This window comes from Sarcophilus harrisii, chromosome 1, assembly GCF_902635505.1.
Source record: "Sarcophilus harrisii chromosome 1, mSarHar1.11, whole genome shotgun sequence".
Taxonomy (NCBI): Eukaryota; Metazoa; Chordata; class Mammalia; order Dasyuromorphia; family Dasyuridae; genus Sarcophilus; species Sarcophilus harrisii.
The window spans coordinates 675,951,397-676,239,754 of record NC_045426.1 but is presented as its reverse complement, the minus strand read 5'-3'; the positions used below and the strand labels follow the sequence as shown (position 1 = coordinate 676,239,754).

At 37.1% G+C, this 288,358-nt stretch overlaps 1 protein-coding gene across 3 annotated transcripts; it reads left to right on the top strand.

The window, feature by feature from the left end:
• Nucleotides 1-174,690: 174,690 nt before the first annotated feature.
• Nucleotides 174,691-282,838, top strand: SFSWAP (splicing factor SWAP). 3 transcript variants are annotated; one of them, XM_031948386.1, is made up of 19 exons: nucleotides 174,691-175,141; nucleotides 178,018-178,187; nucleotides 178,778-178,909; nucleotides 184,651-184,739; nucleotides 188,637-188,862; nucleotides 193,853-193,962; nucleotides 195,305-195,440; nucleotides 213,996-214,233; nucleotides 214,495-214,626; nucleotides 214,957-215,050; nucleotides 220,811-220,991; nucleotides 242,247-242,480; nucleotides 245,484-245,674; nucleotides 259,359-259,624; nucleotides 264,328-264,483; nucleotides 265,916-266,041; nucleotides 276,200-276,364; nucleotides 281,366-281,438; nucleotides 282,178-282,838. In XM_031948386.1, exons 1-19 carry the CDS (start codon nucleotides 174,831-174,833, stop codon nucleotides 282,241-282,243), a joined length of 3,096 nt encoding a protein of 1,031 aa, XP_031804246.1. In that variant the 5' UTR covers nucleotides 174,691-174,830; the 3' UTR covers nucleotides 282,244-282,838. The 3 variants fall into 3 exon arrangements, with proteins under 3 accessions (XP_031804246.1, XP_031804247.1, XP_031804248.1); XM_031948387.1 differs by having other exon boundaries at nucleotides 174,970-175,141; nucleotides 178,018-178,140; XM_031948388.1 differs by lacking the exon at nucleotides 264,328-264,483 and having other exon boundaries at nucleotides 174,970-175,141; nucleotides 178,018-178,140.
• The last annotated feature ends 5,520 nt before the right edge of the window (nucleotides 282,839-288,358 follow it).

The following is a 288,358-nucleotide window of genomic DNA, read 5'->3' as shown; positions in this document are numbered from 1 at the left end:
CTAGAACTGCAGTACCCAAAGTAGGAGCCGTACATTTCCCTCAGAGGTCTGTGGCGTGACCCACAAGGATGTCTGATGAAAGTGGAAAGCTGGGTTAAACCCCACTCTCCCCATGATCCAGTTGTGGGCTTATTTCAAAATCAACTCTATCACCTTTTTTAGCCATAAGTGCTTAATTAATGGCTGCCTCCCTCTTCCCTTAGCTGCCCTTCAACCCTTCAGTTGTGACCCAGACCACCATCACAACTGCTATGAGGAAATTCCCCATCCCAGCCACCCCTCTGCCCTGGATCACCTTGCAGATTTTTTCAGTGGGCATCCATTGATTCTGGGTCAGTGGCCATGAAGAACTCTACCCCTACCCTTTCCATTTTCACTAGGACAAAATGAGTTACACACAATGTGTAGGCAGGGACAAGTTGGGAATCTCCATCAAAGATCTCATTACATTAACTCCCACTCTCCTCTTTTCCCAGAAAAATCCTACTTCTTTTCCAAACTTCCATCCTTCTGTCAAGGACACTGCCATCCCTCCAATCACAAAAGCTTACAATGTCAATGTCATCCTCAACTCCACACTCTCTCTCCCTCAAGCCATGTATTCAATCATTTTCTAAAGCTTGTCATTTCCATCTCTAAAACATCCCTCACAGTCATCCCCTTTTCTCCTCTCATATGCCCATCACTCTAGTTTCAGACCCTTATCATCTCTCACCTCGACTATGTCAATAGCCTTCTAATTGGTCTCTCTGCTCCCAAATCTCTCCCTTCTCCAATCCATCCTCAGACAGCTGCCTGTCCTGAAGCCTGACCATGTCACCTCCTATTTGACAAACTCCAGTGTCTTCTTACTGACTTTAGGATGAAATAGTATTTCATTATGAGCTCATCCTTTTCTCATTTCTCTTTTGTGTTTTAAAATATACATAATTATTAGCACACAGAATTTACAAATAAATCAATGCACACATATTGGGGGTTTATGCTCCAAGCAAAAAAATTTTTTTCTAGACAAAAGTGCTTCTGAAGTCCAATTCTGACAGGACTGTATGACCAGAAGCGAAATCTTTCCCCAAACTGGACCTCCATTTTGGAATTTGTAAAAAGAGGAAGTTGGATCCCAATAAATTTGGGATGTAAAGTACCATCTTACATCCAGAGAAATCTAAGGAGACTGAATATGAATCAACATACACTATTTTCACATTTTTTTATTTTTTCTTTCTTTCTCATGTTTTTTCCCTTTTGTTCTGATTTTTCTCTCCCATCTTGACTCATATGAAAATATGTAAAAAAATGAATAAAAAAGAGGGAGTTGGAGGAGGCAATCTCAAAACAATAACATCCTAAGACTTTCTTATGCAAGTGAGAAGGGTTTTGTTGGGAGAACAGAGAATTTTTCCAGAAGGAAAGGGAGAAAAATGAGAGGGAGTTAGAGTGAATAATTGACTTTCCCTCTCATGTGTATGCATGTGTATGTGTATATATATATATATATATATATATATATATATATATATATATATATACAGTTTCCTCATCTATAAAATAGGAATAATAATAGCACTTCCCTTCCAAGATTGTTGTGAGGATCATGAGATAATATTTGTAAAGCATTAAAATATTCTAAGAATGGTAGCTATTATTATTATTAGGGGAAGAAAGGAAAAAAAGAATGTATACATGCATATGTGTACATATATGCATAGAGAGATACTATATCTGTATAGTTGTTTAATAGTATTAGCTACTATTATAATAATAGCTAGCTCTCATAATAATAGTATAATAATAAAAAGGATTATATTTCTTCATTCCTTAAGCAAGCATTCATTAACTAGTTCCTATGTACCAGTCACTAACTCTATGTATTAAGTACTGGGAACACAATGACAAAAATTAATCCATCCCTGTCCTCAGGAAGTTTACATTGGGGAAGGGGGGAGGGAGGAGGCTGGGAGGAGGGGAATGATCCCTAAAGAGAAGGATAAAATACAAAATGAATACAAAGTGGATCTAGAAAAGGCTTCCCTTGGTTGTAGTTAGATCGATCTTTGAAAGAAGACAGGAATTCTGAGAGTCGGAGGTGAGGAAAAAAGTTCATTTTAGGAAAGGAATGGAGGAAGGAGATAGAATATTATTTAAACAAACAATTGTTTCCATATTTTATCCTCCCTACTATGTAACATGCTCCAAGAGGCCAGGTACTAGGTCTTATTTAGCTCTCAATGATAGTAGGTGGTTAACAAATGATGAAGGAATTAATACATAAGTGATTAATTAGAGCTAGCATTTATATTGTGCTTTAAGATTTGCAAAATTACTTACAATGCTGGATCTCAAATCAAGAAGACCTATGTTCAGATGTGGTCTAAGATCATCTCATCTCAATCAGCCTCAGTTACCTTATCTGGAAAATAAGGATAATAATAGCATCTCCCTCCCAGGATTGTTGTAAGAATAAGATGATATTTGCAAAGCACTTTGCAAAACTTAAAATGTAGGTAGGTAGGTAAGTAGGAAGGAAGGAAGGAAGGAAGGAAGGAAGGAAGGAAGGAAGGAAGGAAGGAAGGAAAGGGAAGGAGGGAGGGAGGGAGGAAGGAAGGGAGGAAGAGGAGGAGGGAGGAGGGAAGAAGGGAGGGAGGGAAGAAGGGAAGGAGGGAGAGGAAGAAGGAGGGAGGGGGAGAGGGAGGGAGGGAAAGAGGGAGAAAGAAAGAAGGAAGGCTCCTTTAAAAAATAATATCTAGTGTTGTTTTTTGGGTCTTTACTTCAAATTCAAAAGCTGGAATTCAATGAAAACAAAGTAAAAATCATTTATTTAAAACCAACAACCATATCCCATGAAAGGGGGAGCTATTTTCATAATGATGTTTTGACTCTAACTCTGCATACTAAGCAAGCCTGGAGCAAGCATAATGAGAGAAGTGCTGATGTCAACTTTCCTTTCATGTGGCTCAAATTTATTCCTTTTCAGGCTGCACAACACAACTGGGATGAATGTGGTCTTTTTTGAATCCTGTAAATCATCCCAGGGAGGACAGTATGTCACAATTACCTCCTGCAATGGACTTCAATGGCCATAGAAAGTTTTGTTTAGAAAATTGGAAAGGAGTTTGAAACAGAGACTCATTTCTGTCCTCACAATATGATTGTTGGGAAAATCTAATAAAAAGCAAGTAAAACATGGGCTCTGAAGACAAAGGGTCACTGGCTATTTGTCTCAATCCAAATAAAGGAGGTGATGAGGTATTAAAGAGAAGAGACCCCTACCAACCAAAAGCAGCATGAGAGAGAGAGAATGAGGGGGGGAGGGGAAAGAGAAAGAGAGAGACAGAGGCAGAGACAGACAGAAAGAGACAGACAGAGACAGAGGAGAGAGAGAGAGAGAGAGAGAGAGAGAGAGAGAGAGAGAGAGAGAGAACACACACTGGTGATCCCAAAGGAAAAAGCAGAAGTCCCAAGGTAGTATCTCCAGAGAGAAATTCTCCACCAAGGTCAATGCTCAGGAAAGAAACCTTTTATTATTTTTTTATTATTAGATAATCAAGTCACAGAATGTCAGACTTAGAAGAGAATTCAGAGATCATCTGGTCCCATCTAACCTGAATAGAAATCTTCCTCATCAGTATTCCCAATGAGTGGACATTCATGTTTTGTTTGAAGACTTCCTAACTGGGAGAACCTACTACTTCCCAAGGCAGCCCATTCTCCTACTAAAGACTACAAATTGGTAAGGTATTTTTCTTCATTTGGGGCCACCAAATATGCCTCTCCACAACTTCATTAGATTGCAAACTCCTTGAGGGCAGATGCTGCCTTTTGCCTTTTTTTGTATCTCCAGCTATTAGGCACATAGTAGGTGCTTAATAAATGCTTATTGATTGATTCCTCTACAGACCAGCCCTTCAGATACTTGAAGACACTTCCAATAGCACCCTGAATTTATTCTTCTATCATTCTAAACATTCCCATTTCCTTAAAAGAATCCTCAAAAAGTAGGGAGATAATATTGGGATTATTATTATCATTATTATTATTATTATTATTTCAACTTCTTACCATTCTTGTTTTAGTTTTTTTCCACTATCCTAGATCATAACCTCTGTAAACCTCAGCACAGTCCCAAAAAGTCCATCCTTGGGAGGCAAAATACCTCTGGGCTTGGCGAAGCTGGTTCCCGATGATGCTAGATACACATCTTGTATTCCTCCCTTGAATAGTATGTGCTGTTTCTTTATTGTCAGTTGCCTTCCTGTCAAGCTTCTTAAGAGGGCCCAGGAGCCATGGACTATTGCTTCCTCCATTTGGGTTATGGCCTTTTTAATGAAAACTACTAAGGCATGTAGGGCAAGGCCATGGATGCTATGGACCATAGATGGCAGGAAGGAGAGAAGAATGAATCCAGTAGTCTAGAATTGTTTTAGAAGGAGTGATTTCTGGTTCTGACCTGTATTTTTAAGCATACTTGCTAGTCATGTATTACTGTGTATTTACTGTGTATTTACCACTTATCAATAGAAAAATGTCTTCAGAAACCATTTGAACATCATATCTGGCTACATGGATAAGAAATGCCTAATTGTATGCCCAAGTGCAAAAGAATCAATCAATCAACAAGCACTTATTAAGTACCTACTACATGTCAAGTCTGGTGCAGCAGCTGGGAGTACAAAAACAAGAACAAAACAGTCCATGCCCTCAAGGATTTACATTTTATTTGGAGAAAGCAAATATTCACAGACAAATAAGTATGGAATATTTGTAAAATTGGGGCAGCTAGGGGGCAATGTAATACATAGAATGCTGAATGTGGAGTGTGGAAGACTCTTCCGGAGTTCAAATCCAGCCTTAGACACTTGCTAGCTGTGTGACCCTGGGCAGGTCACTTCACCCTGTTTGCCTCAGTTTCCTCCTCTGTAAAATGAGCTGGAGAAGCTAATGACAAACTACTCCATATCTTTGCCAAGAAAATCCTAAATAACAACTGAAAAAAGACTGAACAACAACAAAACTAATAACAAGGAAAATCAAGAATGGCAATTTGAAGGAGGTGTCTCTGGATCTGACCTTTAAAGGCAGTTAAAGGTTCCAAACAATAATCAATCAATAAACATTGACAAATATATTCCAGGGATAGGAGACACCCATGACATAGACACATAGAAAATTCAATGTTATTTCTAAGGAACAAGTAGATCAGTTTGGCTGCAGTACAGAGTACACGGCAGGCAATCCTGTGTGATCAGCTTGGGAGAATCAACTGGAGTCAGCTTTTATCCTAGAAACAATGAGGAGCCATTGAAAATTCTTGAGTAGTGGAGTGACATGGTCAGACGTACTTTAGATTTGCCAATTTGGAAGTCTTATGAAGGATAATTTAGAAAGAGAAGAAACTCAAAAGGGTTTCAATTCAATAGGATCTATTAGAATTTGTGCTCTGCTGTCAGATCATGATTATAACTCTCTTGGTTCTGGTCTTGTGAATGAATAAATGAATGTGGTTTTGTGTGTTCCATTCATTTATTGGGTTTTCCATTAATTCTAGCAACATTTTGGTTTGTTTTCTGTAGTCTATCTTGACTATAGTCATATCCATGCCAGAAAAGTGCAAATGAATGAAAGAGTATTTATTATGTTCTTACTATATGCTAAATACTCTGCCTATAAAATCTGGGGATTCAAAAATAAAAGCAAAGACAGTACATGTCCTCAAAAGCTTACATTCTATTAGAAAGAGACAACACACATAGAGTTGTAATGACCAGGAAGAGACATTTTAATTTAGAAAGTTATGAGAATGGTGAATATAAAATTAATTGAATATTAATAGTTAACTGATATTAAAGAAATGCTAAACATTTGCTCAACAATCTGGAACTATGCCCAAAGGTCTATCAAACTGTGAATACCCTTTGATCCAGCAGTGTCTCTACCGGGTCTGTATTCCAAAGAGATTTTAAAGGAGGGAAAAGGACCCACATGTGCCAAAATGTTTGTAGCCCATTTTATAGTGGCAAGGAACTAGAAACTGAGTGGATACCCATCGTTGGGGAATGGCTGAATAAATTACGGTACATGAATGTTATGGAATATTATTGTTCTATAAGAAACAATCAGCAGGATGATTTCAGAGAGGCCTGGAGAGACTTACATGAACTGATGCTGTGTAGTGAGTAGAACCAAGAGAACATCGTACACAACAAGATTATGTGATGATCAACTGTGATGAACCAACAATGAGGTTATTCAAGTCAATTCCAATGGATTTGTGTGGAGAGAGCCATCTGCATCCAGAGAGGACTATGGGAGCTGAATGTGGATCACAACATGGTATTTTCACCTTTGTTGTTGTTTACTTGCTTTTTTTCCTTTCTCATTTTTTCCCTTTTTTGATCTGATTTTTCTTGTGCAGCAAGATAAATGTGGAAATATGCTTAGAAGAATTGCACTTGTTTACCAATATGGGTTTACTTGCTGTCTAGAGGAGCAGGTGGGGAGGAAGAAATAGAGAAAAAAAATGTAACACAAGGTTTTGTAGAGGTGAATGTTGAAAACCACCTTAGCATGTATTTTGAAAATAAAAGGCTATTGATAAATAAATAGAACAAAATGAAAAAAAAAGTTTGCTCAAGATTAAGCGAGGGGAGGGGGAACAGGGGGAAATGGGCAATTCAATACACACCTTAAGAAGAGCTCATGAACAATAGCACAGGAAAATTCCCCAGTCCCTAAAGGTATCCTAAGAACTCTGAGAGGAAAAATAGTAGCCAAACTCTGGGGATTGGGAAAATTATTCCAGAGTCTATTCACTACACTTTCAGCACTTAGTGGATAATTAATAAGTGTTGGTTGATTGACTGATTAACTTAAGACACTTGCTGTATCTTCACTGATAGAATCTAAGGTACTTGAAGACAGAAATTATGGTTTTTAACTGGCAAAAACACAGTTCTTATATGTAAAAGTTGCTTTTAAACTATTTGTGGGATATAAATAGAATAGAAGGAAGGAAGACATTTCTACCATTAGATGATTGTTAGGGAGTTGTTCATTGTTTAGAGCTGAAATCTCTCTTTCTGTCACTTCCTCCCCTTCAGTCCAAGATTGTCAAGGACAAAATACAACACAGTGATATGGGAGATAGGCAAAGTCACCTGGGGAAGGGTTAAGAGACTGCACTGAATGAACAAAGGTCACTCTAATTATTTTAAAAGTTCATTGTTAGTGCATGTAAAACCTCTAAATTTAGCTTCTCCCAGAATTAATAGCTTTAATGTAAAAATGAATTGTTCAGTCTGGCTCCTTTTAGTGTCTCTATCTCCTGTTCTCCTTAGTAATTGAGCTCGTTAATTGCCTCCCTTTGTTAACAGAGAATGTATCCCGGCTGCTACAATAGCCCCAGTACAATCATATGCCAATTTAGCAGAGTTGAGACTATTAAAATGAACGCTTCAGTTCTAATTTTACCTGGAAGGAGGATTCGTTTTGAGTTGATGACCATAAATCTTGCCTTCCAGAAAACCCCACTAAAGTGAATCTTTATCAGAGGGATCATAAGATACTAGATATAAAGTGGGTAGGAAACTTAGAAGCGATCTAATATAACTCCTTCATTTTGCAGATGGGGAAACTGAGGCAGAGCAAGTTATAAATGAGTTCAGTGACTTTTAATCCCTTTCACCTCTTAATGTATTATACTCTGACCTTGAAAGATTGCCCATTCCATTTGATAATTCTGATTGTTAGGAGGTAATTCTTTATATTTCAGTCAAGTTCCTCACTTCCTAATTGATTCTTAGGCTTATGTTTCACAGAACAACTCAGATCCCTTAAACGCACAGTCAATTTCCCTCAGGCAACCCAGCCCCAGTCTTCTCTTATTTAATTCTGGGCTCAGCTCAGTGTCCATTATACAGTGTCTGTCCAAGTTTATCACTAAAACCGAAAACAAAATTCCAGGTTCTTCCACTAAGATCCTACTCCCCTGATTCATTGTGGTATGGAAGTGAATTAAAAAGGAACTTGGTTCTCTGTTTCCTTCTATTAAAAAACAAAACAAAACAAAAACAAGAGGGCTGGATTCAACCTATAAGGTCCCTCCCGAATCTGCGATCTTGTTAAAGTCCTAAATCTAGTCAAAAATGACCCAAACAAGTATTTTGCCTGATTTAAGTAATAATTTAAGGAAGTTTCATCAAAATATTTAATTCAGTTCTAGATGTGTGTCTGTCTAGATGTGTGTCTACACTGGCCAAGTGAATGACAGAATTCAATGATTCACTCCCTTTTGTTAGGAGCTAAGAATACAAAAGCAAGATTGAAATAGTAGTTGCCCTTAAGGAGTTTATATATGAGGCAAAATGATCCATGTGTGGCAGGTACAATGGAATATCTAGATGCATAGAACACTGAGTCAGGAATCAGGCTAGTATCCCTGAATTCCAATCCAGCCCAGACACTTCTTAGCTGTGTGACCCCCGGTTTTTAATCCCTGTTTGCCACAGTTTCTTCATCTGTAAAATGAAGGGTGAAATAAATTATTTCTAGATTCCCTTCTATCTCTGATTCTATGGTACCATGATCCTAGTCATACTAATCTCTTTTTGCTCTGAGAGTCTGTGCCTCTGTTGCCTAAGGTAGCTTCTTGGCAACTTTCATCAAACAAAACACTCCAAATCCCTTTAATATTTGATGGCAGTGACTATGTCCTCCTAAAATCATCCTTTCTTCTAGCCAAAGATTTCAAGTCCCATCAATAGATCCTCACCATGACATGACGTGGAGACCCTTCACTATTTTGGTTGTTCTCCATTAATGATCAACTCTTAGAAACCAATCTTTCAACTAGCTCCAAAATCATGCAATTGTAATATCATCTCATCTACAACTCTCCATCTTTTCCTTCAAAATAGTATAAACTTAATTCTGAAGTTTTACTAAAATCTGGGTAAACTATATTCCCAGAATTCCCATGATTCTCCCAGTTTAGTAAATGACAAAGTGAAGATCAGGTTAGTCAGACATATGCTATTCTTGAAAAGGCCATGTGCTCCCTATTTGTACTCACCACTTTTTATGGACCTTCAGTATCCATCTCTTTGATGAATTATCAAAGGAATTTGGCTAGTAATTAAAGGAGGAGACGGAGACAGAGAGAAAAAGAGAGAGAGAGAGAGAGAGAGAGAGAGAGAGAGAGAGAGAGAGAACAATTTAGCAAGCAAACGGCCATTTTTTTGTAATACCAGAGAAACTGAGGCAGAACGGAGATTGGTTTTTAATCTTTTGATGTAGAGAATTCCAGACTAGCCAAGTCAGCATTCAGCCTGTTGAGTTGTAGATCAAATGTTGAGGTCTAGATTTGGGGTACCTAAATGAAATTAGGGCTTAGTTAAGGTCTAGTGGCAGGTTTGGGGTACAGGGAGTCAAACAGAATTCCCCTGCAACCCCCTTGGATTCGGTGCAAGGATATGGCGTATATGAGGTCTAGTAGCGGCATGGAATTCCCAATAAAAGCATTTATTGGCCCGGAGAGCTAGATTGATAAAAGAGGTTTATTACTGAGTTTAGAAGTAGGAGATAGGTGAAGATAGAGATAAGGAGGGCACTGGACAGAGGGTCCAGTGGACAGAGGATCCTCACATGGCTGCCATGTTTGGAATCTCTGCAAAGAGGGGTTCCCAGTGTGGCCCTTTTAAGTTGGAGACAGCTCGAGGGACTTTGGGGTGTAGCCCCAAAGTTGGCTCAGATCCAGGTGGGGCTGGGACAGGTCCCGATCTTCTATTGGAATTCAAAGGGACCAGGATTTGTGAGTCAAAGGGTAATTTACATTAACTAGGGGGGTTGGGAATCAAAGATTGGAATCTTTCCCCGCATCAAGCCCAAAGGAAGTGAGGCAGGGAACTTATATAGGATTTTAGCTAATTAGGATTTGCCAGCAGCATACAGAAGCCGAGAATGCAATTAGTCTAACATTTTACAGCAGTTGTTATCTTAACTTCAGAGAGAGAGAGAGCCAGGAGAGAGGGGTTAACTTGATATTTACAGCTTGGGACTGTGGCTCAGTCCCTATCAAACAGGGGAGGAGGATCATTCTTGGATAGATAAGAGCTATTGCTTAGGTTTTTTAGGCAGGAGGAGAGATAGCATAATTCTCTTCCAGGGCAGTTTTGGACAAGGATGGAGTCAAATTGGTGGGCACCTGGATATTGTTTTTCTTTTCTATCCTTCATTGTGTCACAGTGGTACATGAAGATGGTCAGAGCTTCAAGGTTGTTCTTGGACTCTTTTTCCTAATGGCAAGGAGAGGGGAGTGGCTCTACACTTTTAGCATCCAAAAATGGATTTCATTTGAGCTACAAGTGACTTGAATTCATTAGGAAATCTAGGTGTTTTCTTACTCTCTCTTTATTTAGATCTGGCATCAGCTGCCTGTTACCAATTTTTTTTGTCTTTTCCAGCCTAGAGGCCATTGTTAACAGAGAAAAAAACAGAATGAGAATTTTAGTAAGCTAGATCATAATTATAGAAAGCCTTAAATAACAGGCCTCAAAGTCTGTATTTTATTTTACCGAAAATGGGAGCGGTGGATGATTTTTAGCAAAACGATGATGGGGATAATTAAAGTCAGAACACATTTTTCTCAACTCTTTAAATTGACTAACAAGAGTAGTTTTTGGCCTGGTTTGCTCAGATAATTACTTCAACTTTCCATGTTGTGGGCATATATAGGCAAATGCAATAAAGATCTTGCTCACTCTTTAGATAATGAGTTCATGTTGGGAGTCCTCCTCTGCACCTGCTGAGGGTGGGGCCTCTTCTTCTCCTCTAGAGGCTTTACCAGGAACAGGGAAACCAGAGTCACCATCTTCCCCATAGATTTAACTGAAGCAACTTTGCTGCCTATTGATTTTAATTTGCATTTTAAATGACCAGAGTCCCTCTGGAAAGATAACAAATATGCATTAGTATTTTAACATGCTATTTTCATTAATTATTTGAATGTGAACCAAATGATGAATCCCTAGTGGATAATCTGTGTGAATCATCCCTCCCTGGGCTAGTGGCCAGAGACTGTGCCCTTCAGCAAAGCTTATATAGAATAAACAAGCTCTCTGTTCTAGGAAGAAAGTGGGAAGGGACAGCTACCACCCTCCAACTCATCTCATCAAGCTCAGTCCTCACCAATCGGACTGCCCAGAACAAGCCACTGGAGAACAAAATATCAGAACTGGAAAGGACCTCCTAGGTCACCTGAAGAGGAATATACAGACAAGTGACCGTCAAGATTTTGTTTCATAGCATGAGACATTCCTGACCTCAAACACTTATTAGTTCTGCCACCCCAGGCAAATCACTTGTATTCCTCAGTTTCCTCATCTGAATAATGAGGAGCTTACATGCAACAAGAAGAGTTTGAAGAAGAAATGACTATAAAATATATACAGAAACTGTCATATATATGCATATATATATATCTACAGAAGCTATAAAGAATTTAGGAATATATCTATCAAGATGCATCCAGGAATTATATGAATCCAACCATAAAATACATTTCACAAAAATAAAGATGAGCCTAATTAATTTGAGAAACATTAATTGCTCATGGGCAGGTTCAGTCAATATTGTAAATGACAATACTATATAAATGAATTTGCTTATTCAGTACTATATAAAACTACCCAAGGACTATCTTTTGTTATTCAGTAGTTTGGGTTAAGTCTAACTTTTCCTGATGTACTTGGGATTTTCTTGGCAAAGATACTAGAATGAGTTTTCATTTCCTTCTTGAGCTTTTTTTTTTTTTTTACAGATGAGAAAACTGAGGCAAACAGGATTAAGTGACTTGCCCAGGGTCACACAGCTACTAAGTGGTGGAGGCTAGATTGATTTGAACCCAGGAAGATGAATCTTCCTGATTCCAAGCCCAGTGCTCCATCCAACATTGCTGACCAGCTGGCCCAAGAATAATGTTATAGGTCTTAATTTTTAAAAAAATTAAATTGAATGGAGGAACAAAAGGTTAAGAATTTCAAGAATAATAATGGGAAAGTGGAAAGTGGGGTCTATCTTAAATTGTTCTGTAAAACAGTAATCATGAAAAAGATTTGGCACTCTTAAAAAAAAATATTGGGTACACGATATACAATTCCATCGTCAGTAATCTAAGCCCAAATTGCTGGAGGAAGAACTATTTGACAAAAGCCAAACAGTCTGGCAGAAATTCAATTTAACCTCACACCATACCAGGATAAACTCCAAATGGATGTTTGACTTAGATATAAAAGTTCACAACAGAAACAAATTAAAGAAGCAAAAAAGAAATTAGCTCTCAGATCTATGGATGGAAGAAGAGTTCATGACTATTAATTTATAAAAAGGATCGCACAAGATAAAACAGACAATTTTGAATATATAAAATTTAAAAGGTTTTGTACAAACTTAATGTGGTTAAAATTAAGAGGGGCAACAGGTAAAAGGAGGAGGAAAATCTTTGAAGCAAATGTCCCTGATAAAGATCTTATAACCAAGTTTCAAAAGGAACTGATTGAAAAATATGAAATTTATGAAAAAGTTGTTCTTCAATAGAAAATGTTCAAAGTCTCTAAACAAGCAGTTTTCAAAGGAAGAAATCCAAGCTATCAACAACTATATGAAAAAAAAAATGTTTTAAATCAATCATGATTGAAAAAAATGCATATTAAAGCAATCTTGCAGTTCTACTTCACACCTACCCCATTGGCAAATATAGCAAAAAAGTAAAAAAAACAGATGTTGAAGAGGCTATAAGATAGGACCAACATTGCAGTGTGAATTGGTATGGCCCTTCTGGAAAGCAATTTGGAAATATACTTCCAAAGTTAACAAATCGGGTGTATCTTTAGCTAGCTATACCATTACTAGACCTAAGCCCCAAAGAGTTCAAAGAAAGAGGAAAATTACATATATATTTATATACATATATACGTATGTATATATACATATATACACACAAAAAATATTTATAACAGCCTTTTTTCATAGTAGCCCAAAATTGGAAGCTAAAAACTATCTTTTTATTAGGCAATGACTAAAAAATTATGGCATATAAATTTATGAAATACTACTACAATCTAAGAAATGACAAAATGGACAGTTTCAGAAGAGTAGGAAGACAGCTATGAAATGATGCAGAACAAAATGATTAGCACTAGAGAGAATTATTTATACAATGACAAAATTATGGAGAAAAACAACTTTAAAAGACTTTATAACTCTTATCAATTCAAGGAAAAAGTACAAGTTTAGAAGCTAAAAGATGAAACACGTCATTCACCTCCTCCCAAAGGATAATGAACTTAAAAATGAAAAGAGAAACATATTTTGGGGCAAGGACATTTCAGGAATTTGTTTTGAGGGCTATGCATATTTATAATGAAAGTTGTCTCTTTTTTTATTTTTGTTTTGTTCCATACGGGGAGGGTTGTGGGACAGATTAAATGCATCTATAAAAAATTTCTTTAAAAATTAAAAAAGAAATAAATAAAATGAGAGGATTGGACTCAGAGATTTCTAAGGTCTTTTCCTGGCCTTAATCCATAATCTAGCCATACTATGATTGCCAGTGAGGGTTGAGAACCTGTTTTTTCCTCTTACATATTAAAAACACCTGATACTAACTAGCATTTGTTGAGAGTTTTAAGGTTTGCAAAATGCTTCATAAATATTATCTCATTTGATCCTCACAACAACTCTGGGAAGTAGGTGATATTTTATAAAATTGCTCCCATTTTATAAAAGGAAACTGAGGCAGACAGGTTGAGTGGTTCCCCAGCTAGTAAGTATGCAAGTCTTCCTGAGGTCCAGCGTTTTAGCCACTGGGCCACCTAATTGACAAAATCTATTCATCTCTAAATTTCATTCAGTGTTCCTAAGTCTAGACTAAAAAATCCCACTTTCTTTAGATAATCTTTAAATGTTCTGATGTCCAGGTCCTGGTTACCATCAGATTATCCACATTCCTCCTAAAATCCAGTGGCTAGAACAGAACACAGTCATCTGAAGGTGATAGAATAGAGTAAGGGATGAGGAGACACATTCAAAAAGCAGCTTCGTTAAGGACAAGATGGGACAAATGTAGTTAGACAGTAGATTCTCTGAAAAATCTATGGGGTTTTTAGTGGACAATAAGCTCCAGATAAGTCAGCAATGTACTGGGGCTGCCAAAAAAAAAAAAAAAAAAAAAAAAAAAAAGCTAATGAAGTCTTGGGCTACATTAAGAGAAGCACAATTTCCAGGAACAGGGAGGTGTTAATCCCTCCGTACACTATTCTTGCCAAACTTCATCTGGCGGTTTGTATTTATTGTGACATAAGAAAAGTCTGGAAAAGGAAATGGCAAACCAGTCCAGCCTCTTTGCCAAGAAAACCCCATATGGGGTCAAGAAGAATCAGATATGACTGAACAAGAAGAAGAAGAAAGAGATGGGTATAATAGAGAGTCCACAGGAGGAACTCGGGACAGTGAAGGAAGGGCTCTGAGATTACTTCACAGGAGGACTGGGTGAAGGAACTGGACATTAGGAAGGTACATGGAGGACATGATAGCTGCTTTCGGGTATCTGAAATCTGTGCCATAGAGGTGGGATCTGACTTATTCTGCTTGACTTCAGAAGGCAGAACAAGGAGAAACAAAGGAAACGGAGGTTTGATGTCAGGAATAAAATTCCTCACAATGAAAGTAGTCCCAGAGTCAGTTGGACCGACTTGGAAGGGGCAGTTCTTGGCTTTCTTGGAGGCTGGTCTTCAGAGGGTGGATGGCTTCTTGAAAGTTAGAGTTTAACAGAGATTATTTTTTGGTAAGGTTGGACAATAGAGAATGACTTCCAGTCCCTTCCGATTCTAAAATCCTGTAACTATGATTCAGTGAATACCATCTTCCCCCTTCCAGACACATTATTCTGCCATTGCCTAACATCTCAACATGTTTTTCTTGGGTCTATGACTTCATCAGTGTTGGGAACTCCCAGTGTGGATTTTGCCACGTCTTCACCTGTTACAGATGAGCAACTTTTCTGTAACCTACAATAACAAGTAGCTGGGCAACTGAGAACCTAAGTAAGTGATCTGCCTATATGTCAGAAGTGGGATGAGAACAAGCAATCATCATAACAGTAATAACAAGAACTAGTGTTTATTATATAATGTTTTGAGGTTTGCAAAGTGTTTTTTACAAATATTTTCTCATTTGACCTCTTTTAACAACCCTGAGAAGTAGATGCTATTATTATTTCCATTTTACAGATGACAAAGCTGAGGCAGACAGTAATTAGATGAATTGTCAGGGGGCACACTGCTCCCTGTCTCCAAGACTGGATGTTTTTTCATTATGCCATTAAACGATGAGTTTGTAATCTACTGACTTCTAAATCTTTATCCTATTATCATTCTTATCAGATTTAAGTCTTTATCAAACTATTATCTGCTCACAAAGGCCCCATTCTGTGCTAATGATGTTGATTATTTGACAGTAGATAGAACAGAACACATTTCTGTGTGTGTGTGTGTGTGTGTGTTTCTCTCTGTGTGTCTCTCTGTCTCTCTCTCTCTGTCTCTCTCTCTCTTTTTCTCTCTTTCTCTCTCTTTGTCTTTCTCTATCTCTCTGTCTTTCTCTCTGTGTCTTTCTCTGTCTCTGTCAGACAGTCTCTCTCTCTCTGTTTCTCTGTGTGTGTGTGTCTCTCTCTCTGTCTCTGTCTCTCTCTCTGTCTCTGTGTCTCTCTGTCTTTCTCTGTGTGTGTGTGTGTGTGTCACACACACACACACACACACACACACATTCACATAACTTTATACATACCCATACATATGGTCACACTCTCACACATATGCTTTATCCACAGGTTCCCCCAGTCACAAACACAGGATCTCACACACTCACCCATCTTCAAACACATCCAACCCCATTCTCACAATTTTGTGAATATCTGTGGATCTGTGACTTCATCAGTGTGGAGCACCTCTAGCATGAGAACTCTCTCCACTAAGTAAAAAAAGAATCCTAGAGAATTGTCCACAAACATAAAGATTAAAAGAATTCACCCAGCTAAAGAATGTCTTGACTCTAAGCTCAGTACTCTTTCTACTAAGCCTTCCTGAATCTGGCTTTACATTTTCTGGATGAGTTCCTGCTAAAGTCATAGAGATTATAAAAGGCAGATTTAGAGTTTATCTAGGTCACCCCTTTCATTTTACAAATGAGGAAACTGAGGCCTAAAAGAAGTTCAACTCTAAGTGACTTGAACTCAGGTCCTCTTACTCTTTCTACTGTTCCCTGTTTCATAAACAATGGGAAAGTAAGTAGGTCTGACTCACCTGGATTATTGCAAGAATATCCAGCTTTTGCCACATGAGCCATATCACCATCTCTATCAGAACCAGAAATACTCTCTTTTTATCTCCCAAATGATTTCCTATCTAAAGCCTTATATACTAGAGTCCCCTTAGATCGAGTTCTCCAAACCCCAGGATGTCAAAGCTGCACTGCAGTGACCATACAAGAGGATATTCTAAACCAAGGGCTCTTGACATTTTTTTGGCTCATTCAGTAAACTGTATTAAGTGCCTGCTCTGTGCTAGATACTAGGAATAAAAAACATTCAACTAGCTCACAATTTAATGGGAGAAACAAATTCTATCTAGGATAAATAGGAAATAATCAACAAAGGAAAGGCACCACTATTAAGAGGGATCAGGAAGTGATTCTTGTAAAAAGTGGGATTTTAACTGGGATTTTAAGGAACTAGAAAAGCCAGAAGGAAGAGATGAGGAGGGATAGCATTCCATGCAAGGGAACCAGCTAAAAAAAATGCCTGGAGCTGAGAAGTGTGATGTCTCTCAGTCCGAAGGCCAGTGCCACTGGATCAAGGAGTGATATAAGATGGAAAGCTATGAGGGTCGGCTAGGGAGCTCATTGGAAAGAGCAGAACCTGAGTTCAAATCCAGCCTCAGTCACTTGCTAGTTGTGTGTGTGTGTATATATATATATATATATATATATATATATATATATATATATATATATACTTGCTCAGGGATATATATATATCCCTGAGCAAGTCACTTAACCTTGACTGCCTTCCCAAGGAGGGAAAAAAAAGATTTGAAGGGAGAATCACAAATGATTTTCAACATATAAAAGAGGATTTTGTATTTTGATCTGGGAGGTAATAGGGAGTCATTGGGATTTATTGGGAGGAGGAAGGAGGAAGAGCACAAAAGGGAATTTGGGGCATGTGATCCAGTGAGACCTGCATTTTAAGAAAATCACTTTAGTGGCTGAATTGAGGAAGAATTGAAGTGAGGGGAGACTTGAGGCAGACAGAGACATCCTGAGGCTATTGCATGAAGTGATGGGACTCTGGAAAGGAAGCAATATTAGAAAGGAGAAGAAACTCCGTTTGAGAGATTTTACAAAGGTGAAATGGATAGACCATCCCCAATGGCAGTCTAGTCAAGCCAAGGGATTCCTTCTCAGAATAATGAGCCCAGTTTTTTAACAAAATACAAAATACAAACATAAACAAAATACTTAGGATTGCAAAGGAAACCCATTACATTGAAGTAAAGATGTAATTATTGTTTTGGGTTTTTTTCCTCTCCAATCTCATGAACTCCTTGAATTCTACTCCCTGAAATGTAAGGACTCTAGGTTAAGAATTCTCTCCCAAAGCAACTTTTGTTTCTTAATTGCTAGAGAGAATCAATGTCACTGGCTACTCTACCAGTGCATGACAGCCCTAAATTCCAAATATAATGACTTTCCCATTGATTTTCAAAGCACTTTTTTCATGGAGGAAGATTTTCCCATTTCCTGGATTTCCATAGCTCCTGATGAATCTCCCTAACTATCACCCTCCATTCCTCAGGCACCGGATTCTATCTATGCAATAATTTCCATCCTTCCATTTGTGAGGTCCTGTCATAAGCTCTCTCCACCTGAGCATTAACTTCTCCAGACCCTCTGGCTTGGTATAAGAGGCAGAGCCAGCCATCCACCAGCTAATCTATCACTGGAAAGCTCGATTTCATATGTGTTCTGGTGTGTGACCATGATGGGAGTTGCCACTGCCCACCTCAAAAGTGGTTGGTAAACAGAGCCTTGCTTTGGGAAAAAAATCTTTTTTTCTCCCTGAGAAACAGTCACATTTTCCAAATAACAGAGGAGGGAGAGATGCCTCAAGTCTGTCAAGAAGGTAAGATGCATTGTAGAAAGGGTTCTGAAAACCCAGGATTTTCGAGTCTTAGAGCAATCCTCTGACAAGAGATATGAGTGGATAAAACCAGATGCAGCTCCCAGAAGCCAATCTCCATTTCGGGTAGCTTAGCCTTCCGGGGCACTGGGCAAGAGCCAGAAGCAGCTTCTGCCAAGGAGCTGGTGAGTTTGTGCTGAGCCCTTAAGCAAAGCCAGATCTGATTGACCCCACAAAGCTTCTGTGACTGTGCTGACTCTCAGATCTGCGAGTTCATAGGTTCTCTGAGCTACCAAAAGGCTTCGGCAGCTACGCCAAACTGTGTCTGACCAGCGCTAGAAGTAACACCCCCAATTGGAGTGGGGAAGGGGAAAGAAAGAGCTGAAATACAAAATCTGGGGCCCTGTGTGAGCTCTGCTGCTGCGTTTACTTGGGCAACCCTCAATCTCTCTAGGACTCAGTCTCCTCAACTCTAAAATAAGGAGGTGGATGCTTATTGTCCCATCCTACCCCCCAACCTCTCCTAACACATGGAGCCCATCAGGGCTGGATTACCATATGGTGGCAGTCTGTGCATCTGGGAGGAACTTTGCAAACTTAAAAAGGCTTACATCATTAGGAGAGAGGAACACAAGTAAATACATAAAAACCTATTTGCGTGTCTGTGTAATAGGGACAGCTGACATTGATCTGATACTTTAATTTTGCAATATGATTTACATCTACAATTTCATGGGAGCCTCTATGTTTGTTCTTGCTGTTCCTTTTATGTACATATTCCTTTGTGATTGTTTAGTGGTTAATGGAAGTCCTAAAACTGGTGGAGCTTCTAACCAATGACAGGAAAGAAATACTCAATTCCTAAGGGTACTGGAGGAAAAGAGGAGGAGAGAATGAAATATAATCAGTCTGGTCCTCCAATCGTGGGACTACAGTCTAACCTGTTTTATATGTTGATATCTTTTTTTCTTATAAGCATATTCATTTCCCAAAATACTACCCTCCTCCCAAAGAATATCCCTTTATAATATAGAGTGAGAGAGACAGACAGACAGAGAGAGAGAGACCCAGAGAAGAAAAGAGAGAGGAAAGGGAAGAAGGAAAGAAAGGAAGAAGAAAAGGAAGGAAATGAAGGAATGGAGGGAGGGAAGAAGGGAAGGAGGGAGGGAGAAAGAAAAGGGAGGGAAGGATGGAGGAAGGAAAGGAGGGAGGGACGGAGGAAGGAAGGAAGGAAGGAAGGAAGGAAGGAAGGAGGGAGGGAGGGAGAGAGGGAGGGAGGAAGAGAGGAAGGGAGGAAGGAGGGAGGAAGGGAGGGAGGAAGGAGAAGAGGGAGGAAGGAGGGAGGAAGGGAGGGAGGGAGGAAGGAGAAGAGGGAGGAAGGAGGGGAGGGAGGAAGAGGAAGGAAGGAAGGAAGGAAGGAAGGAAGGAAGGGAGGGAGGGAGAGAGGGAGGGAGGAAGAGAGGAAGGGAGGGAAGGAGGGAGGAAGGGAGGGAGGGAGGAAGGAGAAGAGGGAGGAAGGAGGGGAGGGAGGAAGTCAATTCTCTCTAGTGCACTTACCTTGGGATTAGGAAATTTCAGGAAGACCCCATCACATTATGGCACTGGCTAACCCTGAGGCTCTCAACACCCAAAACAGCACTGTACAAATTGACAGAACAGGGGTCCTTCTACGGAGCTAGAAGGGGTTTGCTCTGAGGGAGCTCCTTCCCAATCCTGGTAAATCACAAATACGACCATTTCTCTCCATGCATTTCTCATATAATTTTATATAATGTTGTTATCTCTGTTTGTACCCAGTTCTCCTATTAGAATGTTAATTCCCATGGAGAAGGAGCTGTGTCTTATGTTAACTTTTTATCTCCCTCAGGGCTTCGTGCTGTGTTCTGTTCACTGAAAATACTTCATAATGTTTGTTGAAATGTTTATTAAATTGGAAAAGCATTGCCTTATAGCAAAACTCAACTGAAGTCCCAGTCCTGACTCTGATTAGCAATATTAACCCAAAAAACAGAGATACAGTAGAAGGAAAATTAGTTTAAAAAAAGCTAAATGATTTTTAAATTTATTGACCACTTTTATTGATTTTTCTTCTTTTGTCTTTAAAAAATATTATTTGTTGTATGGTATGGCTGTCTGGAAGGAGGGAGGAAACAATGATGCTGCACAAAAAGCCAAAGACATCAATAAAATTATTTAAAACAAAACAAAACAAAATCATTTACAAACATATGAAAGAAAGCTTGAACTTGCTAATAGTAAGAGAAAGGCAAGGCATAACAACTCTGAGGTTTGATCTCACCCCAGCAAATTGGCAAAGACTTAAAAGATAAAAATTGCTCATGTTAGAAGGGCAGCTAGGTGGAACATCAGATGGATAGAGTACCCTGACAGGGTCAGGAAAACATGAATTTAAATATGGCCAAAGACACTTATTAGGTGTGTGGCCCTGGACAAGTCATTTAATGCTGTTTGCCTCAGTTTCCTCATCTATAAAATAAGCTGGACAAAAAAATGGTGAACCATTTCAGAATCTTTGCCAAGAAAACTCCAAATGAGGTCATGAAGAGTCAGACAATGACTAGATAACAACAATGTGGAGGGTTGTGAGAAAAAAGTCCTAGTGAATTGTTGGTGGAACTGTGAATCTGTACAACCACTTTGGAATGCAATTTGGAACTATGAAAATTAAAATGTCCATAACCTTTGACTCATGTATTCCATTATTAGGCTTTTACCCCAAGGAGTCCATTAATAAGAAGAAAGTTTCTAAAAAGGAAATATTCAGGGGCAGCTAGGTGGCAGCAGCCCTGAAGTCAGGACCTGAGTTCAAATTTGATCTCAGACACTTAACATTTCCTAGCTATGTGATCCTGGGCAAGTCACTTAACCCCAATTGCTTCAGAAAAAAAAAAGTACAAAAGGAAATATTCAATGACTAAAACAATATAACTAGAAAAGAACAATCACAAAAAAAAATTAAAAATGAATATTGCAAAATTATAAAGAATAAGCATGGCTCAAAACTTGCATCTCACTTCTTTGCAAAAGTACTATGCATTGCATATGTTTTCTAACTTTTTCAGTGAATTATTTTATTAGAATAATTTTTCCTCTTTTTTCTTGTAAAAAATGTTATTTCTTATACAAAATGGTATACATTTATACAAAACACAGAAGGAAGATGAAGACCACTGGGAAAATTATGATGAGGTATTATTAAAAGACAGCAATAAAACTTCTTTAGAGAAAACAAAGTTGTAGCAGCCTTTTTTGTAATAGCAAGGAACTGGAAATTGAGTGGATGCCCATCAGTTAGGGAATGGCTGAATAACTTATGGCATGAATGATGAGCAAACTGACTCTAGAAAAGCCTAAAAAGACTTAGATGAACTGATATTGGGTAAAGTGAGCAAATCCAGAATACTGTGCATTGAAACAATAAGAATATGTGATGCTCTTGGCTGTTTACAACAATAAGTTAATCAAGGCAATTTCAATACACTTGTGATGGAAAGGGCCATTCACATCCAGAAAAAGAACTATGGTGACTGAATACAGATCAAAGCATAATATTTTTACCTTTTGTTGTTCTTGTTTGTTTGCCTGTTTTTTTTTTCCTTTCTTGTGTTTTTTTTCTGTTGATGTGATTTTTCTTACGCAGCATGATGAATACAAAAATATATTTAGAAGCATTGCTCACCTTAAAAAAAAAAAAGAAAAAGCTAGATGAGAAACTCAACTATACAAAGCCATTCCAAGGAGATTTAAGGATGAAATTGGTTAGAGGTCAACAAATAGGAAAAAAAGGTGGAAAAATTTGCAAAGATTTTTGCAACCAACTTTTTTCATCATTCAGGACAGAAAAACAACACAAAAAGTATCAGATATAAAGGCATCAGATTTCAGTTAGTGAGCTGGCTGTTCTACTCATTATCTCTGTGACCCTAGATAAATAATTTCACAATCACTGGAGTGCTTCCCAGCTCTCAATTGATTTGATCATCCTAAATTAAATCTATTAAAATATAGCTGTCATTATTAGACTCTAATATCTCCATTTAAGATGTATTTATGGAATAGGAAGAATAGCACTGAAGAGAACAAACATGAGGGAAAGTTAAGTTAGATAACACACACAAAAAAGGGGATCAAGTGAACACCCTTGTAAAATCATTGAGAGACTGATTGACAAGCCATCTGAGGGAGAGGAATCTACCAGATCCAGAGAAGTCTCAAACCCTATAATAACAGCCCTTCTCCCCAAAAGGTGAATAAGATGGCATCAACAATGACTGGTCTCTTTGATTATTTTTTCATCTACATACAATATTCATTAAAATAGCATGCATATATGGAGGTCATACTTGATAGTGATATTGATTATTGATTGCATAAATAGTTAAGATTTTTAATAATCATTGTAGCCAATTTCTAGGCCTTAGATTTGGATTTATTTTGTGTAGACCTTGATAGAAAAGTTTGCAAGAGTCTGTACACACAATTGAGACTAGAGCTCTTTCTTGAGGGAGATAAAGAAGATGATTCAACCTTATCAGGAGATGTTTTCCCCCAACACTGGGTTTCTTTGGTAAAGAAGAAATATCTAGTCCAGGACTTTCCAGAGGATGTTGAACTCTTGTTTTCCATGTAATTGTGAATTTTGAAGATTCTGCCCCCCCCATTTTTGCAAGAGAGAATAATTATGGACCAATTGCAGTCCAAGTTTAATTGGCATGAGTAGACCTAATTTAATGAACTCACATAACCAAACTGTGTAAAAGGCTGCCTGGTTGGAAGGTGTGTGTCAGATCATTGAGGAGCCACTGAACTCAATTATTAATCATTGCTAGCATTGCCAATGATGGTTGTGCTTGAGCTTTTGTCCATCAGTTTCTCTTAATTTTTATTGTGACATGAGGCAAGTATTAGTAGGGAATAATAGGTGTTCTTTATCAGCTAACATTCCAAAGCAAACCCCTCTTTTTTAGACTGAGTCTTCTGATTTCACTCAAGCTGAAATGCAATAGCTACTCTCTAACCTAATCCCATAACTCATCAGCATGAAAACTTTGACTTGTTCAGTTTCTAAAATAGGCTGATCTTGGGCAGCCCACTGCCCTGTCCCCTGCTCCCAGAGGATCACACCGGTGCCAGATTTAAGGAGGATGGCTGTTAGACTTTGGTCCTATTGCAGCTTAAAACTGAGCTCAAACCATCAGCCTCCTCAGTAGCAGGGATCCCAGACCCACCAGGCCCAGCTAGAGCACATTTTTCACAAAATGCCAGAATTTTCAAGTTAGGAGAGACCTCAGTGACCATCTGTCTAACTCAGAAACAAAAGAAATCTGTAATATAAGCTACTTCATCCAGTCTTTGCTTGAAGACCCCCAAGGAAGGGAAGCTGTCACCTCTTGAGACAACTTTGGTTCAGTTCCAGGTGTTAGGAAGCTTTTCCTGACATCACATCTAACACAGGGATCTGTTTCACTTCTACCCCTGGCTCCTGGCTCTACCCAGTGAGCTTTCCCTTCCCCTCGTTCAAAAGCAATCCCAGTAGGGCTGGAAATAAAAGAAGTCACCCACATTTGTAAGCTGTCAAAATGCTGGCTAACTTCTGCAAGCCGGGACATGAGACCCGACTCCAGCATCCACAGGGCTAGCATTGATGGCTACGCTAAAGTTTTAATGAAGAAGCTAAACATGGTAGACTCTGAATCAAAAAAAAAAAACCCAGACTTTTCTTTTTATCAAAGATCTGCAGAAACCCAGTTGGGTATCTGTCTTTATCACTGAAGATGACTTCCCCCTGAGCTTCTTGCCAATTTAATCAAAAGCTGATAAAGCCCCATGAAGGGCATGAGCAGGTCCTTGACAGCAGCAAGCAAGATGGATGGGGAGAAAAACCAGTTTGGGCTGGATTTTCACTCTCCCCGGATACACACAAAGGTTTGAAAGCACATATTCTGTCTCTAAGGCACAAATGGTTAGTGAGTTAGCCAATAATAGCCCCCAAAAAATTATTAAACACCAACTATGTGACAGACACTCCGCTCAAAAATTATTATTAATAGGGATTTGCAGTTCCAGTCCAGTCAGAGGACAGAGCCCTTTGAAGGCAGTGTGATGTAATAGAAAGAACCCTGTACTAGGAAGTAAGAAACCTCCTTCCTGATTCATCCAGTTGTTAGTATCACCTCCAAATGGGTCAATCAGCAAGTATTTTCTTTTTATGCTTTCTGTGTGCCAGCAATTACAAAAGACTCTGGAGGTGCAAAGACAAAAATTGTAAGCTTCAAGCTTACATTCCACTGGGGGAAACAACATGTCCACATATAGATGTATATGTAGTGCAGATTCTAGAATTAACACCTCCAAATTCTACCTAAACTGGAAGCTTGGATCCCTGGAGAGAGACTAGATTATTTGTCTGCTCAGAGGTCTAGGGGATTGGGGAGTGATTTTTCTAATATAGCTCATAAGCCCCCATCATTGTGACTCTTCCATTGCTCATGAGTTGATATCAATTAGCCAGCTAGACTTAATTAAGTTTTAGAAATGGATTTTTGCTATAGCAGTATAGTTACTTAAAAAAAAAACTGGTAAAAAAAATAAATAGCCTTCCCCAAACTGGGGGCACACACTTTCACAAATATATACATATTCTAGAGGAAAGTAGTTTTAAATTAGAACAATGATAAGACAAAAATTGTCACTCAGAATTCCTGGAAGTCCTTTGCTAGAAGTCTTTTTACCCCCTTTAGGGGACCCTTATAAAGTACCTCTTAAGTACGATGAAACTTTCTGTTCAGTTCCATATAAACTCCAAAAGCTGCCTTAGAGGTTCTAAATCCAAACAAGAGGTCCAGAAGGAAGACATGCATTTAAAATATAACAAAGTAAGATAAACTGGGATCTTAGAAATCCTCACGTGTTTTGTGATAAAGTGTTCCAGGAGTCTTAGTGACTGATAAGGAATATTGAAAAGTAGAGAATTAGACAGTAAGAAAGTGTCAGTCAAGAGTGACAGAGATGGTGATGAATGCTAGCCTTCTAGGCTTTGTAAAATCAAGTAACACTGCAAACATTTACTATATTAGTGCCCCTTATGTACCAAGGACTGTGCCAGAGGATGGAGATATATGCAAAAACTCAGTCAAGGAGTTTTAATCTATTGAAGATAGAGTGTGGGTAGGACACAAGATGTATATAGCTAAGTAACTTACAAAGTATATACAAAGTTGTTTGGGGAGTTGGGGACCAGAAGAATGATTTCATATGTGGAAAGAACTCCCAACGAAAAAACTCTCTATACTAATTAAGAAAAGCACTTGTCCTACAATTTACCATCTTAGGGAGTTTCTTGGGTCACTGCCATCATGTAGCAGCGGAAAGACTTCAACTCAGATCTTTCTAAATCCAGTGTGGGTTCTCTATTTATTGGGCTGTGCTGCTTCTCATACACAATTACAAAGAGTAATTTTAAGGAGAGAAGGCTAGTAACTGGTAGAATAAACAGAGACTGAGAAAAGTCTCATGTAGGAGGCGGCATGTAAATTGTACTTTGGTGGAAAGTAGGGAGGCCAGTGAATGGACAGATGGATGGATGGAAAAACATTTAGTGAGTGCTTACCACATACCAAGCACTGTACTACATCTTGAGAATGCAAACAGAAAAGAGACAGTCCCTTCTATCAAAAACCTCACTTTCTAATTGAGAAAAACAGTAGAGATAGGAGGAAGCAGATACAGGGCAGATGAAAAATCCCAAATGTATTAAAGGTGTGTCAGAAAATTCCAAACTGTAGAAAGAAAATAGTACATTTCAGACTTGGAGAATCATTCATGCAAAAGCAGAGAGAAAAGTGATTCAATGGTATGCATGGAGAACAGCTAGCTGGCCAGTTTGACAGACTAAAGTGTGATTGAAAAGAGTAACATGAAATAAGTCTGGAAAGAAATAGGTCATAGAGAACTTCAAATACTAGACTGATAGCTTTGTATTTATCTTATTTTCAATAGGGAGACATTGGTGATTTTTTCTTAGCAGGGAAGGAGCATCACAAGTCAGATCTGTTTCAGAGACTTTATGGTAGATCTTGACAAGTGGAATAGGGTTACAAAGGCAGAGAATAGTTTTGCACTTAGAACTTCAAATCAGATTTAAGGCTTTTTCTGAAGAGAAAAAACTAGATGCTCTAAGGCTAAAGAAGTCATTGGTCCACCCAAGTATGATGTGGCAAAGCCACAGAAGATATTAAGTGAGAGATCAGCTATGAAGGAACAGAGTGATAATAGTGGCAATAGAAATAGTAGGAGCAGCAGGAGGAGGAGGAGCAGTAATAAAAGCAGTAGAAGAAGGAGGAAAAGGAGGAGCAACAGTGGTAATACCAGCAGCAGTAGTAACAGGAGTTGTAGCAGCAGCAGCAGTAGTTGTGGTGGTATTAGTGTTGGTCCTGGGGTAGTGTGTGAATGATTTGTTTTCATGTTGCCCACTTTAGACTGGAAATTTATTGAGGGAAGGGACTGTCTTTTATCTATTCTCGTATCCCCAGAATTTAATACAGCATCGTGTACATGATAAGCATTTAAGTGCTTATTGGCTGACTGATGAACAAGGAACTCACCAACTAACAAAATTACTAAACTAGTAGATAAGGGGAATAATAGAACTATTCTATACTTATATTTTAGCAATGCTTTGGATTAAATATGTCATACTTGCTCTTGTGGAGAAAATGAAAAGGCGTGGATTAGGTGATAACAATTAAATTGATACAAAACTGGTTAGATGGCTTACTCAGTGAACAGTTGAAATAATGTAGTAATAATATAGCAAGAGCACTCCAATGAAATGGTTTAACATTTTTTTTATAAAATAAAGACATGTACATCAAATCTGCAAATGACACAGCTGGGAGAAATAGTCATACTAGACAACAAAAGCAAGGATCCCATAGGATTTCAACAGGCTAGAGCTTTGGGTTCAATACAGTAAGTTGACATTCAGTAAAAATAAATAAAAATCCAATATAGATACAAAAAAGTCAACTTTACAGGTATATGATGTTGAAAGCATGAACAGAAAATAGTTGCTCTGAGAAAGATCATAAGTTTGGGTGGATCTTAAACTCAATTTTGGTTAACTATATGATTCATTGGCCAAAAAAACTAATGTGGCATTGGGCTGCAGTAAAAGAAGGATACTATCCAGGAAGAGAGCTTCCTGGACTCTGCCCTCATCATATTCATTTAAAGTATGATGTTAAATTTTGAAGGTCCCAGTTTAAGGAGGACATTGAGAAGTTCAAGGATGGTAAAGAACCTTGGGTCCATGTCACATGTGGATTGGTTGAAGAAAATGGAAATGTTTAGCCTGAAATAAGGAAAATTCAGGGTTAAGAAGGAAAAATAGAGACAAGATAGCAGTCTTCAAGTAGATACAGGGCTTTTTTGTGGAGAAAGGATTAGACTTGTTCTGTTTGAACAAGGAAGTTACAGGGAAAATAATTTAGATTGGACAGAGGGAAAAACTGTCTTACAATTAAAGCTGTCTAGAATGAGCTGCCTCTAGAGATGGTGGATTCCCCCTTCCTGGGTGGTTTTCAAGTAAAGACTAGATGACAACTTATTAGGGATTTAAGGTGAACATTCCTTTCATGAAGAGACTGCTTTAAGATAACCACTGAGATCTCTTTCAGTTCTCAAATGATTCTATGATCATGTCATGAGACCTATTTCCCTGACTTCAGTCCAGCACTTTTCCCCAAAAATTATGCTGCCTCTAAAACATGGCCGGAAGTTAAAACAACTCTACTCTTACCTATTCAAACAAATGACTGGTACCAAAAAGAATTTTAAATGGAGTAAAATAGAGATATCAAATATGCAGCTTTGTGGTCCCACGATATTCTCTAGTGGGGCCAAAACCAATTAAACCATAATTGGGAAATATTGAACAAAATTACATTTTAAAACTAAATCAATAAGTGGGATATAGAGATCTTTATGTATGGTTTAGTGGCTCCCTATTTCTTTTTGACTTTGACATCATTGGAGTGAAGGACATCAACACTGGCTAACAATTTCATATACAAGTTTAATGAGTGCAAATCAATCAATATAACAAGGAGAGCAAAAGAGTCTTAAAACAGCTTTAGTCATCAAACATTTGAATTACTTGCTCAGTGAAAAGATATGGCAGTCGAGGGTAACTGATTTGCAATATTAACATTACAAGATATCTAAAGTCTTATAAAGAAAGAAAATGAAAGAGTATAAGAAGCATTTCCTTATAAAATAGAGAAAAGCCGTGAAGGGAATAATCAATTTAAAAAAGCTTTGGCAAGAACTCCAGCTAAGCAAAGTCATTTAAGTATTTAAGGATGAAATTGGAAGCAAAACAACAAATTAATAAAAGATAGAAAAGATCTGAAGAAAATCTATTATTCTAAAAATCTTTTCATCATCAAGGGCAGCGGAGCTAGTGTATTTGAATGCTAACAACTTGGACCCAGATAGGCTTGTGGAGGAAATAAAACTGGCATTGGAGAAAATGAAGATGGAAAAAGAAGATGGGATAGATTATTATACAGAGAGGACATCCATTGCTGGAGGTCAGTGATGGTAATAGTGTTTTGAAGGCATTGAAGGAAACAAATCTCAAGGTACCTAAAGGAAAGGTAAATATCCTAGCACAATGGGGTTGTAGAATCAAATATAGCTAGGTCCCAATTAGTACAAATAAATGAATCCTGTGAAATAATTACAATATTTGAATTTGCAATGAATATTTCCATTGGCTTGTAATCAAAGAGAATATTTTACTTAACTGTATATTCAAGTACTGTGAATTTAAATACATATGACTACTTCATGGCCTTCGTTGATTACATTAATCAGGATCTACCTGTATTTAGGATCAAATGATTTTCCTAAAGTCCAAGTCTGTCCATAGCACTACTCTGCTCAACAAGCCATGATAGTTCCCCATTGCCTTCAGGACAAAATACAACTTCCTCCATTTGACATTGAAAGGCCTTTGTGATCTTATTCCAGACTACCTTTCCAAATTTATTAAACAGTACGCTCCTCACAAGTTCTACGCACCAGCCAAATTGAACTATTTGACTTCCCTCATTTATGACACTAATTCCCCTTTCTTATGCCTTTGCCTCCTGCCTAAAATGTTCTCTTTGCTCACCTCCAGCTCTTGGGACCCCTTGTTCTTTTAAAAACTCAGCTTAAATGCCACCTTCACAAGCCCTGTCTTGATTCTCCCACCCCAACTCCTGCAGTTTAGTGTTTCCCACCATGGATTATAAAATCTTCTATAAGCTTCTATTGGCAAATTATATTGGCTGATTGAATCAGGTCCCAGAACACTTCTCATGCTCCTTAATGAGACATATAATCATTTTAGAGTCTGGCTTCTCTATCCACTTAGGAAAAGCCATTCAATGAATGAAAAATGACTATTATCTAAATTATAATATGCATTTTAATATATAGAATTTGTGTTTATAAATAGAAATCTAGAAATAAATGGACACACATATATAAACATGTATAATACATATGCATATACATTATGTGTATATGTGGATTTATATATATATATATATCTCTACAGATAATAGATACATGTGTATATTACACGTAACAGACATGATAGAGAATGAATTAAACCAAGAGTTGAAACAGGAGGAGAGATAGTGGTCTTTAGGAAACTACAAAGTTGTTTTAATAGCTTCAAGCTTCTCCCTGAAACTAAGATTCTTCTTTTTAATAGCAATGGTTGTTGTAGAATTATAACTTATGGAACACTACAGTGTTCAAAGAATTGGAGTGAAAGATCACCCCAAGGGCAATAGATAGGGGCATGGTAGATCCAAGCAGAACAGAGTACATTACACACAAGAAATAATGAAAGAAGAGTGATGTAAAGAATATGTAATCAGGGAAATGTGTCATTGAAAAAGATGGGTGGGTCATGGGACAAAAGTGAGAAATAATGAGAGTATAGTCCGTGTGTGCCATTTTGGAGAGAAGACTTGAGAAAGATCCTTTGCATTTTTGTGCAGAAATTATGGGAGGACGTGAACAAGAATTATATGGAATGGAGAGTCATGGGTAAGATGCAATCTGAATCACTGGAAGAAATATATTGATGAGTTCACAGATTCATTTGAATTATTGTCATCATTATTATAGTCTATAGATGGAGGAAAAAAACATATATACAAAAATAGAGCCAACCATAGATGAGAGCAAAAAGTATAATATAGACAGAAATATCTGAAATTTTAAAAGAGGAAGTGCCCATTATGGACTAAACTATAATGGGCTGAAGCTCGAGTTGATGCACTGAGGTCCCAAGCACATGAGGCTAAATAGTAATTGGACTATACTCTATTAATATACATGCTTGGATAAAGAATGGCCCCCACCCACTCTCTGTGCAAGTCCTGATGTGTTGTATAGGAAATGACGATTTTGGTGGTGGAGGCAGAGGGGCGGAGAGAGAACAGCTGGCTGGCTTCTGGTCTGGGTGGCTCCTTGACGCAGCTGCTGACATTGCTAATCCCCCTTTACCTCCGATCCTTCTTCACCTCTACTGAGAATAAAGATTGAAGATTTTCCCTTAACCTGAATTCCTGACCCAGGCTGATTTTAAAATACACGGTCATCACACTAGACCAGCTAGGGAAGGCTTTATGAAAGAGTCAGATATTTAACTCTCTTCAATTCAATTCGATTAACATTTATTAAGCATTTAATATGTACCAAGCACTAGACAAAAGACAGTCCTTTAAGGGGCTTACAATCTAAGGGGCGGAGAGAGGCAATATGCAAAGCATATTATACAAAGCAAGTTATATAAATAAGAAGTAATTAACAGGGGGAAGGCACTGGAATGAAGAGGGGTTGGGGAAGACTTTCTATAGAATGTAGAGTTGTGATTGAGAATTATAGTAAGCCAGGGAGGTCAACAGTTGGAGTGGAAGAAGAGCATTCTAGGCATAGAGAAGAACCAAAGAAAATGGTCAGCGACTAGAGGTGGAGAATCTTGTTAGAACAGTCAGGGGAGTGTCATTGAATGGAAGAGTAGATATCAGGGAGAAAAGTGTAGGAGGCTAGGAGAGACAAGTTTTGAAGGATTTTAAATGCCAAATGGAACACTTGGGTAATAGGAAACCACGAGGAGAAAAGAAGAAAAGTGATCATTTATAAGGAAATGTGAGAATATATTCTAGGAAGATTAATCAAAGAAAATGGAGATTTTAGCCCCACTTAGGAGGGAGGATCAGTACAGGATAGCCTCAAGGTATAGTGATTGACTTGGAGTTAGGAAGGGCTGAATTAGAATCCTACCTCCGACAAATACTAGCTCCATGACCATGTATGTACCTCAGATTGCCCATTTGTAAAATATAGATAATAATACTATCTATCCCTCAAAATAACTGAGGTAGCATAACTTTAAGTGCTATAGAAAGGTTACAATAGTATAAAAGTTAGTTCTTTTTCGTCAAAGGTTGTTATGAGGTAGGAGGCTTAGATTATAGGATCATTGATTTCTTCTTGACGGCAGGGGGCAGAACTAAGGTCAATGATCCAACCTCTCTCTTTCCTGATGAGAGATGAAGAATTCAAGATGTTGAATGACACCTACATATTTGAATGCGAACAATGAAGACATTTGTTTTTGTTTAATTCCATATATGTTGTAATTGCTTTGTTCTTTTAAACTGAAGGGAGAGATTGAAGGGGAGAGCGAATAAGTGCTTGTTAGTTGAAAAATAAAAGAAAAATGGGGAGGTGGGGTAGTCGCCTTTAAAAATTATACAGTCGTTTCCAAGGAGGCAGATTTAAACCCAGCAGAAGGAAAAATGTTCTGACAACAAGATGTGTAAATGGCTGCCTTAAGAGGCTGGGGATCTCCATGAGAAGTCTCCAGGCTAAGGTTGAGTGACCTTTTTTCAGGAAAGGTAAAAAGGGATTCCTATCCATATACAAGTAAGACTAAGTAGCCTCTGGAAGCTTTTCCAGCTCTGAGATTCTCTGATTCCACTTCATGATCTGTAAGCCACTCTTGAAGACCACAGTCACTTCCATCTGTCAGCATCCTCTCCCAACTTCCATATCTATTCCAAATTTCTAGCTATTAAAAATTGAATGCAATGTCCTTTAAGGTCATCCAACTCTCTCTGCTCCAACTACTCACTAAGTAAGTAGTTTTCCCATGGAAGAGAAAGTCACTCACCTACTAGAGACAAATTCTGGTTACAGGTGCACCTGTCACAGTATAAATGAACTGCCTGCTTTTCCTAATAGTATCTGGTGAGTTCAGTTATTATGAATCAATCAATACCCCAGGGAGTGATAAAATTGAAGCCCTGAGCCTGCAGTCTGAAGACCAGGTAAATGACTAGAGGTAAACTCACCAAGTTCCCAAATCCCAGGAGTACCAAACCAAGCAAACAGCTTCATTTCTTTGCTTTCTCTTCCCTTGTTCCCTTCCCCACCCTTTCTCTCTCCCTCTCCCTTTCCACCTCTCTCTTTCTCTCTCCCTCTCCCTTTCCACCTCTCTCTCTCTCCCTCTCGCTCTCCTTTTCTCTCCCTCTCTTCCCCTTTCCCTCTTTCTCTCCCTCTCCCTCTCCATCTCCTCTCTCTCCCTCTCTCTCTCCTTTTCTCTCCCTATCTTTTCCCCACCTCTCTTTCTCTCTCTCTTAAACACACACACACACACACACACACACACACACACACATCTACTCCCACACAAATATTATCCCTGAAAATTGTTGCCTTTGGGCAGCACCTGCTTTCCTGTTGAGAAATCATTTGAACAGACAAGATTTTCTCTTGGCACTCCTCAGTCCTTCACTTGGCCAGCACTCTGGTTCAGGACCTCATCACCTCTGGCCTGGACTATTGTTAATAATCTCCTAAATAGCTTCCCTGCCTCTGGTCCCCTTGCCTTCCAAGAAATCCCTCACACCCTGCCAAATTATTATTCCCCAAACACCGAACTGGCCATATCACTGTTCACACACAGTAAAATATAAGGCCACCGGGCTTCTTTTATTTTTGTCTCAGCATTCTAATACCTAGCCCAGTGTCATACACATTGTAGACACCTTCTTGTTGATCTGAATTCAAACCCACATTCTGTTAGCTCCTTATCTCTATCCTGCTCTGCTACCAAATCAGGGAATTTCTAAACATGTGATTTTTCTCTTTCTTCTCTACCAGACCAAGGCCCTCTCACAAATTAAAGGCATTCATAGTGTGACTGCAGCCAGCTCTCAGGGGAAAATCATAATTTCATCTGTAATAGATTGCCTAGAAGCTCACACTATCACTAATCTCCCTACAAAGTTTATTAACTTTCATCCAATTAATTACCAGAACAAATCAGAGCTGAGCGCTAATTCTGAGGCTTCCATTATCTTTTTCCATACATTTTAGGACTCATCCAGGATGGAAAACTCCATTACCAGGCTTATTCATTTGCCTTTTAGATAGTTAATTGTGCCTAAATCTAGTTAGCATACCTAATCACTGGCTTATTCACTCCCAGTGGTTTGTGGCAAGATGGGCAATTATTCAGGAGAAATGAGATCAGGGCTTGGCAGAAAAGGAAATGGGTTTGCATTATATGATATCTGAAGAAAGCGAGCCCCAGAAAATGGAGAGTTTCAGTTAACATCCGCTCCCAGCAGTTTGCATCTGCTCACTGGGGTTCCACTTTTGGGACAGCGTACTTAGCCAAGGAAAGGGAGCGGGCTGTATTTCTCATTGAAACATGGCAGGCTAATGTGCTGAGAGGGTTTAATGGGGTTTTATAAGGTGGCAGGAGATGGATGCTATCGCTTCTGCCACCCCTGCAAGAGAGGAATATAAAACTCAGTGATAACGCTGCATGAGAATCCTAGGGAATGGTGTTAGACTGGGTGGAAGCGGCTGCTTTTGTGGGACTGTATATTGTCGATGTCGTAAAAAGCGCCGCCAGAGCATGTGCCCAACAGAAAGTAAGTTTCCTCTCATTATCTTGCAACAAAATGCTGCGCTTCCTTAAAAATTCAAATTCTCTTCTCCAGAGAGCACAGTTACCAACCACAGCTGGGTCTTGATGTGAGCATCAGACCAGACTAGAGATGGATTAGGTTAGAATCCTGGAACACTGGAGAGGTCAAGGGTTCTAGCATCCACTGACCTGATTTCACATTCTACCTGTGTCCATGGGGAAATGATTTCTACTCTCTGGGACTTAGTTTTCTCATCTCCAAGATGGTTAGACTAGATGGCCCTTCCAGTTTGGGATCTATGATACTCAGGATGAATCAAAATAATTTGATTCATTAAGCACCTATCATGGTTGTTGTGACAAACAAAAGAGATAACATATGTAAAGCATTTGCTAAATCTTATCTATTAATTAGCAAGCTAATTTGGAATCTGGAATTCCAGTGTCTGGCAGCTTAGATGGAAAAGTAGTGCCCACCAAGCCCCCAAGAGGGAATCTTTTGGGGTGAAGAGGACAGTCTATCTCTGTCTCTCTATCTTAACACAGGCATTCTTTCCAATTTCAAGGATTGGGAGATTTTGACCAAAAAAAATGGTACCTGTCTATTGAGAAAGACAAATCAACAAATATGTACAAACTAGTTAATAAATAAGATAAATGGGAAATAATTTAAAAAGAAAAGAACACTGGAATTAAAAGAGATCAGATTATTTAGTTGTTGAGTCACTTAATCTGTTTGCCTCCATTTCTTAAATTGAAAATTGGGAATAATAACATAACTTCTAAGATTCTAATATCTTCTAAGATTGTTATAAGATTTAAATGAGATATTTGTAAAGTACTTAGTGTAGTGCCTGGTGTGTAGTAGACGCTAAATACTTATTCCTTTCCCACTTTAAGGCTTACAAATCAATTTTTTTGATATTTCATTTAATTTTATCCTCATGATCATCCTATATCATCTATGTTACTATCCTTATTCTACAGATAAGAAAATAAAGCATAGAAAGGCTGATTTGAAAATAGTCATACCATTAGGAAGTGTGATCGGTAGCATTAAAAACCAGGGCTCACATGACTTCCATTACACTCTGTGATCATGTTGCCTGCAGGATCAATCTCAGAGAGATGTCAGAGAAACTTAAAATAGTCAGGGGATAATGGAGTTAGAGTGGGGACAGTCACAGAGAGTATGGGGAAAGTCACAAGAACCATAGATCTGGAGCTGGATGGGATCCTAGAGTTCATAGAATGCAATTCCTTTATTTTATAGATGGGGAAACTGAGGCATGTAAAAGTTAAGTGAATTGCCCAAAGTCATGCAGTTATCAAGTGTCTAAAGCAAGATTCAAAGCAAGTTCTTTCTGATTCCAAAACTCTATCCATGATATCACGATGCCTCTGGAGATTCAGAAATTTTAAAAATATATATTTAGGTGCATTTCAATTTTATTGTTTTCCCTTGTGATCTTATGCATTTTATTTTATTGTTATTGTATAAATTGTTTTCTGATTCTTTTCACTCTACACATACAAATCTTCTCAAGACTCTACAAAACCTCCCCTTTCATCATTTCTCACTGTACAAAAGGCAAGGAAATAGGCACCTACTATGTACCAGGCACTGTGCTAAGCTCTTTACAACTACCTCATTTTATCCTCACAACAACCTAGCAAGGAAGGTTCTGTTATTATCCCCATTTTACAGTTGAAGAAACTGAGGAAGAGTTGAAGTGACTTAACCAGGACCAAACCAGCTATAAATATCTGAAGCTGAATTCAAACTCAAATCAAGAAGACTTCAGGCACAGTACTCTATCTATAGCCCAATAGTATTCCATTACATTCATATACCATCATTTGTTCAGTCGTGAACAAATTTGATTACTTCTGAATTTATCTTGTGTGTACATTTCTTGTTTGTACATAGTTGTTCCACGTTGTCTCTCCCATTGGACTGTGAGCTCCTTGAGGTCAAGAGTCATGTTTTTGCCTTCCTTTCTCAAAATACTTGACAAATCCTTGCTGACCTGAATTTACTTGGCTTAAAAAGTGGTCCAGAGACTTCACCAGACTGCCAAATAGAGTCCCTGACAGCTAAAACAATAAATAAATAGATAGATAGATAAGTAAATATATAAAAATAAATGCATGAATAAATAAATAAGTAGACAAATAAATAAGTGAATGAATGAATAACAAATAAACAAATGATTGAGTGAATGAGTAGATAAACAAATACATAAATAAGTAAATAAATGAATGAATGATGAAAAATTCATGTTCTAAGGAGATGGGGAAAGATTTGTGGGGGTCAACTCCAAGCAGATGTGAGAATAGCCCCAGAGAGATTAAGGGCAGTCATAGAGGCATGTAGATACAGGGGGGATGTGATTATAATCAGACAGTGATGTGATGACATTTACAGAGAAACTTGGGGACAGTCATCAGGTGTCCAGATTTGCCAATTCTGTCTCAACAACCTCTCTTGCATCTGAACCTTTCTCTCTATTCACATGATCAACACAATAGTGCGGGATAACATTACCTCTTGCCTGGACTATTGTATTAACCTCCTAATTGGTATCCTAGCTTCTGGTCTCTCTCTTGTCCAATCCATCCTCCAATGTGGAGATACCAAACATGAGGCCTAATAAAAACTTCTGAACCACCTGCCACTTGAACCACCTGCCACCTGAACCACCTGGAAATGTAATTGGGAAATGTTAAACAAAATAAATATGGCATAATTGCATAGTGTAACCTATATCAAATTGCTTACTCTCTTCGGGAAGGGAGAGAGGAGAAAACAAATTTAAAGTTCAAAGTTTTTTTAATGAATGTTAAAAATTGTTTTTACATGTAATTGGGAAAAAATAAAATGTTATTAAAAATAAGTATATGAATATAAATGCAATACAGCATTGATAATGTTAAATTGTGGTTTTCTAAATCAATATATCTCCCACCAAGGATCCATTTCTATTTGAGTTTGATGTCACTGCTTCAAACAACTGCCAACATAATCTTTCTCAAGCACGTCATTCTCCTCCTTAAGAAGATTCAATGGCTTCTATTGCTTTTAGTATGAAAGACTCTTCAATTTGGCATTTCAAGCCCTTCCAAATGTGATTATTATTCCTATTGATATGTTATATGTTGCAGCCAAATTAGCTTTCTGGCCATTTTCCATGTGCCTCCATACCTTTGCCTAGGCTGTTCTTCCTCACCCCCTGGTTCTTAGAATTCTTACCTCCTTCTCAGCTTATCTTAGGAAAACCTGCTCCAGTGGAACCCTCTGCTGAGCTCTCCAGTTGTTATTTGCTCTCTTCCATCTCAAATTATAGTGTATTTCTGTTATTTGTCTAAATATGCTAGATGGATCAGTGGAGAATATATTCAACCTGGAGTCAGGAAGAACTGAATTCATATTCAGCCTCAAACACTTATTAAAGTCCCTAAAATCTGTTTGCCTCAACTTCCTCATCTGGAAAATGGGCATGATAACCCTTCCAGGGTTGTTGTGAGAATCAAATGAGATCATATTTGTAAAGCATCTGGCCATAGTAAGTACAATATAAATATTGTTATTGCCATTATCATATTGCATCAGTCCTGTGGTTCTATGGCCTTTCTCCCTCACCCATGCCAAAGAAATTGGACCATGGAAATTTATCAAAAATCACCAAACTTCCATGTTAGCCAATACTTTTCCTATTGCTCTCCCACAGCTCACAGGTGGGGGAACTTGATAGATTCCCTTTTCTCCCTGACTGGCTGCCCTTTGATAGAAGAATTCTATCTGCAAGGAACAGCCCCAAATGTGGTTAAGTAGGAGGCAAGGAGCCATCAAGGCTCTAGAGAGGCCGGAGAGTCCCAAAAACCTTGCTCTTTTCTATTAAGAGCTAGGGGAGGAGAAGGGCTCTCTCTTGCATTTGGGGCTGTGCCCAGAGAATGTCTACGACCTTGGATAATTTCCCAGTTCAGGATCAAGGCGATGTTACCAAGCCCAAAGCCCAGACAGCTCCTTAGATGGCAATCTGTACCCCCCGGTATAAATCAGGGAAGCTAGGAACGAATGAGCATGATTAGCCTGGCATTTGCGCGCTTTTGCCATCCAGAAAATGCCAGCTGGGGCTGGCTGCGAGCCCCAGACAGCTCCCCGTTCAGGTTGCACTGAAGCAGGACTGAGATGGCACTTTAGGCTCACAGAAACAGAGAGACTAAGCTGGAGGTTCAGGGGAGAAGAGAGTCCAAATGCTACCTCTGACACTACCTGTGTGGCCTTAAGCAAATCATTTAATCTTTATGGAACTCGGCTTCCTTAGATGCAAAATGAGGAACATGGTCCAAATGGCCTCAAGATCCCTTCAGGTTCTAAATCTGTAATCCAATGATCTCAGCTCTGCTAAGACTTCATCTGTTGGTTTACAATAGTCAGTTAATAAGCATTTTTAAAATTTCTTTTTATTATGAATTTTACCATTCATCAAGAGAAATAAATCAACAAGCATTTATTAAGCACCTACTATGTCCTAGGCAGTCTTAGGCAATAACATAGCAATGAAGGAAACAAACTAACAATTATGTAGAAACAAGATACATACAATGTAAATGGGAAGTAATCTCAAAGGAAAGACACTGAGGGAGGAAAGAGGGAAAGGAGGGACAGCCAGGATAGGATTGCTGAAGAAGGTATGATTGAAGTTGAGTCCTGAAGGAAAATAGGGAAGTGAGGAGGTGGGGAAAAGGTTCAAGCTTAGGATTCAGGCAGTGAAAAGAGACTGTCAAGAAATGGATTGTGGGATTCCAGAAAAAAAAAACAGAAGATAAATCTAGTCCTGATAAAGAAGTGGGGGTTAATTCAAGCAGCCCCAGTTCCACAACACCTTTCAATTGTTTAACTTCTTTTAGTCTCCTACCTCTCCATCATGTTATGGAGCTGACAAATTAATATTCCTAAAGCCCAGTCATGTCACTTTCATGCTCAAGAAATTCTACTGGCTCCCTATTGCTTCTGTCTGCATGAAAATGCAAGGTTCCTGTTTGGTATTTAAAGTCCTTTACAATCTGTTTCCAACCTCTTTCCAAATTGATCTTCTATTATTCCCATTCCAATTCGTCATTGCAACTAAACTATCATCCTTGCTAATCACTGGACACATCATTCTATCTTCCACTCCACTTCCACTCTATCTCATTCCTAGAATGTTCTTCTTGCTCATTCCCACCTTTTCAATCAACTGTATCCATATGAGCCCTTGGGATCCTTATTCCAGTTTCTACCCTCTAACAGACAAGCCTCAAGATTCAAAAGAAGGTCGTATTGCCCCCTCAGAATTGAAGGGTACTCCTGAAGAATTAGAAGGATAAATTCCCAATGCTATTGGCTCAAGCCCCAACAGGTGTGCTTCCCTCCCTTCAAGATTTGCTGAGAAGCATTTAGCCAGCCAGCCTTAAGTAGCTTTTAGAAAAGGGCATTTACAAAGGTGCTATAGTAAGAACAGGTGGTATAAAATATCACCACCACTATCCCCAAAAGCCAGCATGGATACTATCTCACAAATACATGGAGGTTCCAAAAGGAAGTGAAGCTCAGAAAAGTCTTGGGACAAAAGGAGTGACTCACAACTCCTGATGCTGGAAAGTGCTTCTTCCTATTCAAAGAGTGCTCTAGAGGTTCCCCTTAGTCTAAGCTTGGCCCTCAATTCAGACACTTGATAGGAGGAGAGGAGGGATGCCCCAAAACCCTAAAAAGGGAAAGTCTAAACAGTAGCTTCACCTTCCCTTTCAGGAAGTTTTGGGGGGTTTTTTGGAGAACAAGGGGAAGAGGAGGGAAGGGTTCCTAGAACATCACTCTTGCTACAAATTCTTTAATGATTCCAGTTTTAAACTAGCTTGGTAATTTCTAGACAGCCCCTAGGCCTATCTGAGCAATATTCCTATACAATGTGATTTCAGTTTTTTTAAAAAGCCTATGATTGAGATTGATTGATCAAGTATTTTAGCATTATTTTGAGTGGGTAATTAAATTGAGTAAATTACTCTCAACCTTTCACTATAATCTTTCAATAATAATAACAGTAACACATTAAATTTCTTTGATGTACTAGAACTAGAATTGCTTCCACCAATGTAGATCACAAGCCACCTACAATTTAGGAGCTAAATCTCAGGGAACTGAATGAAGCTTATATACATTATGAGCACCCAACTCATATGAGAGGCTAGAATAAGGATAGTGTGTCCAGGGACTCAGATTTCTGCTCTGCTCTGTAATAGCCCACAGAACAGTATCTCCCTATTCATCAAATTTTCCACTATTTGTGGAGTTTTTCAATTTAAAAAAATTAAGAAATTCTAAAAAGACAGACAAAAGTCCACAGGCTTTGCAAACTGGCTCTTCCTTTTGTTGCTGGTGGGGATGTAGAAAAGCCAATATTTGGTGCAAATAAATCAATCAGTCAATAAAATTTCATTAAGTGCCTGCTATGTGCCAGTAACTATGCTAAGTGCTAGAGATACAAATATAAGTTAAAGAAAAAAATAGTGTTTACCCTCATGGGGATGACATTCTAGCAAAGAATAGGCAATACATCAAAAGGACCTAGAAAGAGAGGATGGATGAGCAATGGTAGTGAAGTGACTTGTTCAGATTACCCAGCTCCCATCAGAAACAGAATAATGATGGTGTATCCAGGGGCTCAGGTTTCTCTGCTCTATAATAGCCCACAGAACAGTAGCTCTGCATCCATCAAATTTCTACTATTTTGGAGTTTTTCATTAAAAAAGATGAGAAATTCTAAAACCAGACAGATGAAAGCCCACAGAATAGAAAGACAAAAGACAGTCCCATTCCTCACAGAATTTACAGTCTAATGGGAAAAATAACATGTGAACAACTATGTACAAGCAAGACATATTCAGAATAAATACAGATTATCAACTGAGAGAGTTATGGGAATTGTGTGAACCAAGCCAACTCCATCTTATAAAACTAACTATTCTGAGACCTAAGTTTCATTTTCCTGTAAATTCCACCTGCTTGCTGATCATGAGAATTGAGTGACATCCTATTTCACATCTGAGAAAGTCCACCTGCTCACTCTTCCCACCCCCAACTCCTGAAATTTACTTACCTCCCTCCTAACTTGCAAAGTCCTTAAACTTTCCTCCAATTAGAAATCAGATTACCTAATCTTGAATCCTGGTGTATATTGCATTAATTGTTTTGTTTTAATGCATAAAACAAAAATCTGTCTCCCCCCATATCTGGGGTCCAGTGCCAAGTTGAGAAGACCTAAAATAGTCTGGGTTTGTTATGTGATTTGCATGCATTCATTAATGAACTGATATGCTTAGAAGTTTGAATTTTATTTGCTCACTGATTTCATATTTATTTCATATTTCACCCATTATACAACAAATGAAAGGTACTAGAATTATGAGGGGTTGGGAAAGACTTCCAATAGAAGCTATAAACTCCCCCAAATCCAGACTGTGGACCACTCACTGCTCAAATCATGGACAAACACTGTTTTGACTTTGTATTGGGTGAAGTGGTTAGGGAAGGACTGAAGCTGTTTCTAGGGAACCCCATGACTTAAGTCAATCTGAGCAATCCTTACTCAGATGATGAAGTTCAAAGGGGCAAGATGGATCCAAGGTAGCTCCTATGGCTTAGTACAATGTTTGGCATATTGATGGATCAATTAAATGAGGGATGGGGGTACTCCCAGGCATGGTCCCTGAAATAACCTCCCTCCCCAGCCAGTTCAGCCAATATAAATCCAGAAGAGAGTCTGCTTGTGACTTGAGCTGCTAGTAGCCCAATGAATGCTAATGAGAGAATGCTTTCCATCTTGGGGAGTAGGGAGGAAAAGAAAGGAGGGGGAAAAATTGAAACTCAAAATCTTAATTAAAATGAATTTTGAAAACTGTCTTTACATGTAATTGGGAAAAAATAAAATATTACTTTTTTTTAAGTTGTACATGAGCATAGAGTCTGACAAAGGTCATTGTGAAGAAGGAGTTGTCAAAAAAGAGCAAAGAGTAAGGATGAGAGACAAAAATTGAGAATCTTGGACTTGTTCTCATATAAGATTCTGCATTTTGTTGTTTTTCAGTAATTTCCATTGTGTTCAAATTTTTCTGACCTCATTTTGGGATTTTCTTGGCAAAGATACTGGAATGATTTGCCATTTCCTTCTCTAGCTCATTTTATACTTGAGGAAACTGAGGCAGATACTGCTAATAAATGGCTTTTGCCTTCTTACTCTATTTCTCTCTATGATCAAGCTATCCGAACTTTTTCCCCCACATTTCTTGAAGATGACATTCCACTTCCCATTTCTGTGGCTTTACAATGGTTATCCCTTATACCCTGGAATGTTCTTGCCTTTCATAATGTTCCTGACTTTCTTTAAGGCTCAGCTCAAACCCATTTTCTTCAGGAGGCCTTTCCTCTCCCTTGAGTTGCTAATGTCTTCCCCTTTCAAATTATCTCCATCTATACTGTCTCTCTCTCTCTCTTTTTCTGTCTATCTCTCTGTCTATATTTCTCTCTGTGTGTAGCTCTCTCTCTCTTTTTTTGTCTCTTTATTTCCCCTTTGTCTCTCTCTCTCTCTGTGTCTCTCTCCCTATGTCTCTCACTATATATATATATATATATATATATATATACACATATATTTCTTATATCTATCTACATATTAAATATATATAATTTTTATATGTGCATACATATATATATATATATATAAATGTACCTAGTAATTTACATGTCATCTCCACCAATAGAATGTAAGCTCCTTGAAGCCAGGGATAACTTTTTTGCATGCCCAACACTTAAGAAAGTCTTTGACATAATAGTTACATAGTAATCTCCTAATAAATGTTTATTGACTGACTGACTGACTATAGCTCACCTAGTCCAACCCTCTCATTTTCCAAGGGAAGAAATATGGCCCTTCCCATGAGAAGGGACATATTCAAGGCATTAAGCAGAAAAATCTGGATTCAAATCCAAGTCCTTTGAATACTCAAACTGAAGACAAAATCCCTTACACTGGATTAGTCCAAATCAAAGTTTGAATCTCAATCCTTTCACTCTTCTGGACCGCATCTGATCATTTCTTCTCTACCTCTTTGAGGAGCATCTTGTGTTAGGTCAAAAAAGATGCTGGAGAATGCTCTGCTTTTGTCATCATTATTAGAGAACTGGAAGAGAGTGGGGAAAGCAGTTACTGACCCAAAGGGGTCAGTTGGCCAAAGGGCCAATAAGAAAAGGAATGGGAACACAGACAATTAAACAGTATCATGACCTTGCACTTGAGAAAGATGTTAACCTGCATCTGGAGATCCCATTGAGCAGCGTGGGGAGAGGAAAAAAGGCAAGATACCTCCTGCAGGTGTGCCTCTCCATTAACCCCAACTTCCTGCTGGGAGCAAGAGACAAGGGGCTGGGGGCCATTCTCCCTCCCTTCCCCAGTAGACACAGCTCATCTCCACCACACTTCTAAGCAACAGAATCTTTATCTACAAATAGCAGCACATTAATTTTTTACACTCTGAAGCCTTCTTTCTGTGCTGTATGATTTTGCTTTTTTAAAAAAGCCTTTTTTAAAACCTCAAAACACCTTCTTTTCCTTCTGATAGCTAGAACATGCTAAAAAATGCTTTCAAATGATCATAGGTATGAAGATGGAATGGAACTTAATAATCTCCATGTCTAAACTACTCATTTTACAGATAAGGAAACTGAGGCACAGAAAGATTAATTGGTGTGATTAGTCACATGTAGAATTTGAACTCAGATCTTCCTTACTTCAAGTCTATATCTCTAACTACTACACCAACTATCCACCTCCAAAGGTAACTTCCATTGGCATAGCAGGTTTTCCATCTGAATCTCCTCTCTCTCTCTCTCTCTCTCTCTCTCTCTCTCTCTCTCTCTCTCTCTTCTCTCTCTGTTTCTGTGTCTGTCTCCTCCCCCCTTTTGTCTCTCCTTTCTTCTCTGTCTCCCCTTATGTCTCTCTCTCCTTCACTCCTCTCTCTCCTTTCCTCCATATCTCTGTCTCTGTGTCCCTGTCTGTCTCTGTCTCTGTCTCTGTCTCACACATAAGAGAAAGATCATGTGACTTAAGGCATGCTATTTAATTTTGTCTCTAGAAAAATCCAACAGCCCCATCCAAAGATTTGGCCTGTCACCTAGTACAATCTATTAAAGGTCTCCCCCTTGAATGGAATCGATGCACATTGCAGTAATGTATTATCCATCACACTTTGCTCAGAATGTTTTTTTCACCTGGGCAAGGATTTCAAGGGGTCCATGAATTTGGGTGAGAAAAAAATTACATCTTTATTTTCACTGACTTTTAGCTGAAATTCAGTACACCTTTCAGTTAAGACTATAGGCAATGAAACATTCTGAGAAGACGTCCAGAATATGTTCTATTATTATCATCCCCCTTTAATATTGAGGAAAATGAGGCAAACTGAGGTGAAGTGATTTACCCAGCTAGTAAGTATCTGAGGCAGGACTTGAATTCAGGTCTTCTACTGTACCCATTTTGCAGCTGAGGTAATGAGCCCCATAGAGATGAAGTGATACAAGGCTAGTTAAGTGTCAGAGCCAAAATTCAAATCTGGCAGAGTAACTTAGAAGCCCAGAGTTCTTTTCTCTACTCATACTAATAGCAGTTAATGGATTTAGAGCTAACAGACCCATATAGAAATGTGTGACTCAGAGATGAGTCCTAGTGACACCATTAATGGATCAGATGACCTTGGGCAAACCTGGGCCACCATTTTCCTATCTTTAGAATAGAGGTGATATTTCTCCACCTCTCGTCCCACATCCAGCCACCCAGGCAGCTAGGAGACAATGGATAGGATGTTAGTCTTGTTTCAGCATTTCCTATCTGTGTGACCACAGGTAAGAAACTTAATATTTCTTACCTTCATTTCCTCATCTCTAAAATGGAGATGATAATTATAGCATTTACTTCACATGGTTATTTGGAGAACTCAATCAAATGAGAAAATATGTTTGCAAATGTTAAGGTGCCATAAAAATTCTGAGGGAGAGACAGAAAGCAGTCATGGCAAGCACCATGACCACCATGTTCCCCACTCGGATCTTCATAGAGATCCTAAACCCAGAACCCTGAAAGCAGTAGCAATGCTTCCAACTTAGTGCCTTCAACCACCTCCCAGGGAGCGCAGCCTGGCAGCTGCTTCTACAGATGCTACAACTACAGGTAATGAAAACCCAGAGAAGAAAGTTCTTGTTACCTGCAGAGGGCCGGAACTCTGGAGAAGGATACTTGAGAAAAGGATGCTTACAACAAGATGTTAACTCAGTGGGATTGATGAGATGATGGTTCTCTAGTTCACATATACTTGGTACTTAGCATGGTGATATAATGGTTCTCCAGGTCACACATACTCAGTATGATGTAATGATGTAATTGTAATAGGGCTGAGAGAACTGGGGACATAGATTGAGTCAGACTATGACAGGCCCAGACTGTGAAGGAGACAATAAAGACTTTAGACTCTATTCCTGACCATCCTTGTGGTGACTATCCTGCTGAGACCAAGGCCCGTCCGGAGGACTTCCACAAAGCTAGCCCAGAGCTACCCAAGTCCTCTACACTTTCAAGGAGTTCAGCATCAGAAACCAACATGATTATAACCTTATAATGTTAAATCAACCTTATAATGTTAAAGAAGCAGGACCTTCTGCTTTGTTGCTTTACTCTAAGGACCATGGGACTTTTCCATTTGATTTGAAACTGAAACCTTCCAGATATGGTGTCTTCCCAATAGAATATGAGCTCTTTAAGAACAGGGACTATCTTATTTTTCTATTTATATCCTGTTTTATATATTTATTCCTACATATATGCATATATTTACATGTATATGTATATTTTGCTTTATTTCAGAGCTTAACACGGTGTTTTACACATAGTAAGTACTTAATACTACATTTATCATTCATTACAAAGCTCTTATAAGAATTTTTAACAAGAGAATGGACCTAATGTACTTTGTGATTCTAAAATACCATACAAATATCCACCACTCTGACCTAATGGAACTATAAGTTGGGAACAAGTTTGTTTTCTGTTTCCTGGGTCCCAACATTTGAAGAAAGCACAGGGATTTGGTACTGCTGTTGTTGTTCATCCTTTTTCTCAAAGAGGACCAATGATATCATGACATGATATCTTAACTCTCAAGTGAATTGGCTGTGGGTGAGGTAGAGTTGCATATATAAGTACTTAATACTTCATTGATTCACTTATTCATTACAAAGCTCTTGTAAAATTTTTAACAAGAGAATGGACTTAATGTACTTTGTGGTTCTAACACACCATAGAAATATCCACTAGTCCGATCCTATGGAACTATAAGTTGGGAAGAAATTTGTTTTCTTTTTCCTGAGTCCCAGAGTTTGAGAGAAAGCACAGCATCCTTTGTTTCAAAGAGGATCAATGATATCATGGCGTGATGCCTTAATTCTCAAGATTTAAGTGAGGCAGAGATGCAACTCTCTCTTCCACAGTCATCAAACTCTACTGGCAGGACAAATGACTGGTGATGGTCTGGAATGAAGTGGATGACCCTGACATCTTCAATGTCTGACCAAGTTCCTAGTGCTTCGGCCATGAACAATAAAACAAATTGTTCTTATCCACCCATTCCACCAGAGGGAGTCTTAACATGCTGGAGCAGACAGTCCCCTAATTCACTTATAGTTTGGCTTCTTGGTTAGTCTAGTTAACCCAAGAAAGGTGGAGGGAATTCGGCGTCCAGCCAAACATCTGAATTCCAAGAAATCATGTTCACCTTGCCAACTTAAAACAGGAGGGAGGGAGAAATAGGGAGGGAAAGGAGGGAGACAACATGTTAAGAATAAGACCAAATTGAATCTCCTAGCAAGATCCATGCAAAATATTTAGAGCCTTTCTGGTCAAGCCCCAGAGACCATTCTGCAGGGGGAGAAGAGAGAACTGTAAATCCTCAGAAGGAGTCTGGAAGCCATGAAGCTGTTGGCTTGTTGCTCTTGGCTTCTTTTCTAGGCCTTTCTCACTACTGTGCATAGCCCTCTGGGAGAATCGGGCCAGAGCATGACCTGTGCAAAAATAAAGACAGAGGCTGCATGGGAAGACTTCCACAAAGCGCTGCCAAGTTAAGAAAGCAGACCAGAAAAAATAGTATGCAATGATTATAACAATGCAACTGGAAAGAACAATAATCACCACAAAAAAGCCAAATACTGTATAACTATAATGACCAAGTCTGTCCCCAGACAAGAGTCGGTACTTCCATCCCCCTTTGCAGAGGCAGAAGGCGATGGAAATAGAATATGGCATGTATCATCAGACATGGTTGCTGTGTTCATTAATTTTTCTAAACTGTTTTTTCCCTCTCTCATCAAATCTCAAATCAAAACATTGCAAGAGATGGTCCCCTGGATAGGGGAAGGGTATATTTGGAAATGAATCTTATGTAAAAGCAAAAAGGTATCATTAAAAATATGATTTTTATTGGAACACAAGGTTTTGCAAGGGTCAATGGTGAAAAAATTATCCTCGCATATGTTTTGAAAATAAAAAGCTTCAATTAAAAATATTTTAAATATGATTTTTTTTAAAGAGAGAAAAACAAGGCAATTTGGTATACTAGAAAGATGGCTGTACTGGGACTCTCCTGACTTCTAGTAATAGCTCTGCTGCTAACTTGCTGTGTGACTTTAACTAAGTCCCTTGCCCTCTTTAAATCCTAGTTTCTTGTTCAACAAAATAAAGGGATTGGACTCCATGAGCTTTACCTTCTAGTTTTAATATTCATGCTCTATTGCAGAAGTATCAAACAGTGGCCTATAGAGGTATGACTCCTCCCACTCCAAACCAGATTTAAATGTAATTTGGAAATATTTAACAAGATAAATAAAAATACAACAAAACATAGATAATGTTTACACATAGCTTTCTAAGTCAATATGTGGCCCATAGGGATTATTATGTATGGTTTAGTGGCTCCCATTTCTACTTGAGTTTGACACCCCTGCTCTGAGGTGTTTCTCCGCTGACATTCTATTGCGGTATAGATCTGTCCACGTGCTACACCCAGAAACATTCAAACATACAAAAAGCCCCCATCTAATGTGTTAGGGCCATACCAAACCAGACAATTCATTAATTGGAGCAAAAACAGTCAATGCATAATATCCTAAGTAACTAACAAGAAAGTGGGTAAAATATTGCCCATTCCCAAAAACCTTTCATTTTCCCAGTTAAATTTATCTCTCCAAACATAGAGAAAGAGAAACAGAGCAGTTCAATTAAGGAAGTGAAAGCCTCTATTTGGTCACTTATTCCTTCATCTTAGGGTAACATCAGAATGCTAGCTCCTCAGCAAAACACCTGAACAAATACTGAAAGGCAGTCCTTGCTGTCATTGTCAAGGTCTGGACAGGATCCTACAGACCAAATCAGAGCTACCATTTCTCCCCTTTTCTGCCATTCTTCTCAACTACCTCTTTCCCTCCTGACTAAGGAAACCCATCAATTTACCACCCACAATACTCTTTATTTCTTTTTAACTGTATGCTCTGCAAAATAATAATAATCCAAAACTTCACAATATAGAGGCAAAGTAGAGACTTGCATTATACTAAAAATATTCTTAAACAATAAACCTGCATTCAATAGTAAGCTTATAAATTGGTTGTTCTGAAAAATCACTTGCCCCCGTCAAAATCTAATGCTGAAGAATTGAAACATGCTAGAGAATCCATACACAACTTTCAGGATGGATTGTTATTTCCAGGAATTTTCCAGGTATTGTGGGAACATAAACTCCATCTACCAGAATGTTCACTATAGTATGTGTTCTTAACCTATTTTTTAGGTTTGACCTAGACCAGTTTGACAGCCTGGTTGCAGCCTTGGGCCCCTTCTCAGAATCATGTTTTTAAATATATATAGTAGCCAGAGTTACAAAAGAAATCAATTCTATTCAAATACCATTATCAAAATTTTTTCTTTTTTTTCTTTAAATAAGTTTAGAGATCATAGACTAAGAAATCCAGCATGTCCTCTTTTCCTAAGGACCCTCTGAGATCCATTTTAGGGTGCCTCTCAGCTCTGTTACAGTATGGTGCTCTGGTCTGTATTCTGAAACCCTGAGCAGTGCTGATATTCTATGTTGCATTAATTTTAGTCTCATCACAAAGGTTAGGCTTATGGTGAGTTCCCCCGCCAACCCTGTGAGCAGAGTTTTTGCAGTCTTACTAGCTTAATTAAATGCACCCCATGCCTGCTGAGATCCAGAGTCCCAGATATAAATATACTAGAAATTACACCCAGCCACCCCCACCAAGCCTCAGATAAATGTCGCCCAAACACAGGTCAACCAGAGTAATAGTCTTTTTTTACTGGTTTGTAAAGAAGCCTCAGTTTCTGTGGCAGGGCAGGGGGTCACCCTTTATTTTATCCAAACAAGGTCTCCTTGTGTTGGGCTGTGAGAGACTTTTGATGATGATGTCCCCCCACATCTCCACCTCCCATGCTTACCCAGCCCCCCACCTAGAGAACAAAATGGCTAAACTCCCCTCCAGCTGGAGCTCAGCTGGCCACTGACCCTGCTGACTGTCTCAGCAAAGGAAGGGGATGGTGAGGAGGAATGAGGTAGTGGGCAGTGTCAGCCAGGAGGACTCCATCAATCACACACACATACACACACCCTTCCCCCCTTCCTCCTTCCCTCCTTCCTTCTCAGACTGATGGCCTAAAGGCAGGCTTCCTTCTAATTCACAGCCTCTTCTTCCATTCACAACTATCCAAAGCTGCAAATTAAAAGGATGGAGATGTGGGTGGTCAGTGTCAATTCCAGCCCCTCTAAGGACAGGAAAATAGTTGGAAGAAGGGATAAGGAAAGAAAGGAGATGGTAGTGGAGACAGGGAAGAGAGAGGAAAACAGGAAAAGGGGAGGAAAGAAAGGAGTAGGCAAGGAATTAAAAGAAGACAGAGGGTGGAAAATTCAAAGGAAAACCAGCAGTAACTGAAAGACAGCAATTTCTATATCAAATCACAAAATTTTCTACTTAGAAGGATCCTTAGAGATCGTCTCTAAGGCATCTTATCCTTGGGTCCAGAATTTGTTTTTAATATTTTAATCATTATTATTATTAATTATACATAATATACAACAAATATATGAAATAATAAATATATAATTAATTATACATAATTATAATTAAAATGTTCAATGGTTTAATATTTTGGTTTTAATATTTGAAATTTCAACATAGTTGCCTTCCTTTGCAAGCCTATGTGTTTAATTTTATGCATTTAAAAATATTATTCTGAAAAAAAGATCTACAGACTTCAGCAGGCTGATTGCCAGAAGAGTCCATGCTACAAACAAGGGTTCAGGAACCCGGAATAGTCCAACCTCTTAAAAAACTGAAGAGCAGAAAGAAGTGATATGGCCAGAGTTACACAGAAAGCTAGGGTGAGGGCCAAGAAGGACTCAGGTCTCTTGATTTTCCCATCTCAAATTCTGTTTGTTTTCCAGAATATACACACGTTGACCCACTACAACTGTGATTTATTTAAGGAGACTGGGTGTCTGGGGCAGCCTTTTACTAAGCTGGGGTAAGAGAAAGAACTATCTCTCCACCATCACTGGCCTTCACTGTGGGCAGTTCTATTCCAGGGAAATCCAAGAAACATGAGGCCATTGCATCAGCAGATACCCATGTACTGTTTATCAGTCTCCCTTCCTTTTTCCCCCTCTTTGGGATAGGATGAACTTCGATTCATCAGAAACCCTAGGCTGTTTCTTCCAGGAAGTCCACTAGACTCAAGAACAGAGCTTCTTTTGAGAAGTGGCATCCTTGGACCCCGACACCTGCAGTCCAGTCCGCCCCATAAAACAGCCCCGTTGGGCAGGGAAGGGCAGAGGGTCACAGCTGCAGGTCTCAAAGAAGGCCCCACAGGAGGACACCACACACAAAGCCCACAGAGGAGGGATTATGGTCAGCAACAGAAGACCAGTGTGTGCCCCATTTCAGGCTCCAACCTCAGACCCCATTCCATCTAGCCTCACTCATCAGATTCCCCCAAAACCCACTCTCAGTGGTCAAAGCAAAGCGCTGGAGAGGACAATAGTCTTCCAAGTCCCTGCTGATGTCATCCCATGCCAGTGCTCTTCACAGGGCCCTGGAGAATCCATCTAGGGAATAAGTTAAGAGACTACATAAGAATAGCTAACATTTACAGCAAGTCTTAGAGCAGTTTTTAACTTAAAGGCTACTTTAGGGATACCCTGTGAAAGACTTGACTTTACTAACATTATCTTGTCTGAGCCTCAAAATAACTTTGCAAGATAGCTGGTATAGGAATATCTTTACCCCTTCCTCCCCCAGACTTGGGATTTCATTGATATAAGAAGCCCTAAGCAAAGAAACCCATTCCACTGATGCACATTAACAACTTAAGAGTCTAAGACAGTTGCTTAGAAGAATCCCATTTTACAGATAAGGAAGGAAACAATCAGAGAAGTAGAATCAACTGACTATGGTCACATAACCAGTGTCAGAGACAATATTTAAACCCAAGTCGCTCTGGATCTTAAGTGGCTCCCCCAGGATCAAATGCAAAATCTTGTTTGGCTTTAAAACCCAGCCACACCTGGCTCTTTCCTACCTTTCCAGTCTTCTTACATCTTACACTCCTCATATACCCTTCATCCAGTGACACGGACCTCCCCATTGCTCCCCACCCTGGACACTTCCATCTCCCCACTCCAGGCATTTCTATCTGGCTGTGTCCCATATCTGGAATGCTCTCCTTCCTAATCTCTGCCTCCTGGCTTCTTCTGAGTCCCAAAACATTCAAGACACTTTTCCTGATTCCCCTATTGTTAGTGCCTTCCCTCTGCTGAGTATTTCTAATTTATGCTGGATCTGACTTGTTTGTACATAGATATTTGCATGTCATCTCCTGCATTAGTCTAAAAACTTCTTGAGAAGGACCCTTTCTTGTATATTCAGTATTTAGCACAGTGCCTGGCATATAACATGGGTGCTTAAAAATGTTAGTTTATTTATTGATCATCACTTAACATCTGGAAAGGACTCCAGAGGCCATCTAATACAAGCCCTTCATTTAACAAGAGGGGAAACTAAGGCTGAGGAATGGTAAGTGGCTTAAGTAACCATGCTCAAGTAAGTGTGATGCATCTATAGCAAGGATGTAGCTAGGTAATGCTATAGATAAGCCTGGAGTCAGAAAGAGTTGAATTTAAATCTGGTCTCAGATACTTGCTAGCTGTCTAATTCTGGGCAAGTCATTTCACCCTATTTGCCTCAGTTTCTTCATCTGTAAAATGGTCTGGAGAAGAAAATAGAAAATCACTCTAATAACTCTGCCATGAAAATCCCAAATGGGGTCACAAAGAATAAGACATTACTGAAACAGCCAAATGAGAACAAATCAGCAGCAGGATCTGACCCTGGGAATCAAAGACCTCTTTTTTACTTCCAAATTAGTTCACAGTCAGATCCTACTCCCTACCCCAAGTTTTTGTGTATAATATATTGTTCGATAACAAGTATTTTGAACTATTTTTAAATCACTGTATTTTATGCATTTATGTATATTTTAAATATTAAAATTTAGGTTCATTGCTTTATGGAATGGACTTGTTCCACTCAGGGTAGAATTCAATGGTAGACAGATACATTTATGATGATCTTACTGCTTTTCAGGTGCTGGGGATACAAATAAAACCATGCTGGTTCCTACACTGAAGAAGCTTGCATTTTAATAGAGGAAAGCAATCATAAAGAGAAATTGGAAGGAAAGACAGAGGATACACATGGAGACATAGCAAGGAAGGCCGAGAAGGAACAGTGGAAAGTCCGGAAACAAAATAGAATTACAGCTGGACAATCAAAGCTCAAGGAGATTCCAGGGGTCGAATCCAACTTTTAGATGGGAAAAGTGGAGGTGATGCCCCCAGTGGCATCAGAATGGCTGGAAGTATCTGAGGAGTCGCAGCTACAGAGCAGAAAATGTAAATTTAAAATAAGGGAAAACTTGCTGATAATTATTATCCCCAAATGGAACAGGCTGGGTAAGGAGGGGATGGGCTCCCTGCCATTGGAAGTCTTCACACAAAGACTGGATCCCTTCTAACTCTGAGGTTTGTGATTATACATCAAAGTATATGGCAGCATCATAATGAAGCTCATTTGAGGGATAAACCTGGGCCAAGGCTAAACAGTGGATAAAGCCCTGGAAATGGAGTGAGGAAGTTCAAATCCAGCCTCAGACACTTGTTAGCTATGTAATCCAGAGCAAGTCACTTACATGCTTCTCTGCCTCGGTTTCCTCAACTATAAAACGAGTTAAAATGCATAAAGCACTTTGTAAGCCTTAAAATATATAAATGATAGCTATTATAATTATAATTACTATTATAATATGATACCTCCAGTATACCCCTTTGTCATTGTTCATGATTGACTCTTTATGATCTTATTTGGGGTTTCCTTGGCAAAGATACCAGAGTGCTTTGCATTTCCTTCTCCAGCTCATTTTACAGATGAGGAAACTGAGGTAGACATGCACAGGGTCACACAGCTAATAAGTGTCTGAGGCTAGATTTGAACTCGGGAAGATGAGTTTTCCTGACTCCGGACCTGGTCCTCTGTGCCTTGTAGGGTCACCTAGCTATCTTCAATCTAGCCGTATCTTCCCTCATCTCAGAATCAAAAAAGTGATTTAGATTGAAAACACCTCTAACTTGCCATGTGACCTTTAGCAAATCATCTTACTTCTGTACACCTGAGCTCACTGCACTAGAAAAACAGAAGTAGCTAAAGTGATGGATAGAAGGAAATTAGATAATGCAATTAATTAAACACAGTCCCGAAATGCCTGCTCACAGACAGGCTTTTATAGGATTGAGATTATTTGTCCCCTAGCCCCTTACAGGAAATAATTTAACTTCCCAAATGGTGTCCGGACTATTATGAATGCTTACTCGTAAAATCAAGAATGTGTTTCTCATTCCCCCTTCCACTATCTTCCCAATAACCTCTTCGATAGACATCCAGTCACCCTTGACCTCATTCTTCTTGCCTCTCTCCCATAAGGTTTCTTAGGAAGCCCATCCAAAATACATGGTTATTTGGTTCTATTAAATCTGCAGGGATATAGGGTCTAATTGTTACCTAGGATAAAGACAGAGAATCTCAAAAACTGAAAAAGACCCAGGAGACCATCTGACCAAACCAGACCCAAATCTCTTCTTAAATTCCTGATAAATGTTTATCCAGCCTTGATTTGAAGGCTTCTAGTGCAGGAGAACCATTGGTCCCAAAAGCAGCTTGTTTCTGCTTTCTGAAAATGATTAGTGGTAGCTAGATGGCAGGATAGTTTCTGACTTAAAGGCATTTGAATCCTGTCTCAGACGCTTTAGCTATGTGACTTTCAGAAATTCACTTAAACTCTCTTGGATTCCTCTTCTGTAAAATGGAAATAATAATAGCACCTACTTTACAGAATTGTGAAGATCAAATGATATGTAAAGCATTTAATGTCTCTTGAGTTCCATTTCAATTCTAGACCTGTATACACTTTCTTCCACATGATAACCCTTCAAATAATCGGTTATAATGTTTCTTCTTACATATTCTCAACTCTGAGTTAAATATCCCCCGTTTTTTCGACCCATCTTCATATAGTAAGATCTTAGGATATTTCACCTTGCTATTCCTTCTTCTCTAGATGCTCCACAGAATAACAAAGTCCTTCCACAAATATAGTATCCCGGATCTTCATGAAGGCTTCTCCTCCTTTGGGTAGGAAGCCCAGAAATTGGTTTTCATCTGCTTTTAAAGAATTGTTGACCCCTTTCCCCAAGAAAGGAAGGGTGAGGCTAGTGAAACTGGAGACCATCAGCATAGTTAATGCCTTATAGTAGTGTCTACATGGGGTAAAAACAATAATAAACTGTGTAGGAAGAAGCCAGCTGTCATCTGGTTTCATGCAGCTATCACTAAAAAGAGAGGAAAGACAAAGAATTTACCAATAAGGAAGAAAAGAGAAAAAAACAGAAATCAATCAATTACAGAGGAAAAAACATTGAGCTAAGGAAAGCTGGATACAATATGAAAAATAATCAATCAACACACAATTATTAAGCACTGGTGATACAAAGATAAAAATTAAATCATCCCTACGCTGAAGGAGATTACATTCTAATAAGCCAGCATAGTACAAGGAACATATGCTAAGTCTGATGTCTAGTGTTGGTGTGACCTTAAATAATTTAATCTCAGTTTCCTCAATTGCAAAATGGAAGGGGGCAAGAATTAAACTTCCAAGCTCTGGATTTAGGATCCCAAGTCTCACCTATGTGTTGGAGTAGAAAAGATGAGGAGCCTGAAAGCAGAAGATTCTTTGCTAGCTCAAATATTTTCTAGCTTTATCATATAATCTTAGAACCTCCATGTGGGGCCTCATCTATTAAATGGGAACAACAATACTTACGTTCCAAAATCCTAGACAGTTTTCTAAGCCTATTAATTGTAGAACACTATTGATCTTCATTGGTAAAGGGAATTTCCCCACCAAGAGTCCATCCACAGCAAGAAAAGCATAGATAGATCAAAACAAATAATAATAATAGTAATACTCATACATAGTGCTAGTATGAGCAAATACCATCCTTTTTCTGGACCTCAGTTTTCCCATCATTAAAAGGAGGTGGAGCATATGATTTCTCTTAGTTCCAGCAGTCATAAAACACAAAATGTCAGAACAAGAAGGATCCTCAGAGAGTATTTGATAAAATCCTTTCTTTTTATAGAAAAGGAAACTGAGTCCAGTGAAGAAACATTACATATTTCTATAGCACATTTCTATAACAGTATAACACTTACAATAAGACTTAATACTAAACTACTGATTATGCTAATGATACTTATTAATATACTATTACTTATTATACTAATTAATAAGTATTAGAATAACATTTAAGAATGGTCATGCAAGAATTACTTCCCCAATTTACAGATGAGGAAACTGAGATTGAGAGAAGTTTAGTGACTTAACAGAGCTTACACAGTAAGCAAGTGCTAGATATGAGATTTGAACTTGAGTTTCCTGACTCCACATCCAACATTTTATCCACTAAACTGCCTCAAATATCTATGATCCTTAATGTGTGTCTGATTTGGCTGATTTGGGGAGGATAGAAGAAGTGAGATAAGAGGCTCAACATATGAGAAAAAGAAATGGATGTCGGCTTAAAAATTGCCACATATTCCCTCTAAGACCTTGGTCGAGTACCTTCCCATTCTGAGCTTTGGTTATCTCTTCTGTAAAATAAAGAGCTTGGTTGTCCAAAATTGCTGCCATCCTTGAAATCCTTTTTATTCCTGAACAGACTGAGCCCTGTTTCACAGAACTCTGGGTAGCTGGAAAGGCAGAATGGGCACTGACCACTGTGATCAGGAACAGAAAGGGAAGGTACAGTTGGCGAACCACCCAATCAACAAGCACTGAGTCTCCTGTCCCTACAAACCAGGGCACTGGACTATCCAGACTATAAATGTTAGAAAGGAGAAAAGGGGAGAGCTGGGAAAAGCTTCCTATAAGAAGAAAAGCTTTCCCTCCCCAAAGAAATATTTTTGAAAATTTTCAAAGGATTGAGTCATTGAGAATTGCACTAACTTTGTAATTCCTTTTTTAAATGTCATTAAATTTGCTGTTTTGTATATCTTGACTTGAACTTTTCTCTGTTTTGGGGTAGAATCCAGCCAATTTACACCCAAGCCCGTTTCAGAGTAAGGTGTGAAACCTTGGGCTCAGAAACTAGAGCTATCTTTCCACCAACACACAGAGAGAGGGGGGGGGAGGGGCACACAAGCACATAAACATACACAAACAGATACAAACACACACTTATACACAGCAAGATTGCCAAGATTTGGGTTTCTGCATCCTTATAGATCTAGATAACAGCTTAATCAAATCAGTTCCAGATTTGAAGTTTCTGCCAGCTCCCTAACCTTGTTACCCAACAAGGAAAGAGGAGAGAAAATGCCAGAGTGGGGTTATGAGAGCCTCTCTTCAGTCTGCATCACTGGGAGAGTGGTTTGAAGCTTGAGAAAACTGCTCTAAGTAAGGGAACTCAGTCATTTCCATTGTGATCAGTTTTTTGTTTTCTTTCTGCTAAAGCTGTTTCAATTTTGGCTAAGTATATTTTAGTTCCTTAAGGATAGGGATTGTTTTTACCTTTTTTATGTCCCCAGAGTTTAGAACAGCTTAATAAATATTTGCTGACTGACCACAGCCACCAACTTGGTATGTGATGTGAGAGAAGTCATCCTGTCTTTGAGTCTCAGTTTCCCTTTTTTTCCAGCAAGGGAACTGGTTTAGATCAGAGCTTCTTAAATTTATTCCACTCACAATCCCTTTTTGCCTGAGGAATATTTACATGACTCAGAGTATTTGAGTATATAAAATAAGTATGCAAAACAAATGCTGGTAAGTCATAATTTTTCAACCCCAAAATTCAGTTACAAGACCCTATATGGAGTCAAGAACCACAGTTTAAGAAGCTGGGGTGTAAGTACTTCAGGTACCTTCCAGTTTTGATATTGGATGATTCTAGAATCATAGGTCAGTCAATTAACATATATTAAGCACCTACTTTGTGTTAGGTACTGTGCCAAACACAGTCAAAACCCCCAAAACAGGCCCCCAAAAAAGCCAAATGTGGATTCTGCTCCCAAGCAGCTCCTAGTCTCCTCAGAGAGACAACAAGCAAAAAATTACATTCAAACGAGCTGTAGACTACATAAACTGAACATAATCAAAAAGGCAAGGCCCAAGCCTTGAGGGAGATTGGGAAACGCTTCTTTTAGAAGGTGAGATTTTAGCTGGAACTTGAAAAAAGCCAAGAGAGCCAGGAGCTTACATAAGAAGGGAAAGAATCTCTGGCATGGGGGGTGCCCAGTAAAAAATGAACCAAGTTGGGGAATGGCGTATGATGTGTGAAGAACAGCACAGATGGATAGCAGAATATGTGAAAGGGAGATGTAAAAAGACTGGAAAAGTAGGAAGGGGCTAGCTTAAAAAGGGCTTTGAAAGCCAAAGAGAGGATGTCATGTTTTACTCTGGAGGTAATGTGAGCCACTAGAGTTTATTGTAAAAAGAGACAACATGATTAGACATCTTGCCAAGTAAAGAGAATGGACTAAAGCGGAGAGAGGTATGAGGAAAGACTACCAACCAGAAATCTATTGCAATAATCCAGGTATAAGGTAATGAGGGCTTCAGAAGCATTTAGCAGTCATCAGAGAAGAGGAAGGGGTATGTATGAGACATATTCCAAAGGGGGAATCAACAGGAGTTGGCAACAGATTGAATATGGAGTATGAGTGAGAGTGACAAGTCGAGAATGATGAGAGCTAAGGTGAGAGCCTCTGTAATTGGAAGAACTTGACAAGTAATACAGAAGTTAGAAAGAGTGTAGGGTTTGAGGAGAAAAATAATGAACTCCACTTAAGACAAGTTAAGTTAAAAATATCTCCAGGTCATCAAGTTCAAGATGTCTAATAAATAGCTGGAGACATGAGACTAAAGGTCAAGAGAAAAGTTGTTCAGTCATTTTTCAGTTATGGTTGACTCTGAGCCATTTGGGGATTTCTTGGCAAAGTTACTGGAGTCGTTTGCCCCTTCTTCATCTAGCCCATTTTATAAATGAGGAAACTGAGAGTGAAGTGACTTGCCCAGGATGACACAGCTAGTAAGTGTCTGAGGCTAGATGTGATGTTTTCTTGGCAAAGATATTGGAATATTTGCCATGTCCTTCTCCAACTCATTTTATAGATGAGAAAACAGAGACAAACAGGGTTAAGTGGCTTGCTCAGGACCACACAGTTAAGTATCTAAGGCCAGATTTGAACTCAACAAAGATGAATCTTTCTGAGTCCAGATCTGTCACTATCCACCTCTCTTCCCAGAAGAGGAGTTAGAGTGGACAAATAGATCTGAGAATCAGCTAGATAGAGATGATGGCTGAATTCATGGCAGCTAATGAGACTGCCAAGTCAGATAGTATAGAAAGAAAAGAGAAGTGGACCCAGGATAAATTCAATGTGACACCCATGGAGAATGGAAATGACCTGAAGTTCCAGCAAGAGCAATTTAACAGCAACAGTTAATGAGGCAGCTAGTGGCACAATGGATAGATACAACACCAGCCCTGGAGTCAAATTCAACCTTAGATACTTACTAGCCCTGTGATCCTGGACTAGTCACTTAACCCCGATTGCTTACAAAGGAAAGGGAGAAAAAATAAGTCAGATTAGAACCAGGAGAAAATGCCTAGTTTAGTCTGAATCCCAAGATCCATTAGTATAGGAAATTTTCCTCAGTGGTGTAGATATAAGCTGTCAGTACATAAGAAATAAGGCAGAATTTGTGAGGGGCAAAGAGAATAGAGCTCCGGTCTCTTTGAGGTCTTTAATCACTTTGGGCACATCTGGCTTACAGCTTCAAAAAGAAAATGGCTGATGTCAATCTTACTTTAGGTTCCTAAAGAGAGACTAAAGACTCTGGGAAGAAGCCAACATGAAAAGAGCTGGCAGTCTCCATCATGTCCCTGTCCTCAGCTGGCTATACTATAGCCTTTAGGGAAATTCTCCTTTTGAGTAAGATCTAAGGCTTTTCTCTGGTTTGAACAGTTATTCTAATCCCAATGGGAAAACTCCTTCATTCTATTGTCCAGCATGTATTCTCTTATGTGGAGTTTTCTGATTTCTGTTTTGCTATTGATTGGATAGATGGATTTCTTTATTGCTTCCCATGTGGAATTGGCATTTGTGGGAAGGGAAGAAAGCTTTGGATATTAAGCTTGGGTCCTTCTTTCCCCATTAATGGTAATCAAAAATTTAGCTTGAACCTGAAAATGACATCCCTTATATTAATAATATTTAAGGGACCAAATAGTTATAATTCCAACCCAGTATACCCTCTCTCTGAGCAGGGCCGAGTGGTCAAGCTTCTGACCCCCACCTCCCACTTCCTTTTCTGGAAGGAATTAGTGTCTCATGGAGAAGAGTCAATGAAAAGAAGCTAGAAATGTCTATTCTGTCTCTCTTTAAGCCACACGATGGCCCTATATTACATGTATGGACTTTTACTACACTAGAAAAAAAAGAGTATCTAGAAGAATGGTGTTAAAGACTGCAGAGAGTTCAAGAAGGATGAGGATTGGGGAAAAGTTATTCTATTTGACAATTGTGAGAAAGAGGACAGTGGTAACTTTGAATAGAGCAATTTCAGTTGAATGTGGAGGTCAGAATCCAGATTGCCAACAGTGAAGAAGAAAGTGAGAGGAAAGGATGTGGAGGCGCCTATTGTAGTTGGCTTTCTCAAAGAGTTTAGCCACAAAAGGAAGCAAAGAGATGGGATGATAGATAGCAGAGATGGTTGGACCAAGTGAGGGTTTTTTGAGGTTTGGGGAGACATTTTGTAGATACTAGGGAAGCTTCCAGTGAGAGAAGGAAAGACTGATGATAGATGAGAGACTAAGCAATCTGCCGGAGAAAATGAATTTGACTGGGATCACTTGTGCAGGTAGAGAAGGTTTGTCTTGGCAAGTTGTGTTAAGCACACCTGTGTCCCACAGGGATGAAGGAGGAGACAGTGGCAGAAAGTATCGGGATGATTTGATATAGGAAGGAAAGGAGAAGAGGGAGATCTCAGAGTCTCATTATAAGTCAAAATTCTGATCTCAGATGGTGAGAGGAGAAAAGTCATGGGAGGTCCTACTGTGAAGAGTGGAATCATGAATAGTGATAGGCTCAACTCTTGAGACCCTGTATTCAACCCAAATCAATCAAATCAAAATGCGAAGGCCTAGGAAGTATTTGCCAAAAAGTACCTGTGTACAGTTCAGATAGACCATTCCCAAATGAAGGAAGGAATCAATAGACAAATTAGGTCTTTATTCTGAGCCAAGGACTACAATAAGCATTTGGAATACAAATAGAAAAGACAATCTTTGTCCCAGGGAACTTACTTTCTATGGTGAGACAACATATAAAGAGAAGTGTAACCAGATGAAGATATATTGGTTTGAAAAGTTATAGGGCAACTGAATGGAACAGAGCAAGAAAGAGATACCATTTGCCAATAGCAAAAGTAGTATTTTTTTTTCATTTAACAAGTATTTATTTTGTCTCCCTCTTGCCTATTGATAACAAAAAAATCAAAACCAAAACAAAACCCTGTTACAAATACACAGTCAAGCAAAACAAATTCCCATGTTGACCACATCCAAGAATGTATGTTTCATTCAACATTTTCCGTATATCACCTGTCAGGAGGTGAGTAGTATTCCTTACCATAAGTCCTCTGGAATCATGATCAATAATTACATTGATCAAGGTCTTAAGTCTTTCAAAGATGTTTTTTTGGGAGATGTTCTTGTTATTCTATAAATTATTCTCTTGGTTCACTATCATATAAATCTTTCTGGATTTCTCTGAAACCATCCTTTCCATCATTTCCTAAGCGGTATAGTGGATAGAATTCTTATCCTAGAGTAAGGGAGACATAAATTCAAATCTGGCATCAGACACTTTTTAAATTTTTATTTATTTAATTATTTTATTTTTTGCTGATACAATTGGGGTTAAGTGACTTGCCCAGAGTCACACAGATAGGAAGTGTTAAGTGTCTGAGGTCAGATTTAAACTCAGATATTCCTGATTTCAGGGATGGTGCTCTATCCACTGTGCCACCTAGCTTCCCTCCAGACATTTTTTAAATGGAAAAAATATTTATTTCAGTACGATTGTTTTATTTTATATTATTTAATTTAAATATATTTAATTTTATACATTTTTAACTTTATCTTTAATTTGTGAAATAAAACAAGCATTTCTTTATCATCGTAGAATAATAAAAAGATGATTGCATCTGAAACTGTGATAAAACTTGCTATTCTTTTAAAATATATAATAAATTTATCGTGCAAATTTTTTTCTTTTTTTTTTCCCTCTTCCCCCATCCTAGATAAGGCTACCATTAGACGCAAATTTTTGTGTGTTTATGTATGTGTATACATATATATATATATATATAAATTTTTTTTATTCTTACTCCTATTTATCAGTTCTTTCTCTGGATGCAAATAACATCCATCATATGTCCTCTGTAATTTGGGTATTTATAATAGTTCTCAAAACAATCTTGTTGTTACTACATACTCTTGGTTCTGCTCATTTCACTCTTTATTATTTTGGCAAGCTTACCCTGTTTTTCTAACATCAATGAGTTCATTATAACTTATAGCACAGTAGTATATATTGAAAGCACTGTACCAATTTATAGCTCCACAATAGTGCATTATCGTACTTATTTTCTCACAAACCCTCCAACATTTGTCATTTTCATTTTCAATTATTTTGCCAATCTGAATGGCATAAGGTAGAACCTTAGAGTGCCAAAACAATATTTATTTGATTATAGTTCCAGAACTGAAAAATCATGGTGGATTGTAGAAGGGAAAGAGAAAGAGGAGGGTTGTCTGCTAGGCCATGATCCATGCTCTGACTAGTGAACAATTGAAGAGATGTCTAAAGAGTAGAGTAGAGTATGATTGGCACCGTCTGAATAGAGTGGACTGCATAAGGCATTCATCAGTTAGAACAGTAAGAGGTCAAGGGCAGTTCCAGAACTGGAAGGATCAAGTCCCCCAGGGCATGACTTCTGGTTTCTTGGTACCAAGAAAGGCAGCTAGAGAAAAAAAATGGATTTTTGTGTATCAGCTTCCTTTGGTTCCACCACAAGCAACCTGAATCTTGAAGTAAAATTCCAAAGAGTATACAGCAATGGAAAGGATGTCATACCTGGCATCTGGAGAAACTTGTGCCCAAATCCCGTCTCTACACTATCTAGATGTAAGACCATGTACAAATTTCCCTTAACCTCTTTTTGAACTTCAGTTTTATCTATAAGATAAAAATAATAACCTCCCTAAATAGCAACTACCTCCTCAAATTGTTATGATGATCATATGAGATAATGTATGTAAAGTACTTCACAAACCTTAATGTGCTAGATGAAGATCAATTATTGTTATTTATATGAAGGACAGTAGAAGTCCAGAGAACAGGGAGTCATTCAGTTTGGCTGGAGTGAAGACGAAGAAGAACAGGAAGAGACAAAGTTGGAAAAAAAGATTAGAGACGTAAAATAGAAGGCCTTGAAAGCCGGCTAATGAGTTTGCACTTTATCCTGAAAGTAATGGAGACCATGACAACATTAAATTAATGGATTAACCTTCTTTAGGCATTTGGAGGCTTTTTTTTTTGATTCCCTACATTTCCCTTCCCAATCCCCTTTCCCAATGGCACCTGTCCCGGTGCTTTGAGTAGTGTCTGTTTAAGTTATAACTGTTCTACTCAGAAGAGAATAGGTTGAGGATTTTCATAAAAAATAGAGCAGAGTAAAAAGGTACTGGGAGACAAAGGTGGTTGTGTGGGGACAAGTCTCATGATTATCTATTATTGCAGGAGTGAAATGTGGCCTCCCTTCCCACCCTTAGACTGATTAACTATGTCCATTGGAGTCAGGCCATCAGCTGACTGGATTGACACTGCAGTCTCCTAAGGGGTACTACCTTCCCCCATTTTGGAAAACATTATACTATGCAATATTTGTCTATGCAAAGGAAACAAGGAAAAAAAATTTTTTTTCTGAGGCAATTGGCGTTAAGTGACTTGTGTTTTTACACAGCTAGGAAGTATTAAGTGTCTGAGGCCAGATTTGAGCTCAAGTACTCCTGACTTCAGGGCTGGTGCTCTATCCACTGTGCCATCTAGCTGCCCCTAAACAAGGAAAATTTTAAGGGGAAACACTAATAATTACAAGAATCCAAGAATAAATACAAGAATTTGTAGGAAATGGTACTTTGCCGCATACATAGTAATTGCTCAAAAAATGTCTATCAAATTGAAAAAAAATTAAATCATATTTTATCTGGGACCTCCTGGGCCCCCCATGTCTCAATCCAAAGGAGTAAGTCACTAATGGCTGAGCACCATAGGGACAACTGTATGTGCTCCTGGTGCATGAAGCTAGTCCTACTCATGGAATTTCTATGGGTTAAAAACCTGCTTCCAGGCAAGAGGTCTTCCCTGAGAAAATATACTATTTCTCCAGAAGAAAATGCCTCCCTGTTGTCTGTCTGCAGAGACATATGCTTCTTGGTGCTCCATAAACAACAATATTATTCTCTTTTCAATCTGGCAGTTTTTCCCAAATTGAGAACCAATACTAAGCTGAAGCACTATCATCAAAGACCCAAGAGCCCCCACAAAGAGCCATGAGGGCACAAGCTATTCCAGACTCATATGTCCAGAACTAAACAGGATTATGCATTTTCCCGGAAGTTGGTGCTCATGTCAAGCCATAAGCTTGAGTAGCCCTCCTGGGATGTACATTCCATTCAACTTTTGGCAAAGAAAGAGAGGAAAGCATCTGCTACAGTCAATTCGGAAGCAAAACTTAGCTTTCAGAAGAGGCCAAAAGGCAGCTGCTGGACCTCATAACCTACCAAAGTACTCCAGATAAAACGGGCATTTGTGTGCTTCAAATAGTCCCTATGTCATGTTTCCAGGTAAAACTAGTGACTACAATGTTCAGACTGAATGGGAAAGAAATCAGGGACAGGGCCATGATTGTGATCACCTGGTTGCAATCACCACCATCTTGCTTCTGTTCATCCTCAGGCTACCCTGTTCTCCCAATAGCTTCACAGAGCCCATGGCTTTGCATTTCTATTATACATTTTCTTTGAGGCACTGTAGCTAACTAAAAAGAAAGGAAGTTTAGGTGTTATGACAATAATTCAGTGCTATTTCCATATAACAAACTAAAAAGAGAAAGATCATTGACAATAAAATCAGGAAACACTCAGCAGATGAGGTGACAATTCTTAGGTTTAATCTTGAAAGAAAATAAGAATTCTGATCAGAGATGGTGAAGATTATGATAATGATGATGATCTACTTTAAAATCTACAAAGCATTTTACATACATTATCATATTTGAGCCTCATAACAACTAGTTGTAATTATTATCCCCATTTTACAGATGAGAGAAGTGATTCTCTGAGGTTAAATGATAGGGGTCCTCAAACTACGGCCCCCGGGCCAAATGCAGCAGCTGAGGACATTTATTCCCCTCACCCAGGGCTATGAAATTTCTTCAGTTAAAGGCCCACAAAACAAAGTTTTTGTTGTTACTATAGTCCAGCCCTCCAACAGTCTGAGGGACAGTGAACTGGCCCCCTATTTAAAAAGTTCGAGGACCCCTGGTAGAGTTACAAGATGAATTGATGCTGTTCAGGGAACATCAAGTAGGTCAGAATAGCTACAACATATGGCATATGAAGCGAAGTCAGATGAAAGGACTAGAAAGTTAGTTTAGACATAGAGAATGGAGGGTTTCAAACAACAGACTAATGAATTTAGTTTAAAGTTTGTTGGGGGGATTCTTTCCTAGAGGCAACTGAGAAATACTAAAGATTGTCGACAGTGAGACTCATGTGGTCTTTTGTAGGAAGATCATTTTGATGAATGGATTACAGAGGGAAAAGAGTGTAAATAGAAGGGCAAAAAAGTATTCCTTCACTAAGATATTTGCTGAATTACAGCTCTGCCACTGGCTCCATCTCAGGAGAGCTTCAGTTTCCTCATCAATACAAAAAACGGATTGGACAAGATCAGAAATTCTAAACCATTTTGTGTCGTGAACCCCTTTAGTTACCTGGTAAGTCTATATATCCCTTCTCCAAATGTTTTTAAATGCATTATATAGGATTACAAAGGAAATCAATTACATTGAAATAGTTATCAAAATACAGAATTTTTTTTAAATTCACAGACACCAAATTAAGAATTTCTGACCAACTACATGGGACAGTGGATAGGGTATTAACCCTTGAATCAGGAGGACTTGAGTTCAAATTTGAGCTCACACTTGACACTTACTAGCTATGTGACCCTGGGCAAGTCCCTTAACTCCAATTGCCTCAGGGGAGAAAAAATTCTCTGACCCAGATGGCTCCATAAATCCCTTCTGCTTCTGATCTAAAATGATCCTGAATGTCCTTCCCCCAAACAGATTCCAGTTCTCTTTTCCTTTACCAAGTTGTGACAGACAGCCAAATGGGGACTCAGAACCCCCAGGTGCTGTCAGCTGCCATGCTATCATTACCTTTCAGGAATAGCCAAGTTCCCTGATGAGAGGCATCGGGGAAAGAAAACTATGGGAACAATTATTCCCCGTGGCCTTTAGAGCTCATTTGTACCTTTGATATTCAAACCAGGATCACACATTTATATGATTATGCTTAAAAATCAATTATTTCAACCCCTGGAAAAATATCACAGTGACAGAATTGTAGGTGTTGCTAATTTCAAAGGTCACAGAAGAAGACTGAGAAATCACAAGAGGAGGGAGTGATGGGACCTGTAGGCAAAGGAGGTTGGAATGCATGGTGGGGGGAGGAGAAAGAGGGGCAAGACGCTTGTTTCTCACCTTGCCTCTGAAGCAAAGGGTCCATTTTCGCATCTGTGTGGGAGTCACCACTACACCAAATGAGGATGCATCCCATTTATCAGTAGGTGGGTTGCTTCTGTATTTTTAAACTGTAATAAGCGAAATGTATAATTGAGAGAGCATCTAAACATTTCTTTAAAATGAGTTTGGTTGTGTTTAAAAAAAAAAAACTGGTCATTATGGTGACTCTCTGTCTCTCTCTTCTCCCCCTCCCGTCTCTGTCTCTCTCTGTTTGTGTGTGTGTATTTGCTGTATATCTGTCTGTCTATGTATGTATGTCTGTCTTGTTCTCTCCCTACTCCCATCACTTTGATGTGCTGGAAACAGCACTAAATTTACAGCACTGACTTTGAAGTCCAGAAGCCTCCCCTCCCCAAAATCAGCTTATATTGATTGTATGTGCTTATTATAGATGGTGGAGGTGGCAAGAACCCATACGACATCACTATATTAGGGTCAAGGTACAGTGTCTGACTGTGGCTGGTAAGATCAATATGAGCTTTGAAGGCTCTGCCACTGGTTAGTCACAAATAGGCCACATGAACATTGGAACAGAAATAGCTCCAAATTTGTGCACTCATGTTTCTTTGGAACTACTGCAATTCTGAGTTGCTTTTAGAGCACAGTACCTACAATTATAGAGAGACAATGCAGAAAAGTTCATCCTCAGCATCAGAAGTACCCGAGTTCAAAGTCTTCCTCTGATATATCCTAATGTGTGACTCTGAAGCAAATCACAACCTTTCAGTTAGTGACTTAGTGACTAAGACTATATATTATCAGAATATATAGGATATATCATCCAAAATATATATTTGTAGGTAAACATGTTACTTCCCCCTAAGAACTTGTAAGCTTCTTGAGAAGCTTGAGAATTCCCTTTTTTGTTGTAACCCCAACACCTAACAGAATACTTTGCACATAATAGGCATTTAATAAATTCCTATTCATAGATAGAAAGTAATATACTTTTTTCTCAGTAGTACATAACACGTGCACAAAAACTGACCATGTATTAAGACATAAAAATCTCACAATCAAATGCAGGGCAGAAATATTAAATGTATCCTTTTCGATGATGATACAATAAAAATTTCATACAATAAAGGATCATGAAAAGATAGACTAAAAACTAATTGGAAACTAAACAATCTAATCCTAAAGAATGAGGGGCCAAATAACAAATCACATAAGCAATCAATAATTTTATCAAAGAGAGTGATAAAAGTAAGACAACATACTAAGACTTATGGTAGGCAGCCAAAGAAGTTCTCAGGAGAAATTGTGTATCACTAAATGTTTACATGAGTAAAACAGAGAAAGTCAATGAATTGGCCACATAACTTAAAAAATCTAGAAAAAGAAGAAATTTAAAATCTCCTATTAAATATAAAACTGGAAATTCTGAAAATTAAAGGAGAGTTTAATAAAATTAAAAGAAAGTTATTAAACTAATAAATAAAACTAAGATCTGGTTTTATAAAAAAAAAAGCAATAAAATAACTTCTAGTTAATTTTTTTTTTTTTTTTTTTTGCTGAGGCAATTGGGATTAAGTGACTTGCCTAGGTCACACAGCTAGAACATGTTAAGTGTCTTTTGAACTCAGGTCCTCTTAACTTCCTAGCTGGTGCTCTATCCACTGCACCACCTAGCTGCCCCCTGGTTAATTTGATTTTTAAAAAGAAAGAAAACCAAATTACCAGTACCAAAAATGAAAGGGTAAATTCATCACCAATGAAGAGGAAATTAAAACAATAATTAGAAGGGTTTTTGCCCAACTGTAATGTCAATCAATATAGTGATAATCTAAATGAAATAGATGAAGATTTATAAAAATATAAATTGCCTATATTAATAGAAAAGGAAATATAATACTTAAATAGCACCATTTAAGAAAAAGAAATTGAATCAATGAACTCTCCAAGAAAAAAACTCCAGAGCCAGATGGATTTATGAGTAAATTTTTCCAAACATTTAAAGAATTATTAATTTTAATATTATATAAATTATTTGAAAAATAGACAATTCTTTCTATGACACAAATATGGTGCTGATACCTAAACCAGAAAGGACCAAAACAGAAAAAGGAAATTATAAACTAAACTCCCTAATGAATATTGATACAAAAATTTTAAATGAAATCTTAGTATAACAAAAACTAGACATTGACCTACGTCCCACACAATATACCAAGATAAGGTCAAAATGGGTACATGATTTAGGCATAAAAGATAATGCCATCAGAAAATTAAGAAAACAAGTAATAGTTTACCTGCCTACTCTATGTAAAAGGGAAGAATTTATAACCAAATAGGAGATAGAGAATATTATGAAATGCAAGGATAATATTAATTATATTAAATTTAAAATAATAAAGCCAATGCAACCAAGATTAGAAGGGAAACAGGAAGCCAGCAAATAATTTTTATAGCTATGGATGATAAAGACCTTTGTTAAATTATTAAAATATAGAGAGAACTGAGTTAAATTTATATGAATACAAGGCATTCCCCAACTGACAAATGGTCAATGATCAAACAGGCAGTTTTCAGAGGAAGAAATTAAAGCCATCAATAGTTATATGAAAAAATGTTCCATATCACTATTGATTAGAGAAATGTAAATTAAAACAACTCTGCAGTACCACTTCATACTTATCAGATTGGCTAATATGACAAAAAAGAAAAATGATAAATGTTGGAGAGGATGTGAGAAAATTAAAACATTGAAGCATTGTTGGTGGAGTCATGAATGGATCCAGCTTTTCTAGAGAGCAATTTGGAACTCTGTCCAAAGGGCTATAACACTGTGCATGCCCTTTGATCTAGTAATACCACTACTAATTCTGTATCCCAAAGAGATTATAAAAGGGCAAGATGTTTCACATGTACAAAAATGTCTAAACAATTCTCTCTGTGGTAGCAAAGAATTGGAAATTGAGGAGATACCCATCAATTACAAAATAGCTTAAACAAATTGTGGTGTATGAATGTACTGGAATATTATTGTTCTAAGAGAAATGATTAGCAGATTTCAGAAAAAACTAGGAAGATTTGCTTGAACTGAGTGTTGAGTGAAGTGAGAATAATCAGGAAAACATTGTACACAGTAACAGCAACATTGTGCAGATGATCAACTTTGATAGACTTAGCTTTTCTCAGCGATAGAGATTTAAGATAATTCCAAAAGACTTATGATAAAAAATGCTATCCACATCCAGAGAAAGAACTATGGAGTCAGAATGCAGATCAAAACACACTATTCTCACTCTTATTCTTGGTTTTTTCCTTCTCATAGTCTTTCCCTTTTGTTCTGATTCTTCTTTCACAAATGACTAATGGGGAAATATGTTTAATATGATTGTGTATACACACTGTCTCATATATACATATACATATATATCCTATATCAGATTGCTTTCTATCTTGGGGAGGGATGAGAGAGAAGAGGAAGAAAAATGGAAATCAAAACATTATAGAAATAAATGTTGAAAACTAATAAGGGGGCAGCTAAGTGATGCAGTGGATAGAGCAGCAACCCTGAAGTCAGAAGGACCTGAGTTCAAATCTGCTCTCAGACACTTAGCACTTCCTAGCTGTGTGGCCCAATTGCCTCAGCAAAAAAGAAAAAAAGAAAACTAATAAGTTTTTTAAAAGAAAAATAAATAAATACTCATTCATTAGAGTAAAGTTTCTTTGTAGATTGCAATTATGATTTATTTTCAGCAAATGTTTGATTTATGTATGTATTTTATATACCTATATACCCAGGAGGGCATAAAAATTTCTTGGGCAAAAATGGGTTGCAAGCGGAAAAAGTTTAACAATCCCTGCATTAAAGCATTTATTTTCATGGATTAAACATCTTTCTCTCCAGTTCTCTCCTTTAAAAATACACTCACCATCCTTAGCCCATCACCACTTCAACCACAACCCAGGCTTCTTATCAGTTACTATCTTCATGTAAAGTGATTTATCAGTCATTTTCCTCCCCAAATATAAGGGAAATCTAAGGATAAAATGGGGAGCAAAGAGCAAAGGAAAAGTTGGGAGATGTCAAAGAGAAGCTCCAAGGGCATAATATGTTTGAATAATGAGGGAGCTGGTCTTGGCTCCTGGCAAACCAGGGAAAAGTGAAAAGCAGATGAGTATCAGAAAGGAAATTCCCAAGGAAAAATATAATGGGTAGTGGGAAGGAATAACCAATGCCCAGTGCCATTCACCACATTTTTGGAAGGATTCTGATAAACTGATGACTACCCAAAGAAGATTAGAGATAAGTTGAAGACTATACCATACAACAATCCATTGACAGAGCCAAATGTATTTTTCCTGAAGAAGAGAATACTTAGAGGGAAATGACAACTGTTCTCAAGTTTTTCAAAGGCTGCCATTCTACAACAGTGATTTGATACAGCAGTTAGGCCTAGAGTGAAGATGACCTAAGTTAAAATCCTGCCTCAGATACTTTCCATTTGTGTGACCCAGGACAAGTAAATTAACTTTTCTTGGCCTTTATTGGCCTTAGCTTCCTCAACCAAAAAGGAAGATAATAATAACAATCTAGCTTATGCAGTTGTTGTGAGGGTGAAATGAGAAAACATGTAAAGTACTTTGCAAACATTAAAGTACATTGGGTTTATTCTAATTAGTCCCCAAAGAACAAAACTGGAGCTGAAGGTAGAAATGGTAAAAGAAAAATGACTGAATATAGTGGAAAGAACCATGTATTGGGAGTCAGAACCTGACTTCAAATCCAAGCTCTGCCTGTTACTACTCTGGACTTTGAGCAAGTCATTTAAATTCCCTGCTGAGTTTCAAGTTCCATTTTGGGTTAAGAAAAAAGGGGTCAAACTATATGGTCACTAAAATTCCTCTCAGTTCTAAATGTATGATCCTGCTGTTTCAAAGAGGCAAATTTAGTTTCCCTGTAAAGCAAAAACTTCCTAAATATAAGTTATTCCAAAATAAAAATAGTAAATCCCCCCCTCCTCCCACTGAAGATCCTTCAAACCAAGCCTGGATGACCAAACCTCAACAATATAACAAAAAGAATTCTTATCCAAATGTGGATTAGACCAATTGGTCTCTGAGGTTCTTTCCAACCTTGAGAATCTATGATTTTGAACAACAACAAAAAAAAAATCATAACAATAACTCACATTTCTAAGCACTTTCCTCACAGCAAAGCTGTAAGGTAGGAAATTAAAAAAATTAAAATTTCCATTTTATTGATGTAGAGATCGAGTCTTAAAGAAAGTAAACAATTTACCCACAGGCCCTGAGCTAGTATCAGAGACCAGATTGAAATTGAAGTTTCCTTGCTCTTGCATTGCCATGTTTCTAAAATAAAACCCCAAATGAACTAGAATCATGAAATTTGTTACCACCATGGACAGAGCCTCTATTTACAAGAACAAGTAGGTAGAGTAGTAGAGTGCCAAGCAAGGAATGAGGGAGACTCATCTTGATGTCAAACACTTACTAGTCATGTGACCTGAGGCAAGTCAGATAGCCTCATTTACCTCAGTTTCCTCTCCTGTAAAATGAACTGGGAAGGAAATGGATACAATAGTATCTTTGCCAAGAAAACCCCAAATGGAGTTCCAGAATGCAAAACAACTGAACAACAACATAGCATGCATCCCAAGGAGGAAAGCAAGAAGAGAGCACAAAAGAACACAAAAAGAAGTGGGAGATAGCATAGAATAAAGTTTCCTTGAAAAAGTTTAGAATCGAACTGGAGAAACAACACAAACACCAAGACTTGTACCTACCGGGCTAGATATTAGCAATAGTGTGACTTTGGTCAGTCAGTCAATAAGCACTTATTAAGAACTTACTATTTGCTAAGTATGGAGATTCAAAAAAAAGTCCAAAACACAGTAGATGCTTAATAAATGTTTATGGTATTGCATTGAAGTGTTTGTTGGAGGAAGGCAGTAAAAAAAAAAAAATGTGACCAGTCAATCGTGAATCAGTCAGAAGAGACTTCCTGGAAAAGGTAAATTTAGATTACGGTGTAGATCTTTTTAGCAAATTGGCAGAGACTTGAGCCTGATGCTGACTTAAATTTCTGATGGCAAGAGCAGGCTATGATTCCTGGAAACTCCTCCATCTATATAAAATTTTGAACATGGTATTGTCCCACAAATACCCAAATCCCCACACCACAATCAGCTTATCTATATTTCCTCTTTCCTTCATACCCTAAGGGACAGACATTGGAATATAAGAGACTTTGACTTTCACCGCTTGGGACTAAAATTCTGGTATCCATTCCCATGTGCTGGCAAGTCTCTGAAGGGATAACAAAACATTTAATTGGATTTAGAATTTGGAAGATGCCTCAGAGATTATCTAACTTAATTAAATCCCTTTATTTTATAGAAGAGAAACTGAAAATCATAGATATTAAATGGTTTTTTTTCAAGTTCACATAGCAGTGAGTGATAGAGCCAGGATTTGAACCCATGCTTTCTAACATTGAATCATAGTTCTTTCCACTGCAATTTAAAACAAAGCTTTCCCTTGCTCTGACTAAGCCATGGGGCATACTCCATTACAAACCTAGAGAAGTCACTCAGAAGCAAGAGATTGGGAGGGGGGAGGAATATCCAATGCCCTCCACAACTAAATAAGAAAAAGCTCAGTGTACCAAACACATGGATTTTCAAATGAGATCTTTTAAAATTTATTCTCAAGGTATTGGTGGCAAATTTGCCCTGGATGACAAAAGGGCTTGTGCCAGGGAGAGACAGTCAGGCAAAGGGCCTGAAAGCTACATTCAGCAGCTGCTGGGTTTTTTGACATGGGCCTCCTGCAGGCTTCTGGAAAATTGGAAGACTCATATCTCGCTGCAGAAAGACCTGCCTTTGCTGGAGTCAGACAGAAGAGGTGATCAAAGCTACAATGACTCCCCAGCACCGTGGGCAGCTTTGGGGGAAATAAAATCAGGTTTACAAAGGTATATTTAACTGGATGACAAGATACTGCTCTTACTCTCCAAATATGGGGTAGAGGGAGGTATCAGAGGTGTTTGAAAGGATCTTTGTGATGAGTCATATTTTTTAAGCGACATATTTATTTCCTAAAGGAACCCCAGAGAGAATCAGGCAAGCACTATAAACACTGGGAAATATCATTTAATCTGAACCAGTGAAATACTAACCAGGTGAGGCTATAAATCGTGGAGCAGGTGACTGCTCCAGGGCAGCTACAGGGACCCTAGCTATAAAGCACATATGCCTCAGTAAAGTAAGCCACATCTCCCACTGCCCAGAAACCCAAAGGGCACCATTATAGCAATAATTCAGCAAGTCTACATGTGACAAAGAGAAGATTCCTTTCCCCGGCACTAGTATTTTAGGCTCTCTGAATCAACACTTGGCTTCTGTATATATGTCCCCACTTGGATGCATCTGGTCAGCACAGTAGGGTACTGTGATTTTCATAATCTTGTGACATCCACCAAATCGGAAAGCCATCAAATCCCTGTAAATGGGAATTCTTATGCTTTTAGGTGACCAAAAAGCTGCTGTTGGGGGAAAAGGGAGTCACCAGGGGCAGTTTCATTGTTGTTTAAGGAAAACTAATCTGCATCATGCAGACAGGGGAGTCCTGGTTTCTGTGATGTCATGGTTTAAGAACTGCAAGGGACTTTAGAACTCACAGAGGCAGGATAGAGCCCTGGTTGGGAAGTCAGAGAACCTGAATTCATCTCTTACCTCTAATGCTTAATAACTATGAGAATGAATGGAGTTGGGACCATGAAACTTGGGCAAATGAAATGATCTATTAGTATCTAAAATTCTAAAATGATGGGCATGGAGTGAATAGTCTTTGGAATCCATTCCTGCTCCATGGATTCACAAGTCCAACCCCCTGATTTTACAGAGAGGAAACTAAGGATCAGTGTGGTTAATATATGACTTAAAATCATATATTAGGAAGTAGCCATATTGGAACTCACAGCCAGTTGCTGAGTTCAAAACCAGTTCTCCTTTCCTATGCACCAAGTTGCCTCTTCTAATAATGCCATTGTAAGCTCATCCTCCCCTCTTTTCATTTTCTCCTAGCACACACACACACAGAGTCACATATGCACATATGCGCTCCTATTCACTCACATACTTTTGCCCAGCACTTAGCACAGTGCCTGACACTCAATAAATGCTTATTTCATATTATTATTATTAGTGCTATAAACTCCTTAAGAGCAGGGATTATCCTTTGCCTTTTTCTGTATCCTTCCTGCCTAGCACAATGCCTTATACATTGTTGTTCAGTCATTTCTAGTCATGTCCAATACCCTGTGACCCCATTTGAGGTTTTCTTGGCAGATATCAGAGTAGTTTGCCATTTCCCTCTCCAGCCCATTTTACAAATGAAGATATTAAAGGCAAGCAGGGTTAAACAACTTGCCCAGAGTCACATAGTTAGTAAGTAGCATAAAATAGATGCTTAATAAGTATATATATTAACTGACCAACAGACATACATATATATTCCCATATGTAAATTCACATCTGAAGGCATCCATTAAACCACCAAATGCTGTGTTTCTACCCCAGGAAAATCCTAAAATACTGACCCAACAATACCCAGCATTTTAATTCCTCATAGTTGTTCGATGCTTTTAGCATTTCTAAGACACTTTCATCCACATGTATGATTTTATTTGATTCTTGCAACAGTAACTCTGTGAGATAGATAGAGCAGGCATTATTAACCCCACTGGAAAGAAGAAGTTATTTGGCAGTATTAACATCTGGAAGAGAACGCTCAGGAGAGATGTGATAGCTGCCTTCAAATATTTGAGGGGCTGTCAGGCAGAAGAGTGATTAGACTTTTTCTGCCTGGCCCCAGACCCCAGAACTAAGAACTAGATGGGACTTGGAAAAAGACCAATTTAGACTTAGTGCAAAATAGAAATTAAAAAAAAAAAACCACTAACATTTAAAGCTGTTCAAATGTGGAACAGGCTGCTTCAGAAGGCAGTAGATTCCCCTTCCCAGACTTTTCAGCAAGGATCGGATGACTACTTGTCAGACATGTTGTAGAAACAATTATTTTTCAGGTCTGGATTCAAGTAGATGATTTTGAAAAGAGTTTTTGCTCAGGAGTAAGATGCCCTGGATCCAAATCCTACCTTTGATATTTAAATATGCTTCCTGTAACATTACTCTTTCAGAACAAGATCAACTACAACTCCCTCTCAGAGCTCTAGGGGTAATCCTGAGGGGCTAGAGTGTCTCTTTTCTAAGGGAAAAAAAATCATAATTGTAAATGTTTAGCATAGTGCCGGGCAACCATAAGCTTATATATGTTAGCATACAACATGTCTGAGATGTAGTCACTGGCTTAAGCTCCCATTCTGGGATGTTCCCCCTACTTTTAGCCATGAATGACTAGTGCTACAATTTCATTGGACTAACATCACTTAGCTTTTACAAAGAGATAGATATTTGCTTTGAAGATATAGCAGGAGCAGAAGTACAAATATTTCCCCTCACCACCTTGAGGGAACATCCTTCCCTACTCTACCTCAGTCTCTGGGGAAGGTAGACTCAAATGTAAGCAGTTTCTATATAGCACTGATCCTACCAAGTTTGTTTCCAAAACTGGCACACTACCAGATGAATCCTCATCCCAGCTACCACAAGATTGGGTTTTATATTACTCGGTCCTTGGGGCATTAATGCTGAGATGGCTGCAAAATTCTCCATCAACAAAGATGCACAAATTGGTTTCAGCACATGGGCTGTAGAGAAACAGGCAGTGGGTTAAGATTTGGCCTGTGGACCATAGCTCTTGGACTCCCAGATGACTCACTTCTCCCGACTTTTTGAAACTCACCAAGTCAAAAATCCTTCAACTTCCTTCGGCTGAAACTAACAAACAAAAAATGCTAAGAAAGGCAAAGAATCAAAACTCATATGTCAGCCATATGAGGTCATATGTCAGCTTAAGGAAGGGAGAAGACCCGAAACATCTCTCCTATGGCAATGTCTCATCAAAAAAAATCTAGCAGGAAGAAGTCAGTTGGAAAAAAAAAATCAAGATCCAAGTACAGATTTTTGAAATCCTGTCTAAGCAAGTCATCAGCTTTATGAATCTGGGTAAGTCACCTGGCTGCTTTCATAATCAGTTTCATCATCTGTAAAAGGGGATAATAATAATAATAATAGCATCTATTTATCCACATGTGAGGATCAAGTGAGATGATGTATTAAAATACGATATAATTGTAAGCTCATTGAGGACAAGGACTATCTTTGTTTTGGGGGGATTATTGTTTTTAATTTATATCTTTAATTTATATAGATATAATAATTATATCTTTTAATTTATATATAATATATATCCAGGACTTAATACTGTGACTGACACATAGCAAATATTTAATATTCTTTCATTCGTTATTTCATTCCTTTTGGAAAGAAGAGAGCACTATAGGACAGAAGAAGAATTCACCTTAAGCAAGTCATTTTAATTCCTTAGGCCTTAGTTTCCTCATCTACAAAATGAGAATATTGGACCAAATAGCCTCTGAAATCTTTTGAGCTCTAAATCTACTCTCAGGTAGTTTCCTATGTTAACTAATTATTCTTAATTATGAATATCAGTTCCTTGAGGGCAGGACCTAATTAATTTTACCATTCTCTTGCCAGGGCTTAAAATAAACTGTCTACTTCTTAATAAGTGCTTTTGGAGTAATTGATTTTTTATTTTTAAGTAGCTGCTAAGCTACATTATTTCTGTCTACTGAGGGAATTTAAGTGCTATGCTACATCCCAGAGCCCTGGGTCAAAGTCTTGGCCACCACACCTTTGTGTTGGTTCTGAGAGAGCCTTGGGCCAAAGAGTCTGCACAGCTTGCCTTCCGATTGGCCTTTCTTCCCAAACAATTACTTGATACCAGCACAGTTTTGCCCGTGCCAGTCTTGGACTTCTTAGCATTCACAGCACAGTCTCTCAGATCCTCCCTGAGCCTCAGGAAAGGTTCTCCCCCTATCAGACACAAATCTGACTGCTGCAGAACAGGCTTGCATTGAAATGAGTCCATGGGAAGAAGGGAGAATGAAGGGTCTGAAAATTCTATTTGGTTATGTCTCTATCCTCTGACTTTACTGCCAAGTTTTTAACACCATTGACTCCCGCTTGCTGAAGAGCAAAACAATGACCTACATCAGCTCGGGAGAGCTCGTTCCTGGCATGGAATTCCTGACAGATAGCTTTTCTGTGGACTGGGCTCATCATTTCCCAATGTGCACAGAAATCAGATTAAGAAAGGAAGCATTTGGGATTTCTAAGAAGAAACAGAGAACGCAGTTGTGTATTCCTTTGGATCCACCCAGGGTTACTTACTGGAATGCAGCATGTTGGGGTGGGAAAGAGGGCTCAGCACATTCTATCACCTACTAAGAGCTTCTCCAAAGCAATGGAGGTCCCAAGAAAGGGCTGCTCTCCTCCCCAGGGAAATAAAAAGACTCTATTTATCTACTTAGCATACAGGAGCTCTCTCTGGAGAATTATGAACTGCTTTGTCGTAGTAATATGAGTTGAGGACCCATCTGATGGGTATCAGAAATGCACAAACAAAAACAACAACAACAACAAAAAAATAACAAGGGATGCAATGAGTTGAATGAGCGAAGAAAGGGGGAGGAGGCAAAAGAAATCACCAGCCTGGTGATGTGAGATTCATCTGCATGGAGATGATCACTGAAATCATGGGAGCTGATGAGATCACCAAGCAAAATAATCTAAGAGAGAGCCAGAATAGAATGCTGGAGGAAAATCTAGTCCCTCAAAGACCACCTGAGCCCTTCACATCATGAAGAAATTTCTGACAAAAGGATGATCTTTACTGAGCACATGAAATCTTTCCAGATCACCCCAACCTACAAGTGCTCTCTTTCCCTACATTGATTTTGCATTTATTCTGTGTCTGTATATATTTATATATGTTGTTGTTGTTCAGTCTTTTCATTTGTATATGACTCATCATGTCCCCATTTGAGTTTTCTAGGCAGAAATACTAGAGTAGTTTGCCATTTCCTTCACCTGCTCATTGTACAGATAAGGAAAATGAGGCAAACAGTTAAGTGGCTTGTCCAGGGTCACACAGCTAGTAAGTCTGAGGACACACTTAAACTTAGGTCTTCCTGACTCCAGGCTTGGTGGTCTACCCACTGCTCCACCTAGTTGCCCAATTATTTACTCACATGCCTACAAAGAAAATAAGAGGCTCAATGAATTTAACACTGGATTTGATGTCAGAAAGACCCAAGTTCAAACTTTCTGTATCTCAGTTTCCTTGTCTGTAAACTGGAGCTGATGATAATCGCACCTAACTTTCAGGATTGCTGTGCAGACAAATGAGCTAACATCTATAAAACATTTTGTAAATCTTCAAGTGCTATATATATATATATATATATATATAAGTGCTATCTATTGCTATGTTGGTTTTGGTGTTTTCTCACCCATTATATTAGGAGAATAAGAATTATTTTTTTCATTCTTTGCATTTATATCATTTGTGTCTAACACACTAATCAGAACATACTCAATGCTTAATAAATGTTTGTTGATTCCTCCTGAACTTTCTCTTAGATACCTTTCTTTTTCCTCCTACTCCCCATCCCTGCATCCTTTTGTTGTCTTCCCCCATTAGCATGTAAGCTCTCTGAAGGGGATAGCTATGTCTCTTTCCGCTTGTATTTATAAGTGCTTAATAAAATACTTTCTTGACTTGGTCTGATTAATTAGAGGTCTTCAAGCTGAGTGACCACTTGTAGGGTATATTACTGTAGAGATTCTTTTCAAGTTGAACTAGGTAGTCTCAGAGTTCATTTCTAATTCTAAAAACTGTGATTCTGTGAATCTGTCACATAAGGAAAAGAGACTTTCAACCTTCAGAGTCCTAGCATCATAAGGTTACAGATTCATAAAATTTAGAATCACAGGATCTCAGAGGCAGGAGGCACCTTCAAACTGCATCAGATTCAATCCCTGTTGAACAAAAAATTCCTTCTCTAGCATCTTTGACAAATGGCCATGCAGTCTTTGCTTGGAGACCTCCAGGGAGGAAAGGCCTCCTGCATCCCAAAGCAGCTCACATTCTGCTTTAGGCCAGCTCGGAATCTCCTCTGAAACTTCTACCTTTTGCTTCCACGTCTCTCTTCTACACAATAGTTTCAAATACCTGTAAACAGCCCTCACATGAGCTGAGTTTTTTCCTTCTCCAAGCTAAACACCCCCAATCTTTCAACTAATCCTTGTATGGCCTAATCTTCAGGCCTCTCATCATCCTGGTCACCTTCACTATTATTAGCCCTATTTTACAAGTGGAGAAACTGAGGCAAACACAGGTCAAATGACTTGCCCAATTAGTAAGAGTCTAAGGCAAGATTTAAACTCCCATCTTTCTGACTACAAATATAGTCTCATTTACTTTATTTACAAATAAAACCTATTTACTCCATCTACTATGCTACCTAGATGTGAATACAATACTACAAGTAGGGTAGTGCATAAAGCCTGCAGAATATAATAGGACATATCTCTAATGTCTTGAATGTTAGAATCTTTTGTTCCATCCTGCCTTCACTTCCTTCACATGGCTCCCAGCTTGTCTGTTTTTACACCGAGATTTCCTTTCCTGGGAAATCTCTGTCCACCCAATCTTAGATCAATACACGATTACAATTAGTACATCATTAAGTCAAGCCTTGGAAGCATCGGGAACATTTGCAATTATTCAATGAGGGCACCAAACCCTCTCTTACGCGTGCTGGCAGTTTTTCTCTGCTATAACATAAAATTCAATACCAGAACCACAACTAATAAATCTAACTCAATGCAAAGCATTCCCACTGGATTGCAGGTATATTGAATGTGAGAAAGATAACATTCCCCAGTTACACATGTTGATTGTCCAAGTCCCCATTCTCTACTGATAACCTATGGGAGATTTTATACCTAAATGTGGAGTGAGGAAGAGGAGAGGATCTTTCTTATTATTTATCTTACCTTCAGATGCTTTTTAAATTATATATGTCCCAGTCAAAAAGGGGGCATAGTGAGCAGAATGCTATAATTAGAAACTAGGAAGACTTGAGTTCCAATCTTCCTCAGAGATTTACTAGCTACATTTAACCTTTCTGTGCCTCAACTTCCTCATCTGTAAAATGAAATCAGCTGCCTCTACAATCCTTTTATTCTTTAATTATATGCTCCTATGTTTGATAGCAAAAAGGGCAAGGACAAAAACTGGTAGGAGTTTACGAGTCAATTCTCCCTGCTTATTTTCAGATGAGGAAATGGGGATCTGACTTTAATTCTTGGGTTTTACTTATTAAGGGATCGGGGAAATCACCTAGTTCTTGTTACTGGACTCCAATGATTATGGAAAAGAGAGTGAGATTGGTGGCTTTGTATAACCCTGTCTCACTTAAATCCAATTCAATTCAAAGTCAAGACATCACCCTCCTGGTGCTACTAATGATTTAGAGAATGAACAACTATCTTGGGATCACAGATTTAGAGCTAGAAGCAACCTTTGAGACCACTGTGTTCACCTCCCCCGTTTTTCAGATGAGAAAATGTATTTCTGTACATGCTCACTCCCTCTCATGTTGGATGGGTCAAAAAGACCACAGTGAGGTGAGCTCACTGCATAGTGAAGTACTATTGATGAATATGGGAGAGATCCCCAGAGACAAGAGACTAAAATAAAGGAAAAAAGCAGGAAAAAGTTCTAGATAATTATTTCCCTTGGCTCCAGTCTTCTAGTTGAGCTGGAAAGGAACTCAGAACACAAATATAAAGTCACACTACCATCAATTTGGGTTATTTCCTTTAATAACAATAACAACAATAATAACTTAGTCTTTATTATACACTCAGCACTTTGCAATTATTATAATCCTCACAACAACCCTAGGGGAAGGGAGGGAGGTGCTATTATTAGACTCATTTTGCAGACAAGGAAACAGAGGCAGGAGTTAAATGACTTTGCAGTCATACAGCTATTAATCATCTGAGGCATATTTGCTTGGCACTCTTTCCACTGCACCACTGCTACCCTTATGTCATTTAGCCTCCCACAATATTGTTGCTGTTGTTGCTATTAAGTCTTTTCAGTGGGGTTCATATCTTTGCGATTTGGGGTTTTCTTGCCAAAGATACTGGAATGGTTGGCCATCTCCAGCTCATTTTACAGATGAGGAAACTGAGGCAATGAGGCAAACTGATTTGCTCAGGCTCACACAGCTCGTAAATGTCTGAAACCAGATTTGAACTCAGGTGTTTGTGACTCATAGCAGGGCACTATATCCATTTCACCACTTAGTTATCCATAGCTTCTCACACTGTGTTTCTCCTATAACTATTAGCAACCACCACCATTTTTGCTCTGCTCCTACACATACACAGTCATACTTATCAGCTACGGCCAAAAGAGACTCAATTTTTCTTAAAAAGACAGCTTTTCTTACAACAGAAAGATATCCAAGTGTCATATCAGTGGTCACTTTATTTAAAAACCTAGCAACAGAATTGGGACTAGAGAAGGACAATGAACAACAGAATAGGAAGGCAATATGGTATAGATAGATAGTGCATTTAGTAAGTGTTTACTCTATGTCAGGCATTATGCCCAGAAGTGAAACTGCCTTCAAACTCAACTATTCTTATGCCTTCAGATGAAGAAATTGGGGCTCAATCAAGGGAAAGACTTATCCAATGTCACATAAGTCCTAAATAGATGGCAGAATTAGAATTTGAACCCAGAGCCAGGATTTTTTCTATTTTGTCCCTCTGCAGGATCAGGAGAATTCCTTTTCTCTTCAAGATCAATCACATTTGTCTCACTCACCTCACTGCCAGAAACACCTGACTTGAACCCAGTCAATGAGGAAGGCATGGAGGACAACTAATAGGAGTTGACATTTCTACCATATGCTCCTCTTCAGGTCTGATTAAGAACTCCCAAGTCAGCCTTCTCATTAACAATCCCATTCACTGAAACCAGAAGGACCCCTCAAATCATCCATGCACCCCCCTTTTTCACACTTTGCTCTCACATCTTCCTCTCACAGAATCCTTCCCCACCCCCTTCAAGCTGTAGCTCAGGAGACACTTGACATGAAGCTTTCCCGCATCCCCTCAGCTGCTCTTGCCCTCCCTCCATCATCCATCCCAACCACTCACCTACTATTTAGGTAAGCACAATAAATATTTATATAATACTTACTATGTGTCAAGAACTATGTTAAGTACTTTTGCAAATATTATCTCATCTAATCCTCACAACAACCCTAACCCATTTGACAGTTGAGGAAACTGAGGCAAACAAAAGGTAAGGGATTAGCTTTAAAAAGCATGAACCCTTACTATCTGTGGTTAAATTTGACCTGGATTTTCCACCCAGCTGCCTCTATATCATTTAGCTTCTCACATATATTTCCCATGACGGCTTGTCAAGCACTACCAATCTTGCTTTGCTCCCCCACCCCAATATGAACTTAGGTTTTTCAGACTCCTGGTCCAGGACTCTGTCCATTATATTGCCAGATGCCTCTAAGTAAGGCTAATTCATTTATTACATTTCTATTCCCTACACCTGTCACAGAGTACTCTTGATTAACAATTGCTGATTAATTCCTCTACCCTCCAGTACATGAGGCAGGGGGGAAGTGATAACTGGGACTCACCCTACTCAAAGTTCTGTATAGCTGATCAATACTAGGCCATGATCAGTCAATCTGAGCAAAGTGTTGCCTTTACACTACACCTGACAAATTAGTCCTCTCACTGTCCCATCTCATCCCCATGTTTTTGCACTGAATCTCCTCTTAGAAGCCTTCCTTCAGATTTTAACTCAAGGGCCACCTTCTACAGGAGGCCTAATTCCTAATTTGGAGGTGGAATAAGGCTCTAGACTCAAAGGCAATAAGATAAGTCTTCGATCCTATCAGTGACTCCAGATAAGACAATAACTAATTTCTCTTAGATTCCATTTCTTCATCTTTAAAATCAGGGGTTGGACTCAATGGCCTATAAGTTTCCTTCTAGCTATGAATCTATGATCTTACCGTTGAGGTTGGGAAGGGGGGACCCCAAAAGTTTGGGGTCCCAGACTGGTGTCACAAGGTGTCTCAAAGAAATCTGTAGGCTTGAACCCATCTTCTAGTCAAGGGGCAAAACTTTATTGCAATATACAGAACAGACTGAATTATAAGAGAATTCAGCAAAAAAACAGAAGCAAAGGAGATACTTTTATCCAACTTCTACCATAGATATGCTAATTCTATGGCTGAGGGTAGGGCTAGGGAGTCTATCATTGGCAAGGGTAGGGCTGGGGAGTAGTATCCAGATGAATTGAAGGATGGTCTCTGAAATTTAATTATCACTGACCAGATCATCAATCAACAATGAACTGAGAAACAGTCTATTCAGAATCAGACAGATTGAGTGTGGGAGTTTCCCAGAGGCAGACTCCAATACCAAAAGACCTAGGATTTCCTGACTCACTGCCAGAACAGAAGCCCCCCCTAAAATCAGGGGATCACAAAATCATATTACATCATTATGATGTATTCTCTTTAACTCCACTGCCTTTCCCAGAAATTATTTCTTTGGTTTCTCTACCTTTACTTCCCTCTTTTTCAGTTTCTTTTGTGTGTTGTCTTACTCCATTGGACTGTAAGCTCTTTGAGGGCAGAGAGTCTTTTTTTTACATTTATATCCACCTGCTTAATACAGTGCCTAGAACAGAGCTTAATAAATATTGATTGATTGATTGACTGGGTATGTGCTTATATGTGTTGTTCTACTGATAGAATGCAAGCCCTTCTAGGAAAGAACTGTTTCATTTCTAACTTTATATTCCCAGTGCCTAGAATAGCATCTATTGGTGCCTGGAATGTAGCAAGAGCTTAATCAATGCTTGCTGACTGACTACTTAACACATATTAGATACAATAAGTGGTTCTTGATCAATTGACAACCACAGCAGCGGAGCAGGGAGGAATAAACACAAGACAAATCACATTTATGAGGTTTGCAAATACCTTCCCCATAATGCTCTGAGGGAGGTAAGATATATAGGCTAAGATATAGATATAGACACATATACATATCTACACATGTGACAATATGCATATAAAACCATTTTTGTAATGTGTTGTATACATATGTATATGTACTGCAGAATGCTTTAAAGTTTGCAAAAAGCTCCTTAATGTGACCATGGGAAGGGTGGGGGAGGGAGAGATGGTCTTCTGGGTATTAGCCACATTGCCTCATCTCAGTCAGGACCTTAGGGCCAGCTGGCTGTCATTCACCACACCATTCCCTCCTTCCCTTCACAGCTGTCAATCAAAACCTCCCCCAAAGCATCTTTATCTTGCTAAAACACTTAATTGAATTAGATAAAAGGGTAATAAAATGTAAGCAGCTGACCCAGACATTTCAGGAATGATAATGGCAGCAATTCCCTTTTCCCTTTCCCCTACCTCTTCCCCTCCCCAATTCACCACATGGAAAGTTGGGCCTGGAATCAGGAAGACCCAAGTTCAAGTCCTGTCTCAGATAATAACTAGTCATGTGATCCTGTGTAACCTCTGTTTACCTCCATTTCCTCAAATGTAAAATGGAGATTAAAAATAGCACCAACTTCTCAGGATTGTTGTGAGGAACAAATAAGATAATAACTGTAAAATACTTAGCACAGTGCATGGCACACAGTAAACCCTACATAAATGTTAGTTAATACTGTAATTATCATTATTATTAGTATTTTTTTTTTTAATGTTAAATCCAGAGCTAACACAAACCACCCAACTTTTGCTGACACATGAAGGGAGGGGCATTTGAGTCACTCACATAGTCCACACCCATGGGCCCTGAAATTCTAGCCAGTGGTTCTAATTCAAACCATGGCAATAATTTTGATCTTGCTCCCAACCACCTCTCCAAGCCAATCCTCTTTGGTTTGGCTAGATAGCTCCTTGAATTCTGCTACTCATGCTGGTTGATTTTTCTATTATTGGAATGAAAAGCTGCTTCTCTGGAGACAGAAGTAATTCAATTAATTTCCTCCTTTCCCTCTCCTTCCTTTCCACCATTCTTTTATATCTCTGTCTCCTTAAGTTCTAAACTCAGAAATAGCCATACATTTCCATTAGGCCTTTGGGGAAATTACTCCAAAATTCATATTCATCCCAGCCCCCATTGCCTTCTGATAGATGCTCTCCAGGAGGGAAATGAAGTCCCCCAAAGTCCAATACACATGCTGTCTCTTTTGAACAACTCACAAAATCTTTATGAAGTTGGCAGTACAAGTACATAATCTCCACTGTACACAGAGGGAAGGAGAGGTTCAGAGAGATTTGGAGATTTGCCCCAAGTCACACTTTGAAGAACTGGGATTCGAATTTAAGTTGTCCAGTTCCAAATCCAAGCAAACCATTCTGGGACTTAATACCTATGCAATGTGAGAGTCACTTAACCTCAGTGGACCTCAGTTTCCTCATCTGTAAAATGAGAAGCCTGAACTCAGTGGCCTCTTAAGTGTCTTTCCATCTCTAAATCCATGATCCTATGAGAAGATTCTTGCCCTAAGGCTTTCTTTTTCCTCACTGATCAAAAACCAGGCTGTGCTTGGATTTCCAAATAAAGTAGACAAACAGACAAATAGCTATCCATTGAGCCTGAAAGTGGCAGAGAAACACCATCTCCCAACCCAGGTAAAGGACAGGAGCCCAATGTCATTGGAAGGCAAAGCTGTTCACCAATCAACACCCCCACCTAAAATTCAATAGTGCCAGACCTCCCACCCATACATACATCAAGCTATGCTAATTAACCTAATAGCTACAGAAGAGCTGCCTGTGGGAATCCAAGGCCCTTCACTGGAACTCCTTTTTAAGTAATTTACTGCTCTAATTGAAAGTTGCTTCATCAATCAGTCAGAAGGCCTTTAAAGGAAAGGAAAAAGAAAAGATTGGGGGGAGGGGGGAAATCCAACAACTCACAGACAGTGGGGTTTCTAAAGGCCCTTTTGAAGGCTAAATGTGAAGATGTCATCTGAATGTAAATATAATACTTCTTTATTTGTTATGAATGGTGCTTAAAATGTCTATAGCATTGCCTGGCAAATAACTGAAGTCACTGGAAAAAAAAACTGACTCATAGAAGCCTGAAATAGTATTGAGGTTGAGTCAGGAGCTGGAGGTTCATACCCAGAGTCTCAGATAAAATTTTATTTTCTAAGAGAAACTGCCTCCGATTCCCCTTAATGCTTATTCTTTTTCTCTGCTTATTAGCTCCAACTTTTCACATGTATGTATGTATAGACACACAGAGAGATAGATACACAACCATGGGGGGGGGAGGGAACGGGGGGAATAGATAGATAGACAGATAGATACACATATAGGTACTAAGACAGATGTATACATATATACTTAGATACATAAATACATAGATAGATGGAATCTCATTTCCTTCCTGTCTGTATTTCTGACTTCTCAGACTTAACACTATGCCTAAGCTGCAGTCACACCCTGAAACAGCCTTACCATCCCGGAACATCCCTCTGCCGTACCAGTCTCCATCTTTGGTTGGTGAGCTCCTCCCTTCATTTTTTGGCAACAGCTACCAGGCAATCAACCTTCATCCCTCTCCCCACTGCACTTCTAACTTTCCAGATGCCAACATGATATATCCCTTCATTCCCTGCCTTCTTTTTTAGCTTTCTTTTCTGTGTTGACTTCCTTCATCTGAATGTAAGCTTCTAGTGAGCAGGGACTTTTTCCTTTTGCTTGCATTTTTAACTCTAGCATTTAATGTGGTGACTGGCACACAGTAAGCATTTAATAATTGCATTTTGTCTTCCCTTGCTTTGCCTTGCCTTGTCAACCCTATTATTTTACTGAGGCCCAAAGAGAAAACAATTTGACCCAGTCACACAATAAGTATCACACTTAGAACTCAGACCTAGGTCTCCTGACTTCAAGCCCAATGAGAATTCCACTAAATTGTACTGCCTCCAATTCAACAAAATATTTCTTCTAATACATTATTTATTTCTCATTTAAGCATTTGTTTATTATAATTACATTTATATTAATAAATTAGCACAGTAATAATAACAGCTTGCTTATAAAGAACTTTAAACTGAAAGCATTTTTAAATAAAGCACTTTTATAAAGGATAGCTAATAATTCACATATATATAGTATCTTATATATATTATCTCATCTGGTCTTTACAACAACCATTGAAAAGTAAATACAATTTATTATTTCTATTTTATAGATGAGAAAACTAAGAGTAAGAGACCTTAAATGACTCAACTAGGATCAAACAGCTAGTGACTGAGGTAAATTCATAATCAGGCCTTACTCTATCCATTATGCCAAGCTGTCTCTCTCAGCAATTTATGTGACTACATATAAGAAAAAGAATTGGGCCCTAGGCAGACAAAAATTTCAAAAGGACACAGTCTTTTCCCTCAAGGGATTTATTAGAGAAGTATGACACAGAGCACATGGGCACAGAGCCGTAACTAATTGAGGAAAATGAAGCTTTTTCTCAGGAGGTTACTTGGGCAGACAGAAGAGATACTTCCTCCTGAGGAAAGCAGCTTTTTTCCCATGTCGCCACCATACCCAAGGTCCTATCATAGGGGCTTCTGGTCCTGTTTTTCTCAACAACAAAATTCACCATAGGGAGGATGCCTTCTCTTGATTGAGTGGTACTTTCAACATCACCACCTTAAAGTGTTTTAAGTCCAGGTGAGAAAAAATGTCTAGTTAAAAATTCTATAAGTAGGTTACAAGGTTTAGATTGAATGTCAGCTGTAATATTGAAAGGGCAATCAGAATAAGCTTTTTTCCCACAACCTTGGTCAGCCCCTCTGAAACACCCCTGAACAGCCAGCTCAGACACATCAGAGAAAATGAGAAAAGGATCTTGTCTAGGAGGATGTAGTTGTTGAAACTGGTTCAGGATGGGCTCCATGCCAAAGTTGTCTCTGTATCCTGCTTGGTGCTAGACAAGAGGTTCTTAAGATTTTTTTCTGTCCGAGACTCATTTGCCTATGAAGTCAGGAATGTTTTTAAATACATAGACTAAAATGTCTTCTCAGAAGAATGTTTTTTAAATACAAAGGATAAAATGCCAATTATATTAATATGCCATTATTAAAATATTAAATTTCAAATGAGAAACAGAATCTTTGTGTTCGCAGATTCTGGGATCACCATGCATAGAATAAAATGCCTTCTCAGAAGAATATTTTTAAATACACAGAATAAAATGCCAATTATATTAATATTAAAATATTAAACTTCAAATTATGTTAATATATTAATATTAAATATTAAACTTCAAATGAAGAACAGAATCTTTGTAATCCCAGATTCTGGTGTCATCAGATCTTTAGCCATATGCTTTTAGCATTGCAAGAAATTTTAAAGATCATGGAAATTACCCAAGGTCACTCTGGTTCTTAACTTATACAGTCCCCACTTTAATGACAGAGGCTGTCCAAAGGAAGGATCGTTAATTCTTTGACTCATTATGCCCCCAGCCGGAATTTACTCTATGAAAAAATCTCCAAATATAATTTATGTCTAGCTCCTGTGTAGACTTCCATAAATGTGAATAGTCAGGTTCCCTACTCCTGTATAAGTACTCAAGGTAAAAAGTGCATATGAGGAACAGGACAATCTTTATTACACCAGACAGAAAACATGGAAAACTCACAAGATCCCAGAAACAATCAACGCAATTCTCTTTACTGTTTTTTCCACTACAACATAAGATAAGGGCACACAATCTGTTAGTGGAAGTGCTTCCTTAATCCCCATAATTAGAAGCAGGCCAGCTGCTAGAGTGGAAAGAACCGAACTATCATTTACATATGAGAAACATTTACAAATGAGACATATTTGTATATGAGGAAAACCCTGCTGCTGATTTTTAACTGTGTGGTGAATATGCTGATCTTGGAGTAATATTAAAGTCAGCAAAGTTTGTCCCTATTGCCTCACATGCAACTTTATCCTTTTCTCAGATTCCCAGTGTCTCTCTCCCACTCCCTAAAACTGTCAAACTACATTGTTTTTTCTTCCCCTTATTGTTAGAACTCTCTCAGTCCCAAGTTACTTTATTATTTACTTTGTATGTAGCATCCAGAACACCCTTTCCCATAAACTTTCAGGAAAACTACCCCAAATTCAATCCCTTCTTTGGGTCAGCACCCATTCAAAAACAAAGCTCACAAGCACCCACCAATGTGTTGACTTTTATTAGCCAACAAGGGTACACTTTAATTTAAAGAAAAATATATTTCATCAAGCATCAAAGTAAATTAAGTGACATATTAAATGAGAAAATATTCCTCCCATTTGTATACTCTCCTATCACGCCAACAAAAAAAGACCCACATTTACAGAGAACACACGTGACCAAGGAATAGTGAAGAAGGAAACATTTACAAGGAACCAATGTAGCTGAGAAACACTCATGAAGGAACACGTTAGCAGCCACACATGGACACACATCTCCAAAGCTAGACTATTCAAACTCTTCTCCAAGGTATGGTATGGTTCACTGGATCTCCATTGGACCTCTACAATTTTCTGCTATAATCTGCTGGGCTACAGCAGCAATTAGGTCTCTCTCTGGCAAGGAAAGGCTAACATTCTCGTAAATCATGGCTTTGGGCTGTGAACCATATTTTCAGTCAGGCTAGGATTAAGTCTAATCTTCCAATCTTTTTCCCCCCAGTTCCATTTGGAATGAAGTCTGTACAAGAAAATTCCTTTTAAATACTGTCAAAGTCAGAATTGTCAGTCTGCATCTCCAATACCTGTTCTGGGCACTCCAAAGTTCAGGGGCAGCTAGGTGGCCTAGTAGACAGAATAGGGTCCTGGAGTCAGGAAAATGAATCTTCCTTAGTTCAATTCTGCTATCAGACCCTTATTAGTTGTGTGACTCTAGGTAAGTCATTTCACCCTGCTAAGTCTCAGTTTCCTCATTTGTAAAATGAGCTGGAGAAGGAAATGGCAAACTAGTATCCTTGCCAAGAAAAACCCAAATGGGGTAATGAAAAGTCAGATATGCTTGGAAAATGACTTAGAAAAAAAACTATATATGACCTGGGCTTTCAGGGCTAACCTGAGCTCTCATGATGCTCCTTTATTAACATACAAATAAAATTAGGGACAAGAACAAAAATATAGATGAAAGTAACAGGACATTGAGCTCCACCAATTTCTCCCACATTTCTCTCTTATGAATCTTCCCGTAACAAAATTATTGGCTCTTGTGCTACATTCTATCCCAGACTTGCCTTGCTGGTCCCTCTGATTGCATATAATTGCTCTTTATGATGAATGTTCACACTGTATCTTCCTGGTAGAATGTAAATTCTTCTAGGACAAGACCTATTGCCACCTACCAGAGGAAATGACTCATAGTAGTAGGAATGGAATATATTTTGATGAATTGAATTGTCTTAATAATTGAAAGAGAGGAAGCAAATGATGAACTCATAGAGACTAAATGTGATTCCTTCTCTGGAGAGCTTGCTTTTTTAAAAAGTATTCAAGGATAACTGACATTTCTATAGATTTTAAAGTTTACAAAGTACTTCATATACATTATCTCGGCCAAATATTTTTTTAACAATATCCCTGTAAAGAAAGGTACATATGCCCTATTCTGACTTCTCTCTCTTGGTCTCAGTTCCCAAATTTCAATCTCAGCTCTACAGAGATGCTAATCAAATCTGTATATAGATTCTGCACCAAACTCCATCCTGGGCTCCAATTCTACATGACCAGCTACCTATTGGACATCTCCACCTAGAAGACAAAGATACTTAACATAGCTAAGATAGAACTAGTCAATTAATAACCTCATCTGTCAAATGAATTGAAGAAAGAAATGACAAAGCACTTCAGTATCTTTGCCAAGAAAACCCCAACTGGGGTCATGAAAGTCAGATATGACTGAAAGGCCTGAATAATTTACGTGATGCCTCAGACTCCTTAGAAGAGAAGAAAGCTACTTAAGGACAGGGATTATTTTTGCCTTTCTGAATCCCTAGAGATAAACACAAATAAGCACTTAATAAATATTTCTTGAGTGATTGTCTCTCTGCCCCCTCACTCCCTAATTTGTGGCATACAGATCTGTGTGTGTTACAAACCTCCTACTAGATTGTACACCATTAAAAACAAGAATAGTGTGTTTTTCACCTTTGAAACAGCACAGAATCTAGCAGGTCCCTGAGGATTATTTTAGTTTAACTGAATTTGAACTAAAACAATTATCTTGCTACTCTGTGAAAAGAATTGCTTTGATTTACTGTATGGAAATTGCTGACACTGGCAATAAGAGCTGACACGTGTTCTGGAAATACAGGGACTAATAGTTGCCACAATCTGGACTACAAAGAAGGGAGAACCTGCAGTCCATTCTTGGTCAAAACTTTCCCCACAATAAGGCTCAGAATCAACCCAAGTTTCTGTTGCTGTACAGTTTTCATTCCTAACCTACCTTCCTTTACAGGCCTTTAGTACAGAAGGATTAGGAGAACTTATGTATGTCTCAAAGTCCTCATTTATAAAATCATTGCAGACTGATCTCTAATATCCTTTAGCTTAAATGCTCTATGTTCTAAGAACCCTTTTAGCATTACTAGCCTCTGTTCTAAAGTCCCCACTCTTCTCTGTCTTAACAGACTATTCTCTGTATTCTAAGACTTTGTTCCATTTTGTTTTTTTCTTTTTAAGTATATTTATACAAACATTTGTTATATTTCCATCCCACTGTTCATTCATTTAAACAAAAAAAAAATAAAATAAAACAAAGCCTGATAACAAGAATTCCATCAAAACGAATTCTCACATTGGCCATGTTTAAAAATGTATGCTTGTTTTGAATTTTAAGTCCATCACATCTCTAGAAGGAAGTAGGTAGCATATTTCATATTCAAGCCTCTGTACTTGACTTTATCATTGCATTGATCACTCAGTCCTAGTCTTTCAAAGTTGTTTTTCTTTGTAATATTGGTGTTCCTGTATAAATTGTTCTTAATAGTTTTAATCACTTCCCTCTGTAGCAGTTCATACAAATCTTTCCAGTTTCCTCTGAAACTACCTAGTTCATTGTTTCTTATGCCATAATTGAATTACATTTATGTAATCATAATATATCATATATTTAATATATAATTACATTTATATTCTAATAATATATATATATATATATATATATATATATATATATGTAATTGTGTTTATATACTAAGGGCCCAACCAGCTTTGGCATACTTTATTTCATGTTTTAAGTTCTCAACCAGCTCTGCAATACTTTTCTCCATGTTCTAAGGTTCATTGCAATCAAGCACTGGAAGGTTAGGGTAGCTCCAGCTAACATTGTCTGATTCCCTGAAACTCTCTGTTCTGTTAAAATGAATGCGTGAAATGAACAAATAATACTTATGACAAATATTTTTAAAGTAATAAATAGGTTCTTCCTTCCCCTATTTACAACAACAACATAGTATTTTAAGGTGTGGAAAGCTAATGGCAAATGATATCTCATTAGAGTTTCAGCTTGATATGTACATTATTTATTAGTTTGGAAATGAGGAAACTGGAGTTCTCATTGTTGTATGACTAGTCCAACATCATACGGTTAATAAATATTCAAGGTGAGGTGTGAACACAGCTCCTGAGCCAGAGTGTAATTAAATGGATAGAACAATGTAGTTCAAGTGGATAGAGGACTATGGCTCAAGTCAAAAAGATTTTGAGTTCAAATCTGACCTCAGCCATTACTCAGTGTGTGACTCTGGGTAAAGCACTTAATTTCTGTTTGCCTCCATTTCTTCATCTATAAAATGAGGATAATCCAAGAGAGGGAGTGGAGGAAGGGGAGAGGATTGGAACACAAGGTTTTGCAAGCGCTAATGTTGAATTGTCCTTGTATATGTTTTGAAAAATAAAAAGCTTTAATAAAGAAAAAAATAAAAAATAAAATAGGGATAATAATCGCTCCTACTTCCCACGGTTGTTGTGAGAATCACATGATTTAGTTGCAAAGCACAGGCAAAGTGCCTGGCACAAAGCAGGTACTTAATAACTGCAAATTCCCTTTTCTTCTTTGGTGATGGCATTTCTATGTTCTCTCACCAAACTCAAATTTAAAAGGGGGGGCACTAAATTGTACATATATTAACTTAGTTTTAAAGTATAATATTGTCTGTGGTTTATTGTATTCTTTATTTTATTAAACATTTTCCAATGACATTTTAATCTGGCCCAGACCACATTTGAAAGGTATCCTCTTTCCCACCAACTATCGCTAACCACCCCAACACCCTCCCTTATCCAAAATAGAAGGAATGGATTCCTCTGCACTAAAAGTCTTCAAGACAAGATTGGATGATGATTTATTAGGTACAAGTTAAATTTTCTACCTTTCCAGCTCCCTTTCAGCTCTGGGAATTTGTAATTCTGTGATTCTCTTGATTCCCCCATAGTAAAGAATGACAGTATATGGCCCCCAGCTGGCACTAAACAAATGCTGGTTTAATTGATCCACTGATTGATTGACTGACTGGAAGATTAGGAGTTACCACTAAGGCGGGTTTGCCACCAGCAAGGTTCCAGGCAGTTCTAGATTCTCTGTGGGAAATGAATTACTCACAACTCCAGTTATTTCCCCGCTGAAGGAAACAAAATGCATAATAACTACATTCTCTGTCTATTGGGAAACCTGAAATATAAAGCTGGACCGGTCCCATGCATAATGTGGGCAGTCTCCAGTCCTCTATTTCATTATTCCTATTGAAGAGAAAAAACAATGGGCAGCAGAGCCAAGCCTGGCTGGCTGAAGGAAGTCTCTCTCCTTCCACCTCTTATTTGCCTCCACTTCCCTGCTGCCCAATTCATCATTAAAATACATGAGAAAACCTACCAGGTGCTGGAGCCAACTAGTCTCTGATAAACAACATTTCTCCCAACAACAGTTTTCTAGCAAGTGTTGATATAGTAAATGTGCCATTCTTCTTGGTGCTATCAGTGCCAGAGGAAGTAATAAATAGCTTCAAGCAAAAGGACAATTTTTATTAAAACTTTGAAATCAGCATCTCCAGTCATCTGCCAGAAAGGATCGGCAAGATTGTAGGCCAGACAGACAAAGCAGCTTTCTGAAGCTTAGAGCTGAAAAACAGAATGAATGAGCAAAGCATGCGCTTGTGTGTGTGTGTGTGTGTGTGTGTGTGTGTATCTGTACCCTTATGTCTCCGTCTCTCTGCTCCTCTGTCTATATTTCCATCACTCTATTTATGCCCTCATCTCTCATTTTGTTGTTAAATAGTGAGAGTGGGATAGGAGCAAAAGCCCTCCACTATCTGGTTCCATCTTAACTTCCTAGCCTTCTTTTATATTACTCACACACTCTACTTCTGCTCCAACACTGTAATGTCATTCTGATCTTCCTCAAGAATAAAGGACAATAACCAACAATCTTATTCATCACTGCCTAGGATTTCTTTGATTCTGATAATCTCTTTCCCCCCTTTCTTTCTCTCTCTCTCTCTCTCTCTCTCTCTCTCTCTCTCTCTCTCTCTCTCTCTCTCTCTGTGTGTGTGTGTGTGTGTGTGTGTGTGTGAATGTGTGTCTGCCTCTCACCACCCCCCTCTCTTTTTCTTCCTTTCTTTATGTTATGAATAGTCATGAAGTAAAAGGAGGCATTAGGTTTCACTGTGAACTTTGTATGTGTGTGTGTCTGTGTATGTGTCTGTCTATCTGTCTCTCTTTATGTCTGAGAGTGTGTATGTGTCTGTCTCTCACCTCCTCTCTTTTTCTCGGGTATATCTGTCTGTTTGTCTATCTGTCTCTCACCTCCTCGCTCTCTCTTTTTCTCCCTTTCTTTATATCATGAGTAGTCATGAAGTAGAAGGAGGCATTAGATTTCGTTGTGAACTTTGTATGTGTGTATCTGTGTATGTTCTGTCTCTCACTCTTTCTCTAAGTGTGTGTGTGTGTGTGTCTGTCTGTCTGTCTCTCACCTCCTCTCTCTTTTTCTCCTCTTCATATTATGAGTATCACGTAGAAGGGGGCATTAGGTTTCACTGGGATCTTTGTGTGTATGTCACTCTGTCTCTGTCTCTAAATGTGTATGTGTCTCACTCTGTCTCTGTGTGTGTCTGTCTGTTTGACTGTCACTTCCCCCTCTCCCTTTAAGTCATGAGTAGTCATGACAGAGAAGGAAGCATTAGATTTCACTGTGATTTTTGTGTGTGTGTCTGTGTCTCCTTCCTCTCTGAAATCTAATCATTCTGTATCTCTACCTGGGTGTCTGATTTTGTTTTGTCATTGTTGCTAAATAACCAGGTTGATTATCAGTATTTCTGTGTCATTATGTGTGTGTGCGTGTCTGTGTGTGTGTCTGTGAGTCTGTATCTATCTGTGTATCCTGTGCTTGGGGAAAGAAGAGAGAAATGTTTTGTGCCTCTTGGATCTCCTTCCTGCAGACCCCTTTGGGGATAATGATGAGAAAGACATTTAGTTCAAGTGAAATATGTTTTGGGTTTGTTTTTTAAGTCCATTGATAGACATGAAACTCTGATTCCAAAATGCATGAAGCAATTTTTCTCCAAGGCTACTTGCATCTCTCCATCCCGAATGCTACTTAAATCAGCCAGACATTTAGCATTTCATCTCCCCTTCCTCCCTATCCTTACTCTCAGCAAAGTCAATCATAGGCATAGCTCTAGAAACTGATCTAGAAGGAATTCAGTTATCTAGTCCCACCTCCTCTTTAACAGATGAGGAAACTGAATCAAACTGAATCCAGTAGACTTTCATTGACTTGCCCTAGGTCACAATGGTAGTAAGCATCAAAGGCAGATTTGAACCCAAACACTCCGACTTTAAATCAGGACTTTGGGCAGGAAAATAAGTGACAGCATTTTTTACACACTTCCTAGTTGAGCAGAGTTCATTATTCATCCATGGTCTTGGGTTCAACAGATTGCAGGAAGAGCTAAAATCAACATTTCTCGTGAAGAGCCACAAACTATAAATGCTTTGAAGAATCCAGGAACCTCCATTTCTTGGTCCCAAACATGCAAAGTATAACAGAACCATTATCTACCTAACTTGAAACCCTCAGTTGTTCAAAACTGTGTGAATGTGAGTCTGTGTAGCCACACACAAATTTCAATTTATGGAATTGCCACAAATGTTCATTGTCAATAATCAAGCAATCAAGCAAGGATTTATTAAGCACCTACTATGTGTTAGACCCTGGGCTGGATGCTGGGGATATAAATACCAAGAAAGAAATAATTTCTGTCCTCACAAGTTAATATTCTAAGGAAGAAATAATGTGCACATATAGTATATACAAAATAAATACTGTATGTAATGCTCCTTAGGAAACACTTACATGATATAAAAGAGTTTTGAACTTGAAGTAAGGAAATTCTGAGTTCAAATCTTGCTTCAGACATTTCCTGTGTGACCCTGGGCAAACATCAGATCTAGAATCTGAATTCATATCTCAGTTTTATTATTTATATATTCTTGGACAAGTCATTTCAATGTAGTAGAATTCTTTTTGGAGTCAGAAAACCTGGATTGAAATTCCAGCTTTGCCACTTTACATACTTCTCTGAGAGCCAATTTCTTCAGCTGTAAAAGGAATGGTTGGATTCAGTAATCTCTCATGTTTCTTCCATCTCTAAGTCTACATCCTATTATGATTTCTTCTCCCATTTCCATGCTTTTGCACTGGTGACCTCTATGATTTCCCTCCTCATTTTCATTTCTTAGAATCTGTCTTCCTTCAAAACTCAGTTCAAATACCACCTTCCAATGGAAGCTTTCTTCAGTCCTTCCAGCTTCTCGAACCCTCCTTTCTAAGGTTACCTTCCATCTGCTATATTTTTTTATTTATCCATGCAGTTGTTGTGGAATTGTTTCAGCCCTGTCCGATTCTCCATTATCCCATTTGGGATTTTCTTGGCAAAGATCTGGAGTGCTTTGCCATTTTCTTTTCCAGCTCATTTGACAAATTGAGAAAATGGAGGTAAATAATGGTAAGTGACTTGTCTGGGGTCACATAGCTAATACGTGCTTGAGATAGAATTTGAATTCCAGTCTTCCTGATCAAGGTATAAAGCTCTATCCACTGTGCTACCTACCTACCCAAACTTATTCATTTATATGTTATCTACTCCTTTAGAATATAAATCCCTAGAAAGACTGAAAATATTTCTCTTTCTTTGTCTTCCTAGTACTTAACACTGTACCTGGCACACAGTAGGGACTTAACAAATAAGAGATTGAACCAGATGACCACCAAGGTCTTTTTCTGCTCTAAATTCAGGGTCCTCTCCTTCAGTTTGTAGAAAGGAACAATGGCAGAGGATATCTACCTCCCAAAAGAGCACTAGACTCTCATAAAGATGTTTCCAAGTTTAAGGTTTAATTTTGGTGAAATGAATTTATAAGTGCTAACAATCATTTTCTGCCTCTACCCATATGGAAAACACCCCCTTTCCTCCCAAGTTTCATTTAGGGCATCAGATGACTATTTTAATCTGACAGCAATTAGCCAAAAAGCCAGGATGCCATATTCCTGAAACATTGAGAGCCTTGGTGTACGGTTGAAGTAAAATAATTAGCAAAGTGTCAAATGTGTTACAAATAGCAATTTCACATTATTGAGTCTAAAATATGCACAGAGAAATTGCTTAATATAATTTTAGAAAACTGACTCGGTTCTTTATTTTTAAAAAGAAGAATTTGATGAGAGAAATCAAGCCATTTTTCTACCAGCACCACAGAAAAAACATTTTTCTAATCAGGATTTTACCTCCTCAGAGAGGAAATGGAAGACTGTATTGAAATGTGCCATTCCAACAGGGGCTGGCTCCAAGATCTGCCCACTGCCTGGAATGACATCAATGCTTTGCAGAAATGACTGTTTTCAGTTCTTTAGACAACTTGGTCTGTCTCTGCTAGCCAATATTGGATTCTAACTGGATTATGGACAGAGGGATGGTGTAAATAAACCATCCATATGCTTTTCTCTTCCCAAAGAGAGGAATAAGAAAGAAAGAACAATAATACCCAGACACCCAGAAGTAGCAGAAAAAAAAAAACAGACAGAAATACAAGTTAAGACACTTTTCCAAGATCACATAATTAATGGTTGTGTGAGGTCACACAACCTCAGGTCTTCCTAGCTGCAGGCCCATGCCTTATCCATTGAATCACCTAGCCATCTTTAAAGGTTATAGATCTAGAATTAATAAGAACATCAGAATCCTTCAAGCCCATCAAAACTGCCTCTCCTTATCCCAACCATTTTAAAAATGAGAAATCTGAGGAGCAAAGAAATGGTAATTTACCCATAGTCACATAGTTAGTGAGTACCAGAAACAGAATTTGAAGCCAGAACTTTGGAAAAGAGAATTTTTCACACTATACCATGCTTTTTTCCTATAGTTACATATAGACATGCATGCAGAGATAAACATCAAGTATCAACAACTGACATCTGTTTTAAATTGACACAAAGTGCTAAATTTTCCAAAGTCCTTTACATATATAATTATACTCACATGTATTGATATAACACATAATTATAAAATTGTTGTAAAAATTTATTTAAAAAATAACGCATAAAGCACATTCTTCACATTAGCTTACTTGACCATCATAAGTTCAAAGTTATAGTTACTATCCCCATTGTACAGATAACAAAACTAAGACCAACACAGGTTAGAAAACTTTCATCGGAAGTAATGAGTATGGGGTTTGAACCTGCCATCACAGTCACTGCTTCTTTCTACCATGTCACACAGATACCTTATGAAGTTATCTCTTTCTGCCATCAGGTATATGATCTATTTCCTAAATTATACTTCACCATTTCTGGTTCTCAGCTGTACATATATAAAATGAATGGGTTGAATTGACTCAAGAGATGGCCTTGAGAGACATATACCCAAGGAGTAGGCATCCATAGCATCCATCATTTTGGGGATGAGCAAAATAAAATTCATTCTCAGTAAGAGAGAGAGAGACAGAGAGAGACAGAAGAGAGGAGAGGAGAGGACAGGAGAGGAGAGGACAGGAGAGGAGAGGAGAGAAACTACCTGAAATAGTGAATAAAGAGCCAGGTCTGGAGTCAAGAAGGCTCAGTTTCTACACTTAATAACTGTGTGAGTCTGTTTACCTCAGTTTCCTCACCTGTAAAAATGAGATGGAGAAGTGCAATACAAACTTTTGGGAAAGGGGGTTGCCCAATGAGGGGTCTATCTGAAGACAACATTTAAGGAGCAGGGATAGAAAAATTTTTGGCCACCCATGCTTGTCTCATTCCTTTATGTTTTAGTCCAAGTAGAAAATCTCTGACTTTCCTGGCCTAGACTTTCTCTATTCAACAGGCTTTCTATATCTGAGTCATACTCTCCCTTTCTGCCCAACCCCTTCTCTGGAAACCCCAGGCTAGATTTTCTGTTTCCAAGCTGATTGGAATTTTGGGGCTGGGATTTCAGGGATGTGAACCTAATCAGACTGCCTAAGTAGAATGTCTCTAATTTTCATAAATCATATAAATTGCTTGGATCCTAGATCTTCCAGGACTTGGAACTAAGCCAGATGCCCTGAAATAGGAATTCTGCAGGAGTCCCAGCAAGAACTTGATATTATCATGTGTCAACAACCATTATGATCTCCCTCTTTCTTCCACAGATTTTAGAAGTAAAGGAGAGTTTAGGGACCATCTAATGTAACTCCCTCCTTGACAGATGAAGAAATGAAGGACTAATGGGGTTATGTGACTTTTTAATGACTACTACAATAATCTGCTGGCTAGTTTGCCTGCCTCAGTTCTTTCTCCACTCCAGTTGATTCTCCATTCACTGTCAAATCTTCCTAAAATGGAGGTCTGATCCCATCAATCCCACCCACCCCAATTCAATAAATTCCAGTGACTCCTTATTACCTCCAAGAACAAATACAAAGTCCTCTGACTTTTAAAGCCCTTTATAACCTAGCCTCTTCCTGACATTCTAGTCTTCTCATACCCAACCCCCCCTCCCCAATTCATGATCTGGTGACACTGGCCTCTTTGCTGTTCAGAGGCAATCCTCCATACCTGAAATGCTCTCCCTTCTTATTTCTGTCTCCTGGCTTCCCTGGTCTCCTTCAAGTCCCACCGTGTACAACAAGTCCTTTCCATATCACTTTAATTCTAGTGCCTTCCTTCTGAAATCATCTCCAATTTATCTTATATACTCTGGGAGAGGAAGAACTGTCTTTCCCTCTTCTTTATATCACCAGCACTTAACACAGTGCCTTTGTACACAGTAAGTGTTTAATGAACGCTAGCTTGCTAACTTGTCTAGCATGTAGTTGCTAATAAGAAAATCAGAATTTGAAACAGCACCTGACATAAAATCCAGAGTTCTTTCCACTAAAATCATTGTTATTTCTCCTTGCAAAGAGGAGATAAACTTTTTTTTATTTTGTTTTGGAAAATATTCATTTTTCCTAAAAACATATTGTTAATATGTAATGGGTTTATTATTATTTTAGATGAATTAATAACTTGCTTGGAAGTGGGAAGATAAAATGGAGAATCTGAACGTATGAGCTTCCAAGAATGAGAAGCCCTCCATTTCTTAAGACAACCTTTCTACTTTGGGACCACTCTTATAGTTATGAGAATTTTTCTGAGTCTAAGCCTCAATTTGCCTTTTCTATCACTTCCCCACATTGCTCCCAGTCCTACCCTCTAGAGCCAAACAAAACAGGAGAAGGTGCCAGTCTGTATTGATAAAAAAAATTTCTTCATCAGTGAGTTGCCCTCTCTTAGGTCAAATCCAATATTCTAGGCCTGTGTGTGTAAAAGGCTACTTAAGGCTAATTACCAATTGGACAATACTCTATAAGCATATCTTGGAAAATGGCCCTTCCCACTATCCTGTGCTGGCTCGATGATTGGTGTATACAGAGAATTGTAGGAGGGACTAGGGGATGGAGTAAGACTAGCCAGGGTCACTTCTGGACGGGAAACAAAGAGGAGAGGTCGTGGAGATCCTGCATACATCCAATTCACTTCTACCCCTAAAGACCAAGAATAAAGACCAAGAACTTTTGCTTATCCTTACTCCCACTGATTCTAAGGTATCCAGGGTGCTAACTTGGTCTTCACACTTGTGGTCCTCAAAGGATGATCTGAGGACCTTTTAGGGTTCTTAAGATCCTTTTAGGAGAGACTTAAGGTTAAAAAAAATCATAATAAGTCAATTAAGACTTCAAATAAAATCACTAAGAGTTTATTTGCCTTTTAAAACACTCCTTTCTTTCCCAACTGTATATCTATGTTAGGCTGGATTTTTCTACTTGAAACCAAAAACAATATATTGTAACAGATCAAATACAGAGCAAATATGAGCATCCCAGCTGTCTTTCATTAAGCCAGACACTAAAGAGATTTGCAAAAATATGCAAAACAATGCCCCTCTTCTCGTTATTTTATTTTGTTCTGGAAAATAATTATTTTTCCTAAAAACATATTATGTTAATATGTAATGGATTTATTATTACTTTAAGTGAATCAATCCATAAACATTTCCAGAAACTGTCCATTTTATTTTCTAATATAGTAAATATTGATAGCTATAACCCACATAAATAAAAGCTCTTTTGGATCATCAATTTTTAAGAGTATTAAGGGATTCTGAGAAAAAAAATTTTAAGAATCATTGCTCCAGCTATCAAAATATCTTGATAGCCCAATTCACTGCCAACCACTCTTAGCATTCCCTCCCAGCTTAGGGTTATTTGCAGATTTTATTAGCATGCTATGTGTGCCTTTATCTAGACATTGATAAAAATATTAATAGGCATAGGGCCAAGCACAGATCTCTAGGGTACTCCACTAGAGACTGTCTGCCTCATTGAAACTGAAGCATTTACAAACTACTCTTTGATGAATCTGGCTGCTGAACCATTTATTAATCCATGTAAGTATGTTATAATCAAGTCCATGTTTCTCCATTTTCTCCACAAGAATATTATGAGACATTATACTAACAGCTTACTGAAAGCCCTTCTAAAATCTAGGTAAACTATACCTATCTACTTACCTACTCTATTTATTTATTTATTGTTTTTAATATATGTTATTATTATAACTCATAATATTATAATTTTTTAGCACTCCTTTTATCTTCCTGTTTAGGAACCCTGTCAAGAAAAGAAATCCAGTTATTTTAATACAATAGGTTGAGGGTGAAGCCCTTTGGGGCACTCATCACTGCTTTCCCCTCTACATTTTCATTACCCATCTCTTTAATGTTCCTCTCTAGAGCTGCCCCAAGATGCCAAGTCAAGGTTTTTGGCTCAGAGCGTGTAGCTTCTTTTCTCTTTCCTCTTTTGGACAACTTTGAGGTCTGTCAGTTACCCTTAACACACTTTAACACATCTGCCAAGATCATTTAGCACATGCTACAGCTTCTTGGAGCCAGAGATGAGATTTGGGGAGACAGGTGGATATCAAGGATGATGGACCCTGGAGAGAGCTTGGCAGCCCTCACACCAGAGGCATTAGTCCTGATTGACTGAAATCCTTCTATCCCCAGCAGTTTTGTTGTAATGGGGTTTTTCTAGGTTTTTTTAGGGCAAAAGAAAGAAAGAAGAGAAATCACTGATGGCTTGGTCTGGGCCCATAACATTGAGGGTGTTTATTGTTAATGCTTTTTTCCCCTAATTTTATCCTGGTTTTCTATTTTAAGTAAATTATTGTCACCATTACCATGTGGTGGCAAGTAATTGACAATACAGCAGCTGGTGTTTTTAGGAATATATTCAAAAAAATTGAGAACTTGGGAGCATTAATTTGAGTAGGTTGGACCTAAAAGAGGATTAAAAAACCTGGAAGTTACTAGAGGACTGGCCCTAGTGTCAAGAAAATTTGAATTCAAATCCAGCCTTAGAGACCACTAGCTGTGGGACCCCAGGAAGGTCACTTTAACCACCATCTGCCTCAGTTTCCTGATTTGTAAAATGGGGATAATAAATAGCCCCTACCTGGAGATTGTTGGTATCACATATGGATTGCTAGGTTGAGAGACATAATCAAACTATATTTCTGAGATTTACTAATTAAATGACCCTGAACAAACCATTTAACCACTATGTGTCTCTGATAACTTACCAGGACTGGTATTAGCATTTGTGTAAGTAGCTAATCAGCATACAAAATCATGGAATGTCAAAGACTATAATTGAAATAGCTTGAAAAGCAGACAACATGGGTTTAGATTTAGACTTACTATCTTTGTGAACCTGGGTAACTGTTAGTGAAGCTCTGAGGGCTGCATTTTTCTCTTCTAGTCTGGGGACAAACTAAATGATCTCTAAGATCTCTTCCTGCTCCAGATCTGGGATCTTATGAACAATCTCATGGAAATTCTTTATTCTATCAATAAGGAAACATAAACCCAAAAGTGGAAGCCACCTGTCTGCAGGCACGTAGATAGTTATGGCAGAGTTGTGTCTAAAAGATAAATGTCCTGGCTCTGGGTCCTCGACTTTTTTCCCCACATAATTCTCAACAAGGGAAATCATGAAGCACTGGTGAGATTTTCAAGCATCTGCAACTTAAATTAATTCACAAGCTTTGTTCTGTTATTATCTGCAAAAGCAGGGCAGAGCATTGTGCATGGAGGAAACAAGCATTCTTATCTTAAGTTCCTAAGTTCTCTCCATAGCTCTGGTCACAGTAACCTATGCTCCTTGGTTTTTCAGAAACACTCAGCTCTGAGACAGTTAGATGGTGCAATGGATAGAGCATGATGCTGAAGTCAGGAGGGCCTGAGTTGAAATTGTGTGGGAAAAGGTGAAGAACTTACAGATTAAGCACATATTGATTAGAGACTGTTAGCTAAAGTAGATCAAGCCTATAGCCCTGTTTCGGCTTCTCTAGAGTCACATGATTTTAGATAAGGTCTGGACTACATTCCATTGTCCATCGTGGCCGAAGAAGCTGTACATCACCTTATCTACTACATTCCACTGACCAAGTAAGGGAATACAGACTTATGTGACCAATCACAACATATAGAGGGTGGAATTTTGGAGGTCCTTTGTCTGAAATGTATAAAAACTGTAAATATTTTCAAGACTCTGGCTTTATCCTGCTGTGAAATTTGGCCTCGCAGACCAGGATGGGGTCCGCTTCTCGAGATTCTAATAAATAATTCTGCTTTTTATGAGTAATCTCTGTAGTAATCAATTTGGGTAGGTCTTTCTTCCCAAACAAAATGAAACCTCAGACATTTCCTAAGTGTGTGTTTGAGACATTTAGGGTTATGGAACTTGGCTGCAAACACACACCCACCACCACCACCAAACTCTTTAGAGTATGTTGTCGAACTGAATAAGTATTAGTTTAAAAAAAAATGAACGAAGTCATGGATCTTCAGCTGAAATAAACTATAGAGGCCAACATATCCAATTCTTTCACTTGACAGAGGAGGGAAAGAAAGCCCAGGGGATCCTCAGAGGCAGATTATAAACCCAGGTCCTCGTGATCATTATTACCTAGGTTAGAATCTCATCTTAAATGCTTATTGTTTTGTAACAATAAGTGAGGAAGTGATTTGTCCTAACTTCTGGACCTCAATTTCCTCCTTTGTAACAATGAGGAGAAAGGCTGAACTTTATGGTCTCTCTGGCTCCAGTTACAGGATTCTTCCTATCCGTTCTGCATTTATTGGACCATTAGTCTAGAGTTGGAAGGGATTTGAGAGACCATAAAGTTCAGCCCTTCTCCTCATTGTTACAAAGGAGGAAATTGAGGTCCAGAATTTAGGACCAATCACTTCCTCACTCATTGTTACAAAACAGCAAGTGTTTAAGATAAGATTCCAAACTAGGCAATAATGATCATAATAATAACAACACAATATAACTAATATAATAATAATAATAGCTAATATTTATATGGTACTTATTAAGTGCCAGGAACTATGCTAAATGCTTTACAATTATTATCTGATTTGATCCTCACAACAGCCCTGGAAGATGGTATTATTATCCCCATTTTACAGATGAAGAAACTGAGGCAAACAGAAGGGATGTGATTTGCCTCTTTAATTTACCTTAGTGCCCAGTCAGAGAAGCAGTGATATAGGAGAACTGCAAATATTTTTTCTGGTGGGGTTTTTTTGGGGGGTCATTCATGAGATAATTGCTAATTCTAGGTGTTCCCCACCCCTCCCACCCTGCATCTGGATAGCCACTGTTTCTCCATTATGCTCCGTTAACAAGGTTATTTTAAATGATGTTGGATTAAACAAGCAAGACCCACCACACGCTCTGCTGTCAGTGGGGGCAAACATCCAGGGCGAGAAAGAGTCAGGACTCCCTCAGAACCCTTCCTGTAATCCCACGCATGGCAGAGCCAAGCAATTTTGTTAGCAGAGATGATGAACTAGCTAATGATAAGCATAAAGCACCATCATAAACGCGAGGTGATGAAAGATACAAAATGCTGGGTAGTAAATAACATGGCAGCGTTTACCCATTTCCCACAGCTTCGGTCTTGGCACATGCTTAAAGTCCCGTGGAATTGCATTCAAAACCGCTTCACGACTTCAAGGCAGACAAGAGAATTATCGTAATTGAACGAGGAACAGCCGTGTAAATTTCCTCGTGTCTCTTTTATGATATGGAAATTGATTCTGTACACAATAAGTAGGTTACAAGGTGTAGTGTGAGCGGGACAAAGGAGGTTCAGACAAAGTGCTTTAGGGGAAAACAGGAGCAAGAAGAGCCACTTTTAATCAATCAGCATTTATTAATCACCTACTATTTGCCAGGCACTGAGAATATAAAGGTAAAAGACAGTGCCTGCCCTCAAGAAGTTTGCAATCTAATAAAAGAGCCAAGATGCAAACAAATATATACAAGGGGCAAAGAAATCAGTAGAGTCACAACAAAGGCAAAGCCACTTGGGTTCTTATCCAGTGCATTTAGTTTATTTTATTATTAAAGCTTTTTTTATTTTCAAAACATACGCATTGATAATTGTTCAACACTGACCCTTGCAAAACCTTATGTTCCAAATTTTCACCCCTTCTCTCATCTCCTCCCCTACATGGCAAGTAATACAATATGGGTTAAACATGTTAAAAAATATATGTTATGTATTGGTCTACCTGCCATCTAGGGGAGGGGTTGGGGGGAAGGAGGGGAAAAATTGGAACAGAAGGTTTTGCAAGGGTCAGTGCTGAAAAATTACCCATACATAGGTTTTGTAAATAAAAAGCTATAATAAAAAATATGTGTGTGTTAAATCCAATATATATATATATATTGGATTTAACATCTTTATATATATATATATATATATATATATATACATCTTTATACAAATTATCTTGCTAGTGCATTTAGTTTAGAGAATACTTGTAACACTTGCAGACCCCAGCAGGGTAGAAACAATATCACTTAGCCAGAATTAGCTGAAATAGAAAACTATCAGATTTCAAGATGGGATGAAACTCTCCCCTGATTGCCCTACTTTCACACCAATTCCCACTCATATGGAAGGTTTGAGCCAATGTACCCAGATTGCAATCTCCCATGGGTTGGTGCCACTTTCCAATTAATTGGAGATATAAGCAATTTAGTTTTCCCCAGGCACAGTTTGTGATATTTGTTTTAAGCACAAAACTTTCCTGTTGAAGCTTTGGGAATCAGGAAAGGCTTCCTGAGAGAGGTAACGCCTGAGCTGAACTTTAAGGAGAGAGAAGGATTTAATAAGGAAAAATAAACAGGGCAATATTCGTGGCATAGAGGATTCATGAAGAAAATTGCCTGAATACATGCATGGAAAAGTCGAGGGCAAGATCATATTCTGACTATTATACATGTGTTTATCCCAGAGCTTTGTCTTCTGCCCCCTTTTCTCCATATTATTCAATCACAATGATATCATTCACCCCTTCCCTGTTCTAGTCATGTGTCTTCTCTATGTAGATAACTACCAGATTTATATATACAGCCTTCATCTCTTTCATGAGTTCCAGTCTGACATCACCAGCTGACTACTAAACATACCTCCTCCTAAGTGGCCCATTTCTATCATGCATCTCACCACCACTTCAGTCATCTTCAACTTTTCTCCCTTCTTCACCCCTACAAATCCAAATAGTCACCAAGTCTTGTCTATTCTATGTGCATTTCTTCCATCCTCTCCTTTTCTTTATACACCTAATAACCACATTAGGTCAAGGTCTCATTAGTTCTCACCAACCCATTGCAATAGCCTCCCATTTGGTCTCCCTGTTTTTAGACTTGCCCCTTGCCAATCAATACACATCCTCTATGTATATAGCCACCAAAATAATCTTCAATAAAGCCTTGCCACTGCCTTACTCAAGAATTTTTAGTGACTCCCTATTGTCTATAGGATCAAGTACAAATTCTTCTCTCTGGTACTTAATAGTACCACAATCTTCATTCTTCACAATGTGATTAATCTAATCTACTCTTCAAGATGTTGTTCTCTTACTCCTCTCACAAAATCTATGTTCCTGTCACATGGAACATTCTGCCTTTGATTTTTGTATTTTTTTTCCTTCATATCTACTTGAAACACTCTTTTCTCATCTCCACATTTTGAAACCCCTAGTTCCTTCAAGAAAGGATCATTTCAGGTACCACCTCCAAAAAGAAGCCATTCCAGACTCCTCAGCTGCTAGCACTCCTACATATAAAAACATACAGTATAGTAGAGAGACACGTACCCACAGGCACATGCAAATCAGTGTACAGTCATTTGGTATATATGTTGCATTTATTTATCTATACACGTTGTCCTCTCCATCTCATCTTATCCACTCTGCCTCCAGTAGAACATAAACTCCTTGAAAAAAAATTGTTTCCTTGTTGATCTTATATCCTCCCAGCACCCAATTGGTACATAGTATGCACTTTTAATAAATGCTTCCTGAATTGAGATCATCCTTGGTACTAAGGAACACAGTTTGGCTGTAGAATAGAGTGCACAATTATAACTCATGGGAAGTAGACTCACTAAGGTAGAATCTGAGTTAGTTAGTGGAGCAGAGACCCTTAGGTTTAACCACATGACAGTTCTGACCATGTCACTTTAGTTCTATTGTTTTTTCAGCTTAAATTGGGGCCCAATTTAGGATTTTCTTAGCAGAGATCCTGGAGAGATTTGCCATTTCCTTCTCCAGCTCCTTTTTATAAATGAGGAAACCAAAGCAAACGGGGTTAAGTGACTTGGCTAGGGTCATATAGCTTCTAAGTATCTGAGGTTAGATTTGAGCATAGGAAGATGAGTCTTCCTGCTTCCAGCCTGACCCTCTGTGCACTATGGCACTACCTAGCTGCCAATCATATCATTGTGTTGTCTAATAAGCTTCAGTCCTGTTTTCTCTAGGATGGAATATAAGCAAATTTTGTTGAAAGTTCTTTATAATCTGCCTTCAGCCAATCGTTACAAACCAATTTCATTTTCCTCCCTTTCATGTGCCCCAAATTCCAGACAACTATCCTACTTGCTGTTACATGTTTAATAACATCCAATCATGCATGCTACCCTGTGTTGGAAGTATAATACCTCGTGGGAGGTAACTCAATGGGAGACTGCTGGGAAATTTGAGTGCTGCAAAGATTTCCTTTTGGATACAGCATAACATAGTGGAAGACATCCTGAATTAGGAGTCAGAGGACCTAGATTCAAATCTCATCTCTGATGTTTGCTGCTTGTGTGCCTTTTGTTTAGTTGGTTGGCTATCTTTAGTCATATCCGACTTTTTGTGACCCCATTTGGAGTTTTCTTGGCAAAGTTGCTCAAGTAGTTTGACATTTCCTTTACTATCTCATTTTACAGATGAAGAAACTGAGGCAAATAGGGTTAGTTAAACAGCTTGCCCAGGGTCACATAATTAGTAAATGTCTGAATCAAGATTTGAACTCAGGAAAATGAGTTCCTGACTTCAGGTCCAGTACTCTATCCACTGCAACCACCTAGCTGTGCTTTACAAATAATTTAACCCCATCTCTTCCAGGCCTCAGTTTCTTCATCTGTAAAAATGAAAGGACTAGATTAGAAAAGGTCCCTTTTCAGATCCAAAATAATTATGACATGATCCTTATAGACAACCTTCCATCTCTGACCTCCATGCCTTTGTCCAGGCTGCCTCTCCTGCTAAAATGTTTTTACTCTCTTGGAATACCTACTTTTCCTCAATTGTAAGCTAAGAGGATACCTCCTATATAGGTCTTTTCCTGATCCCTTTAGCATCAAGGCTCTCCCCATTCCCCTCCAAAAAAAATTAATTTGTATTTATTTTATACTATTTTTTTCATTTATTCTGTGCTTGCCTCTGATGTATTTTCATCACTTTTATCAATAACATGAATAAAGAAATAGATGGCAGACTTATCAAATTTGCAGATGATTTAAAAAAACAACTTAGAAGTGATAGCTAGCATATAGCATGACTGAGTCAGACTTTTAAAAGATCTTGGGAGCTCTTTTCAAGATGGCACAAAAAGTGAAAACAGAAGAACTTAGATCTCTCCCAACCAGTCTAGCAAGAATTTTAAAAAGAAAAGAAAAGAGAAAAAAACACACACCTAAGAAATGAACACGAAATCCAAAGAGAAATTGATTTATTATCTCACCTACTTGAGTTGCAAGATGAAAAGACTACACAAAAATGGAGGAAGACGTGAGGGAGCAAACTAAACATAAACTCCTCAAAGGAAGGCTGTGTACACATTCACACAGGCATGTACACAAAGAGTGTGGAGTGATAATCCATTAAATTCAAAAGGGAATCAGGTGAAAACTAAAAAAGAGAAAAGAAGGTAGATTCGAGGAGGGGATAGTCAAAATAATAACAATAATAATTATAGCACTTATATAATATTTTAAGATTTGCAAAGTGCTTTATGAATATTATCCCAATTTAACTTTAGTTAAGGAAGTTGAAGAAACTGAACTAGACATGAAATGACTTGCTCAGGATCACACAGCTAGTAAGTTTATGAGGCTGGATTTGACTTCCTGACTCCAGGCTCAGGACTAAAACACCTAAACTCTATCTTAAGAGGGTGAAGTCTAAAGGTGAGGATAAAAGTAAAAACAACTTAGATTAAAATTCCAGGTTGAATTTAATAAGGTGAAATTCAATAGCAATAAATGTAATCTTAGACTTGGGTTCAAAAAATCAACTTCACAAGTACAAAATGGGAAAATAATATTACATAGGAGTTAGTTTTAAAAAGATCTAGGTGTTTCAGCAGATGATCAATTAAATATTAGTCAACAATATAATATGATCACTAAAAAAATAAATATAATCTTGTGTTAAATTAAGAGAGAGAGAATAATAAGGAGATGATCATCTTGCTATATTTTGCCCTGGGGAGATCAAATCTGGAATATTGTATTCATTCACTTCTGGGCAAAACAAAAATTTGGGAAAGATAGTGGATAAACTAGGAAAAGTCCAAAGGAATGATAGCAAAAGTCCCCAGCTGCATATAATACTCAAGCTCAGATGGAGAAATTAGCAGTCTTTATCTTGTGGAAATGAAGACTAAGAGGGAATGAGATAGCTGTCTTCATGTATTCAAAGGGATGTCTTAGAGAAGAGAGGATTCAGCTCATCCTTTTTTTCTTTCTAGAACATAACACTATGAACAATAATGAAGTTTCAAAGGGAAAATTTAGGTTTAATGAAAGGGAAAAACTTTCTAACAGAAAGTAGCTACCCCAAAATGGAAGATGGAGCCTTAAAAGGAAGTAGATTCCACCTTACTGTAGATCTTCAAAGAGAGTGACTACCTGTTTGGTATGTTTTAACTGAAGATTCTTTTCATGTATAAAGTTTGCATAAATGGCCACTGGAGTTTCTTCCAACTCTCAAAAATCTGTGATTCTGTTTTTATGACTACAACATATATCTTCATCCAACTGCTAGTAGAATGAAAACTCTTTTGAGTGCAGGGAGTGCCTTTTTTTTTTTTTTTTTTTAAATCCCCAGCACCTTGGACAGGTCTGTCATGGAATGATCATTTAAAGCAAAGCTTCTTAAACTGTGGCAGGTGACCCCATATGGGGGGACATAAATAAATGTGGGAATTACGAAAATTTTGGCAATAGTAAAAAGTATCAAATGTTCTGCCAAGATTTAATTCTTTATGTAAAAATTAACAAGCACATCCATCTCATTAGTATGCAAACTTGTTTTTGTCTTTAATAAATGGTAAAATTATATATATATATATATATCAAAGAATTGTTTTAAAATAAATTTCTTTATGATTTATTATCAGTAAATGTTTGAGTTGTATACCTCTTTTATATGCTTGTGTACCTGGGGTCTCATAAAAATTTATCAGGCAAGAAAGGATCCTGAATGGAAAAAACTTTAAAAGGCCCGATTAAAAGAATGAAGTGAAATGAAATATCTGTTTATTCATCAGGCTAAGATTTATTAAGCAGTTACTAATTGCTGTGCATTGTGCTAGGGACTACATCCAAAGACAAAGACAACAGATCATGCCTTTAAGGAGTTGGCACCCAATGGTTGAGAAGGAGGCAATATCAACAAAGATTTTTCTTAAAAATACAATTCAGAGATAGTAAATATAAAGAAATTTTCTGGAAGAAATGTTGGAGTTCAAATGAGTATCAGTCTTATGTAGGAAGGTAGCCCCTGACTTGAGTCTTGAAGGAAATAAAGGATTCCAAGAAGTTTAGATAAGAAAGGAATACTTTCTAGGTGTTCCAGAGAGGTCAACCTCTCAAGGACTGGAAATGCACTAAAGGAAACCTAACTAGTGACACAAAGACCTCCACAGGGTACTCCGTCTCTGTGTGTCTCTCTGCCCCTCTACCCATCTCTCTCCCTCCCTCACCCCTTCTCCTTCCTTCACCACCTTTCTCCCTCCCTCTTTCCCTCTTATCTCCCTCCTTCTCCCTCCCTCCCTTTTTCTTTCCTCATTTCCCTCCCTCCCTCCCTCCTCCTCTCTCCCCTCCTCCTCTTGCTCCCTCTCTTCCCCCTTCTCCCTCTCTCCCCCTCTCTCTTCTTTCTTCTTCCCCCTCCCCCTCTCTCCCTCCATCTCCCCTCTCTTTTCCTCCCTCCCCCCTCTTCTTCCCTTCCCTCCTCCCTCCCTCACTCCCCCTCCTCTTCTCCCTCTCTATCCCCCACCCTCTCTCTCCCCCCCTTTCTCCCTTTCTCTCCCTCTCTTTTCCCCTCTTTCCCCCTCCCCTGATGGGCAGGGAGGGAGAAAAATTTGGAACAACAAGGTTTTGCAAGGCTAAATGTTAAAAGCTATCTTTGTATATATTTTGAAAATAAAAAGCTATTATTAAAAAAAAAAAAAGATGAGCAGAATTCTCATCACCACAACTCTCAAAACTGGTAAACTGGTGCTAGTCCCAGCCCAACTAGATCCAAGAGGAACCCCCTCTGTGATATAGTGTGGGCACTACAGCCACCCCTGTCAATGGAAAGAAGGAGTGCTATCACCAAAAACAAAGTTCTTTAAGAAAAAGAGAAAAACATGTCCAGTAGTAAGAGAAGGAACATGGAAAGGCTTTGGAAATTATTAAATTAAGACACTCTGGAATGAAGGAGCAAAAGAAGTTGTTAGTTGTTTGTTTTTAACTAGACCGGTTGTTTCAATAAATAAAGGGAATTTACAAGGAAACGCCTATCAAAGCAAGTCAGCAACTTCTCTCCAATTTAAAGTCTCAGACAGAGGTTTTTATAATCGATATTCCCAATGCAAAAGTCTGACAATTATATTGTAAAGTCCATGAGAAGAGTAACTTGGGAGTGGAAGGGAGCCATTTCTTTGTATCTCTGATACTTAGTACAATGCCTGGCACATAATGGGTATTTAATAAATGTTTATTGACTTGACTTGATGAACCCCTCTGGTAATCTGGTGGAGTCCATGAATCCCTTCTTGGAATCATGTTTTTACATGAATAGATTAAGATTCCAAGAAAATCACAATTATATTAGAATATTATCAATTTTTTAAAAGTCTAAGGATGAAAGATTAAGAATTCCTGAAATACTGAAAGATTAAATTACTTTTCCAGGGTCCCATAACCAATATGTGTTAGAGGCAGAAGTTGAAACCAAGTTTTTAAAGTTCCATTTTGCCACGGAAGATGATTCCTATTTACACAGCACTTTAAAATCTACCACCAGTGGTGTCAAACTTAATGGAACCACTCATCTGTTCAGGTTGTACAGTGACTTTGTTTTAAAATGTAATTCTCTTAACACTCTTGTGGGATCAAGTTGTACATTTTACACAAAAAGAAACTAGAATTCAATTTATAGCAGCTCTTTTTGTGGTGGCAAGGAAATGGACATTGAGGGAATGCCCATCAATTGAGGAATGGCTGAACAAGTTGCGTTACATGATTGTGATGGAATACAATTGTGCTATAAGAAATGATGAGCCGGCTGATTTCAGAAAAACCTGGACTGATGCTGAATGAAATGAGCAGAACCAAAAGAAAACTGTCCACAATAACAAACACTGTGCGATGATCATCTTTAATAGACTTAGCTCTTCTCAGCAATACAGTGATCCAAAAAATTCCAAAAGACTTGTAATAGAAAATGCCATCCACATCCAGAGAAAGAACTATAGAGATTGAATGCAGATTAAAGTCTCCTATTTTCATTTTTTTTGTTTTTTCTTTCTTATGGTTCTTCCCTTTTATTCTGATTTTTCTTTCACAAAATGACTAATGCGGAAATATGTTTAACATGATTGCATATGCATAGCCTACATCAGACTGCTTACTGTCTTGGGAAAGGGGGAGAAGAGGAATGGAGGGTGGGAGAAATTTTTAAAGCTTAATATCTTACAGAAATGAATAGTAAAAAAATTTCTTTACAGATAAATGGGAGAAACAAAATGCTATTAAATAAGAAAAATAAAAAAGAAGCTTCATTTCAGAGATGGTAAATGATTTGTTCAGGGTTACACAGCAAATAAATGTTAGAATCAAGGTTTGAAGCCAGGTGTTCTGGCTTTAAAACCAGCTCTTATTCTACTAAACCACAAAGGCAATAACTCTCATTGTATTAAACCACAAAGGCAATAACTCTTATCTTGCTAAACCACAAAGGCAATCTCTTGCTGGCCCTGCTAATGAACATGATGGGGAAGATTTCAGTTTTGGGTTCAGCTTAGTAAATGGGCTTTAAATTTAATATAAGGCTCAAGGACCAGCTGTCTCATGGTCTGGTTCCTCTTGCCGTATAGTCTTGGCAGACCATCACTCCTGTGAGAAGTGTTCAGATAGGCTTGGCAATAGGGAAAAGTTGTGGTAGGAGGCTGTGATGTCAGGCTATGTCCTCAGAAATCCACCAGGTAATTCAAGGAATGCAACTGGGCAGGGTTGAAAGAGGTTCATCAGAATGCTTTTTTTACAAAGCCACAGGATGCACGGTTCTTTCTCCAATACCAGAGCAAGTCTTTGTATCTTTATTTGTATGATACAGAAGAGAAAGTGTTATATTTGTAATCAAAAAGATCTGCAATTAAATCCTATGCTTTGTGAACATAGATAAGTCAATTAAACTCCTTTTGCATGCAATTTTCTAATCTGTAAAATTATTTTGAATAAAATATTTACATGTTATATATTTGTGCATATATGTATTGTGTATGTATACATATATGTCAGTTACTGGACATTTATTAAGCACCTACTATGCTCCAGGGACTGTGATAAATCCTGAGGACACAAAAAGAGGCAAAAGAATCCCTAACTTAAAGGGGTTCTTTTTGTGTGTGTGAGGCAATTGTGTGGTATGTGATATATAAATAAATTATTATCATTTGCGTCTCTAACGCTGTGCCTGGCACATTAAAAGTCTTTATTAATTGATGGATCGATTGAAAATAAAGATAAGCACGGCTATGGTACTTGCCTGAGTTTTTGCAAGGCTCAAATGAGTATGTATATTTAAGGTGCTTTGCAAACTTTAAACCTCTATATAAATGTCAGTATTATTGCTTACTCAGCCAGAAACATGCTTTCACTAATGTGGAAAGAACAATGGAGTTAAGAGTCAGGAGATCTGGGTTGAAGTCTCTTCCTAGGTGTTCCTTCTTAGCTGTAGGGCAAATCCCTTAAATCCTCCAGGTCTCAGTTTCCTCTGAAACTGAGGTTGAATTAAATGACTTCTGAGGTCCCTTCCTGCTCTAACATCCTATAATTCATTCCACTGATGCTGATAGCAATCCTTTCATGCCTTCCATCCTGTGTTAGCCATAAGGATAGGGACTAGACAATGATTTCACTGATATAGGCAAAGAAACTAATTTAAATTGCCACATTCTCTGCACTTTGTAGTCATAAAATGAAGTCCAGAGCTCTTAAAGGTAGTGACCGAGTAAGCTCAGATAGTATATGTCAGAGACCAGCTGAGCTGAAGTCTTCACAGCTTTGAAGATAGCTCTCAATCATTTATACTATATTGCCTCTTGTGCATGAGTGTACGAGGTGCTCAGGGAGTATTAGCACCTCTGGTTGAAGGCTGCTGACCAGGATTGCTCATCAGCTTTGGTATCCACCTGTCGCACAACTCTCACCTTTAGCCCCAAGAAGCTATAACATACATAGTACCATGGCTACATCCTGGTAAGACCAAACTGGCCTGAGGGTGAGTGAGAAGCCTCAAACCTGTAAGTTAGTACTTACATGTCTACCCCATGTATGTGAAGACTTTCCCACGCAGAACGGATGTATGAGAACAACTTGTTACAATGGACCTTGAAGAGGGTGGAAGCAGGTGCTGTGGGTTGCTTAATGTTTGGTCAAATATCAAAGATGTCAGGTCATCCCCCTGCATCCTGGCTATCACCAGTCATCTTGACTTTTGTCTCACCCCTGGACTTGGACAATTCTGGAAGAAAAGGTAAAGCTAACTGGATTTTCTACAATTTTGCCTCACTTAAATCCAATTGATGCTTGAATTCAAGGCATCACTCCCATGATATCATTGATCTTCTTCAAAAGGACAAACAACAATTCTGCTCTAAGCCTCCATTAACAACCCATCTAAAATGCTGCAAACTTTTCTCTGATTTTCTTAATTTTTTTAATATAGAATTCAGTTACACATCTACCTCTTATCTCTTTTTCTTATTATATGACCAGCTCACCTGGAGATGATTCTTCAGTTTTGCCATTCTTTACCTCTGAAAAAAATAGGCCCTTGTGTCATGAAACATCTACAAAGCAAATTGGTTCATTATTTAATTCAGCAAATCATCGAATTAAAGAAGAAGAAGAATAACACATTTCTTCTGTGATGCAAGGTTTACAAAATGTTCTATTAAACAACAACAAAAAGAAAAACCCATAATACCTATATTGTCATTCTCATTTTATAGGTAAAAGAACCAAGGTTCACTAGGCAGGAAGTGGCTCATATGAGGCTAGGAAATGTAAAGAATTTGGATCCAGTCTATTGTCTCCAAATCTAGCACTTTTTCTATTAAAAGATAAACTACAAATAGAGGATCACTGTTGCTTTTATGTTCACCTGAAATTGCATGGTGATTTTATTACATATCAATCTAGCCTCACTCAATGAATTCAGAGAAGTAGATGCATTCAATTAAAATTTTCATACCCTTTGACCCAGAGAACTCATTATAAGCCATATACGCAATGGGACTCCACATATATTAAAAATATTCCAAGTAGACACTGATACATTGTTGGTGGAGTTGTGAATTGATCTAACCATTTGGGGAGAGCAATTTGGAATTGTGCCCAAAAGGCTATCAAACTGTGTACACTCTTTGATCCAGCAGTGTTTCTACTGGGCCTGTACCCCAAAGAAATCTTAAAAAAGGGAAAGGGACCCACATGTGCAAAAATGTTTGTGGCAGCCCTCTTTGTAGTGGCAAGAAACTGGAAACTGAGTGGATGCCCATCAGTTGGGAATGGCTGAATAAGTTATAGTATATAAATGTTATGGAATATTGTTGTTCTATAAGAAATGACCAGCAGGATAATTTTTGAGAGTCCTAAAGAGACTGACATGAACTGATACTAAATGAAATAAGCAGAACCAGGAGATCATTGTACATGGCAACTAGAAGATTATACAATAATCAATTCTGATGGACGTGGCACTTCTCTACAAAGAGATGATGCAGACCAGTTCTACACCCAGAGAGAGGACTATGAGAATGAATGAGGATTACAATATAGCATTCTCACTCTTTTTGTTATTTGCTTACATTTTATTTTCTCTCATTTTTTTCCTTTTTGATTTGATTTTTCTTGTGCAGCAAGATAATTGTATACATATATATGCATATATTGGATTTAACATTTATTTTTATCATGTTTAACATATATTGGATTACTTGCTATCTAGGGGAAGAGTGGAAAGAAGGGGGGGGCGGAACTGGAACACAAGATTTTGCAAGGATTAATGTGGAAAAATTATCCATGCATATCTTTTAAAAAATCAGAATAAAAAAATAAAAAACAAAGATTCCAAGTAGTATTTTTGTGGCAGCAAAGAAATAGAATCCCACTAGAAAATGGATACTCTTATTAGTCCAAGTCAGGCAACAAACATTTACTAAGTAGTAGGAACCACACTAAGCACTAGGGATTCAAAGAAGATGGACATTCTCTACTCTCAAGGAACTCACAATTTAATAGTAAGGAGACAGCATGTAAACAATTATATAAATATATTATTATGTATTATATATTATCATATCATATACATCATTATATATTTATACATATATATATATATATATGTCTCAAGAAAAATTGGAGGCAATCAAGAAGAAAGGTACTAACCCAAACTCAAGTTTCTCCCTGCTTTAGTCCATCAGCTATCAAACTATTGTTCCTAAAGAACAAGTCTCACCATATTCCCTTCAATTACCACTAGTGGTTTCTTATTGCCTCCAGGATCAAATACAAAAATCTTTTGCTTGGCTTTTAAAGTCCTTCATAGTTTGCCCTCTTCCTAACTTTCTAGACTTCTTATACCTTACTCATTCCTAACTACTCTGCAATCCAGACACATTCCTCCTTGCTCTTCCTCTTACATGATACAGTATCTCCCTATTCCGGGCATTTTCACTTGTTATCCCTCCTGCTAAAATGCTCTCCCTCCTCATCTCTTACCCCTGGCTTTCTTCAAATCTTAAACAAAGTCCCACATCCTATAGGAAGACTTTCCCAGTACTCCTTAACCTTATTATCTGAGGAAAAATAATAGAGGAATATGATTATCTCCACTTTTCCCATCTATATATTTTTGTATGTAGTTGTTTACACGTTATCTCATATTTGTCTCTCTTGTATCCCTAGTGCTTAGCACAATAACTGGCAAGTAGTAGAAGCTTAATAAGTGCTTGTTGACTTGACCAAAAATAAATTGAACTTGAGTAATGAAGAAATCAGTGAAGATGTAAGAGTATTAACCTAGATCACCTTCTTCCATCAAAACAAGCAAAGAGGGTTTTTCCCAGGACAGGATGGCTAGAGAAAGGTACTGTCTACATTGTCAAATACTGCCTTAACATCAGATGTTTCATGGTTTCTCTTTGTTCTAAGAAAAGGTTAAGTCTGTGTGGGGGGGAGTGGGAACTAAATGTGATGGAAAGACAAAAGCCTTAAATAAAATGTATTTTTTTTATCTAAAGATCAAAGACTCAGCAAAAAATAGTAAATTCATAAAACTGGAGGAGGGGAGATTTAATAAATGCTATTAAGCAGATCTGACAGAAACTAGTGAGATTTCCCTACTCTTTGAAAGGTCAACATTAATGACAATTCAAAATTGGAGACCAATGCTGGAGGCCGCTGATCTCCCATTTGAAATAAACAGATTCATCACAAAGCAGTGAACTGTGGAGGTCCAGGATCAAGGGATGGTGGGCAACAGTGGGGGGTGAAGCAAAGGAGGAGAGGAGAAGTTTTCATTGAAAGCAGTCCTGGGCAAAATGCCAAGCAACAGCTGCTGAAATAAAACGAGCCCCTAAAATGCCTCCTGTTCTTAGCCTGAGGCTGCTAACAGGGTGACATCCAGAGCCTGATTTTAGCAGCAGATGGGGGTGGGTGAGGTCACAGAGTTCCATCCAATCCTATCCGAGCTCCTCTCTGGAGGAGCTGCAGCTGTAACCCTTTCCTGTATAACAGTCTCCAACTCCCCCAAATGGTTCACCAATCTTTGAGGAATTATTAGCATCATGTAACAACTTAGAAATTCCCTCTCCCTTCATCTCTTCATTTTCTGTTAGATACAGGAAGGGTCCATCCATTTATAAAGCCACAGGTGGGTATTCTTAGCATTCCCAGATAACCCTCTGAAGTTCTAAATTGTCAGAGTTACTGACCTGGACCTACAATGAAATCACAGATCTGGTCAAACAATAAATTAATTATCATTTTTCACCTTTCAATAGCACTTCAACTTGTTAGCTTGCAACAATTCCATAAGGAAAATAGCTTACATAGAGAAACTGAGGCTCATTGTGGTGAAGTAATTTGTCAGTGCCAAAGAGCTAGCTAGTGTCAGAGTCAAGATTTGAATTCGATTCCAAGACCGAATGTCTTTTCCCTATAGCACATTGCCTATCATAATGAATCAGACCTTTCCCAAGTTAAGAAAGAGAAAAGAGAAAAAAATCCTAGAAGTAAAGTGAAAGTCAGTTATGTAAGTGATGTAAAGTCTGTTAATAATGACTAATATTAGCTAATTTTTTGGATAAAATTAAGTGGTATTAGCTTCGAAGATTAAAGCGGATATCTAATTATATTTTCCCTGTTACCAAGATAAACTAGTCAAATAAAACTCTAAAGTACAAATGGGATCCACAAGTGATTATTTTGTGTGCCAATGAATTTAAAATTTTGCATCCTGAAATTGTACTCTTCTATTTCAACAATGTGTGCTTTTTCGATAATGGAAATCTTCCACAATGCTGAAAATCAAGTTAGTTAACTGATAGAATTTTCCAACCCATATTTTTCCCACTTTGGAGAAGCAAATGTGGCCACAAATAAAATTAGGTCTATCAGTTAAAAAATAAAGGAATTAAAAATGAAAATGGGGGGATACCAAGATTCTCTATGTAGATCAAGTGAGAATTGAACACTAACCATTTTAAAGAACCATTGCTCAAAACCTGCTTTATTCCCCAACGTTTTTTTTGGGGGGGGGGAGGACGTCCCAAGACTTTCCCCAGATTTGTTTTCCAGTACGGTCTTTTAAAAAATACAAACAACTGCCAATTACTCCATGCCTAATAATAACATCTCACATTTCTTTAGCATCTTAAAGTTTACAATGCACTTTGCTCGTGACAATCCTGCAGAGTAGGCAATGTCACCACTATTTTACAGATGAAGAAAGTGAGGTCCTGAGAGGTGGACCTGTTTACCTGTGGCTGCATTGCTAAGAAGTAGCAGACCTGGGCTTCATATCCCTATCCAGAGATCTTTGCATTACTCTGAGTTATCTCTAATAACCTAGTTTGTAATTAACTCCAACCATTTCCTTTTTTTCTACCTCTTTTTCTGTCTACTGCATCTATTTTCCAGTAAATCTAGTGTTGGGTTGGCTGAAGAAAGGTCCTCTCTAATGGCAAAAATCTCTTGTAATTTTCAGTTCTTTGCCCTTGCATCATTTCCAACTCAGATTCATCTGTCCTTTAAAGCCTTCCACAATCTAGCCCACCTTTTCAGTTTTACTTCACATTAGTCCCTTCCATGTACTCTAGCCACGTGTGCACTTCCATGTACTTCCTCAAACTAATCTCCACACACACACTCCCAGATCTCTCCTGTACCTAGAATTCATTCCCTCCTGACTTTGCTTTTCTGAGATATTCATAACTCAGCTCATGAAGAATTTCCTGAGATTTTCTCATTCTTCCTCGAATTGTGTCTCTCTCATGATACACTAATGCTCTCTCTCCCTTTCCAAAGTTCTTAAATTTGCTTCTCTCAGTACATACTGTATGCCCCTCCCAGTAGACTGTAAGCTTCTTGAGATCAAGGACTATTTCTCATTTTGTCTCTTGCACAGTGTTCTGCACAAAGCAGGCACTTAATAATTGTTTTTTGAATTAAGCTGATATGGAAGTCAATTGTACTGTGTCTTTCTGTGAGCTTCTTGAACTTTTTTCACTTATGACTCTTTTAACCAGAGAAATTTTTACATGGCTCTGGGCACATAGGTATCTAAAACAGGTATACAAATCAAACATTTACTGATAATAAATCATAATTTTGCAAAAAAAACCACATTCAGTTACAAGACCCCCTATGAGTCTTATTTAAGACTCCATATGATACAATCACATTACAAATTACTCTGATCAGATACCATTTGGAGTATCACATTCAACTCTGGATCCCACATTTTAGAAAGGCTACAGAGAAGGTAAAGTATGTCCAAAAAGGGCAACAAGATGATGGACCTCAAGTTCATTCCATATGAGAATAGCCTGAAAGAAAAGGGGCTGTTTAGCCTAAAAGACTAAGATCTTAGGGAAGGGAGTAAAGCATGCAATGCCTGCTTATAAGAATTGAAAAGGCTGTCACATCAAACAGGATTAAGATGAATTCTATCTGGTCCCAGAGGAGAAAACTAGGAGCTGTGGGTGGAAAATGCAAAGAAGAAAATTTAGACTTAATGCCAATTCAAAGTCCCTAATGATTGGGAGCTATCCAAAAGGAAAATGGGCTCTTTCCTTTAGTACAAGTAAAGGCTGGATGACCACTTGCTGGGCAGCAGACAGAAGGGGCTCCTATTGAAGGATAAGATAGACCAGATGGCCCCCTGAGGTCCCTCTACCTCTGATGTTCTTTAAAGTGACCTCCCTGAAGTATGAGCATCCTGGTGTTAGCTCTGCATGGGGGTTGGCCAATTGGTGAACTTATTTAAAGTGGTAATTTTCACAGCAATTGTTGGCTGCTGTAGAATTGTGCTTAGCTTCTTCAAGATTTCTGGTCCCTGAGCCATTTGCTCAGAATACTATTCAAAGTATGTTTAACATTAAGCCACTGAGGGCTGTTGGGCAACAGGAGGTACAGAGGTAAGGCAAACTCTTGGAGAACTTCATTACATTCTAATTTAATTAGGTCCACATGACTCCACTATTTTTCAAGCACAGAAAGCTGGAAACTCTCTCTCTCCTTCTCTCTCTCTCTCTCTCTCTCTCTCTCTCTCTCTCTCTCTCTCTCTCTCTCTCTCTCTCTCTCTCTCTCTCTCTCTCTCTCTCTCTCTCTCTCTCTCTCTCTCTCTCTCTGTCTCTAGTTGTGCCTGTCTCTATTTTCCTCCAAAGGGCCACTGAAGCCCTCAGCTCAGCTTCTCTTCCTCAATCTGTCCTTGACCAATAGAACCCCGTGACCTTGCCTCTAATCTCCATCAAAAACAGGTTATGATGAGGTACATTCTTAATCTACAAAGAACTTGATGAATCAAAACAACAATCAAAACAAATCACAGAAAGGAGGGTAAAAACAAAAATGTAATTAAGCATGCAAATAACTCTACCCTGTTCCAGCATTAGATATTCACTCTACATTCTAATATTGACAGTCACTATTACTGTGAGGAAGGGGACATTGCACTGACAGATATGGAGAAAAGGGCTCTAATGAATGACTATAGAGTTATTCTAAGTGATTCCAATATGAGCCCACCTGGAATATCGACATCGTACACATTAACTAATCAATCAACCAGCATTTATTAAGTTCTTGCAATATATCAGACAATATACTGCCCTAGGAAATTGGGATATAAAAACCTAGATAAATAAATAAAAGAATCTGCCCTCAAGGAGCTCACATTCCTACTGGGGGAAACAAAATATATGCAAAATAAGGAGAGTTCCTAGCAGCCAGGGAGAGCCAGGACATGGATATGTGTACTATGGAATCGGCATCATAAATTCTTGAGTTCAAATCCCATTGTGACATCTGAATGAAAGAATGAAGCATTTATTAAGTATTTACTATGTACAAAGCACACCTCCCACATAGCTCCAGCAATGCTGCCTCCCCGCCAATCATCTCTACTCCCACTCAGAAACTGAACTTTGCCTGAAATGTTACTCCAAGTTTTTTCCCCACTGAGGCAATTGGGGCTAAGTGACTTGCCCAGGGTCACTACGCCAAGTTTGATAGCCTGTCTTTGATCTTGTAATACTGGATTTCAAACATCCACAGCATTTCCTGGACATCTCCAGCTATGGCACTTTATGTACATGCTCCCCCTTTCCAGCTATTGTTTTCTCCCATTAGAATGTAAGCTTATTAAAGACATGGATTTGCTTGCATTTATTTGTGTCCCCAGCTCTTAACACAGAGCCTGGCATACAGTAAATACTTAATAAATGCTTTATCTACTTTTATGACTTTGGACAAATTAGTTCCTCATCTGTTAAATATTGGTAATAATTATATTCTTTAGTACCCATTTCATCAGGTTGTTGTGAAGATTCAAATAGGCATTATGCTACTGTTGATGATGATCATGATCGTGATGATGATAGCTAGCTACCGTTTACACAGCCCTCTAAGGTTTTCAAAGTGCTTTAAATATTATCTCATTTCATCATCACAACCACTCTGGGAGGTAGTTATTATACCCACTTTACAGATGAGAAAACTGAGTATATTATATGAATTCAGTTATTATTGGTAATATTAGTCCTTATCCACTACTTCATGATGCTCCTTAGAATCAAGAAAATCTGAGTTCAAGTTCTGCCTTGGTACAATTGTGTTGACTGGGTTAGTCATTTAATTTCTCATTGTCCCTGGCAATTCTCTAGAATTCTGAGTTACAAAAGAGTTGGCAATCTGCTAACTGGAGGAAATTCTCCACCGTGCTGAAATCCCAGGTCTGGATAAAAAAAGGAATAGTTAACAACAGGGAGGACAAGGAAAAGTCTCTTGCACAGTCTCACTTTCCCCTCCAGAGCCATCTGGGTTCAGTGGCAAGATATAGATCTGGATGACTGGAAGTGGCCATGGATATAATGGGAGACCTTGGCCTTCTTAAGCTAAGGTCTTTAACAGGTGGCTGCCCTTTCAGTTATTAAGACTAGGTAAAAAATACATACATATATCCACAAGGAACTTCTATCAGTGGTTCTCAAAGTATGGTCTAGAGAATCCTGGGGATCTCTGAAACCCTTTTAGAAGGTCTACAAATTCAAAAATAGTTTTTATTTCCAATATGGTAAATGTCTATAAATATAATCCAGATAAACAAAAACACTTTGGAGAGATCCTCAATAATCTTTAATAGGATAAAGATACTGAAAACAAAAGTTTGAGAACCACTGTAAACTCCCTCTAACAACATAAATCAATACATCTCCAGAACTTAGTGAGTTACCTGGGGACTCAGAGAGTGACTTGCCCAGACACATATAGCTTTTATGTTTCAGAGGTGAGACTTCTGTCCTTCTTAACACCAAGACCTGCTCCTTATCTACCAGGCTACACTGCTACCCAGGACTATCTAACACTATAAATAAATAGATAGCTGGATGAGAGAAATATAACAATTTCTATAAGGATGCTGCAGATTCTGGACAGTTCCTCTCTCAGATTCCATGAGGAAACTGTTCTTGGTGATTTTTGAAAAACTACAAAACTGACAGACAAATGGGTTATTCAGTCTATTTCCTCTAATGAAAGTCTAGAAACCAGTGAAGGTCTGTTTTCAACATATCAATCAACATGTACTTATGAAGTGCCTACTTTGTGCCAAGCACTGAGGATGAAAGTATAAACAGTGAAATCATCCCTACTTGCAAGAAGATGGACCTTGAGTTCAGCCAGTGGTGGAGACAAAAAGGGAGACAAGACCTGCCACCCAACCTGTGGTTCCAAGAAGCTCTAGCATGCTCTGCAGCCACACTCCAGGAAAACTACGTGAACACACAGGCTAAATCAAGTTGAGAGTTAGCCGATGGGCTTCAAACATAACAGTGAGTTGGGAGGGGGTGAAGTCTCCCTAGCAGAATGGGTAGATGAGAATATTTTGCTCTAATAACTCTGAAAGTAGCTGAAGGGAGCACTGTGGAGTGCTTAGAGCTTGATCATATATTAAAGATGCTAAGATCATCCACTGCACTCCAGGCCATCACCAGTTGTCCCGACATTTGCCTTACCACTGAACTTTGATGACTCTGGAAGAAAGAATGAAGCTGACAACTTTGTGCAACTGTCTCACTTAAATCCAATTCATATCCAAATCAAGATATCACCCTGCAGTGTCACTGATTCTCTTTGAAAATGAAGAACCAAGGGCAGCCAGGTGATGCAGTGGGTAGGGCACCAGTCTTGAAGTCAGGAGGATCTGAGTTCAAATCTGGTCTCAGACACTTAACACTTCCTGGCTGTGTGACCTTGGGCAAAGTCACTTAACACCAATTGCCTCAGCAAACAAGAAAAAAAAAAAAAGAACCAATAACAAAACAGTAAATATAAATATATCCAGCATAAATATAAAGATATGCCAAATAGTTAACTACAAGATGGTTTAGGTGTTTGAAGAATAAGGAGAGGCTTCATATAGAAGATTCATACAAAGAGAGAAAAGAGAAAAAAAAGGGGGGGGGAAGAAATTTACATGATAAATATTATCTAGTTAAAAGGAATAGCAAATTGTGCATAATAGATTTGCAGTTTCATGTGTAACCATCTTTTTATTATACTGTTACTTGTTAAAAATGAAATAGATTTTAAAAATTTATTATACTGTTATGGAAATGCTTGTTTTATTCCATAAATTAAAAACAAAATAGATAAAATTTTTTAAAAAAAGAAGAAGAAGATGCCTGAGCTGCATCTTAAAGGAAGAAGAGTTAATGAATGTGTGTATTCTGGCATGGGGGATAGTCAGTGCAAAGTCAGGAAGATAAGAAATGTAGTGCTGCGAGTAAAAAACAATAAGAAGGGGACAACTAGATGGCACAGTGAAGTCAGGAGGACCCGAGTTCAAATCTGGCTTAATACTTCCTAGCTGTGTGACCCTGGGCAACTCACTTAATCCCAATAGCCCCAGTAACAAAAAAAGAAAAAGGAGGAGGAAGAAGTTTGGATCACAGAATACAGGATGGAATACAATATCCATTAAGAACAGAACTATAAATTGGAACCAGGTTACATAGATTTTTAAGTCCTAGTCAGAAGAGTTTATCAACAGGGATAAATTGTTTGAGTAGGAGAGTCACATAGTCAGAGCTACACTTAAGGAAAATTACTTTGGATGCAATGTGTAGGCCAGACAAGAATGGTGAGAGATTTAAGACAGAGTCACCAATTAGGAGGCTTTCACAATTATCTAAGCAAGAAGTGAATGTAGCAAGAAAAGTCATAATAAGGGAGCATAAAGTGTTAAGTACAGCATGCTTGACATTTAAATAGTAAAAGTAAAGATACTGCTCAAAGGGATTAGACACCTAATTTCCCCAGAAATAATAGAATAACACAAGATCCAAGAATACTACCCCAAATCTCCATTCATAGTGGCAGGCTATGTCCTCAGAGGGGACTAGGGGTTACTCTTCCCCTCATACTAAGGTTACTTTAAAGAGTTGGGCTGGTTTTCTAGTATGAGCCTACACTAGTGTGCTTCCCACATTTATTAATGGTTAATATCAACTAACCAGCCAGATTTTATTACTAGTAGTAGTAGTAGTAGTAACAGGGCTATAATAATGTGATAGAATAAGACCACTTAGTATGAAATATCCCTTCAAACCCATGGTACACTATTCCCACAGGTATATCTAGATTCCAGGGGAAAATGGACTCAAGCTTGGAATACATTTGGCAAAAGGCAAAATTCACAGGTGTTGGGAATCCTTCAGGAAGAAATCCTTTTCTCCTCTTCCTGGGAGCTTCATGAAGTTCTGCTTAGGAATGGTGTATCTTTTTCATGGCTTTGTAGAGTCCTGAAGTTGCCTTTCAGTGTGCCCACGTTATCTTCAGCTTTACTACAGACACTTCCATCAGTTCTTCTGGGCCCACTGCTAGGACATCCATGAAAAATCCAAAATATTCTGATCTTTTAAAGATCACAAGATCTTCCTCTGGCAGAGGAGGGAAGAAGAGGAGGGAGAAAGAAGTTATTCTAGTCTCCTAGTTCATATGATTCCTTCTAACCATCTTGATTAGATTGTTCCATTTCTCTAAGCTAGCCCATCACTCAAATGTCCAGGTTCTTTATTGGATTCTATAAAATCTCAAGGAATAACTGAGTCTCTTCAGCCAATCCCAACAGACCTCCTGAGTAGTCATTTCATTTTATACAATGTCTTTCACTCCTTGCAAACTGATTAAAGACTGCGTAATTTAATGCCTTTGATTGATTGATTCAATAGAGGTGTTCTTATTTGTTTAAGTTAGTTACTTTAAGTGAAAGGGACTGATTGATTGATTCAGTAGACATTACTCACCCTTACAACAGGATAAAGGATTTTTCTTCAGATAATGAGCATTTTCAAAGAAAAAGGAAAATGATCTAATGTACAAAAATATTAATAGCAGTTCTTTTTGTGGTGGCAGAGATTGGACATTGAGGGGATGCTCATTATTTGAGGAATGGCTAAACAAATTGTGGTATATGACTGTAATGGAATACTATTGTTCTATATAAGAAATGATAAGGGGGCATTTCAGAATTGACAGGACCTATATGAACTAATGCAAGGTGAAGTGAGAAGACCTGTGTAACAGCAATGTTGTGATGATGATCAACTGTGAAAAACTTGACTTTTTGTTGTTGTTCATTCATTTCAGGTGTGTTCACCTCTTTGTGGGTTTGGAAATTTTCTTGATAAAGATACTGGAGTGGTTTGCCATTTTCTTGTACAGATTATTTTACAGATGAGGAAAATGAGGCAAACAAGGTTAAGTGACTTTCCTAGGGTCACATGAGTAGTAATTGTCTGAGACCAAACTTTCTTCCTGCTCTAAATCTATGATATATATGGTTGTAGGTGAAAGTAAAATGGGATTATGTTCCAGCCATGGGGGACAACTAGTATAAAGGCATATATCTATATAGTCTTAGCTGGATAATTTAGGTAAACTTATGGGAAGGTATTAATGAGAATCCTATTAATGAGATAGATATGGATAGGTTAGGATTTGCATCCTTGGAGAAAAGATCCACATTGATGAGATCAGTGAATCATTAACTGGAGCTTCCATGATCTTCATCTAGGCATAAATTAGCAGTCATCTAAATCCCCTGGTACAAACTAAATTGGAAACATTTATGTCCCTAGAGGTAATTTCCTAATCTGTGAAAACAAAGGGTTTGGATTCAGAGGTCCCTTTTATCTCTAGATTTAGGATCTTAGAATCCAATGGCCTTGAATCATATGATGACATAAAGAAGGCACGAGCCTTGGCCACAATAAGTCCTTCTGACTCTCCTTCTCTGCCTGAATTTCATTTTTTCAGACAGAGGAAAATATAATGTTATATAAAGTCAATTCAAAGGTCCCAGGGTCACTTCAAAATATCATACTGATATCTCTTGTTTTTTACATCATCTTCATTTCCAAATAGGTTCCTCCCCTAACCTCTTACCCTTTGAGTCATCTCTTGTAACAGAATTTCAAAGGAGAAGCGGAGAAAGAAGTTCGGAAAAACTAATGAACACATCTCCCAAGTCTGGCTGGCTGTGTGAAGTTCTAAGTCCAGCTCTGCAATGATTAGCCTCCTAATTAGGCTTCCTGCTTTAAAGTCTTGCCCCACTTTAATTCAGCCTTCGCACAACTGCCAACCTAATTTCCCTGAAGCTCAAAATTGATCTTGTCCCTCACCTCTTCAATAAACTTCAGTGGTTCCCTATTATCTCCAGAATCAAATAGAAACTACTAGTTGGCATTTAAAGCCCTTCATAACCTGGCCCAAACCTACCTTCAAAACCTTTTTTGCATAGTATTACTTTCTTCCATTCCCACTTTACTGCAGGAAAATTGGCCTTCTGGTTGTTTCTCATACACTGCATTCCATCTCCTGCTGTCCCCCTAAAATATATTCCCTCTTCACATCCATATCCCATTTAGCTCCTTTAAGACTCAATTCAAGGATCACCTTTTACAGGAGAGTTTTTCTGATGTCTTCGCTGTCCCCCCAAATCACTTTGTATCTAATTTGGATATATCTTGTACACATTGATATATTTCCATGGTTTTTCCTTGGTCTAAACTATAAACTCTTAGGACAGGGCTGGTTTTCATTTCTGTCTTTGTATTCCCAGGGCTTATGTCACCTGCTTCAGAAACAGTAGGAGCTTAATATGTGCTTGCTGATTGATCAATAATAATAGCAACATTTATATAGTACATACTATGTGCCAGGCACTGTGCTAAACACTTTAGAAATGTTAACTCATTTCATGATGATGATGATGATGATGATGACAATTTGTTTGATCGTAGCAATTGTGTCCAACTCTGTATGACCACATTTGGGGTTTTCTTGGCAAAGATACTGATTTAACATTTCCTTCTTCATCCCATTTTACAGATGAGGAACAAACAAGGTTAAGTGATTTGCCCAGAGTGACAGAGCTAGGACGTGTCTGGGGCTAGATTTGAACTCATGATGATGCGACTTTATGAATCCAAGCTCAGCCCCATATACAACCTAGCTGCCTCCATAATAGCTAACATTTATATAGTGCTTACTCTGTGCTGGATACTGTGCTAAGTGCTTTATAATACAATAGTCCTGAAAAGTATTATTATCATTATTTTCAGCAAACAGAAGTTAATTAACTTTCCCAGAGTCACATAGCTAGTAAATATCTGAGGCTGGATCTGAATGTAAGCCTTTCTGATTCTAGGCCCACAGCTTTATCCATTATACCTTCTTGCTGCTCCTAATTGATATAGGAGGATATTGACATTTTCTTATCTCTTCTTCAGGGCCAAACTTGGTCATTATAAATGACAGATTAATTTTGCCACAATTTTAAAGCCATCCCTCGATCAGTGATCAGCTCTAAAGACATTATTTTGAACTGAACCCTAAAATCGATCAAAGCTTTCATGTAAATATTAGGACAGAGCCCATTATGGAATCATGATGCCTTATTATGAAGTCAAAGAATCACTGAGTTAAAGGGACCATAGAGCCTATCCTCCCACCCAATAACAATCATTTAACAAACATTTACTTAATTGTTTCTAAGTACAAAGCTCTATTCTATGGGCTAAATGATACAAAGATGAATTAGACATGGAAACCGCCCTCAGGATGCTCAAAGTCAGTCCAGAAGAGTTAAGAGTCAGTAACAAAATAACTGTGATCATATATAGAATGTAAAAACACAATAAGAGATTTGTAACTCTGTATGAGAATATAGAAGGGGGAATACCACTGACATAAAGTAGCCTCTGTTTGGCTCTTTTCAGTAAGCAGAATTCACTACTTTGTGAGCATCCTGTTTCACTTTGAGATGGCACTAGTAGAAAATTATTTCTTACATGTTGGACAAGTCTATCTTCTCGTAACTCAGTCATTACTTTCTGCAGCAACAGAAAATCAATCTAATCCCTCCAGGATCCAAAGAATGGATCCTGCCATTTTCTCTAGAGTAAACATCCTGTCTTTCTCCTATAGCATGGTCTCTAGTCCCCTGATCATCCTGGTCATCCTCCTTATCAATGTGCATTCTATATTATGTTCCCAGAGCCAAATATAATACTCCAAACATCTCTCAACAGGAAAGATATCATCCTCTTCAATCTGGCCTATCATGTAATCTAAATTCCCATTAGCTTTTTGGCTTTTAAGTCACACTATTGTGAAAAATTGAGCTTGCATCCCATTATAATGGCCAGATTTCCTTCCCTTCCTCTCCTTTCCTCCTTCCCTCTCTCCTCCTTTTTCCTGTCTGTCTGTCTCTGTCTCTGTCTGTCTGTCTATTTGTGTCTCTCTCTCTTTCCCTCCCTCTTTGCCCCCCCCCATGAATTTGTCTATATTTGCTCCATCTTATATCTATTATATAAATTGATGTAAGGCTACTGACCCCTAAACCCAAACAGCAAGTCATGCATTCAAAGTGTTGTTGAAGGTCCTAGTCTGATGAATTAGATGAGCAGGTTGTGAATAATTTCTCCCCTTTAATGTCAGCACCATATTCATCAGGGATTTTTAACTGTTTCACCTTTTGATTCTAAGTTCATGTCAAAGGTTTCCTTACCTAGTATGTCTCTGAAATAGTGTTTTGTATATAGGGAATCCTTTCTGATGTCCTTGGGGAAGGATTGGTCCTAAAAGCAAACACTGCCTGCAGTACAAGTATCTTCCATATTCAAGCAGAGATTCATAGAATTTAAAGCTAGAAGATGCATTTTAGAAATCTATGAATCTTTTTTTTAAAAAAATCTATTGATTTCTAGCTGGAAATTATTCTTTATACCCCATTTAACTTTTATTTGGCAGTTCCAACCTATGATTTGATACTGCACTATTCCTTTAGAGATGTTCATAGATGGGGACCATATTTTTTACTTATCATTAATTCCATTCTGTAGCATCCTCCATGACACATATAAAGCCCTTTTAGGTCTATATGTATGAGTCTATAATATTATACAAGCACATACAAGAGGTATTTGACAATTACAGATTTATCTGGTCCAACCCATAAGGCAATACCCAGAGAAATTAAGTAACATTGAAAGTCAAATAGAGAGTAAGTGTAGAGGCAAGATTTTAATTCAACACAAAATGACTAAACAAGCAACTAATAAATTTAACAAGCATTTATTAAGCATCTATCATGTGCCAGACACTGTGCTAGATATTAGAGATTCAAAGACAAGAAGTCCCCGGACTCAAGGAGACCACATTCTACGGGATAACAACATGTACACAAGTAAATGCAAATTAATACAAAGTAATTTCAAGAGGGAGATTTATAATAACTGGAAGAAGTGGGACTCAAGAATGTATTCATATAGAAAGTAACATGTGAGCTGTGATTTGAAGGAAATTTCAACAGATAGAGGTAAAGAAGGAGGACATTCTAGGCATGGGATAACCAGCTATACAAAGGCATGGAGAATAGAATGAAATGTCATGGATGGAGCCATATGATCTCATGATTTCTGATTCCAAAGAAAGTATTCTTTCTTCTATAAAGAAACGTCTTTGAGAATCCTTAATAGCCCTTGAGTGGCCCTGGAACATTTGTGGTTCCGCAGCTTGGCAAAGCTGGATACATCAAAGGCATCTTTATCATTTTCTGCTTGACTTTTGCCTCTGCTAGGACAGCATTCTGATCATTTAAAAAAAAAAAAAACTATTGATCTATTTTGGATCCACATTACTTTAACTTCCTAATATACAGTCATATCTCATTTTATTGCCTCTCATTTATAATTCTTCACAGATAATTGCATTTTTTACAAATTGAAGTTCTGTGGCAACCCTTCATTGAGCAAGCATATTGGTACTTTTTCAACAGCATGCACTCACACTGTGTTTGTGTCACATTTTGGTAATTTTCACAATATTTCAAACTTTTTCATTATTATCATTTCTGTTATGGTGAGCCACAATCAGTGGTCTTTGTTGTTACTATGTTACTATTATAACAACAACAATTCCTTTGGGTTCATATAAGACAGCAAACTTAATTGATAAACACTGGGTGTGTTCTGACTATCCCACCAATAGGCCCTTCTCATCTTTCTCCTTCTCTCTGTATCTCCCTGTTCCCTGAACCACAACAACATTGAAATTAGGCCAATTGTTTTTTTTTTTTTTTTAAGCATATTTTTTAGCTTTTTCTTTCTTTTAATTAAAGCTTTTTATTTTCAAAACATATGCATGGATAATTTTTCTTTTTTATTTTATTTTAAATTATTTATTTATATGCAGAGCGTATACATGAGTAATTTTTCCCTTGCAAAATTGACCCTTGCAAAACCTTTTGTTCCAAATTTTCCCTTCCTTCCCCCCACTCCCTCCACAAGCTAGCAGGTAGTCCAATACATGTTACATATGTTGAAATACATGTTAAATAAGTCCAATATATGTTTATATATTTATGCAGTTATCTTGCTGCACAAGAAAAATCAGATCAAGGAGGAAGGAAAAGAAAAACTAAGAAAGAAAACACAATGCAAGCAAATAACAACAGAGTAAATAAGAATGCTATGTTGTGTTCCATAATCTGTTCCCATCATTCTCTGTCTCTGAGTGTAGATGGCTCTCTTCATCACTAAACAAGTAGAACTGGTTTGAATCTTCTCATTGCTGAAAAGAGCCATGTCCATCAATACTGATCACTTGTCGTGTATAATGATCTCCTGGTTCTGCTCATTTCACTCAGCTTCAGTTCATGTAAGTCTCTCCAGGCCTTTCTAAAATCATCCTGCTGGCCTCTTACAGAACAATAGTATTTCATAGCATTCATCTATCATAATTTATTCAGCCATTCACCAATTGATGGGCATCCACTCAGTTTCCAGTTTCTGGCCACTACAAAAAGGGCTGCCACAAACATTTTTGCACAAACATTTTGTCCATATGGGACCCTTTCTCTTCTTTAAGATCTCTTTGGGATATAAGCCCAGTAGTAACACTGCTGGGTCAAAGGATATGTACAGTTTGATAACTTTTTGAGCATAGTTCCAAACTGCTCTCCAGAATGATTGGATCCATTCACAGCTCCACCAACAATATATCAGTGTCCCAGGTTTTCCACATCCCCTCCAACATTCATCATCTTTTCCTGTCATCTTAGACAATCTGAGAGGTGTCTAGTGATACTTCAGAGTTGTCATAATTTGCATTTCTCTGATCAATAGTGATTTGAAGCACCTTTTAATGTGGCTACAATTTTAATTTCTTCATCTGAAAATTGTCTGTTCATATCCTTTGACCATTTATCAGTTGGAGGATGGCTTGAACTATTATAAATTTGAGTCAATTCTCTATATGTTTTAGAAATGAGCCCTTTATCAGATCCTTTGGGTGTAAAAGTGTTTTCCCAGTTTATTGCTTCCCTTCTAATCTTGTCTGAATTAGTTTTGTACAAAAACTTTTTAACTTAATATAATCAAAATTATCTATTTTGTAATCAATAATGGTCTCTAGTTCTTCTTTGGTCAAAAAGTAATTTTTCCCTTGCAAAATTGATCCTTGCAAAACCTTTTGTTCCAAATTTTCCTTCTCCAAAAATCTCAGAGGTAAACTATCTTATGTTCTTCTAACTTGTTTATAATATCATTCTTTATGTCCAGATCATGAACTCATTTCGACCTTATCTTGGTATATAGTGTTAGGTGTGGGTCTATGCCTAGTTTCTGCCATACTAGCATGGATAATCTTTCAACATTCACCCTTGCAAACCTTGTGTTCCAATTTCTCCACTTTCCCTTACCCCCTCCTCAGATGGAAAGTAATCCAATATATGTTAAACATAGTAAAAATATATGTTAAATCCAATATATGCATACATATTTATACAATTATCTCACTTCACAAAAAAATCAAATCAAAAAGGAAAAAAAAGGAGAAAGAAAATAAAATTCAAGCAAACCACAACAAAAAGAGTAAGAATGTTATATTATGATCCACACTCAGTTCCCATGGTCCTCTCTTTGTGGGTAGACAATTCTCTTCATCATAAAATCATTGGAACTGGTCTGAATCATCTCATTGTTGAGAAGAGCCATGTTCATCAGAATTGAATATCATATAATCTTGTTGTTGCTTTGTACCATAATCTCCTGGTTTCACTTAGCCTCAGTTCATGTAAGTCTCTCCAGGCCTCTCTGAAATCATCCTGCTGATCATTTCTTATACAACAATAATATTCCATAACATTCATAGACCATAACTTATGTAGCCATTCTCCAGCTAATGGGCATCCACTCAGTTTCCAGTTTCTTGGAAATTAGGCCAATTATTAACCCTACAATAACCTCTAAGTGTTTGACTAAAAGGAAGAGTTAATTGATGAGCCAAACTTCATTGTCTTATTTTTAAGAAACTGCCACAGCCATCCTATCTTCAGCAATCACCACTTAGATCAATCAGCAGTCATCAACAATGAAGCAAGTCCCTCCATCAGCAAAAAAAATTACAACTCAATGAAGACTCAGATGATGGTTGGCATTTTGTTTTGGCAATAAGGTATTTTTAATTAAAGTATGTGTGCTGTTTTTAGACAAAATGCTATTGCACATTCAACAGACTACAGTATTGTGTAAACATAATTTATATGCATTGGGAAACAAAAAAATTCAAGTTTTCACTTTATTTTGTTTTGTTGTAGTGGCCTGGAACCAAATTGCCCATATCTCCAAGCTATACTTGTATTCCTTTTTTCCTCCTCTGCCCAAAGAGTCATCTCTTATAACAGAATAAAAAAGAAAGAAAAAAGGAATTCAACAAAACTAACACATTGGCCAAGTTCAAGAGTATGAACAATGATCAATTAATCAAAAAGTATTTTTTAACTATTTCTAGCCATATGAAAAGATGCTCCAAGTCATTATTAATCAGAAATGCAAATTAAGACAACTCTGAGATACCACTACACACCTGTCAGATTGGCTAGAATGATAGGGAAAGAATGCGGAATGCTGGAGGGGATATGGGAAAACAGGGACACTAATACATTGTTGGTGGAATTGTGAATACATCCAGACATTTTGGAGAGCAATTTGGAACTATGTTCAAAAAGTTATCAAACTGTGAATACCTTTTGATCCAGCAATGTTACTACTGGGATTATATTCCAAAGAGATACTAAAGAAGGGAAAGGGATCCATACGTGCAAGAATGTTTGTGGCAGCCCTGTTTGTAGTGGCCAGAAACTGGAAATTGAGTAGATGCCCATCAATTGGAGAATGGCTGAAATAAATTGTGGTATATGAATATTATTGTTCTGTAAGAAATGACCAGCAGGATGATTTCAGAAAGGCCTGGAGGGACTTACATGAACTGATGCTGAGTGAAATGAGCAGGACCAGAAGATCATTATATACCTCAACAACAATACTATATGATGATCAATTCTGATGGACCTGGCCATCTTCAACAATGAGATTAATCAAATCAATTCCAATGGAGCAGTAATGAACTGAACCAGCTACATCCAGAGAAAGAACTCTGGGAGATGACTATGAACCACTACATAGAATTCCCAATCCCTCTATTTTTGTCCACCTGCATTTTTGATTTCCTTCACAGGCTAATTGTACTCTATTTCAAAGTCTGACTCTTTTTATACAGCAAATTAACTGTTTGGACATGTATACATATATTGTATTTAACTTATACTTTAACATATTTAACATGTATTGGTCAAGCTGACATCTGGGGAAGGGGGTGGGGGAAAGGACGAGGAAAGCTGGAACAAAAGGATTTGCAATTGTCAATCCTGAAAAATTACCCATGCATATATCTTGTAAATAAAAAGCTATAATTTTTTTAAAAAGGTATTTTTTAAATGCCTACTATGTGCCAGACTCTAGAGTTACAAACACACATATGTACACACACACACTATCCACATACCCAAAACAATACTTCCCCTCAATGAAGATATAATCAAACAGGGAAGACAATATATATGACATATAAATATATGCAGTCCACATACATGGTATTCCAAAAATCTTAGTTCAGTTTTAAACTATTAAAACTATTACATAGGACACCCTACAAACTATCGAGTATAGGACATATTATGTAGTAAATAAGCTATCTTGTATTATGTATGTGTGTGTATGTATGTGTGCATACTTATGTATACATAGATGTGTATATAAGCATATATATATATATATATATATATATATACACAAACACACACATATATATAAAGTAAGTACAAAGTTTGGGAGCAATGTAACAACTACTAGTAAGGCAGTTTAGTCATATTCAGAATCTCTCATTTCATCTAGTAGTTGGAGATCAGGAAAGGCATACCATTGACTGGCTCTGCTAACTTCATTTTATGTATCAGTTCATTATGAATTATACTTTTCTGAATTCTTCATATTCATTGTTTTTTGTAGCCCAAGATTTTCCCATTATATTCATGCACTGTATACAATAGCTTTAGTCCAATTTTTATTTTAAATTCTTTCCTTCAACCAAAAGAGCTGCTCTAATTATGATGTATATGGGACCTTGCTTTCTAGCTTTAACATTTCTGGTATATATGCCTAGCAGTGGGAACTCTAAACATCAGCTCTTCTAATAATCTCGTTTTAACCTTGATCTTCCCTTGAACTGATGAGAATTTAAGTGAGCATATCCAGAAGAACATTGTCATAATATTGTTCTTATTGTGTACAATATTCAACTGGGAAACACTTAGCTACTCTTATCGATACAATGAATCAAAATAATTTCAAAAGACCTATGATGAAAAATACTATCTACATCTAGAAAGAGATCTGATAAATTCTAAGTGTAGATTGAAACTTTTTTTGCTTTATTTTTCTTGCTTTTTTGCAACATAAAAAAATATGGAAATATTTTACATGACTTCACAAGTATGATAATATACTGCTTACCTTCTAAATAGGTAGAAGGAGGGGCTAGATGGAGGGAAAGAATTTGGAACTTCAGATTTTAAAGAAATTATTGTTTTAAATTATTTGATTTTTTTTAAAGCCTTGATCTTGTACTACTCTTGAAATGCAGCCCAATAGGCTTGTTCTAGTGAAGCTTGATCTTCTTCATTATAGGAGCAAATTTCCCACAAATGTTCTGGGGGGAAAGGCCCCTCAAATCTCAGACATAAATCAATGAAAAGCAAAACAAGACTTCAGGCTTCACAGATAAAAGTCACTAGTCCAAAGGACTGCTCTTTGGTTGATCCCAGACCTCAGCTCCCTTTAATCTGTTTAAGTACGATCTTGTTTTTAACTACTATGGATTTCCCAATCTAGATTCTACTCTAGACATTCTCAGGAACTAGTAAAGAAATACTCTGGAAGAGAAGGGCTGAAAGATGTCTTGGTCAAAATACTAGGATAGAAAATCTCTCTTCCTTAGTTGAGTTCCCTCAGACTACTTTGTTCTTGAAGACTAGTTGGCTGAATCCTGACAACAATTAATTGCCTATAAACAGAGACTCAATCAAGAGTAAGGAGTGGATTTTCTCAGTATATAATTTATAGTCAAACAGAGTGGGATTTTTTTCCCTCTTCTCTAAGGGACAAAAGCTCAAAGATGAATTTCTTCTCAGATCTGCAATGACTTTTTTTTTTTAAATAGCCTTGGAAGATGGATTTTTTTTTTTTTTGGCTGACAGAGGAAGGAGTGGGGTCCAACAAAGCCTTCTCTTTTTGAAGCCTTGCCATAACACTGTGAGAATTGTCCTAATCTTTGCAAAGCTACAAAGACCATTATTAACCAGATTGGAAAGCGGGGCTGGGTTGCTCAATTTTCCACCTCCACTACCCCTCCCCCCCCAAAAAAAGAGTTTAAATGCAGAATTTCCTTCAGGCAAAACAGTTGTGTTATCACCTTTGAGAGTCATCCTGCATCAGCTAGCAAATGGTAGTTAATTTTCCATGCTGAACCTAGAAGACAAAACATTATTTAAGAAATATGGGGATGGATGGGAAATATCCAATGCAGTACTTACAAAAAGGAAAAAAGAAGAAAAAGAAAACCATAGTGTGTATGGTATTTGCATTTCAGCTTGAGTTCCAGTTGTTTCCATAGAAACAACACAGAAATCAGACCTGAGAGATGAATGTTGAATATAAAGTATTTGTTTAATTTTAAAGTGAGTACATTTTAAACTGTTTATTCCCTACACTTTTGGAACCATTCGCATGATACCAGCAAATTCTTCTAATCTGTTTTGCTTCTTAATTGGTTTGTCTAGTGGACAATTTTGCTGTAAAGAGAAGGAAGAAAACAAAAAAGAAGAATAAAAATCAATATCATAAGTAATTGAAGGGCAAATACAAATGCAGAATCCCAGGGGCATTTTTAATTGGGACTCACCTTTCTCAAACATGAATTCCAGAAACCAGGGCAAGCTAGAACTTGAATTCTATTAATTATACACCTTAGAGGACAATATCATCCATCAATTTGCAGATGAGGTAATTAAGAAGCAGAGAGAAGATGGGACTCTTCCAGGATCACAAAGATAGAATCATAGACTCCCGGTCTCTGACCTCAAAGGCCATCTAATCCAATCCTTACCTCTGCAATATCTCTAACAAGTGTCATCTAGTCTCTAAACTTTCAGAAGGAGAATACGGCTCAGTGAAAAGAGGGATGAACATGGATTCAGAGGACCTACACATAAATCCAGCTTTGTTACTTAGTACTTGTGTGTTCTTGGGCAAGTCATTTAATTAATAACAACAATAATATTAAGTATTCTCTAGGTGTCAGGCACGGTGTTAAATGTTTACAAATATTATCTCATTTGATCTTCACAATAACTGTATGTGTGGGATGGGTGCTAGACTCCCCTTACCCAAATTGATTACTCAGAAGCATCTTCAGATACAAACAGGAAGCATTTATTTGCTTCTTGCGAGGAGAGGTCCAAACACATCAGCTGGGCAAACATAGAGCCTTTCAGCTCCCATCTCTCAGCATTGTGTGCCTGGAGGTGAGCCGGAAATGTTGAATTGGTTAAATAGCAAAAGACCTGGGTTCACTGGATGAACTGAAAAGGAAGTAGCCATTGACCAATGGTCAGCAATGCTGTCTACTTCCTATGGAACATGTAACTTCCTGAAGCTTAGACCTAGGGTCTGATCCACCCCATCTCATACATTTTCTGAGAAATCTTCACCTAGTTCCATTCATCTAGAAGATGAATTTTATATTGCCTATTTTACAGATGAGGAAAGTGTTCAAGTAATTTGCCCAAAATCACACAGCTAGTGAATGACTGAGATCACATGCAAACTCAGATCTTCCTGACTCCAGATCCAGTGCTCCATCTACTATGCCACCCCCTCATCTCTTAGGCATCTTTTCCTCATTTGTAAAATGTAAGTTGGAATGGATGATCTCTAAGGTCTCTTTCCACATTTGAATATTTTGATTGTACTATATCCTGAGACAGTCCATTCTTTTACAAGTACAAAATCAGTTCTTGAACCCTGGTCCACCCTCTCCAAACCTAGTGCCCCCAGCATTTTACTATGTGGTTTCCAGTTTTCAATTCATCTGTGTTGGTAACCTCTGGCAGACTTGAATTATGATCGTGATCAAGTATGGCTGATTATCTGAAAAACATGTTATTCAATCATTTTTTCAGTCACATCTGACTCTTCGTGACCCCACTTTGGGTTTTCTTGGCAAAGATATTGGAATGGTCCCTAAACTAATCTATTTATTTAGTGCTATACCAATCAGACTCCCAAGAAAATATTTTAATGATCTAGAAAAAATAACAACAAAATTCATATGGAAGAACAAAGGTCGAGAATCTCAAGGGAATTAATGAAAAAAAACAAAAACAAAAACAAATGAAGGTGGCCTAGCTGTACCTGATCTAAAACTATATTATAAAGCAGCAGTCACCAAAACTATTTGGTATTGGCTAAGAAATAGATTAGTTGATCTATTTAGGTTTACAAGATAAAATAGTCAACTATATCAATCTAGTGTTTGACAAACCCAAAGATCCTAACTTTTGGGATAAGAATTCATCATTTGACAAAAACTGCTGGGAAAACTGGAAATTAGTATGGCAGAAATTAGGCATGGACCCACACTTAACACCGTATGCCAAGATAAGATCAAAATGGGTCCATGATTTAGGCATAAAGAACGAGATTATAAATAAATTAGAGGAACATAGACTTATGGAGGAGGAAGAAATTTGTGACCAAAGATGAACTAGAGATCATTATTGATCACAAAATAGAAAAGTTGGATTATATCAAATTAAAAAGCCTTTGTACAAACAAAACTAATGCAAACAAGATTAAAAGGGAAGCAACAAACTGGAAAAACATTTTCATAGTAAAAGGTTCTGATAAAGGCCTCATTTCCAAAATATATAGAGAATTGAGTCTGATTTATAAGAAATCAAGCCATTCTCCAATTGATTGACCATTTGGTCAAACGATATGAACAGACAATTTTCAGATGATGAAATTGAAACTATTTCCACTCACATGAAAGAGTGTTCCAAATCACTATTGATCAGAGAAATGCAAATTAAGACAATTGTGAGATACCACTGCACACCTGTCAGATTGGCTAAGATGACAGGAAAATAATAATGATGAATGTTGGAGGGGATGCGGGAAAACTGGGACACTGATACATTATTGGTGGAGTTGTGAACGAATCCAACCATTCTGGAGAGTAATCTGGAATTATGCCCAAAAATTGTGCATACCCTTTGATCCAGCAGTGTTTCTACTGGGCTTATACCCCAAAGAGATACTAAAGAAGGGAAAAGGACCTGTATGTGCCAAAATGTTTGTGGCAGCCCTGTTTGTAGTAGCTAGAAACTGGAAAATGAATGGATACCCATCAATTGGAGAATGGTTGGGTAAATTGTGCTATATGAATGTTATGGAATATTATTGTTCTGTAAGAAATGACCAGCAGGATGAATACAGAGAGGCTTGGAGAGACTTACATGAGCTGATGCTAAGTGAAATGAGCAGAACCAGGAGATCATTATATACTTCAACAACAATACTGTATCAGGATGTATTCTGACAGAAATGGATTTCTTCGACAAAGAGAAGATCTAACTCAGTTTCAATTGATCAATGATGGACAGAAGTAGCTACACCCAAAGAAAGAACCCTGGGAAATGAGTGTAAACTGTTTGCATTTTTGTTTTTCTTCCCGGGTTATTTTTACCTTCTGAATCCAATTCTTCCTGTGCAATAAAAGAACTGTTCAGTTCTGCACACATAAATTGTATCTAGGATATACTATGACATATTTAACATATATAGGATTGCTTGCCATCTGGGGGAGGGGGTAGAGGGAGGCAGGGATAAAGTTGGAACAGAAGTGAGTGCAAGGGATAATGCTATAAAGAAATTTTTTTCAAAATTAAAAAAAAATTTTAAATAAAATAAAATAAAAGTTTAATCAAAAAAGAAAAAAGATATTGGAGTAGTTTGTCATTTCCTTCTCCAACTCATTTTACAGAGAGGAAACTGAGACAAATATGGTGAATTGACTTACCCAGGGTCCTAGCGCTAGTCAGATCTCCCTTGCACATGCCAGTCCTTCAAATACTTGAAGATGGTTATATGCCCACCAAGTGTTCTCTTTTATAGACTGACTATTCCAATTTCCTTTAAGTGATTTCATATGGTGTGAGCTCAAATAAAGGATGGCCCTTCACTATCCTGGTTACCCAACTTGGAATACTTTAGCTTTTCAAGGTATTGTCTGAGTAGGGTTAAGGGTAGTGGTATTATCAGCCCTTTCTTCTTGGAAGCTTTGCCTAAGATAGCATGAAACCAAAGATTCATATTGAGCTTACAGTGTATTAAAGCCCCCAAATCTTTTTCTGGATGGTCAGGTGATAAAGTGGATGGAGTGTTGGGCCTGAATTCAGAAAGATTCATCTTTGTGATTCATCTTGTTCTCTGTGGCCTCAAAAAGTCAAACCAGGACTAACAAGTGGAACTGTGAAGAGAGAAATATAAGTTTGCTGTCAGGAAAAAATGTCCTAACAATAAGAATTATCCCACAGTGGAATGGCTATCTTAGAAAATGGCGGTTTCTCCAAAAGGTGGCAATGTCTGGATGACTGCTTGTCAAGGAGAGCAGAGGTGTAGATGATCTAAGTGGTTTCGGGGTCACTAAGAATTAATAATTCTTTCTACTTAATTTTACTTACTTTTCTACTTAGCTACTACTAAACTTCACAGAGAAAAAGAAATATTTCAAAAGATGTCAAAACCCAATAATTTGGGTCTTGAGAACTGCACATGCAATCTCTAGCCTAAGATGGATCCAAATGCAAGCCAATCAAAAATACAAAACCCTGGTAGTTGGGGAACTTGGGGAACTAAGTAGGAGATATTAGAAAGAGCACTGGATTTGGCTTTAATCTACTCTGCTGCTTACTACCTAGGTAAACTCGGATGTGTCACTTTTCCGATCTGAGCCTCAGGTACCTCAACCATAACATTAAAGAATTAGACCATATGACTTCTTCCAGCTCTAGATCTATAATGTCCTGGTGTTCTGATCTGTTTCCCTTTCCCTGCTCTCCCATTCCCAGCTTTACCACTAAAGGTATTATCTTCCATCTATTCTGCAGGTCTCTTCTCTGTACTTATTTATTTATATATTGTCTCCACTATTAGAATGTAAGCTCTTGAGAGAAGATACCATTTTTATTCTTGTTTTATAATCCCTAAGGCCTAGCACAGTGTCTGCTACACAGTAAAGTCTTAATAAGTGCTCACTGATCTCTTCCTAGCTCTGCTACCACTAGCTGTTACCTTGGACAAAATAGTTTTCCTCTCTTGTCCTCAGTTTCCCTATCTGTAAAATGAAAGGGTCAGCCTAGATGATTTCTCAGCTTCTCTTACAACTCTAAATTCTATGACTCAATGATTTTACAACATTGTAATAACTACTATAAGCTGCTTATGGGGTAATCTATCATCACTGCTTCTATAGGCACATCAATAAACACAATTCCCAGACTTCTGGAAAGGTAGGGAAAACATCCTACAGAAACAGCCAAGTAGATGTGTGAGGAAGGAAAACAAATTAACAAATGAGAACAAGCAAGTGAAAAATAGCTTGGAACTGTTCTCGAGTGTCAAGCGATAGTTTCTATTGAAGAATCCATTGGTGCTATTATTATCAACTCTCCTCATATCCCCAGAACTTAGCAGAGTGTCTTGGTCATAATAGGTGCTTAATGTTGAGTGACTAATTGATTTATTCTATATATACCTATTTATGTATGTTTCCCCTCCCTCCAACTACTTGAGGGCAGAACTTTTTTCCCTTTTTTTTTTTGGTATCCACAGTTCCTTGTGCATAGTAAATGCTTAATAAATTCTTCTTGATTGACTAATTAATTGATCTAAGGTACCTCCAGCTCCATAGCTATGATTTTTGTTACCTATATCTCATAGCACATTGTTTTGAAAAACAAAATGCTTGCTAAATGAACGGATGGATTTGGTGTCAGAGTACCTTGCCTCTTACAGTCTGCTTGACCTTGAGCAACTAATTTCAATCTCTGGGCCCCAGTTTCCTCATCTATGAAGTTAAGCATATATGAGCCCTAAACTGCCTTCCAGCTCTAAATATTATAGCCAGTAAATTAAAGCAGATTCCTGCCCTCATCCAAAGAGCATACATTAAAATCTAATAGGGAACAGACGATATAAACCTTTGTAAAAAGGTAAGTAAAGAGAATGGATTTCAATAGCTATTCAAGACAATAATAGCAGATAGCCACCACAAAGTCAACAGCATGATTAATGACAAATTGCAGGGCCCTTTCTCCTAAGTATCCAGGGGCTCAGAAGATACAGAAGACCATAAGAAGCATTCTGGACTAGAGTGGTCTTTATCACAGTGTTTAACCATAATGATTCTCATTAGAACAAATATCTATTAAAAATACAAGGTTGAACAAGGATATACTATCAATTGGAATGCAGAAAAGGTTTATAAAATAATTTTGTGAGCCATTGGTTTGTTTTATGTTTGTTTTTTGAGGCAAGAAAAAGGCAATCCATTGAACAAGCATTTATTAAACACTTCCTGTGTGCCAGATTACTGTATCAGACTCTGGGAAAACAAAGACAAAAGGGAAACAATCCCGATTTTCAAGTTCCCTAACCCTTGCTGAAGGTGCCGATTTGAATTAGCTCAGAAGAAATGCAAGATGTGCAAAGTGAGAGAAGCCATCCCAAATGTTTATAGGGACTATTTGTGCCCCACATGGGGCAGAGCATTCCAAACTTGTATTGGTCTGATCGGCCACTGTTGGACACACTGTAAGTTGACTCTAATATAGTGATGTCATTTTGATCCTCTTAGAGAATGAAGGACACAACCAACTGACCAATTTACATTCTAGGAATTTATATTCTTTTAGGGGCAGAACAGGATATAGCATGTATGTGTATAAATAAATACAAAATAAGGTGTCATAGGAGCAGAAGGGTAACAGAGAGGGCATGAAAGTTTCAGATGATGTGTTCTAGGAATACTTGAGGAAGAAAAAACTTTCAATTAAGGAGATAAGCCTTTAAAGAAAAAGATTGTGGAAGGTGAGATGAGGAGTTAAGGTCAGACTTAAGGTGGGAGATGATCATATTGAGTTTCAGCAACCACCAGTAGTTCACTATGGCTACAGTCATAATCAATAAAGAGGAAATAAAATAAAAGGGGAAAGGGATAGAAAAGCAGGTTGAAATCAAATGCTACAAAGTGTTAAACACCTATCTGAAGAGTTTATGTTTTAACTTTCAGAAAAGAAGAAACAACTAAAGACTTTTTTTTTTTTTTTTGAGTAGGAGAATGACATTTTCAAACAAGCACCTTGGGAATGTGAAACATGTATTAAGTACTTACTTAATAAATACTTACTATGTGCAAATGTTTTAGTCAAGTTTGACTTTTCATAACCTCATCTAGGGTTTTATTGACTGAAGTACTGGAGTAAACTGGTTTGCATTTCCTTCTTCAGTTCATTTTATAGATCAGAAAACTGAGATAAATAGAGCTAAGTGACAGCTAGTAAGGGTCTGAAGTAAAACTGGAACTCACAAAGATGAGCCTTCCTGACTCCAGGTCTGATACTCTATCCACTGCACCACCTGGCTGCCCTACTATGCACAAAGCCCTAGGTTAAATGCTAGTGACAAATTGAAGAGTAAGGCAATTCCTGCTCTTTTTTTGGCTGATGCAATTAGAGTTATGTGACTTACCCAGGGTCACACAACTAAGAAGTGTTAAGTGTCTGAGACCAGACTTGAACTTAGGTCCTCCTGACTTCAGGGCTGATGCGCTACCCACTGCACTACCTAGCTGCCCTGACAATTCCTGCTTTTTAAGAAGCTTACATTCTGCTGGGGAAAGACAACACATTTGGAAGATTTCAGCTACAAGTCAGATGGAAAGGTGGCAAAGCGGGTGTTAATATCTATTCTCAAGTGTCATTTCCACTGATAAAATGATATCAGTGTCAGATGTATATCAAAGAATATAGGACTGCTAGTCAAAGGTATTAAGTTGAGTAGAAGTATATATTATAATTAATAATAAGTATTTATGAAACATTTCTTGTGTGCAAAGCACTGTACTAGGTGCTAGAGAAATACAGACAGAACAAAACTGTTTCTGCCCTCAAGGAGCTTCTACTCCACTAAAGAATGAAACTTATCAATAGAAACAAAAATATGAGTGTTGAAAGAGAATGTTGAGAGAAAACTGAGGGTCCAATGAGATAATATTTATCAGGTGCTTGCACTGTGCTTGTTCCCTTCCCCTTTACTAGAGGGAATCAGAAAAGCATATTCTCTCAGAAGATGGCCAATAATAAATACTTATTAATAATTATAATATATTACATTCTGCTGGGGAAAGACAATACGTTTAGAAGATTTCAGCTACAAGTCAGATGGAAAGGTGGCAAAGCAGGTGTTAATATCTACTCTCGAGTGTCATTTCCACTGATAAAATGATATCAGTGTCAGATGTAGATCAGAGGATGTAGGGCTGCTAGTCAAAGGTATTAAGTTGAGTAGAAGTATATATTGTAATCCTCAAAAGCAGGTAGAGATTCTAAGACGTGGAAAGGAGAGAAAACATTCCAGGCAATGGAAACATCCAAGGTTAGAGAAGAGGACATGAATCCAGCAAAGTGGACTGAGAAGAAACAATCAAGTTGGTAGGGGAAGAAACAAGAAAAAGTAATGAACTTGGTACAAGCAAGATAGCCCCTATCCTCAAGGAGTTTATATTCTAGCTAATGAAGGAATATATAAAGGGAGGTTTGGAAAGGGATGATAAACAAACCAGTAGCATAGTATAGAGAGGACTGAAATATGGGATGGAAGCCTGATTCCTGGCAAGATAAAGTAGAAAGCTGCCCTGTTAGAACCGAGAGAACCCAAAAGTAGAGTCCGAGGTCAGAGAAAATGATCAATATGTAAGCACTACAATGATTAAATGGTGGGTGAGTGACATGAACATTTGTCTCTGGTCAAGATAAAGCAAAAATGAGTCTCTCAAAAGATATTTGGAAAAGATACTAAGAGCAAAAAGTCAAGTAGGAAGGAATAAAAGGACTGTCAAGCAGCAGAGAGGATTCAACTGAGATTAGATGCTATAATTTTGTGGTGGATTTAGTCAAAACAGATGTGTGATTTCTTCCAATGATGTTCCGACATGAGTGGGGATAGAGAAGGTGGATGGGAGGTAACCAGGCTTGGCAAAGTAAGAGCAGTGACAGAACAAGGAAGCAAAAGATATAAAAGTAGAAAATAACAGAGCTGAGCTGATAACTTACTGAATCAGGCTATAAAGGGAAGTACTGAGGAAAGGCCACTTTGAGCTATTCAGAAAACAGGGGAGAGTGGAGTCACTGGATCACAATGACAGCAACAGCTTAGAAGCAATGAGGCAGAGGGAGAGATAGAAGGAGAGAAGGTTGTAAATGGAGAGGAATTTTCAGTTTCTGGATCCCAAAGAAAACACAATGATAGGTGATGGCTGACTCACAGATATAGCCATCCCTGTGCTTAATTGAGGGAAATGAAAGGGTACCTCATGGTAATTGAGGAGGATAATGTATTGGCAAGAGAAACAAGATCAGAGGGGCAATGTGTCTTACCTTGGGTCACACAGCTATGGGACATGAGAGCCAAGATATGAACACACATTTCCTTGTTCTGTGACTAGTGTGTTTTGGTTTCCCCCATACTATCTCAACACAACGATATTCTTATTTTTGGTTCAAAGACAATACTTGCATCCTTATCTAAATATACCTCCACCATATACAGAATTAGAACTGTGAGATTAAATTATAAAAACCTAAAGGGGTTTATTTGGTAGTTTCCCCTTCTGTCTATTCCATTCCAGAATATGTTTGGACTTTTGCTCCCAAATGAAAACCAGTTTTATTTTGCATAAGAATCAAAGAATTCAAATTCTACAGAAATTCTAAGGCAATGCTTTATTCTTCTAAATTTTATATTGAGACTTGTAATCTTTATAGGTCATGGGCTTTGAAGATAGAGAAGAATTTATAAATAAGGAAACTGAGTATAAAGATAGCTAAGGAAATTGAGGGGAAGTGATTGTCCAAAGTTACATTTCTAATAAACAATAAAGCCAGAATCTGAACTCAAATTCTTAGAACCTAAATCCAAAGACCATATTCACTAAATAATATTGCTATCGCGTTGTGGAGGCATCATACCTCTCTTCCCCATTTTCTTTCATCTTTTCTTCCTGTAGACATCCTACAATAAAGTTATAAAGTTTCAAAACTAGAGTTTTACTAGAGGTAAGAAATTTTGAAGTATTTTTAAAAGTTGCCCTATTTCAATAAGAGGAGCAAGGCTAGACTCCCAGCCCCCTATCTTGTTTATGTGAACTTATGTAAATCACTTCCCTTTTATGAGTCTCAATTTCTTCAACTGAAAAATAAGAAAATTGATAATAAGATTATATCAATGTCTCTTCTGGCTCTAAATTCTGAATGGTAAAAAGAAATCAATGAAAAGGATACTGACTTTGAAGGTAGAAGACAATGGATTCAAATACTGATCTTTATCACTTACTACCCATGTGATTACCCAGACTCAGTTTAAACACCACCTTTTTTTTATGAAAACTTTGCTGATGCCCCCAGAAGCTACAATCCATCTTCTACTCATCTATCAACATCCCTCCTCCATTCAATGAATTTTAGTGGTTCTCTATTACTTCTAGGATCAAATATCAAATTTTTCTGTTCAGTTTTTAAAACCTTTCATAACTTGTCTCCTTCCAACTTTTCCTGTCTTCTTTTGTCTCAATTCTTACCCTAGTCTTTAATCCCTGTATGGGTATTGCCTGGACAAATTGAGACTTGGGAAAGACCTTAGCTTAAAAAGACCAGGTTCTCCCACTGCATCAAGGGCTACTACAAATCTTGCCACTGAACTCATGCCTTTGGTGGAGAGAGAGGCTGATGATTTTGCATGGGTCTGCCTCACTAAAATCCAATTCACTTGCAAGTCAAGACATTACCCTTGGTGACACCGGTCCTCTTTGAGAAGGAATGACAAACAATTATCTGTGGATAATAGTAGCTGCCCCACCTGAGATCCAACTGAACAATTCCAGTTGGGCAGTGTTTTTTCTTTCCTTCCTTTCTTTTTCTTTCTTCCTGTGAGGAATATGAGAAGTTAGGTTTCCACAGATAAATGTCAAAACTGATAAGAAAAGTGAAATATCTTGTTATCTCCAACCAGTCACTATGTGAGTCAAAGAACTGGCTAATCAACAAAGTTCCTGAAAAAGAGACCCAAGTCTAAACAGGCCCAAAGCAGCTAGGATCAATGACAGGATACAAGCCTTTTGACATGGAATGGAAGAATAAAAAGAATTGAAAATCCACCAAATTTTAACTAGCTCGGATTATAAATCTGACCAATTGTACTTGGATTATAAATCCAAGCAATCCAAACCTTGAAGGGTAAGGAACAGCACTAACAGAATAAAGCTTGTTCCTGCTTTTGTATTCAGGATGTGTCTCACCCATGAGCATAGCTGTTTTTCATGAGATTCACTGAATAAAGGATTCTTCTCTCTAAGAGAGTTGGTTGTAACATGATGGGGTACACTTTCTAAGGGAAACATAGCAGTAAGAAGGTACCTGGCTTTAGAATCCTCCAACCTTAGAATGCTTTTGTTCTAACAATCTGTCCATCAATGATTATAAAAGTTTTTGGCCTAGGAATATAATATTTCTTCCTTATTAGTGCTCTTGAGATCCTCTGACCTTAAAGTGCTATTGTTCTAACAATCTGTCTGTCAATGATTCTAAAGTCTTCTGGCTTTAAAATAGTTCTACAAACATTACTGACTGATAAAATAAATCTGTCAGTCAGTGATAACCAAGTTCCTGAGATAATAGTGAATAGACCATCCCTCAAATCTATCTGTAAGCCATAAAATTAGCAATTTAGTAACATGAAGCTCTGGTCTAACTTTGTCCTATAAATCTTATCTTCTTTCTCTTGATTCCTTGCAAAATTCTTTTGGAACTTAGCCTGCTTCAATTGGCAGGTTGAGCCTTGCCATTAGGACTGGAAAATTGAGTTTATAAAAAGAGCTTGGAGCTCTGATCACTTTTACATAATACCATTGTGTCATAAACTCCAGGTGCATTATCTTGATCACTGCTAGGATACTGTCCCCTCCGTTTAAGTATTGCCCCTCATTTCACTGTCTCCTGCTCTGGACCTTCTTATCTTTGTACGGAATAGAGAGAGAGAAGGTGAAGAACTTACAGGAATGTATGAATTCTTTTTCTGTGTTTTATTTTCATTATTTCTGTGTTTTCCCTATGACCTGTACAATATGTGCAGGCTCATATTTACTTGAGTCTTGGCCAGCTATAACCATATTTACTTAACCTGAGCTGATGACATTTATCAGTAGTTGACATTTATCAGTCTATTAGCTGGACCACTATCTGCTTGATTAAGCCTGAAGGCCTGATTTTCTGTTTCCTAGAAATCAGGAGATTTGGGGGAAACAGAAACCTTCCATTCCAATCTCCCTAAATAGCAACAACCAATTAGATGCCTCCCCCTCCCCTTCTCAATGCTCTCTTACTTGTGATGTAATCTCTTGTATAAAAGCTATGTATCTTTGCCACTTCTTTGGCCCTCCTACCAGCTTTCTCTTTCTTATCTTGTGATGGGACAGCTCATCCTTCGGAGGTTTTCAATAAACAACTTTTCTGCTTTTTTTTACTGAATGATCTCTGAGTAGTCATTTTGGGTAAGGATCTTCTACACCCCTCACATCTTGACCCCTATCCTGTCAGAATTAAATTATGATCCTTTCCTGGAATTATGGTTTGTTCCCCTTCCCAGTGTCCTTGTCCCTTTATCTGCCTTTGTTTTCCCTATAAGATTGTATACTCAGATTATGTATTCTGTTTGCAAACCCTAGTTAACCCTAAATTCCCTGCCTCAGTTTATCTGGACCAAATGCTTTGAACAAGTGTCCCATCTGGTCAGCTAGCCTAAACTCCACATTAAAGATTAAAAAACCAATCTCCTGCTTGCCTCAGTTTCTCTGGTGTTACAACAATTACAATAAACTTTATCCCTTGACTTGGAGATGGGTTCAAGCCTGAAAATTCTTTTGAGACACCTTGAGATACCAGTCTGCAACCCCCAAGCTTTGAGGGATTCTTTTGAACCTCAACAATACTACTGTAATGGGCTGAAGCTCGAATTGATGCATTGAGCTCCCAAGCACGTGAGGCTAAATAGCAATTGGACCATGCTCTATTAATATATATGCTTGGAGAAAGAATGACCCCGCCCACTCTTTGTGCAAGTCCTGATGCGTTGTATAGGAAATGACGATTTTGGTGGATGGAGGCAGATGGGCGGAGAGAGGAGAAAAGAGAGATGTCTGGCTGGCTTCTGGTCTGGCTGGCTTCTTGACTCAGCTGCATACATTGCGATCGTGAACCCCCTCCACCTCTGATCCCCCTTCACCTCCGATCCTTCTCCACCTCTACTGAGAATAAAGATTGAAGATCCAGCTGATTTTAAAATACAGTCATCACATACTACTACTAGACCATCTGGCAACTGTGGAAGCAGTGGGCAGGCAGCTTGTCTTGGGCTTACTCTCCACCCCTGCTAATTTCTATGGAGTCTTCTTAATAACCCTTCCTTCCTCCCTGCTTCCTTCCATTCTTCTTTCCTTCCTACTCTCTCTTCATTCATGTTGAAAATCACCCTTATGTATGGGTGCTCTGTCCAAAGCAATATAAATTTTGACTGTATAAACCTCAAAATATCTTGGAGCTTGAGGGCTAGATTATTTTTTCCCCTCCTCTTCTCTACCTTTTTTATTCTATCATTTTTCTAAAATTGGTAAAATTAATTCCTCTGTTCCTTTTAGTTTCATTTATAATTTCATGAAGTAGAACTCTGGAAAACTAGGCATTGAAAAGCTAATTAGGATTCAAATAGAGCTACTAGACTAATGCCTTAAAGCTCTGATTCTCATTCATTGGCAATTAGCCCAACTCTCAACAGGTCTTTCTTTGAGTTTGGACTGCTGAAGAATGTAAGTAGCAATTGTTTTTACTCTGGCCAAAAACCCAGAAGGTCTTCCCTACCCAGATTGATGGGATTATTTTGTTTTCTTTTGGTTACAGGGTAAGCAAACTAAGCCATCCCTTGCCTTATTTCTTATTTATCCTTAAATTATTGAATGAATATTGCTTCAGACAAAGTGAGACCTGGGAAAGACTTTAGCTTAAAATGGCCAAGGTCTCCTACTGCAGTCAATTTTCCTCACTTATGTCTTGCCACTGGACTTGATGCGGGAAAGATTCCAATCTTTGATTCCCAACCCCCCTAGCTAATGTAAATTACCCTTTGACTCACAAATCCTGGTCCCTTTGAATTCCAATAGAAGGTCCCGACCTGTCCCAGCCCCACCCTGATCTGAGCCAACTTTGGGGCTACACCCCAAAGCCCCTCGAGCTAAGTCTCCAACTTAAAAGGGCCACACTGGGAACCCCTCTTTGCAGAGATTCCAAACATGGTCGCCATGTGAGGACCCTCTGTCCACTGGACCCTTTGTCCAGTGCCCTCCTTATCTCTACCTTCACCTATCCTACTTCTAAACTCAGTAATAAACCTCTTTTATTAATCTAGCTCTCTGGGCCAATAAATGCTTTTATTGGGAATTCCATGCCGCTACTAGACCTCATATACTGCTGTATCCTTGCGCCGAATCTAAGGGGGTTGCAGGGGAACTCTGTTTGACTCCCTGTACCCCAAACCTGCCACTAGACCTTAACTAAACCCTAATTTCATTTAGGTACCCCAAATGTAGACCTCAACATGTGGTCTACACCTCAACAGACTCAGATAACTTTGTTGAAGTTCAAAAGAGACCCCAAAAAGTTGGGGTGGCAGACCAGTGTCTCAAAATTATTTGCAGGCTTGAACCTATCTCAAGGGGTAATTTTATTGTAATTGATGGGCCAATAGAAGCAGGCTAAATTCCACAAGGATTTAGCAGGGGCAGCTAGGTGGCACAGTGGATAAAGCACCAGTCCTGAAATCAGGAGAACCCAAGTTCAAATGTGGCCTCAGACACTTAACACTTCTTAACTGTGACCCTAGGCAAGTCACTTAACCCCAATTGTCTCAGCAAAAACAAAACATTTTAAAAAAAGATTTGGCAAAGAACCAGGAGCAAGAAGACAAATTTATAGGGAAAGACAGAGATCTGGTTCTTCATGTCACTGACATGCCAATTTAATAGCACAGAGGTAGAATTGAGGAGTGGTCTGGCATATACCTTACCATGTCCCATAAATCCTTTTATCATAGACCAACAGATTGTTATCTGGCAGGCAGGAAAGTTCCTAGGACTATAGTAATCTTAAAGCCAGGAGACTTTAGGATCAGGACAGACTGATTGTTAGAACACTAGCAGTCTAAGATCAGATGGCCTCAGGATTACTGCTGTATTTCTCCTAGAAGCTGAACCCCATCAATTCTATAAGAAAGAGTGAAAGGCAGCCATAGCCCTGCCTTTAATAATCCAATTCACACTCCTGATATCTTTGGTCCTCTTCAAGAAGGAAGGACAAACTACAGCAATCTTATTATTTACTTCCCTCCAAATACTCTGCAATCCCTCTTTACACATCCTCACAATAGTACACTACTTATCCCCCATACCTGGAATGCTCTCCCACCTTTCCTCAGACTCCAAGTTTCCTTGGCTTCCTTTATAATTTGGCTAAAGTATTACTTTTCCCAATCCTCTTTAATCTTAATGCCTACCCTCTGAGTCTATCTCCAATTTCTCCTGAATGTGTCTTGCTTGTAAATTGTTGGCATGTTGTCCCTCCCATTAGATTATAAATTCCTCCAGTGTAGGTGTTAAAGTTGGAAAGGGACCCCAAAAAATTAGGGATCGCAGACCGGTATCATGAGGTGTCTCAAAAGAATTAGCAGGCTTGAACCCATATCCAAGTCAAGGGGAAAAGTTTATTGTAAATGTAAGTCCAATTGAAGCGTGCTAAAATCCAAAAGAATTTACCAAAGAACCAGGAGCAAGGATACAAATTTATCTAGTCCATGTCATTGATATGCTAATTTTATGGCCTAAAGGTAAAACTGAAGAGTGGTCTCAGGAATTTGGTTATCACTGACCAGCAGACCTAGGACTATCCAGAAGTCTTTAGCCAGAAGACTAAAATCATTGACAGACAAAATTGTCAGAACAATATTATTCTATGGTTAGAGGGTCTCAGGATCACTAATATATCCTCCCCTATGCCCAAAGGCTATCAAACTTTACATACCCTTTGACCCAACAATGTTTCCATTGGGCTTATATTCCAAAGAGATCTTAAAGGAGGGAAGGGAACCCACATATGCAAAAATGTTTGTGGCAGCCCCTTTTGTAGTGGCTAGAAACTGGAAACTGTCAGTTGGAGAATGGCTAAAAAAGTTATATGAATGTCTTGGAATATTATCTGACCAACAGAACTAGATTTCTTCTTGTGAGAGGATAACTATACAAGGAGACTGAGAGGTAGTTGCATTCTCTGACCTCTTTTCTCTTCCCTCTTGCCTCTGATTTATTCCATTCCTAATTCACAAGAATATCTTTGTCAGTAAAGTCTGATTTGCAATTTCAAGTGTGTTATGATTCACAGTTGTGGGGCCTTTTGGAGAATCGACCTGCCCCTTAATGGTAGTCCCCTTTAACCCTTTACAGGCTTTCTGGGTTTCACACTTAGGCTTGGTCCCTAACAACTTCCAATGATCTTGTGATGATGAGAGCCATCTACACTCAAGAGAGAAGACTGGGAACTGAGGATAAATTACAGGATAGCATTTTCACTCTTTTTGTTGTGGTTTGCATGAATTTTATTTTCTTTCTTGTTTTGGGGGGGGGTTGTTTGTTTTAACTTTTTGATCTCATTTTTCTTGTGCAACAAGATAATTGTATAAATAATGTATGCTTATATTGGATTTAACATATTTTACCATGCTTAACACATATTGGATTACATGCCATCTAGGGGAGGGAGTGGGAAGAAGGAGGGGGAATTGGAACACGAGGTTTTTCAAGGGTCATTGTTGAAAAATTATGCTTGCATATGTTTTGAAAATAAAAAACTTCAATAAAAAAAACTAATATATCTTCCCTAAAGTCAAAGGGAAGAAATGTTATTATATTCCTAGGCCAGAAGACCTTTACAATCATTGACAGATAGATTGTCCCATTGTACTTGGATTGTACTCCAAGCTTGGGGGAGGACCTCAGAAACATAGATTCCAAAGCCAGAAGACTTTGGAATCACTGATGAGAAGCACCCTAAGGTCAGAGAACCTTAAAATTATTGCTATCTCCTCTAGAAGCTATATTCCATCATAAGGACTGTCTTTTTGCCTTTCTTTGTATCCTCGGTCCTTAGCACAATGCCTGGCACACAATATGTGATCTCTTTTCCTCATCTTGACTCCTTGGTGAACCAATTCACCTCAGTAATTTTACTCTACTTCCCTCATAAACTCACCATTTCACTTTCCTCAGCAGTTCTTTTAAACCTTTTCCAATCCTCAAACTTTCTATGATGTCCCTTCTCCCCATCTTCTCAGCTGAGAATCCTGCCTTATGTTTTACAGGGGAAAAACTGAAGCCATTCCATTTTCCAGGAACTCCCTCTTTTCCCCTCTTCCTCATCTCCTACCACTCAGGTGTCTTTTTCCCCTCTATCTTCTGTGATAAGATGGTCTTATTCCTTACCAAGGCTAACCCTTGTACTTGTTTAAGAGATCCCACTCCATCCTGTCTCCTTCAAGAGATTACAATCCCCTCTGTCACTTCTACTGTTTCACATATTTTCACTCTTTTTCTATTGACTTATTTCCTACTGCTTACAAATGTCTATGTTTCCCCTATCCTGGAAAAAACCCTCACTTGGTCCTTCCATTCCTACTAACTATTGTCCTGTAATTCTTTTCTGCCCTTCAAAGGCCTTTGTATCCCAATACCTAGTACAAGGCTTGGCACAGAATAGTCTCTCTTCTCACTTGTCTTAAATCTGTACAATCTAGTTTCCCACTTTGATTCCACTGAAACCACTCTTTTCAAAGTTACTAATGATCTCTTAAACAAATCCAAAATGGCCTTTTCTCAATCCTCATTCTTTTTTACTTCCCTGTGACTTTAGAGACTGTTGATCACTCTGTCTTTTGATAGCCTCTTTTCTCAGGACTCCATAATTATCCTCCAACCTACCTGACCACTCCTCTTAACTCCTTTGCTATATCCGTCCAAAACATACCCTCTAAACCTAACTGTCCCTCAGGATTATGTCCTGGGCCCTCCCCTCTTCTACCATTTATCTTCTTTACTTGGTGATCTCATCAGCCTCCATGGATTTAATTATCTTTATGCTGCTGATTCTCAGATCTACCTAACCTGTCCCAATCTTTCTATGGACCTCAAATCTTATACATCCAACTGACTTTCAGATATCTCAAGCTGAAGTCCCATAGATCTTAAACTCATGTCCAAAACCCAATTCATTATCTTTTCCTCTAAACCCTCTCCCTCCCCACCTTCATTATTACTAAAGAGGACAACAGCATCTTCCCATTCACTCAGGTTTATAATCTAGGGAGTCATCCTTTTTCTATCTTCACTATCTTTTACCACCACCTCTCCCATACCTAATTTGCTGCCAAGTCCTGGAGATTTTACCTTTGCAATCTCTCTCAAACATGAGCCCTTCTCTCCTCTGACATTGTTACTCTGTAGTGACCTTCATCACCTTATACCTGGGCTACTACAAAATCTGCTGATGAGTCTTGTTTGCCTTAAGTCTGTTCCCACTCTAATTCATTCTTCATTCAGTCACTAAAGAAATTTTCCTAAAGTGCAGATCCAATCATGTCGTCCCTCTAATTCAATAAACTCCAGTGACTTTCCCTTCTCATTCCAAGATCAAATACAAAATGCTCTGTTTGGCATTCAAAATTCTAAGCTCATATCCTCCTATTTTTTCAATCTTCTTACACTTTACTCCTCAGCAAGTATTCTTTAATTCTGGGATACTGTCCTGACTATTTCGAAAACAAGTCCCTCCATCTCTCAGCTCTGGGCATTTTGTCTAGCTGACTGTCCCCCATACCTGGAGCACTCTCTCTCTCTTCCACTCCTAACACTGGCCTCCCTGACTCCCTTTAAGTCCCAACTGAAATCCTATCTTTTACTAGAAGTCTTTCTCAACCCCTTCTAATTCCAGTGCTTTCTCTGTATCTTGTATGTAGCAGATATTTATGATTTGCATATTGTCTTCTCCCTCCCCCATCTCCAACTAGATTGCAAGCTCCTTGGGGACAGGGTCTATCTTGCCTCTTTTTGTATCCTCAAAGCTTAGTATGGTGCCTGTCACATAGTTGTTTGACACAATGTTTGATTGCTTAATAAATGACAGATTATTTGACTTGACTAATGATCCCATTTAATCCTAAGGTTAGTTTATATCAGCTTTTTATATATTTTGTGGATAATGATATAGACATATTGTTTGCATTCTCAGCAAAAAGCAAAACAAACTCCAAGGATTAGAATGATTTCATTTTTGCCTTTGTATCCCAATACCTAGTACAAGGCTTGGCACAGAATAAGTACTAATTCCTGCTGAGTATTAACATTCTTCAGCTTCAGTTTCTTCTTCTATAAAATGAAGTAGACAAGATAACTTCTGGGTTCCCTTCCAACTCTCCATCTATGATCCTATGAGCTCTTCTTATGTTCCAACTGGCATAATTTTGGTTCTCACCCACTCTCTAACAGAAAAGGCAGCATGGTGAACTTGGAGGAAATGCTACTCAAAGTAGCTGCAAGGATTTCTGGCATGTTTTTTCAAATACAAAGGGGTGAGTTAGGCTAGAAAATTCTATATTTCCTAGTGTTTCATGACATCAGCAAGGAAATGTATGACTAGAAAAGGAGATAGGCAAGTTACATGACAAGGATAAAAATGAGTCATAGCATCACAGTGGCAGAAGTGAGATATGAACTAGGGATCACAGATTTGGAGTGAGAAGTTAATTCAGAAGTCATCAAACCCAACTCCCTCATTTTACAGATGAGAACATTGAGACCAAGAGAAGTTACAATCTCCAAGATCAAACAGGTTTAGTAGATAGGAGAGCCAGAATTTAAATCCAAGGTCTAAAAACTCCAAAGCTAGTGCTTCCCAACCATACTGTTTCTAGTCCTGTGCCTTGAACATAAGTATCAGTTAATAAATGCTTACTGAACTGAATTGCATTATGAGCAAGAATTACACAGAATGAGAAAGCCTATAACAAACAGATGTGATAAGCATCAGTTGAGGAAAGACCCAAAATACACACAAATATCATACAAGATATTTAAAGGGGCCTTACTCCATGATTGTCTTAGATCATTTCTTCAAGAGTTGCTCTGGCCAACAATTATTTTTATGGCCTACCTAGTGATAAGGCTTTAAATTTAGCTAAATTCATCTTCTGGACATAGTAAGGATATCTTCATACACAATTGCAAAAAAAAATAATAATAATAGTAAGTATCCTTAGGTAAAAATCTTTTAAAAGAAATTTGTAAAGTGTTTCTCTAAAAGAATATGCTTTTTTAATGTCTTTATCTATATTCATTACTTTGCACTTCTCGGTTAAAGCATTTTTTTCAAAAGCCACAAAAGCCAATTCCTTTAAAAAAAAAAAAAAAAAAACATCTGGAGAGGTATATTGTATTGCTCTATCAGATTGTAGCTAATGAAAAGTCTGGTGTTCTTCACAGTTAACAAGGCATGATTATTCTGAACATTTGTTCTATTTGAGTTTTACCTCCAAAGATGCTGTTTGTTTTTTCAAAATCAAGTTAACAGTAGAATCTACTGCCTGATAGCCCATCTAAAATGACCAGATTTGTAACATTAATGAATCAGGAGATGTGTGTGTCCCTCCATCATGCTCCCCCCTGCATTATCTGGAAAGTGCATAAACAGGAACCCAGTGGCACAGAAGTATCTGAATGAATCCCAAAGAAACATATATTTGTTGTGTGCATTTAAAATCAGAGAGACTATAGAAGATAGATAGATGAATGGAAGTTGTTAAGTTCAAGCTAGGTCCCCGGAGGCCTCAGAGTCAGCCAGAGTCCTTGGGGGAGAAACAAAAGAAGCAGACAAACTGCCAGGAGTTTTGCCAAAGATCTCTTCTCGATTCTGGAATCCAGAATATCCACCTCTTTCCCCCTCATCCTGCCACCAAGTGACTCTACCCTGTCTCACCCCACCTTCAAATCCTTGTCTACGATTAGTTTAACACCAAACATTGAGACAGCATCAACTTTGAGAAGAGCCATTTTTCCAAATATATGCTAATAGAGTCATTGTCTCATATCAAATCGGTAATTAGCCTTAAGTTCTCGGTTGTCTGATTCAAACATACCTTTTTCAGAGTTTCAGCCCTTTACAGAAAGGATTTTTTTTTCTTCACAAAACAAAGGCATATTTCGGTGGAAAATTTCATTATCACCAGATCATATCCTATAGGTATCCTCAGAGATTATCTTGTCCAAGGTCTTCATTTTGGGGTCCAAAGCCATGACTTCATCAATGTGGGGAACTCCAATTGTAGGAAGTCACTTCACTGATATAGATTGTCAAGTTATTTATGGATTTACAATCTTATGAAATTCCCCAGTATACTGAGAGTATTATAGGTGTGGAGCTGTTGAAAGCCTCCAAAGTGTATCCTGGTACACAGAAGAAAACTCAGGACCACATGGCATAACCGTCAGAAGTATGGTATGGTCAGTAGCGGAGCCAAGAAGAGAACTTAAATCTTTGGACTTTAAGTCCAGCATTTACTCCACAAAACCATACTACATTTGGATTGACTTGCCTGTTGTCACACACATTGCTTCAGAATTAAGGCTTGAACCCTGATCTTCCTGACTACAAGGCTAGATTATGGTTCTTCTTACCCTCATTTTATCAAGTAGGGGAAAAAATGTTGTGACTTCTATTCCATTTAATCCAACATGAATCCATTAAGAGCTTTCTACTCCAACAGGAGTATAGGAGCCTCAGAAGATTTCTTCATATCTCTTTCCCCTCCAGATGATCTACTTAATTTAGAGATGGGACCTAGAATGGAACTGTTGGAATTTAAAGGCAAGGCAAGTTTCCATTATGAAACTTCTCTGGACCCTTGACCAGACAGCCAGCCATTTGGCTCCAAGACCTAATTAGCACCAAAATCTTGCAATATCTTATAACATATAAACATGCATGCATGTATACACACATTTTTACCTCTTCCTCATGGAACTATGATAAAATCAGTATTACTAGTGCTACTATCCTATAGTCCTATATTCATAATTCCTAACTTTCTAAACCAACGCTGTCATGACAACCATCCTTCCGTGTTTTAGATTATCCTAGTAGAGTATGAGCCCCTTCTGTTCAAAGACTATCTCACTTTTATAATTGTATGTCAGTGCCCAGCATTATGCCTGATACATAGTGCTTAATAATTGACTGGTATTGCCAGGCAAGTACCATTCAGTTCAAGGTACAAACCAATCCTGTCTTCAAGGAGCTTACTTGCCCAGTGCCCCATGGTGTCTGAACAGGGAATAAAATCCAGATCAAAATGCAGCTCTCTTTCCACTATAGTTTGCTAAGTGAAAGTGTATTCTCATTTTCTTTTAACATTCATGTGTTTATCTTTTTTTAAACAAAGAACTAAATCATGCTGTTAGAAAAATGAAGTCATTGAGCTGTCATTCAGGAGATTGTTTTCAGATGAAAATCTAGTAAGAGTCTGTACGGATGTTAAAGTAGCTTTTTAAAATAGCACTATTCAAGAATACCAAAGATCCTGATTGTCTTTTGACGGTAACAATCTCCATCAGCAAAAACAAACACTTTATTAAACACCTACTGTGTACAGAATATTGTGCTAAGTGCTAGGGGAATACAAAGTTTAAATTAAATCCTAAAGAGTTCACATTCTATTGGGAGATATAACACATGTACAAATAAATATAAAATAACACAAATAAATGTAAAGAAGCCAAGAACTCTACTCACAAAGGGGAGAATGAGGGAAGGAAGGCTTTGCTTAGGCTGGAGGGATACCTGAGCCAAACTTCAGGATATCTGATCTAAAAGTGGAAGGGGCCACAAAGGCTGTTTTTCCAACCCCCAAAAGGGTTTTTTTTTTACAAAGGAATGAAATGAAGCCCAGGGGTGTGAGGTGCTTTGGCCAAGGACACTCAAGTAGTAATAAGTATCAGAGGTGGAGTTTGCACATAAGTACTTTTAACTCTAGAATCATGATGAGGAAGGAATATGTTTCAGCCATAGAAGACTATAAAATGGTGGAAGATGAAATTCTGAATTACAGAGGTAATTAAGGGTACAATTTCAGTGGAATATAGAATTTGCAAAAAGAAATAAGAGGAAATGAGGTTCAAAAGGCAAGTTAACTTGCAACTTGCAACTGGATGGTGTAGTGGTAAGAGCACAAGACTTGAAGATAGGAAGTCCCAAGTTGAAATACTGCCTCAATCACTTTTTTCATTCATGTTTGACTCTTCCTCACCCTATTTGGAGTTTTCTTAGCAAAAAATACTGGAGTGGTTTGCCATTTTCTTCTCCAGTTTATTTTAACTAATGAGAAAACTAAGGCAAACAGAGGAAACTGACTTGATCCCAGTCACACCACTGATAAATGACTGAGACCAGATCTGAACACAGGAAGAAGAGTCTTCCTGACTCTAGGCCTGGCACTGTAATGCCGGAGAAACTGAGGCAGGAGAGAGATTAGAGAGCCTTTTTAATATTTTATTAATTGGAGAGTATAATTGATTGGACAGGACTCTCATCTCAAATTATCCAGTCAGATAAAGATATACTGGGACCAAGGAATCCATGTTGGTCCCAGGGCTGGAGGAGACTATCACCTCAAAGAATCCAGTATCTAGTAGCCAGTAGTCAGCCTCCAGTGGCCAGCCTCCAGCAATGAATAGGAGAAACCCAACTTCTTAAATACCTTTTAGAAACAAAGAAGGGATAAGAAGCACGGGAAAACTTCTGTCAGGATGGGGGGAGACCATAAATCCTAAAAACCCAGGGACAGGATGTCCGAATACACAGAGATAAAGATATCAGTGAGGTCTTGAGGACAGAAAGAGTCAGGAGGTCTACTCTCCTGTTTATCTTACTTTTGCTAACAATTTATAACCTTAGAGCAAATGGTTCCCAATCTTAATGGACCGGAAGTGGGGGTTACAACTAAGGGAAATAGGGAGACTGAGATAAGAGAAACTCATAGAACAGTTGAAAAGAGACTGTGGCATTACAGCACCACCCAGCTGCCTCAGACACTTTGTTAATTGTGTGACTCTGGGCAAGGGGACCCCTAAGTCCCCTTAATTGTAAAATGGAGGTAACAATAGCCCTTCCCTCACAGTGTTTTAGTGACAATGCAGTAAGATAATATATGTAAAGCACTTTGTAAACTTTAAAATGTTATATAAATGTTAGCTATTATTAAGTTGGGGCAAATCTGTAGAAGATTCAAATGACAAGCTGAGACATTTATATTTTATCCTAGAAAGGGACAGCACTTGAGATTATAAGAGTTACTTGTGCTTTAGGAAGACTATTTTGGCAGTTATGTGGGAAATAAATTAGAAAGGGCTGAGACTAGAAACAAGAAGACCATTTAGAAGGTTACAATAGAAGTCAAGGAGCAAAACGATGAGTCAATGCTCAGGTAATGACTGTGTGAGTGAAGAGATGTGGGGCATGAGATGCAACCAGATGGAGCAGTAATTGTGGCATCTCATTAAAACATAGGGAGAGAAAGAGCAAATATTTAAGGACTGCTCCAAGACCCGATACCTGGGTAGATGGGAGGGTGCTCAAAAAAGAAACAGCATTTTGGACAATGGCCAGGTTTGGGGAAAAGATAATTCATTACATTCAGCATAAACTGATTTTGAGATGAACAAAATGCTGTTGATGGCTTTTTTTTTTTTTTTTTTTTGCTGTTCAGCTTTCTTTCTTATTTTTTCCTTTTTTTATTATTATTGTAGCTTTTTGTTTTCAAAACATATGCATAGATAATTTTCACATTCACCCTTGCAAAACCTTGTGTTCCAAATTTTTTTCCCTCCGTTTCCTCCATCCCCTTAGATGGCAAGTCATCCAATATGTTAAACGTGCAATTCTTCCTATTTCCAGATACGTTACACAAGAAAACAATCAGATCAAAAATGAGAAAGAAAACAAAATGCAAGCAAACAATAACAAAAAAGAATGAAAATACTAAGTTGTAATCCACACTCAGTTCCCACATCATAAGACCATTGGAACTGACCTGAATCGTGCAAATAACCTCTTGCAGGAATAATGCAGAGAAGGTTCTTGTCCTGCACAGGTTGGACTACATTGTATATTCTAATACTCAAAACCTGAGATGCTAATGGAACAGTCAGGTGGAGACTTCAAGCAGCCAGCTGACAATGCTGACTAAACTAGGGCTGGATACATACTTATCTGTACAGAAATATAAGGAAAACCATGGAAGTGGAGCTCACCAAGGAAGAAAGAAAAGAGCCATCAACTCAAATCCCACTTTCTACAGGAAGCCTTCTCTAGCTTCTCTTAATTCCAGTGCCCTCCCTCTGTTAATTATTTCCTATTTATCCTATATATGTCCTTCTTTTTGTATGTTTATTTGTAAACATACAATTTATGTATGTTTAATTACCTTAAATTAGTTATTAGATTGTAGGTTCCTTGAGGGCAGAGACCATCTTTTGCCATTTGTACTCCCAGAGCTTGGCATAGCGTTTGGCACATAACAGGTACTTAGTAAATGTTTAGTGGCCAAAACCATCCTGAAGAATATACATGCTTGGGGTGGTCAATAGAATCCTAAGCTTTCAGACAAGTATGAATGAGGATTTTAAACATGATCAGATCTAATAGTTAAAAGACTACAAATAACCACTGAAAAAGCAGTTTCAAAAGAAGAGTGGACTACCCGGGGTTGAAAAATCAGTGGGTACTGACAATGTGAAAATGGGAAATAAGATGACTCTTGAGGCATCTGGCAGTGAAATGAAGAAAGTGAAACGAAGGTTTCTCAAGGATGGAGAAGACACTTGAGCACATTCATAGGTACCTGTGAAGGAGCCAAATTAGTAGAGAATGCAGTTCAGAGACAGATGGAAAGAGATGCAAGCAAAATGAGAGATTATTGATGATACAGCGAAGAAATAGGATCAAGAACTAGTTTTGGCAAAGAAAATGGTTGCCTCTTCTTTAGAGTCTAAAAAATAATGAGAAGTTATGTTGGTGTGACAGAGGAGTTTTGAAGTGTGAATTAGATGAGATGAGAAAGTCTAGGAGATGAAAGATGACCTCAATATTGTCAATAAATTTGAAGGCAAGGTCCTCTTTTTTTTTTTCTTAGCAAAGGAAGTATGCTAAAAAAAAAAAAAAAAATTAAAAAATAAAAAAAAAACCAGGATCACAAGCTATTCCTCAATAGATAAGTTGTATTAAAAAAAAAAAAAATTGGAAACTATCAGCAACCATATGAAGGATTGCACAAAACAGAAATGCAAATTTAAAAAAACAACTGACAGCTTACATTGAACAGACAGGCAAAAGTGATAAAAAACAGAAGTGATGTTGGAAAGACTTTTTTCCAAGTCTTTGGAAAGACAAACTAATACAATTATGATGGAATTGCAAATTAGATAATCATTCTGAAAAATAAAACAAAACAAAAAAAACTTGGAATTGTGTAAGAAAAGTCACTAAACTACTGATACCTTGAACCGAAGAAGCCTACTGCTAGTCAGTCAATAAATATTTATTCAGCCCATACTTTATCCCAGACTGTGTGCTAAGCACTAGGGATTTAAAAAAATAAAAATAAAAGGCAAAATAAAGTCGCTGATCTCAAGAAGCTAACAATCTAATGGGAAAAACAACATGCACATGTGACAAACTAGCTATAGAGAGGATAAACGGGAAATAATCAACAGAGGGATGGCACTAAAATTAAGAGGATTTAGAGAAGGTTTTATGGGGAAGGTAGGATTTTATTTGGGACTTGAAGAAAGCCAAGAGGCAGAGATAAAAAAATAAAAAGCATTCCAAGCATGAGGGACAGTGAATGAAATGCCCAGAGATGAGAGATGTTCCTTTTGTTTTTTTTTTTTTTTGTTTTGTTTTTTTTGTTTTGTTAAAGGAACAGTAAGGAAATCGTTATCACTGGCTCAAAAAATTCTTGGGTACAAGGTGGGAAAGAAAGAAGAGGATATAAGGTATAATAAGACTGGAAAGGTTGCAAGATGAATAACTTTGAACATCAGAGAAATGTATATTTGAGCCTAGGAGTAATAGGGAGCTATTGGAGTTTATTGATTAAGGGTAAAATGATTAGATGTGAGCTTTAGGAAAATCACTTTGGTGGATAATAGAGGATGGCCTGGAGTAGGAAGAAACTTGTAGCAAGCAGACCAATCAGCAGTCTATTGCAATAGGCCAGCTATGAGAAGATGAAGGTTTACAATAGAATAGAGCAATATCAGAGGAAAAGTGAGAGATGTTACAAAGATAAAATCAAAGTCTTTGTGAAGCAGGTTGTGGCCCCTTTAAGAAACTGATTGTGATGCTTTCAATCCTTTGATTGATTTGTGATTCAGATTACTCCCAACCCCTCCTGGCATATGCATTATCAATTCAAGAAGCTAGGAACTTTGATTCACAAATCCTGGTCAAAAGCATCCCTTTGAATTCCAATAGATCTGGGTTTGTCCCAGCCCCCATCGGATCTGAGACAATTTAGGACTCCACCCATGGGCCCCCTTTAGCTAAATCTCTCATTATAAAAAGAATCAAACTAAAACCCTCTCTTTGCAGAGGTTCCCAATATGCCATGCTATACTATGCTTGGCACGCCAAGGGTCTCTGCCCACTAGAATACTGTGTCCAGTGCCTCTTTACTCTCACCTATTTCCTTAAACCTTACTTCCAATCCCCATGATAAACCTCTTTTATCAATCTAGGTATTCGGGTCTGTAAATTCCTTAACAGGGGACCCTTGCGCCACCACTAGATCTCATTTAACTCCCTGACTACCAGAAACTCTAATTTCATCTGGGTACCCCAAATCTAAACTTCATCATTTGCAATAGATTGGATATGGGGAGTGAGAGACTAAAGAGATAGATAATACCCAAGTTGAGAGCCTGAGAGACTAAGAAAATAGTGGTACTCTCCAATGTGAAAGGAAAGTTTGAAAACAAGAACAGTTGGTATCTTGGGGAGGGAGCATGCTTGAAAACTGAGTTTAGTTCTGCATATGGTGAATTCAAAGTGTAGTGATGTCATGGCATCAAGTTCAAGGTATTTGATAGGCAGTGTTGAATATATTAAAGTTTAAATGAGGTAATCTGTAAAGTTCTTAGCACTGTGCTTAGAACATAGTAGGTATAAACAGTTACTCCCTTTCCCCCTTCCCAGATATAAAACTGGAGTTCAGCAGATAGGTTAAAACTATATAAGGAGATTTGAAAATCATCAGCATAAAGATGATAATTGAATCCATGAGAGCAGATCAGCTCACCAAGTGAAAAAGAAAAAGAGAAGAGGACACAAAAGAGAGTCCTAAGGGGCACCCACAGTTAATGGGTGTGACCTAGATGGAGATACAAAGACCAAGGAGGAGACTTTTATTATTATTATTATTATTAAAGCTTTTTATTTTCAAAATATAAGCATGGATAATTTTTCAACATTGACGAATCTTGTGTTCTAAATTTTCTCCTCCTTCTCCCAACTCCCTCCCCTAGATAGCAAGTAATCCAATATATGTACGGTCAAAAGGGGAAAAAAATGAGAAAGAAAACAAAATGCAAGCGAACTACAACAAAAAGAGTGAAAATGCTATGTTGTGGTCCACATTCAGTTCCCACAGTCCTCTCTCTGGGTGAAGATGGCTCTCTTCATCACAAGTCACTGGAACTGACCTAAATCATCTCATTGTGGGAAAGAGTCACATTCATCAGAATTGATCATCATATAATGTTGTTGCCTGTTAAGGACCTTGGCTAAGTGTGAAAGAGGAGGCCAATTCTCCAAAAGCCCCCACAGCTATGAATCATAACACACTTGAAGAAATTCCAAATCAGCCTTTATTGATGCAGATGTTGCTTGTGGATTGGGAATGAAATAAATTGGAGGCAAGAGAAGAGGAGAGAGATCAGAGAATGCAATTGCCTCTCAGTCTCCTTGTATCATTATCATCCTCTCACATGAAGGGATCTATTCTGCTGGTCAGAATTAGATCCCCAGCAGTTAGCAGGTAGCTCCCATAACAGTTGCCATGTATAATGATCTCCTGGTTCTGCTCATTTCACTTAGTATCAGTCATTACAAGTTTCTCCAGGCTTCTCTAAAACCATCCTGCTGATTGTTTCTTATAGAACAATAATATTCTATAACATTCATATACAATAACTTATTCAGCCATTCTCCAACTGATGGGCATCCACTCTGTTTCCAGTTTCTTGACATTACAAAAAGGACTGCCACAAAGATTTTTGCACATGTGGATCCCTTTCCCTTCAAGGAGAAATTTGATAGGAGAACTAAGAAAAAAAGTGACCAAAAAAATCTAAAGAGAAAAGATTATAAAGAGGGAAAGAAGCAACTGTAGAGAGGTCAAAAATGATGAGAACTGAGATAAGACCATAAGCCTTGGCAATTAAATATCACTGGTAACCTTAGAACAGCTAGGTGGTATAGAAGATAAAGCACTGGGCTTAGAACTAGCAAGATGTGACCTATGCTACTCACTTAGCCCTGTTTGCCTCAGTTTCCTTATCTGTCAAATCAGCTGGAGAAGGAAATGGCAAACCACTCCAGTATCTTTGCCAAAAAAAAAAAAAAAAAAAAAAACTCACAAAGAGTGAGGCACAACTGAAACAAGCAAACAACTTCAGAGAAAATAACTTCAGTTGAATAATATCAGCAAACAGAGCATAGAGCTAAATTATGAGAGGAAATTAAATGTATTCACCTATGGTGATAAGGGAATTTCAGAAGCATTTGTGGAGGATGCCAAGATCAAAGGTATGGCTATCTTTTTATGTGACTAAAGAGAGGTGGAGATCATAGGAAATGAATAAATTGAAGAACTGACAGGTTAGTGTGTTTGGGGCCATATCAACAGGCATGATGAAGTCCCCTAGTATAAGTACAGAAATTGAGAAGGAAAGATTGTCAGGCATTGAATTTACTAAGGGGGAAATCCTAGAGGTTCACAGGTAATTGATATCAGGATTTTGATTGAAAAGTAGATATAGATTGTGAGAATTTCAAAGGAGAGTTATTCCCCTACTTTGACCAGTGAACTAGTGTTCATACAAGGGAGTATGAGTTAAAGTATAGCTAGTACTGAAAAAAGACAGCCAGAGAAGCTGTGTCATCAGGTGGGAGTCAGGTCTCAATGAGAGTCAGAAGCTAAAAGGAGAAAGGAAAAGATTTAAAATGAAAGCAAGTTTATTACTAAATGTGATGACCACGTTTAGCACCCAGAGTATATTAAAATCAGCCGGAGTCAGGATAAGGGAAAATTCTTGATCTTTATTCTTTGGGGAGGTGAAGGGGAATGGGGATGCAAAGTGAGAGCAATGGCGACATGAATCTGGCCAGCAGTGCCTCTGGCTTTCACACTCCACCCACCAAATCCTCTATGCAATCTCCTATACAACACATCAAACTTGCACAGTGTGGGCGGGGCCATTCTTTCTCCAAGCATATATTAATAGAGTATTGTCCAATTGCTAATTAGCCTCAAGTGTTCAGGACCTCAGTGCAACAACTCAAGAGCTTCAGCCCATTACAATTAATGGAATGAAGAGAGAACCCAGAGAGTATAATTTAGTAGTCTGGGATTAGAACATGGTAGGGGGTGGTGATGAGGAGAATGGAAAAAAGAATTGGCTCAGTAGTACATGAAGAATAGCATTTGAAATGATGATCTACAGGGGTCCCCTGAAATGGGGAGGGAAGAGGTATGACCAGGGTGAATTCTGTTAATCATTAAGGAAATTTTTTGAAAGATTTTCAATATCAATAATGTTATGATCTTAGGGTAAAGTCTTTTCAGATCTTTGGGCAGATCATGCAAAAAGAGCAGGAGTCATAATACTCTCCTAGGAGACTGAAATGATAGAATGACACTTCTCTTGTGAGATAGACTGGAGACAAGGCAGGAAATGAAGTGCTGAGATGGAATGACTAGGATGGTACCTTCTCTACTCACCATAGCAACAGGAGACTGGAAAGTTTCTTCTTTTCTAAGGGAGGCTGGAAATTGGGCAGGAGATGCACAGGACACAATAGTAAAGTACCCTCTTCTCCTCTTTCAACCCCAATTCAATGAAGTTGGTGGCCAAGGAGACTCATGAAGACTAGGCAGGAGAGAATAGCTCAAGATGTGCCCTCCTCTCTTCTCTCAAACTGCTGGGCACATGCCAGAAAGTAAAAGGCTGAAAGGTCCCAAATATATTCAAATATTCATGGTAATTTTTAATATTATAGTCAAGAACTGGAAGTAGACCATGTGGTCATTAACTGAGGAATGGCTGAATAAAGTATATATGCACATAACATATTATTATTGTACTATAAAAACCACCCAAATGAAAAATTCTGGAAAACTTGGGGACTTATATGAACTAGAAAATTAAGTAGAACCAGAAGAATAAATTATACAGCTGCAATGATAGAAAGCCAACATAACATCAGAATCGACCACTAGTGACTGCTAAGAACTAAAATTAAGCATCTCTCTTCTCAGAAAAAAGTTGGTGAACCACAGATTCAGTATGAAGCACTGGCTGTCAGATATGGCCAACATGCTGATTTGATTTTGCATGTTTTTTTGTTGCAAGGAGAAGTTTTATTAAGAAAAGCTAGGAAGGAAAGAGTTATTGGGAAATGACCTGTTTTTACAAAGACAATAAAACATTTTTTTTTTTTTAATTTAATAGCCTTTTATTTACAGGATATATGCATGGGTAACTTTACAGCATTAACAATTGCCAAACCTCTTGTTCCAATTTTTCACCTCTTACCCCCCCAGCCCCTCCCCTAGATGGCAGGATGACCAGTAGATATTAAATATATTAAAATATAAATTAGATACACAATAAGTATACATGACCAAAACATTATTTTGCTGTACAAAAAGAATCAGACTCTGAAATATTGTACAATTAGCTTGTGAAGGAAATCAAAAATGCAGGTGTGCATAAATATAGGGATTGGGAATTCAATGTAATGGTTTTTAGTCATCTCCCAGAGTTCTTTTTCTGGGCATAGCTGGTTCAGTTCATTACTGCTCCATTAGAAATGATTTGGTTGATCTCAAAACATTTATTTTTAAAATAAAAACAAAAAAAAATCAATAAAATTTTTTAGAGGAGACATTAGGGAATAATGTCATCAGAGACTGGGATGTCAGAGAAGGCTTCATGGAAAATACTGCATTTGAATTGTGCTTTAAAAGAACAGTCAAAACTGAAGAACATTAGCAGGTCAGCATGTTATCAACGCCAACTCCTTCTTCATTTTTCTTTACTTACAGATAAAGAAATCAGGCCAGAGATCAAGTGGCTTGTCCAAGGCTACATATATAGTAAGAGGCAGAGCTAAAACCCAGAACCCATAGCTAGTACTCAATTCATTTGTGAATTGTGGTGAGCTAAAGAACACAAGATTCATCTACTGCACAAAGCACATGTTTAACATTTTCTAAATGTAACTTGCAGCTAGAAGAAACCTTCTAGGTCATCCAATCCAACCCATTTATTTTACAGATGAGAAAATGGAGGTTCGAAGAGGTTCACCCAATGTACCTTAGGCACAGCTGGAATTGGAATTCAAACCTTCTGATTCCAAATTTGATTTAACCATATTACTCATCTGCCAACCAGACAGGAAAATACAAAGTATGTTAGGAGAGAGGTAATAGTGAATTGTTCATTTTGGCTGACAGAAAGTGATGAAATAGGGTTCAAAAATAAGGCAGCAGCATAATGAAGAAGGCCCCATGTAAGAGGCATAGGAATTTAAATGAGAGAAAAGGAAGTCACTAAGGGGCTTGAATTAGAAGATTCATATGATCACATGCAAGGAACAGCAAACAATGAATCACAGAACATAAGCTCCATAAAGAACCTTAGATTCCCCCCCTTCCATTTTACAAAGGTGGGGGAGAAGATAGGTGGCTTCTAAGATAAAATACAATCACCATCACCCCATCACACTCCCCTATGCCACTTGAAGCACTTCACATCATCTTTCCAGGCTTATTTTGGCTTTTCATTCACTTTAATTTCTGGCCAAGACAGTCCATAAGCTATTCCTCAAGGTTGGCAATTACTTCCCAGACTCCAGGCCATCCCCCTTATCTAATAGGCACCCCTTTCTCATCACCATCATTTGGGATCCTTAGTTACCTTCAAGATTCACTTCAAGTGTCACTTCTCCCAAGTCTTTTCCTCCTCTTCCTCGATGTTAGTGTTCTTCTAGATTTATACTATTTACTTATCTGTGTTTCATGTCAAATCCCACAAGTAGAATTTAAGGTTCTTTATTTTCAGTTTTGCCTCCTGAGTTATTCATGCCCCAATTTTTAGCACAGTCCCTTGTAATTTAATAAGTATTTCTTAAGCCCCTACTATGTGCCAGGGTACCGAACCCAGTTGCTGAGAAAACAAAGCCAAACAGTTCCTACTCAAAGAGATTACATTGTATGCTTTGTGTTTACTTTTGTATATTCTGTAAAAAATAAAAAAAATATATATACATAGTAATTTCTAGAGGAAAGGAGGGGTGTAATATGAAGGGAAAGTCAGGCTGGTAAAGAGGGTTCTGGGAGGTACAAATGGAAGGGTAGAGAAAGAGGGATAAGGACACCGAAGAGATGAGCGGGATATCCACGGCTACCAAGAGTGGTAGTAAAGGGAGGGCCCTTCAGCCCAGGCAACCGGTAATTAAGAATCAAGCCACGGGACAAGAGGCACCATATGGCTGAGTTGGAACGGAACTAGCCATGACAAAGTCACAAAAATGTCACCCACCAAAGACTTACTAACGGCCGATTTTGAAACAGGTATAAAGACAAAAAGTTTACATTCCTCACTCTGACGGATCCTATATTGTAGATAAAGGAAAAGATCATGGGGCCAAATCCTTCATTTTACAGAGGACAGAGTAGGCTGGATTTTCAGTGAGAAGATCTAGCGACCCCGGACAAGCCTTTCTATTTCTCTCAATCTCCGTTTACTCATCTATAATACAGCTGGACTATATTATTTCAACAGGGTTCGGCTTTGGGGAGGGGGGTTAAGGAGAGCCGGGGAGTAGATATTTCCAGTTTCAGATCTATGACCATGAATGAATTTGCCCCAAGCTCTGGAAGGAGTGAAAGGTGAAACTCGAGCCCACCGGCGCCGTGACTGGTACATCTATTGGACCGAGCAGAAGGCAAGACCTCCTCCCGGCTTGCGGGTCGGGAGAGCTGATAGGCCCGAGAGGATAAGGGAGGTAAGGGCTTGGGGACGGATGTCCCGGGGCGGGAGGTGAGCGGTGGAGGACCCTCTCAATACCCGCGCAACTCTAAGCGACTCATGGAAAATGCCAAATACGGGCCTAACCGACGTCCGAGGTCCCTTTCGCCTCTAAAGCTAAGCAGACCTTTGGAAAGGGGAGGAAGAAGGAAAACACTCAGCTCGGAGGCAGCAGGATGGACAGAATGACCCGTCCCCATAACCACCCACTCCCGATTCCTCTGCCCCGACAGTCTCTAGCCTCGGACACGGGTCTCGCACGGCCGTAAGGGTAGATTTCTCCGCTCCCGGTCCTCCTCCTCCTCCTCCTCCTGCTTTTCCACCCTCCCCTTCCCGCCGCTCTCCAAACTTTTACTCCCCACAGCTACAACTACAAACCTCGTTCGTTTTCGCATTTTCGACACCGGGACAGAAAGTCAAACGAAAAACAAAGGGAGAAATAAAAACTAGAAACCAAGCCCGAGCTGGCGCGCCTTCCCCGGCCAATCTCCTAAATCTGCCAGAACCACCCCGATCTGGGTCGCGATTTCCTCCCTCTCCCCCGTGTCGAATCTGCATTTCCGCGTTACTGACACCGACCGCCGGAAGCTCCGTCATCCCTCCGCCGGAAATGGCGCTCCCGCCATTTTGTCCTCCGCCATGGCGGCGGTATTGAGGCTGCGGCCGGGATGTGGCGCTTCTGACTGACGGGGCTTGACGGCCGAGGAGGGGACAGCGGGAGCATCCGTGCGGCCGCCGGGGGCGCCGTGCCCGCCGCCATGTACGGGGGAGGCGGCGGCGGCGGAGGAGGCGGCGGCGGCGGCGGGGGAGGCCGCGGGAAAGGCGAGCGGAAGACCGGCGCGAAGGAGGAGCCCGGGCCCGGCGGCGGCAGCGGCGGCGGCGGCGGAGGAGGAGGAGGAGGAAGTGGAGGCGGCGGCGGCGGCGGCGGCGGCGGTAGCAGCTGTCGCGTGGAGCTGCTGGTGTTCGGCTATGCCTGCAAACTCTTCCGCGACGATGAGCGGGCCCTGGCGCTGGAGCAAGGACAGCACCTCATCCCTTGGATGGGCGACCCCAAGATCCTCATCGACAGGTCGGTGCCTCCCCGCCCCTCCCCCTCCTCGTTCCCCGCCCCTCCCCCGCCGCCGGCGCCCCCCTTTCTCCTCCCAGCCCCCCCTCTTCTCGCTCACTTGGTTCGGTCCGATCCAGCGCCCGTCCGCGGCGGGCGAGAAGGGCATGAGGCCGCCCCTTCCCTGCGCTCGAGGAGCCGCCAGCCTCGGGACGTCTCCGGCCGGCTCTGGCCAGCCGGTCTGCCTTCTCCTGCCCCTCCCCCCCGTGGGGGGAGGGCCCCGGGCCGGGGGGAGGGGGTCACTCGGACGTGGCCTCTCCCTCTCCCTCGCTCTCTTTTTGGTTGTCATTGTTGTTTGTTTTTTTAAATGAGGCTGGGGGCGCCTCCCGGGGCAGCGGGGGCGAAGGTCGCCTTGTGGTTGAGGGTCGCGGATTTGGAGACTGCGGCCGGAATCCTGCACCCCTCTCCCTTTCCCTGAGTCGGTGATGTGTGAGGCTAGCGGCCGGTCCGCCGGGCCAGGCTGGAGACGGGGCTCAGGCCCTGCGCGGTCCCCGGCTCCTGCGGGTGACCTTGAGCCAGTCACTGCCCCCCGGGACTCGGCTCTCCCTCCCTCCTCTTTCTCTGGACCCCCGCGCTCTCCCCCTTTCGGCTTCTCCCCTCCCCCGTCCCTGCCCGTTTCCTGGGCCTCCGTTTGCCCCTTCGCTTTTTCGGCTTCCGTCTCCCCTTTAAAAATGGAAGGGTGTGCAGCAGTCCTGGTGAGGAGGCGGCGGCGGCGGCGGCGGCCGCGCGGAAGTTGTGCTTGGTTTGGGCAGCCCGAGGCCTGGGCCCGGGCGCCAATGCTAGGGAGAGAGTCCTTGAAGTGGAAGGCAGTCTTTGCGGCCCGCCGGGGCAGTGCTCGGAGCCGCCTTTGGGCGGGGGGAGGCCGGCGCCGCGTCTTTTCAAATCAAACCTGCCCGAGGGGTTGCACTGCTCGGTCCTGGGGAGGCGACGCCCGAAGGTCTTTGATTTGAAAACCGTGACATTGCATGCTGTAGATGGTTTGCTCCCCCTTTGCCCCTCTTTTCCTTCCCCTACGTGGGGTTCTGAAGCAGGGTTTTGGCAACAGAACTTCTTGGGCCTGGATTGAAAACCTAACAGTGTGACAACTCTTAGACTATGGAATAGTATCTCCAAGGGAAGGAAGCCCATCGTTTGAGACATTTAGAACTGGATTCTACAAAGCCCTGGAAAATGTACTGTAGGGAACAAACGTGAACTGGCCGGGATGGACTACAGTAATGACCTAATGGGTCTTTTCCATCTCTAACTTTTCTGTTTGAAATTAAATGTAGAAATCAAGGACACGCTCAGGGAGATGATGTGACAAGTGAGATCAGACCAGAATCAGATGTCTTTGTGTTCTGCTAAAACTTTGTTGTGTATTAAACTATGGTTTCTATTTCGTGGTAATGCTCATCCTTGTTGGGAGCTCATTTTTCCAATGCTATTATTTGTTACAAATCAGTTATTAAGTGTGGTAATTGATGAAGATTGAACTCTTTATACAGTTTTAAACCATACTGCATATGATTTGGGGTAGGCCTTCTAAAATTATTGGGGAGCAAACTCTACACATGTGAATGTATAATTTTTTAAAATAACAATTTACATTTGTAAGTTAAGGAGGTTTACTTCTAAATAAAATTCATTTTGAAATTAAAAGAAATGCAGTAACCCTTACTGACTCTGGAGTTTGAGGTCTTGGGTTCAAATCCTGCCTCTGGTGCTTACCCATGTGGCCTTAGGCAAGTGGCTTAACCTCCCTGAGCCTGTTTCCTCATATGTAAAATGAGGGGGTTGGACTAGATGACTTTAGGTCCATCCTAGATCTAGATGACTTTATGGTCTTGTACTTTGGATTTTTTATATTTTCTAATACTTAAATGATGAACAATTCGTCATTTTTATTCATGGCAAACTCATTAAAGATTTAGAGCAGACTTCTGTTTGTCATTTGAGTCTTTGAGACCAAAAAATCTGGGTATTTTAAAATTTGCAAACTCGTATCTTACTCAATATCTGAGAGTTGGCTCCATTAAGAGACTTTGGTGTAAAATTATGCATGGCCGAAAACACTATCTGTAGTTTGCATTTAGCTGGAGTCTTATCTATCAGTTCTTGAAGGCGAAACATATAGGTGATATATTTGTGTGTCCATTTCCTTGGGGTTGGGAGAGGTGGTGATCTGTTTAGAAGAAATAAGCTCTACTGCATCTTCTTATAGTTTTGCTGTATATCTGGTGAACCTCCTTAAACTGCATGTATATGTTACTGTTCCTATTGTATGTGTGTCTCTCTATCACATAACCCAGAACTTATTTCCTCAGCCAAATGGCTAGGGGACGAGCCTAGCCAAGATTTTACCTCCAATGGACGCAAGTTTCTTTGGTGAAGATCTCTCCTGAGAGTTCGGGACTAGCAGAAAGAAGCGAGGAAATTTCGACCGTTTGGTTCTTTCGGATAGGTATTTATGTACTCGGGTTTGTGTGAATGTAAGCTACAGTATTTGACTTTTCAGAAAAAAAAAATTTTTTTTTTGCAAGTGACATTGAATGGTTGGCAAAACCATAAACGGTAAGAACTATTACTGATATGGATCCCATTAAACTATTAAAGGATTCTTTGCCTTTAATTGTTAACTTTATCATCATAGAAAGGGATTTAGACTTTTATTAAGATAACTTGAACTTAACAATAGGCAAGAAGTAACTAGCAAAATTAAATATAAATCTGAGATGAGTGGCTGTGTTTAGTTTAAATATTTTTGATTTCTTTATTTATAAAGGGTAAGTATTTTAAATAATCACACACAAAACCTTGATCTTAATTTCTCTACATTGACCAGTTTGTTCATATTACAGATATGATGGACGCGGTCACCTGCATGACCTTTCTGATTATGATGCTGAATATTCCACATGGAACAGAGACTACCAGCTTTCTGAAGAGGAGGCACGAATAGATGCCCTGTGTGATGAAGAGAGGTATTTAGCCTTGCATACGGACTTGCTTGAGGAGGAGGCAAGGCAAGGTACTGCTCAAGAAAAACTTACTTAAGCAACAAACTTTTTTTAAAAAATTTAAGTATTAAAAATTTACTCCCACTCATTTTTTATACTCACTCTTTCTGATATTATCTTGACAGTACCCAGTGGATTGGAAAAACAGGAGTCTTTGCGTATCTGAGAGGACCTCAGGATAGTTTATATGTAGAGCCACAAAGAATTTTCCCAGCTTTTGAGGGCAGACTGGGATTTGAAAAAAAAAAAAAAAAACAAAACTCTTTTAACTGTTCTTCTTTAACAGTATCGTATCAATTAAACTTGATGTTCTTGTCTTTGCCTTAACAATCTTTACTACAGTTCTTAATCCCCAAGTTTTCTTAGCAGGAAGAAATTTTCCACAAAAGACGTGTATTCTGCTATCTGTGGGTAAAAATGTGCTGGCAGAAAGTACATATTAATAGAAGTGATGTGTAAACTTATAAATTCTACACCTCAAAGTGAGGTTGAAAATAGTGTTGTATGCTTTATTGATAGCTACAACTTTTGACATTTGCAGTTTTCTGTAGTCAATTTCCTTTGTGTTAATAAAAAAAAAAAACTCATGTTTTTGTTCAAGAGGAAGAATATAAGCGACTGAGTGAAGCCTTGGCAGAGGATGGAAGTTATAATGCAGTGGGATTCACTTATGGCAGTGATTATTATGATCCTTCTGAACCAACAGAAGAGGAAGAACCCTCAAAACAAAAAGGTAAGAACAGAAAGAGGTAATGTTTTAGACAATAGGCAGTAACAACATTTATGTAGCATTTTACAGTTTTCAAAGCACTTCACCTGTATTATTTCATCATGCCCTGGGAAATAGGTGCTGCTTTTATTTCAATTTTACAAGTAAGGAAACTGGCTGAGAAAACCACATACAACTGGAAAGCTTCTAAGAGTGGATTCAAACTGAGGATTAAGTATTATTTACCTCCTATGCCACCTCAATACCTCAAGAGTTTCCTTTAATTATTTGGCACATTTGTGCAATAACACTTTTTAAGAAATCTTAGTAACACCAATGAAAAGTAGTTAGAGACTAAATGGCAGCATCTTCTTTTCTGATAAAAGAAAGAGGACATACTTAATTAAAATTTCCTTTGGACTTGCTATTTTAGACCAAGTTGCCATATTCTATCTTTGCAGATTGGAATAATAATAATAATAAGTTCACTCTCTGAGTTCTTCGTGTTACCTAATGAATAGCACTGAGATAGATTTTCTTGTAGGATCTAGTTTTTGATCATGCCTTTTACTTTTCCTACCTTGTGGTAGGCCTCAGTTTCATAATGAGGGAGTTGTACTACATGGCTTCCAAGATCCCTTTTAGCCCTAAAATTGTTTTGTAGTGGTGGATGCAAAGGGGGTTGAAATAATAAAGTTCTGTCTGAGTGCTTTAACATGGCAGAAAAGCCAAGTTATCTGCCCAGAAATGGCTTTAACGGTACCTGATAATTTTATAGAAGTTAGTTTTAAAGTTCAATTCAAATGCTACTTCATGAGCCTTCTCTGATTAAATAATCAGATAGTATTTACTCTACATCTTGTAGGTTCTAGGCACTGGGCTACTTTCTGGGGATACAGAGGCAAAAATGTCCCTTCAAAGCACATAACATTCTAGAGACACAGATATTTGTGTGTGTATACTTGTGTACTACCTCTTTGGGGAAGCCACTGGGACTTGGGGCTTTCAGGAAGGCCTCATGGAGGAGCTTTGAGCAGAAATGAGAAGGAAACAAGAGCTTCAGAGAGACAGGGGAGACAAGTCATGAAGCATTTATTAAGCACCTTTTATGTGCTAAGCTCTGCCCTCTAGAAGCTGACAATCTAGCAGGAAGACAGTACTGAAAAAGAAGCTGAAAGGGAGAGGTAGATAGTATCCAAGGTAGAAAATAATCTGAGCAGGTGACTGTTTCAAAGTTGATTTCATCTTGCTGGTGAATGATGAGTTTCTGGAGGTTATGAAATTTAGGAGTTTGGCCTGTAGGAAATGATGAGGGTACATTATAGATTGCCTTCTTTAATGAGATATAAAATGTCTTGATTATCCTCTTTTTTTTTTTTTTTTTTTTTAATTATAACTTTTTATTGACAGAACCCATGCCAGGGTAATTTTTTACAACATTATCCCTTGCACTCACTTCTGTTCTGATTTTTTCCCTCCCCTCCCCCAAATGGCAAACAGTCCTATACATGTTAGATATGTCACAGTATATCCTAGATACAATATATGTATGCAGAACCGAACAGTTCTCTTGTTGCGCAGAAAGAATTGGATTCAGAAGGTAAAAAAATAACCCAGGCAGAAAAACAAAAATGCAAACAGTTTACATTCATTTCCCAGTGTTCTTTCTTTGGGTGTAGCTGCTTCTGTCCATCATTGATCAATTGAAACTGAGTTAGATTTCTCTTTGTCAAAGAAACCCACTTCCATCAGAATACATCCTCAAACAGTATCGTTGTTGAAGTATATAATGATCTCTTGGTTCTGCTCATTTCATTTAGCATCAGTTCATGTAAGTCTCTCCAAGCCTCTCTATTCATCCTGCTGGTCATTTCTTACAGAACAATAATATTCCACCAGCCATTCTCCAACTGATGGGCATCCATTCATTTTCAGTTTCTAGCCACTACAACCAGGGCTGCCACAAACATTTTGGCACATATAGTTCCCTTTCCTTTCTTCATTATCTCTTTGGGATATAAGCCCAGTAGTAGCACTGCTGGATCAAAGGGTATGCACAGTTTGATAACTTTTGGGGCACAATTCCAAATTGTTCTCCAGAATGGTTGAATTCATTCACAACTCCACCAACAATGCATCAGTGTCCCAGTTTTCCCGCATCCCCTCCAACGTTCATCATTATTTTTTCCTGACATCTTAGCTATTAATTGTCCTCTTTAAGAGAATTAGGAACCTATTGGCATAGGTTAGAGCCAAGTTTTATAGGACTTTGAAAATAAAATAGCGTAATTTGTGTTTGAACCTAGATACAAAAGAAATCACCAGAGTTCATTAAGCAAGGGAGATCAGAACTGTGCCATAGGAAAATCACTTTGACAACTCTGTGGAGGATGGATGGAAAAGAAAGTCACTTGAGGCAGTGAGGCTAATTATTAGACTTTACAGTTGTCCTGGTGATATAAGCCTGAACTAGGCTGGTGGCTATGTGAATGGATAGAAAGGAGCAGAGGCAAAAGACATTACAGGAAGTAGAAATTGTAAGACTTAGCAAAGGAAAATTGAGTTATGGATGACTCTAAGATTGCAGAACAGAACAAGTGAAAGGATAGTGGTATCGCCAAGAGACATAAAATTTATGTTTGAAAGGAAGCAGGTTTGAGTTGAAAGATAGGAAGTTCTTTTTTGGACAAAAGTGACATGTCACATTTCAGATGTCTATAGGATGTCAAAATAGTTGTTGAAGCAAGACTAGATAGAACTCGGGAGACTTAAGCTATAGAGAGAGAGAGACAGACAGACCAGACAGACATCTAGAGAGAGTCAGTGTGATAATTATAACCCATGAGAGCTTCTAATGAGGTCACCAGGAGAGATTGTAAAGACAGAAGAGTACTCAGAGACTTGTGGAGCATCAGTGGTCACAGATCACTTTGAATCTCTTTGATGAGCTAGCATGTAATATAGCATATTATTCCCAATTGTATTTATCTTATCTCCCTACCAGTCTTTGAGATCTATGGGCATCTATGAGGACCTATTTCATTTAAATTTGACTCTTTGCCCCTTTTTCCCTACCCCTCCTACCACAATGTTGTAGGTATAGTAGATACTTGATTAATGTTCCTTATACTGCCATTTCAAAGGGGTGTCAGTGGATTTAATATCTTGCAGTGCAGAAGTGTCAACCTGGTGGCCCAAACCAGGTACAAATGTAATTGGATAATGTTTAACAAGACAAGTAAAAATACAGTATAACAATATTTGAGGTTTTCTAAATCAGGATATAGAGGCTATACATTGTTTGACATCACTTATACAGTGTTGATCAGTATTTGATGTTATTAGATTAATAGTCCAGAAGTATATTATATCAACTTAAAATGGACATTTGTAAGGTTTACAGAGCTAGGAAATAGATGTCCTTTGGGCAGATCATTAAAGTCAAATCCCTGTTTTGAATTGATTTCTCTAAATGTGCCTTCTGCATTCTGCTTTTGCAGAATAGATAGAAATGTATTTTATAATAAAATAATGCTTAGTGTAATATCTTAAATATAATAATAACTTATTTACATGAAACTTAGCTGTCAGACCTCACTATTTCTAAAACTCTATCAAGAAGTACCAAGAAAACAAAGTCTCTGGATAGCCATAATGTCATATAGCCTATATGCTTTTCTCATGGTTGAGGCTCTTAAGAGCTGATTTAAGGTTACATATAATTATAACAAATTTGTATATTTGGTTCCAAAACCCACAACTGCTCACAGGCAGAAAATTAGTGAAAGATGGGGATGTAGACACAATGACTAGTAAAAATTGATTATAGTCATTCTAATACCAAATAAGTAGATTTTTTTTAAACCTGTAAACTCAAAAGGCTCAGTGTTTTGACATCATGGGGCAAATAGCACACACTTCAATTGACCTTAGGACATGGCTTTTTTTTTTTTTTTTTTTTTTTTTAACAAAGTATAATTAATAATTGTTTGCCTTGAGTCACCAAAAAAGGATTAGTTTCTTGATTAGTGTATCTGAGTAGAGAAATGTGTACCATTCTACTAAAATGATGGAAAATGTTTAGTTTTTGGTATTTAAGGCTATTAAACCCTCACTTATCTGGGGGGGTCCATCTTTTCAGAGCATCTTATTCCTTAAGGTTTTGTGAGGCAAAGGTTCTACTATAGTACCCTGCTTCCAGAAAGTACCAAGCATTTTCATACATTTCATTTCTTCTTTAATTCATTATCCTAGGACAGAGACTTAGAAGCATTAAGTGAAACATGGAAAAAATGAAACGGGCAAGAAGGGAAGGATAGTACTACTGCCGATACCTTGATTGTCATCTCTAATATTAGCTTCTCACCAATCTAGTTAGCAAATCAGATAAAATAGTGGAATATCAAATAGCCAAAGACAGTTCCTTTGTAGATATGTGGGAATGGCATGGGGTGAGGTTGGGAGGGGGTGTGGGATTACTTCTGGCTTGGGTGTCATTTGGAAACTTTCTACCATGAAGGTGGGCAGTTGATCTCTAACTTAGTCTTAATTGCCTGTGACACTAAGAAATGAAGAAAATTATCTTTAGCTACCCAGCTGGTCCATGTCTAAAGCCAAGCTCGAACCTCTTCTTGATTGAGGTCAGTCTCATAGTCCAGTACAAGTGGTTTTCTAGAGAGGCTTCCACATTTGCGCTATGAATATATATTTATAGCAAAAACATTTTGTACATGTATGTAATAAAGTTGGTTTTCATAGGATGAAGTTGGCTTTCATGAATAAATGCACTTCCTCTTAAAAAGCAGCATAGTTGAAGGAAAACTGTTGACTTCAGAAATAGTTTTTCTTTCATATTTTTATACATATTTTAGACCATACTCTTTTGCAACAAGCCTTTTTGCTTGGTGAATACTGAGAAATAGAAAAATAATGCATAGTATTGCATATAATGACCTTACATGAATATAGTAGAACATAAACTCCTTAAAGCTTATAACTTGAGTTTTTAAGCTTTATGTCTCTAGGTCCTAGGCATGAGCCCTGTTAGACAACAAAAACATTAAAATGCTTGTTGGGTGAATGAAACAAAATAGAAAATATATTTTAAAGTTGGTGGAAGAAGCACAACTCCCTTGATAAAGAACCATTTTTATGGTTATTCCAAATGATCTTTTGTACATTACTGACTATATGCGTTCTGCCATTTACTGTCTGGATCTGTCTAAAAACTGTGAAGTCACTCTGCTTTACAGCTTGGCTAATGAGACATAACCAAAGCACATACAATAGAGAACCATATACAACAACATATAGAAAATACTGAACCCTTTATTTCACATTATGCTACAGGAATTCAAAGAAGGTAGAGATCAGTCTAGGCTGCAGGAATTGGGGCAGTGTCATAGAATCGTGAGACTGGGAGCATTGGGATTCTTAAGAAGAATGGTCTCTAAGGAGAGAGAATAGGCATAGTAGTCAATGTAAGTAATAAGAGAAGTGGCCCAACAAAGGAAAATGAAGTTTAACTTCTTTCTTCATTTTTTAAAATAAACTTAAGTTGTGTTATTGAGAAAACTTTGGTGGGATCAATTAAAAAGTTCAACAGTGGCAAGGTTTGTTTAGTTGTTGATGATTTATGCATGATACAGAAGGAAAAAAAAAGATGTTTTAAGTAGTGTGGGCAATGACTTGCTGTTGTTTTGGTTTCTATTTTTTATTGAATTTCTATTGTTTTAGATTGATTCAAGTTTTTTTTCTTTTTGCAGTTGAAAAAATTGAGGCAGAAAACTCAGAGGAAAATGAAGAACCTTTCATTGCCCCTTTAGGATTGAATGTGCCTTCCGATGTGGAACTGGTATGTGAACTTATGTCTAATAAGAGGCATTTGTTACCATATTTTCATAATATTTGTTGAAGAATTCAGATTCCTTGCTCGTCTCTTTTTTTTTTTTTAAGAGTGCTTGCAAAGAGTTTAGGAAAAGAAACAAATTATTCCTGTCATTTTCCACTGGAGAAACAAAAGGAAAAGCTGCAGCCGAATAACTTGATTTTTCTCTTATTCCCACCCTAGACCCAGGGGATTGGGAGAGGAGGAGGAGTGGAGAAAAGGGAGGGAGGGAAGAACATCTTGTAATATAATATGCATAATCAAGTAAAACAAATTGCCACATTTTTATGTGCAAAATTGTGTTTCATTTTTAATATTTAGTCCAATACTTCAGTGTGAGGACGTGAATATGTTCAGTTGGTCATTGCATTGGTTGGAGTTGTTAATTCTTTCAAAGTTGGGTTCATTTTTACATTGTTGTTTTTTATAAAATCATCTCCTGGCTCCTCTTACTTCAAATTGCTTTAATTCATACCAGTCTTCCCACATTTATCTGAAGCTGTCTGTTTTATCATTCTTACATCACAGTAGTATTCTGTGCAGCCCATCTATCATATTTTGTTTAGCCATTTCCAAACTTACATCCCTTTAAGTTCTAGCTCTTTGCCACTACAGAAAGAGCTACTATGATTACATTTCAGATTCTTTTATTTGATTTCATTCATGTGTAGGCCAACTGATTCTTAAGCATCATTTAGTAACTTCAGAGGCATACTTGCAAGTTTTTTCCAGTCTAACTGGACCAATTCACAGCATATGAACAAACCTGTTTTTCTATAGCACCTCATACATATAATTGCAGAGTACTTCCATTCCACAAAATCCTGGTGTTCCCTCTAGGTAGGTTGACTCGCTGTTCTATATATGGGATAACCTGAATCATGACTTCTCTACAACAACTGGTTAATGGCATGATTAAGACTCCATAATAATGCAATGTTAGCAGTCCTCCTAAACAGTTTTCTTTGTATTAAACTGATGCTTTTCAATTAAGGATATGTTAAAATTGGCTTTTCCAAAATCACTGTATGGAATTTTTAAAAGGTTACATCAGAGTGTGGACTACTAGATATGGTAGAAACTTTTTGTCTTGCTACTCAGGGTCCTGCTCGGAACGCGTCTCCTTCCCCCTCTTCTTGTCTTTGTAAGGCATATTTCTTTCCACCTTCTAATCGTCTCTGTGTTCTTCTCCTGGCCTTGCTGTTTTTATATCAGCTCTCCCCTGACTTTCCCCTGATCCCTCTCCTTCAGATTACCCAAAGCTTTTCACATTTACCCATTGTATTTTTCACCTGCTTTGTATCATTTTGTAGGTAATTTTCCAACAACTTTTTTTCTTTTAAAAAAAATTTATTTAAAACCTAAATACAAAATTAAGGCAAAAAACATATTGCCTTGAGCACAGCAGAACGTAAAAAAAGATTCAAAATATAAAGCAATAAAATTACATTTCAAGAAAGCATATATAATAAATGTCATACATTGTGTTCAAAGCTATCCATCTTTGCTTCCTTGTAGTCTTTCCCTTGTTCTCAACTATGTACTATTTACTTTATTCTTTTTCTTCCCTTCCCACCAGCTACAATTATGCACCAATATATTTGTACACATATGTATACATATATACATACATGCATGTTGTATGTGTATGGCCATACTGTGTTAGTTTGTCCTGTTTCTGTGAAGATAAACTTCTAAGTCTTTCCATATTTTTCTAAATCCACCATTTCATCATTTCGTGTTCTACAGACAACATTCCAGATATCGTCTAGTTTAAATAGTCTAAAAGAATAGAGTGATATGGCTGACTTATAATGTAATGATCCTGTTTTTCTCTTGTGATTAAATCTATTTTTTAGCTTTAACTTTGAGATAATGATTATTTTCACTGCTTTTTTTACCTAATAAATTCTGCTCCTGATCTTTAGTATTATGTTTGAACTATTAGCTTTCTTCCCTCATCTAATTCCTGTGTCACTTCTTGGATCTCATTTGTATAAAGGATTTAATTTTTTTTACCTTTTTCTACCCAATTTTGCTTTTTAGGATCATAATATACTCAACTTTATCCCAATATTTCTTTTAGATTATCCAGTTACTAATGACAAATTTAGACATAGGGTTTACATTTCCATCTATAAAAAATAAAGTTTCTCCTTTCTGAGTTCCTTGTAATTTGTTTTTGATGTTTACACTATATTTTTTTTGTATAATAAATGTCATTTTCTTTTGTTATAGTCTTTTTGCAACAAAATCATGTCTGACAATATGTTGAATGTTCTTTTTTCCCCCTGTTCAAAATTATTCTTGACTTTGCTGAGTATTATATTTTCAACCAATTCTTTTGCTCTTCAGTGACCTGTACACTTTTAGTGTAGCCATTGCTGAGTCTTGTGTGATTCTAACTGTGGTTCTGCCATTTTTGAATTTTTTTTCTTGTTCCTCACTTCCATACTCCACCAAAAGAGTCTGCAATTTTCTGTGTATAATTATTTGAATTTGTCCATTTCTACCAGAAATCCCCTATTTAAAAAAAAAAAAACTAAGTAGAAATTATTATTTCTGACCAACTGACCAAAAACAAATGTTCCTTATCTTTCAAATTGGTAAGCTATTGTTATTAGATTCCTGCTTGCCTATGCAGTCTTGTTTAGAGCTGTTAATTCTTTGCATAGTATGGCTAATAATGGTAACACCATAATTGCATTTCAAGACTTGTGCTCATTGTTTGCTGTCTTGGGGATGGGTATGGGGAACTTAGGAAGAGAGAAAGGGAAAAAGAATTTGGAGCTCAAAGTCTTACAGAGATGAATGTTGAAAAAATACATGTAATTGAAAAACATAAAATACTGTTAAACAAAAAATAAAAATACTTCTGCTTTTGTAATGTCTTTATAAATTAAAGAGATTACTTTAGATGATCTCAGAAGTCCCTTCCAGTTCTAAAAAGCTATAAGAAAAAGGTAATATAGCTGTAGATAATCATACTGTGGTCAGATCATAGAAAAATAGTGCTAATACTTATGATTACATTTCAGGACTGCTGCTTTTGAATTTTCTTTTAGAATGCACTGTCTTAATATGATATTTGACAGAAATCATGTTAGTAAAACATTCTTCCCATTTTTCTGTCATCCTAGCTGTTGTGTAAAATTGCCAATAAATTTTATTTTGTACGACTAGATATAATATCATTATAAAAATGTTTGATTTTAAGATTTTTTGATTAATGAGAAAATTTTGGTCAGCAAAAGCAGACTCTACTAGGAAAAGTGATGGATGTTATCTGAATGATTGTTTTTAAGAGAGACTTTTTCTAATAGCCTTTTGCTGTTAGTCCAAAGGATCTAAATTAGTCTTTCAGTGTTTCATCAAACACAGTACCAAGTTTTAGTGCTGAAATACATAGAAACAAATATGACAGAACATAAATTTGTAGTTATTTATCCTTTTTAAGTACAAAACTTGATTGGTTTAGAAATGAAACTTTATTTTTATGGAGAATCTGAGCAATAAAAGTTAGCAAGCTTCTTAACTTCCTGGTTTTAATGAGTATTGTTTCTAATTTCATTTTTGAGAGCATATTAGATGTAGAGATTTAAAATTATATTTTGTTAAGGATTTTCTGTCTCCAGCTCAGCAAACATTTACTAAATGCCTGCTCAGCAAGGGGACAGTGGAGAACATTGACAAAGTATGCCCTTCTTGTTGCACATTTGTGAGCCCCAGGGTCAGCCTTTCCTGGTGACTTTGGGGAGCTCAGACTGGTATATGGTATAGACCTTGTCCCAAGAAGCTGGTTGAGCTGATGTGCCCCTAAAATGGTACTGACCACACATGTGAAGATGCTCGTTTTTCTTGTAGCCGCCAACAGCCAAGATGCACGCTATCATCGAGCGCACCGCCAATTTTGTCTGCAAGCAGGGTGCTCAGTTTGAGATCATGCTGAAAGCCAAGCAGGCCCGCAATTCCCAGTTTGATTTTTTGCGCTTTGATCACTACCTCAACCCTTACTATAAACATATCCAGAAGGCAATGAAAGAAGGGCGATACACTGTTCTGACGGAGAGCAAAGGAGAAGAGAAGAGAAGTATGTATGCCTCCTTTTGTTTTCTTTCTGAACTCTAGACTGTTGGTTCCACATTTCCAGCCAGTTTTAATGTTAATAACTGACCAAAAAAAGAACAAGAAAAACATTTCAAAACTCCATGGGTTGAAATTTATACTTTAAAATTAAGAGACCATATTTCTTTAGGGCAGTGTTCTCCAGACTGTTTATCATACACCCCATTATTTCTAAGATGCTTGAATGGTTTTTTAGTATGTGTATATTTAGTAATTTACAAGCTACATATTATGTACTTTATAAATGATGTGGAAATAAACATAAATGATAATTATGTACTTTATAAAGTAAACATTGAAAAAGGATAGAATAAAGATTAAGTTATATTTGATCATAGAGTTAATAGAGCGCCATTGAACTTTTGAGTACTAGAGAAGCATAGGCAGATCTGTGTACTAAGATGTCATTTGGGCAACTGTGATGGATGGATTGGGTAAGGGTACTCAAGGCAGGGAGATCTTACAGAGATCCCCATGAGATGATGGTAAACTGGAATGATTGTCATGGATAGAAGAAAACTTGTTTGAGAAATGAAAATAGAAATGTCAGAATTAAGCAGCTGGTTAAACATGTGGAGTGAAGGGTCAAAGGTGAGGGATTTGGAAGTGTGACAGAAACATCAAGAGTAAGAGTGAAATTTTGACTGGAGTGAGTTGGGAGAAATGACATGAGATCTGGGGTGCAGTTCACAGCCCCATCCATATCTGCTTATTGTAGGTGACAAAATGAATGACGGAGATTCAGAACTCCTAGTCACTGATAATTGCCCCTAAGCCAAATCTCACCCTTGACCAGTACTGTGATGCCTACAGTAGATAACAGCGGATAGAGAATTGTTCTTGGAACCATCTGAAGGACTGGGAAGGGGGTGAGGGGGAGGGGCAAGTCCCTTTACTTCAGCTCCTTTCCTGATATGTAAAGTAAGGATAATAATAGCATTCATCTTCCAGCATTGAAGCATTCCAGCATTTGAAGATCAAGTGAAACACCATACAAAGTACTTTGTTAATACTAGCTAGCTGTTGTCCTTATTGTGGAGGGGCAGGATATTGTGTGGGTGTGTATTTTCCTGGTCTTACTTGCTGTTGTGAGCACCTCATTTAAGTCATAATTGCCCTCAGAATCCATGCTGTTCAAATGAGGAGAGAAAGGGCAAACTGGAGAAGTACTAGAACTACTAGGGTAGGGATAATTGTGGTGACAACAGGTCCATGATTTATCATCATGGAGAAGATGGGATGTAATCATCCATCTTCCCACCCTCTGATTAGTTGGTTTTTATCCCTCCACTTTAGAGATCACTGTTTTATGATGCCTGTAAGAAATGACATTGAACTCTTCATTTCACCCATAGGACAGTTCATAGTTTATTTTCACATTGAATAATAAAATGAATTTGACATGCAAGAGCAAGAGTAACTTAAATTTGATGCAGTATGCTGGTGCAAAACCAATTTTCATCAGAAAATAAAAAGGTTGTAATAATTTGCTTCTCTCTCTATTGTAACTACATACTTCTTTCTATTGACATTGACTGAAAAAATTGAAACCTATGCTATCTTTAACCCAAATGTTGAAATAAAAAATGGAATTATGGATAGAGGGCCAGCCTTAGAGTGAGAATAATAATAACCTTTATACTAATTCTGCTTGTGGCTCCTCCCTTATTTACAACAATTTCTGTAAGTAAAGCTGGCCCACAAACTAGATTCTGGCCAGTTGGAAAACTCCCTTTTTCCCTTCTTCCTTCCTGTTCTCCTTTCCTTTCTCCTTCCCTTTCCTCCCTCTGTCCACATAGGGTATCATATCCTTACTTATAGATACTCTTAAAAGCATTCTTTTCTTTTGCACCTCTGAACCCTAACAAGATACGGGGCTTACTGGCTAGAGTTCTTTAGGACCATGCTTGAAATCAAAACCTGATTCTCATTGATTGGTCACCATTAGGTTCCAGGTCAAGCTCCTTTTGGTCATCTTTTGGGTACTAATTGAGTCAGATTGAACCTAAATAACAGTCAGTTCTGCTTTGGCCAGAAACCTTGAAGGTCCTCACCTGCCAGATTCATTTATTTATTTGCTTATTTATTTATTTATGGCTTAAAGAAAGTGAAGGTATCTCTCAAGCTTAGAAGAACCTGGTGTAGAAAAGAGGAAATTCTTTGCTTCAGTTGCTACCTAGCATTAATCACTAAATTAGTACAGTTTCAGTCAAACTGAGACCTCTTGAAGACCTTAGCTAATAAAGGCCAAGGATTCCCATTGTATTACCAGGACTATCTCCAGTCGATCTGATCTCTATCTGGTCACTGGACCCAGCTGGTTTTGGAGGAGAAAGTGAGGCAGGAGACCTTGCCCAGCCCTCCCTCACTTAAATCAAGTTCATTTGCATGTCATGGCATCACTTCCCTGATGTCATGGTTCTCTTCAAAAACAAAAAAAATAAGCAGCAATTTATAATCCTGGACAAACTGCTTAATCTCATGGTCCTCCAGAAAACTTTACTGTAAGATGTAATAACCCAGGAAATTACATACGTGTGTGTGCGTGCGTGTGTGTGTATGTAAGTGTAAAATTATCTTTATGGCATCATTTGAATTTTAGGATTGAAATTTAAAATCCTCAAAACCCAAAGACATTTGTTTGATTTATTATTCTTTATTCTGGATTATTTTTGTGTTCTCTTGATTCTAGAATATGTTTGATATTCTTACAATGAGGACAGCTAACTATTTTAAATAAAAATTCACAGCAATCTACAGAAATCTTGTTAATTAGAAGAAATTGTATACATTTAAGATGAATTCTTCAATTGGATGGTACTCCAATCTCATTAGGGAACAGAATTTTATTATAGAACATTCTACCATGGTGTGTTGTGCCTCTCACACACTCCTCCAATTTTCTAACTACATAGATATTTGTATTCTATTAGATCTACGGCCTAAAGATGTTTTTTTATAAATATGAAATGAATTTGAGAATTGGCCTCATTTATTTTTCTATACCAGATTCAGTAAAAACTTACTCTAAGACCTTTTTGTGTCATGGTGTTGACATAGAGTTCTCAAAGGCTCTGCCAAAAGACTACACCAGGTTCTTCTAAGCTTGAGAGATTTTAACTCTATGATGCATTTTGGTCTCCAGGCACCAGAATGTCTCCTCACTAGGTGGGCCTGAAGATGAGAGTTACAGCAGATCTTAAAGATAATATGCTGCAGAGAGGTTGTAATCTGTTCAGTAAGAAATGTCCCAATACTGATGGAACTACCAGTTCTTGAAGTAATGCTTGTGCTCCTAAGACAAACCCCCAGATTCAAGCAGGAGCAACCCTCCAAAGAGCTCTCCTTCACCCCAATGATGGTCACGTCTTGTTCCATAAATAAATACCCTTCCATTAGGATTTTTTCTAGATGTCTTGACTGCACATCGATTTTTCATTCTGTTATCCCCAGTCCATCCAGTGGCTGTACTTTGCCAGCCCATGCCTTAGTTGTTGATTTGATTACTTCCAAATCACTCTAGTTGTTTTATACAAAGTTTCTTGGCTTCTTTCAGTTCCAGACTCCTGAATGATATTCTCAATGTAGTAGGTGAAAGATGAAATTAATGACAAAAAGATTTGCGCTTCCAAACTTAGGATGTGTTAAACAATACATGACAACTGCCCAGCAAATCAGCACCAGTTGCCTTCTTCAGCTTTGGTACTAGACTCTTGATACAAAAGGAGACAGATTTTTATTAAAAACAATAAAGGCCACTTAAGGAAAAAGAAATGGTTCAGCTAAATATAATATTAGGTAATCTGATGTCTAATTAGAGGAAAGATTAGGGACTTTCCAAATTGGGAAGGGAAGAATGAAGGTTAGTGCAGTCCCTGAAATGAGAAAAAAAGGTATCCCACTTCCCCGAGTAACTTGATTATAAACAGTCAAAGAAACATAGAAACAATATTCGATCAGTATGAGACCAAATTTTAGATAATAACATGAATTGCTTGAGATGTATAATTCTAGGGAAATACCTGGCATCAATCATAAGATCTTACTGGTTCCTGAGCAGCATAACTTAAGTCCATAATTAAAGGTCTCTAAGCATCAGGTAGAGGTGGGTCTAGTTTTTTCTCAGTTCCCACAGTTGAATAAAGTTTGCTCACAAGACAAAAGTTGGACTAGACTCATAATTTAATAGAAGGGGGAACTAAGGTAGCTCCAGAATTGAGTCACAAGATAAAGTAATTTCCCAATTAACCACCTGTCCTAATTCCCTCACTAATGAATGAAAGGAAAACAAATTTCAAATCAATATGAGAAAGAAATTACTAGCACTGAGAACTGCCCCTAAATAGAATGGGGACTACTTTGGTAGGCAGTGAGCTCTCTCTCTCCAAAGGTCTTTGAGCAGGGACTAGATAAAACCATTTGTCAGGTATGTTGTGAAAGGGATTCCTTCTTAGTTATAATTTGGATGAGATGATTTTTGAGGTGCTTTTTGACTCTTGAGTTTCTAAACTATATAGGAAAGAGAAATTATTCGCATTTCTGAGATTTTTATAAATTAAGGCTTTATTTTATAAACTTATAAACTCCAGTATAAAAAAAAAAATACTCTTTATTAATTTTGTTAATCAGGGCTAACCCCAGTGGGATTTCAAATGGAGCAAATTAAACAGTTTTCCTGACTTTGCCTCCCATCTTTATAAAGGTGAAACCAGATTCAAATAAAGAAAGTTTAGCCTGTAAAGGATGTAGATAAGGGGAATCATTTGATTTGGTTCCAAAGGCCAATGTTAAATGTCATTTTTAAGCAGGAGATGGTTTAATACCAAGGTAATAGGGAATAACTTCCAAATGAATATTCATAACAGCATATAAACTATTTAATTTATCTACATTTTGATAGAACTATAACTTTATTCAAACTTTGTCAAATTCTAAAAATGTGTTTTTGACTTAAGATTCAGGGGCCAACTCAGATGATGACGATGATGATGATGATGATGGTAATTACCTACATCCATCGCTCTTTGCTTCCAAAAAGTGCAGTCGACTTGAAGAGCTTATGAAGGTTTTTAATCTTAATCTTGAATTTTATTTCTGTAGCTGTCATTACAAAATTATCAGGATGCTTGAAAATTTGACCAAATCAATATTAATATTTATGTAGTTATAACAGTAGAACTATTCATTTTTATTGACTTCTAGTTTTGATGAATTAAGCCTAGTTTTCTTGGTAGTATAGAATATTCTTTTCTTAAATATTTTACATTATTCATAGCACATTTAAAATAACATGTCTAAGCTTTTTTCTTTTTCCACTGCCTATTACCCAGCCACCTAAGTTAAGTCTTGCAAGTCTTTATTATACATACCTTTTGGGGGACTTATATTAAGTTTCAAGGAGCTGTACTGCTTTTTAAAGTACTCCAGTCCCATTACAGATTTGAGATTAGAAAATTTAAGCATTTTTTTTATATTGATTGAACTTAAATATTCTAGGAGTTGGAAGACTTTTTTTTTTTTTTTTTACTAAATTTACTTTGGTCTTAGTTTAATTATTTTAGCGTAATATAGTTAGAATGGCCACTTCAGCAGCAGCAGAAATGTACTAGACTCATGTATGGTATAATTAACTTGTGCACAATAGCTAATGATACCTGAGGCCGACTGTTTATTTCTGAGCCTTTGTGGCTAGGCTATTCCTAGGCTTTTTGCTTAAGATAGACATGTGGCTGGAAAATAAAGGAGAATATAGGAACATTGTTTTTTCTTTTGTCTATGCTGTTCTGCTACAGTCGAGAATTGGTTTTTTCTCTGCCCAATCCATGTCATAAAGAAGTCAGTGGAATTACCCTGCCCAAAATTCAGGTCAGGCAATCTGCCAACCATAATCTGAAAGAAACAGAAATTCATCAGACATACTTAGGCATATAGTTTCTAGTAAGTCAACATGGCAGATGCCCAGAGAATGAATAATCCTTGTTCATCTTTTACTGATGATACTTTTGAAACTCAATAATTAGAATCCATAATTGGTTCCCTTAAATGGAACTGTTTTACTGTCAAGAATTTTATAAATGCTTATCTATCTATTAAGTGATTATTAATAAATTTGGAGCCACTTTTGTATTAAATGAATTCTTTTCTAACTCTAGAGAATACTTTTGCCATATAATTGCTCTTCTTACCTTGATTTGTTTTCCAAAAACATTTGGAAATCTTTGGGGGATGGGGAGGAATTAGAGACTTGTCTCAAAGTCCTTAGGAGCATAGTAATTGCAAGATTTTCTGAACTAGACATTGAGAAAGAGTTAAAGTTGTCATATTTAAAAGCTGAAAGATCACATAATATTTTTTAAAGTATGTCTGAAAAAGCGGTAAATGTTCAATTATTGTCATTTTATCTATAGCCTTTGAAAGTGGTGGATCCTGATCACCCTCTTGCAGCACTTGTTCGTAAAGCCCAAGCTGATAGTAATGCATCTACCCCTCAGACAGCAGATGGGGCAGCTGTGCAGGCGGGACAGGTGGAATACACTTCAGATTGTAAGTATATTGCCATGAGGTTTAGGGGCTATAATGACACTGTTGAACAAAATTTAAAAAAAAAAAACTATGTTATACTCACAATGGACAGTGTACCATTCATTATACAAAGTATGGAATTAAGATAGTTATTCTCTCCCAAATTGCTGGGCTTAAATCATTTCTATTATTGACTAGAGTTTTAAAATCCTTTAAAAGGTACCCATCCTAGAGATCTTGGTCTCTCCTTTTTTGGCTCATTTTATTTGGTAGTTAAATAATGAAAGAGGACTTTTAGCAAAAGTCACTGGAAGTCATTTGTGCCATCTGCTTGGCATGGAAATCTGAAAATGAATGTGTAGTGCTGACATCTACAAAGCAAGGTTCTTTTCAGCTGGAGATTAGGAAGTCAGCTTCACATAGTAAGTCCAATTCAGTGTGAAAGTGGCTGTTTATTTGGGACCAAGATAAACTTTTACTGAAGAAGCCAACTAGATTATCCTTAAGATAAAACAGAATTCTTTTTTATTGGTGAAGAACAGTGTAATGAGCATTTGGTTTTTAAATGATAAATTAGTATAGTTCTAAGAGTTTTAAATAACTGGAAAAAAATCATCTACATTTAAATTTAACTTAAAGAATCACTCTGGAACAGTTAACATTTTTGAAAATACACACTTTGTGCTATATCCCTAAGACTATAGAACTGTTGATTAGTAGGAGAAATTGTATACTGTCTTTATTCACTGGATTATATATTTCTAAATCAGGGGTTCTTGATGGATTGATCAAGAACATGGTATTAATTGCATTGTTAATTTACAGAGTTTCAGAAATGTGAAATCACTTTTTAATTATGCCAAAGTGAAGTATGTAATATTTTTCTTTGATTTCTTTGTTTCATCTTGATCCTATTAGGATAGAATGAAAGTAATAAAAGGTAGCATTTTATCTTTAAAATATTCTTATATAAATGAATTGTTGCTTGCCAAAAAAAAAAAAAAAATGAACATTTTAATGGTCAACAGATAACCTAAGAAATCCTTGAAAATTAATTGCACTGAAAATATAAAGTGATAAAATTTGTTCTTTCACTTGGGAGATTCCAAGTTTATAAACATTAGTGGTGGGTTTCACTTCAGAAAAATGTCATATATCTATTTTATACCACTTAGGTATGTTTTATTGACATGCATAAGTGCTGAATTATTTCTATCAGTTATTTTGAAAACATCTTTGCACAATTCACTGTATAAATGTGAAGCGATAATAAGAGAGGTTGTGATCAATGTTTGTCTCATGATTGTAAAAGATTCCCCATTGTGTGATTTGGAAAATGGTATATGAGACCTTCATTTGATGAGAAGTTTAAAATCTTAGAATATTGGAGCTGGAAGAGGGACTAGTAGAGAGGATCTGATTTATCCTTATTTTTCGTCAAGGAAACCAAAGAGCAGAGAAGTTAAAGGACTTGCTTCAGTTTTCCCAAATACTTCACTGGAATCACCCAATGAATTAGTGACAAGGGTGGCCTCAAGCCTAGTTTTGTAGACTCTCAGTTCAGTTCTCTTTTTACTTATTTTACTTTGAAGTTCATTGAGCATGACTCTGTCCTTATCCTGGTGAGAATTTACTACTGAAATAGCTTTCAGGAAAAAAAAACTATACCAGCTCTCTCTCTTCAAAAATAGGGCATTTTGCTTTGGATAGAGTTAGGTGACCCATCATTGGCTGTCTTCAATTGACTATAACATAAATGGAGCTCTTGCTTCCTATCAGTTTGACTTCATCAGAGGTGTCAAACAATTGCAGCCTCAACTAAATGTAATTAGGAAATATTTAACAAAATAATAATTTTTAAATGTTAATAATACATTTTAAAACTAAGTAAGCATACAGCTGCAACAGTCCTTGTGTATGACTTAGACCTCATTTCTATTTGAGTTTGATACTACTAGAATACTTAGCCTCCAATACCCTTCCAGTTCTGAAATTCTGTTAGTCTAAGAATAAGACAACTTTTTTTTATATGGTATAAGCTTTCAACCAGTTTGTAAATTTAAATTTTGCAAAAGTTGAACTTCCCCTATCAGAATTGTTGTATTGGGGACAAAGAGAATATTATGCTGTTTCTTAAGACAAAGAAAGACCTGAGGTATCTTGAGATTCGGGTAAATTATAGAGTAAGGAGTGGCCCAAATGGTAAAGTGGTAAACCTTATCCACAAGTTTTATGCAGGGTTTTTTTTTTTTCCTTTTTTATAGCCTGTATTAAAGAATTGACTGTCATCTTAACATAAAGAAATAACTAATTTTTTTAAACAAATGTACTAAAACTTATACATCCAGATGAGTGTTGTCTTTTACAACAGTTCTCATAGGAAGCCATTCATTTTATGGCATTGAAATGTAATAATTTATATATTAGCACTTTTAGGTTTTACAAGAGATTTTTCTCATAATAGCCTCTAAGGTAGATGGTGTATTATGATGAAAATGCAGAAAACAATATTTTTTTGACATGGAGACTATTAGGTCAAGAAAATTCTGTAGATCTGATTTACCCAGATTTTAGTAAATTATGTGATATTTTCTCATGCTTTTTGTGTAGACAAGATGGAGAGTACAAATGAATTTGACACAAGTTAAATGACTGGATCCATAGATGAAGCACAGACTCTCAGGGTTAAAGAGGACCAATGAGATCTCTTGAATATAGCCCATACCTGTATGGTAATCCTGTTTTAGGTCAAGGGTGATCAAACTTGGAATCATGAACCAGACTAGCTCCTTTTTTTCCTGGAGTTGGGAAGATTTTTTTGCATTTAGGGTTAAATGGATTGGATAGGTGAAATAACTACCTACATGATGAGGCTACAAATCCTATGAACTAGGAAGTAAATAAATTATATTAAATATAATAAAATTTTATTTTAAATGTAAAAAAGATGGGATTCTGGGGTGGGGAAAGGTGGGGATTAAGTACTTGGGAAAGAGATTAGATTTGTTATACCCAGTCCCAGAAGGCAGAAGTTGAAAAAAAGACCAGTTTGTTTGGCATGAGCAAAACTTCCTATCAATTAGGGCTTTCCCAAAACTGAATGAATTGCCTTAAAGATAATGTGTCTCTTCATAGACACACACACCACACTCCCATTAGAAGCAAAAATAAGATGATCACTTTTAACTATAAATTGAACTAAACGGCCTCTAAGATCACTTCTGACTCTAAATTTTGTGACTAATTTCTGGTGAAGGCTGGCCTGAGGGATTAAGAAAACCCCTTTTGTGGCAGTGCTGACTAGGAGTTAAGGAATGGAGTGCTGGTACTAAGGAAGTTCACATTAGGGAGCTTCAATCTTCGTAATATAATAATAAGCCAGGCTCAGTTTAAAATAGTTATTTCTGTGCCACTTTTTAAATTTTCATAATATCTATTGGTAGTTAAGAAATCATAGCATTGGGACAGCTAGTCCTTATAATTTGTTTTAAATTCACTTTAAATATATGTTTTCTTAGAAAATGTTTTTTGATGTCAATTCACTGCTCTTCTTTGTAGAAAGATATTATTGTGTTCTTCATGACTGCACTTGAATGTATTTTAAGCTGTCTCATTCCTTGAAAAATTTTAGCTTTCCCTAACAGTTTTAATTTTATTTTGTTAAGTTTGACCAAGTTGCCTGGTTGAATCAAATATGTACTAGTTACAAATTCCCACTGAAATCAAAGCACTTATTCAAAATTTGTCTTGTCTTCCCCATTCCCCCAATCATAAATAAGTAGTAGATAAAGTCATTTCTGATAGACTCTGTGAATGATGCTGGGTTTTTCTATCTTTCATGTTATTTCTAATGTAATTTTTTTTAAAGCTCAAATATGGTGGGCATAAAATTGACTGTCAAAAATATTTTGGATAGGCCACTACAAATTGGCAATAAGCTAGTTTAGGAGTTTAAAAGTATAGATTAGGTTACATTTTAAAGACTTCATCTGGCTTTCAGTGATTCTCAACTACCCTGATATCAAAGCTGTATCCCCTGGTATTGTTATGTGGCTACAAATCCTGAAACACCACAATCCCAGAAGAAACAAAGTTGCAGATGATTCAGAAGGGCATAGAAATAAATGCAGCATGTAAATTAGGTGCTGCATATTGCCAACAAAGACTTAGGCACAAGATGTGATGTAACATATCCTAAAAAAGACTTCCTAACCAAAAGATAAAGTGGTATAGGTATGTAGAGAGGGTGAAGGATGAACAGCCTGAGTTTTCCAGGATGAGAGATTTTGGATAGGTGGAAAAACTACCTACATGATGAGGCTACAAATCCTATGAACTAGGAAATAAATAATTATATTTGGACTAGTAGAAATAAGTCTAAAATTGAATTATATCTTAAAATGATGTCTCAGAGGGAGATAATATGCATTTATTGCTAAGTTGATGATGGCAAAATTGATTCATTAGTCAAGATGAAAACTAACTTATGAAAGTATAATGTATGAGATTATGGATTAGTTTCACTCAGATTTTCAAAGAATTCTGGAATCTTTTTTTTTTTTTTTTTTTTTTTTTTTTTTTTTTTTTTTTTTTTTTTTTTTTTTTTTTTTGGTTTTTTACATTTTGAGCTCATGTTGAGACATTATCATAGGAAATGTTTACTCTTAGATCTATTCTAGTGTTTTTTATTGTCAAGACCTTATTACACACTAGATCACTTCTTCGGGGTTTCTGATGTACCTTTTTACACTTAAAGAAACAATAATAGTGTTGTTTCAAAATGAAAACAGACATAATATGTTATTATTTTAAATGTTAATTTTAGCCATCTCAAAGTTCTCCTATGAAACCTGCATTATGGTGTGAAAGTGACTGGCTACTTAAAGTCTTGCCCATGAAGTACATACTATAGTAAGTTCTGCCAAGATAGAAAGACTTCAGTTATGGGCTCGAAGATAGATTCTCTTTTCTCCAAAGTCTAGCCCAGTTGAGTTCAGAAAGTCTCATCACCAAGAGACTGACCACTGGTGATGAAATTTGCTCATTTAACTGTCTGTGCCAAGGTAGGGGTAGTTACTGTAGTGTCTATAAAATTGGATGGGAGAAAAATCTGACTTTACACTAACTTTTTACTGAAATAATGGGATTTTTACACTAATTTTTGGTGGAAATAATAGGATTTGTTTGTTTGTTTTTTTAATAATTATTTTGAAATGAAATCCATAGATTTTACTGGGTGGTGAATTTGCCTATAGCAGATAAAAAGTTAAGAACATCTGGCATAGGGCACAGTAAACTGTTACATAGGAAGGAGTGCTTAAGTTAATAAAGTCATAGATTTCTGACTTACTGAACATATTTCTGTAGATTATTCATGATTGACTTTTTCACTTTGCTATATTGCATCTATTTCCTCATTATAACTACAGTCTTTTCAGAAATATGTAGCATAGCATTCTCATAACATATTTCTATGATTATTTCACAATAAGCCACTTCAAACTTCAGTTTTATCATTTAAGAGATGATGCTAATACCTTATTGCTTTACATCGTTTTTATGAAATTCAAAAGAGATAATGTATGTAAAGCAGTGTACAATCTTTAAAGAGTTATATAAATGTTAGCTGTTTCTACTACCACTACAGATATCATGACTACTATTCATTTGCTTCCCTTCCCAACCACTTTAACTGTTCTGCTAGTATCATCACCTTATTTCTTAAGTGATAAAGCAGAGAAACTGACAATGATCAAAGTAAAATAAGTGGTATATAAAAGTACAGTTCTTTAAAAAAAAAAAAAATAATAAACAGTCATCTACCTAGACATTACCGTGTGAATGCCTGGCAACAGAACTGTAAGTATGAGCAATTAGATGAGGGAAGTGAATACCAACTAGTTAAGTTGCTGTCCTGAGAACTGAATTTGGATTTCTGGAACAAGGTTTATACTATAGAATTGGTGGACTTTGAAGCAGAGGTAGATAGTAGTAACAAGAACTGATAAAAACTGCAGTCTTTAAAATCTAGTCAAAAGGGTTTTAAGTAAAAAGGGAACAGGAAGGGGAAATACTATCTGCAAATACTAGTCAAACTAGATACTATTGAGAGATTGAGGGCAGCTAGGTGGCTCAGTGGATAGAGCACCAGCCCTGAATTCAGGAGGACCTGAGTTCAAATGTGGTCTCAGACACTTAACACTTCCTAGTTGTGTGATCTTGGCCAAATAACTTAACCCCACTTGTTGCCTCAGGAAAAGAGAGAGAGAGAGAGATTGACCACAATGTAGGGAGGATAGCAGAAAGATCCAGAAAGTCACAGGTGAAGAAATTCGAGAAAGAAAACAATTTTTCTCCTTTTCCCCTTCCCCACCCCCAAAAACCTTTGATCTCAGAAATCTAGAAACAGATGCATATAATATAAACAACTAAGAAGGTGAACTAGCAATCCTGATACAGGGGGGCAAATTTGATATCACATCTTTGAGACCTGGTACAAAGAGAACCATGTTTGGAATAAAACTCTGGAAGGGCAAACTTCATTCATAAGAAACAAAAAAGAATTTGAATTTTGCCAGTGTAGAATGTTTGTTCTTCAATAGCCTTTGTCCCCTTTTTGCAATAAAACTCTTGTAGAACTTTTTTTTTTTTTTTTTTTTTTTTTTTTGTGCTAAGAAATAAAAAATGACAGGATCGCTCTTCAGTAGAGTGGTGAAAATTAATTTTAAAAAAGGTCAGGGACAAATGAGAAGGACCAATATGGTGATATATACATAATTGTCCTGTGCTAATTCCAAACTCCTTACTATACTAATAAAAAGCAAGTACCATTGAGCTACTAATTTCGGAAGCTGTTAACATTTAGACAGAAAATGTTATCATTGAAGAAACTGAACCTTCTGTTTTGTTTTACTGCATTGAGTTAAAAGGTTTAACAATAGATATGTACTTGATGTTAAAAATCAATAGAACTAGAAATTGATGTGGTATGTTTATCAAAGCATACTGTAAACTTCCTGTATAGAAAGAAGTAATAAAATAGTAGTTAAGGAGTTTGGGAAACATGAAAGCTTGGATGGAGGTATGCTGCAGTAGTATGGTATTTAAAATCCTTGCATCTATTGAAATTCCTTTACTAAAAGCAAAGCAGTTCTTGACTCAATTATAAGAATGGAGGAATTAACAAAGGGAAGAAATTGTATTCTAGGCCTGATCTTTTAACAGCTAGAAAGAGTCAGAAGTGACTGTAAAGGAAATGTTGAAGAAAAGTAACCACAGTTTCTAATAGAAATGTAATGGGAAAGTTTGTCAGTCTTGCATGCATCCTAATGTGGAGAAAGCCAATTTTAAGGGTCTGAGGAAAAAGGAAATTAGGATTACATTTATTAAAATTCTATGGGGTGGGAAAGGGGGAGGGGGGGCAGCTAAGTGGCACAATGTATAGAGCACCAGTGCTGAAGTCAGGAGGACCTGAGTTCAAATCTGGCCTCAGGTACTTAACACTTTATGGTTGTATGATCCTGGGCAAGTCACTTAACCCCAATTGCCTCAACAACAACAAAAAATCTACTGTTATACAAACATATACTGTTTATTGCAGCTCTTTTTGTAGTGAAAAGTAGAAATTGAGGGGTTGCCTATACTTTAGGAAATGGATAAACATTCTTACATGAATGTGATGAAGTACTATTATGCTATAAGGAAAGGAGGAGGAAGAGAATAGCTTCAGAGAAATCAGAGATGATTTATGTGAACTGATGCAAAATAAAGTGAGCAGAAGCAAGAGACTACAATATCAGCTTTAAGACTTTAACACAGTGTCCAACCACAATTCCAAAGAAATAATAATTAAATTTTTCAGATAGAAAAATCATGGCATATTTCCTTTTCTTTCTTTTTTTTTTTTTTTTTTTTTAAGAAGTAGGCTAATTTGGTCATTTCTTTTCATGACTATACATATTTATAATTGGATTTATTTCCCAATAGGTGGCAAAGTTTTGGAAAAGAAAATGATTTTTTTTCAGGGTTTTTGTTGTGTGTTTGTGGGGGGGGCGGGGGGGCAATGACTTGCCCAGGGTCACACAGCTAGGAAGTATTAAGTGTCTGAGAGCAGATTTGAACTCAGGTCTTCCTGACTTCAGGGCTGGTGCTCTATCGACTATACTACCTCGCTACACCTAAAATTGATTTTTTTTTTTTTTTTAATCTACAAGAGAAGTTATCCCAGAAAGGACAGCAAGCTTTCAAAAATGAAATTCTGAAAAACCAAAGATAATCAATTCCATTAAGAAATAGATAAAGTTTTGATAGATCACTTTGGGTTCACAGAAAAACAACCAATTTAGTTTTGCTTTAAGACACGTAAAAGAGTTAAAGACAATTGATAAAGTGAATATAGAAGTGTGACAGTGACTTTGAAAAAAATACTGTCAGGAATATAAAAAGAGATTTGAAGTGCTTCATCTTTTTGTTCCAAGAACCTTTTTGGCAGGATTTGAGCTAGCTATTAAGTCTAGAAACCTTTCTCAAAATGATTTTAAATACATAAAACAAAATATACATAATTATGAAGGCAAACCATTATATTGAAATACAGTCATCACAATGTTTCTTTAAAAAAAAAAGTTTGCACACCAGAATAAGAACACCCAGTTTAGAATGAACTGAGGCTGATGAGAAAAGTGAAAGAATGGAACACTGATTGGAATGAATTATAACTAACAGGAGAAAAAGGTGTTAAACTTTTAATTTACTAGCTTTGTTTTAATTTACTAGCTTTGTTTTCCAAGGAAACAATGATCTTTGGATTGGGGCAAATAAAACAAAAATAATTAATAGCTTGTTGATTTCCAAAAATAACCAAGGAGGTAGTTAGGTATCACTTAATGGAAGTCACTTAACATTTATTAAAGGCCTACTATGCCAGGAAATGTGCTGATTTCTGGGGTTACAAAGAAAGGTCTTAAGGAGGTCACAGTCTAATGGATGAGACAACAGGCAAACAACTATAAAAGAGGCTAAACTGGAGATTGACAAAAAAGGCACAAAGATTAATGAGAACTGGGAAAGGCTTCTTAAAGTAGCTGAGATTTGAAGGAAACCAATAGGCAAAAATGAGGAAGAAAAACATTTCAAGCAAGGGGTCAGCCTGTGAAAATTAAAATTTGAGAGATAGAAACCTCCGGTCACTGAGAAGAGTATATAGACAGTTGTAACATGTAAGAATCCTGGAAAGATATGAAGAGCATCAAAAGGATTTTTTTTTTTTGATGTTGGAGGAAATATTGGAGCCATTGGAGTTTATCTGGGGGTCAGAGATTATATGGATGTGATTATATGGGATTTAGGCAGATTACTTTCGAATGAAGAATGGATTTGTGAGGAATAAGACTTAGAAAGGGAGACCTACCAGCAGATTCTTTGAGTAGTCCAGGAATAAGATGATGAAGATCTTGGTTAAGTTCAGAGAGATGTTGGAGAAGGTGAATAGACAAGATGTAACAGTTGATTGGCTATGTCCTTGCTAGGTTTAAATCATTTGATCTGGATAAAGTGCACCCAAGGATATTGAAAGAACTGGAAGTTGTGATTTCTGAGGTTTTCAGTGTTTTTAGAAAATTGTAGGATGTGGTACCTCAAAACTGAAGAAGGGCAAAAATTAAATTTTTAACAAAGATCAATCAAATTTTTATCCTTGGACTCAAAAAAGATTTTACAAGACCCAGGGGTGGCATGGCTAATTAGTGATCTGAAAAGGATCTGGGGTAGGAATGGAAGCAAGGAAGGAAACTGATGGAATGTAAGCTTGATATAAACAGTGTAATATCATGTTTTGGATTACTTGCCATCTAGGAGAGAAGGGTGGGAGGAAGAGGGAGAAATTGGAACACAAGGTATTGCAAGGGTCAATGGTAAAAAATTATCCCTGCATATGTTTTGAAAATAAAAAGCTTAAGTTAAAAAAAACCTGTCATATGAGACTCATGAAATCAAATTAAATAATGAGTGCCTTGTTAAGATAGTTGCAGCTTCCAGTATTACTAGAACACCAGGCCTGGGGTCAGAAAGGCCTCAGTTCAAATCTAGCCTTAGACATTTTAGCTATATAACCTTGGGCAAATCACTTAATCTCTGTGTGCCCCGGTTTTCTCATTTCTAAAATGAAGATAATTATATCCCCTACCTCCCAGAATTGTTTGGGGATCAAATAAAATAATAATTGTAAAGCACTTCGTACATTCCCTTGCACATCCTGGGCCTTATATAATGGCTTCTTCTATAGTGTTGAATTCAGTTATCGACCAGCCCTCCTCTTACCCCTACCCCAGAGTGGGGGGAAAGGCTATTAATAAGGTAGAAAGTGTTTAGAGGAAGGACTGGAAAAATTCAGGGTATTGAGTTCATTTCATGAGGCTTGGTTAAAAGAACTGGCATTGTTTATCCTAAAGAAGAAAAGTATTTGGAGTCATTCATGGAAGAGGGATTTGACTCATTACACTAGGCCCCAGAGGGGAAAATGAGGTACATTTAGTAGAAGTTGCACCAAAGCAGATTTAGGCCTAATGTCATAAAAAGGCTCTTTAAAAAACTAGCCAAAGTGAAATCAGCTGCCATTATATGCAGTACATTCTTCCTGGTCTGTAGATCTTCCAGCAAAGACTGCCACAGATGTTACAGGAAGGATTTTTATTCAGGTAAGGTCCTTCCAACGCTTTAATTTTGGTGATCTTGGCATCTCCAAAATCATATAAGCCTCTGTGCACATATGAAATCTTATTTCATAAGGCAAATTTCATTTTCCTGAGAATGTTTGGATGAAATCTATCAGAATTCTAGCAAATCAAAAACTGAATTTGTTGTCAAAAGACTAGGATTTGGCTCTCCACTCTACCGTGTTTTGGGGATGTGACCTTATTTGTTTTTTCTGTGATAAATATGAAGAGATTGGAATAAATGTACTCTAAGGACTCATAGCATTTAAGTCTTTGATACATTGCTCTTATGACAGATGTAATGAAAAATTGAAAATATTCATTTCATGGAATGTACAAAACATTTTGACCATCTGCTGTAAGCATTGAACTATTTGGGTAACTTAACTATAGAATTATAATGTCTAGCATTCACAAAGTACATTAGTTTACACACACTATCATTTTGGATTCCTCAACAATCCTGTGAGATAGGTTCTAGAGTAATTATTATATCTATTTTTTGCTGATGAGACACTAATATAAATAAAATGACTTGCTCGTGGTCATACAGTAAGTATTGAAGGTGATTGAACTGATTGATTTTTCTGGCTCCTATTCCAGCACTTTTATCTGTCATACCTCGTACATTTAAACCTTATCCTCACATAACTACGAATCTAAAAGACAGTTCTTTCTATCCTGCTTTTTTGTTATTTCGTAAAACCTGAAAGCTATGAAGAAAATACTACATAATAAAACTAGGTCTATATTCTCAAATAGAAGCTTAATATGTCAATATAATTAATGCTTTAAAGAAATAAGGAATTTAATCTGTTGATTCTAGTAGATATCACTTTTTGTCATTCTATAGGTTGTCAGTGGTACAGCAACCAGACTGTTTGGTTTTTTCTTCATTCTGTTTTGATGGCTACCACTATCTCAGTGGCCTAATGACTTTTTTTTGACTTGGTGTCTTCAGCTTTCCAGTTTTGTGATCCATTTGGTATTTCATCATTACCTAGGAACTCGTGCTGTCATTTCTTACTACTTACTTTCCATGAAATGAGATTTTCTTAAATTTTGGTTGGCTTTGGGAAATGTGTATCCATTAAACAGGAACATTATCATACCAACAAATTGTTAAGATAAAAATGTAATACCGAACCAACTTTCTCAAAAGTTGCATTTTTAACCTGATAATGAACTGTTTTTTTCTTTATGCACTGTTATTACTCCATTTTCCTTCTGCTTTATTGCTGTAGACCTTCACAGTAAAGGTTAGAATAAAGGAAGTGAATTATTCAGGAAGAAGTAATGAGTTATTAAGACTCAACATACTACTTGCTATTGTGGCATACAGTTTAAAGGGGGAAATGCCAGTCTACATTTGCTTGATGACAAAGCACAAAGGAACATTTAAGTGAAACAATGTATCTTGTTAAAAGTTCTTTTTAGTTGATCTTGGCATTGTGAAATTAGCCTAGTTTTAGTGTCTGCAGTTTTAGGCTTAACATTTTAGGAAGACATTGTTTAAGTTGGAGAACATGCATAGGAAGAAAGGTAGGATGACAGAAGTCTTCAAGGTGTGATGTGTGGGCATGTGGAGAAAATTTAGGAATATGCACCAGAGGAAGAAGAATTCCTTTGGACAAGGTCTGCTTGAACCCAGTCGGTTTTCCTGGAAGCCCTAGGTAGAAGCTACAAAAAGGGAAATGTAGATTATGCCTTAACCTCAAAATAAAAACTATACAAGAATGGATGTTGCATAATGTGAAATTGGCAGGAGACCTCAGAGGCCATCTTTTCCAACCTATGAAGACATTTTGACAGTTTACTAAGTTATTTAAGCCAATGATGGAGAAGTTCTACCTTACTCAAGTATAGGGAGGATTCAGTAGCCTCAGTTAAAAAAAAAATAAAGCTTTTCTAGAACCAGAAGAAAAGTGTCATAGTCTATAGAGTTGACCCTTGTAGCCAGGGAGACCTGGATTCAAGCCCTACCTCTGAAACATAGCATCTGTGTGACCCTGGGCAAAAAGCACTTCATTTTTGAGTTCCCCAGGCTATTCTCTGAAACTGGAAGTTGCCTAAAATGCGCCAAACTATATGGAAGAAGTTCAGTTTCTTAGACCAATTAAATCACATAGTCTCCTTTACCTTCATTTTATACTGAGTTTAGGCTGCTAATCGATTTAGAACAGAAAATTTCCCAAAGAGAAAAATGCTGTCATTTGCTGAAATTTCATATGAAGGGCCTTTGATTTTCTAAACAGCTAAAATTTCAGAATGCTTTAATTTAGAGGTGCAAACTGATTTTTTTTTAATTTTACTAACCTATTACAAGAATGTATTTTTTAAAAAACTGAATAATCTAATCAAATGTGTATATCATACTAAGTTGGAGAAATGTAGGGTTTTTTTTTTTTTTAACACATTTGCTACTTTTTCAGTGACTCCTGTATTTTTAAAAAAATTTTCTTCTTAGATTCTGATCTATTAGATACATTCCAGTAAAGTAATATACAATCAACATCCTTTTAAAGTAAACTAACAGGGATTATCTGAATTTTTGTACTTTATTGGCCTTTTAGTTTATCAGATATTTCTTGGTATATGTAGATGGAAATCATTTGTTATATAAATATTCTTTTATAATGGCACTTTTAAGACTAAGATTTGAACTGTATTGAAAACTACTTAGGAAAAACTATGTGACCTATATACTGTGTCCTTTTTAGCATGAGATGCTTTCGCAATGTTTAGATTAATTTTACTTCAGGGAAACTTGGTTAGCTTTTATCAAATAATTCACTTTAAAATATTATTTTGTATTTTAGAGATCAGAAAGAGATTTTGCATTAGGTATATAACTTCTGGAAGGGAGCCTTCAGAAATTTCAGGACAAAATCAAGAATTTGAGAGGTGAAACTCTTGTCATGGGCTAAACTACTGCTCAGATAACAGATGCAGTTAGTCCCTGGAACCATGTCTTACCTTATGTTGGCAGAGAAGCCTTTGGAACCCAGTAAGTTAAGTCACTTCCTTGTTACCATAGCAAGAGGAATTTGAAGAAAGTACTGCAGGTTCTTCAATTTAAGTCACTTTGTTTTTTACTACTAATTATGTGTTTAATGATGATTATTGAATTATGTGGTCAGAGAACATTATTCAAATCTGTATAATTTAGGTGGGATAAAGTTCTTCATAAAATATTATCATATCAGTCTTTCATTAAATTACCTACTATGTGTCAACCATTGTACTGGATACTAAGGATTCAAAACCAGAATGAGCAAGCAAAACAATAAAATCTTGCAAATCAAATGAGCAGTCTTAGTTTGAGAAAGAATGTGGGTAAGCCTAGTACTAGTTTCAGAAAATCCAGATTGAATAGAATCTTTAAATAATAATAAATAACTTTAGTGAGCCTTATTTAATCAAAGGACTTCTACATGAAATGATGAAATTACCACAAAAGAAAAGGATTCTTTTTTTTATTGGGCTGAACAGCCAAAAATATGGGCAGTAATTCTTGGCAACAGATCATCCCCCTGATTAACTTAAGGAGGGGTGGCTCCTGACATTTACTAAAGTAATCAGCAGTGCTATTTACAGTAAATCTACATGATTTCTTTAGGGTTTTAAGTTCAAAAATTAGACAGGAAGAAATATATCTAAGGTTTAGTAGAAAAACATGAAAAGATTTTCACAATCTGTGATATACTACAAAATGATGAATTTATAAATTAATTAAAAAATTACCCAGATTAATAATATAAAATGTTAATGTGATACACTCAGATTACAAATGGTCTCAAGTTTCTGGGAAATTTTTCACTTTGAATGTTAAGAAATGAAATAATACCTAAATCCTCAGAATGGTAAGAACTATTTAAATTCTCTTCCTGTATGTAATATTCTTTCATATTTCAAAATTAGATGAAATAGATCTTCATCCAAAATTTACCTTAGACTGTGATTTTTTTTTGCAGGAGACATTCATGAATCTGATGATAAACATCTGAATAGTAGCTCTCAAAAAACCGGGTGGCCATTTATTTTTCTCTAAACTGTTGTGATAAATTCAGAATAATAATAGTGGCATAATACATCCTTCATCATCTTCTGAATGATGAATTTTGTCTCTAGATATTTAGTCTCAATGAATTTCTTGTATTTAAGATACTTTGTAAATGATTTTGTTACTCATAAGGGAATTTTTAGACATTAATTAAACAAAAAGCCTGTTAATATAGATAACTGGTAAGTGGTTAAGGGGTTTAACCTCAGTCATTTTGCAAATATTAAAACCCATATAGAATTGGATATTGAAATATTTCAACCATTGATTTCTAAGCAATTGCTTTTACCCACACAGTCCCATTTGCCATTTGCAAATTTTCCAAGTAGTTCTAGTTGTCATATCATTTCATTTCCAATATTTCTAACTTCTCATTGTCAGCCTGTTTAATTCATGTGGGAAAGGGGCAGTGAGTGTGTATTACTCTCTCTTACCAGAGACCATATTTTATATAATGTTTTTTTTTTTTTGGTGAGGTATTTGGGGTTAAATGACTTGTTCAAGGTCACACAGCTAAAATGTATTAATTGAGATCATTTTTTAACTCCAATCTCCTGACTCTAGGGCCAGTGCTCTATCCACTGAGCCATTTAGCTACCTCTGACCACATTTTTAAAAATCACAGATATTTATTAGTATTTAACATCAAACAATGAGGTAGTCGTTAAGGCTTTTCTTCTCGATACTTTTCAAGCAGTTCAGACAAATTTTTAACTGCAGGAATAGGGAATAGAGTGTAGCTTAGCATTGGAGAGATTGACCTTCCATTTTTGGCTTTTTATTGGTTATATGATCTCTTGACAAGTTACTTACCCTATAAGTACTCCAGAGAACTTTCAAGAACTCTTACATTGAAACACAGTATCTGATCTGTGTTGCTAAAGAGAATTTCATAGGGAGTTTCTGTACTAATGAAATGTCAGGTCCATTCAAAAGATTGTTGGTGGATGGTAGAGAGATAGATGGATAGATTTACTACATCACAGTTGTAATGGTAGACTACAGTAGATGTTTTGATATTGGTCAGAGAATTCACAGTAAGTCAAAAAATGTCTTTCTGCTTCATCTGTAAAACCAGTTTTATCAAGAAACCGATCAAATTATCAAATCAGGCTCATCCCATGGAAAAGCAGATTGATTAAGTGAAAATACCACAAAGCTTAAGAAAAATGGTAGATTCAGATCCTGGCTTTTACAGTTACTAGTTGTAAGAATCAGAGTAAAATGAAATAACATAACAATGTCAAGACTACCAAATCAACACAGTTTATATGAAGAAAATAATATAGAAACCAGTCAGTGTATAACAATAGGTATTTTTCTAAGACATTTTTTTAAATTGTTTTTTCTGTCTCAGGTTTATTTTGTGACCTGTATAAGTCATTTAGTAGCTATATCTAATTCTTGTTTGTAAAGAAGTGAAGTCTTACTTGAGAGATAATACCATTGTGATATATAATGCCATCAAATTAGGTTTCTTCAAATTGCCTATATACCAAGGTGTCCATTTTCTTTAATTTTATAGAACTTGTTTGTTTGGTTGGGTTGTTTTTTTTTTTTTTTTTTTTTTTTTTTTTTTTTTTTTTTTTTTTTTTTTTTTTTTTTTTAATCAGTTATCTTAGATCAGCATAATTTTGTCTTGCAGAAAAATAAAATGACTAGTTTAAAAATCCTGGTACTTTCAAAGCAATATTTGCTGGTTATTTTTTTAAGTAAGTTAGGTATTTTGTAATGAAATTGAAGCAAAGCTTATAAACAAGACACTATGAAAAAGAATAAAAGCATCTTTTTTTTTTTTTTTTTTGGAGGAATAATACATGTCATGAACAAATATGGCTATCTCCATGAGGACAGGGATTGTTAGTGTATTAAATAACATGCTTATTTTATTTGTACTCTCCACTCAAAGATAATAGTAAAAATAATCATGGGTAGGACATTTGTGATGAAGTACTTATTCTAACCAGAGGTCTAAATTTGTACAGATTTATCTATATGTACCCTTGGAAACACATTTGTGTAACACATTTAGAATAAGAAGGTAATCTAAATAGAATTAAAACTAATTGATCCATTCAAGGATTGGGCTTTTGATCTTGACATGGGAACATATAGCTTATTAAAATAGAAAGCAGCCTGACTAGAAATCAGGTTAAACTACGATCAGATACTTTTCAAGCAACTTATTAACATTCCTGCCATTGAACAAGGCATTTCTGCTCTGGGCCTAAGTTTCCTAATCTATTCTATGATGTTGTTAGGCAATCTCTAAGGTTCTTTCTCATTTTTTTTTCTCCATTTTAAGTGGAGCAGGTTTCATTTGCCTTCTTTCTTCCTTACATATGGCCTTGAAAGAACTACATGTGGTTTCAAAAGTTCAGTCCACACTTCTTACTTAAAAGGTTCCTGTTTTTTGGCCTCTAGCCCTTTTGGTTTGGATTGGGAAGGTGGAAATGGGGGAGGGTGGAAATTATCTACATAGAGTTTTGATTATTTGATGATGGAGGTTTTAAGGCTAAATTTTAATTTTGATAGGAAGGTTCTTTTTGAAGGACTTAAATAAAAAACATTGCTTTTTTGTGCTTTCAAACAGCTCCTTTCCCTCCCATGCCCCAAATAGTACTATCCAAGGACTTTGGTCTTGGCCTGTAGTTCCATTGTTCTTCCAATCCAGGGTCTTTCTTTAAAGATTGTCAACTATGTGATGAAACGAATTATTTTCATGCTGGAGATAAATGTGGTGAGTAAGTTAAAGCTACCCACCTAGTTTTCACAAATAAAAATGTTGTTTTGCCCGTGCACCAGCAATATATTATGCCAGTGTGACGATTAAAAGTCTATATATATATAATTAATAAAATAAGTCATTAACAGCTGTGAATTTGGGGGGAGTTTCAGTCTCTTGAGAGAGCACTCGTCATAATTTTATTGTGCCTAGAGCACAGATGAATTATGCAGTCTTTCTAATTCTCGATAGCAAGGATATAATTCTAAATGCTGCTGCTGAGAGGTATGTTAAATTGACATTCTTTTTGATGTTTTCTTTTTCTAGCACAGCAACCTTGCTATAAAAATGGACAATGACCAATCTGAATTCGTGAAAATGAATATTAAATATCTTAGGTTTTCAAATTATTTACTTAGAAAAATCTTTTTCATCATTCACTTTGCTAAGATAAAATTTAATCTTTTTATTCAGGACAGTTATTTCCAATATATATTTTAAAGAACATTTTAAAGAAAAAACTTAAGTCAAGTGGATCTATGCATCCAATCTAAAGTGACCTCTATATTTTAATGTATACTATTTTATAAAATTTTTAATTTGGCCAACAAGCTTGTTTTAGTAATGAAGATAGTGGTGCTTGCTAAATAAGAAATTATTTTATATATGTTCCTATTAATAAATGGATACTTCTGATTTAAATAGATCTTTTCCCTTTTTTTTATTTATATACCAGAATATTCATAGTATTACTCTACAATATTTAGAACTCTTACCTTATTTAGTGAGAGCCCCTATATTAAATTCCTTTTTACATATGTACCTTGAATGCTTCATGTCTATTCAGTTTTGATTGGTCTTGTATGATGAGTCTTCTTTATTTAGCTTTAAGTGATTAGACATGAAAAGCATACGACAAGTTAGAAAAATAGATGACTGGTTAAAAAAAAAAAAAAAAACAGGAGACACTACATTTCCTAGGGTATGAAAGGCTCCTTACGTTTCCCCCAAAATACATTGACTATACACTCATTTGGTGGTATCACTCTCTCAGTGAGTTTGTTTTCTTTTAACAGCAACAGTGGCAGCCATGTATTATAGCTACTACATGTTGCCGGATGGAACATATTGTCTTGCACCTCCACCCCCGGGAATTGATGTTGCTACTTACTACAGTGCTCTTCCTGCAGGGGTTAATGTACCTACTACCACAGGAGTAACAACCGTGCCTCCCCCTCCTGGGACTACGCCGCCCCCACCCCCAGCTACAACAGAGTCCAGCAGCGGGCTAGCTTCTGCCACAACTCCATCCAGGTAGATGTTCCTATTATAATTTTATCATATTTGCAACTAACTCTGCATTGTAACTCACTGTATATCTTGCAGCTCTAGGGTTTGACTTATTGCCTTTTCATCCATTCATTGTAGCCACCATACTACATTGATATTTTTACTAGATTAGTAATGTTCCAGCTTCTATTAATCTCAGCTTAATATTTACTAATCTTTAAGGAACTTTTTGAAATTATTTTGAGTTCCTTGTGCGTGTAAATAACAGGCATCTAATATTTTCAGTACCCTTGCTCCAGTGGTTGCCATTATCCCTCCACCTCCGGACATCCAGCCTGTAATTGACAAGTTGGCAGAATACGTTGCTAGGAATGGAATTAAATTTGAGACTAGTGTTCGTGCCAAGAATGATCAGAGGTAAGATCAACTGTTTTTATGGTTTAATTTTGGGTTGGGGTTTTTTTTACTGTCTTTAGTACAGGTTTTTTGGTAAATACATGTTGTACATCCCTAATAGGCTGAATTACTTAAGTTGTTTGTTTTTTAACTATGTTAATATTACCTACAATGCAAAGGCCAGAAGTCACATTTTTTCAAGAAGTATTCTAGGAACTGGAGCACAAACTATTTTAGATTTTAATAGTGAATGGTATTCCATATTTCAGGTAGAGTAGTAGAATTTTTTTGTCATTGCTTTTGCCATATTTTTGTATTGTTGACAAATTATTTTCGTTATTTTGTTAATAGGTTTGAATTCCTACAGCCGTGGCACCAGTATAATGCCTACTATGAATTTAAGAAGCAGTTCTTCCTTCAAAAAGAAGGGGGCAACAGCTCACAGGTACATATGTAATGATTGACATCAATAAAGAAACTACATTTTAACCTAATTTGTATACGCAAAAAATGAATTTACAACTTTCTCAGCACAAGTCAATTTAGGAAGGCCATTTTGATTACATACATAGCATGTAAAGTTTATAATTTTACTTTGTTCAGGATAAAATATAATGAACATTATTTTTTAATGCCTGCTAAGAAGGGATTTTGAAAAAAATGACCTTCTCAATGGTAGTGTATTGCTGTTACCATATCTCAAATCTGCTGTATCATCAAGACTTGGACTGAGATAAGGTTTGCTGAAGAAGGTGCCATTGAAATACAAGCTCTGCCAAGTTCTACCAAAGCAGAAAGCTTGCAAGAATGGGTCAGATCACAGGTGACCCTACTTATAAATACTCTTAGCCAAATTTGAGGTGAGTGATGAAGAGAAAGTTGGCCAACAATTCTTTAGCCCCAGCAATCCATGAAACACTTGGAAGAAAAAAAACTTTTTCTGTGACAGAGGGACAAAGTTGACTAAGAGACAGTTTCTATAATACCTAAAATTTAACTGTTGACAAACTTCATGTGAGATCTTTGCAGAATGAACAAAACTATATTCATACCTACATTCTAAAGAAACCAGAAAGTATAAAGAGCTGCAGATACTTAAAAGGAAAACTTAGAGTTGAATAAAATTCACAGCTAAATAAAAGTTGACAAAAATTGGTTCCATCATCTAAATGTAACAAGAAACTTCATTTTAAACGACACTTAGTCATCTTGCTATTCAGTGTTTAAACCAAGTGGGAGCAAATTAACATGAAGCCAATTAGGCCAGGGTATAATCACAAAATCTGACTTTGAAAGAACCTTAGAAACCCTTCAGTCTAACCCATTCTTAAATAAGAGTCACTACAAATGGTTGACCAGACATTGCTTGAAAATCTATGAGAGGGCAAACCCACAGAAGATTAATAAAAGTAGCTCATTCTACTTTTATTTAGCTTCAATTCTTAGGCATTTTTACATTGCATTGAACCTAAATCTAATTCTCTGTAACTGACTAATTGCTTCTAGTACTGCTTTCTGGGTCCAAGCAGAACAAATCTTATACCTCATCACTTAAGTGCCCTTCAGATTTTTGACATCAGCCATCATTTCTTCCCCATCTCTCTTGCTAGGCTTCTCTCTCCAGGCTAAAAAGTCTCAATTCCTTACAACTGATCTTCTATTAGAAGACTCTCAAGAACATACACCATCACCATTACCCCTAGAAGCTCTCCAACTTGTAGTGTCCAGAGCAATAATGGCTTACGTTTCTTAAAAGAATTGCAAAGCACTTTGTTCACGATAGTTCTCTCATAAGTAGTATATGTAGCATTATCTCCATTTTACAAATGAGACACTGGCTCAGAGAGGGAAATAACTTATCTGTGGTCGTATAGCTTATAAATGATTGAGCTGTATTAACAAAGTTCCTGATTTCAGTTCTGTTGTTCTTTTGTTGAAGAGAATGAGATAGAGAAATTCTTTTTTAAAAATCTGTTGTATCAACATACACTTTCACATTCAGCCATTTTCATGCAAACGTTGACAGAGGAGGGTGGCATTAGATATATTGGGAAATGCAGTCCATGGATAAGAAATGAAAAAAGGCAAAAGTTTATAGATTACTCAGAAAATTCAGGCCTGTACATTATGAATATTTGACTTTAAAAGAATGTCAAGAGTGAATGAATGAGAGAAAAGGTTATTAAAGATTTAACGATGTGCTAGGCAGCATGCTGAGTTCAGGGAATACAAATACAAGTAAGCCCCAACCCTTATATGGAGTTTACATTCTAAGACCACACATTCATGGAAATGGTAGACAGAGAAAAGGTACTGTTGACTGAATGAGAAAATGTAAAAAAATTATCAAAACCCAGGATCTCAGGGGTTAAAGTCCAGTTTTTATGCAGAAGAAGAATGCAAGCTGCATGACAGAAATATCTGGGAAAAGATATAGTAGGCCTGAATGTGAGTAAAATAAGATGAGCTCTCCAGTCAGCTCTGGTGCCAAGAGGCAACAGAGAAGAGTAGATTGGAGACAGCAAAAAGAGAATTGATTATATCTTAATAGGAAATGACTACTCATCAAAATCAATGCAAGCCTCTTTCAGAATCAACCATATGCAATTAAATCATAAACTTCTTAGAGCAAAGGTCAGAATTAACACTGAATTAAATAAAAGAGTAAACATCAGAAAATGAGTCTGAACACAGTATAAAAGTTCTGGCACAATCTATTTAAACAAGCTATTGACTAGGAAAAATGAGAAATAAGTAAAATTTAAGATTGTGGCTAATATTTATTACCATTCCTAAGAGAAATATGGCCATATAAATGAGTCACTACAATAAGGATGCCAAAAATGTTCCAGAAACCATTTCAGCCAGCAAACCACACTGCTGGTCATTGCTTTAGAGATCTTTTGCAAAAGCATTGTTGATAACGCCAGAAAATTACAAAGTGTCCCTTTACAAAACAAAAGGGAGTGAGGAAAGTGAGCCCAGAGAAAGCATAATATGAGACCCAATTTAAGTCATCTTCCTCAGAGCATTTATATAGATAAGAAACTTAGGAAAACAAATTGAAATGAAACTGAACAATTTTCCATTCAGTTCATTGAAGAAGTAATATGACCTATTTGTATCATTAATGGCAACAAATTACCTCCTTTAAATGCTAACCTCTCAGTACTCACTCTGCTCTTTGAGAAAGTGGAGTTGACAGGAAGTGCTCTTGGACTAAATAGAATCAAAAGAAATATAGTCCAGCTGCTATGCTAGAATTTTAGGGGTATAATTCTTAAAGATGGCTCAAAAGAGGATATTCCAAAAGAAGAAAATAGGATGGTGTTACTTACTCCTCAGCTTCCCACAAATAAACAAGTGACCAAGATAATATCAACAATCATTCTGTATTTGGTTTTCTCATTTCTATATAATCTTTACAGAAATTGTACATGACAAGGGTATCCTTGAAGAAAAGAGAACAAATAGGCTTTCTTCAATCATTTCCTACAGTTAATCACTCCCTTCAGAATTAGAGAATATTGAGAGATATAGAGAGTAAAAGTTTGTTTTGAAAAAAAAACAAACAGTCCTTTTAAAGGCCCCCTTCAAACAATGTATATTCCATGCTTATACACTCTACAGGATAGATAAAACCACAGACAATTTTGTTCAGTGGTCATCTGATAAAGAATAGCAAGTAAAGCATAAAAGAGATGGACATGGGATATAAAGACAAAAAGAAAACTCCTTGCCTTCAAGGAGTTTCTTTTGGGGAATGGAGAAAGTGAGCAGGTAAGGGGAATGTGTATATAAATAATGAGAGAATTGATGACTCAGAGTAATCAGAAAAGATCTAAAATGGAATGTAATGTTTAGGAAATAAGCCATGAGAAACAAAGAGAGATTACTTATTGATTTGGATGTTCTCAAAATGCCCCTGTTTGCACATAGCCTTCCCAGGACCTCAAATTGGAATAGATCTCAAAGGCCATCTAGTCCAACCCCACTAGGAAGAATTGAATCCCTCAACCAACAGGTCAGCCTGCTTCTACTTAAAGAATGACCTTTGGTGAGGCAGTACCATTATTCTTAGTTGTGCTCTATATAATCAAACAAAGCTCTTAATTCCTCTCCATATGACACCCTATCAGATACTATAAGGCAGCAGTCATGTCCCTAAATATTCATGTGAAATGATATTAAAGCACTTCTCATTTTCACCCTTTGGCCACTCTCCAGATTATTGCTATTTTTTTCCCTAGAATCCAGTATTCAAAAGTTAACACGTAATACAACTGGAAGTTCCTGTACTTTGAACATTATCTCTCCCTTAATATATGTTATAGTCATATTAACTTTTTTTACTGTTATATTGTATTTTTATTTATTGAGCTTATACTATACTAAAACCCTCAGATCATTTTTACAAACTGGTTTCAAAATTTCTGGTACTTATTAAACATATCCATCAATGATCTCAGAGCCTGGTTAGTAGTTCATTCAGGCCAGATGACTTAAACTCAGTAGAGTTAGTTGGGTACTTTCTTATTCCTTATTTACTTTAGGTTTCAGCTCCTCAGAAACTTTTATTCTGTCTTTTATGCTGAAGATATTAAATCAGAGGAATACTTTAAGACCTCTGTGATCAATTTATTTTTCATTGTTGAGTCGTTTCACTTGGGTCTGACTTTTTCTGGCCCATTTTGGGGTTTTCTGGGAAAGATACTGGAGTGATATGCTATCTTCTTCTAGCTTATTTTACAGATGGAGAAATTGAGGCAAATGAAGTTAAGTGGCTTGCCCAAGGTCACACAACTAAATAAGTGTCAGGAGCCATATTGAATCTTCCTGATTCCAAACCCAGTGACCTTTCCACTGCACTGCCTAGCTCCCCTTATAATCTTTAGTCACTCAGAAGAGATTAGCTTGGCAATCAGGCCAGGAAATTGCCTTTGTTAATGAAAAGTGCCTTATTGCCCAAAATTTGGTGTGTTGCTGAATGGTCAATCCATTAAGTAGCCTTGAATGTACTGACCTGGACAGTGAGCCAAGGCCAGAATCTAATACAAAGAAATCATAGATCCAAAAAGTAACAGACTGGATTGTTTTTAAGAAATTGTACTGCATTGTTAAGGATTCCAATTCTTCCTTTTAACACCAATATTCTCCCTATGTATAAATCCATATGACTTCAAATTAGAATAGATCATGATATTAGAAATTAAATTGGCAGTATCCCAAAAGGCATGGTAGATGAAAATAAACTGGAAAGGCAAATGATATTCACAAAGTGATAGAAAAGATATTGAGGACACAAAAGAAGAAAAGATGATGGGCTGGCTGAACATTTAACAAGAATGAGCAGGAAACAGTGGGAAAGTCCAGAGATATATTTACCTCCACAAAATATTATTAAAGACCCATCAAAATTCAAAAGTAGAATAGTACAGTGATATCTCATTTGTTATTATATGTTTGTGAATGCTAGGTTGTTTAAAAGTCAAACTTATGTTTTAAGTCTAAATCTTTTTTTTTTAATTATTTTATATTGAAATTTTTTGTCACATTGAGCACCTGCCATATCTGTCAGACTCTTACCATTATTGAGATAGTAATAATGAAAAAAATAAGCTTTCTCCACCCCATTGCCATTGCTTTTATCTAGTCACCTTCTCTGGCTTCTTCCTGACTTTGGTGTCGGTCAAAAAAAAATGTTATTGTATCCCTATTCAAAGATTTTTTTTTTTTTTTTGTCCTCTTAGTTTATCCCTCCTTATTGGCCTTTCTTCTGTTTTTATTCTCAACAGCATCGAAGCTCTAACTTTTTATACCTGTTTTGGCGGAGGGGTGAGATACAACTTGCTTATCAGTAAATGTCTGCAGTCCTCTATCTTTGAATGTCCAGACTAAAGGAAATTGACTCATCTGAAGGAGATGGGAATAATTTAGCATTCTAAAATCAAGCTTGGTAATCAGAATCTCCAAAGAAAAGATGTTGAACAATAGTTCACAAACTGCTTTAGTCTTAAGGAAGAATCCAAGGGCATCAGACCTTGTAAAAGAATAATTTTTTCTCCTTTTTGTTCTTTTTTTGTCAGATAAAGTACAAACTGTTATCAAAATGCTAGTGTCAAGCTAAATGTTTGCCTTATTTCTAAATTTTAAAATTATAATCATATCACTCAAGTTACAATTGGATAATGTGTAATCTCTGTAGGTCATAGCAGCAACAGTTGTAGCAGAAGAGGCTCCAGCAGAGCCTGCCCCTGAAAGTACCCGTGAAGTGGTAGAAGATGGTGCATCTGAAGATACTGCTGACCCAGGAGGAAAGGGTGCCTCAGGGGCAAAAAAGGAGTCAGCTTCCAATAAAGTCATCAGTGATGGAAAATTGGTGAAAGGTAAGTTATCATGGTTCTTAAAACTGAAATCTGATTCTATTCCTTATAATTCCTATAATTGAAATTATATAGCAAAGAAGAATTTTAATTGAAAGCATGTAGCTCAGTATATTAATGACTCAATTCTGACTGATGCTTGTCTAAAGCTCCCTTAGCCAATCTATTTGAAATAGATTAAGAGAATAGTAAAATGTTTAGAAAAACAAATTTTCAGATACTTTCAAACAGTTTAGAAGCAATAGGATATTTATAAATAAAGTTTCTATTAGTGCTTTAAGACATAACATGTATTTAGCGTGCCATGTCCTGGCTGCCTGGTTGTAAGCAGAGCACTTAACTGTTTCTTGCCCCAGAAAACTCTTGAGAATTAGAAGTTGCAAAACATTTGTTGATCTATCTTAGGAGAGGGAGTCTCCTCACCAAGACCTCCATCCTAAAAAAACCACTTTAATGAGTCAAAAGATATTAAGAATCTACTGTGTGCCAAGAGTTGTGCTAGTAACTGAGGGTACAGATAAAAAGACTTTTATGTATCATTGAATTGAACTTTAAAGAATGGTTAGGAATCCAGTGGACAAAGAGTGGGAGGGGAACCATTACAGGCAAAGAGAAAAATGTGAGCAAAGGTTCAGGCAGAGAATACATTCATTTGACTAAAGTGCCCCTGAAGAAGAATTTCATAAGATAAAATGAAACCAAAGGTAGTATCAGATTGTTGAAGACCTTAAAAGTCAGGCAAAGAAGTTTAAACTGTACTCAGAAAGTAATAGAGAGCCACTGAAGACTTTTGCAGAAAGAGCACAGCTATCCCATTCCAGCAGTGGTATAAAAAATGAATTATAGCAGACATTCTGAACCAGGAAGTCTTCAAACTTGTTTGAGAAAGGATCCATAGAATTTATCAGTCCAGTTGCCATGGGGGCCCATAATAAAAAAGAACAGGACAGGAGCCCTTGGACTAAAATAAAGGTCAGAAGTCTTTTCAGACTATAATACCTCAGGCAAGAGGGCAACAGTGGTAGTAGAAAAAAGAATACCAAAGAAGGCAAATTGGAATCAGTACTTCATTATCAACATTAAAGTGTCTTAAGTCCTTTAGTCTCTGAAGCTCTGAAGATGCCAAAGTACAAATCTGGCCTCCAAAGGGACTGCTCATAGTGTCAATACCATTTCAATGAAAATATTCTCAAAGAACTTTCCCTAATTCAAACAGATTCTTCCACCATTTTTCAAGCAGTGAAATATTACCAGATTCACAAATACATGAAACTATTGTAGTCAAGGTAGATTTCATTAGCTCCCAAGAGATATTGTGTAATTTCAGTCCACGTTTATTAAGCCCTGTTTCGAACCTTCGAGGAGCCCACATTTTTATATGGGAAAACAGTATCTAAACATATAATATCCTAGTGACACAAAGAGGGGAGGAAGAATATGAACCACTGGAGATTTCAAAGACTCAACATCTGATCAAAACTCCAAGACAGAAGTGAAGAGGTGAAGAGTTTCACCATGAGGGATTTTGAATATAAAGCACAGAGATGGGAGAAAGGGTACTGTTATTCTAACGTAAAGTCCCTTCTTGGTTCTGATGGTTTTCTGATGATATTAGATAACTGCAAATCATTGACCACCATAACTAATAAAGAAACAAAGTTGTTGATCTGGGAAATAGAGAGTCATGGTGGAAAGGATTAAGTTGCAATCCTTGACCAACAAGTTATTATGTGGAATTATTATTATGTGAAAGGAACATTGGTGCCCAGCACAGTGTTAAAAAATAAAAATAGAAGAAAGACTAAAAGATAAAGCTCCTTGTTTTGAAGGAGCTCACATTCTAATAAAGGAGACAATGTCCAAATAACTATGTACAAAATAATTGTGAAATAATCCACACAGGGAAGATACTAGAAAAAAGAGAGAAATTAAAATAGGCTTCATATGGAAGGCAGGATATTAGCAGTTGCTTGAAAGAAGCCAGAGATGAGTAAAAACACATTCCCTAGCATGAGGACAACTAATAAAAATACCTGAAATTGGAAGATAAAGTGTCTTGAGGAACAGCAAGAAGACGATTGTCACTAGATCACAAAATAGAGGAGTGTAAGGTAAGTAAGGGAACTTGAGCTTTGAATCCCAAGAAGGAATTGCAGTGTTTTGAGTAGGGAGATGATATGGCTGGAACTGAACTTTAGGAACATCACTTTGGCACTTGAGTGGAAAGAGACCAGCCGATAGGCCATTACAGTAGTGTGAGCATTAGGAGAAAAGGAAGCATTCCTTTGGCATTGGCAGTATCGTAGTAAAGGGGACATATTCAAGAGATGTTACAAAAATAAGATCAACAACAGGTCTTGCAACAGATTAGATTTGGGAGTGCCTGATGAGTTATAGGTGACAGAGATTGTAAGCCTGCTTAGTGGGGTGGGAAGGGACTGGGAGAAAGAGAATATCTTTCACAAGTGCTAACTTACAGCTTTTTGTCTTCTACCCAGTTCCAAGTCACTGACTCTTGGCAGAGTGAGGGCAAAAATTAAACTAAAATCCCTGGAAATGAAGCAGGAATTTAAAAAAAAAAACAACTGACCTGGAAAACAGATCAAGAGAAAACAATTTTAAGATCAGACTACCTAAATACTAAGGATCAAAATAAGAAATATTTCAAGAAATCTTAAAAGAAAACTTTCTAGACCTCTTAGAATCATAGAATATGATAGAATCATAGAATAGGGAATTTAAGATTTCTGTAGGACATCCAGTTTGAAATCTCTAATAGGCAATTGGAGATGTGAAATTAGAAGTAAGCACTGATTTGAAACATCAGTACAGAAATAATACATTAAAACTATGGGAATTGAGTATAAAGGGAGAAGAAAACAGAGTCCTGAATAAAGCCCTCTGGAACACCTACAGGGGTGTGACCTGGTGAGGATCTATCCCAAAAGACTGAGAAAAGACAATCACATAGAGGAACCAGGAGAGAGTAGTGTCCTGAAAGCCTAGAGAGAAGGGAAGAAGAGGATAATCAACAGCATCAAAGGCTGCAGAGAGGTCCAAGAGTTGACAATTAAGAGATCATTGTTAATTGTGATATAGTTTGGTGATGCCATAAGCCAGACTACAAAGAGTTGAAAAGAGAGTGAGAGGAGGGGAAGTAGAGGCACTTAAATTGTATAGCATCCTTGTCAAAGTATTTGACCATAAAAGACAGGAGAGATATAGGACCCTGTAGCAATGATGGCTCTTTCTTCCTGTTATTAAGAGCCCTGTATGATTCTGCTTTCCTTTCTATGTATGAGTGCTCTGCTGCATCTGAATGTCACTCATAAAATGTGATTTCCAGAGCTGAATGACATACTAGTGATGTGATTGACCAGAACAGAATATAGCTTCACTGTCACCTTAGACATGGAAAATGTACTTCAAGTAGCCTGAAATTACATTAGTATTCCCACTTACCATGTCATAATGTTGACTCATATTAAGCCTGCATTCTACCATAATTTCCAAAATCTTTTTTCAGACAAATTTCTAATTTATCCATGCCTCAAGCTTGTGCTTTTAAAGTAGAATTTTTTTCATGTAAGTATAAGACTTTCCATTTATCCATATTTAATTCAATCTTAGGGTAGAGCCAAGGTGGCAAAGTAGAAGGAAGTTATACAACAAGCTCTCCTCAGAAACTCCAAACAAATCAGAGCAAATTCTGATGAGGAAATCCAAAGCAAAGTCATTTTTCTAACTCAAGTCAGCATAGGAAAACAGAAGGACCCTCCAGAACGCTACTTGGAGAGCATTCCAACAGAATTGTAATATGTTAAATTATATATATTGTTATATAAATATACATATTTATTATTATATAAATGATAAACTAATTGTTTACCAGAACAAACAGACCTTTCCAAAGGATCCTCAAATCCATGCAGTGGCACCTTAACAAGGACACAAGTGCTAACTTACAGCTTTTTGTCTTCTACCCAGTTCCAAGTCACTGACTCTTGGCAGAGTGAGGGCAAAAATTAAACTAAAATCCCTGGAAATGAAGCAAGAATTTAAAAAAAAAAAAAAAAAAACAACTGACCTGGAAAACAGATCAAGAGAAAACAATTTTAAGATCAGACTACCTGAACACTAAGGATCAAAATAAGAAATATTTCAAGAAATCTTAAAAGAAAACTTTCTAGACCTCTTAGAATCATAGAACAAAGTAGAAATAGAATCTACCAATATCTGAAAGAAATCCTTAAATTAGTACTCCCAGGAACATCATAGGCAAAATCTAGATCTTCTAAGTTAAGCAGCCAGTAAGTCAGAATTCAAGTACCAAGGAACCAGAGTTAAAATCACACATGATTATAGCAGCCACCACTTTTGAGGAAAGGAGAACTTGGGAGTACCCAACTCCGAAAATCGAAAGATAAAGGCTTATGGTGAAAAATAACTTTAGTGCAACTGAATATAATCCTTCAGAGAAAGAAATGGGTCTTAAATAGAAGACTTCAAATATTCTTGATGGAAAAATCTTTACTGTGTAGAAACTTTATAAGTTCAAACACAGGATTTAAGAGAAATGTACTTAAGAGGTGACAAAGAATAAAATAAGGATATATAATTTACATTATAATGTGGGGATACGGTTAAAATCTATTGTCTTCAGATGGAACAAAGTCTAATTAAACAAAAGGCTTGGGTGTAGTTTTGTTAGCCTTAATTCTCTTAAGAGAAGCCTGGAGAGAAAGGGAAGAATACAAGAAAGGTTAAGCCAAGTTACCCTATATAATCGTCTAGATGGACAGGGGCTGATAACCTGAACCTAGGGCCCTCTTTTTTTCTACCTTTACACAGCTGCACTTGGTGATCTTATTACCTCACATGAATTTAATTACTATCTCTGTGCTAAAGATTTTTTAAATAGTATTTTATTTTTCCAAATACACATAATTTTTAATATACATTTTTTTGGTAAAATTTTGTGTTCCAAATTTTTCTTTCCGCAAGACAGCAGACAAGCTGATATAAGTTAAATATGTGCATTCCTTTTGAACATATTTCTATATTTATGTTGTGCAAGAAAAAACAAACTAAGAAAAATAAACATGAGAAAGAATGTGCGGATGATTCTCAAATCTCTCCTGCTCCACTTTTTTTGGTGACCCCTAGTGTCTTATGTGCATTTGTTTTTCAAACATCTCAAACTGATTATCTGTTAGACATTTTAATATGTCCAACACAAAGCTCATTATCTTTTTCCTAAACCCTCTTTTTTTCTCCCCTATCTTTTTTATTAATGTAGAATGTAACTCCATCCTTCTAGTAACTGATCAGGCTCACATACTAGGAGTCATCCTGGATTTCTTGTTTTCATTTACCCCCATGTCCAAGCTGTTGCCAAGGCTTGTTGATTTCATTTCTGTAACATCTCTCAAATACATTCTGACACTGTCACCACTCTTATGTGTGCCTTAGTCACCTTGAACCTGGATTACTGCAGTGGTTTGCTAGTGGTTCTGTCTGCCTCAAGTCTCTTACCCACTCAAATGCATTTCCCATTTAGCCACTAAAGTAATTTACTTAAAGTGCAGGTTTGACCATATCATCCCTTCTACTCAATAAACTTCAATGATTCCCTGTTGCCTTCAGGAGCAAATACAAAATCCTCAAAGTCCTTGATACCCTGGCTCCCCTTTGCCTTTCCAATCTTTTAAACTTTACTCCCCTGAAGAGTACTATATGTACTCTTCAGTAGTTTGATACTTACCTCTTGTCTGTTCTATTAGCAAGATAACCTGGTCTCTTGACTCCAGGTTTTTTGTGGCTCTCCCCATCCCTAGAATACTCTGTGAATTTTGGATTCTCTTCACTTCCTTCAAATCACAACCAAAATCCCTTCTACAGAAAACTTTTCCTGACCTCTGTTAATTATTTCTTATTTACCCTGCATGATATAGCTTCTTTATATATATTTGTTGCATGCGATCTTGCCTGTTAGGTTGTAAATTCTTTGAGAGCAAAGATTAATCTTTTTGCTTTAAAAAAAAAAAAACTACTATCATTTCATTTCGCACAGTCTCTGGAACATAGTAGGCAATTAATAAATGTGTTTGGATGGATATAAATATATACACATGTATGTATTTGTTGAAATAGTAGGATATTAATAATAATGTTAATAATAGTAAAGAATATTAAGGTTGAATATCCATTTAAAGTGTATTATGGAATATGTTATAAGATGTTAGTCCAAGCCTGATTTCTGTCATCTTTACAGTTTTCCCTGCATTTTTATCAAATAAAGACTCTTTTCCTAGGTAGTTAATGTTTTCCACTTTATCAAACATTGGGTAATTGAGTTCCAGTGTTTCTTCTCATTCTTGTTTGTCTAATCAGTTCCATTGATCTTTTTTAACCAGTCCATCTTTTCAATAACAGTAAAGACTTTATGAAGTTTATATTTAATTGAGATAGCATAGTGCCTCCATGGTTTAACACATAGTAGGTACTTAATATTTTGTGTGTTATATATTTTTCCAGATCCACTAGTTTAATAAACCCAATAAAAATAAAAGTAGGCCAAAAATTTGCTAGCTCTCTGTAATCACTTGATATTCTGTTCATAACCCATAGTTTTAATATGTTCTGTATTACCAGGAATTAATTCAAACTCACTTACTATTATTTATATAATCCTTTCTACTTTAAAAAAAAAAAAATGGGATGTCTGCCATTTTCCAATCCTTTGGCACCTCTTCTGTTTTCTAGAATTTTTCAAGTCACTGACACTGTCTCAGCAATAACATTTTTCAGTTTCCTTAGTAGTCAAGAATATGGTTCTTCTGATCCAAGTAATTTGTACATGGGAACTGATATGCTTTTATTATTTCCTCAAATTATTTTCAATAAAGACTCAGACATTAGACATTTATTGGCTGTGTGACCCTAAGCAAATCTCTTAACCCCACTTGCCTCTTACCCCCCAAAAAAGAAAGAAAACTCTTATAAGACAAAGACTCTTTTTGCTTGTATTTGTCCATGTCTAGAGCTTAGTAAATGTTGGTTAACTGATAAAAACTTTTTCAGATGAATTTCTATCTACCTGGTCTAATTGAGATTTATTTGTTTTAATCAAGTTTTCACTATTCTTACATATTCTCTTTTATCTTTTTGCACACCAAAACTATCATGAAACCTGTTGATAGGTTCATTGTTCAGGGATAGATTATAAGAATTGGCAGTTGTGAAAGAAAGTATTTTTGGCACAGGAAATAGCTAATACAAAGGCAGCACAGATAATATAGAAGATAGTATAATGTAGAGGATTGAAAAGGAAGGAAGGGACCAAATTGTTATTAGCTTTGGTTGCCAAACAAATGACTTCATATTTTATCTTGGAAATAGGTAATAAGAGGATCATTGGCCTTTATTGAGCAGAGAGGGGACATGGTCAGACCTGTGCTTCAAAAAATTCATTTGGCAGCTGAATAAAAGGATGGCTCTTTTCCATTTCAGGGATTCTCCCCTCTGACTGGAGGGTCTGAAGAAAGAGCACTTAATTTCCCAAAGCTTTCCTTTGTAGAAGGCAAGAAGCTCACTCTACTTTTCCATCTGCATCTCTGTTTGGTTTTAACTCCACAGAACAAGATGCCCCTATCCTGGGTAGCCATCTTATTTCCTCCCTTTCCAGCTTCCTTTTGTGCATAATCTTTGTTTTACCTATTGAAATGTAAGCTCCTTGAAAACAAGGACTTTTTATTTGTATTTCCAGGCATTTGGCACAGTATCTGGCACATTGTAGGCACTTAGTAAATGTTTACTTAATTGAATTAGTTTAGAATCAAGCAATGCAATTATGGAAGCTTACTGTAATAGTGTAGGCAAGAGGGGACTGAGTGAGTGAACTAGAATAAAGGTTGTGTAAGTGGAGTTCCCTCTATACAAGAAAGACATGCAAGAAAATGGAACTGGAGAAAATTGTAAACCTTGACGAGGTTATACATGCATGCGTGCGCGCGCACACACACACACACTCATCTATCTCAACTGGGACTTAAGTACAAGTCTTACTGATCTTCCCAGTCACAACTTTTCCAGATCTTGTCTTTCTCCCATATTGCCCTCCTCCCCTTCTCTGCTGAAGACCTTGACTCATAATTCACTCCCAAAAAATTGTAGAGTTCCTCTTCTCTTTATCTCTTTTATCTTTTTATCTCAAATTCTTCTGTTATCTCTTCACTCAAAGACCAGTGCACACATGTATATTCAGTGATCCCTTTCCCTCTTGTTTCTCAGAGGCAAGTGGGATTACCCCTACTGTCGCTCATCTTTAGTATTTCCCTATCTGTTGACTCCTTTTCTTATTTCCCACAAGCATGATATGCCAAGCACTTTGCTAAATTCTAGGGAAACAAAATCAAATTACCTTTGCCCTCCACAAGCCTTTGTTCTAACTGGGGATCCAGCATGTACAAGGAAGTGGTGAAGAGGGAAATGTGCTTCCTCAAGCCTTGAAGTCGAGGAATGGCCATTGGAGCCATAGGGTTGTCGTTATTGTCATTATGTCATAGATTGAGGCATGGATTGACATAAATTTACAGAAGCAATATAGAATTAATTTGATTGAAGTTTCCATGGGGGGGAGGAGAGGCACTATGTGTGAATAGGGTGAAAATTCAAAAGGTGAATAGATTTTGTTGCCTCCACCCCCAAATGAGATGCATATCACCTCCATATACAAGAATTCTGAAATCCCCTAAATTGCTTATAATTTACTTTCTACTTTTCTCTCTGCCTTCTTACATCAGATCCTATTCTTTATCCACACTGTGACTTCTAATCCCAACCCCTTAGTTCTCCTAGACCATCATCCTTTACTACTGTACTTTTTTCTTCATCTTGACCTTTTGGTGAGCAAGTTTTAGTCTACGCTGCCCTCCTTAGTTCCTGGCCCCTTAATCACAACACCAATTCTGCCTTGCCAAGTCTGTCTTGAATTCCTCCCACTTTCTACCTTCACTAGGGTGCTGAACAAAAGTAGAAAAATTACTTGGATCAAGTACAGATAGATGTTACAAGACCTCACCTGAGCCCTCACAGCTGCAAAGCAATCCACTCCTGCCTCTCTTACCAACTTATTCTCCTAGTTCACAGTGGTTCTTCCACACTTCATCCTTCCTCAAACCTTTCCTAATTAATTCTCTCCCAAGCTGAGGACTTGTCTCACCAGGGATTCCTACTTTCCTCCTCTTATTGCTCAGATGCCTTGGCCCTTCTCTGTTCCTTCACCTCTAGCTCTCATGATGGGGAAGGGGCTTATTCCTTACTAAGGTTAACTCCTTTGCATGAATAAGTGATCTCATTCTGTTCCATCTCCTCCAGCAAATGCCTATTTTTTCATTCCCACTCTGATTTTTATTTCCAATCTCCTTTGCCTACAAACATGCCCTTACTTCCCCCATCCACAAAATTTTTTCATCCCTGTTAATTGTCCTTCCAAAATGCAATCTGTAATAAGAGCTTACATTTCCTTTATTTTCACTTTCAACTATCCTGATGCTTGAGCTTCCAATCTTATCATTCCACCAGAATTGAGCCCTCCAGAGGCTTCAGGGATCTAATCACCAAATTCAGCACCCTTTTCCCAATTCTCTTTGACCTTTCTGCAGCCTCTAGCCTCCCACAGTCAGTCACCCTTACTCTCTTTCAGCCTTGGTTTTCTGGTTGCCCCTCTCTCCTGGTTCTTCTGTGGGACCTCCTTCTCTTTCCTCTGCTGGATAACCCATGGATCACACCCTCTTAGCCCACAGGGCTCCTCCTGGCTTCCTTTATGCAATTTCATGATTAATCTGCTCCCATGAAGTAGTCATCTCTACGCTCATGGTTGCCAGATCTCCTTTTGCTGACCTGACTGCTTTCCCAACTTCCAGTCTTCAGCTGCCTTTCAGACTTTTTAAATTGAATGTCTGATAAACATCTTGAAGCTCCCAAAACCATTCTCGCTGTCTTTTCCCCAAACCATGCCCAAACTTGCGTGTTATCGTCACAGGCTCCCCAAGTCACCAGGTTGGTGTAATCCTGAGTTCTGTCTGCTTCAATTTGGCAGCATCCCTCCAAAGTGTCTCCTGTCTTTTCTGATCCTTGATGCGCCTCCCTTGTGCAGATCCTCATCACCTCAAGTGGGGACTGTTGAGGCAGCCTGCTGGTAGGCCTCCTGCCCACTCTAATCTACCCTTAATTCAGCAACCACAGTGGTTTTCCTAAAACTCAGACATGCTCATTAATTCGAGTAGTTTCCTGTCCCTTCTAGAATCACAGGGCTGTGCATCTGCCCTCTGCCTCTCTTCCCCTCTCCCGCCAGTCTTATACTTATACCTTGGGACACCTTCTGTACAGCGATACCAGCCTTCAGGCTATTCTTTATCTCTCAACTCTGGTGTGTTCTCTCCATTCTCAACTTTGCCTCCTGGCTTTCTTGAAGTCCCCTAAAACCTTCTCCAGGAAGCCTTTCCATATCCCTTTTCATTTTAGTATCTTCCCTTTAATCATTTCTTATTTATCCCACACATAGTGAGATTTATGCAGATTTGTTAGCTTGTATCCCCATTAGAAAGTGAGCTGCTTTGTGTGTACCCTCAGCACCTGGCACATAGTAGGATAAATGTTTAATGATTGGCGTATTAACAGTGGAGGGGGAGGCGTAATGGTCAGGGTTAGACATCTGCTAGAGCTCTCTGCCAAACAAAAAGTACCTAATGGTTTCTTGGTATTCTATCAAAAAGAGAGAATTGTAATTAATCATGAGTCTTCTGGAACCAAAATTGGTCATTGCAATTAACCAGATTTTTTGACTTTATAGTGTTGTTTTCATTTACTTTGTCATAAAGTGGTAGAATTCACATGTATTGCATATCTTGTCAGATTTAGTTGCTGTGTGTGTGTTGGTTTTTGCTTAGCAGCTTAATTTTTTTGTTCCAAAAAAAGAAAACCAAAACTCCAAGGAATAGGAGTAGGTATATTAGAGAAGAGGAAGCTTAAAATGGGGGTAATATTACTATCCAGAGAGGATTGGGCTTTAATATAGAGAGCAAATTGGTTTAGATGGGACAAAATTTTAAGTACTTTGCAATCCTTAAAGTTTGTATAAATGCTAACTATTACTATTATTAGCTATCACTTTGAGAACAAAAACCAGATAACACTAGACTTTTAAACTCTGTTTCTGTTTCCTCCATTGAATGAGAACATTCTTTCATGTGAAAATGATGGAATAAAAATGGCTAATAGGGAAAATACATACTTGTCCTTGATGAGTTTGTCTTGAGGCCTAGAGTAACTTTAGCACTGAAATACTTGTCAGAAAGCCATATTGTTATTAGTATTTCAAAGAAAACAGAAGAGCTCTTATCGGACTGGAGAAGGTTAAATGTCCCAGTTTTCAAAAGGGAAAAGAAAAAAATGGAATTTACATACTAGAGGCTGAGCTTAACTTTAATTCTTGACAAAATTTTATAAAGGGGAGGCGAGAATAGACATCTAGAAAAGCAGTTACTGCTTATAGTCAGGGACTTTTCCACTTCTGTTTTTGTATTCACAGTACCCTAATCAAGTTTTGTAGAATTGAATCAAGGACAGATGATGACAATTAACAAATTTTCATCCAAGTTACTAACCTCAAAGAAATGCTGCAAAAAAAAAAAAAACAAACTAGATTTTAGGTGGGCAGGTAGGGTAGTTCAGTTAATAAATACCACACCAGGCCTAAAGTCAGAAAGACTCATCTTTCTGAGTTCAAATCAGCCCCAGACATTTCCTAGCTGTGTGACTCTGGGCACATCATTTCATTCTGTTTGCCTTGTTTTCCTCACCCTGGAGAGTTGAGAATGAAATAGAAAACTACTCCAGTGTCTTTGCCAAGAAAACCCTAAATGAGGTTACAGTAGTTAGACACCACTGAAATGACTGATGACTGAACATCACCATATTTTAAGCATTTTTCAGTCTCTTATTTTATACTTAAGAACATAGTGGGAAAATACAGGCTAGATAACAATCTCTTGGGTACAGAGGCAGAATTTGAGAGCTACAAATAATGTTTTTATCAATTACTGGAGGTAATATGGTGCATTATTGGGGGACACCAAGGTATCTAGCAGCCTTTCTTTTGCTCCCTTCATTCATAGCCTACTTCTACTAAATTTGAAGTCTGAGATTTCTTCTCACAAAACATACCATTCAATAATCAGTTCAGCAATACTTATGAGAAGTATTTATGTTAGGCATTAACAAAATTAGGCAAAGCTGGAAGAGACTTGTATAAAGTGATGCTAAGTGAAGTGAACAGAACCAAGAGAATATTGTACACAGTAACAACAAGAATATGTGATGATCAACTTTGATGAACTGGGCTCTTTGTTTGCTTGGGGTTTTTTTTTTTGTTTGTTTTTTTCATTTCTCATGTTTCTTTTTTTCTTTTTGATCTGGATTCTTTTCCACAACATGACAAATATGGAAATGTTTAGAATAATTGAACGTGTTTAACTTATATTGGATTGCTTGCTGCATTGGGGAGGGGGTAGGAAGAGAGGGAGGGAGAAAAATTTGGATTACAAAAGTTTTGCAAAGGTGAATGTTAAAAACTAACTTTGCATGTATTTAGAAAAAAAATAAAAAGCTACTATTAAAAAAATTAGGCAAAGACAAAATAAAAAAATACCTATCACAAGATTTACATTATTCTAGAAAGGGATACCCATATGGGCAAACAGGTTTTGATCATATACGTTCTCCAAAATTCATAAAGCTACCATCATTTATAGATATCATTTATTTACATATATAAGAAAATATGATTTCGCTGATGTGGGTACTTTCTCCCAAAGAACTATCTAGCCATATCTTTTCATTCTGTCTTCCCATCAGTCCCCTTGGGGAATCAATTCAATGTACTAGAGGCCTTTCTCAAATTCCTAACATTCCATGGGATAGTGGTCTGTCATATAGGTTTGTCACTATTACTTTATTTACCATCTTCAATTTACATGTTTTTCTCACCCATTGTTGATGGATGATATATTGTGTCACATCTTATATGCAAATCATCACTGGTAATATGTCATAACTACTTTAGTCTACAATATGTCTTTCTCCAGTGCCCTCCAGCTCCCTTATAATTTTAATTAAAGATTAGATATTCCATGATTAGAGGCCATAGATCATTAGAATAATATTCAAAAGAGGGCTTCTTTTTACAGGGTACAGCTTGGAACGTTGCAAAACTTCATATAGCCAAGTCCTTTCTTTTCCACTTTAATTCTGGACCCATTTCATTGTCCATCTGAAGTTTTTTTCTGTGGTACACATTCAGATTGACTATGACAAATCCTTCCATGTGGACTTAGTAAAAGATATCCTCCATGACAGAGGTAATCCTATATCTCTTTCTTGAGGGATGCAGCCACAGATCTTTGTTCAGGGATTTTTTTTTTTAATAATCTTAACAGGTATGGCAGACCCCTTGTAGAAGTGGAAACAGTATGTAAAATTACAGTGGATATTACCCCCATGCCTTAATTTTAATTGTGGGACTGAAAATATACTATGAAAATTATTTGCAAAAACGCCTATTTGATCTCATTATTTTCATCAATTATAGCCTTGTGAAATGTATGTAGGTCATTCCAAGAAAGATTCTATAAAAATGAGAAAATAGCTATATTGGCCAGTGATTACTGATGTTCTTTCATTTATACTTTTTCCTGTTATAATGCCATCTTATTTTTTTTTCCAGTCATTAAGTTTCTCTAACATGAAAGTTGATCTTCCATGCTTTCAAAATTTTTTCCCCTCCAGCACCTATTTCTTCTATATGTAATTGATCCAGTTCAACAACTTTTTCTAAATTCATTTTCTATAGAAACACTGGTAGATTTGTTGCATTTCTTAACCTCTTTGTTGTTCACTTCCCAATTTCAACTATGCTTTTCATATGGTTTTCTGTACTTGGGTTTTGTGCAGACACATTTTCTCCTACATCACACTTTTATCAGCTGATACTCTTTCTACTCTATCACCAACTTCCTCCCTAACATTTTGAAAATGTATTTATAATCCAAACTAGTATTGACCTTAACTATCATGTCTCTCTTAACAGAGAAATCAGATGCCAGAGGAGGTTTTTAGGCTTTTTTGGCCTATATGTTATGACAACTGCTTTCTTTTACATCAATCTATGTTTTTTATAACAGTGGTGACAGCTGGGTTTCTTTTCCAGCAAGGAGATAAGAGATAATGTCAATAAAGTGTTCCAATAAGTCACGTTAGAGCTGTTGTAATTTCTCATTATATTGTCTTCTCATTTTTGTCCTTAAATCTAGTTTGCTATTGATTTTGATTTGTATTATAACTAATCAGTAGGTTAACTTATTGTACACAATGAACTAATGTGTTGGTAGTCAAATTCTTTCTTTTTCTATCCCTTTAGGATAAAGTCAGTTTTATTTTTGTTGAGTTTGGTGCTAGCCATGTCATCACCTTCACAGTTTATTTTGGGAAAAAGTCAATAAACATTTATTAAGCTCCTACTATGTGCCAGACACTATGCTGAACTCTGGAAACTCCCTCTTTTCTATATAGGCAAGAGAAATCTTGAGTTTCTATATAAATCTTTGGCTTTTTTCATTTCTGAATGAACTTTACAAATACAATTTTTACAATCCTTCATTCTTACCAACATACATTGTTGTATAAGTTAAAACTATTAGATTTTAAGATTTCTTTTAAATATCTCCTCTAGGTAAAGTCTTCTTTTAGCCACCGAGGATACAAAGTAAAACAAAATAGACACCTTTTTAAAAAAACATGAATTTTACTAGAGAAATATACCATCTATATAATGAAAAGATGTTCACAAATGGATTTCACTGGTCAAGAAAGGCAACCAGGATGATTAGAAAAAATAGTATTTGAACTATGCGTAGGAATAAAAATACTTATCCATACAATATAGTTTAGGAAGTTAGGTCACTAATAAAACAGGATTAAGAAGAGTTTCTTCAAGGAGGCAAACTTAAATTGAACTTTGAAAGGCAATAGAGCCAAAGAGAAGGAGAGAGAGTATGCCAGTAATAGGGAACCTGATGGAAAGTGCAGGTTAGTCAGTGTTGTTGGCTATCTGAAGATATGGACCAAGGCCAAACTCGGAAGGAACAAAATATTCAGTATTTTGGTGTGTATGGACATCCTGTTTCTCTCTAACTTTCTGAGGATATACACACAATAGTACAGTTATGGGGCCATCAAGTATGAGTCATTTCTTTTCCAAAATTCTAAATTTATATACCAAATAAATAGATGAACTAGTTCAGAACTCCATCAGTGCTGTATTAGCATTCTTATCATTGGCTATTTACATTTTTAGTCATTTTTGACAGTTTTATTTGGTATGACATGAGAGTTCTGGGCCTAAGGCCAAGAAGACCTGAGACACCCTGTGAATTGGAACAAGTCACTATACCTATGTGCTTCAGTTTCCTCATCTATAAAATGGGTGTAATGATAGCAGCTACTTCACAGGTCACTGTAAAGATCAAATTTGATCATACGTGCTAAGTGCTTAGCCTAGTGCCTAGCACATAGTAAATTCTATATAAATTATTATGATTATCATTTTTATTGATGATAGTAGTAGTGGTAATAGAATGGTTCTGAGCATATTTTCATACAGTCATTTATAATTTATAATTTGCCTTTTGAAAATTGTTCACATCCTTTGATCAGTTTTGATGTGAAAGAATTAGCTCTTGAGGGCAGCTAGATGATGTAGTCATGCAGTGGTTCTCAAACTTTTGTTTTCAGTATCTTTATCCTATTAAAAATTATTGAGGATCTCTCCAAAGAGTTTTTGTTTATCTGGATTATATTTAGAGACATTTGCCATATTGGAAATAAAAACTATTTTTGAATTTGCAGACCCTCTAAAAGAGTTTCAGAGATCCCCATCCTGGGGATCCTAGACTGTTGGAATCCTATTGTTAACTCAACTTGAAACAAGGTGATAACTCAAGGGAGATGTTAGAATCCTAGTGTTAACTCAATGGAATTGATACAATGCTTGTGTTCACATCTTTAGAGAACTCATATAATCAAGAAGTATTTAAGTACTCATTGGAGTTCACAAGTATGGGAGATTCACAAAGTTAACTTTGTAACTGGCATACCTTTTAATCCTCTAGGACAGGCAAGAGTAGAGAGGAGAAACAGAGACATTAAGACACTCCTCCAAAAACAAAAGAAAGGGGGAGCCACGGGTAACCCTAGAGAACTTGTAAATTTAGTTCTCTATACCATTAATTTTTTAATTTTTGATAAAGATGCACTGGCTCCAGCAGACAGGTTTTATAACCCACCAGAAGAGCAGTGTCCAATGCGAGCAGCTCCACTATCTTTAGATAATCGCCAGGTGATGTGGAGAGATCCAGGAAATGGTGATTGGAAAGGACCAGATAGGTTAACTGCTTGGGGAAGAGGGCTTGCTTGTATCTCTACAGGTGGAGAAGGAATCAGATGGGTGCCAACGAGCCATATTCACCTTGTCCATCAGAGAGAAACAGAAAAAGAGTAAAATCTCAAAACAAAGGAGAAGATTTAAGAAACATCTGACCCTGAAAGAGCATGGCTGACAATGAGACTGTTTTTTAAAATCTTCAGGAATCATTGGATTCCCAACACAAGATGAACAAAAACCAGCAGGAATCATTGGATTCCTTGAGATGAAAAATTGTTGATAAGACTTGCATACTTCAAAGCTTACAGAAATTGCTGGATTCCTGGCACATGAACTAATGGACAGTGGATTCCTTTGGGACTATTTCTAGGACTTATGGACACAAGTAAATTCTTCATGTTGATTCCTGTTATTTGTTGCATTACTACTAGGCTGTATTATATTGCTATGTGCTTATGTAATTATGTGTAATGCCTCCCATATTGATGGATTTATGTACACCTTGTTTCATACCTGTTTCAAGTGAGCCCCTTTAGAAACCCGCCAATCTGATTTGATTTTCTATTTCCTTGGTGTTTTCATCTCCCTTCCTGAGATGTCAGGGAGGGTGTGACCACCTTCTTTCTATGGTGTTTTCACTTCTTTTTGAGCAGTCAGGGAAGGCAGGATCACCTTCTTTTTGGGGTTCTCACCTCCTTGAGAAGTCAGGGAGGTTATGACCACCTATGTTCTAAATCAAAAGAAAGGGGGAGATGTTGGAATCCTAGTGTTAACTCAACTTGAAACAAGGTGAGATAACTCAAGGGAGATGTTAGAATGCTAGTGTTAACTCAATGGAATTGATATAATGCTTGTGTTCACATCTTTAGAGAGTTCATATAATCAAGAAGTATTTAAGTACTCATTGGAGTTCACAAGTATGGGAGATTAACAAAGTTAACTTTGTAACTACCTTAATCCTTGCCTCCAGAAGAAGGAGTCAACCTTTGGGAGATCATATATATAAAAGCTCTTAGAGCTTCAAGTTAGTTACTTCGGAACATTGCCAGGGGTCGGAGAGGAGCACTCTGGGAGATTGAGAGCCAGGAGTACTCTGGGAGATACAGAAGCCCACAAGCCCACTCTTGGAGGTGAAGTCAGATTCATTCCAACTTTCACCTTGGTTCTGACTGGAGATATATGGAAGAAGAGAAGCTGAAGCTGGCAGAGGCCAAAGATTAGTGGCAAGAGCTCTTGGAACCAAAGAGGGAGAGAGGCCTCTAAGAAAAACTAACCGGGCTATATTGAAGGACACAATAAAAGATTTGAACTTTTAGCACCTGGCTGCATTTGGAGTAATTATTACTTTTAACTGAAACTAAGGCTGCCTCCAGAAAACCTCCCAGAGAGAACCATTATATTTAAAAGAAAAAGAACACCGCACTAGACCATACTTTGAGAACCACTGGTATAGTGGATAGAGCACTGGCCTTGGAGTCAGAAGGACCTGAGTTCAAATTTGTCCTCAAACACTTAACTAGCTCTTGTAACCCTGAGCAAGTCACTTTACCCTAATTGCCTCTCCCCCTCCCCCCCCCCAAAAAAATAGAGACAATTAGCTCTTGAAATACTTTTCATACATGAAATTCAAAAAGAAAAGTTTATAAGGAAATTAGAGAACAGAAAATCAAAACAAAATACATGTAATAACTTCTTTATACGATGCTGGTCACAAATGGGTGTTAATTCCCAAATCTGTTGGCCACTTTGGCATTATTTATTACTGCTGTCTCTACAAAATAGAGATTCTCTGATTATTTTTCTTCAGTGCTCTTTTTGCAGAAGAGTCCCCAGCCTAGAATAATAAGACATTGTTTTCTTCCTTTCAATACTGAATATTTACTTTTGATATGAGTTTAACACTGAAAGAAATTTTTTGGCTTCTGTGTTAATGGGCATTCTGACCCATATTATTGAAGAAAATGTAGCACTACAAATAGTAAAGCGTTAATTTCAGGTCAGTGAATTTTTAAAATTATTGATCCCATTCCCATCAATTGGGGAATGGCTCCATAAAGTGTGGTATGTGTTGTGGTGGAATAGTATTGTTCTGTGGGAAATAATGAGCAGGATGCTCTAAGGAAAAAAAAACCTGGAAAGTCCTCCATGAACTCAAGCAAAATAAAATGTACTTTCCACAAAGTGATAGCAATGTTCTGGGACAACCCAGCTGTAAATGACTTTGTTGTTCTCTATAGTATAATCACCCATGGTTACTCTTAAAAGATTTATGACAAAAAGTCCTATCCATACCCAGAGAAGAAATTGATTGTGTCTGAATACAGATTGAAGCATTCTTACACACACTCTCTTTCTCTCTCTTTTTTTAAAACTTTATTTTTCTTGAGGGTTTTTATTTTCATTAGGGTGAGAGATCTATGTTTTCTTTTACAATATGACTCATGGAAATGTTTTGCATAACTTCACATGTGGTTTCTTAATTGTGGGTAGGGATAAGGGAAAGATCCTAGAACTCAATTTTAAAAATATTTTTAAAATTCTGTTTTCAATGTAACTGGGGGAAAATATTAAATAAATCAAGTACCATAAAATAAGTAAATTATTGATCCCAGAGGATATAGTTGGGGGGGGGGTTTAAACCCATTTTTCAAATTTAATATTAATAGTATATTATTTTTCCAATTACATTTAAAGGTGGTTTTCAACATTTGTTTTTGTAAGATTCTGAATTCCGATTTTTTTTTCTTTTTCCTTTCCCTTCCCTCTCCCCTCTCCATGCTAGCAAGCAATCTGGTATGGGTTATAGGTGTACATACATTTTTAATATATTTCCATATGAGTCATGTTGGGAAAGAAAAATCGTAACAAAAAAAAAAAAACCAAAACCACAAGAAAGTGGGGGAAAGGTGAAAACAGTATGCTTTGATCCACATTAATGTGGATGACATTTTTCATCCAAGGGTTTTTGGAATTGCCTTGGATCACTGAATTGGTGAGAAGAGCTAAGTCCATCAGAATTGATCATCTCACAGTCTAGCTGTTGCTGTGTACGTTTTCCTGGTTCTTCTCACTTCACTCAGCATCAGTTCAAATCTTTCCAGGCTTTTCTTAAATCTGCCTGTTCATGATTTCTTATAAAACAATAGTATTCCATTACATTCATATACCACATCTTATTCAATCATTCACCAGTTGATAGGGATCCACTCAGTGAACATTCACCATGATATAAAAAGAGCTACTCCAAACATTTTTGCAATGTGGGTCTTCTTTCTTTCTTTTGGGGAATCAAAGAGTATGCACAGTTTTATAGCCCTTTTGGCATAGTGAGAATATAGTTGGGGGTTTTTTAAATTATTGTTTTTATTATAACTTTTTATTGACAGAACCTATGCATGGGTAATTTTTCAGCATTGACCCTTGGAAACACTTATGTTCCAGATTTTCCTGTCCTTCCCTCCACTCCCTCCCCTAGATGGCAGGCAGTCCCATACATGTTAAACATTTCAAAGTATATGTTAAATACAGGCTATGTATACATATTTGTACAGTTATCTTGCTGCACAATAAAAATCAGATTTAGAAAGAAGGTAAAAATAACCTGGGGAAAAAAAAAATGCAAACAAATAACAGAAAGAGTGCAAATGCTACTTGTGGTCCACATTCATTTCCCAGTGTTCTTATGCTGGATGTAGCTGCTCCTATTCATCACTGATCGATTGGAACTGATTTGGATCCTCTCATTGTTGAAGAGGGCCACTTCCATCAGAATTGATCCTCACATAGCATTGTTTTTGAAGTGTATAATGATCTCCAAGAAGATAGTTTTAATGTAAATAGCCTTGCTAGTCTTAAAATACTGTGAACTGAATGATCTTCATAAATTTTGTAATATTGTAGTCTGTGTAAATCTAGTTATTTAATATTTTCTTTTTTTATCTCTATGTAAGGTAATGATTCTTTGCCTTCAAAATGCTTCTTTTGTTATTTCAGAGTATATGCTACAACTCGGCATTGTCACTTTAATGGACTGGTACTAAACTTCCATGTGCTATGATATTAAAGTGTTCCACAATACATATCCTGCAAATCACTTGGTTCACTTTAATAAATATGTAGTAATTGACATTAAATGCCAGTGCACTATGCTAGGTATTGAAGATACAAAAATGAAAGAAGTACATAGTCCTTGCCCTCGGCATATTTATAATCTCATGTGGGGAAGAGAAGTGAACCAAGAAATAGTTTTAAGAGCCAGACCATGAATAGGGTTGTTTTAAGAGGGTCAAGCAGTGTTTGAAGAGATTGAAAGTAGGAGTATATCATTTCCATATATGGGGATCAAGATTTAATAACAGGAGTGGTTTTGAAGAAAGAAAAATATTTTAAATAACCTTATGTTCAGAAGTTGATTGTGTTTCAAATATATTTAAATTTTAGCTTTACTATAGTTGGTTTAATTCCCTGGTTTAGTGTTTAATTATTGGGGGGGGGGGAGGATAAGACCAAGTTATACTCTTGAAGCATGTATGTTTAAGCATATGATATCGTAAAGTTTGTTCTGTTATAAAAAGCTTTGTGTAGGCATACCTTTATTAGGTAGTGACTATTTGATAAAAAAATAAATAAATAAATAAATAAGACTGGTTGATGTACCTTTCTACAGACTTTTTTTTTTTTTGAAGTAGATAATCCAGTGAAAATTTTTAACTCTTTTTGCTAAAATCTTAACAAAATATTTTAAATTTTCTTCTTAGCTTCATTTGCTCCAATAAGCTTTGCAATCAAAGCCAAAGAAAATGATCTGCTTCCCCTGGAAAAAAACCGTGTTAAACTAGATGATGACAGTGATGATGATGATGAAGAGGGCAAGGAAGGCCAAGAGAACTCTAGTAGTTCTGCAAACCCTAACCCAGCACTTGTCACACCCTGTGTAGTTGTTGAGGAGAAGAAACCTCAACTTACCCAGGAGGAGCTGGAAGCCAAGCAAGGTAGGTAAATGAATATTTAATTCCTTTGAAAAATAAGAGCTTACATATATGTGAGGTAAATTGAAAATAGTTATTTGCCTTTATTTGCTATTTTTTTAGAAAACAAAATAATCAGAAATAATTCTTTGGTTCTTATGGATTTTTATTTTTTAAGTAGAAGTTCTAAGCTTTTTATAAACATTTTCAACATTTTCAAAGTTCTATATCATTTTTGCCTGCAGCTCCTCAATTAAATATATAGTCTTGGTTCCCATTAGTATTTTGTTTTGAAATTAATAAGATTAGCTTCCCTAAATACAGCAAATTAATATCTTGCAAAGAGCTCTAATGGACAAAGCATTTCTTTGTTTTAATTGCCATTCTGGAGAGAAAGCTTTCCCAAGTCATATTTCTTCATCAAAATAGGATATATCTTTTAAGAGTTGTCTTACCCTAAAATAACTGAAAGTTTTCGTCTCATTCCTAAACATATAAATAGCTTCACAGTATGGAAAATGTTGCTCCCTAACATGGCACTAGTAGGGATAACTTTTGGGGGAATATCACTTAGTATTCACAATAATTTAAAGAAATTTAGAAAATAGTTTAGCAAGGTTTAGAAGTTTAGCAAATCAGGTTATGCTGGAAGTCTAAAATTAGTTAATTCATGCTTAATTGTTAAGTGAAAAATAACACTTTATTTTTTACAGGTTTTTTGTGTGCTTAGATGAGTAGCACAAATGACATTTGTAAAAAAGTGATTTCTACCATGTTTAATCTTAGCAATCAGGATTTTATCTTAAACTCTCTTCATTATTTTATCCCAAGACTTTGAGGTCATGTACTTTTACAGGTGTTTGTATAAGATAAACAAGGTAATGAATCATTTGGAACAAAATACTTCTCATAGACTAATTATTGGCTAGTTATGAGCTACATTGTATAATGAGTCATTTTGAACTTGATTCCTCATTTTGTAGCAATGTATTATGTGGAATTATCCTAAATTGTTTTCATTATTTCTAAATTTAAGATGCAAAATGTCAAAAATGGCTGAGCAAGTTATGGTATATGGAAACAATAGAATATTATTGTTCTGTAAAAAATGATGAACAAGCTGATTTTAGGCAGTTTACAGAAGAAGAAATTAAAGCTATCTATAGTCATATAAAAATTCTATAAATCACAGTTGCTTAGAGAAAAGTAAATTAAAACAATTCTGAGGTACCACCTTACACCTATCAGAAATGACATGCTGTTAAGGATCAGGGAAAAATACATAAACTAGTGAATTATTGGTGGAGCAACCATTCTAGAAAAGAATTTGGAACTATGCTCAAACTGAATAAACCTTTGACCCAACAATGACACCACTATTTTTATATCCCATAAAGATCAAAGGAAAAGGATCTATACGTACAAAAATATTTATAGCAGTTTTTTGTGGTAGCAAAGAATAGGAAAATAAGAGGGTGCTCATCAATCAAAAAATTGTTGAACAAGTTGTGACATGATTTTGACAAGAGTACTGTTGTACATTGAGAAATGACAAAAAAGAGTAGTTGCAGAAAATCATGGCAAAGCATGAACTGATGCTAAGTTAAGTGAAAAGAATTGGGAGATCATTGGGCCATTAATAGCAATGTTATAATGATGATCATCTTTGAAAAACTTGACTATTCTGATCAATACAATGATCCAGTACCAGAAGACTTATGATGAAAAAATGCTATTCACCTCCACAGAAAAAAACAGATGAATTCTTGAGTGCAAATTGAAGTATAATTTTCTCACTTGCTTTATTTTTGTTGTTTTTTAAAGCTATACCTAATAAGGGAAAATGCTCTGTATTATTTCATATGTATAATTGATATATTGTGTTGCTTCCCTTCCCGGGGGTGAGGAAAGGAGGGAGGGAATAGGGAATTCACAAAAAGCATGTGATAAACAAATGAATTTTTGAAAATATTTTTTAAAAAAAAATATGTCTTTGCATTTAGGTGAAGTAGATAGAATTTGCTAGCTTTCAGTTTTTGTTATAGAGAGAAAAACCAAATTTTGTACTGAAGTTCACTTGTTAAATGTACATTATTTTATAGGCGTCCGTTTCCTTTTTTTTTTTTTTTTTTTGGTTAAAAACCAAGTATAAGAAAAGATATGAAAGGAAAAAATAATGATAAGTATTGGAAGGAATATGGGAAAACTGGGACTAATGCATTGTTGATGGAGTTGTGAAATGATCCAACCACTCTGGAGAGCAATTTGGAATTATGCCTAAAGGGTTATAAAATTGTGTATATACCATTTGATCCAGCAGTGTGTCTACTGGGTCTACATCCCAAAGAGATCATAAAAAAAGGAAAAGGATTCACATGTGCAAAAATGTTTGTAGCAACTCTTTTAGTGGTAGCAAAGAATTGGAAAATGAGTAGATTCCCATCATTTGGGGAATAGCTGAATAAGTTATGGTATATGAAAGTATTAAAGTGTTATTGTTATATGAAAAATAATGAACAGGCTAATTTTAGAAAGACCTGAAAAAGATTTCCATGAACTGATGGCTGAGCAAAACGAGGAGAACCAGGAAAATATTGTATAAATCAACAAGTTTGTGCAGTAGTTGGTATAAAAGACTTGGTTGTTCTCAGTGGTTCAGTGATCCAAGGCAATCCCAATAAGCTTTGGATGGAAAACGCCATCTGCATCCAGAGGGAGAACTATGGAGAATGAACGTAAATCAACATATACTTTGTTGAATTTTTTTCTTTTTCTTCTGTTTGTTTGGTTTTTTCTTTCATAGTTTTTTTCCCTTTTGTTCTGGTTTTTCTCTCCCAATCTGATTCATAAGGAAATATTTAAAACGAAGAAGAATGTATATGTCTAACCCCCCCTCCCCCCCCCAAAAAAAATTTGGTTTTTACATTTAAATGGGGGAAATAAAATTTTGAAAAGACAAAAGAAAAAATCATTACATTTCTAAGATGGCTTGCTGTAAATTGCCCATATTTTTGTTTGTTTCCAAAGCAAAGCAAAAGTTAGAGGATCGGCTTGCAGCTGCTGCCCGAGAAAAGCTGGCCCAGGCCTCCAAGGAGTCAAAGGAAAAACAGCTTCAGGCCGAGCGGAAAAGAAAAGCGGCTCTCTTTTTACAGACTTTAAAAAACCCCATGTCAGAAGCAGAATCTGGGAAGGTGGATGATCATCCCTTTGGTGTGGAGGTAAGCTGTGAGGGAGTGTTGTGTCTGCATGGTGCTGTTGATGTTATTGTCAGTATCCCACTACTGTTTGTTTTCTCCACTAGCACCTCATGGTGGTCTTCTGACCTCTTCATGCTTCTAGCTAGTTTGAAAGTCTTAGACTCAGGTCTGTTTTCTGTCCTTAAAATTAGACAGATTCAAGCTGCAACTAAGGGACGACTGTAAATACTTTTTATCTAGACATATTAAGTGTGTACTTAGTGTATATATTTACATGTAATATAACAATAGACTGTGTTAACCAAATGTCAACCATATTGATGAAATAATGGTGATGAATATTGGCTAATACCTTATTTTGTTACCAATAACAAAAACAGTTCATCTTAAATTGAATAAGTATTTTTGTTCTATATTTTCAACAAACCTTGAATCTACCCTCTCCTGCTCCCCTTTCCCCATTAAAAAGAAATCAAAATCAAAATATGTGTCTCCTCTACACTCTGAGTATCACTTTCAGTTTTTAAGGGGCAGGTGGCAGACTTTATCATTAGTGCCATCAGAGTTGCTCATTTAATTGATCAGAGTTCTTAAAGAGTTTCAAAATTGTTTCTCTTATAGTGGTTTTGTTATTGTGTAATTTTTTCTTCTGATTCCATTCACTTCACTGAGCATCAATTCATATGAGTCTTATAGGTTTTTCTGAAATAATTCACTCCATCCTTTTCTAATGCACTATAATATTATATTACATTCATGTTATATTTTAATTTGTTTAGCCATTCCTTAGCCAAAGGCACATTTCCTTAGTTCCCATTTCTTTGCTATCACAAAAAAAAATTGCTATGAATATTGTATATGTGTGTCCTTTCCTCCTTTTTTAAAAATTTCCTTTGAAATATAGACCTAGTACGGTATAGCTGAATCAAAGAGTATACAGTCTGACAGCTTTTTGGACATTGTTCCAAATCTTCAAAATTTTTTTAGGCCCTCCTATCTGTCATATCTTATGCTATGCAATAGAAATAAAGGGACAAAATGAAACAGTCTGTGCCCTAAAAGAACTACTGTTCTAATGGGGAGTGGGAACAGGATAACATACATAAGTAAATACAAAATGTGAACACATAAATAAGAAAGGAATTTTGTGGATAGGCCACTAACAACTAGAGGGAGGGATTAGTATGAGATGGTCCTTGTCTAAAGCCCCAAAGGAATTCCAAGAGTTAGATATTCTAATATGTACAGGACAGCTTCTGCAGAGATTTTAGAATGGGAAATAGTGTATCATGAATATGAAAAGCAAATAAGATAGTTCCTCTGCAATGTTTCTAGAGTTTAGGAGGAAAAGTAACATATGATTATCTGAGAGATTGGAACAAGATTGTGAAGAGCTTTAAGTATTAAAGAAGGTTCTAGTTTATTCTAGAAGCAATAGGAAGCCACTGAAGCATCTTGAGCAAGAGAATGAAATGATCTAACTTTGCTGTAGGAATATCATTTTAGTAACTGTATGAAAGGCAAAATACAGGGAGACTAATAGCAAAAATTAATAGGGGCCTAAAATAGAGTAATTGTAGTATTAAAAAATAAAATTGTGACAGTTGTGAGAGGTGTTCAGAGATATAACCAGTAAGGTTTGTCAGCTGGTTAACTGTGGGGAATGAATGAATGAATGAATGAATGCATGAAAAGCATGTATTGAGTACATACAGTTAAATACTGGTCTAAGCATGGAGAATACAATTAGAGATGTACAAATTGGGGCACCTAGGTAGTGCAGTGGATAGAGCACCAGCCCTGCATTCAAGATGACCTAAGTTCAAATCTGGCCTCAGACACTTAACGTTTCCTAGCTGTGTGACCCTGGGCAAGTTAAATAATCCCAGTTGCCTCCGCAAAAAAGATAAGAAAAGAAAAGTACAAATTTAGAGACTCCCTTCTCTGAAGGAGGTTATATTCTAATTGGGCAGGCTGCCAAGAGGCCAATGGGAACCAGGGAAGGAAATCATCTGTGTCCCAACCTGTGTGAACAACCTTAACTCCTTCCTTTGGTCTCTTGATTTCCAAGTGGCCTATTGGAGTAGTAGTAGCCTTAATGCCAAAGTAGGAAGGTGATTCGATTCATAGTGGTTCCTTCAAATTTTGGAAAGGTAGGGAAAAGGTTATGTGTATGTGTAGGCAAGATAGTTTTGTTTTAGACATCACTGGAATTGATATACTTATGGAACAATCAGATTTCACTTGGACACGTAGGATGGGAAAGGTGGTCTGATTTGTAAGTTTGAAAATCATCTTCAAAGACACCATAGTTGAACTTTGAGGGTTGATGATAGTTGAAACTTGTGGAAGTTGAAGAAAAGGTTCCCTGGACAGGAAAAATGATTGAATGAAAAAGCATTTATTAAACTCTTTCTTTGTACAGGAATGCTGCCTAGGAATACATAGAATAGACAAAGATAATTCCTGCCTCGAGAGCTTGTATTCTACTTGGGGGGATAACATATAGGAGAAAATGAAAAGGTTAGACAGTTCTAAATCTATCATTCTTTGGTCCACTATTAATAACCAAATAAAATGATGTTCTCTCTTCTTGTCTTGCTGACTATTGAGGTTTTAGAACTTTTTGCTGTTTTGAATTTGAAGCAGTCCAACTTTTCTTTTTTAACTGTATTTCAAGAATATCAGGGGACCTTTTGAGCTTAGAAGCATTTTTGTGACCTAGCAATTTTTTTAAATGACAAAAGATGATAGAAAATGACCAGACTTTCATTTCAGAGCATAATTATCCTCATATCAGTAAATCATTACAATAAAACTGTGGCACTTTAACATTCTAGAATGACTAAAGAAGCTAGTACTCAGAATTAAAATCAATCAAAGGACTACTTTGCATTTAAACTGAATTTAGAATGAATTATGGTTGCTAAACTTAGAAATGGTGTTAAGTACAAAAAATTAGTGCTTCTTTTGAAGTGAGAGGTAAAAATAACAATTCTCATCATTCCCAAAGAAAGGAAATATTCTTAAAAATATTTTTAAATTAGTGAATACAAGTTATATTGGCATCTGTAGTAGCATTAATCTTATGTTAATTTTAAAATGCAGAGCTATCATTAAGTAGCTCTATGAAGCCTCAAGAGGAAGGTTTCTAAAACATGACATTTTGTTGTTGTTCAGTTTTGTTTTGTTTTTTTTGTTTGTTTGTTTGTTTGTTTTTTTGGCTGAGTCATTTGGGGTTAAGTGACTTACCCAAGGTTGCACACCTAGGAAGTGTTAAGTGTCTGAGATCACATTTGAACTCGGGTCCTCCTGACTTCAAGGGCTGGTGCTCTATCCACCTAGCTGCCCCTCATTTTCAGTCATTTCTAACTCTTTGTGACCTCATTTGGGCTTTTCTTAGAAGAGATACTGGAGTAATTTGCCATTTTCTTCCCTAGCTCATTTTATGGATGAGGAAATCAAAGTAAAGAGAGTGAAGTGACTCTTCGGGGTCCCATATATAGGAAGTGTGTGAGACAGGATTTAAATTGAAGTCTTCCTGACTCTAACCTCGCACTTGTCTACCGCGCCATCTGCCTGCCCTGAAAATTATGACATAAATGACACCAAAAGACTAAACTAGGTGCAGGTATCTATCATAAGAGTTCAGAACCTGAAGTGTGGCAGCATTTTCTCTTTGTACCATCTTGTTCCCAGATAAGCCATACTTCTTTGAAAATTATTCCTGGCTCTACTAATGATGTTGCCCAGAATTGGCATATACATGTGCCTATGTAAACATTCCTATACCATTGAAATGAAGGGAAACAGAAATTAAGTGTATGTTGTAAAGGTATATGATAAATCTTTTATCTCTTAAATTACTACTCAGGATTCTTGAGTATCCCACTCTTCTCCACAAATTTCCATGACAATACTTGCCAGGATACATCCATCCCCCCAGTACAAAGGCACTTGCCTATCTTGAGCCACTTATGTCCTGTGTTCATCTCTGTTCCTTTGTATTTCAGTTGTTTAGGACAAATATTTTACTCTTAGTTTTAGGGGATGCTTATCGCAAGCCACTTATGTTCTGTTTTCATTTATCTCTGTTCCTTTGTATTTCAGTTGTTTAAGATAAATATTTCACTCTTAGCTTTTTAGGGGATGATTTCTGAGCATTGAAAACTTATGTAGTAGAACCTACACTTGAGATGCTTTAATTATATTTTCATTGAATTTTAACCACAACTGGTTTTAATTCATTTCTTTGTCTTATCTAATTTTCCCCCGTGCTCCCCCATATTTTCCAATACTTCATCTCCTTTTGTACAGTACTTAACATCTGACTTCTCCCATCTTTCTGATTTTCTGAACATAAATATTATATTGAAATATTTTTAAAGATTTTTTTTTGCTTGCTTAAAAAAATCATTTGGATAACTCCTGGATATATAATCACATAGATTATAACTAATAAAATATACCCACAGAAATGGAATTTTAGTAACAGATGGTGATAAATATCTTTAATTGCTTTTCAACAAAAATACTTGTAATTAAGTTGGAAGTTGCTATAATAAATATACAAACTCTAAAATATTTTTAGTGTAATGCAGTTTCTGAGGTTATATATTATCCTTAACTTTAGAGAATTCCAGTAATGAAATTTTATACACCTAAAGGAATCACAGTAACCATAGTATTTTAGAGCTATAAGGGACCTTAAAGTATCATCTGGTAATTATCCTTTTATTCTGCAGATTTAAAAATTGAGGGCTATAGAGGTATAAAGGAGCTTGCAACTAGTTAGTGGTAGAGTTAATCCTGAACCCAGTCCTAGCAACTTGACCATATTTCCATAGTTTTCTTAAGCCTCCTTATAGTTTTCTTGGTTAACTTACCAGATCAGACACATTGAGATTGGATAGTATTTTCAAGATGCATAGTTTCTGGTTGTTCTCCATAATGAAAACTTGATAATGTACTTGTTGGAAATTTTTCATTTCTTAAATCCCACAGTTCTGTAGTATTGATCAATCATTCTTCTTTGTTGTATCAGGAGTCAGTAGTTTAGAATATTTCATCTGTAGAAACTAGTCTTGAAATCACTGTCCTACTTCATATGGAGTCATTTATGTTATATAGGAAAAACGCTGCATTCATGATAAGCCTATACATGTGGATAACAAATCTGTCCAAAGTTTTCATGTTCGAATATTTTAATTGTTAATAAAAACTTATCTCAAAAGCTGATAGAAAGTAAACTCTGATAGGTTTACCAGACTAGAAATGATTTGAACACTTGCTGTCAAAAGTCTTTTCTAAGACTAATCTCGCTAAGTCAGAGAATCTTGTCTTTAGATATTTGGTTATTTTGTAGATGATGGGGAGTTAATCTCTTCTGACTTTGTGTCTTGGGTTTCCCTGAGCCTGCAATATTTCTCTATTGGCATTTTCTTCTGTTTATTCATTCTTCCAACTTGACTTCCTGAATTGGAACTTGGTGTGGGCTTTTTTGCTCTTCTGAAGGGCTTTCTTTAGTACTGATTGATATTATCTAGGGTCTGGGTCATAGTGTGATCCAGGACATCATTGTCCTCCCTGTCTGAAGCCTTTTGGTTTCTGATCCCCGATTCAGGGCCAGAGGCACAGAATAGCATAGCCCAGGCTGTAGTCTCCCTGCCCTAAATATGTATGTAGCTTCAAGAACTTCAGGCTGTGCCCCTGAGCCCCCAGACTTTTCTAGATAATCTCTTTATGAAGACATCAGCTCACTATAGTTTCTCCTTGAATTTTGTGATCATTTCCTAATCTGGTATTCCTTTTTTTTTTTATTTTTTATTTTTTTATTTCCTTTAATCCTGTGAAGAGAACTGGGCTGTTTTGCTTTCAGTCTTTGGGAAAGTCTATAACAATAACCACTTATAAAGCCATCTTACTAAGATGTGTAGGAATTGTCTTCTCCATTAAAGGAAGTGACACCTACACTGTTGAAAGCCCAGAGCTTATCAGTTATTGAAGTAAGCATTTAAGTGTTGATAATGTAGATCCACCTAAAATTTTAAAAAGGAAATGATATGGTAGCAATTAAGTACAATTGAGTGACTATCATATTTGAGCCAATTTCAGTGTAGGAAATTGGGAGGAACTGCAAAAAATAAATACATCTTCTAGCTTTCTAAACACCAAAAAATGTTTCATTTGTAATCATAACCTAACTGTGAAGTATTTGGAAACCAATAATAAAAAATTTATCAACACATTTTTTTCAAGGGGTTCATCCGTGGAAAAATTACTTCATAATTTAATGAAGTTTCACAAAAGACAAGAACTTAGTAGAAGTCTTTCTTATTTAATCCTGTTTTGCAGCTAATATGGTATTTCTTGATAAATACCATTATATTTCTTCTCTGAAATAAGGGTTAATCTATTTTTCAGCATTATATATTTTACAGCAGAAAATATTTCTTCTTAGTTTTTATTGCTTACTAGTTGACAAATACCATATTGTGGTGAGAGAATAAATAAATATGATTTGCTGCTGTGTTATAACTTTTACAATATTTCACTGTTCTCTTCAAAAGTTAGCCTTTGTTATAGTCTTCTTCTTTTTCTGCTGATTTTTATTTTAGTCATTTTCATTTTGGCATTAAAAAAAATAGCAGCTCAGACTATCGCTAGAAGAATAATTTGCCTTTGGTCAATACTTGTAGCAATTATCATGCTCTCCTACAAGCTTTTCAAACAGTTTCTTACTGATCTGGTTTCTTTTTAGAGTTCAAAAAGATACTTTAAGAAGCTAAAGAAAAGATGGTTAGACTGGAGTCTTGAGCATGACCATTGAACTTATATTTCAAAGTACTCACATTAAAAAAATTTTTTTTAGATTAGCAGTTAAATTCAAAATTTCATAAATTAAGCTTGATTCAACATTTAAATTGAGTGAGAGACATTATCTTAAACATTTTAGATTGTTTTCTCAAGGAAGCAGCTGGTTAATTTAAGTTCTTTATTCAGGGAATCAAATGATGAGACTGTATAAAGGTATGTTTTCAAGCAAAGCAATGATTTTGGATTATGCTGAGTTTAAGATATTCAGTAGGCATTTATTGATAAGAGATTGGAAATAGGTCAGCAGAGAGACTAGAGTAGGAGAGAGAGATTTGAGAATCATCCTCCTATAGAGATGTTAATTAAAACTTATAAGATCACAAAGTGAAGAGGTTAGAGTTGAGTAGGCAGGACAGAAACCTGAGGGACACCTAGTAGAGACCATGATCTGGAGGAGGATCTAACAAGGAGACAGAAGGGCTGGTCAGAGAGGTATCAGGAAAGCTAGGAGAGATTTGTTATTCAAATAGTTTTTTCCATGTCCAATGATTTGTTTTTCCCCCACACCTAAGCTCAGCTTCAGATAGTGTATGTTATCCAGCACTTCCACATGCTTGTTTCGCACCAACTTCACCCTCTCTTTGAGTGAAAATGTTGCAAAGGATTAGTGTTAAATTATACAGATGAATAATATAAATGTCTTTGGTGTTGTATATATGTTTATAGTTCTCAAACTATTAGTTTTTGTTTTTGTTTTTTTAATATATGGCTATTGTCTTTACAGAGGCTATTTGCTATTAGAATAATGTGTCAAGTCTATGCTTGTGTACTTTTTTTGTCCCCAAAATCAATTGTTGGAGTTTGCTTTTAATTCTGTTTTCAGTCCTGAATTATCCTTTCTCATTCCCTTCCCCCATCTATTGAGGTATTATTAGTCATTTATTTGGATGTGTGGTTTGTTTGTTTGTTTGGTTGGCTGGTTGGTTAGTTGGTTGGTTAGTGTTTTTCTGTTTGTTTGTTTTTTTGTTTTTGCTGAGGCAATTAAGGTTGAGTAAGTGTCTAAGGCCAGATTAGAACTCGGGTCCTCCTGACTTCAGGATTAGTGCTCTATCCACTGCACCAACTATTTGCCTCTAGGTGTTGTTTTTTAATTACAAATATGTATGGTTCTACAAAACAAATTCCCAAGTTAGCAATGGCCAAAAAATGATGATAGTGATGATGAAGAAGAAGAATGGGAAGGAAGGGGAAGGAAAGTGAGTGAGTTTTGGAGTTGTGGTTAATCATTGTGCTGACTACATACTGTCTTTCAAAGTTGATTATCTTTACAATATTGTTATTGTATAAATTCAGGTTATGTTCATTTTTATTTTGTGTCAATTCATACAAATCTTCCAGGGGTTTTTCTGAAACCATACCCTTTATCATTTCTTATACCACAATCATATTTCATATGCTATAACTTGTTTCCCCAAATGATGGGCATCTTTTCAGTTTCTATTCTTTGTCACCACAAAAAAAAAAAAACTTCTATTAATATTTTTGTGCATTTCTTTAAACTCTTTGGGGTTCAGACTTAATAGTCATACTATTAGTATATTAGTACAGTTTTTTTTTTGGGGGGGGGGAGGAGGAGAGGTCTTACATAACTCCAAATTGCTTTTCAGAATAGTTGGAAGTAGTTAACAGCTCCACTAGCCATGTGTTGAAGTGGCTGTTTTCCCACAAGCCCTCCACCATTTGTCATTTGCCTTTTTTGTCAGTCTGATAGGTGCCAATAATTACCTCAAAACTTATTTTGGTTTTTATTTCTCTGATTGTGATTTAGAGAGTTTTTTCCCCCACATGATTCTTGATAGCTTAGATTTCTTCCTCTAAAAACTTCATATTCATATCCTTTGATTATTTTTCAACTGGGGAATGGCTCTTATTCTTATAAATATTGCTTTATTTTCCATATATCCTAGAATTGAAGTCTTTATCAGAGAAAAATGCTGCAAATATTTTTTACCTAATTTTTTGTTCCTCTTCTATTTTAACTGCTTTGGCTCTGTGCAGAGGTTTTTTAATTTTATGTAATCAAAGCTGTTTGACTTTTATGAACCCTTTCTGTCATTTATTGGTCACAAACTCTTTCCCATCCCAAATCTGACAGAAAATTTCCTCTAATCTCCTCTAATTTATGATATCACCTAGTATGTATAAATTAAATACTGATTTGGAGCTTATTTAGTATGCAATGTGAGATGCTGGTTGTTAACCTAGTTTCTTCAAGACAATTTTCCAATTTTCCCAATTTTTTTGTTTAATAGTGAACTGTTATCCCAATAGCTGGGTCAGTTATTGATTTTATATGCCAAAAATCTCCACAAGGAATAGTTCTATAAATAACCATTATTCTTTAAAGAAGGGAAGGGAAGAAGGGAGGGAGGGAATGCTACACAGATAGAACCTGCTCCAAGTTGGTATAATGATAAGATTCAAGTGCATACATAAAAATCCTGTTTTCACTTTAAGTGTAGAATATCAGATCATTTATTTGATAGAATTAGTGGAACCTATTTCTCCCTTCCACCCCCTTATCTTGATTACTGTTATGTGAAAATCTTGACTGATTCCCTTGTTTAAAAACAGAAAAATTCCAAACATAAACAGCAAAGAAAACATTGTATCGTTATCCCATAAAAACTAGTTAGTATAATAATAAGATCCCTTACTCAAATAATAGCTATAGCTTTAAGTATTATAAGGAATTTTCTCAATCTTTCTTTGAAGATGATATTTCAAATATTATCCCCATTTTGCAGATAATGAAATATATTTACCATTTTAGCTATGTAGCTAAAGCCATGTACATCTGTATTTCTGTGCACTGTAATTGAATGTATTTGTGTGTGTGCCACAAGTTTTTTATATGTGGTATTTGTCCTCAATGCTTCCTCTCCTCCCCCATACCAGAAGCCCTGCAAACTACATTTAGATGCCATACCTTTCTGGATTCCTGTGTCAAATACATCACTATCAATAAGAAGAATTGTCACAATAATGATTACGTCTCTGTTCATGTTAATTTTCCCCAATAGAACAATGAGCTTATTTTATTTTTGCCTGTGACCCCAGTACCTAGCATCATAAGCAGGCAGGCAGGCAGGCAGGCAGGCAACAAGCATGTTGTGATAAATACACATTTTGTGCCACACATTCTTCAATTAAGGACTGGTAATTCAGAGAAAGACAAAAACACAGTATCTTTCCTCTGGGAACATCACATTCTAATACTAGAATTGTTCTAGGTCCTATTAGAATACTAGAATTGTACTCTCTCTATATATATAGGTAATCCACGTATGGCTAATAGAACAGATCAGTTACCAAAATGTTTGCTTAACTAGATATTTTTTTTTTAGCCTATTCAGAGTGATAGATTTTACCACTTATGTTTCATTCTCTTATATGTTTGTCACTTTTAGTCTAAATGATAAGTTTGATATAAAAAATCTGAGGAGTTGGCTTCAAAGGTTTCAAAAGAGAAGTTTTTAAAATAAAAATATCACATTAAAATAGTAAAAATTGTTAGTTTAATTTGAATACATATGCTTGTAAACCAGTTTTTTCCTGTATAGGTTGTTAATTTTAGTGATAATTCTCAAACTATTTATGATTCGTCAAACAAGTTTAGCATTATTTTAGTGTGTTTTGTAAATATTCCAAAAATAGGCTCAAAACAGTTGAAAATAGTAATTTTGGTTACAATTTGGTATAATATGAATCGCATGGCTTATATTTATCCAAATGTTTTTTGGGCATTTCTTTGTAATAATACATATTTAAATAGAGAAATAGGAAGTACAAATTAATTATCAAACTCTAATTTACAGATTCCACGCTTTAATCTGTTCTTCTTGTTCTCAAATTAGACTTCCCCAGTTTTAAATAAGGGAAATGTCAGAATCAGCATAGTGGAAATTATAGATGGATAAATCTGATTTTTTTCAATTCCTATGAAACACCAGCTTGGAAGTGACAGAATTTGAAATGAAGGACAAACCTGTAGTGCCTGCCTGCCTGGAATTGTTTTAAATAAACCTTGCAGCAGAATTCTCTGAGGCACAAAATGATAAATTGCAGATTTCTTAGAATGTCTTGAGGTGTGTGCTGGTTAATTGACTGTAGCTAAAATTATTCATTTAGAATAAGTTGAGGAATGACCTTTTTTATCTTTAATATAAAGGTGTTTAGGGGGCTGTCTACCTTTTGCTTTTGTAGTAATTACCTTAAAAACAGAATGTGTCTTATTTTAAGTTCATTCCTTGGTGAGAAATAATCATCAGAGTGTTGTTATGATTCATAAATGATACTTTATCACATTAATAGAAAACAGAACCTAATCACTTTTTATAAGTAAATTTTTTGTTTCCCTGACAAAGATGAAATGTAGACCTCCTTGTGGAATGTCAATTAGAATCATATGGTCAAAGTATGTTAGAGCTGGAAGGGAGTATCCCTTAAAAATCATCTAGGCAGATGCTTGCCCCCATTTTAGGAATTAGCAACACCCACAGGTCCCCAAGGGGACTGACCTTCTTGCCTACACACAGTGAGCAAGGTAGCCAGCACTGTTCCTGGTGTTCTACTTCCTTTGTCTCTAGATGGGATACTTCACACTGGGCCTGCAACTGAATGCTCATTTTTACATATCTGTTGTCAGTCTAGCAATACAGGCTTTTAATGAGTATGCAGTAAAGGAAATTGATATATGGGAGAAAGATTTCAAAGAGCTGAAGCTTTTTTTTCCTCCATGTCCAACACTGAAGAATTATTCGGTGAAACATCTTTGATGTCCCTGTTTCCCACCCCCACCCCTGCCAAGATTTTGGGGGGGATTATGATTGCATTGACATAAAAAACCTCCATGTTAAGAAACCACTACAGATTGATTCCTTCCCCAAAGGGGGAACTTTTTAGGGAAACTCTTAGGGCATTGAGATACTAAGGGACTTGGCATGGGTTATACAGCTAGTATGTGTCAGAGCCAGGACTTTGACCTTGATTGTTCTGACTCCAAAGCTATCTGTACACTAAACTTTCACTCTCCCTACAGATACATTAGTGAAAATGTTTTATAAAATCTATAAACTTTATCCTGAGAATTTTCTGTTCTAAAATACATTTTCATTTTTTCAAGTATATACTTAGTTAAACATGTTATTCATGCCAGGTGGAACTATATATATTTCAGTCTAAAATCACCCAGTGAGTGAGCATTTAATAAGTATTTTCTATGTGTCAGGCACTGTGTTAAGATAAAAAGAGATACAAAGAAAGGCAAAAGACAGTCCTCACCTTAAGGGAGCTCCTGACTTAATGGGGGAGACAATAAAAAAAAAAATGAATAAACAGGATAAATAGGAAATGATTAACAGGGAGACGAGACTGGCATTCATAAGGGTTGAGATATGCTTATTGTAGCAGGGAAAATCTTAGTTGGAATTTGGAGAAATCCAGCAATGACGAAAGATAGGAGATGAGGAGGGAGAGCATTCTAGGTATGGGGGACAGCCAGAGAAAGTGCCTAGAGATGAAGCACATGGGATCAAAGAGTATGTGGTAGAAATATAAAGTGGAGGGGAGAGGACTAAGTTATGAGGGCTTTAAATACCAAACAAAGGGTTCTGGATGATAGGGGATCCTAGAATTTGTCAAGTAGGAGAATGAACTTCTTGTTAGGAAAAAATGATTGGCAGTTAAGTAGAATAAGGAGGGTTTGTAAAAGCAGATCAGCAGGCTGATGCAGTTGATAAGGGCCTCTTCCCAAAGAGGGGCAGCATCAGGGAAAGGGACCACACAAAAGATTTCACAAAGGCCAAATCAGTAAACCGTGGCAGCAGATTTGAAGAGACATGGGTGATGTCAGAGTTTGGAGGGGAAGATAATGAGGACAATTTGGATATAGTGAGCTAAGATGTCTGGTGTCTGCTGACATCTGGTTGGAGATGTGAGATTGGTGGTCATCAGAGAGGTTGGGGGAATGAAAGGTAGATTTCGGAATTCTCAGCATAAATTAGGGGGACTGGTGATTAAACCCATGGAAGCTGATGAGACCATCCAGTGAAGTAGTACAAAGGGAGAAGTGCAGAGTCCCCAGAACAGAACCCTGAGGACACCCATGGTGAGTTGGTATTCTCTGGATGAGGATCCTGTAGAGGAGTGATCTGATAAGTAGGAGGAAAACCAGAGGAGTGATGTCCGGAAAACCTAGAGAGAAGAGAGTTAATAGCAGTATCAGAAGCTGCAGAGAAGGAGAATGGAGATGGAGAAAAGGCCAGTGAACTTGGGTTCTAAAACATCACTGATAACTGGAGAGAGCAGTTTGGGTAGAGTAATATGGGCAGAAGCTGGATTGTAAGGGGTTGAGAGAGGGGAAAAATGAGAGGCAACTGTTAGAGGAATTTAGCTGCAAAAGGCAGAAGAGATATGAAGGGTCTCAAGTGAAAGTTTTTTTAGTTTGGAGGAGAGGTGGGCATATTTGTAGGCAGTAGAGGAGCAGTCATTAAAGAGACAAGCAGAGATAGAAAAGATAGTCTGCATCTGGAGACAAGATGAATTCCTTGTTCCATGTAGAGGAGTTAGCCTTCACATGAAAAGTGGCACAAATAGTGCCAGGTATCATCTGGGTAATGAGAAATGGGAGTGAAGAAAAGAGCTCTTGGCAAATGGCCTCCATGATGTGAGACAAAGTTTTTGGCTAAGAGAAGAGAAAAGGAGCAAGTGTAGAATAAGAGTGTTTTACTGGTGTGAGGGGTTATTCTTTACATTGGGGTTTTTGCTTAGATTCTCAGACCACTACAGCAGCTTTTTTAATAGCCAGCCATTGGCTTCATTCTTTCAGGAAGTCAGTAATATGCCATGTAATTTACTGACTGGAGTGAGACCTCTGCCAGCTTTGGAAGTTAAGCCCCCAGAACAGCCTTCAAGCAAAAGTAAAGATCCTCCCCGAGAAGAAGAAAAGGAAAAGAAAAAGAAAAAGCACAAAAAAAGGTCTCGGACAAGATCCCGCTCTCCCAAGTACCATTCATCATCTAAGTCCAGGTCTAGATCACATTCAAAAGCAAAGCATTCTCTTCCCAGTGCCTATAGAACTGTCCGACGGTCAAGGTGAGTCTGCAAAAAAAAAATTTTTTTTTTTTTTTACTTTTCTGATAATTTTAATTGGCGTGTTTCATTAAATCTTTGTAAACATAGCTCATAATAATGAAGAAAATTTTTCTTTTTATTTTCAATATATTCAAAAATAATCTTTTCAATTCCATTAATATTTATTGAGTGCTTAGTATTGGGTAGTTTCCTAAATGATACAGAGATAAATAAGACATAAAATCTGTCTTAATGAAACTTATAGGTTAGGGGAAGAGATGTTCAATACTTCCAAAAAGAACAGTTTAATAAATGGTTTAGATTTTGTCAACTCATCTATCATTAAATAGATTAATGAATGTTGTCCCATACGACGTTGCCTGGAAAATAGCAGGTTTGGGGGAGGGGGGGGAGTCCTGTAAACTCATCTTTATTATCTCATTTCTTTTGATGCCAGATATCAATACCAAAGAAATCTTTACTAGTAGAATTATAAAAAGGTATTCATTCTACATAGGAAGGTATGTGTGGTGAATGAAGAATTCATGAGGTTTTAAAAATTATTATAGAAGTGGTTTTGCTTTTTAATTTTTTTAAAATTTGGCTTATTTTTAAAGTTGGTCTTTTTTAGACTTCCCTCTGGAAGTTACTATCTTGGGGAAAAAAAGGTTCCTTGTAATGGATAGCATCAGGAGTAAGGCCCTCCTTCTCTTTAATCTAGTGATTAAAGAATTATTGGCAAATGAAATCAAATTAAAACTTCTGACAATGTAAATAAAAGGCATTCAGACTTTTATAAGTCACAATATTCAGTGATTTGTTATAAAAGTGATAGAAAGTTGGGAGGGGATCTCATATAATTCAGAATTTTATTCTTTAAACTTTTTAACTTGTGTTCCACATATTCTTTGCTTGTGTATATTTTCTTTTCAATCAAAAAAGATGGATTTATCCTGTCCTCTTTTTAAAAGAGGGCTTATTGCCCTAATATAGAAGCAGTTTAAAATTCCATGATTTAGGATAGGCACATCTAACCCGATTGTGACTCAGAACAAACCTGAAAAAGACATATAACAAACATGCTCTGTGTGTAGTAATAGCAAAGTTTGGAAGAGGAGAAAGGTTAAGTTCAAAAGATAATGACCAAACTTGCCCTTTTTGGATATTTTGATAGTGAAATGACCACTGACCACCTTTGCTGTTCCTTTTGTTTCTTTTTGAAAGCTCCTGGTGAGCATTATTGTTTTCTTTCTCATGTGAAAATACTACTTAAACAGTAGTATATGGCTGAGGATATGTATACAGATGTAGAAAAGTCTTTATAATCGTTTATAGCATGTCCAGTGGTACTCTTTCTAGAGCAACAGAGGGTTGCAGTTTATACAGCAATTTCTTTATTACAGGACTCGGATAGTCCACAATCAAAAGAACTGTTAACAATATGAATAAAATAAGATGGGTTTTTGTTGCCTAAGTATGAGAAGTTGGTCTTAGGAAAATCTTCTTTCAGAGTTAATTCAAACATCTTTTAGTAAAAATTTTTTCATTTGCAATGTTTATATTTGTTCTGCTTGCTCTGTTTAAATTAAGAAAATGATGCTGTAATTGTTATACATTTTGTTTTCCAAGTGGTTATATTTAGAAATTAAAAGTATTAATCTAAGGCTTAAGCTATAAGTTCTTAGCTTTGGTGTAATTTTATTTACTATCTATAAAACATTAAATCTAGCTTTGTTAATATATCTTAAAAGGACTTTGTGTTGATGCAGCGCTGATATAACCAAGAAGCATATCCTTAATTCTAGATTTCATCCTTTTGTGTAAATTGTTTTTTATAAGAATGAAAATATTGTATCAAAGTAATAGTAAAGCATTTCTATAACTCTAAATACCATTCTTTATAGTGATGCAAAAAAAAAAGTCACTTTGGCGAATACATCAGCAAATCAATCAGCTCATTAAAAATCATCAGTCAAATCAAGGTTTAACTAAATTGACTGATCTAAGACCATGGAGGCTTTGCTTTTTTAAGTATAAAGTGATGTCAGGAAAATTGCAGATCAACAAAAATAACCTAAATTGATGCCTTCAATAGTAAGTGATAAGGTAGACATTTTTGCTATTTAACATTTTACCAAATAATTACCCTTGAAAATGATAACTTCTCCTGTGTCTTTTTTTCCCCCTGTTTTCCATCCTATAAAGAGGGTCCCATGGTACTGAATGACCTATTGTAATCCTAACCATCCAGCAGGGGCCTAAGTGAGAGGAGCATAAGAGCCTCAGTTGTACTAAAGGGCCAGTGCTGGTTTGTAATGTTTCCAGAATCCCAGGGACATGAGTTAAGCAAGCTCTTGCTTCCCTGCCTTTAATTACCTTCTTTTATGCAGGTTCCTGTCTCAGCCTTAGCAGTATAGAATGACTGCTTTGAGATGCTTTCAGTATTCCTTCCTTTTCTTCTCTACTGGTAGCAGCCCTTGGTCACCTAATTTTCTTCATTTACATTCTACCATTACCTAAAATGTTTTTTGGAAATCTGAATAAAATAAAAATTCAACATTTCTAAAATGGGGCAGAGAGGGTCACTTTTCACAATAATATGTAAAATATTCAAAGGTGTGAATAGATTTTTTTTCTCAGAATTTATTCACCATTGATGATAATCTCAGAATTTATAAACATTTTTCATTCAAATAGTTTAATCCTTTGCAGATATATGAGTCTACATGTAACAGAATAAATAATTTAGAAGTTCTGGGCTAGTTTAAATTACATGGTGGTTCTAAAAAGAGTGCTACCAGCTGAAAATTAAAGAGTCCATTTTCTGTAATTTCTGATTAGATTGGGGATATGCTGCAGTTGAAATGTTTTCATTTTGAAATTAGCTGGTCTAAGCAATAAAGTGTGTCATGCAAAGTGAGATGTAGTCCAGCATATATTCTATTAGTAAGAGTGAGGAGTGGGGAGAGAACCCTATAACATCATTGTGTACTCTAATATTTATGAACTTATTGAAGTCCTGTGTATTACAAATTTTTGCTATAAAATACCTACAGATCCCAAAAGTAAAAATTTCATAAATGATAATGCATTTTTTTAGAAAAGTATAATGCTTCTCAAAAAACAGAATGAAAATGAAATGTTTTTTCTTAAACCAACATTAATTGCAAAGGTTTTTGTTTTTTTCATTTTTGTATTGTTTTTGTTTTCATTTTCTGAGTCTCATTTGTGCATATTTCCTTTGTCTTTTAGAATAAATTATTTTAAAAAATTTATCACACAGCTTAATAACTATTACCTAAAGTTTAAATTCTTTACTTTTAATTACTAATGTAAATTATCTTTTCAATTAAATTTTCAAAACTTTTGGTAAGAGAACTTACAGTTTTAGTCGTCCATTAGTAGTTTATAATCTCTGAATTTAACTTTGGAGCTACTCTTAATTTTGTTATCTAGATCTTGTTTATTAATATACTTAGTTCCTTGAATTTCCTGATTTTAACTCAAAAGTTTGTCAGCTTCTATGTATAGAAGTCCTATGTGATTCTATATTCTTCATGTTTATCGTATGTGATTTGTTTCTCTAAATGTTTTCATCTGAACTTCACATTTGGCTCCTTTAAATATTAAGGTAAACATCAGAAACAACCAGACTGACGCCTGCAAAAGCAGGATCATGTATTAGTTTGGGGGATCAAAGCCAAAATAGCCTATGTGATGAGCTCAATCTCCTGACCATGCAGATAGAAAGATTAAACTTATGAATAAAAATACGCAGTGTTCATGTAAGCACACGTCCTTTTGAAGCCAGACCTCTAAAGCCAATCTGTGTGTGTGTTTATATATGTAGGAAAAGAGACCTGAGCTCAGCAGCTTATTATCTAGTAAAAGAGGAACGATTTGTAGATTAAACCCACGTCCACCATTTAAATTTTAAGAGAACTAGAAGCTGAGAACATCCCCAATATTATTCTTGGTTTATTATCCTAGCGATTTTGTGTTCAGTAAACTCAGCTTAATCATTTTAAGGTCTTTAAGTAGTAATATACATTAGATGAGATTAGTGAAAGAAGTTTCGAAAGTGTTATCATTTCCTTCAAATCAAACTTTTAAAGTTTCTTTTTTAATTAAGCAAATCTCAAAATGATATTTTGTTTTATTCATTTCTAAAGTAACATTTTACCTATGAAGTTGAGTTTTTGCAGAGATTATGTTTGAAAGACTGCAAATTCAGACATTTTTTGAAAACCCCTCTATTTACTTTATTGGGTAGTTTACTAATAAGATAAAATGTCAGTTTCTTTAGCTGTGTTGTGGTTTTCAAAGATTTGGATATATGGCCATTGTAAAAATCTAATTAGTAGTATACAAAGCATGAGAGCTGCTGTAATTAATATAATACTTTAAAATATTTCATGTATTTTACTGAGCTGAATTTTTAAGTGACCTTTTCTCCAGAATGATTTGAAATCTAATGTTAGTAACTATTTCCATTTCAAATTGCTACAGAGCATTACTGGGGTACTCGTATCATACATTCACAAGTGCTAAAAGCTAAGTGACTTTGCTGATGATATGAGGGTTCTGTTAGACTTATACATGTAAGCGCTCCATAAGGTGATAATAGAGCTTTGATTAAGGTACAGAGCTTTTTCAGGATTCTAGTTAACACCAAATCTAGCACATTTTATTCTGAATGTGAAGTGTGTGCCTCCATATCACAGACCCACAGCCTCCACAGGGACACTGAGCACGGAGCCATGTCAGAGCAGCTCATCAGTGGCAGCAGCAACAGATCAAGACAGTTATCAGGCAGCCTCGACAACGAAAAGATTTGACTCCTGGAGCTCTTTTGAGGGAAAACCTGGTAAAATGTCAAGGTGTCTAACTGACCTCAACCTTTGTAATCTGTTTTATACATCTTAAGAAAGGTCTGAGAAAAAAAATTAGTTTTCTAAGTTATGAAGAATTACATGAGAGAAGAGCTTAAAACTGATTGGATACCGTAGTTTGTACCAGAAAGGGGTCTATTCCATTGCTATATTTCCTGAAGAATGGCTCTGCTTTTTCTGTCTGAAACTAGAGGGTGGAATGTGATTACAATGGTATTTTAATGCATCATTGGTCTCTGCAACAACAATATGGTTTTTTTTAATTGTAAGTAAAATGAATCAATATAGGGTCTTTTTTTTAAGTGGCAAAATCAGGCTGCTCTTCTTAGATTGTTTTCAAGTGAGTTGTTATGGAAACAAGGGAAGAGACAATTTTTTTTTCTTCAACTGATTATTGCATGTGTTCCTGAAAATGTATAATTTTATTGAATGAACAAAAAAATTCAGTAGAGAAGTCCTAAAGCCATTGTTTAGTGGCCTTATGTTAAGGACCCTGGCCCTAAAGTGGGTTAGTGTCCCAGGTGGAAGTACCGTTCACAGATTATTGTTGGTTTATGCAGGTTGTGGTACTGGATGAATAAAAGACATTTCTCTCAGACACATGAAAAGTATTGCCAAAATTTTCATTGAAGTAGATAATTTCCAGGAAGACTTATGAGCTTAAAAAAAAAGTGGTGCTTTAATGTTAATTTGGAAAGATATTCAGAATTGGGTTGAAGTATTTAGGCTTCAAGCCAAAAGAAGAGTTGGGTGTTAGAGAATTGGGTAAATTCCATGCCCCAGTGAAAACTGCTGCCAATTCTTGATTATCTTGATTATCCATACTAATGGGACAGAAGGATAGCATGAATAAATGAAATTCATAGGTAATTTCCAAACCTTATCCTAGTCTTCTCTCCAGACAAACCTTTTATTTGAAATTGCAGCAAATAAAATTAAGTACTTTGAATTGTAATGCCTTTCCCATGTCCAGCCTGTAGTAAAGTCTGCTAATAAGCAGAAAAGTTAAAAAAAAAAAAAAAAAATAGGGAAAAATGGAGCCAAAGGCCTAAATAATCTGTAACTTACATCATCAGATTTTGTATAATCGAGAATTGACTAAGCAGCAGACAGTCCCTGTTTCGATTATATATGGATTGAAAGTTCAGCACAGATCAGAAACCTACTCTATAGATTTTGTTGGTTGAGGGAAGAGGAACAGAGAAGAAAGACCTCTTATGAACCCGGAAATGGGGGTGGTGCTGGCATGGCACAGACTAGTCAATGTGAAGAGCTTTTTAATAACCACATCTTCAAGAACCTTCTGTCTAGTTCTTTGTAGGTTTAGATGATGTCTGATTACTACTGAAATGATAAATAAGTAATGTGATAGAGTCAGATCAAAACCAACAGTAAATAAAGCTACTTGATCTTCATTCAGGTCACGGTCAAGGTCGCCCAGAAGAAGAGCTCACTCTCCTGAGAGAAGAAGAGAAGAAAGAAGTGTTCCAACAGCCTACCGTCTGAGCAACAGCCCAGGAATCAGCAGGAAACGCACACGGTCCAGGTGTGTTGGGGGCAGGGAGGGCACTTTTCTCCCATTTGAAAAAGAGTTGAAATTTGTATGCCAGCTAATAATAATTCATCATTTATATATCTCTTTAATATTTCACTTATAACAAAATAGTGACTAGATGGTGTGATTACTACTTGTATGTGGTTTTTTTTTTTTTTTGTTTTTTGGGTTGTTTTTTTTTTGTTTGTTTGTTTTGTTTTATTAAATAACTTTTTATTGACAGAACCCATGCCAGGGTAATTTTTTACAACATTATCCCTTGCACTCACTTCTGTTCCGATTTTTCCCCTCCCTCCCTCCACCCTCTCCCCCAGATGGCAAGCAGTCCTATACATGTTAAATAGATTACAGTAGATCTTGGATACAATATATGTGTGCAGAACCGAACAGTTTTCTTGTTGCTCAGGGAGATTTGGATTTAGAAGGTATAAATAACCTGGGAAGAAGAACAAATGCAAGCAGTTTACATTCATTTCCTAGTGTTCTTTCTTTGGTTGTAGCTGCTTCTGTCCATCTTTGATCAATTGAAACTATGTTAGATCTTGTCTTTGTTGAAGAAATCCACTTCCATCAGAATATATCCTCATACAGTATCATTGTTGAGGTATATAATGATTTCCTGGTTCTGCTCATTTCACTTAGCATCAGTTCATGTAAGTCTTGCCAATCCTCTCTGTATTCGTCCTGCTGGTCATTTCTTACAGAACAATAATAACATTCATATACCACAATTTACTCAACCATTCTCCAATTGATGGGCATCCATTCATTTTCCAACTTCTGGCCACTACAAACAGGACTGCCACAAACATTTTGGCACATTGTATGTTTTTTTGAATCTATAATCTCATCCATAATATTAAGGACAACTTTTATAGTCCTTCAGAAAGAATATAGCTAGTGTCCTGTAAGTCTTCCAGTTGATCTTCTAATATTTCAAAGATATCATTGCAACATTTGGGGCATATATCTATTATCTTTCACATGACTTCCCACTCCTGTTTTATGGATAAGAAAACTGAGGCCCAAAGAGGTAAAATGTCTTACTCATAACTAAAACTTTTATATTGCATTATACTACTAACTTCTCATAAAAGTGTTGGGGGGGGATTGATTAAGCTGGGTTGTTAATCAAAGAAAAATAAATAATTTGGGCCAATTCTGGTAGCTGTAAAAGGCAGGAACTATTTTAAATTTCCACTTTGTAAGTGCAGTTATACCCGTCCTCCATTTGGATATCTCCATTGTTGGTCAATCTGATTAATTTATACAGTCCTTTAGTAAAGGGCTTAAAATGGGAGCATCATTCCAATATCATGAGTCTCATGGCCTCTGATGGTCTACCATCTGTGTGGCTGCAGACATGAAGAACCAAATATTCTCTCCAGAGAATGTTCTCCTTTGTTCCTGTAGAAGGTCTAAGAAATCCAATTTTTAGCATATATATAAAGGCTCTATCCTTTTCTCCTAGAATGTACCATGTGAGATTTCCTAAACATTTACATGCTGACAAAGAACTTAAAAGGGAGAAACTCTTAAGTTTTGGAAGACTTCTCCCTGATCTCAAACAAAATCGCTGCTTTTAACAACTAAATTATAAAAATTTCAGCATTATCTGTGCAGGATCCACCCCAGCATTGCTCTTGTGACTAGGAAAGGTACTGTACTTTGAGGAAGAGTGGGGCCAGATTTTTCATTTCTGTCTATAACATATTCTCTGCTCTCATGAATGTCACCCTAACTTAGGCCTAGCTGAGGTTGTTGAAGTGGCCCACGAAGGTTTCTGGCTCCCAGGTCTCTTCTCTTCTCTCATTCTTCCCCCACTTGCCAAAATGACTTAAAATGCAAATGTTACTGTATCACTCCCCTACTTAGTCAACTCTAAAAACTCCCTGTTGCTTCTAGAATAAAATGTACGTTCCCATGTTTAACCCTCTACAACTTGGCCCCCACCTGCCTTTCCAGCCTCATTATTATAACTACCCTTCACATATTCTTCAATCCATCAACCACCCTGGTCTCTGCACTGGCATCCCCTGTACCTGGAATGTGTTCTCTCCTTTGCCACATAGAACTCTCCTTCCCCTTTGTTAGAAAGATCAAAGCCCAACCCAACATTATCTTTTCCATAAAATTTTTCCTGGTTCCCCCAGCTTCAAGTACGTATGTACTACATGTACACACACATACACACACACGCACACAATTTCTTCTGTATGTTTAGCACATATGTGTATGTTGTCTCTCAGATAGAATGTAAGTCCTTTAAATACACGAGCTTCATTTTTTTGTCTTTTTATCCCCAGCAATTAGTACATGGTAAATAGTTAATAATGGTTATTGATTGATTAGTCAGCTTTATTCTCCTCTACATTCGCCTCTCAGCACTTAATTTAGTCATTATGAATGGCTTTTTTTTTTTTTAAATAAATTTCTCTGGTTTTTTTGCTAGCTTTCATTATTTTTATATTTTTGAATAATCATTAACAATATTAGTCTCTGTTCTCTTTCTTTGCTTTATCCCTCCCTGTTTTGTATCTTAGGATAATATTTATCTCATAAAAGAAACTTGGTAGAATGCATGCTTTCTTCTTTAACTTTTGAAAAAGTATTATTCTTTAAAAGTTTAGAAGACTTCTCTATCCTTGTAAAATGTAATATGTCTCCAGAGTTATATATGATTTGTATAAAGGGGCATATTATATGGAATTAATATATGACCTTTTTTCTTTAAAATGGGCTTCCCAACCATAGTTCCTTACTATTTCTTTCTTCTTAAACATTAATGCCTATTAGGCAGTTAGATGACATGGTGGATATAGCTTCAGCCTGAAGTGAGGATTGCCTCCCTAAAAAAGCATCAAAGTTATTTTACTATGGCAAAAAATCAATTGTATACCAAGTTCAACTATAATTTTTTTAAAGTCGGTTTTTACTGATGTCTAAAGATAAAAAGAATAGATCAACATAGCCAATCAAGACCTTAAAAAAAAAAAGAAAAAGAAAATCTGCAAAATCTGCAATATTTACAATATTCACATTTGATTTTGAATGTGAATGATTATTCTTTCCTTTAATATTGTTCTAATCATTGTAAAGATTAATTTTTGAGGAGTCTTCTTACTACATTCTGCATCACTTCATGTGGATCTTTTCCAGGCTTCTCTGTATTTATCACATTCATCTTTTCTTGTAGCACAACTAAATTACTGAGTTTCTGATTATTCCTTGTTTAGTCTGTTTCATTGTTCTGTCTCTGTTTTTAAGCCAATGCAAGATGGTTTTGTGAATACTATTTTATGTGAATGTTATAAAGTATTTTTTTTTTGACAATTTGATTATAGCATTACAAGTATAAATCAACTTTGAAAGTGTTATTTTAATTATGTGGCACAGTCTAACCATGAGCACCAAATATTTTCCAGATATTTAAATTCTTTATTTCTTTAGAAAACATTTTATAATTAAATTTATACATGTCTTTTATATACTTCAGTAGATTCAACCATAACTTTTTTAAGTGTTTTCATGAAATTATCCTGGTATGAGTAAATAAAACATTTAATAATAAATGAGACTGTCTGTAAGATCTGAGGGGAAATGACAGTCAAGGTCATCATGGTAATTTCACTTGGCTGTCTTCTCTCTTGCCCTCAGAGGGGCCTTGCTGCTTTTGGAATATGATTTTTTTATTTGTTATCAGTCAGTAAATTAACATGCTGGGCACAATTCTAAATAGTAGGAAAATTTTTTAAAAAGGCCCTCAAGAAACTCACATTCCCTCAGGGGAAACAATATATAAATTACCAAGTGCACATAAAGTAGATGTATAAGAAATAAATGGAAAGGTAACCTGAGAGGGGCAGTCACAACAAAGTCTAAGAATGAGAAAGGACTTCCAGCAGAAGATAGGACTTAAGCTGAGTCTTAAAAGGAGCCAAGGAAAGCAAAGGGCAGAGAAAAAGAGAAAGCCTTCCAGCCCAGCAGCCAATGAAAAGTCATGGATTTAAGAAATGGAGTATTGGGTATGAAGAGACAAGAAAGTCCATGTAGCCAGATTATAGAGAGCATGGAGGGGATTAAAAGGTAAGAAGATGAGAAGGGCTTTAAAATCCAAATAGAGTTGATATTTGATGGTGGGAGTGATAGGAAGCCACTGGAGTTCATATAGTAGTGAAATGTCATGACCAAATGCTTCTTTCAAGAAAAATCACCTTGATGTGGCTCTTTTGACAGTGAAGTGATTTAAGGCACTTCCAGTAGACTTGTAATGGAAAGTGCCTTCCACATTCAAAGAGAACTATGGAGACTAAATGTGAAACCACAGAGTTTTTGTAAAGGCAAATGTTGAAAACTTCCTTTGCATGTATTTGGAAAAATAAAAAACTATTTAAAAAAATAAAACAATAAAAAAGAAATGAAAAAAAAATCTGCTAAGGTAAAGAGACTTGATTTAAGGAAGTCAATTTTAAGGCTAATAGAAGAGTTCATGGATGGGTGGCTGTATGATTGGACATGTGGGTAGCTTTTGTGAAGGTAAAAATGACATGATTTGGCAACAAATTGAGTATGAATGAAAAGTTAAAGAAGACACTAGAGTTCTGAGTTTTGATAACTGGGAGGATGCTAGTACCGTCAATAGTAATATAAATGTTGGGAAGAGGAAAAAGTTTGAAAGGAAGGGTAATAATGAGACAATTGGCAATGTATATATCTCTGTAGCTGAGAATAGAGGCTAGAGCTGATTATCCAGCTCTGGGAATTATCTGTAGAGATGGTAATTGAACTCATGGGAGCTGATGAGGTTACAAGTGAGAAATTAATAGAAAGGAAAAGAGAAAAGGGCTCAACTTAGAGCCCTGGGAGACAACTATTGTTAGTGGACATTATAACAATAAAAGGGTCCTGCAAAGAAAACCAAGAAGGGGAAGAAAGAACTAGGGGACAGCAGTAGGGTAGGAAAACTCAGAGGAGAAAATGATCAACTATGCCTGATGCCACAGAAGGGACAAGGAGCATGGAGATAGGGAAGGGGACCCCATACATAGACTAATTAGAATTGGCAATTAAGAGAATGTTGGGGACTTTCAAACAGTTTCATTTGAACAGTGAGTTAGGAAACCAGATTGCCAAGTGTTTGGAAGACAATGAGAAGAGAGGAAATGGAGGAACCTAGCCAATATAGACACCTTTTCCAGAATTTTAGCCACAAACCGGAGGAGAAATATAAAAAGATAACAAGCACAGATGGTAACAAGATTTTTTGAGTGAAATCAAATGAAAAAAAAAATTTTTAAGGATGTAAGAGACATGGGTATATTTGTAAGAAGCAGAGAAAGAAAAACGGAAAGATGGAAAGTGAAAAAAGAGTAGGAAGAATAGTGGGAGTAATTGGGACAGATCAGCCAAACCAGCTTAAAATGTATTAACAAAATAAATAAATACAATAAAGCATGGTTAAAACCAAGTTATTATATCTTATATCTTGAGGAGTTTGCTTTGGAATGGAGATGTACCATCTTTCAAAACCCCAGAGCAAAGGAAAAAGGGGAACTTTCTTTATTGATGCAGTATGAGGCTAACTTCCCAAACAAGAGAGCAAAGGGTTGGGATACCATGGGAAGCCTTTGATACAAGACTTGGAACAGCCAGTGTAGAAAGAGGAAATGTTGATTAATGAGGGCCCAGTTGAGAACATAAATTTCTAGTGGTGACATAAATTTCTAGTGGACCAAGTCAGCACAGTTTCATGATTCCCTCCAGACTGTTCAGTATCATGTGACTAGGAACAAGTAAGGTGGATGGTGGGAGTAACCTAAAGCTGGAATTTGGCAGGAGAAGACAAGGGGTTGGTGAGCAGCTGAGGATTAGCGGACTGTGTGTGTGTGTGTGTGTGTGTGTGTGTGTGTGTGTACATGCACATATACATTCATATCTATAATGTAGATATATATCTACATATATATATCTACAATCTGGTGGTTGCATTGGATTTTGAAGGAAATTAGGGATTCTAGAGATGAGGAGGGAATACTTTCCAGGCATGGAGAATGACTAGATCAATAAAGACTACAGGTACAGGAGGTCAGGTATATGAAGGAGAGCCAGGTATAGTTAATTAAGGTTCAAGTTGTAAAAGGCTTTAAGTGCCAAGCAGGGATAAGTTACGTATTCATTTAGAGCAGTAAGAATCTACTGGAATTTATTAAGTATAGGAATGCCATGGTCTTACTTGTAATTTAGAAAATTTATTTTGGCAGATGTGTGCAAAATGGATGGAGAGAGGAAAGACTTGAGGCAGGGAGACCACTTAGAGAAGGCTTTTGGAATAATCTTGGTGAGAATGGTGAGGGCCAAAATCAATGGAATAGCTGTGAGAGTTGAATGGAGGGCAAGTCCGGGACAGGGGTCTGCTGTGAGAGATTATAAAGATAGAACTAGTAAAATAGGGCAGCATGTGGGATGAGAGAGATTGAACACTTAAGGAGAATGCCAGGATTATGAACCTGAAACCCCAGTAGGTTGGCGGTGACTTTGACAGACATTTAGGAAGAGAGGAGGGTTTGGACAGAAAGATCTTGAGATCAGTTCTCGACATGTTGAATTTAAGGTATCTCTAGGACATTGAATTTGAAATGCCCAATAAACAATTGATGATGCAGGATTGAGGTTTAGAGGAGGTTTACAGCTAAAAATAGATCCAAAAGTCATCTGCCTAGAGATACTATTCAAACCCATAACAGCTGAGATAGATTAACAATCATAATAATAATTTAGTAATGTTTACTTTGCACCCACTAAGTACCAGGCATTGGGCTAAGCATTTTACGAATATTACCTTATTGGTTCCTCATAATGATTCTCCTCATAATAATCATCATTATTATCCTCATTTTACAGGTGAGGAAACTGAGGCAAACTGGTAAAGAGACTTGCCAAATGTTACCAATAGAGAGAGAGAAGAGGGTGCTGGACAGAACCTTGGAAAACACCCAGATTTAGGAGGCATGATAGAGTTGATGACACAGGAGAATGTGAGGAGCAAGGGATAGATTGGGAGAAAACATTTGGAGCAGCACAAAAATTTACAGCTCTTCTTCCCTTCAGACCTCCCATCTTTTTGGCTTTTTTGTAATTGTTAGGATCCTACTTTATTGAGGAGAGAGTTTTCCTAGACCCACTTCTTCTGTTAGTTGTCTTGTTGGGCCAGAGTTCTTATACCATTGCTCTTGTTTAAATTCTAAATAAGCAATTGGTAGCAAAACAGAGTGCTAAGCCTGGAGTTAGGAAGACCCAAGCACAAATCTGATCTGAGATCCCTGGGCACTTCACTTAACCACTATGTACATTTCTCCTAAACTGGGAGGAGGAAAAAACAGCATTTACCTCCCAGGGTTGTTGTGAGACCAAATGAAATGTTTGCTTTCAAGAAAATCTTAGCACAATATTTTACATATAGTAGGCACTTTATAAATGTGTTTTCCCTTCTCCCTGAACACTTCTGTAGATCACAGCAAGTAGGAGGCAGACTTGACATTTGCCACAGTTTTATGTATTTAAATCATGAAGCAGCTGACAGCATAGTGAGAAAGGAGTGTTGAGAGTTGAATTGTTGATGAATGAGAAATTTAGATTTGTAAGGTTTCAAGGTTAGGGTATTTGAAGAAGAGATTTGATGAAGCAGATGGAGACGCAAAACCCTTAGGATAATCATTTCTCTGTTATCTAAGTTAACATTTTAATATGAGGCCAATTTCTCCATTATCTCCTAGCAGGAATGGTAAGTGAATAGAAGTTTATTTTGGTATTAACATAACCACTCTGTGGTTGGGAAGGTGATTATTGGAAATATCAGGTAGTATCTTCCAGTCCCAAGTAAAGCTTTTCTAATTCTATTCATTAGGGGGAAGAAAATGTGGGACTTTTTTATTCTTTTCAATAGTTGAATTATTTTATATAGATAATAGTATTCTTCCAATGACCACATACACACACCAAGCATAGTAAATTATAATAAAATTATGACCTAGAATAGTTTGTGTTTACATGCTCCTAACCAGAGGCCTAAAATTAAAATTACTACTCTTGTTCATCTCACCTCATTCTAGGTGAACTAAACTCTTTTTTTCAGGTCTAATTTAATGACAGTCAAGGAAACTAAGGCTATCCTTAATTTAATTGGTGTCATTCCTGAAGATGATGTATGTTCAGTGACTCCACTCTGCTTGATGATCTTTTTCCTGTTAACTCTTCATATAGATGCCATGTAAAATAAATAGTTTGTTCTAAGGCTTTACCACTTATACCCAACTAGTTGGTCAAAGTGACAAAATATGTAAATGGTCTTAGTAGGGAGTGGTTATGAATTAATGATCCAACCATTTTGGAAAGCAGTTTGGATTATGCTTTTTAAAAATGACTAAAATGTCTATATCCTTGACCCAGAAATCTACCTGCTAGACATCCATCCCTAAGAAATAAGACAAAAAGAGCTTATAGATATCAAAATATTCATAGCAGCACTTGGTATGATAGTAGAGAATAAGGCACATGGATTTGCCAAACACCTTAGTTGAAAAGCTAAGCCAATCCTATAATGTGAATACAACAGAATGGGCATTAAGAAACAACCAACATGAAAAATCCAGAGAACTTTAGAAGATACAAACCAAAATAATCAGAACCAGGGGAAAAAAGATGCACAATGACTAACCCTTCCTGGAGATGTGTTGAGCATGTACTTCCCTCCCTTCTTTAGGGAAAAGTTTTGCTTTCCCAGACCAGCCTTTCCCCAGACCAGCAACTTTTTCTTTTTTATTCTTTGTTACAAGGGATGCCTCACTGGCTAGAGGATGAGCTATCCTCACAACTGAGTGTTCTATAGAAATAAAAGTTATCAGTATTTTTAAAAGAACAAATAAGTTGCTGTTGTACCTGACTCCTCAAAAGTGTGAGTTCTAAAATATAATGCCTATTTCTCATGATATGTAGAACAAGTCTTCAATAAAACAGTCCGTCCATGTCCCTCCCCTCCCACCCCCATATATTTGAAGGCAACTTCTATCCCTCTATCTTTTCTTCAGACTAAAAGTTTTCATTTCTTTCAGCCTTTCTTCATAACATGACTCTCATCCATGTGAAATGCTGTCCCGCTATCTACACTTAGCAAAATTTGATTCACCCTTAAAAGTCCTACAAAAGCTGTGATAGGAGCTGGGATAGTTGGGGGGGGGGGGGTGCAGTAGTTGGGGTTTTAGTAAGTGCTTACTCTATGATGAGTACTAGGGTTCCCCAAGAAAAATAAGACAAACCAGCCTGAGCTCCCATTCAGCTATATATTCTACACCACAGTTCTTGGCTTGCATGTTGTAGTTTCACTACTAGCTAGGATAGTTTAAAAAAATAAAAAAGGAGCAGTAAGCTTTTTGAGGGCATAGAAGGATGTCTTATTTGCTTTCCATTTTTCCACACAAGACACTTGATAAACATCAATAAGTGTTCATTGATTTGACTAGAAACAGCAGAAGCCACACTGAAAAACATAATACACGGGATATATGTATCTCTCAGGGATATTTCAATGGCAATTGACTGCTGTTGATTCACAATAATTGGTAAGTCATACTTAAAAATATTAGTTTAGCTCATCTGACTTTATAAAATAGAAGCTATATCATTTTCTTTTAGGAAACTTTAAATAAGAAATTAGTCAGCAAACACTTTCTGAGAACTTCCCCTGTGCAAAACACTGTGTTAAGTGCTGACTGAGACTTAATGTTTCAAAGAGACAAGCTTTTATAAAGCTTAGGTAAACCTTGGTGATTAGTTATCGTACATTTCTTAAATAAAGGCCTGCTTGACTGAACACACATGAGTGTTCCTTAAAATCTTCAGATAGCTTCTCAAAATTGTTTGCCCAGTATGGTGTCTTCATTCCAGGTGACTCTTAATCACAGATTTCTTAAATTCAATGATTAAATAAAAGTAAATAGGTTTAAAATAGAATTATACAGTGAGCAGTAAAATCAATCATGTGATCATTCTCATACATACGAGTTTCTAAACCAGACCATGAGCCCTGGCTGAACTTGTACATCATTTGGAATATAAGTTTTTGTCTTTAAATAAAAGTGAATGCTTTCTTTACAGAAGTCCCCATGAGAAGAAGAAAAAGAGAAGATCTCGGTCACGTCCCAAGTCAAAGGCAAGGTCACAGTCAGTGTCACCGAGCAAACAAGCTGCACATAAGAACTCGGCCCATTCAACCAGCATCTCTCCTGTGGAGAGTAGAGAATCCAGTCAAGAGCGCTCCAGGTAATAAGTTCCTCTCATAGCATAGGACAAAGCAATCTTTGACCTTAGGCATGGGGTGGGCCCTTTGGTTGAAATGCCACTTACCAGCTTACTCAGTGAGTTCATATTTTCTTAGAGAAGTAAGATGCTCTAAAATTTTCAGCTCCAAAGAACTAAATTCCACTATTCCATTTTGAAATGCAGGGATTTCTTTCCACTGTAAAATCTCCCATCTTGGTGATCCCAGAGAAAGCAAAGGATAGGATAGCAGTCTCATTTCTGTCAGTCTTCAGACATGTATTTGTTTTACTTATTATTTTGAACTTAGCAAATATGTTTTCCATGAACAAACTAATCTGTTCTGTACAGAAGGTGATTAAAGAGTTTAGATTAAAGAGTTCTACTCTTGTGGAACTTAGATATTCTAGAAAGAGGGCATAGCACATACCCAGAGAGAGAAATTAATAAGTATACATAGTAAATATACCAAATTATACATGACACAAGTACATTAGGTAGGTACACAACAAAGTACTTTGTGCAGTCTCAAAGGTAAAGGGTCTTTACCAGAAAGGGGGAGAAAGTCAGGAAGGACTTCATAAAAGAAGAGTGGCATTTCATTTGATTCTGAAGAATGAGGAGACATTCTGCAAGTGAAAAGGAGGAGGGTTGTCAGGTTAGAAAATGACACAAGTGAAAGAAAGGAATTGGAAAAATGTAGAGGCAGACATAGAATCTGGGTCAGGTGGGTTAGAGAATGGAGTATGTGAAAGACAAGGGAGGAGGTACAGCATGACAGCTTATGAAGGACTTTCATAGCCAGACTTAAATGTGACTTGGTGGTAGCTGTGGGAGTGAAGAAAAGATAACTTTGGAGCTAGGGTTATCAATAATTGACAACTACTTGTAGTGGAGGAGTGATGGCAATGTCAGAAATAATTCCAAAGTTGTTATCCCAGGTAACTAGAAAAGGGATGGTTCCCTAAATAGAAATAGAGAAGTTAGGAAGAGAGATGAATTTCAAGGAAAACGTAATAAGTTCTGTTTTAGACATGGTTAGAGATGCTTGTAGACTATCCAAGTGGAAATGCTGTGCTAGACTAATAGATTTGTAGTCACTTGCATCAAGCTAATTAAACCCATGGAAGCTGACAAGAACAGAAGATCTTGGAGTACACTCACACATTGGAGATGGGACATGGATGATAACTCTGCAAAAAGAGTCTTAGAAGGACAAGAAAAGAACCAATAGAGAGCAATGTCAGAAAGCTGGGGAGGAGTAGAAAAGAGATGCTGTTCAGCAGTATTAGATACTCCACAATAATCAAGAAGAGGAGGACTGAGAAAGCCATTTTTTCCAACAGCTAAGAAATCATCGAAAATCTTTTTAAGACAACAAATCAGAATCCAGATTACAAGGGACTGATAAATGAACTGGATGTAAGGAAGTGGAGGGCACAAGTTTAAACAGCTTTTTCTAAAAATGTTATTATAAAAGAGAAGAGATATCTAGTCCAGTAAAAGATGTTAAAGTTAGGTGAAGGTTTCCTTAGAATAGGAAAGACCCATGCAATTTGTGGGTAGCAAAGGAATCTGGTGGACAGAAAAATGAAGAGAAGAAATCATCAAAGAGCACCAAGCTTTGGAGACCATGGGAGCAGAGGTCTTGGCCTTGATGAAAAGGAAAAACTATCTTCTCAAAGGAGAAAAGAATGAGGGGTAACTTGTAGAGCTCAAGTATAAGGCAAAATGCGCTTGCAGCAAATTCTTTTGTCTGCAGAGGACCAAACAAGCAAGGTACAGAGAAGTCCATTGCCAGAAGGGCAACCTCAAATGTTGACTTATTTTTAATCATGTCTGACCATGAAATAGATAAAAGTATGAAATGATTTCCATCCCAAGGTAATAGTATGACAGAGAAGCAGAAGTAGAATGGTATAGGGCAATAATTTTTAAACTGTCTCCAGATGTTATTTTACCATTGTTTTTCCTGATAAGAGTATTTGTCCAATGACTGACAAATCTAGGTTCAACTGGAAGAACTGAACTACAGTCATACTTGGCAATCTTGATGTAATTTCAAAAAATAGGATAATAGTTTTTAGAGATGAATAAAGAATGTGGTAGAATTGTTTTCATTAAAAACAACAAAAAATATTCTTTCATTAAAAGGGATACGTGGTCATCTCAGTTTGCATTGCCAGTGATGAGTATCAGAAATCAGATATTCATTAAGTTACTTAGCAGCTTATTCTTAACAATGCTCATCACTGCTGATGAAGAAGAGGGGAATTCTGTGAAGAGACTGACAAGATCTTCAAAACAAAGTCAATTTCACCTTGATATTCTGTAACTTCAAAAATGAGCCAAAGAACGAACACTAAAAGCTGTGTTGGAAAGTATAGTTTTAAATTAAAAAATGAAAAAAGTCAAATACTTAAGAGAATTCAAAAGCCTCACAACATGAATTTGGAGTCTCCATATATTGATGCTTCAAAAACATTTTTTTCTTAGACAAAAAACAATTGGTTAAAGGTTAACAATCGTTACATAATCGTACTTACTCTCTTTGCAGTCAAATCATATAGATTCATTAGAACAAAGTCATATCTAAACAGAACAGAAAAAAGGATTGATGAAAAGAAGGCAGTAACTGTGATTGGTTCTGTCGTGACCTGTTTAATCTAGAGATGTCTTAAGTAGCAGTGAAGAGCTAGACTAAAGTCAAGAAGTAGTCTCAGACACCTTGTACTGTATGACCTTGGGCAGGACCCTTCACCTCTATCTGCTGCAGTTTTTCAGGGAATCCGAGCATTTACCTTTCAGAGTTGTGAAGCTTAAATAAGATGGTGTTTGTAAAGCATTTTGTACATCTTAAAGCACTATATGAATGCTAGCTGTTACTGTGAAAAATGAGGAATAAACAAAAGTTAGGTTCTTATCACTATTAAAAAAAAAAAAAAGTTTAATTGATGGGAAATAGTTGTCACAATGAAGAGACCAAGTATATCTCAAGGGAAAAAAATGTTTCTTGTCTAGAAGAAAGAAACCAGTGCTGACTTGGATCATTAGCTCTTTTGTCAAACATTACAAAATGGAGAACAGAAACTGAATCAAGAAGATCACAGAGAACTGGCCAGAAAAGTTAAGGAGGAATTCAGGCTGCCTAGAATCTGACATCTATGTAAACTAAAGCATCCTGAGAACATTTGTAGTGTAAATGAGGACATTTACAAATGCAACAGGTCTGCCATGTTTAGTAAGGTTCATTGCTTATTGATGATGCTTATAAAATGCCACATCAGCCCCTGACATAAAGAAATGGCAGTGATATAAAGAAATAATTGCCACATAAATACAAGAAATTTGTGCTAAGTGTAAAAGACAGATCTCTTTTCAAGATGTGTTCAAGAAAAGGTGGAAAAACATGGAAAACAGACCTTTTACCAAAAAGAATAGATGGGAGAGGTTGAGGATACAACAGCAACTATCAACTTGCAAGCTGTGAGAATGGTCTGTGCCCATATTCAGGGTTTGCTTGAACCTATGAGAAGTGGGCTGGGTTCGAGACTCCGAGCTGCGGGTTGTGTGGCTGCTGGTCGAGCTAGCTTCTTGACTCAGCTGCACACATTGCTATCGCCGATTCTCTTCCACCTCCGATCCTTCTTCACTGAGAATAAAGACTGGCGATTTTCCCCTAACCTGAATTCCTGTCTAGTGCTGATCTTAAAATACACGATCTTCACCTTCACCATGCCTATCCACTGTTGTTTGTTGATTTCTTTGTAAGCATTTGTTTGGATACAACAAAATGCATCCTTTAGGCCTTTTTTGTTAAAAAAAATGTGTAAATCATGATTTTGACAGAACTAGAGATATCACTTTATTTAGTCATCTGTTGAGTATTATTAACATGAAGCAAATTTAGAACAATGAGAGATTGACTTACGTCAATATTATGGAAGATTTGTCCTACAAGTGCCTTTAAAAAAAAGAGTTCTTCATCAACGATGAGATTGTCCAAGTAGTCGTCTGCAGCTGACATTGACATTATAGCAAGCTATAAAACTTCCTCATTGAAGTAAACCCCTCTCCACCCACACTGAAACAAAAAAAGTCATCCCTCAGACTGATGTGCAGCCAGATAAACATTACAAGAGGACAAAGATCTGGTTCTAGAATAAAGTTAGGGGAAGATTGTACAGATTGCAGAAGATGATAATGATGATTGTGGCAGTGATGATAACAGCAGCTAACATTTACATAGCACTTACTATGTGGTAGGGACTATACTAAGTGTTTTACAGGTATTTGTAACCTATAAGTTAGAATCTGTTCTCTTCTTTTTTAAAAAATCAGGACATTCTTTTGTTATATAAATTTGCTTACTCTCCCCCTGCCCAATGTGGGGGAAGAGGAGGGATAGATGGGGGCAGAGAGAGATTTTATGTATGTATGTGTATTGTAAATTATATATATAAAATAAATAGTTGCATGCATAGAAATACAAACTTGAACTTTTGGAGATATTTGCAATATCAAAAGATAATTTATTTCCATAAAGACACACTAAAGAGTTCCTTCAAATTGTTAAACATTTTTACAAATATAATTATTTCCAAATCCGTGAGTAGTAAGACAGCAGGAGATTCCCATTGCAAGGAACTTCTGCTTGTCAAAACTCAACCAGAAATTAAAACAGAATATATAAGAAATTATGATTGAAGTCCGTCCATGGTTAACTGACTCATTTTCAGAAATTCTTGGGCATGGTGCTGCAGACTAGCATTGACTTACTGCTAGATTTTCAAAATTAAACCGATAAGCTTAGTATAGCAAAAAATTAGACATCTTGTTCATAACTGTTAATGATGCTCTTTTATTCCCATCTAAGAAATGGATTTGGGTTTAGGTTTTTCTTCCAGAAGTCTTAGTTTTTCATTTATCTGTGTGTCTTTGATTTTCCCAAGAAAATGTTGCTTTTGGTATCTTTTTAAAAAGTTTTCATATTTTTTCCATTAGGGGAGTTTCTCAGGAAAAAGATGGTCAGATCTCTTCAGCAATTGTGTCTTCAGTGCAAAGTAAAATTACTCAGGTAAGATTCCAACTATTCCAACCAGAAAATATTTTGTCATTGTATTGCAACTTCAGCTTTCTGCTCTTCCCATTATTTCATCTTAGGTTTGTTTATACAACTTAATTACAGAGTTCTCAGCAAATAATAAAGGTGTGCTTGCTTGGCTGATGACCTGGACTGTTGATACTGAAATTACGCCAGGTTCGTCCACAGTAATAAAAATAAGAGACACAGAATATAGTTCTTTAGCACCTTTCTTTTATGTATACAAAGTCTTTTTATTTATGCAGTGTAGCACTTTAATTTTAAAATAAATTTTGCAAGGTAGGGAGAATGAGAAGGTGACTTTTTGATTCAAGCTACATCCTCATTTTACACAAGTGGTACAGTAACCAGCCCCTAAGCTTCCTTGTTTTCCACAGAGTGTATGGATCATGTCTATCTGTAGCCTCTGCTTGCCTCCGTGAACCCTTTTGGAATTATGAGTATGATTGCACCAATGAAGAATTCTGCAGAGAGCTGGTCAGGACCCCATTTCTGAATATTTCTCTCTTGTGTAAGCTGGTGCACCATTCTCTGTTAGCTCATGGTTGTGTTTGTCACTTAAAGAAATTCCTGTTTTGTGTTTGTGCCCAGGGCATATTCAGAAATCTTTTCACAGTATGAATTATTTACCTACTAAGGTTTTCTAGACCAATCTGCTTATTTTAATGGAAAGTTAATGAAAATGTTCTCCATCTTCTTTTCTTTTTAACAGGATCTAATGGCCAAAGTGAGAGCAATGCTTGCCGCTTCCAAAAACATACAAACTAGTGCCTCCTGAGACCCGGTGAACTGACCGTTCCTTAGGGCAACACACGGGAGGGATTTTGCAGTCTCCATTGCCTCATTGCAGCTGTGGATCAGAGAACTCTTGAGATTTTGGTCCACAGCTCCCTTTTGTGGAAGGTTATTGGAATTAGAAGATCAGAAAAACCTTATTTCTGTCCAGCCCTACCCTCACAAACGCTGCCAGATTTTTCCACCCTGGATCTCCCTTGGACATTTGAAGGTTTTTGTAAATTGATTTTTGATGACCTCTTCAGTTTAAGATTTTTGACCAGCAGTCTCTTATCTGTATATTTGTAAATAATATCATGTTTCTGTGAAAATGTATTACCAAATAAAATGGGAGAAAAACACCTTTTCTAGCTAGCAACTTTTTGGCAGTTTCTTTATTCTGGGAGTGGTGATTTATTTTTACCATTTTACTCTCTGCTGTATTATGTTCAATTTATTAGTCAATTCATTAGTTTGCACACTACTCTCTCTCAGCATCCCCCAATTCATGGTAGATATGTTGTATCAATCTGTATATCCTTTTTTTTATTTGTTTACTATCTATTGTATAAGTAGTAAAGAGAGTATATTTTGAGCTTTCCCTGATAGTTTTCTTGTAATACTGATAAAAATCCAAATTTGCTCAAATATTTTTTTTAATTTCAGCATGTGACAATTTCATTTCACTCAATTAGACTTTATTTTCCAAAATAAATCCAGTGCTTAATATAAGACACAACCTATTCTCTTGCTTTGAAGCAAAACTCAACTTTGAATTCTCATAAGATTTTATGTCTAGCACATTGCAGTCCCAAGATCCAGAAGTCTTATGCACCTAGTGAGGAAGTTCTCTGCTTGTATCAGATCTCTCCAATCTTCTAATAAGTTTTCCTCCTCCTCTCCTCAGTCCTATCCAAAGGGCATTTTTTGAGCACCTCTGTCCAAAAGTATATGTCCCTGCCTTAAGTAGCCAACAGTCTAGTTGGAAACAAGATACCTCTGCCCATGAAACCAGAAGTTGACTAAAGGGCAAAGTGAGTGATGAAGCTAAGAAGGACTCTGGTCTCCAAAAGGTCTATGTGAACTTAGTAACTCGGGCTCTAGCTGCATGCTGGAGCTAGGATTTGAGAACATCAATAAAGGTCAAAGAATTTAGGTGAGTCATGAAGCCTTGTAAGCCATGCAGGGCAGAGAGACACAGGTAAGTGAACCTTGTATGAGGGCCTCAAGGACAGGAAGGAGGCCCACCTGGCTGGAAGGAATTGCCATTTCCTTCAAAACAGAAGAAAGTTAATGACTTCATACATATGTCTGCAACAAATTGCTATTGGTCCCACAGAGAATGTTCTAAAATGTTTTCATTTTGCTATTTTTCCCCCTGTAGGGAAAGGTTGGGATCATTAACCAGAAATAAAACTGCCTAGATAAGGAAACAGGAAATAATTATGTTGGTACAAAATTAACTAGTCCAGTTATTTTACTAGTTCAGCTCTAGGAGGTCACTGCTAGAGGTTCATATAAACCCTTTGGCATTAAGAAAAAAGATACTGGAGGAGGATTTTTATTATTTTTATTTCTGGTACTTTACAGTAGTGATTTCTGTTGTTTTCCCATTGCTCTTTGTCAGATCCTATTTGACATTGTTTATCCTGTTTATTCAGAGCCATCTCTAGCAGGGATAAAAAGTTATGGCAGCTTTCATGCTGGATTTGATTTAGTCATTCTAACTGCTCCAGCAGGGTCAGAACTCTTCAAGGATTGCTTCATTATAATAGTGAAATGTAGTATTTAAATAGTTATTGTGGGCCCACAAAGGAAGTTGGAATTTACAATCTAAGGGATTACCCATAGATCACACAGCACAGCAGGCTTTTTATATTTTTCCATTTGGGAACACATATGAGCATAACAAACCATGTTGATGTGATTTTATGGAGAGCAGCTCTTCTACCTGAATTATATCTCACTTTGTCACTCTCTTGGTGCTCAAGATATGTCCATCTTTGTCTAAGGACATTCTGGTTAGGTCACTTCTATTCATTCTTGTAAACAATGAGGTAGGTCCCCAGATCACCGCATAGTTTATTACATGGTATAGGCTAAGGAGGAGAGGTGCAATTTATATATACCACTGGAGAAGAGGAAGTTTGCAGTTAGACTGACTTTTCAGAAGTGTTTGCTTAGATAAAGTAAATGAAGAGAAGGGAAAACTAGCATTAAACAAGGGACAAAGATGAAGAAGGAGAGGAAAGAACCTCTTTTCTGTTTAGCATGGTAAGTGAGTTTATAGTTTATAAGTGGTTTTCTTCATTTAGGACCAAAGGTCTGAAACCCCAAGAGGTGACTCCTAGCCCCAGCAGTTTTCTGGCAAGTTTGACCCCATGGAGATATTTCCAAGACCTACCTCAGCCTTCTTAACCCAGAGCTAGCAACTCAGGCTTTATAAAGGGGATACATCTTTGAATTTTCAAAGGATCTTTCTCTCAGCTGGTTCCAGATTAAGATAGGCAAGAAAATGTCAAAACAAGAGAGAATACTTCTTTTCTTGGTTGATTTCCCCCTTTCCTCCACCCCACCCCCAGGAACTAAAGACAAACCAAATAACCTTTCATTTGAAGTGTTGGAGGTATAAGGAAGCCAGAAAGTTCTGTGTTAATTTGTGACTTGTTTATTAGGACTTCTTTCTATAATTTTTATTTGGGACCCTAGGATTTAACTTAATTAGTTAAACCTTCATTGGTAAGTGTTCAGTAATTAATGAGTTGAATTAAGTTTACTCTTACCATCAGTCCAATCAGTCTCAACAACCTTCAGTTTTCCTTGATTCACACTGTTCAGGATTTTGATTAACTGCAAAAATGAAATATTTATCCTCTAAATTGATAAATGACATCCTGACCTCAGCAGCGCAATCTGACGAATATCTAAGTCTTAAACCCTTACTGTGTGCAAGTCACTGCTTGCTCTGGGAAAGGGGATGGGGATAGAATGCACTATGTAAAAAGTTAAATATATGCAAGATAATTTGAAGAGAAGACAACAGGAAAGGCTTTCCTTGATAAGTAGCTCTAGGATACATTTAAAGTGGCCTCTTATAGCATATTTTCCACTATTAATTAGTTTACCAGCCCATCATAATTTTAAACAATCCAGTCAAATTCATTTCCTCATCTGAGAAGGATTATAATTCAAGTAGGGAAAAATAGCAATATACCTTTGACCTATTTTTTATGTGAACTTACTTTCAATACAGTTCTGTTGATCAGATTAGGAATGTGTATATTAGAATCCTGAAATAAAGCAACTGAAAAAAATCATTACAATGTGTCATCTTCATTATCAGTTTGAAAGTAGAGATGAGTATACTTTAACTTCTGATTCTTCTGCTGAAGTTCTCCAGTTAGACTTTTTAAATCAAATTTTTTTCTTCATTTTCCTGTTATACTCAGAAGACTTTAATGCCAGAATTACTGTAGTCTGAATATATGATCATCTTGAATCTTATGATCAGTAAATAGATCAGAACCCAATATCCGAAATGTCACAAAAGATACATCCTCCCTCTTCCCTGCTCTGCAAGAATTGTACCATTAATAAGAAGGGCTGTACCTCCTTTCCTGAGCCTCTACAATGTAGGACTGATCTCTTATCTCTGGTAGAAGCATATTCTTCCAATATTTGACCAACCTCTCCTGGCTTTATATATTGTATACCTAGACAGTCTTAGTGGACACACCAACTGGTTTTTGAGGGTCCAGGGAGAGAAAGGCTTTTTTTATCATAGAGCTAAAAAGACCCTAAAATGTGACTGTCTTGTTTAAAAAATGCATCTAGAGCTGGCGACTGTTTTTATTACTTCAAGAAAGAAATATTGATATATTGATCTGCACTATGAATTCTAGTTGATGCTTTTATTAGTAAGTAATGCATTTATTAGTAAGAATGCATCTTTTCTCTTTGGCAGTAGAAGTATTGGCAACCTTACAATTGCACAAATCAGCGGGGCTTATGTAGGAACAGGTTTTATCAGCCACGTGGGGTATGATAACATCAAAGCCTTAACATTAAGGGTCCTCTCAGGCCATCCATCTGTACTTGCTGCTTTCCAGCCCTGGGTATAATTTCCTACCCATCCCAGTGGCTTCTGACATAGTCATTAAGGCAGATCAAAGGGGTTAGATCTTTTTGGTTGTTGAGTATAGCAATGACACTGCAGTGATAGCATGTCAGTATTGGGAAAGGTTGGGGACTGGGGGGGAGGAAGTACCCAGTAAATGTTACTATCAGCTAGCTGTTGTATCAGGCTGTCAAAGTTAATGGCCTTTAGAATTCTTAGAAAAGAAGGCAGAACCTAGTCATATTTGTTTATTTTTCATATGTGACATTGTAAAAGCTCATCTCCTTTCAGAATTTGAGGGATTGTGGGTATGTAATATTTACGCTATCAAATTCAGTTGATGTGTTGGTTATGCCGCTTTTTCTCTGTTATAAGACTTATATGGCTTACTGGTCAAAAGAGGGGATGGAAATATTGGAATGAAAGTGGTATGAAAACAAAAGATTTCAATGTAATATTTAATTTTTTTATTCTTGATTTAATAAACAGCAAAAATGAACACTTCCTTACACAAAAGATTTTTTTAAAAGATTATATAAAATTACAAATTTCTATTATCTTGGTTTTTAAGTATATAATAAATTCAATGCTACTACCAAAGTTCAGGTTTCTTTCAGAACTTCATTTCTGTGTCTTTTTTTTAAAGTTTCAATGACCCTTTTTCCTTTTTTTGATATAATCCTTGTAAAAAAAAATTGCCATTTTTACCATATATAAAAATGTGCTTCATCTGCATCTTGAGTCTACTATTCCCTCCAAAGATGTTAGTAATAGATTTCTTCATTTCTCTAGCATATTGATTGATCATTGGGTTGATCTGAATTTTTTGTCTTTTAAAGATAATTTTTCTTTACAAAATTGATGTCTTTTTTTATATTGTTCTTACTATTAGTTTTCCAGGTTTTGCTCACTTTGCTCTGCATCAGTTCATATAAATCTTCCAAGATTTTTCTGAAACAGTACCCTTCCTCATTTTTTAGAGCCCAATAATATTCCATTACACTTATATACCATAATCTGTATAGCCATTTCCCAATTCTCTTTTGTTTCCAGTTCTTTGCTATAATAGGAAGATCTGCTCTTAAGTATTTTTGCACATATGTATGGGTTTGGCCAGTGGTCTCAAGGAAATTTTATGTACAATTTATAATTTTGTGGGGTATATTTCCAAATTGTTTTCCAGAATGGCCCATAACATAGCAGCCTGCTTGCCTTTCCAAAGACCCTAATTGTCAGTTTTCCTTTTTTTTTTGTCATTTTTGCCAATCTGATAGGTCTCAGTTGTTTTAATCTTCATTTCTCTGTTTATCATCATTTAGAGCATGTTTTCATAAAGTTAGATATGGATAGAATGCATTTTCTTTGAGAATTTCCTGTTTTAAAAAAAAAAAAACAAAAAACAAAAAAAAAAAAATAAAAAAATAAAAAAAAAAGAGAATTTCCTGTTTAAATCTTTTGACTACTAAGAAATGACCATAATCCCCTCTTTTCCCCCCCACCCCACTCCACAGAGGCAAAGATTTCATTACCCTCCTAAACAGCAGGCTAAATCCATAAGGGTTTTTAAACCAAGGAAAAGGGGTTTTAGCAATTAGCAAGGAGAAAGACGAGCTCCTTAGCAGAGATGCCACGTGGCAAGTGGGGGATTATGGGGCTAATCCTAAAAGTTTGAGTTTAGGGTCCTAGTCAGTGTTAGCTATTGTGATGAATAACCCCAAAAAGGAGTTAATGGGGGGGGAGGGAATTACACCACTGACTCCTGGGCAAACCCTAAAAGGAATTTAGAACCCTAAAAATGTTTGGGGGTGGATACAAGTAAATCTTTTATAGAAGAAATATCACTTTGGGGGTTGACATCATAACTTGATTTTCTGATTGGATACAGTAACGGATTATGATTTTGTCAATAATGGCTATAATTCTTACACATTTGCATTTGCTGTATTTAAGACCATTATCAAAGTTTCCCCCCTCAATTCTCATTCTAATTTTAACTGGATTG

Excerpts from the sequence above, each read along its gene's own strand:
- SFSWAP (XM_031948386.1), top strand. The coding sequence starts at position 174,831 with ATGTACGGGGGAGGCGGCGGCGGCGGAGGAGGCGGCGGCGGCGGCGGG. Across the intron at positions 264,484-265,915 it reads AAACCTGGTAAAATGTCAAG|GTCACGGTCAAGGTCGCCCA; the intron begins GTGTCTAACTGA and ends ATCTTCATTCAG. Across the intron at positions 276,365-281,365 it reads TCCAGTCAAGAGCGCTCCAG|GGGAGTTTCTCAGGAAAAAG; the intron begins GTAATAAGTTCC and ends TTTTTCCATTAG.